General features: G+C 40.3%; 1 protein-coding gene and 1 long non-coding RNA gene across 7 annotated transcripts; both read left to right on the top strand.

Moving 5' to 3' along the window:
• Positions 1-10,168: 10,168 nt before the first annotated feature.
• Positions 10,169-201,529, top strand: LOC116058749 (LIM domain containing preferred translocation partner in lipoma). 6 transcript variants are annotated; one of them, XM_036007010.1, is made up of 12 exons: positions 10,169-10,359; positions 13,478-13,544; positions 37,273-37,322; positions 75,074-75,261; positions 93,980-94,083; positions 98,930-99,052; positions 123,516-124,112; positions 146,535-146,631; positions 168,415-168,584; positions 191,499-191,677; positions 198,755-198,875; positions 200,834-201,529. In XM_036007010.1, the coding sequence occupies exons 4-12, from the start codon at positions 75,078-75,080 to the stop codon at positions 200,960-200,962; spliced, it is 1,704 nt and encodes a 567-aa protein (XP_035862903.1). In that variant the 5' UTR covers positions 10,169-10,359; positions 13,478-13,544; positions 37,273-37,322; positions 75,074-75,077; the 3' UTR covers positions 200,963-201,529. The 6 variants fall into 6 exon arrangements, with proteins under 6 accessions (XP_035862903.1, XP_035862902.1, XP_035862904.1 ...); XM_036007009.1 differs by having other exon boundaries at positions 13,478-13,548; positions 37,277-37,322; XM_036007011.1 differs by lacking the exon at positions 37,273-37,322 and having other exon boundaries at positions 13,478-13,548.
• A 6,138-nt stretch (positions 201,530-207,667) lies between these two features.
• Positions 207,668-212,216, top strand: LOC116058985. Its single transcript, XR_004107171.2, has 3 exons — positions 207,668-207,879; positions 211,217-211,220; positions 212,205-212,216. It is a non-coding gene; the product is annotated as an uncharacterized LOC116058985 (long non-coding RNA).
• The last annotated feature ends 25,958 nt before the right edge of the window (positions 212,217-238,174 follow it).

Genomic DNA, 238,174 nt, shown 5'->3' with positions numbered 1-238,174 from the left:
TACATCACGCCAGCTGTCACTTCAACCTGGCACAACCAATAGGAAGGTCAACAATGTGACTGCCACCGAGAAAATTAGGGAAAATCCTGAAAACAGTAAAGCAATATTTGGGGGAAATTCTACAGTGTTACTACTTTTTATTTTTTTAAATCACTTGTGGCAACGTCAAATCATTAGAGTTGAGCTACATATAATCATTTTCATTTTTTTGTTTGCAAAAAGCAAAGCACTTTTCTGCACATGAATCCATAGTGTTAATGTAAAAGCCAGAGTATCAGTGTGTAATCGCTCTTGACACCTGATGTTGAACTCAGATTAAATGAATGCATGCTGTCCGTGCAGATAAGCTCACCTCAGCGGGTAAGAACTCCCAAAGCTCTTGCTATTAACAGCGTTAACATGCTGCACAGCTTTACTGTGTCAGCATCAGGCACTGTTGTCACTGCCATCATGACAGAAAAAATGAGTGACCAATGCATCAGAATGTGCACTTATACAAGAAACATGAGAGGGAAATGAGATGTATATGGCAGTTTGACAGATCTGTACTGTATGTTCATCGCAGCTACGGGGATAATCCATTGGATGAGTGGACTAATATTCAGCCAATCCTGCTAAAGCCAAATTAGTCCAACACATTTCCATCATATTTCAGAATAAAGCAGCACGAAACAATCTGAGCTCTTGGGATAGTGACAGCAAATGACCGGTGAGCCCTCAGATCCCTGTGATCCAGGGATAAACTTCTCATGAAGCAGATTAAACCTCTGAACTGACACACAAATGAAAGCCAACAACAGGTCATGGTGCCTCGAGGGGGAAAACTTTGATTACTGTACTGTCCTCTTACTGTCACGGTGAGGCAGAGAGAACCTGGGCAGCGCTGAGGGAGGAATGACAAAGACATGGAGACTGACTGGAGTCCAAGTCAAGCGACACCCCCCCCCTTCTCCTGCTCTGTGGGGCTTAGAGGAGGAGGATGGCTTCTGTAGAGCAGTATATGAGTGACCTTAATCATCAGAGGGATATTTGGGTTTTATTCGGCAGCGGCGGTCATCTCTGTGTTTGACTGGCAGGCATAAAAAATGAGAGGGGGGCAAGGTCGGTTTGCAAAAGTGTAATCCATATCATCCCGTTACAGAGGCTGCGCTGCCGTCGGCCCCGGGCCAAACAGCGCCAAACACATTTTTTGATGTTGATAATGATGTCGGATTATGCTGTCATCTGATGTAATTTTGTCCCGCATCAAATTAACAAAAGAGGGATCAAGCAAATTCTTTAAAAGGGACCATTTGTTGTTGCAACCTTCTAGATGCAAACTTGATTTCATGAAATGTTTGTTTATTTCATTTTTTTTAAAGCCCAGACAGACTTCATATTTTCTGGCTTGGCCTTTCCCTTGGAAATTTAAGATCAACGATTCACAGCATCCCCCCTCTCTACAGCATGCCTTGCAGTAATTCATAACACGGTTTGAAAAAAAAAACTGTCTGGAAGTTGAAAACACTGACCCTGTAGCTACTGTCTGCAGAGGAATTTAACACCTACTTTCTTTTCCAAGAAAAAAACTTTTAATTAAAATGTAGCCCTCAGTGAGTGATGCAGCCTGAATTTATAGATTATTAATCAATCAATCTATGGAGTGTGTAAATGTCTCTTGCATTCTTTTCAACACAAATCACAGACACCCCCCCATAAACAACCTGCTGTATTGCATTGGTGCAGTTTCCTGAAGCGTTTCCAAGTCGTTTGTGTATGGTAACCTTTCTGAGGCAGTCGGCTGCAGGTAATTATCACATCAGAAAAGGATAATGCTTGCATGTCATTTTCACTTACCTGCTATCACATAGATCTGTAATCTAGTTCCACTACGAGCCTTTGTTGTGCCAACATGGAGCTTCTCGGTATCCATGGCGGCTGCTATCAGCTCTAATAAAGGTCACAAGTGGCTAATCTCGGGCTTTGCATTAGATGGAATTTTTTTTTTTTAAACGGTATGTACTGTATGTGTACTGTGTGTTTTTTTGTTTCTATTTCATGAAATTATCCACACAATACAGAATATCCATACACACAGCTGCCAGAAGAAGACAGTGTAGGGAATTTGGTCACAAAATTACTCAACATTTCCTCTCTTTTTTTTTTTTTTTTTTTTTTTACATAGATCCTTGTTGGCTATTATGTTAACACAGTTGATTCTTCCAATAATACACATTTTCTGCCCAAAACTAGCTTATATGTGTCTCCTTGAAGTAATGGCCAATACTGAGGTGTATTTCGTTAGCAGTCAAGTAAAAAAAAGCAGAAACTAACACATTCTTTCCACATATTATATAATAAAAATCATTGGGTAGCTAATACCAAACTATTTATTGTACTGATTTGAACTGAAAATGGCCAAGTGACTAATATCATTGTCTTATGGCGTTTTTCCACCACATGGTACCTGCTCGACTCGCCTCGACTCTACTCGCCTTTTTAGGTTTTCCATTCTGATAAAAAGCGTTACTTACTTACGTGCTCCTCTTCATCCCCTATGGGATATGACATGCAAAGAGATCTCTCCATCACATTTATTCCTTGGCAACATGCTGTGAAGCTCCCTGTGACAGGGGCATCTTGTCCAGCAGCTCCTCCAACTTGTAGAAACACCAGCTAGCAGGGTCGTTTTTAGCTTTTTGAGAGCCAAAAGGACAGCATTGTTGTTGCCAACTTGGCCCTTGTTTTTTGTGTGACTGATTCACCTCTAGTCTCTAATCTTTTCAGATGAAGGCTGAGGATTGATGATCATTTTCAAAACATTGAAAACTGTTACTGTTATTTCTGTTTCAAAAGGCAGCAATAAATAACATTAAAATCTAGAGTGTTCATGTGATTTTATACATTAGTAGTGAAATAAATGAATGCATAATAATCGTGATAATCGTGAAACCGTGATTATTCTTCACAATATAATTGTACCAACAAAATCTATAATCGTTGCAGCCCTAGTTATGACATCACAATCGTACGGAAGTCCAGACAGCTTGTTTAAAGGCACAGTTTCTAAATACGGGCTGTGTGCATTTCTCTGTGGATGGAATGTGTTGAAACTTCCACATTATTATATCACCTTTACCTCCTTTATACTCAAACACGACGTGGACATCTCATTTTTTACAATATAGGACCTTTAGAGTGATTGTTTAGAGTGTGGTCTAGACCTACTCTATCTGTAAAATGTCCTGAGATAACTCTTGTTATGATTTGATACTATAAATAAAATTGAATTGAATTAAAATGCTGACTTTTGTTTCAGAAGTATTACACTGCTTGTAAAAGATGTTTAAATGTTTGTCTATAAAATGACGTGTTGTTTATCTTTATTTAAAGATATTTAAAAGTATTATTTAAACTGTTGTCTCTCAAAAAAAAGATAATTTACACTCAAAGCCTTTAAAAACGTTGCTTTTGATTTTGTATAGTCTTATCAATTGTTTGTAAATGACTTGATTTTGCATACTTCCTCTGCAATTCTTTTACTGTAGACAGTGTATGAATGATTAATGATGTTTGTTGCTGGGAGGAAACTCAAATTTTGCAGCCTTTCTAACCAAACATGATAAACAAATGGTGACATCTTGTTAGAATACTTTGGAAAAAAACAACTTCTGTTTGTCCTTTTAAGGTAAGTGATGACAATCTTTTAGTAACATCCACTTTGAACATTCATCATCTCTGTCTTTGCAGGTGGAATGTAGCCCTGAGATTTCAGGAAAATTTCCCTTGTATGTTTGTGGTTTGACAGGTCAGGAATGTCTGCATGGTTTAAGGTCAGAAGATGCTGGTCCATTCTTTGTCTTTCCCTCATATGGGATCTCTGCATCCTGAGCAGAAAAACAAACCTTCAGGAATGTATACACTGAATTCAAAGCCTTAGTTTGGGCTATGAGAAGATGAACCTATTGGGATATGTTGTTTGAGCGTGTTGAACAAGTTGTTTTTTGACTTGTCCAGGCTGTGCATGTGAATATGTCTTCTGCAGCGGGGAGTCAAAGGCAGAGAGACAGCAGGATGAGCTAATGTTGGCTTCTTGTCTCACCTGGGGAGAGATCAACAGTAAATTCATCAAATTCAGTGCCCATAACGCTATTTTCCAAGCTACTGTAGCTGTCATATTTCACCGGTTGCTCGTGAGCGCGGTTTCCATGGGAAATCAGCCGTCGAGCCTTTTGCCCCTATTATTGTCCCTGACGTCCACTCGCCCGTCATAGCGTTTTACTTGCCCCGGGACATCGGCCAACCTTTATTGTTGAACCCTGCACTGACTAGCAATAAGTATCTCATGCAACCCCAATTCAAAAAAGCTGAACTATCCCTTTAAATCTCCAAATAGTCTCACACTTAATAGCTCAAACAGGCTAAACACCACTGCAATGGCAAGAAAACGCTTCTGACCTCTGCATCCAACACTTGAGCCTGCTTCCTACAGTAAATCCTTCTTCTCAACAGAAAAATCTAACCTTCTGCCTTTTAACCACTTTGGGTGTTGGGTCCATTTAATGGTTTTGGTTCAGAAAAGATCAGAAGGGTAATATTTGTTTCATATTGTTACTGAAACCATGCTGTCCTGACGGCTGCATGTGTCGATAATATCAACCAGACAACGCACTTAAATCTTCTATTGTTGCTGAGGAACAGAGGCAGCTGAATCCATTTTCCTCAGAGGTAAGAAAGTTGATCATGTTCATTGAAAAAAATAAATGCCATGTTTAATGGCACCCAATAAAATTATTTTTAGGATCCAACGACAAAATCCTGCTGCTTTAAAAAAAAAATAAAGCTTCAAAGGTTTAGCATGACGCTCACACGTACGGATAATTTCTGCTAAAACCTTTGCTGTAGGCAGAGATTGTCTCCGTCTACCATTTTAATACATATTTACATGCTAAAACACAAGAATTAGAATTCATTAGTGTAATCTGAGGTCTGGATCTAGATTGGGAGTTGTTTGATTAGTAGCTTTGGGACATTGTTTTTGTAGTGAGTCTGCCTCTCTCCTACTTTTGTTTCTCCTTATTTGGCATGACTCTCTGTAATACGGTTGTGCTTGAAGACTAATCTCTGCTATCTCAGCTCTAATTAACAGAGCACACATAGTTCCCACTAGTTTTTTTTCCTTTCTTTTTTTCTGCAAAGATCTCTGTGTTGTTTTTGTGCAAAGCACCTTGGACTGCCTACTGACAATGATCATATTGAGATACCAAACGACATTACCTACAAATTCACCCTTCCATTGGTCATGGTTTCACATGTCAGGATGTAACCTGCGCGATAGATAGATACAGTGGTGTAGTCTATTGTATTTTAGTGGGTATACTGTACTATATACGGTAAATATGTGGACCATAATGGACATATCATAGTGGGGGGTCTGGGTGTCCTCCCCCAGGGAAATTTTGAGCGCCAAAGACTTCATTTCCTGCATTCTGATACACTTTAATGCACCAATTTAGGGTGTAAATACCTTTATTTAGCCTATGCGAAGGAAAACAGATGACAATTCTAAATATATCAAAAATATAATGTAAAGTATGTTGTTATGTGTGTTATGCGCATTTTTAAGTGGGTATATGGAAATCCTGGAGCTTTCTTAGTGAGTAGCCTATACTGCATATACCTGTGTATCACGTACCACTGGATAGATAGATACATAGATGGACTTTATTAATCCCAAATTGGGAAATGACTCTGTTACAAGCAGCAAGTAACAAGGACATACACACATACTCACTCACACACATACAGAAAATACAAGTAATATACTAGAAATAATAAATAAGATAAAATAAAATAAGATAGCAAAGATAAAGAATGCCAGAACAACTACTGAAAAAATATACTTAGAGGGATGAAAAATAATGTACACGTATATACAAGCGTAGAATAAAATACAACCTATATACATAGTATATATAAAACAAAAATAAAATATGTATAATATTAAATATGAAGTAACCAGTGTGCAAGTAGAATAAAAGTGCAATTTTGTAATGTATGAGGTAATGAGATAGTTATCTCACCCACAGCTGTGAATTGTTGTACAGTTTTATGGAATGTGGATGTCAACACTGTCCCCATCGGCCATCGATTCCTGAAAACTAGGAGAGCTGCATATAGAAGACAATTGTTTTTTGTTGTTATTTTTTTCCTATTCATCATGTAGATGCAAAACACATGCTTTTTACTCAGACTTTTACGAGGAAGTACACATCAACTGTGCAGCTGCTCTGTTGTAGTGTTTGAGGTTTACCTACTTCAGAGGAAGTGGTGTGGGGGAGAAGACAGTGTTAACAACCAGCAAATAAAACAGGATATCCGATGGTGGAACAATTGAAAACTAAAATATGACAAACGAGGCTACTTTCTGTGCTGTGTTGACCGTCTGTAATTTGAAATGAGTTAAGTTGAATACGAAAAAGTTAGATCAAGCGTCATCAAATCTCCAGTGTGAATTATATCTGTTGTGGTGGACCCTGTGAGCATATTTCTTGTCATATGTTTTGGTACAGTGAGGATAAATTCATATCAATGACATGCGTAGCGACACTGCCTAACTGCCGAACATCAAAGAGCCCTTGATTTCCCCTAACCAAGCATGTTAATTGGTGTTTGATTGATAACTTGAGTTCACAGGCGATGGCATGTGTCGTCTAAAACTTTTTTAAATCAGTGGAAGAAGAAATCACTGGCGGGCCCATTAAAAAAAAAAGAAATTGTACACACTGGCAAATAAGCTGTCACACATTACAAATGAGATTACCTTTTTCAGTGTGCCCTGGAACTTGGAGATGAGGGGATGCACGGGTAAGACACTAAAATAGCTCAAATCTTTTGGTTTTTATCAGCGTGCTCGATCTGCAAGCGTTGTTTATGCTTTCCTCGTGCACGGTGAAAAAAAAAGTATATTCACAGCTTGGAGCACAATGTAATCAGTTGCAGTGAAGTAAGAATTATCGGTTTAAAGATATGGCTCAGAGTGAATTATTCTTTTTTTTTTTTTTTTTCTTTACATTTGGCCTATAAAAAGAATGACAGAGCTTCTATTTCTTGTGAATATTTTCCATTAAACTAAGTCATAGAAACTAATCAGTAATGATATCATTCGTCCCAGAGATAAAATCAACAATATCTGAATGTATTTGAATGCACAAATGCATGACACACACGCAATGTCAGCGTTATGAATGACAACACTGTGATACATCCATGACAACAGAATCTGAGGTGAAAGAGCAGTTACCGAATTTGCATGCAATCACGCGCATGCATTCTAACTGTCTACTTTGCATGGCAAAGATCACTGAGTAAAGCCCACATGAAGGAAAAGCTCTGTTGGACATCTGATAGGGGCGCTTGAATGTATCAAACATCAGAAGCGTTTGCGGCTTTGACAAACGAAAAGCAGCTAAAGAACTCCAAATTCAAGTGAAGCCAACACAGGAGCTCAGTTATTATAAACTAGAAGATGTTCAGGTATTGTTCAAATAAATAGTAACTGAATATTTAAGATTAAAGATGCTTTACAGCTTTTTCACGGCAGAATCTTGACATGCCATGAAGATGTGTAATAACATTAAGGTTTTGATAATGTAGTGAGTTCACACTACTCTAAGTGTCAGAAATAAGTATCATGAAAAAGTAAAATGCTTGATTTTGATTTGTTTGCTGTTGATGTACACTGTTGTTCCATAGGGAAATGCAATGCCAAAGGAAATGGAGGATCTACTCACAACTAGTCCATATTGACGATCTTTCATCTCCCGGATTGTTCAGGTGCTGCTGGAAATGCTGCCGGATGTCCCTCACCTTAAGCTTAGTCTCTCATTGCCAGACCTTCCTCCACAGCACTGCGGAGGAAGGTCTGGCTAGTCCACACAGCATCCTGGAATGGGAGAAAAACGTGCTCTGGTTTATTGGCATTTCTTTAAACCAATTGAAGTATTGGGCGGCGCCAGACGCAGCAACAGTGCCTCTGCTAAATAGTCTCAGGAAGGAACTTGTTTTGGTGGAACATGTGTACGTTCAAAAGTAGTTTTAGTCGTGCAACAGAAAACTCAGATTGGACAGATAGTCACACAAAGAAAGGGGAAGGTGATGGACATCTGGCCGAGAAGAGGGACATCCGGCGGAATTTCTGGCGATGCCAGAGCAAACCCGGAAGTGGAACGTCATGGATATATAGACTACCTTTTTTTTTGTTAGCTGAGAAAGCTTTAAAGTTTAATATGAACATCTGACATTGTAAAATTATATATATGACAGAAAATATGGGAAAGCATAATAGGTCTCCTTTAATGCTGCTTTTAAACTTTGTAAAATACATTTAGCTTTCTCTTCACAAAGTTTATTGCCAGTTACATTTTAAAGTATTGTCTATATACAGTCAGTTTGATTGACGTCTGGTGGTACAGATATTGTATCATTTCCTGTCAGTACAAAACGCTTAAAAAGTTATTTCCTGTATACTATAACAACTACTAAAACATAACTATAACTATAACAAAGGGTATTTTGGCACACATGTACGGAAGAGGATTAGGGCCACATGTGAAAAAAAGGATTTAAAGTCAGAATTTGGACTTTAAACTCAGAATTGAAATAAATGTTTTCACATGTGGCCCTAATCCTCTTCCATACACATGAAATGTACGCATGGATGTTTTGTTGCGTGGTTGTGCGATTCTAACATTTAAGCCAGAGTAACCTTCGCTACTATTTGTTCTTAAATCCAATACTTGAATATATGGCTAGTAAGATTTTAATATTATCTATAAACAAAACTAGATTAAAGTGAAAAAGAAGTCACACTGCCAAGTTGAAGTGAAGATCCTAACATCAAGGCACCCACTTTCTCGTGGTTCCAGAAGACAGACAGTGCATGACAGTACACGGTACTGCAGCACTGAACACACAGTGTACGAATTTGAATCTGTTCAAATTACAGCATGTGTCAATTCACACCTCACTGGATGAGTGATCCGTTAGTACTGAAACACCTGCTCCGCTGCTTCCAGCCAGCACCTCCCGATTTCAAAGCCCTTTGTCCAATTATCATGTGTTGGTTTGGCCGATACCTTGAATAAAATCACCCATTCTTATATATTAAAGATTATAATGCAAGTCAAACAAAGACAGCATAACAGACAGCATTTACTGTAGCAATAATAGTCCTTATCTGCATTAAGTGTTAGTAATTTAGAGCAGGGGTGTCAGACTGGGGGTGGAAAGGGGACTGAGTACCAAAAGATGCAAAAAGATGCTAGAATGAATAGCTATGGATGTGGGGAGGGGCCCATAGAAAATGCCTTTCTAATGTTATGCTACGCTCCTAGTTCAGAGTGTGCATTCTTTAATTAGAGCAGTATTTTCTTGTTGCATACAGCATAAACACCTACAGTATAAAATATATTGCAGTGCAGTATGTGACACAACCCTTGTAATGTTTGATACAATCTGAGAAGTGTCGATTAAGTTCTGTGGTCATTTGTTGGTCCATATTTTGATGTGAAGTTGTAATAGGCCTACATAAGGTGTTTCTGTTTGAATTATGTTAAAGTTTTCTATTTCTGTACATTATTTTACTCATCAGGTAGACAAAGCTTGTAGCATACTGTAAACTACTGCATGGCTATTTAATTGGATTGCATTTAGCAGGTGTGCATAATTGTAAATATAACTATATATAATGTTATTGGTATGCTTCAGCTAATAACACAATTAGTTATCAACATCTGTCATATTACATAGCCATATTTATTCTGCTCTTATAATGTAACTGCTAATACACTGCACACATTTCTATTTATATTTAATGTATATTACTCCAAACCACCTTCTGTAAACCAACTGTATACTACTGTCTACACTGCAATATATTTCTTGTCCTGTGTATGCACCACCTGCCTATACTTTGTATATCACATTGCACTTTTCTGCATTTTTGCACTTCTGGTTAGACACAAACTGCATTTCGTTGTCTCTGTACTTGTACTTTGCACAATGACAATAAAGTTGAATCTAATCTAATCTAATTAGGACACAAAGTCATAGGGTTTAGCTTAGAATAAAAAGGGGAAACTGTGACAATAAACATTTTACTATGCATGTTTTCCTGTTTCCATCCATCCTTCTTTAAGGTGCTGAGGGCCGTGATCCACCGCTGGCCTGCTGCCTTACATGGGCAAACCTCTCGACTGACTGAGACGGCTGGAATGTCAGAGCGTGACGTCACTGCCTACAACTCTCCCACTATTTGGATCAACAAGTTTCACTTTTTGGTGGGATTTGAAACCCCTGTTATATTTCCTAGAAAGCGAGGTAAGCGAAACGACCGAGCACTCTTCTAGCGCTTTTAACATATCTGCGACTATCGGCTGTGTTTAAAGTAGTGTGGTTTAATGTATGACTGATAATAACCCAGTGTTTGTTCGGCCTTGTTAGCCTATATTATGAATTTTACTGTAGCTCGGACTGAGTTCACAATGAGGGCGTGGACTCACACGATAGCCTTGGCTGGTACTAATGTTACATGAGGATACTAACAAAGCTAACTTGTCGGTTGCTAGTGCTGAGCTAGGCTCAGTCATGCGTTGCGAATATAAGACATTGTGAACGTCAAGTTTTGCCAAAAGGGACACTGGGCGTCTCTGGTCTTTCTGCTTTTAGCCAAGTGTTGTGCTGCTGAGCAATGCGGAAGACAGACTGTCACCGGAGAAACATGAGAGCCCCCCTCTGCAGAGAAATAGGTCGCAGAATTTCACTTACCAGACTCATACGTGTCAGCTTTGTAAGTGTTTGCTAGTTTTGGCGTCGTTGTTAAAGAAAATAACATTAACGCTACCCCCGTACTCTATGAACTGACTTGTCTACGACAGCATAGATTCGCCACGTTGTTTTGTGAGTTATTTATCATTAACTTGAAGAAAACTGTGGTTGCTGGTCAATTATTGTGACTTATGTATCCATTTAACTTTATAAATGACAATATAATTCATTTTTACATACATATACGTTTCTTGAGGCCCGTACGGAGTGGACCAACGTTTAAGTGCAGGCCTACATTATACTTTAAACCCTGGTTTAGATGAAAAGACACCACTGGCTTGATTTGTGACATAAAAAATGCCCAAACAGGCCACACCTGGCTCCACCTAAAGTCTTCGTTTACTGTAACAAGTCTGTATATAGACCCATGTCAGGTAACCTTACTGTATCTTATCCACTTTACTATGCAACAAGAAGTTACAGTTCTGAATGAAGTGACTTTCTTACACCATGTGACAAGTGAGATACTGTTATCCACTTTGAATCAGTGTCTCAGAACTTTGTGTCTGAGCTATTGTCCGCCCTGCTGATTACATTCTCTGGGTTAACAACCATCACTTTTTTTTTTTCAAAGGACAAATCAATCAAACCAAACAAATCCCATTCATTTCTAGGTATGCTGGAGTATTGCAACCTTGTTTATCAGTATCAAATGTCACTCCATGCATCACATGTATTGTAAAGTTTTGTGTGCATTTGTGTACGTCTTGCTTCATGCCTCAAGATTTCCTCTAAAGCTTTAACATGGGTCATAGTCACACAAAGATTACATACGAATACCTCCCTAGCTTTAATATTGTCCAGTGTACTCATCTCTTGTGAAAAGAAAAAAGAACCTTGGTCCAGACTATAGATATTGTTCTGCCATAAAATGTCGTTAACGTTAAAAAACAAGTCCCACTTTCTTCTTTAAAAGACTCAATTCAAACTTTGACTTAGATGTTGGATTTCAAATCAATAACACCAAGGTCCCCTAAGAGTACTGTCATCAAACCGAATACATCTGCGTTGCTCCGACACATGTTTGACTCAGGCGACTTTAAACGGAACTGTCTTTAAAATCTGGTTTGAAAGGACTCGTTTGACAGCGTTGATGATGTTAAAGTCAAGAGATGAGTGCCTCAACTGCCTTTGAGCCAGGGCCCCCCTGGTAGGTTTAGTCAAGTCATTCTACTGTTTGTGTTATTTTAATGAGGATGTCCTTTTCTGGAAGGAACAGCAGCGGATTCCCAGACTCAAAATGAACAGTTTTAGGGTAGAGCGTAATGTCAAGACGGTGGGCTTTTAGAAAGTGTCACCTTTTGTGACCAGAAGCTAGGGTGCATCTCTGTAATCGGTGGTAACTGTGGTCTATTAATGCACGTTACAGCTTCTCAAATGTGAGGATTTGCCTGGTCTGTGTGACAAAATAAGCAATGAAGACATCATGTTGGGCTCTTTGAACTTGTGACAGGCATTATTTAACATTTTATGGCATGTATAAGTAATTAAAAGCATCAATAGATGAATATCGCTAGTTAAAGCGGCAGCCCCCAACTGCAACGATAAGCCTTGTGTATTCAATCCATGAGAGAGAAAAGAAATGCAAATTATCTGTTTTTTCCCCCCGCAAACTATAATTCTGATCACCAGTGATACATGATCACAATAATGCCTAAATGATGAAAAGAAAAAAATTAAATGTAATATTTTTGCATTAAAGCACCTACTCACTCATGTGAGAGACACATACACACACACACACACACACACACACACACACACACACACACACACACACGCACACAAAGGTTAAAACTAACTGGGCTGAAGAGTGGCAATGTGTATTTGTCAATAAGATTGTGAAATAACATGTTTGTTTTTTCCAACAAGATTGATTTAATAAGGTTTATCGTTTTTACAACTTCAGAGCTCGTGGTCAGTCTACCTTGGATGGTCTACCGTTACTGGCTAATAAAGTCCTTATGGAGAAAATGAATGAGATTTTTACTTCCAGAACCACACTGTTGAGCTCTATTAGCGAGTCCGTAGAGTTTGGTGACATCACGCAGGTCCCCCAACTTCGACCTGACTAATCAGCCAGGATTATTGACAACACCTGTGTGGGTGGGCTTGGCCTCTAACTTAAACAGATTAAAGTAATTGTTGTACATTTAAATATCTAAGTAAATAACATGTTGCTATGAAAAAATATTGGATTTGTCCTTTTTCTGAGAGATACCTTTTTATATTGAATGTGTTTTTTAGTAGTCTCTTCACTAAATAATTGTTACACTGTGATGACATATTCTCTGTAGTGCCACTTGTCTGCATTGTTTTACCTGAACTGTATCTCTGCATTGAATTAATTGAATTACTGCCAACAGGCTGTGACAGGTGCTTGGTGAGAATTGACAGACTAAAATTGAAATGGACAACTTACAATCCGGTTCATGCAGGACTTATGCCTATGGCTTATCTTTCTCTTTATCACTGATGAACGACACACTCATGGAAAAAAGATCTGTGAGTTGACAGGACCCACCTACCATGTTGGCGTGGCCCTGCACAATAACAGTTATGTAATCCTTTTGAGTTACACAGAGTTGTCTCTATTTCTCAATCTCAACAGATTTCCACATACAGTAAAGGGCATTTCTTCAACAACCTTCCAGGAATCCGTACATCCAGAGAGGAGAAAAGGTAAGATAGATTTTACTTATTTGTACTTTATTATATACTGTGTGTTGATCGTGTTGTTGTTCTGCTTTTGTGCTTTTACGCGGGTGGTACTGGAACTTGTGTTTGGAAGGTCATGTTGAGGTTTAAGCGAAGAAATATGAAAACATAGTTTAACAACTTAGTGTCCAGTCACTCTCAAAAACTACACTCAACACTACATGGTAAACACAAAAAAGCTAAATATGCTTGTTGTCCCCAGTGCAAATACTATTAGTTAGAGGTGTGATGAGATCACGTCCCGAGATTAAAATGCGCACGCCAGTAATCATGATCGGTACGCGTACAGTAAAGACAATGGGCCTCATTCACCGATATCTTCCTAAGTTTTTTCTTAAATTTGTTCTTAAGAAGGCTCCTAAGAAAAGTCTACATCTGATTCATGACGTGTTCTTTAACAACAGAGTTGTTTGCAGGTGTGTTCTTAGAACGATGAATCTCAGTGTCTTCATAAATGTAAAGCTCGTGCCCGTGGCTCCTGTTTAGCATAGGTAAACGCCCCGTTAATTCCCATAAAAGGGCATGAGATGGCAGGGCCGTGTGCACACTTAGAGAAATGTCAAAGACGTGGTAAAGACGGTGGAGGCCTCGACTCCAAAAGAAAGAAAAACTTTAGTAATTCTGAAGTGGAGGTACTGCTGCAAGAAGTTAGCAAAAAACGAGATATCATATTTAATATTTAGTAGCGTCAGCAGTGGATACAAAGCAGCAAATAAAACATGCATGGAATGCAATTACTCATGCAGAGAACGCTGTATCTGGAGAAGGGCGCAGAACTGATGAAGTATATAGGCTTAGCACAATTCATACACAATAGCAATTCAAAGTGCTTTACAAATGAGCAGAAGTGTAAGTGTAGTGTGTATTTATTCAAACAAACAAACAAACATAATTATGTGTTAAATAATGAAAATAATTAGTTACAAAATTATAAAGGAGAGAAATATAAACTTTTAAATTAGAACGGACACAACAGTATAACTACTTATTTTGCGCAAACATGTCAGCTCTCAGTAGTGTGTAAGAGTGCTCTTGAGTGTGTGTAGATTCTGTCCCAAATCCCAAATAAGAAAACATTGGTGAATGACAGAATATTCATGAAAACTGTGTAAGTGGGGTTTAAGAACAAATTTGTTCTTAAAGCGTAACTCTCGCCAAAATGCAACCTAGGGTCTTTTTGTGAATGTACAGGAGTCAAACTTTCGTTTTAAAAGCATATTTAGGATGGAATCGCCACTTTTAAGATTTACCATATCTTCGTTTTTGGGTCAAATGGCCTTTTGAATGGGAGTGCTAGGGGCACTTTGATGCTAGCCTCAAAATATCTATTTTTAAAACACTAAGAAGGCTCGACACAACATGAGACTTTGCTCCAAGTATCACCAGGAGCTCTGCACCTTAACGAAAGACTTGACAACATTGGTTGTATTCACAGAGTTTACTAAAAAGAAAGATTTTACTAAAAAACGAGAATACGGTAAATCTTAAAAGTGACGCTTCCGTCCTAAATATGCTTTTAAACGAAAGTTTGACTCGGGTACATTCACAAAAAGACCCTAGGTTGCATTTTGGCGAGAGTTACGCTTTAAGAACGTTTGGTGAATGAGTCTGTGTTACCTTATTTGACAGAAATCTATGCATTTTCCTGTTATTTCTGACAATTTGATAAACTAAAATGTAAATTGTAACATTCAAGTTTATGGTCTGCTTAATCAACGGTTGTTTGGTAAATTGCTCTTAAACACTTAGAGAGGATTTGAATTGCTATTTTTATTCTCAAATCTTGTCATGTTGGCGTTGGTGATTTTCCTTTGGCGATGGCTAAAACCTCTTTGGGGGGGCGCCAAAAATTCCTCTATGCAGGAAAAACCCAGAATATGGTTTAGGTCATTGTCAGAAGCACACATTTTGCAGCCATGGCCATCTCTTTCATTCAAGTCCTATTTGATGTTATTATGAAGGCTCCTCTGTCTGCATTGACAGTGCAGACACATTGACATTTAACCCTGTTTGGCCATCTCTTCTAATACACTTCCAAACATGCCACGATTATGTCTTTTAGAGTTTGACTTTAATAAAAGTACCATTCCAAAAAAATGGCAGCACCTCACTCTACTCCTACAGATCACCTCCATCGCAACAGGCTTTTCTCATCTTTTCTCAAGTGCCAGACAACTTATGAACAAGTAAGAATTTCAGTCCTCTGATTGGAGTCTTTTCCTTTGGTATTTGGATGAAGTAGGTTGTGCAGTTTGAGGAAAACGAGCACTCTCAAGCCAAGTTGCTCTTCAAAACCGTTCCATTCTAGGCAGGGAGGTGTAATGTTCTCTCTTAGCAGCTGTTAATGTTACCGTGATCTCCACTGACCCACAGCACTCATGGGGAGTAATCAGACTTTAATTATACCTTCTTAATCACTTGAACACAATCCGTGCGACAAGACAGCTTTTCTCAGTAAACGGCTGCCTTTACCTTCTAATCTGGCCCTGGTCGCCTGATTAACAAAAAAGTAAATTATGTCTATTGCGCTCTGCATTTTTTGCAATTTTTATTGAGATTCCCTTTTACGGTTTTAAGCTAACTGATCTTCTCTTCTCTACATTTTGCCTATCTTCCATTTAAAAGTGGAGCTTGTAGGGCAGGCTCACAGTGTTACCCATCTTAGGTCAGACCGAACCCAAACCGATTGTGAAAAGTTCTCTACAATCATCTTTATTATTCCTAGTGAAAGGTATGCACCACAGAACTGGCTCTGCTGAGTGAATCTGGCTCACAGAGTATGGCATTCCAAGTTAAAAGCAAACCAAACTGATATTGCCCTCAATACTGTCTTCATATTTTCTCCATATTTGGAAATGTTTACCTCCTCATGATGGTTGACAGAGGTTGGAAGAGGGGATGTGAGTCATTTCAGCTGCATAAGGCTTTCTAGGGGTGAGAGGAGCCTTCCAAGGGACTGCCATTTAGTGAAGCTAGCAGTTTTCAGTGCTTCAAAGATCTAGAGAGAAACTGTGAGTATCATTCTATGCTTAATTTGTCTTTCAATATTTTAGTTTTATGGTAGCATTTATGTGTACAGTGAGAGAATGCAGTTATTTGTTATTGTCAAAATAGCCATTCATTATATAAATATCTTTTTTTTTTTTGCATTGTCCAAAACCGTGTATAGCCTATATGTATAGGCTGCTTGTGGGGAACTTGTGTCACTGTTTGTCACTGCTTGATTGAAAGTTTGAAAGGTGTAAAGGAGATGCCATTGCTATTTCCTTGCATCAGACACAATACAGACACACAATGTTCCTGTTCTCTGCAAGTATGGAAAAGACAGGAACTTGGTATTGACTGTTCCCCAGCTCACCAGATATTTTGGGAAAGGTTTTTTAAAAGTTTGGACCAACCCAGCACTGCAGTGAGAACATTTCTGACTGCGGGACTGACCTTGTATACAAATGTCTGTCAGTAATTCAGTAATATGAGGAGGTCAGAGATTGTTGGAGAGAAATTGTTAATAGTGCAGTATGTTTTCCTGCAGACTGTGTGTGTGTGTGTGTGTGTGTGTGTGTGTGTGTGTGTGTGTGTGTGTGTGTGTGTGTGTGTGTGTGTGTGTGTGTGTGTGTGTGTGTGTGTGTGTGTGTGTGTGTGTGTGTGTGTACATCCCCTCGAACTGATATCTACACCTTAACAGGTCTGACCTTCCTCCTGGCTCTTACTTTTCACACTTCAAACATTTAGTGGCAGGTGTCTGGCAGTAGTAGTAGAGGGAAGAGGTAAATGATTTTACTTTGCTTTAAGGCCTGGTGCTGCTGACTTCAGTGATGGTGTGATGTGAGATTATCTCTTACTTTTATCTCAAAATTACGCTGGGACTGTATCAGCGTTCAGCCTCGAGCTAGTAAGCCTTGTGTGCCAATGTCAGTTGTTCTTTTTTCCCATATTGTTTTATTGGATGCTTGATTTTGTATGTTTACACATTCATTACTAAAAATAAAAAAACTCTAAGCCATTAAATGTTTATAAAATGATACATAAAGCTTATTTACAGCCATGCTTGTCCCCTTTTCCCTTACAATTTTAATAGTACTGACCAGTTCTAAACTATCCAAAAACTTCAAAATGCTTTGCTATTGTGCTATGTAATTTCTTTATGTGTTCCCTTTCTGGAAATACAGATCTCCATCTACTGCATATTCCATCACATTTTTTAAGAAAATGTGCCGCATAATCAAGGATTTTTGCCTGCAACAATCACAAAAAAACCTTTTTTCTGGAAGGACTGTAAAATGTCTTGACCACTATTAATGGATTGCCATGAATTTGGTACAGACATTCATGTCCCCCTGAATTGTAAAAATGTTGGTGATCCCTTCACTTTCCATCTAACGCCATCATCAGATCAACATTTCAGTATGTCCAATACTTTGGTTTATGACCAAATACCACAAAACTAAAGACATTCCCAACAGTCTTAGCTGTAGTTTGTGTTTAATGCTTATTAGCATTAGCTAACATGCTAAATTGAGATGGTGAACATAGCAAACATACCTGCTAAACAACGTATTACTAATATGCTAATATATTGGCATTTTCACTGTGAGTGTGTTAGCATGCTGACTTTAGCATTTAGCTCAAAGCATTGTTGGCCCTAACTACAGCCTCACAGAGCCACGAGCATGGCTGGATACTCTTAGTCTTGTTTGATCTGACATGCTTCAGGCTTTGGCCTTAAAGTACAACTGTATAACATTTGGTAGTAGAAATAGGTTAAAAAACAAGTAAAAAACCAAATTCTTAAGCAATAAAATGTTGCTTAGTTCAGTACACTGTTTTTCTGCTGCAGTATTTCTTGGACTGGTATTAAAATGAGCTTATGGGGGCTAATTGTTGCAAAGTTTAGGAAGATATTGATATGTAATATACCTTACAGTTCTCTGACTTTGACTCATCTCTATTTGTGCTACTGTTACAATATGTCTTAGCATTTACCAAAATCCAACAATTGTTTAGCAAATTGACATTGTCTTCATTTTAAAGTAATGTGCCAGACAGCTGTGCACTAGGACTAGAAAGAGTCCTAGTCCTTTTTTTTGAGTTGATTGTTATAATAATAAACTATGGGAAAAGTGGGAAAGAGTGCTTTAATGGCCTAATTCCTTTTGAGTAGCCATCAAAGTTAATCATGCTGTAGCTGATTTTTACACACCCTGTTTAAAGATCAGATTTATGAGATTTACAATTATCTAACATACATATTGAACTATTACCACAGCAGTTCATCAGAACGATTGTAGTTAAATACCAGTTTTATTTATTACCATAGTATCAAGAATGTTGCAGTGAGCCGTTTCTTAACAAATATACTATCAACAACGGTGTTTTGGGATTGAGAGCTCAGTGGCTCTACTAGTTTAATAAGCAGAGACAGATGCTGATCGGTTACATCAGTCTCTGGCCACACTTCAAATGACTTAATCTGGTCTCACTCTTCTTTGTGCTTGTCCTTAATTTCAAGATGTTGGCACCCCCAGATTGGGAGAGATTGTATGTTTTCAAGACGATTCCTCCAAATAGGTCTCGTCAGCAAATTACGGCATGATTAACAAGAGCAATTACACTGAGGATACAACTGAGCTGAGGAGAATCAAGCTAAAGTGGAGGAGATTATCTTTCTTATTAAGGAGAATCACTTTAAGGCTTTGATTACTTTCTGTTTTTGTGTGTAACTCTTGATTACTCTATAACTAATGGTGCCTTCTAAACAGCATTTTCTTCTGCACCCGTTAAGAGTTTTAAGTGCAGATTGAACACTGACATTGTATGTGAACTTGTGCAGCGCAGCGTCTGTTTTGATTGAAGGGACAAATAATTCTATATTAAAGTGCTCATATTATGGTTTTTGGCTTTTTACTACTTTGAGTCGTCAAGGACAGACTGTGCAGTTTATAAATCCCTCTCCCTGCCAGTGTGCAGTGTTAAAAAATAAAATATATTGTGTTCAGTGGGGAAAAAAAGTTGTTTTTTACCCAGACATTTCAAAATAATACATGTTAAAGCTGTAATTGCAGTACCGTGAAACTGTGATATTTTTGCTGAAGGTTATCATACCGTCAGAATGTCAAACCGGCCCTTGCCTAGTTCCCACAGCCTGTGGTCGTTTGTTGTGTTAAGATCTCTCAAGTTAGCCTGATCTCTAATTCATTTTATACAATTCTAAATGAACCCCTAATTTATGTCCTGGGTTACTATGAAATAAAAAAAATGTCTTTCAGAGTTTCATAGCCCCTGTATGGGCATTAAACGTCTGCATTAAGGTGCATTCAAATTAGTTTCCCTCAAATATAGTCAATCATGGACTTATTGACTCAAAGTATTTCAGCTTTTTATCATGAATCAATTTGAAAACCCTATAACAACAAAATGAGGTGAGCTTTGTTCAGCCGAAGATGCTTCCACCCTATTAAAAAAACCACGATGATATTGCCAGCCATATTACATGTTAAACTTGTGTACATGGCCTCATTTCTAATTACTAGGAAAAGCCAAGTCAGCAATGACTATTTCCAACGTAACAGATGAAGTCAAGAAGCTCCTAGATGTAGAGACTTGGTGATCTTACAGTATGTACAGTATTTGTATGAAGAGCTGGCAAGCTGGAAGGGAAAAGCTCTGTCTCCAAAGTAGGGATGATCTTCTGAAATGTTTGGGGTATTTTTGTGGGTATTTTCTTTTTTGCTTTAGTAGCCTAGATAGCTGCATTGAATCAATTAACAAATAAAGATTCAGTTTTTTCTTTCTTGCATGTTCTTTCCTATCTTAATCCCCTTATCTCTCTCTCTCTCTCTCTCTCTCTCTCTCTCTCTCTCTCTCTCTCTCTCTCTCTCTCTCTCTCTCTCTCTCTCTCTCTCTCTCTCAAAATTCCCATCTCCAGTAATATTGATATAAGTAATACCTAATAGTTTCTCATTGTCTGGGACATCATATGGTGCAAGCTCAGGAGCAGGGACTTTAGGGAGGCATAAACCACGGCCATGAAACAAAACTAGAAATTTCCCGAGTGCTTGAAAAAGATACTAGGGTCCCAAAAAAGTTCCTGTTTTTGAACATTTTACTTTGCGTTGAGTCGGATTACACCCTTAGGTGTTCACGGCACTTTTGTTTTTCTTTTAAGATCAATTTTTTATATTTTTAAACATACAGAACAGACAAACACAATTGAACAAGAACAACAACCCTCTCCCACCCCCCCACCCTCTGCGGTCTCGAGGAAAGAAAACAAACAAATAAACAAAAACGGAAATCAGAAATCCCACCTTGCCTAGTCTCTCTCCTCTAGTTCTTGTGATGCTGAGGTCATTAGGACTGATACCTGTGCTGCTGAGTTTTTCCATAGATCTATAGTTGAAGATTTGGCTTTGTTAATCCTTGCTTTAAAGAGCTCAAGCATAACTATGTCCAGAAAATACACCAACCACTGTTTTATACAAAGTGAGTGAGTGGGGGGGGGGAAGCCAGCACTGAGCTATCATTTCTTGGTTGATCCAGCTAGCCAAATTTTCTTCTGTCTCTCAGGTGTAATTTAGAGTCGTCATTAAGTAACAAAACAATCAGATCAGTAGGAATTTGACATCTTATCACATCAGATATTATTGATGTTGTTTTATTCCAGAACTCATGCACCTGTTCACACTCCCAGACCATGTGCAGGAAAGTTCCAGTTTGTTCAGGTTGACAGAACATGCAATAGGGAGTAGGAATGACGAGAGACGTATCTCTTATTTGTTGTTTATTTGAGTAGGGACAGATACAAAAAAACATAGATTATTACATAAAGAACAATCCGATGCCTGTATCACAGTGTTTATAGCCATGGCTAATTCGCAACACCTGTCCCTAGAAGGGCTTTTAACAGTTAAAATAATAAAGGAATCATATTTTTACAGTGAATACAATAAAATGTCCAGAAACCAGTTAGCAGCAATAAAAATTAGTGTAGTAAATAAACACATTCACTCAAACTCACACAGATGCACACCTCACATACACACAACTATACATTTCATATGGCTTCTTCTGAGGTGTCCGATATGTCCTATGACATATGTTGAAGTGGATCTGCTGGTGATTTGGGTTCTTGGAACAGTGGAAAATGTTGTCCCAAACTGTCTCCTAATTAATTACGTTCCACTCTGGGCTCAGCTCTCTCTCCCATTTCTTTAGTATTGGGAGTTCTCCTACAGATACTTGCATCAGTTTAGCATAAATCCTGGACACTAATCCTCTCACCGGAGAATCAACAAACCATTTAATGATTGTGTTCATGGCACTTCTGACGCCCATCATGTTTTACATTCTGGTTGTTAAAATTTTCTGTTCTATGTACAGTTCATCAACCATTCCCAGGAAAGAACAGTAATCTTTAACATTGTCATAATGACAGTGGAGTGATCGTGTGCCAAAAGTGATATTTTCTATGTGCCACCTTTCATTTAGGATCAGATGCCACTAACTGAATAATCTCAGATTAGGCAGAAGCTCGAGGCTAATTGGACCCTTTACACAATGTGACTGATACACTTACTTGGCATGCAGTGACAGATGTGAGCATCTAAAGACGGTCAAATTACTGAAGCATGCTGTTGGCAAAACACAGAGCCATTATTGATGTGCCCAAACATATACACTGCAAACCACATAAATCAGATATGAATGGTGAAAGGATGAATGATGTCAGTGGACGTGGTTAGTGTTACAACTTAAACATTGCTTTACTTTTAAATGTAGTGAAACCATTAATGAACGTGTAAATATTGTCAACATTGGAAATTTCAAAGCTTCTTTTATTGAATTTAAACTAAATCTTCCCATATCTCTTGGACCGGGGCTGGTAGATATTAGACTAATTTTTATTCTCTTGAAAGTAGCCTTTAGTCTTTAAAAGTCTCCATGATGCATAGCACGTGTTCACAAAGCACTCTTGACATAAAATTGAGACTGTAAATGAGCTATAATGAGCTATAATGGAATATCAGATACTACCAAGGAGGTTTTGGGGGTTAAAAATAAAAGCTTTATGCCTTCTGGAGTAATTTTTCACCCATTTTGAAGTTAACTCTTAAAGCTCCATTGTGTAATTTTTTGAGTTGATTCTTAGCAAAAAACCTTTGTTCTTTCACAAATATGTACTCATTCATGTGTAATTACTTCCACCAACTAATCAAAGTATTCTCGTAAGCGTAGAATCTGATATTTAGAATCATTCAGAATACATACAAGCGAGTCGCTCGAATGACGGCCGCCACGTTGCGCCTCCATCTTTAAAATACATTAGCCAAAGAGGGACATACCTCCATCTTTATAATACATTAGCCAAAGAGGGACATACCTCCATCTTTATAATACATTAGCCAAAGAGGGACATACCTTCATCTTTATAATACATTAGCCAAAGAGGGACATACCTCCATCTTTATAATACATTAGCCAAAGAGGGACATACCTCCATCTTTATAATACATTAGCCAAAGAGGGACATACCTTCATCTTTATAATACATTAGCCAAAGAGGGACATACCTCCATCTTTAAAATACATTAGCCAAAGAGGGACATACCTCCATCTTTATAATACATTAGCCAAAGAGGGACATACCTTCATCTTTATAATACATTAGCCAAAGAGGGACATACCTCCATCTTTAAAATACATTAGCTAAAGAGGAACATACCTCCATCTTTAAAATACATTAACCAAAGAGGGACATACCTCCATCTTTATAATACATTAACCAAAGAGGGACATACCTCCATCTTTATAATACATTAGCCAAAGAGGGACATACCTCCATCTTTATAATACATTAGCCAAAGAGGGACATACCTCCATCTTTAAAATACATTAACCAAAGAGGGACATACCTCCATCTTTATAATACATTAGCCAAAGAGGGACATACCTCCATCTTTATAATACATTAGCTAAAGAGGAACATACCTCCATCTTTATAATACATTAGCTAAAGAGGAACATACCTCCATCTTTAAAATACATTAGCCAAAGAGGAACATACCTCCATCTTTAAAATACATTAGCCAAAGAGGGACATACCTCTGCCTTTCGCCCTCTTACACTCAGTGGCACCGTGACGAATGCCAGGGAGGGGGACGACATGTATACGGAGTCACCAAGGAAGTTAAAAAGAGAATTAAAACGACACAGGCAAAGCGACAGGCAAAGCAACAAGACCAAAGTTAATATTGGAGTGGCTTTTCCAAGATGGAAAGAGGTCATAAGGAGCAAGGATTTTAAAAGGGACGCCGAAGTCCCCTGCTTTCTTCTCAAAAGGTAATTCAGCCTATTTGTGTAAATTCAAAGTTTTATAGTTGCTTGGCTAACTATAGCATGGTTGTGCATAACGCTAGAATGACGTCTAGGATACTTTTCCTCACGTCAATGATGAAAAAGGATTGTCTACCTTGTAACATAAACGTAATCATATGTGTCGTGATTTCCCTGAACTCACGTAATGGAGTTGTAACACAGACTAGCTACAGCTAGAACGGTTGTGTGTAAACGATGGAGATACTAAGAGCTCATTTCGGTTTCATTGACATTGTTCATACTGCTCAGAGAAATATATTAAAATCACAAACCTCCGTTGCTTCTCTCCTACGCTGTAAACATCGCCTTACACTATTAATCTCGTACAATATACAGAATAACGATAGCACTGATACTTTACTTACATTAGCTTGCATATGTTTGGGAACCTGATAGCTGATGTTAGCAATGAAATGGTACCAAAATAACGTAAAACTATTATTACACTGGAAGGAGCACTCACGGTCGTACTTGGAATAATACGGCCTCCGTAGGAGTTATAATCACGCTTGAAATGGGAGGGGCTAGAAAGTAATATTCAGTTGGTTGTCATATACAATTTAACCGCTAGATGGGAGAAATTCTTACACAATGTAGCTTTAACCTGGCAGCGATTTCTCTAGATCTTGATTAAGAGAAGGGAAGGTAGGCTTGGCATGCTCCAGTCCTGACAGATAAAAACTGTTGGAAGTGGTTGGTAAAACCTGATTTCAGTTTCAAGGTTTCAGTTTTGGAGAAGCTAATAACGTAGGATTTAAGAGCTTTGTGCTAGTGTTTGAGATGTTATGGCAGTGCTTAATTGAGTAGGAAGAGTTCTGATTTTGTGCTACATCAGGCACAACACCTGTTGTTCTGCCACAATCCTATTGTGTTATTGAAGCTGGGAGTCGCTGGTGTCAGCAGCAGAAATTTTACCCTATCACTCTTTGAAAGAGCCGTGTTAACAGAGCTGCATTCGTCAGTCTACTGGCACACTGTACATGTGCATATTTCATGTGGCTCATTGGAAGGATTAATTGCCAACAAGTCCCCTGTGGTCCAGGAACGCAATTACCTACTGACCCAAATCATCCTCTTGGCTCGAAGTCACTGTCTCTGGCAGTGTTACACCTGAGACTGAGTCTTCACTTAACCTCACACTCACCCCTCCATGCATCCGAACATCAGGGCAGTCTATGATTGTGTGTAATGTTAGGGGATTAAATATATCCAGTTAACTTCTGATTTTACCTCCTGATTTGGTGTTGATCCGTGTTCGTGTAGAATCCTCTTTTCAGGAATAGACTTTGAATTTAGGCCATATCTGTTAAAAATAAAAAATAATTTAAAGTGAGGAAAGCTCTGTCTACTAAAAAACATGCATAAACACTTCAAGTCTGTTGCTGTGATACTTCAGAGATTTGAGGTTCTTAGTGCTTAGTCAAAACATACGTACCGGTGGGCTTCCACACCTGAAAGATAAATATATACGTTATGTGTGTTGTTGTCCCCAACATAAGATGGTTATTAGAATTGAAGCAATTTGCCAATTAATCAATTACTAGATCACCAGAAAATTCCTCGTTACCAATTTTGATATTTGATTAATCATTTAAATACATTTTCAAGCTAAATGCCACAAGGTCTCTAGTTCAAGCTTTTCAAATGTGTCGATTAACACGTTCTCCTTTGTCTTGAATGTCTTTGGCTTTTGAACTGTTGGTGGGTCAAAACAAGAAATTTGAATACGTCACCTTGACAATTAATGTTAAAATGAACGCCTTTTTATTAACCACAAACCAGTTTTTCCCTAACATTGAAAGAGTTCTCCACCAATCTAGCATCGCGCTCCTATAACAATAACGGCATCAAAATCGATGTAGCAGAACCAGAGATATCGTCTTTTCTTCCACAAATTATTTTTCCTTGTGAAAACCTTGCACTTACATTACCCAGAATGCACCTCGAACGTTGACAGTTCAGTCAGAGATTTGGGTGTGTTATGCTAGTAGCAGCTAATGTGGCCTCGAGACATTAGCCTCAAGCAGAGATGAGGAGCAGGCTACAGAGGTCTGGTAAGATCACTTCTTGTTTTCATTTCAAGCTTGTAGTTTTAAGCCTCAACCGATGCTGACTCAAGGGACATCACTTGAGGATATTTATCAGACTTCACACAAAGCTCCCTCTGGAGCTCCAATGTGCTTTATACAACTTGTTTTCTCATATGTAGTAGTACTCCGCCACACCTATAAACACACTTTGATGTGAAAAAAATTGGCCCTTTTACCAAGTGTTTTATTTGCCTCACCTAACCACACCTTAACAGTATTTTATTTGCCATAACCACGACCTTTCCCAATAACCAACCAGACTGTAGCCACCATGCACAGATTTTGTAGAAAGAATTATTTTTTTTAAAATGTAAGCATTGGATATAAAACCCCTCCATTATTGATACATTTTGGGGTTTGCAGAATCATCCTTCATTGATGTTCTTGTCTGGCAACAGGGTTGCATTTTTCACACAATGAAGTAGACCGTTTCTATACCAACAGGAACACATAATATAGAGTGTTGACAGGTGATGTTTGTTGTGGAAGAGCCATCTCGTAAATTCTTTCTATTTCATGTTATTGCCTATGATGTCAATCAGTTGCTCGATCTGATTAACCTAAATTGGATTCCAAGCAGGATATAGAAACAAACAAACAAAAGTAAAAGCCAATGCTAAATGGCGCAAATTAAATGGAAGCCATTTATTTAAGGTGCTGTTATGAGCACTAATGCAGTTATATTTAGACTTTAAAGCACTGCTAATACTATTACAAGTATATAGGAAGAGGTGGAGGAGACTTCCATATACTGTTGGTTTGTCACAGCTTCTTTGGGTCTCTACATGCGCATTCACTTGCACTTTTCTCTCATGTCGTGTGACATGTCGTCGTATGTCGTATGCTGCCATTCAATATGTGCAATTATAATATTCATGCTGCTTTCAAACTCCTTTTTTAGTTTTGTGTCATATGTCATATTTACATGTTAAAATAACACTGTAGCATTTGTATTTATTTATTTACTTTTTGTTTTGAGTTAAAGCAGTAATTATGAGGCAGTGGAATGACATTTCGTTCATATGTGCACTCTGTACAGTTGAATGACAATAAAAAGCTATCTATCAATTTATCTATCTATTAGTCATTATACACATTATTGATGGTTATTTATCAAAACTTGTGTTAATATTTTGTGAAAGCACCAATAGTCAACCCTACAATATCGCCTCGATATCAAGGTATTTGGTCAAAAATATCGTGATATTTGATTTTCTCCATAGCGCCCAGCTCTACTTTCAGGGATTGCAAATGTTATCCAAGAGCTCTGCTCAGTTTGTACGAGTCTTAATACAATAAAAGCATTGAGAAGCAAGCCTTGGGCATTTATTCTCCCACATGTAGTAACTTAGTAACTATATCTCAAAGAAAAACTGTTATTTTAAAGTTTTGGTTTCTATTAATGTCATTATGAGACAACACTACTTGTTTACAGTGATACCTACGGAGCCCCCCTGGGGTCAGCTGATAAAAAAATAAAAAAAAACTAAAAGGAAAGATGCGTCGTTTGTGATTTAATAACATTTCGCTATAGAGAATTGATCTCAGAAGTTCGAATCTGTAAATATCTTTCTAATTTAGCTTACATTTATAAAACCGAGAGCACGGATTATGAATCTGTGCGTACAGTTTAGTTTTTTTTTATCAGTTGACCCCAGGGGGGCTCCGTAGATGCCTTTTGGTATGTGAAGCGAGTGAATGAATGTGAATTTAGAGTGCTGCTCTTGTGGTACTGATGAGTTTGTTTTGCTGAATGGTTGAGAAAGCACAGTTTTCCTGACAATCACAGAAATATGGGCATGACTTTCTCCCAGTAAAAAAAAAATTCACTGCACATTTCCAGCATGTACGGACTGAAAGATTAATACAAGGACTCAAAGTGAGGTGCATTATACCCCTTGCCCACCAAAATTTGCTTGTATATGTAGGTTTTTTAAACTTGGGTAAACCTGCTAAAAATAGGCGACTCCTTTCCTATTGCCAGTAGCCGAGTATGCCTGTCACAAATGCGCCTGAAAGAACTTTCCGATACAGTGCACAAAACTGCAAACTGTGCAGCTGCTGTACATTTACTTGGTATCTTCGCTTATAAACTCTAAACTCTCCTTGGCTCAGACTGATTGCTCTGCATTCACCCTCACTCTCTCACTCACTCCACCACACACTCCCCAGACACCGTCACACACACACACACACACACACACACACACACACACACACACACACACACACACACACACACACACACACACACACACACACACACACACACACACTACGTACTTACTCTGCTATTCTCCAAAAGAGATACGCTACACTTACAACATAGGGTTAGTAAACATAAAAAAGCAGATTGGAGGCCCGCGAAAATGTTATGGTGTTTTTTTTTTTTTTTTTTTTTTTTTTTAAATATCTTACTCATTCAGTCTCTATTTCAAACTCGGTGCAGACTAATTTGATGGTCGAGCGCTGCTTGGGCGGAGGCTGATGGCTAAGATAGCAGAAGTTCGGAAAGAGCCCAAGCGCGTCGCAGCATTGCGCTGGACAAGAGATGAAAATTAGCATTTCCACCTGGGTGTCCTGTTTACATCACTGCCGCTTACTGCAGAGTCATTTGTCCCGGGAATGAATGCTGATTGTAACATTTCTCACTGCAGACAAAAGCCAGATGTTAGTGGGTGTAAATGTTTTTTATCTGGCTAGTTGGAAAGGGCTATTATTTTTTAACACAGGATCTGCATTTTGAATTTGAGTGGTAGAGATGAAAATTACAAGATGATGATTGTTCAGAAAAAGCCTACCCCTCATGAAACTATGTATTTCCATCTACAAGAGGTATAATCAAGAATTCAACCTGGGGCTTTGAAAGTCACTCTGCTGCATTCAGTCTGCTCAACTCTAAGTGAGAGGCGGCTGTATTCTCGGTCCAGGTGAAGCTCTCATGAATACTTTGCAGGTCAGGTATATATCCGAGGAGCCACTTGGTTCCTGTCAAGATTATTTCCTGCACTCTAGTCTGCCCCTCAGGCAGATTGCTGTAAACCCAGTGGTACTGTACTGTACCTAGTTCAGAAAAGGTTACATGCAATAATGTAATTTGAACATGCCTTTCACTTTGCTGCGATGCTGCAAAGAAGTGGTTATAAATACACCATAATGCCTAGGGAAAAGGCCAAGGAGTTTTCAGGGATATGTATTTTTCATTGGTTGGGTCTACCTTTGCAGGCTGTAAACATTAAGCCCCAATCAAGCTGTCCATTGTAGGAGCACTTAGAAAGCATGTGTCCACAGAGGGAATGGCCCCACCACTCCTCAGCGTTGGTAGGTCTGTATGAGAATAATGTTTGGGACAGCTCTTGTAAAAAAAGAATAGAAAAAAAGACATCATTCATGTGTATTGAAACACATGACATAAAGCCTATAAAAATAGCAAAATGATCCCGAATGAAGCATGAAGACGAAGATGGAGGTTAGAAGAAGGGTGTGACGCATGTAGACTTGTTTTTAGTCTCTTTGGAGCCTGTCCCTCACAACCTGATAAATAAAGACCTTTTCAGGGCCTAAATTGCATTTCTTTGACAGATTTTGGGTCTTTAGAAATGTGTTAATGGTCTAATGTACTTGGATGATCACTTGTGTTTGATAGTAAATTGCTCTATCTGAATGTTTAATGGCTCTGATAATTTGAGTATTTAGCTCATTGTATTTTTTTTTTCCTTGGTCCACACTGCTGAAATAGTTTAACCTAAGTTATCATAATGGATTTGGCATTGAGTGAAATTGGTTCATTTTATTTGAGTATAAAAAAATATGCCTGAGCACTTCTGAGGGTCAGCAAATCTTTAAGAATAACCTATTTGATCCAAAGTAAGTACCTGCCCTGTCTGCAGGGAATGCATGGTTAATTAGATGCAGTTGTGTAAGGCTACATCTACACTACTATGTTTTGGTTTAAAATGAATATCTCTTGCTATGTTTATGCTTCACACTACTTGGGGGAGAGAGAGAGAGAGAGAGAGAGAGAGAGAGAGAGAGAGAGAGAGAGAGAGAGAGAGAGAGAGAGAGAGAGAGAGAGAGAGGAGAGAGAGGAGAGAGAGGAGAGAGAGAGAGAGAGAGAGAGAGAGAGAGATTCCAAATTATTATGCACAACAGAGTTTCAAAACATTTTATAGGTTGTAAAGAACTGAACATGGTAATTTGCTGAATTTGCAGCATTAGGAGGTCATATTTACTGAAATCAAAAGCTATTTCAATCAAACACATCTTAACAGGGCAGGTTACATGTTAACATAGGACCCCTTCTTTGATATCACCTTCACAATTCTTGCATACATTGAACTTGTGAATTTATGGACAGTTTCTGCTTGAATTTCTTTGCAGGATGTCAGAATAGCCTCCCAGAGCTGCTGTTTTTAGGGGGGGTGAAATACTTAAAACTGAGGAGCACACGCTGCTGGATGCTGTCCTCCTCGCCTACTCTTTCTTCTATGCCTAATGATGAAGTGATGATAATGAATCTCTTTCTCTCCCATTGACCCTGTCTTTCTGCTTGAGCAGCACTGGTTGAAGCCTGAAAATATTTTAAACAAATTAATAACATAACTAATTCCACTGGTGGGACTGTTGAGCTCTGTTTGAGATTGATACCTCCGGTTCAGGCTGGTCCTCATCCTCAACACGGGCCTTTTTCAGTCACGTCACGGAAAATACTTTTCAATACTCATCTGGATTGAAGCAGCAAACATTCAGTGTAAGAGTAAAAAAAATTACATTATTTATAATAAGTTTATTTGATTCACAGCTGCTACATATAGTGTTTTGACCTCGACAACCCAACTGCATTTTACCGCAAACTTGCGACTAGTTAACTTTCTAAAGCAGGCGCAATCGCTTGTTTGCTAAGAGTCGGGTCGGGACTCAACATTAACACACTGACAACATTGTATTCAGAATATAAAATATTTTTTATAGCACTTTTTAATGTGATTAAAAAGGCCCTCTCCCGGCCTAAAAGTGATTGTGTAAAGGTGTTCAATGTAGAGGTAGATACCAACCTTTCGAGAACTTAAGAATTTCGCGAGCCGTCTTCTCTCGTTTTGATGGAGACAGACGCTATGTGCACGGAGGGGAGGGGCTGTGTGTGTATCTGCGTGTATGTGAAAGACGCAGGAGCGACAGAGACGGAAGAGAGCAGGGAAAGGAAGCTGAAGGAATACGCTGCGTGTTTTAAATAGCGTTAAAAATATATGTGGCGGCCAGTGTTGATTGTATGGCGCACCGCCACAAATTAGTCTATGTGTGGGAAACGCTGGATGGTGCATTGTCATGCATGAAGATGATTTTGCTACGGAAGGCACGGTTCTTCTTTTTGTACCATGGAAGAAAGTGGTCAGTCAGAAACTCTCTCCCCATGATTCTGGCCCAAAACATGACTCCGCCACCTCCTTGCTCACGTCGCAGCCTTATTGGGACATGGTGGCCATCCACTACTCCATCCATCTGGTCCATCCAGGGTTGCACGGCACTCATCAGTAAACAGTAATCAGTTTCTGCTTGTGAGCATTGGTTAGGGGTGGCAGAATAGTAGGTTTATGCACAACTGCAAGCCTCTGGAGGATCCTACACCTTGAGGTTTGCGGGACTCCAGAGGCACCAGCAGCTTCAAATACCTGTTTGCTGCTTTGTAATGGCATTTTAGCAGCTGCTCTCTTAATCTGATGAATTTGTTTGACAGAAACCTTCCTCATTATGCCTTTATCTGCACAAACCCGTGTGTGCTCTGAATCAGCCACAAATCTTTTCATGTAACCTGCCCTGTTAAGATGTGTTTGATTGAAATAGCTTTTGATTTCAGTAAATATGACCTCCTAATGCTGCAAATTCAGCAAATGACCATGTTCAGTTCTTTACAACCTATAAAATCTTTTGAAACTCTGTTGTGCATAATAATTTGGAACAGTGCATTTTGAGTTTTTTATTTTTGAAAAAAAGATACTGTTTTCATTGGGTGGTTTGTTCAATGAAATTTTACTTATACCCTAACGGTTGGTGACTTGAAAATTATACTGACTGTCATTTGCATCGACTATTTAGGAAAATCTGTGTAAAATATAATTTGCATAATAATTTGGAACATACTGTAGTCTCATATCACGATATCGATATAATATTGATATATTGCCCAGCCCTACTGAAGGCTCGGTTAGCAACAGTTAACTCTAAATATTGCAAGCGAGCACAGTGCCGCGGAGAGGGTGAACAACCAGACTGTGTAAATGACGTTTCGAGGAGCTTTCACAGCGGTGTGGCCATGGCGTTTCTACGGTTTATCAGTACAGTTCATCCCACGGGAAGCCACAACACCACAAGTAGCATGCGCTACTACTAACGTGCTACTAACGTAAGCCTGGCTCTGAGCCTGCAGTAAATTGACGCTGTGACACACACGCAACCATGACTCCATGGGTGGGAGTGGCTGGAGGCCGCTGGGCTGTGTGCTATAAAATTACATTGTTGATCAGAAAAATAAAAACGTTATTCAGATTTGATCTACCTGGGTGGTTATCAATCTACCTGGGCCCAAGTTTAACCTATGTATGGGAAACACTTGGTTTACATGAGCCTTGTGTTTACATTGTTATATCCTGTACACGTTATGAAAAATCATCTTCATTTTGATGTAAACTATGAAAGTGGAAATAATTTTTGCTGCAGGGCCGGATTTGGCACATTTGCCTTCAGGCACCTTGCTGGTACAAGCATAATCAACATAATTCTTCTTCTAACTTATTGGGTTGGCAGCAGTTGAACGTGAGCCCGTCTGACCTGTGTTTTCCACCATTTCTGGCCAGATCACCTCCTCCTCTGCTGGCTACGTCCCCAGATGTTTTAGCACAGAATGTGCTCGTGTGTGTTTGGCTCTGTAGCTCAGAGACTAGAAGTCTAAGATCAATCAAATTTGTGGATATGTTTCAAGTCCTCCTTCTCAGGGGGAAAACATCAAAGCATTTGGTCAGATACTGATGCTACTGTATATCAAGTCATTCTTTGGTTTGGTAACTCATTTTCTCTCATTTCTTAGCTGGAGAGATAATCACTCGTTTTAATCCATGGATTTCTATGATTATGGCTGTTTGGCAGTTAATCTGCCAACGTTGAGGTTTTTAAGGCGGTGGGGGTTAAGAGTTTATTTCTGGTTATTTACATAAGTAAATGTTATTTAAGTAAATACATACATATCATGTATTTAAGTAAATAGTAAACCTCATTTATATTTGTATTTATGTTATGACAAAATGTCTATTTATCACAGAAACACTGCAGTTTAGCCCTATGGTTCATATCGATGTATATTTACATTTATCATTTTGTGAACATAATGATATATGTGTGTGCATTTGCTTCTGGATTTATGTGTATTGTTGTTGGCTTGAGTCATTCTTCACACTGTGCCCTACATTAAAATGAACTGTACAGGCTTTGTAAAAGGCATGGCCACTATCCTGGTGACTAGCAGATATGAATGGAAACTGTTTTGCTGAAATTTGCAGGTGTATTTTGATCTCCTTTTTTTTTTTTTTAGATATTTTTTTGAGGGCTTTTCCCTTTATTATATAGTGACAGTGTATAGACATGAAAAGGGGAGAGAGACAGGGGATGACACTCAGCAAAGGGCAGCAGGTCAGACTCGAACCCGCACCGCTGCAGGACTCAGCCAACATGGGGCGAACTACAGGGTTGAGGTGGGTGAGCTAGAGGCCGCCCCAACGCTGTCCCTTTTGACAACAGCTACAGCTACGTGAGTTAGCTGGCCCGTCCGCCTGCGCCCTGCACTGACCACAGCTTCACACACGCCCCTTGAATCGCGTTGTGGGTTGTTGGTTGCCAGGTTGCGGTGACTGATGGGTTGAAATTGTATGTAGCGTGTGGATTTTGTGTGTAGATTCTGTTTCATAGATAGTCTTGGTTGACGTCAGACAAACTTAACAAAACGTATGATCCGTGTGTGATGATTATTCATAATAATGTTTGACAGCCTTTCATATTACGGGAGTTCCCGGAAAAACAAAAACAAACAGGAGGGCGCCGGGAGAGGGCCTTGAAATATGGGATGGCAGGTAGGATCTGGCTACGGTGGTAATAGACTGTTGTTTGCATTAGGAAGATACCAGGAGTGAGTATGTGTAAGTGCATGTGCAAGGCATGGAGTGGCTGAAAAATAATATTAGCACTCAGTAAATCTACTCTGGGTGGATAAGGGCCTTAATTAAAGCTCAATTTAAGTTTATGGCAAGACAAGCATACAGGAAGTGAGGCATATTTCCTTAAACTTAATAAGGTCCCCATCTAGCTGATGCTTTCTCAGTCAACTTTGAATGGGTTCGTGGCACAATAGTTGGTATATGTGGTATATAAAGTGGTATGTGCGTGCGTGTGTGCAGAGAGAGACAGACAGAGAGACTGTGTTGTCTCATGTCGTATGATCATTAACGAATTTAACACTTCAGCAGAGGTGTTAATTTCCATACAGGTTTAGTGGCTTGACAGTTAACTGTGAAGTAGGGGATTTGATTTGCGGGGGTATTTTGGCGACGGTAATGTTATTAGTGTTGTGAGTTAGCAGTAGACTTAATTAACCCGGGGTGAGTCTGATGAAAAGTGCTGTGTCTGCCCGGTTCAGTTCTGAGATTTTCTCACATTGCACAGCGCTGTGAAGGAATAATCTCCGAGATTACGTTATGTTCTGCCTCTGGTTAGAAGTGGTGAATGTAGGCTACAGCTCACAGCAACTTAATACTATCTAGTGTCTGGCTTTTGTTTGATATTTAGTGTTGGCAAATGGCTTTTTGTTGAGTTTCCTCTTAGCGAAAAGCGTAGCGCCTTTTTTTCGCCTACCTTATTCCACACAACAGTCGCGATGTTCCTTTCAGCTATCTGCTTGTGCTCCAGGAAAGTGAAGAAAAGTAAGTTTGGTATATCCAGCAATCGTGTTGCTAACGTTGGAAGCAGGAAAAGAGTCAAAGGCGGTAGCACCCCTCCCCCGCTGTTGTAAAGCATTCTGCATGTGGCGTGCATTTTACCTTCCCACCAAACATGCCCCTAGACACGGACAACGATGTGACTCAAAAACAGTGTCTGCCTATAAGTGGTATCACGCTCTGTCTGCCACAAAAAACTCTATAGCTGGTTGTGCTTTGCACGTGTGGGATTCTGAAACGTCCTTGAATTCGGGAATTATCGTTTGTTTATTCAAAGTCCAAAGTAGTGCTATTTTGCACATTTTTGTGGGTCTGAGGTGCTGTGCAGTGTGAGAGGGGAATGGCCAGCGGCTACAGCGGCAAAAGCCAATGTGTGCTTCTTTTACCCATATATATATATATATATATATATATATATATATATAAAAAACGATATGTTTTGCACCACACTTACTTGTGCCTGTAGCAAGACACCTGTCAAGTTTGAAATCCATCAGACTTAACGGTTCTAGAGATTCTTTTTACATAATTTGGCGGCTCCTCTGTATTAACTCTGAGGACCCCCTAGGGGTCCCGGACTCCCTGTTGAATATCTCTGATATAGAGTACAGTTTCCACTGTTCTATACCTTTGGTTAGAGTGTTGACAGTAAGCTCTGTAAAGAGTAAACCGCACACTGTCTCTTAAAAAGGCATGTTGCTGTTAAGTGTCCGAATGTCACTTTTCAATGCTTTGACAACAAATTAAATTCCATTCACTTCTGTATTGGGGGGGTGACAGCAACTATCTCAACATGTCAGCAGGTCAAACCAGAGCTATTTGCATATCACCGAGGGAAATATGAGAGAATAGTTTTTTGTTGAATTTCCTATATTTTAACACTCATTATTATTTCCAGATCTACACTAAGCAGGGCTATGCTAACATCAACATCTTTAATAATTAATTTTCTATTGATCAAATAATCAGCTTATTGTTTCTTTATTGTTCACATTGTCACAAAAAGTTGGTTTAAGAAAACATTTACACTTAAGGTTAGTTTTATGTCTTCAGACTACAGTTTTAATAAATATTTACTTAAAACATACTAAGTGCACACATTTCCACATTTAGCTGAGAGTAATAATAAGAAGACGGTGTTCGGTGCTCAACGCTAAAACTGCTAATTAATCTGGCAAAATAAAACGGTTTCAGAGGTAAACACATTAAACTCACTCAGTAATTGAGACTTGAGTGTAAGACTGCATGAAACAACACCAAAATAGAGCCTGTTCATCAACATCATCTCCCTGGAGGAAGGCGTCCCCAGCGCCTGCCTGGCTGCTGGTTACTGTTCCTCCGCGGCCAGCTACTCGCTGCGCTTGTGGAAAAACGGCGCCTCTGAAAACTAGGTAGCATATGCTAGAACAAGGCAACACCACTTCAAGCAATACTTGTTCCTTAACATTAGCGCAGCGTAAAGAAACTGAAGTGAAGTTGTGAAAAGACTTAGTTGTCAGCTGCATGTTCTCAAAACATTGTATTATACTTGCAAAAAAAAAAAAAGTGTGAAGGTGGCATGGATAACAATCCCAAACTGGCGCCCACCCATAATTATGATGTGGGTACAAAGAGATTTTTGCCATTCTAAAGGGAGAAGGGGAGTGTAGGTGTATTAATTCCTATTCCTTCCTGCTTCTTCGACTTGGAAGTTCAGATTTAGAAAAAATAGACCCCCCCCCCCCTCACTCAAAAGAAAAGAAAAAACAAGAACTGTCACATTGACTGACGCCAGTCGTATGTAGCATCTGTGTACCCACCACTGCTCCCTATAGTATATGCCACTCTGTGGCAACGTGGGAAACTGACAATGTCAATTTATCAGAACAAAAGAATTCCTCAGCAAGAGGAATACACATGGTTGGGCCCTGGAGACAAAAAATGATTCCACCCCCACCCTTACCTGTATCTAAACAGAATGTAGGACATTCACAACACCCGAAATAGAAATTTCACTCACAATTATAATTTTTGTGTGTATCCCCTGCAGTCAAAAGTTAGGATTTCACTTCAGGAGTTCGAGCTGCACTTTTAATGCTAACTTTCCTAAAGTAAACAATTGAACGTCAGCACCGAGGTGTTGCGGCTGCAACCCAAGATCGGACAGTTTAAATGAACCCATCCGGATCCTTTCTGCCCTAAATGATAGGTCTCTTTGTAAAATGTCATTTTGATTTCAGTGCTGTATAATTATCTTGTGTTTCTTTTTAGGTGTCTGATCCTGTAGTCCCCACCATCACTTAGAGTTAAAATTTGGGTGAGTACTTGAGTGAGAATTTTTCCCTTCTTTCAACAGCTGTAAATACTGTACATTCACAGAGCATGAACACTGCTGTAATCCCCGGCTTCATTTTATTTACCATAAAATGTTTTCCTGTGGACAATATTAATGTATGTTTAATCCGATAAAAGAACTGTTGCAGTTGTAGTGGTGGCGAGAGTAAAGAATACATCTTTTCTTTCTTTTTGGGCCATCTCACATGCAAATCTCCCAGATTTGGTCATTTTGTAATCTTTTATCACTAAACATTTTCTTTCTACCATTGCACCTCTCCTAATCATAATAAAAATCCATAATAGTAGGCTTTATTTGTAAAGCACCTTCCATACAAGAAATATGAAAATGAAAGACAAAGAATGAACATAACAGGAATAAAATGCCATCAGTAATGCAAAATAAGATACAGATTTTTTTTTTTTTTTAGATAATTCTTTTGGGGCTTTTCCATTTATTTGATAGTGACAGTGGATAGACAGGAAAGGTGGGAGAGAGATGGGGGATGACACGCAGCAAAGGGCTGCAGGTCGGACTCGAACCTGGACCGCTGCTAAGGACTCAGCCTACATGGGGCGCACACTCTTACTGGGGGAGCTAGAGGTCGCCCCAAGATACAGATTTAAATAAGATAACGAAAAGATGAAGTAGAATGCATAACATAGGATGGAAAACAAAACCCCCCTGAATGGTAATGATAAAAATAAAGTAAAAAATATTAAAATCAGTACCCATCTTTGCATCATGCACGTATACAACATCAATAAACACTGCAGCAGCATCAAAAGGTCTCCGTTCTCTTCTACTCTCTGTTCCTATCTATTCTTTTCTACATCAGTGGTGGAGATTTGAATTTTTAAGACAAACACTCAGAAAGTAACATAATCTATGAACTATTATAGATGAATTATATATTATATTACTGTATACTGTATATCACGAAGAAGCCTTTTTTTTAAAAGTAAGAATTCCATTATGACAATTTCAAATGAATGAATCTGAAAACAGACCCCCTGGCAGAGTGCCACAGACCCCTGGGGGCCCCCGGACCCTGATCTAAGCACATTAGCACGGCTAGTTAGTGTCAGTGGTGGTCATTAAGAGCAGCCGGAATTATTTTGACTCAAAATGTTCTCTGATAATTTATCTACGGCGCATCATCTAAATCAGGGGTATCAAACTCAATTTCACTAAGGGCCACACTGGAAAATAAGAATCACATCAAGGGCCAGGCGCATAGTTGATTGACTTTGCTTTTATTTAATCAAAAAAAAGTTTTTTAAACATTATTTTTTTGGGCATTTTTAAGCCTTTATTTAAATAGTGCAGCTGAAGACATGAAAGGGGAGAGAGAGGGGGAACAACATGCAACAAAAGGCCGCAGGTCAGAGTCGAATCTGCGGCCGCTGCGTTGAGGAGTAAACCTCCATATATGGGCGCGCGTTCTACCAACTGAGCTAACCAGGCCCCAAAAAAGTAAAGTATTTTTGACTGTTATTGCATGTCTCATAAAGCCTTCTCACTTACAATTTGGTCCACATAAAGCGCTTAACAAAAGTCATCAAAAAGGTTCTTTAGCCATCATATAATTGAACAAATCAAGCAAAACAGTGCATTCTCATTACAGCCGACTCACAACAATCATAGGCCTGAATATGCAAACTCACTGGTTGTCTCAAAGTCAGCAAATCAGCCCATTTCTGTTTTGAGTGTCACGTCATTGCAGATTGAAAACCGTTTCCTGTCTTCTTGGTTTGGTGCGCAGCTAGGTGAATTTTTTTTCTTCTATTGTGAACCTAAATTGATATGTAGGCCGGATCAAAATTTGCGAGGGGCCAGATTTGGCCCGGGGGCCTTGAGTTTGACACATTGTTCTGATTAAAAGTTCTTTTTGTCATCAAGGCTGGTACACATGCGCTTTGGGCCTGCACAAGTTTTACTACAAGTACACAATATAACATTGTGCGATTCTGTAATTATGATAACAAAATGCAAAAAAATGTATTCACCTCTTCATTGATTCCTAGGCACGAAGGCAAAAAAATAATTTGTATTTTATTTCTAAATTATACAATTATATATTCGTATTATTTATTCTATAAATGTACGGCAAATTCGTCATTTAGTTATTGAATCCATATTTTTATGAGAAGCTCTTTTTTGCATCCATATTTCTAGTGATTTCAGTTTGCAGTTTAAATTCCTCTGGCTCGCCGATGCATTTGCGTCATAGAAAGTTGGCTAAGGGGCAGGAGGTGGTCCTAATGACGTACAGTAAGTGTTCTCATGACACATTCTTAGTTTGATCAATTAGCCTTGGGTATGAGAAAAACAAGCCATTTGTTTTACATTGATAAAATGTGAAAAACAACCTCCCTCTAATCAAATAAAGCTTTGTCCAGTTTAGATAGACATACTGTAAGACAGATTTCTGCAGCTCCATTTCCCACAGTCCTGCTGACGTTCCCTCCAGCATAGGAACTGATTTATTATTTAGTGTAGGTTTGAACTTCAAGACTAAATGGACATGTGGTATACATTTCAAAAATTTGGTGTTTGTTTGTTGTGACATGTTGTGGTCCGCAAAGACTTCATCCCGTACATACCAAAAGAGAATTTACTGAGCTTCACACACTCAGAAATTATGATCTGGGCTCAAAAACGTGGAAAACTAAACAAGCATACATTTAGCTTTGATGTAATGACGATGATGAATAATTTTATTTTGGTTAACATACATGAAATAGATAATTATTTCACACAATTTGCCACCGTAGCTAACCGAAAAAGGAATAGGCTGAAGCTCCTATTACCCCCATAGAATCACCCAGAAATCCAACACAACTAAATGAAACGAAATACTTGAGTACAATCCTAGTAATTTTACATTTTAATTAGTGCTGCACGATATGAGAAAAATTAGCGATATGCGATTGACATTGTTGAATATCGCGATAACGATATTACCTGCAATAAATAAACAGATATTAAAGTGTTCTCAGTTCTGCTGCTTTAAGTAACCCTTAATTATTTAAGATTTTAAAGATTTTTTTAAACTCAACAGAGACGTACACATTTTCAACTCATCATTAAGTTCATTACATAATTGAACCCCATAACTGAAACACATCTATATTTTACATTAGTCCTCACTTTACCAGTTATTTTGGTTTTATTGTAAAACAGCAATAAACCCAAGTGTCTGCATCTGTAACTCTCTAGCATGCCACCATTTGATTACCTCCTGGGTGCTGTTTAGGTACTGTCGATATCAAATTTGTAGAAAGACTTTATCAAAATAAAACTGTAAATGATGAAAAAATGCTTGTAGACCTAATAGCTGCATATTATTAAGTCTGCATTTGGTGCATTAGTTAAGCACACAGTGATTTTTCGGTAACACTTTACTTGAAGGTATCTACATAAGAGTGACATGACACTGTCATGACACTGTCATGACACAGTCATGACACATGAACCCTAACCTTAAGTGTTTTATTCACACCAGTGGGTCCCTCGTGCCCGTGCCCCTCGCAACGCCCATCCCGGGCGTTGCGTTTTAACCCTAACTCTAACCTTAACCCTAACCATAACTTGTCATGTCAAAAACCGAATGACGCTTACTAAAAGAAGCGTTATGTCATAAACATTTGTGACTTGTTTATAATGTTTTATGACACGTTCATGACAGTGTCATGTCACTCTTATGTAGATACCTTCAAGTAAAGTGTAACCGATTTTTCTCCTGATTAGCCGACTCTTTGTTGGCATTATTTCAGATAAGCTGCGGAGAACTCCCTTAACTGCCCGATGAAAATTGTGTTTGCATGTCCTGATAACACTAAGACATTGAAATTAGCAAGCTGTGAGGTGTTTGTGTTTAGCAAAGCATGCACAGTGGTTGAATACCAAAATTTGATATATTTTTTGAAACAGATGGCAAAGGTGCTCATATGGGAACCTAAGCTCTTCTTCACTGAATATGAAAATGTTGAACAGGTGTTCCAAGGAAACTTCCTTCCCTGCTACGGCTTTCATTAGCACACTTTCTATTCTTCTAGTAATAATAAGCTTATTTGTGCCCTGAGATAAAGGGCAGACAAAAGAGCTGCTTCTTTTTTTTTAATAGGCAAAAACTGGCAAAACGGTTGCCTTGTTATGTATTATTATTAGACACAACGCTCTCAACCAACATCACCAAAAACCCTGACTCCCCCAGTGTGAGCTTGTTTTAGGATCTGATTGGTGTCCAAAATTCTGTTTATTAGAGCATTGGTTTTGCTTTGTGATTTTGCTTTAGCTCCGTTTCAGTGGCTATGTGAGACTACCTTGCAGTCATGTTTGGATGTACAGAAGTTTGGTTTTCTCAGTCAGTAGCACAGAAGTGGAGTGATGGAGACCACCTTACATGCTTGGGCCACAGCGATGGTATAAACTTAACTGGCCTTGGATGGTTCTTGGTTTCTCAGACTGTGTGTTTGGATTCCTGGCTCAGAGTTTGTCTGTTTGGGCCAGATTCTTGAAGCACACATCAAATCGACGGATGACTAGCGAGGCTGGCTGCCAGCTGAATTTCAAGAACAGTTTAGCTTCACTGTAGAATTTAAAATACTTAACTCTTTGTTGGGCTTGACTAGAGCTGTAGCCAAACGGTTTTCCTCGATTCATTTCGGAATATAAGGGTTTCATGTAAAGAGACAAATCCTTAGGTGCTTGCTGGACTGTCAGGGAAATTATATTATGGCCTCTTTTTTTTTTAGGAAATGTTGTTTTCTGTCTCATTCAATAGCATTTAATTTAGACTTAATACCAGCATACTATATGGAAGGTAAACATATTTTAGATACATGTAAATGCTTACTCTGATTCATCGTGTTCCTCACATTTTCTTCATAGCGCTTCCAACCTGATAATCTCAACAGCATGATGGTGTTAAAACCTCTCAAAATTGCCATCTATTCTGTATTTTGCTGATATCAAGTCAAAACACTATATTTATGATCGGTAATCCACATCTTGTTCAGTGTCTCCCAGTTTCATATTAAAATGTACAGATGCTTCTATAGCCTCTTTCTGACCAAGTAGTTAGAGGAACGTAGTTTAAGGAACAGTTGACTTCTAAACAGTTCTACTAACTACTCTCCCCCAAAACCGGTTTTGCCATTTGTATTCACACTGGCCAAGTGGCCATAGGAACTTTATATATAGATAGAACTTTCTTCCGGCTGTTCAGAACCTTCCCCTTTGCAATATTGCAATATTTGTTATAAGCAAAACATGTGTCTAACCATTCTAAATGAAGTATTGTGGTGCTGCAGAGACGCCCGGCCTACAAATCGTATCCTACAGACTAGAGAAAAACTTCTTTGTTTGGTACAGATCCTTGCAAAAATCACACTATAATCAGGTTAATTTTTTAAATTGTAATATTTTTCAATAAAAATGAGAATAATGATACAAAAAATGACCATTCCCTCTATATATTGTGAATCATATCGTAATTGCGATATCAGTCCAAATAATCACAATTAGATATTATCCTCATATCGTGCAGCCCCACTGGCGTCTAACCAAAAAAAAAGGTGTGAATCAGCTTCAGATACAATCTTTATCTAGATACAATTCCTTATTCCTTACCATATTTACATAACTGACAGCTCTAATTCTCAGTGATTAGAGTTTCTTATGAACATAATACAATAAGATAAGATTAGCCTTTGTTGTCTCCCTAAGGAAAAAAATTGCGCACAGCCTCTCCATATACACACAATATATCAGTATACATATACTAATTAAACAACAGTTAACATTCAGTGACACACACGGATCCATATAGACCAGAACATACACACCAAGAATATTGGTGTATACAGTCACAGTGGTGGCCCAAGTGTGGCCTGATTAGATGGTCAAGAATAAATATTATACCAAACAATAATAATAGTTGAATGAACTGGAGAGTTTTATATTCACAAGCACTGCTTAACAAAGACCCACTATAGCTCTGTTATATCTTTTATCATGGGATTGTGCAACTCATTAACATCGAATTTGGCAGATCTGAATGAATGAGGCTGACAGTGCAGTCATCTTTTTCTTCTACTTTTTCATAATTTCTTTATACTTTCTTTTTCCACCAAACTTACACCGAACTATACAGTTTCTGCCCCGTCCGACTCCAGTAGATAAGAATCAGTGAGTTATGACGGTCCAGGCGGAAATGACCAAATGGTCCGAGCTAGATTACATAGCATCCCAAAATAAATAATTTTCTCGTGATTTCTATCCTAAAGATACTATCACAAACAGAACGGGAGGTACTCTGTCACAGACTGTGTTGGTATACACCATCAAAAAGTGAATTGCTGTGTGTACCAGACTCGCCTTATTTGATGCACTTCAATTGAAAAAAACCTACTTATTTGTACTTGAACATGTTAGACTTGTGTTAGAAAGAGGCCTGAAATCTGACTGTTAAAAAATATGTTTTATTGTGTATTGGGAACGGCTTTTGCTACTTTATTTATTTATTTATTTATTTATTTTTTTGGAATTTGAGCACCCTGAGGGAACTTTATAACCTGGAAGAAAGACAATGTTTCATACGTCTGGGTCAACGGTCAAAAGAGGTTCTAGACTAATACGCATTTGCGAGTTAGTCTGGCGATGCCAGGCAAGGAATTTTACATTTTACAATTAAAACACTTACACATAGTTGGTAAATTATAATCTGATTCCAGTATTTTTACACTCCATATATTTATATTTGGCCAACAAAATAAATATTCTATTTAGTATAACTGAACAGTTAAATAAATAATAAATAAAATATCTTTTGGTTTGCTCAGTAGTTAAGCGAAGGCCCTGGGCTGTGGTCAGCAGCATTCTTCTCAGTTATTATTATAGCAAATTTCCACAGTGGATATAAACTATTTAAACCAAAGTCCACAGAAACTCCTCAAACATCTCCTGTAACATAACTCACTCCTTTACCTTCCCATCTGTATGCTCAGTATGTTCCAAACACCCATATGTTCTCCAAAATATTGCTAAATATACTGCTTCTGCTGGTAGCTTGCATTTTGTTTTTGTAAAAAGATGAAGATTTGAGGTCGAGTATCGCTTCAATATTAACCTTTGTACTTGGTATTGTATTGTATACAAAAAGTCAGCCAGAACAGAAACATTGTATTTTCAAAATAGCATCCAACTGTTTTTTTGTTTTTGTTTTTTTTTTATTAATTCTGTACCTGATTTTGACTCCATGCAGTCTTGGAAATAGATGAAAAACTAAATAAAACCAATGCAGTCAAATTGTTATTGTGTGTTTAGCTACATATTGTTCAAACTGGCTTTCACATGATAGTTGTGCAGTCTTAATTTTCAGACCTCAGTTTAATTTAAATAGAGATCAATCATCTGGTTAACTTTATGTCTGGCACAGGGACACTCTTACTATAGCAGAGTGCATATTCAGAATGCAAACACTGCGAGCATGAATCTATTTCATTGAATTGAGCCAGGCCACACGCCTTAACAATGCAATGAAAAATGATTGTGTATTGGACTGGCGTATGATATAGCAAGGCTGTTCTAGAAGACGCAGAACTCTCCAGTCCCCTCTCCGTCAGCTCCGCAAAATGTATGCTGAATTGTCTATTTTACAAGCATTATCTGTGCTTTACGTGATTGACATTAGACAGTGATGGCATGTGGCTATGAGTCGCTCAGGACTCATCAGAATCAAATTGCTAGTCTCCTGCATAGCAGGACCATCTCATGACTACCAGTCGGTTATCAGAATACGGAAATCAACTTGGCAGCGTCCTGCCGCCTCTGCTAGCCTGGCCGTTCAAGGTTTTCAAATGTAAACACAGAGGAAAAGGTGAAGATGGCTATTAGCTACGACGTATGGCTACGATCCCGATTACCTGGACAAGCGTCCATCTCCATCTCTACATCAGAGGGGGCAGCGAGGCAAGCGTGTTGGACCACCGACTGCCACCTCTCTGCTGGGCATCCTGCTAGCCAGTGTGCAGGCTACGGATGGTGAGCTGGTTGGCTTGGGTGCAAAGCTAACTTTTTTTTCCCACCGGCCAAATGGCTAGTGAATGTTTAAACTTTAAACTTTACAGGCCACTCAATAGAGCCAACCATTTTTTTTTTTGGCTAGTGAGTGAAGCAAAGCTACTAGCCACATGCACATTTTACCAGTATTTGCCTGGTGGATCGTGCTAATTTTGTACCCTGCGTCCATGCCTCCGCTGGTTTCCAGTGGGATGTCCGGAGCTGTGATGTCCTTTCGGTGAGACTTGGCTGGATCCTAGAGTGCTGATGCCATTCAACCGGGTGACTCTTCTTCTGTGTGCCGATCTGACGGCCACATTCTGCTTCATGATGATCACGCACAGGTGGAAGGAGCTGATGGGATAACATTTCACTGGAATTGTACCTCGTATGATTTCATGTGACATAACATTGATTGAGTGGTTGAATTGCACCCTTTGTTCACAGCTCGGCAGATATGTTTGATGGTTGCTATCAAGCCGCATGTTTACACACTGAGGATAAAGGACTATTCTAAAACAATTACTGTAGCTTTCCATGAGAAACTGGAGCACAAGATGATATTACGCTGAGCTGCGGTCACTTTCTACAAGGAAAGTGAGGAACAGAAAACAAGTAAATAAGACACGCTTAAGATGGAAAGATTAAGACAACCCCGGAGTGATTAAGAGGGCTGACATAGATACCCTGGCTGGATGTTTAAATAGACCAGTGAACGGGTTTGGATTTGGTTTTAAGCAGCAGGAACATATAGCTATCAGTCAATTAAGGATAAAGCCTTTCCAAAAACAACTAGTTTAACTTTGCTTTTCAATTAATCTTCTTTGGGTGTCGCCAAGGGTCACAGCGCTGCAGTGTGAGCAGTGGAGACGTAAAAGATTAAATAAGAGTCCAAACAACTGGGCAACGGGGACTAAGGCTTCAAAACATTTAACCCAGCCCCGCTGATGCTGCACAGATGCTTCTGGCCAAGCAGGATTTCAGCACTTTGTTATTTTCAGGAGCTAGACATGGATCTGATTTATTTTAAGAAGTGATCCATGGATGAATCATGGAAGTCCAAATGTGTCCAATTTTTTAGATTTACACAATCCTCAAAATGTTTCTGTTCTTCTACCAAGGCCTTTCAAAAAATATTTTAAGGTTAAAAACAACACATCTGTGCTGTAATGTGTTTGCCAAAGCGATCTGTAAGAAATCCCTGAGCTAAAGTCCTCATCTGCTGTGGAAGAAAATCTCACTGTGATGTACTCTGCTGTGGATCTAAATAATGAAATCATGTTGTTTACTGTAGAAATGAAACAAATCTTATTGACCTCATGAGTTTCAGCAACTAGGAAGTGCTGCAACTGTTATTTTGTCTGTTTAGTTTCTTCCTGCCAACACTGGATGTGGGAATGTGTTGCATTGTTTAGGTGGACATCTGCTGCTTGTGATCTCGCGCACCTCCATTTGAGCAAATATCTGACCATTTTTATAACACAATGTACAGCGTTAAAGAGGCAAAAAAAGTAAACGCAGCACTCGCCACTCCACGGTAGTAAAGTTAGGGCGACTGAGATGAGCATATCAAACGTTTTATTCAACTCCTCTCTTCTCTCATCTGGGTTTTGGCAGCTAAACTGTCAGAGAGCATGAGATTTAAGGAAGATAATCACCCTGAAACAATAGAAGTTAGGGGGACAAGAATCCCCAGTGGAAATTACACCCAACTCTCTTTTTGCCATAGAAAACATCAAGCTGCTGCTTCAACACAAAGTAAGCTAGTTGTAAGCTATTTAACGCCATACCTAACTTTGAACCAAAGATCATGATCAAGATCAAGATGTGATATCTGTGCTGGTGTAAAATACTATGAACTCCTTTAAGCATTTTGTGGATCTATTACTAACTTTTGACTTGTACTGATGGTTGAGTTCCGTTCTAATTTGAACCGAACTGCTACCTGGAATTCGGTACCGGAAGAAAGATTTACCTTCAGTTGTAAAAATAAGTCCAAACCTATTTGTCACAAGGGCATAGAGAACGTTGGTGGCCGTGTCTCAGAGGAAGTGTAACCACACCGCAGCTCGCCATTAATGTTGTCAGCCTGGAGTTTTGAAAAGTTTAACCATACTTGCTACCGCTTTATGGGCATTGCCCTGACTCACTGTGACTTGAACAAGCTGCAGAGGCGACACAGCTCACGCTCCGTATCCACCTCTGCTGTCTGTCAAACATGCAGAGAAGAGGACAGAAAAGCTCGGGCTTATGTGCTCTCAGGTATCAACATTTGGCACTGATTGATCTACCTGGGTATTACCGATGTAATTTGGTCAATACCCTTAAAAAACCAACCGTACTTGTATTTACATATTTATTTATGGGTTAACTTTACCCAGTACCCATGGGAAAAGCATCCATGACAAGGGGTTGGTGTGATCCAGTAACCCAACAGTTATATATGAAAACAAACACTGGGTCTAAACATCCCATTGGTACCAGGCAAAGGTAACCCAGTACTGCATCAATTTAACCCTGTGATTTTAAGTGTGTATAGCCAACAGTAGCAACTGAAGTTAAGAAAAGAAACAAAATAGGAAATGAAACAAACCAAGAATGGCACTGTTTTATATAACCCTAAAATGTAGATTATCAACTTGTAATCAATCTCAAGCTCTTTGTCGCCAGTTGTTGTTAATGTAATAACCCTCTCCCTCAGTGGCTGAGAACCTTATAGTGAGCTTAGCCACTGGTATTGTGAGTGTGAAAGAGAGTATGAGGAAACCCTGGCTCAGTGTGACATGATGATGAAGTTATGGACCTAAAGCTCCTCATTGTTATGTATCTGTGGTCCTGCAGCCCAGCGCTGCAGAATACAGAGAGAGGGTGAAGGAAACGGCGCTGTGGCTGCCAACCCACTGGGCCTTTTTTCTGCTCCTGAGAAAAGCGTGTACAATCGAAGGAAGCCTGTAAGTCAAGACAAAGGGCATAAGCACCCTGGCTTTTTGTCAGCCTCTTTCATCGGGCCAAGCCCAAATGATTTGGATACAATTGCAATGCGAAATCTCTGTCTGCTGCAATTGCTTAAATGGTAGCTCAAGTATTTAAAAAAAAAAAAAAAAAAAGCCCCGATGAAATTGTCATGAGCTTACACTCATTCATGCCTTTACATCCTGTGCTGTGTTAAGGGGATTCTTGAGAAAAGTCATCTGTATTCAGTAAACAAAGTGTTATTGATGAGTTGATTCTATGTGGCTTTGGCAGTGAGCGAGCCGGAGAAGGGATTATGTCCGCAAGCCAAAACCCAATAGAAGTTTGACTGAGAGGATAGATGTGCAGTGCTCATTGTAGCAGTAGAGGATAAGCTGTGTTCATAAGCTCAATACCTGTGATATGAAAAGGTTCGGAAATCTCTTAAGTGGGAAATATCTCCGTTTGCTGTCACAGAATGATATATTGACCCAAGTTTTTAAAGAGCACTAAAGGCAACAGAAGTGTCGTAATTCCCTGTGTTTTGGAACACGTCTCATCTGATGTTTGTGTTGATAACTGCATGCCGAGGGTCCGTAAGGAGCTTTTTTAGAAGACCTTTCGATGAGGTTTAGTTTACTGAAGGATTTAAGCATCTCCACTGAGTGAGACTGGAAAGGTGTAGCCACAGCAGCATATGGCAGAGACTGTGAGGAATCGAGAAATCCGCTAATCCACCATTCCTACAGCATAGGGATTATACCTTCTGTGACTTTTTTTCTGTTTGTTACATCTTGCTTTCCATTCGTCTGTCCACAGTTCAGTTTTAATCACTGTTGTTTTCAGCTACAGTATGAGGGGTGTTACTTTGTGTTCAATCTTGCATATGGTCAGGAGGCATTTTCCTACAGAAACATCTTGTTTACAACCCCTGTAGGATATCACTTTCACTTAGCTCTATGATTTATGAAATGTTTTATTTGTTGTGCAGCAAATAAATAGTAAACCTCTCCTTAGATACGCTGCATGGAGTGTTTTTGTCTCAGTGTTATACTGTTGTATGGCTGCTAGGAATAACAGCATTTCAGCATACGTAAGCACCTGATTCCACTGTAACATTAAATATTCAGTACACAATGTGTAAAAATCGAAGTTGAAATTTAGGTTAAAAACATGTTTAGCTATTATGAATAGAGAGCAGAGAATGAAGAGTCAAAACTAATCTAATCTGCTTCATGGAGAATGTGTGGGTGTGGTTTGATCACACTTGATTGACAGTGCTGGCATCATAAGCAAACAACCCGCCAACTGTAATCAGATTTCCATTTAAATATTGCTAAATCCTGATTGGTGCGCAGACATTTTCTTCCATTGACCTCAATCATTTTCATCATCTCAACTGAAAAAACTGTTGCTGGAGCAACCAATATTGGACTGAACTATTCTTAGAACATGTTGCTTTAACGGATGCATTTTATGGTGAACAGCTATCTCGTTGTAATTACGTTCATAATTCAGAGACGCTTCTTTTGTTGTCGTTTTTAAATGCATAGACTTGAGAAACGTAAATGGGAGCCGACTCATCTCTGTCGGCTCTTAGAAATACCACAAGGGCAGAACTGAGAAAACAAATCTCGCAATTTCATAGGGGTTTCCCACACATATTCCTTGGGAGGCTGGTGTTAATTCAGTCTGACTTCTAAAGATCTCAGTGTTCACGTTTCACATCAGAGAGATGATACGCTGACATCAACTTGACAACTTGAGGCTTTATTGCTTTACAGTGATGGATTTTCTGTTACATGTCACTAAACCTATACTACTGCAGAGGTGAATCAGGTAACCAATGATTAGCCTGGTATCATTTTAGATCAAGGAAAAGGATCTGACACCAGGGTTTTTCCTGCATAGAGAAAGTTTTGGCGCCCCCTAAAGAGGTTTTAGCCAGCGCCAAAGGAAAATCACCAGCGCCAAAGCGTCTTTATTTTCAGCAGCCAGCCTCCCTCTCATTCACATCTGCGATATACACATGTGGCTGGCGCTAACTTTACTGGATTTGAACGCTCCGCTGTGAAGCTAGCGTTAATGGGATCTCCGTTTGCAGAGTCAGGCTGTACCGGACTCTCCCGGTGACCAGGCTGCCGTTCTCAGCCTTCCGCCCGAGCTCCGACTGCTGTCTGTCGGCGGAGGGCTGCGCTGCCGTCTATCAGTATTAAATTGAGACAGTTTCATAACCTGTGAAAACATCTCGTAGTCGCGTTAAATAGTGGTCATATTCCGTGTTTTGGTACAGTTGGTTTAAACACCTGATGCTAGCCATACGGTAGTATCGTACACATGCGAGCACTTTTATTGGCATTGCCCAGACTCCCTGAACAAGCTGGTTAAATTTGCAATTAATTCGTGGTTAACATGCATCCCGAACCGCAGGGGCGGTCCCTTACACTACTACTGTATATTCATTATCACTGACAATTTATTGATCAATATTTCAAAATAGAAAAAACATTACTTCATAACGTTGTTTTATTGTACAAATTAGCTACAACAGTAATAGCACTGACCAAAATTTTTCAATTTAGGAAAAAAAGTTACCGTTCATACTAATCAAATTAACTTGACTTTGTGGTCAAGTGTAGTCGGATGCAAAAGCCCCCTTACTGCATTATATTCCATTATATTTTGAATTGTTACCTGCCACCAGAATTTTGTGTTTTCCTTGACATAAATAAAGACATTTACACTAGGGGTGTAAGAAAAAATCATTACACTTGAGTATCGCAATATTTTATTTTGCAATACTGTATCGATTTTCAAAAAGGCAATATCGATTTTCGATAATATCGAAAACAAATATTAATTTATTAATTTATGAATTAATATATTATTATTTTTACGTTCAAATATATTCATGTAAGACAGTGGTTCACGTTTATGTTGTGTTTAAACCCCCTACCACTAGATGGCTATGCTGAGACACACCACTAGTGTCCTTGCCTAACAGTGCCTAGCAGTACCTAGCAGTACCTAGCAGTACCTAGCAGTACCTAGCAGTGCCTAACAGTACCTAACAGTACCTAACAGTACCTAACAGTGCCTAGCAGTACCTAGCAGTGCCTAGCAGTGCCTAGCAGTGCTTAACAGTGCTTAATGGTGCCTAGCAGTACCTAGCAGTACCTAACAGTGCCTAGCAGTGCCTAGCAGTGTCTAACAGTGCCTAGCAGTACCTAACAGTGCCTAGCAGTGTCTAACAGTACCTAACAGTACCTAACAGTGCCTAGCAGTGTCTAACAGTACCTAACAGTGCCTAGCAGTGTCTAACAGTACCTAACAGTGCCTAGCAGTGTCTAACAGTACCTAACAGTACCTAGCAGTGCCTAGCAGTGCCTAGCAGTATCTAACAGTGCCTAGCAGTGTCTAACAGTACCTAACAGTACCTAACAGTGCCTAGCAGTGTCTAACAGTACCTAACAGTGCTTAGCAGTGCCTAGCAGTGCTTAACGGTGCTTAACGGTGCCTAGCAGTGCCTAGCAGTGCCTAGCAGTGCCTATCAGTACCTAGCAGTGCCTAACAGTACCTAACAGTGCCTAACTGTACCTAGCAGTACCTAGCAGTGCCTAACTGTACCTAGCAGTGCCTAACAGTACCTAGCAGTGCCTAACTGTACCTAGCAGTGCCTAGCAGTGCTTAACAGTGCTTAACGGTGCCTAGCAGTGCCTAGCAGTGCCTATCAGTACCTAGCAGTGTCTAACAGTACCTAACAGTACCTAACAGTGCCTAGCAGTGTCTAACAGTACCTAACAGTGCCTAGCAGTGCCTAACAGTACCTAACAGTACCTAACAGTGCCTAGCAGTGTCTAACAGTGCCTAGCAGTGTCTAACAGTGCCTAGCAGTACCTAACAGTGCCTAGCAGTGTCTAACAGTACCTAACAGTGCCTAGCAGTGCCTAGCAGTGCTTAACAGTGCTTAACGGTGCCTAGCAGTGCCTAGCAGTACCTAGCAGTGCCTAACTGTACCTAGCAGTGCCTAACTGTACCTAGCAGTGCCTAACTGTACCTAGCAGTGCCTAGCAGTACCTAGCAGTACCTAACAGTGCCTAGCAGTGCCTAGCAGTGCCTAGCAGTGCCTAACAGTGCCTAGCAGTGTCTAACAGTGCCTAGCAGTGTCTAACAGTACCTAACAGTACCTAACAGTGCCTAGCAGTGTCTAACAGTACCTAACAGTGCCTAGCAGTGTCTAACAGTACCTAACAGTACCTAGCAGTGCCTAGCAGTATCTAACAGTGCCTAGCAGTATCTAACAGTACCTAACAGTGCCTAGCAGTGTCTAACAGTACCTAACAGTGCCTAGCAGTGTCTAACAGTACCTAACAGTACCTAGCAGTGCCTAGCAGTATCTAACAGTGCCTAGCAGTGTCTAACAGTACCTAACAGTGCTTAGCAGTGCCTAGCAGTGCTTAACGGTGCTTAACGGTGCCTAGCAGTGCCTAGCAGTGCCTATCAGTACCTAGCAGTGCCTAACAGTACCTAACAGTGCCTAACTGTACCTAGCAGTACCTAGCAGTGCCTAACTGTACCTAGCAGTGCCTAACTGTACCTAGCAGTGCCTAACAGTACCTAGCAGTGCCTAACTGTACCTAGCAGTGCCTAGCAGTGCTTAACAGTGCTTAACGGTGCCTAGCAGTGCCTATCAGTACCTAACAGTGCCTAGCAGTGTCTAACAGTGCCTAGCAGTACCTAACAGTGCCTAGCAGTGTCTAACAGTACCTAACAGTGCCTAGCAGTGCCTAGCAGTGCTTAACAGTGCTTAACGGTGCCTAGCAGTGCCTAGCAGTACCTAGCAGTGCCTAACAGTACCTAGCAGTGCCTAACTGTACCTAGCAGTGCCTAACAGTACCTAGCAGTGCCTAACTGTACCTAGCAGTGCCTAGCAGTACCTAGCAGTACCTAACAGTGCCTAGCAGTGCCTAGCAGTGCCTAGCAGTGCCTAACAGTGCCTAGCAGTGTCTAACAGTGCCTAGCAGTGTCTAACAGTACCTAACAGTGCCTAGCAGTGTCTAACAGTACCTAACAGTACCTAATAGTGCCTAGCAGTGTCTAACAGTACCTAACAGTGCCTAGCAGTGTCTAACAGTACCTAACAGTGCCTAGCAGTGTCTAACAGTACCTAACAGTACCTAGCAGTGCCTAGCAGTATCTAACAGTGCCTAGCAGTGTCTAACAGTACCTAACAGTGCTTAGCAGTGCCTAGCAGTGCTTAACGGTGCTTAACGGTGCCTAGCAGTGCCTAGCAGTGCCTAGCAGTGCCTAACAGTGCCTAACTGTACCTAGCAGTACCTAGCAGTGCCTAACTGTACCTAGCAGTGCCTAACAGTACCTAGCAGTGCCTAACTGTACCTAGCAGTGCTTAACAGTGCTTAACGGTGCCTAGCAGTGCCTAGCAGTACCTAGCAGTGCCTAACAGTGCCTAGCAGTGCCTAGCAGTGCTTAACAGTGCTTAACGGTGCCTAGCAGTGCCTATCAGTACCTAGCAGTGCCTAACAGTACCTAGCAGTGCCTAACAGTGCCTAGCAGTGCCTAACTGTACCTAGCAGTGCCTAACAGTACCTAGCAGTGCCTAACAGTGCCTAGCAGTGCCTAACTGTACCTAGCAGTGCCTAACTGTACCTAGCAGTGCCTAACTGTACCTAGCAGTGCCTAGCAGTGCCTAACAGTGCCTAGCAGTACCTAGCAGTGCCTAACAGTACCTAGCAGTGCCTAACTGTACCTAGCAGTGCCTAACAGTACCTAGCAGTGCCTAACAGTGCCTGACTTCTTGCTAGAAGCTAACAACGTAGCTATGGCTGAACTTTGGCCTACTTTAGCATATAAACATTAGTTCACTAAGAACCTGGGAACCACAATCCCAAACTGGCAGTTTGATTTTCAGTGTACTGAATTGTTGATCTAAAGTAAACTTCTTTGACTTTTATGAACATCATGTCTTTTTTTTTTAAATATTAGTTTTTGTAAAATTATACTTAAAAAAAATCCCAATACATCGCCTTACGCATATATTGAATCGTGACCCATGTATCGTGATACATATCATATTGCCAGATTCTTGCCAATACACAGCCCTAGTTTACATCATACATTTGTGCCTGAAAATGTATCAGAATGCAGGAAATTAACTCTTAGACACTCAAAATGTGATGGGGGAGGACCCCCAGACCCCCCACTTCATATGTGTCCCCCCCAAAGGACCATTCTGGGCCACAAAAAAACCCTGGACACTCATCACTTCTTGCACTTTAGCCCATGTGACATGTCCATGTGTCAAGCAGTCTGGTCTTAAGGGGGCTTTCACACCTGTGGTTCATTTGGTCCAGAAGAGCTATAAACATGTTAAACAAACTGACAGGTAACTCATTGATTGGACCATTTTGGTGATATCATTCTGCATCATCATTAATAGTCGAGACCTCCCATATCATAAATAGTAACACACGGGTAGAAATAGGACAAAAAAGAGGAGTCTTATGGTAATATTATGGTGGGATAGTTGCTGTGAGGTCGCAACATTTCACAATTTATTTTCCTCTTTAATGAGGAACTGGCAAAAAACACAAGAATAACACACCTATTATTACTCCTTTTCACTCTGATTGATCAGGGGAAATCCCTGCACATGTTACCACGGTTACAAAATAGTCATGTATAAATACAGTCAGTGGAAACTTTATTAGGTACACCTGTACACTGAGTGTGTATACATGGATTACACACATTGCTTTATTAACAGTTCATTATCAGCAGATGGATTTAATAGCAGCTTGGCTTTTTTAATTCATGCTAAAATCACATATTCAAAAAAACGCACCAGAGTTTAGCTTGGATGTGGTTGTTTAGTTCACTTACTCCCAAACTTTTTTGACGCCTAAACTGACACAAATTAGACCACAGCCCCCGTTTGATAAGACCCCCCCCCCCCCCCCTGCTGGGGACTCCTGGAACCCCCTCAAGGACCCCACTTTGAAAACCACTGGTTTAGTTTACACTAAAGTTCGATTAACAGCTTTCACATTAGCCTTAACCAATCACACTGGGCACACACACCAGAGTTAGTTTGAACTGGTTGGTTTATGAAAAGCACCCTCACAAATGTATTCTGCTAATCCATAAACGGGGGTGTTGAAACATCTCTGTCAGCTCCTGGCAAGTTAACAAAGGCAGAATCGACAAAAGAAAAAAGAAAACATCACTGACTGGTTGATGCTCCAAATAAAATGGGGATACAAGATAGGTTCTTCTAATTGCCATCTGACTTAAATACTAATGATGCAAATAACAAAATGTTGCTATAAGTTGAAAATAATGATGATATTAATTAGGGCTGGGTATCGACAATGATTTCCCCATTTGTTTACATTTTCGATTTGATATCGATTAGGTTAAGGAATTTTCAGTTACAATACAATAATTTTGCTTGGATATAAAAAAAGATTTTCAGAGAACTCGTGCTGTAAATTGTACAAGCAGAAGCAACAATTAAATATTTGTAATATGCACCCCCAAAAAGGGGGTCAATTCACCATATCCATGGTGAAAAGGCATGTACTAAAAGATTGATTTGGGGATTTTATTAATCAATATCAGATCACTCAAACAAAGATCTATTTATTTTAACACGCCCTGGTATTAATCTTTCCTTTGTTTATTGATTTAGACCATTTTCAGAGGAGCAGATATAGCTCATCATCAGATCATAGTGGTGTCACAAAGACGGGACCAGATGCAGTTTAAACCTGATTAAAAATGCAGTAATATAGCCGTATCCATCCCAATCACCATAGGTTTTAAATAAACATGTATTTAAAACTGATTTACAACTCCTGCACCACACACATACCATTATAAAGATACACACTGCTGACAGTTTGATCCCCCAAATTACACGCTTGCCTTCCCTTTTTATCATATTTCATCACTCCAGTCTTCACCAGCACAAGCAGTTCCAGTCGGACAGCCAGTCACTTGACACTTTGTGAGTTCAGGATCATAATTAACTCTGTCCACTGGTAAATGTGTCCCCTTGCAGTTCATACTTTTCTCATAAGATGCGGATTCCTGTCTGTCCGTGTCTTCATAAATTACATCTCAGAAAGTTTTTTCCAGGAGTCTTTGTGTTTTTTTACACAGAGAAACCCCAGTCAACTTAATTATCACCTAGACTCGCATCGTAGACTGGCCTTAAAACGCCCCGCTCTAGTGTCTTGTGTGCAACAATCCAAGCCTTCTCACTTCTCACCAGTTTGCGTTGTTCTACATCTGTACAGATGTAGAACAACTGCTTCCACCACAGTGAACACACTGTATTTAAAATAGAGGGAGCAGCTCCTGTAGTCCTCTAGTATCAGTCTACCAGCAGACCCCACTGAGAGTCACTTCTCAACATCAAGTGCTCATTTTTTAGAAATGAAAGGCAGCAATTAACACATCAAGGTTGAAGATGGTACTATACTCGTTCCTTTATCTCTCTCCAGTTCATGCAGGTAGCAACAGCAAAAGAAAAGAAGAAAAACAAGTCTTCCTGTTGAATGATAAGCATTCCCTCTGCTGTGATAGGAAGGCCCTATACAATGCCTGTCAGATGAGGCCAATTAATTGATGGCTTGATGTGATGTTTTATCTGTTTTAAGGCAAGTCTGCGGCTCGTCTCACTCACTGTTCCCTCCCAGATAAGCTTTACTTTGTTGACTTTGCCCCAGTGCATTCCAAAAAGCAAAGGCACTCATTAGCTACCTCTCCGAGAGTGACATGTGTAGCTATTGGCCAGCGTTGGATAACGGTCCTTCATTGTCACCACCGTAGTTTTGTGGATTAACACTTTGATTTAATTATCAGCCATCATAGCCTCAACAAAGCTGTTTGGCATTTTTGGAGGCAAGGACCAATGTTTCCCCTTCAGCTGCTCAGCGAGGCAGTTTGGATGTTAAATCATTTATCACACACATTAGTTATTTTGCTGTACAGAGAAGGGCTCTATGCTAGAACAGGAAGTATGAGATGCTCATTAGAGGGTTGTAAATCAAGATCTAAGCCAATGTTGTCTTTTTAAATTGTTTTTAAAGTCTGTTGACCACAACACTTCCATAGGGTAGAACTCAAAAGAAAAATGAAGACTTTTAATTGTATTGTTTACATTTGTATCTATAATGTAATGTGCAAATAAGGAAAATTCAGCCAGGCTCAATACAATCTAATACATAAACTCAAGTTTAACCCTCTGGGGCCCAAGATGTTGTTTCTTTACACTTTTTACTGCAGCCTGGAACTACAGTGCATGTCTGTCTTGTGTTGGACTCCAGGGAGAATAGTCTTCACCAGGGTGATGACTAATAAACAATAAACAGTTTCTTTGTACAATAAACCCATAATTTTGAACCTGTAAATCATGTTACGTAATGTTAATTTTTATCCGCATCCTTTAGAGCTAGCATTGGTCGGCTTGTTTAGCATGAAAGCTAACAGGTTTCAGTGTGATGGTAGGCCTTTCACAAGTTCCAACATGGAACTGCAGTGTCTTTTCAGAGACTTTGCCCAATCATTCCAGAACGATAAATCCACAAGTGGACGGTTATTTATTCATCTTTTAGTATGAAAAGGTATCGTTTCACTGTTAGCCCCTGCAAACGTGTTTTCAAATCTTAAGTATTTCTATATATTCACGACTAATAAGCAACGCTTTAAAGGTGCTTTAAAAACCGTTATAAACTTTGGCTAGACCTGTGTGTTTATTTAGGACCTCATCACTCATGGTAAGAAGCTGATTGAGAAAATCTGCCTTTAATAACATAAGCAAACATTTTGATGAGAAGGATTCATTTAATTTGGTTATTTAAGAATAGTTACCAAGATTCCTAATGAGTGGGATACTTTACAGTTAAAAACTAAAAACTTGTCAGTGCTCTCAGGTGGACTAACTATGGGACTCTGTTTCTGAGCTACAAACAATATTTCGTTCAGTACTTGTATTTATGACCAAATACCTGTTAAACTAATGACATTCCAGTCAGCCTCTGCTTTGTGTCACCCTCATTAGCAAATGTTAACATGCTAACACGGCAAACCAACATGTTGAACATAGAAACCATTATACCTGCCTAACATCAACATGCTAGCATTATCTTGGTGAGCGTGTTATCTTGCTTATGTGAGCATTTAGCATCATCGCACCTCTTCCTATCTTTAAATAGGATTTGTTTTTGCCCATTTATATTGTTATAATTTCAACCACTTTTGAGAGATATTGTCCAAAAAACTGGTTGATAAATAAGTTAGGTACAAGTTAGGTAGAAGGGGAACAGTATTTTGAAAAAGAGTGTGTCACAATTTATCAAACAATTTTGAACTGAAATAAGAAAACCCTCATTTGAAATGTAAACGCTATAACGGTCTGCCCTTTTCTCTTCTTTACTATATACCGAATGAAATTCCTTGCTGTTTTACACAATTACATCTTTTTTTCTGAGCATTGTTATTCAGTTGAACACCTTACTTTAGTGCTATTCTCAATAATGCTTAATGTTTTTCTTGAATAATGCAGCCACAGCATTGTGAAATTGCATCATCATTGTTAAATTCCCTTCTAGAGGTGTGGCCGTCATGCATCCATCCCTATATGTCTCTGTAGCAGAACATTACCCATTACAGTCAAGTGAAGGTAGATCGTCTTCTGTCATTTGATATTGATTTGCTAAAAAAAGTGAAATATACAGATTCCCTTTGTTTACTGTTGATGCAAATATATTTTTTCAAGTGTGCTATCTACCACAGAGGTATGCGGGAGATGGTTAAGGTTGTGTTGTGATATATTTACAGCTGTCAGTCAGTAAACCTCCTGAGACTCAGATAAGATAAACTCCTGAGACGTCGCATCTTACCACTTGCAGTATCAAGGAGCACATACTCCAGTCATGCAAGCCACCCGATTCTATTTGATATATCCCAAGCCAATACAAGCTGTCAGTCAGCATTAAAGTCAGATTCACATATTTACAGAAAAAGTTGTGCTTCTGTCATTAGGGAGCAAAGGCCAACAACTCAAGTAAACTACTCAACAGCTGTTCAGAAAAGTCATGCAAATCTTGTTAGGAAGTTTTGTGCTGTTACTTTAACAAACATAGCTATTATCCAGTGGAATAGGTGGTATTCATATGCCCGGGTGACGCAGGAATGCAATTCTTGTTTTTGCTGTAATTCTGATAGTTTGAGCACAAAAGAAGTGTAGAGAGCATATTCAAACAGTAGATTTTCTCAGTAAGTATTTTTGAGCCTTCAAACTTTCTCTGAGCCTCTTTTTGTGTATGAATGTTGCAACATGTTCAGTTAATTAGCACAGCTGAAAACTTCAAAGACACAATGACAGCTGAAAAAAGGTGCAGTAAAGGTTGAAAAAGCCAAGATGTGCTTCCCATGGAGAGAATCACCATTAGAAATTACGTTAGGAATTTGAGCACAATTACTTGAGGTCAGAATTATAACAAGGACTGAAAGTTCTGCTTTCACTTTGTGTACTAGCAATAAAACATTCTGTAGCCAAAGACAGAAAATACCAGTTTAATATCCGTGAATCACATCACAGTTTACAGGACTGTTGGGACTCAAGAGAGCGGATGCAGCCAGCTATCACCTACGTTACTTTTAGACTGGAAATAAGCTTTTAGTCATTTTTACAATGTCTACATTTTTTACATCTTGCAAAAACAAAAAAATTAATAATTAGTTTGATATGTGGCCCAGGGCTAACATAGGCTACTGACTGCTTAAGATATTTTCTCCTGCAGTGATAATGACGTACCGCGTGTTCAAAACTGATTCGGAGTCCGCATGTCGATTCACTCGGGTTATAGACAAATTAGTCTCTCAACAGTGCCTCTGCTAAATAGTCTCAGGAAGGAACTTGTTTTGGTGGAACATGTGTACGTTCAAAAGTAGTTTTAGTCGTGCAACAGAAAACTCAGATTGGACAGATAGTCTAGCTAGCTGTCTGGATTTACCCTGCAGAGAACTGAGGAGCAGTTAACCATAGTCCTCACAAATCCACCAGAGTTTAGAACGCCAACACAAAGAAAGAGGAAGGTAAAGGCCATCCGGACGAAATGAGTGAAATCCGGTGGAATTTCCGTCGGCAGTGGCACAATCCAGGAACGTCGTGGATATAGACTATAGACAAATTGACACACAGAACTGAGGCCCTGTTTACACGAATACGCTTGCGTGTGAAAACGTAAAAATATTTTATCAGATGTGCCTTTCGTTTAGACGGCGACAGCGTTTTTGGGGCTTAAAAACGCATCCATGCATGTATGGATTATGAAACAATGGGCCCCCGGGCACAGACACATGAAAGCCCTCCCCCTTCACTTCCTACTGCAATAAAACCCAGACTAAAAAAAGACACAAAACCGCTACGAAGCCGCGATGTTTGTAGTCATTTTGCGTCTCTTCATGGCTGTGTAGCATCTCTGTAGTCAATTTGTGGTCATTATGTGGTCATTTTTGTTGTCATTTTGTGTCTCTTGTTTTCCTTTTGCGTCTCTTTGTGGTCATCTTGTGTCTCTTAGTGCGTGCTGAGTTTTGTGTCTTTGTAGTCCCCTATGGCCCCCTAAACCCTTGGGCCCTTGGGTCTGTGCCCGGTAGGCTCGTTGAGTAATCCATCAACCTGTACATGCATACATTACATACACCTGCTTACTCATAGACCAACACATAAAAAAAGAGTGAAACGCTGGATCAGATTAGAGACTCAAAGGTCTATGATAGTGTCACCAAACCTGAAAATAGCACCATGAACACCTCCAGCTTCTAATGCCGATGTAATGAGGCTTCTGTAATGAATCCGGTTTTTATTTTTGGACGACAATACAGATTAGCGCCGCCTGCTGTTATGGAGACGCATTACGTCTCGTCGCTTTGGTGTGTTCTGAGGCACTTTTTTGACCAACTCGGGGAGACTGATCAGTCCAACTGGCTTTTCTGCTGAGGGTCGGCTGTCTGGTCGGTGTGTCTGCAGCTTTAGTATGCTGAGATGTACATTTGTTTGTTGCTGTTTTTTTTGTTTTTTTTTAACTGTCTTGTCTAATTGTGATTGTACTGTATATGTATGTCACTAAACGAGATGCTACATCTCTAGGGGTTATTCCTGATTAAAGAACTTCCAAACCAACATTAGCAGTCATTTCACACATTGAAGCTATTTTCAACTTGAGAATACATTTAAATTGATGTCTAAACAGTTGGCAGTGCAGCTACCTTTTCATTTCTAACCCGTATCCTGTTTTTTTTTTTACTTCTGCTTTGCTCAGGGAGGTGGTGGGTGGGGGTGGGGGTTTTACTCTTTGTAGTAGTCACAGCTCCAAATCTCATTTGTAATGCTTATCAGCTGGTTGGGGTCTTCACAATAGCTAATGGGGAAAACAAATCGGTATTTGCAAATGTTTATCATTTGATTAACCTTCATATTATCCCTCTGTGTAATTAGCCTAATTACGAGGGGCTTTACACTGGCTGTCTGATAGCTCCTTGTACGCATAGATCTGAAATGATCTGGCCTTTAAAAACGGACTCTGAGACAGGTAGACTGTTTTTTATAAACAATATGTTTATTGAGTTTCATTTTAACCAAGACATGCAGAAATGTAGACATAGCCTGAAAAACAATAGTAGCAAAAACCAAACAACTGACAGCACTCACAGCAGCACCCTAAAACATAAAAATACCAATACACCTTTGACCGTGGTCTGATCCCTTCTTATAGGATATAACAAGCCGATATAAACATCTCTCTCCCACATGAAAAATACAAAATTAGTCAGAATTCTCCTCATTTGCCAGTATATTATGTTATATATATTATAAGTCCATGGATGGTCCCCAAACCTGTTTGAAAGTATCTTGTCTATCATATGTTATTCTTTCCATTGATAGGCAAGAAGACATTTTCCCAAGCCAACGACCAATACTAGGCCTATTCACACTTTTCCAAGCCTGAAAAATCAACCGTTTTGCTTCCAAAAAGCAGATATCTATAAGTGTTTTTACCTCTTTTTTTATTTAATTAAGATCGGTTGGGTACAACTCCAGGATAAATACTTTGGGGTGGAGAGGCAAATTAGACAGGTAGACTGTTGCTGTAAAACACGTACTACTGTTTCAGTCAATGATGAAAGAACAATTTGCAATTTAAAACTCACACACAGTGACCGTTTACAGCGCTGACCTCATGTCGGAAATAGTTGAAGCACCTGATAATGTATTCATCAAATAGCCTGGCATAGATAGCTTTCGTTGGTAGATAGGAAACAAAGAGCACACTGTTGCACCGCTGATGTAGAAGTACACGAGTAACCGTTGATGTCTGTTGCTGCAACCTGCCCGACAAGTTTGTTCTCTGTTTCTCTGGGGAACACTCGCTGCCCCGTCCGCTTCTGTCAAACTGGCATCAGCCGCCTCTCGCCGGGTTACTGTCTGAGTGGAGACACGATGAGTTGTGAATGAGACCCTCTTCTTCACAGAGCTCTGAACACACTCGCTTTGACACAACACAAAGGGGATTTTGCCTGCTAGCTTTCCTTTCTCTTGTTGTCATAGCTGGTTTGTGTTAAAGTGGCGCGTGCTGTTGCACGGATTGACTTGCAGCAAGTGACTGTGAGACAGCAGTGTTGAAACAGGACAACAACATTGTGGTTGGCAGAGGTGAAGTTGCTTCACTGTAATGTATCAAGATCCCAGAGGAGCTCTCTCTCACACACACACACACACACACCCACACACACACACACACACACACACACACACACACACACACACACACACACACACACAGTTAAGTCCCTGGTTTCACTTCTTTGTGTGCGCTCCTGTTCTTCCCTTGGTGAAAGGTTGTAGACCAGTAATCAGCAAATAAAGGACTGTGGACCATAACTGGACCATGACAGAAATGATATAGCCTAAAAATGTCCTTTGAAAATTTCCTTCATTGGGCTACAGTACAAACCAGGATTTCTCAGAAATCTACAAATATGAATAGTAGGGCTGGGACGATTGGATTCTTTGACGATATGTGGGTGCAGATTCGATTTGTATAGCGATTCTAGAAGTATTGCGATTCGATAGTATTGAGTGTTGTGATTTTCTTTTCCTTCTTAAACAAAAACAAAAGTTGAATAATACACTTCTAAAGACAATAAATCATGAGAAATTTCTAAAAACTACTAGTTTTCTAAAAAGAATGCACATCACAAGTCAGTCAGTCCGTCAGAAAACATTTATTTCATTTGTAAAGAAGAACATAACATGGATTTTCTGCATTTTCTGCTTTCGCTCTGTTTTGCTGGAAACAGATATGATGTAGTCGCCGTCAGCGGTACCGTATAGACAGAACATATTTAGGTGAATCATTGGTAAAATAAATAAATAACGGTTCTAGGGAAAAGAATCGGTTTTAAAATCTGTGTCAAAATCCCGATACTTACTATTTTCACTTTAATAAACAACAATGTATTAATTTAATTACACAAAACTCGAGATGACAGAACAGTAATGAAGTTAATTGATTAGTTGATTGAGAGAAAATGAATGGCAGCTATTTTGCTGATTCATTTTATAATGAATTGTCCATAATTAAAGGGCAATAATTCTCTACTTTCTCTACCTTTTTTTCTGTGTGTTTTAGATTATTTGTTGGACTAAACAAGACATTTAAAGACATCACCTTGGACTCTGGGAAGTTATAATTATTTTCTTATATTTTTGGTGCTTTGTGGAGTCATTCAGTGTAACTATACACAATGCATTGTATACTGTGTATCCTTGAGGTCTGGCAAACATGTTGAATTTATTTTCTTCCTCATAAAACATTTGCAAAGCCGTTTTTTAAAAATATTTGAAATCAGGCATTGTTCATATTAGTGTTTGCTTGTTAGCTCTCTTCTTCATTGCCTTTGCTGGTGCAATGCTATAGCTTCTTTGTGCATACAGAAACTGACGTGATTTTTCAATTAGTGGAATAACATGATACAGGCAGCATCCTTGTGCACGTGCACGATACATTAAAAAATGCGAAAAACATTGCTCCATGGCACTACTGGTGGTCAAATACGTCAAAGGTTATCCGCCCGCAGCCAAATGCAGGGTGAATTTGATCAACCTACCAGCCAATAGCAGGGGGCATTTAACACACGATTGAATAATACTGTGGAAATCATCAGGCGCCCGACCTTAAAAGTGGATTCTACCAGGCCGCCGGAGATGATCGCCGTGTTGTCTAGACAATGCTTGTGATTCCACCACAGCACACTTCAAAAGCGGCTCTCTGTGTGTGTGTGTGTGTGTGTGTGTGTGTGTGTGTGTGTGTGTGTGTGTGTGTGCGCGCGCCATTGAAAAATGGATAACCATAAGTGAATAAATATTAAATATAGGGATGTTCCGATCAGCTTTTTTGACCCTGCGATCCGTTCTGATTTTTTAATCATTATTATTATTATCTGCTGATACCGAGACCCAATCTGATATTTGTATTTGCTCAGATAATAGAGCTGCAAACTGCTAAACTTAGTGACGCCTCTTGTGCTCATTAGTCAATCTTTGATTTTCTCTTCGTGTTTACCGGTGTCGGCTGCAGGGAATAACGGCCCGAAAGAGGAATCACAGAAGAAGGGTGGAGAATTAGAGTAATCCGCTTCTGTAAAAAACAGGTGACTTAAGGCGCTGACACACCAATCCGATAATCGGCCGTCTGACAGTCTGGCAAGGTCGGTGACTCGAGTCTGTTCGGTGTGTTCCGTGCCGTCGTCAGTTGGAGGAGCCGTCAGCCTTCATTTTGGCTGATTTGACTTGTTGAATCGGCCAGTGGGCATTCGGACTGAATGACCAATCTGATTGGTGGAGAGCTAACCCGGAAATGACAGGCAGGATGAGCGTGACTAGAGTCTCTCAAAATCTGACGAAAATCTTTTAAACTGACCTTTGTCTATCTGAAATGAAATTCAGAAACTGCACAGCCTATTTCTCGCTTAATTTTTTTTTTTTTTTTTTACGATTTTAGTAAAATATGAGATCATATTCAGAACGAGCCGCCATTATGGTCTGGCTTTGAAATCTGGGAGCAGCCAGACCCACGTGACGCGTTCGTCCAATCAGCTGCCGGTTTTAATTTTTTGGGACGACAATACAGATTAGCGCCGCCTGCTGTTATGGAGACGTATTACGTCTCACGCATGCGCAGAACATACGTCAAGTCGGCGTCTCTTCGGTGTGTTCTGAGGCACTTTTTGGACCAACTCGGGGAGACTGATCAGTCTGACTGCCTGAGGGTCGGTCGTCGGGTTGGTGTGTCAGAGCCTTAAGAAAGACGGACTTTTTTACTTGTTGCCCAGGGCTGGCAAGCTACGAGATACTCTGAACAGACATGTTGTTTTGAAAGTGGCGGCATCAAGGCAGTCTGGCGGTGCGTCTGTGGTGCACGGCATGTGTGATTAAAGGCTGTGAGCACTACAAGCTGACGTAAATGATCGGAGTAAGGTAAACGGGGTGAATGCCGATCCCCGATCAGTTAAAAAATGCCAAAATTGGACATCAAATAATACTTTTTATGGGAAAAATGTGTATTAGTTGGTTGATGTTGTTTTTTCTATTTTCTTTTCTTCTTTAAAGATTATTTTTTTGGGAGTCAAACCCGCGGCCGCTGTGTCGAGGAGTAAACCTCTATAAATGGGCGCGCGCTCTACCAATTGAGCTTCCCGGGCGCCCGATGTTGTTTTTTCAAGACAAATGTTACACAAAAGTTAGTTACACACAAAAGTGTGATTAGAAAATGGTGGTTGGTTTAAAAATATGAGAATATGTTTTTATCAATTGCAGCCCTACACAAAACTAACTAAAAAGTTTTTATTCTAAAGCATTATTTACCCAAAAGAGATATATATATTTAAAAACACAAATTACAAATTACATTCTATTTTAGTTTTAAAGGTTTTGTTACAAAGAAGAGACAGCCGTCTGGCATTGGCTTCTTAAAATGTCTTGTTTTTGTCACCACCATCATGTTTTATTGAGAGGAGCTGGCTTTGACTGTAGCCTGTGAGGCATTGATTAATCTTCATATATCTGATGCCTCGTAGGAGGGGGGGTCACATATGCAAAATTGTACCACTTTTTTTTAAGAGTAATGTCCTCTTTCTTTTATCCCTCAGGGGTCTTACCAAGACCTCTCACTGTGTTGGGACTTAACAGTGATGTTTCACTTTACTTAATCCATACCCTACATGTTATAAGGATAAGTAAAAAATAAACAAAATCCTGTCTAATAGGGCTAAATAAGTAAATTCTTACTTACTTTCTCACATTTGCATGCACTAAAAACCTAAATTTGTCAACTGGATTATGTCTAGCTCATTGTGGAATAAAGAACTGCAGCCAATGTGAAGATAATTTCGCTTGTTAGCCATGTAACATTGAGATTGCAACAGTGTTACATATTTCAGTATTCTGAAAATATAATAATAATGTGTTTCATTAATTGTATTTTTTAATGACTTTTCAAGTGAAATTGGCCTCAAACAAATGAAGGACCTCTGGGATTAGAATAGAATAGATTATTAATAGAATAGAAATGCTTCTGAATTAGCAGCATCAGTGAGAAAATCCCCACAGTATTTGTTCTTGAGTTGGTGTTGTGGTGATCGTGTCATGCCGCTGTGCTGTTTGCAGTGGCTACGTTTCAGAACACGATGTTTGACTTGCCCAGTACTCTGATGCCCCGACACTGGGGTTACGCTTCCAGCATACATTTTTTAACACTTGAAAGAGGTCCAAAACAGCCTTTTGCTTTTATTAATATGTCAACACATCGCACGGTGTCAGACTTCCGGCACTTTCAAATATTTACCCTACTGCACAAAACATTTCAAGATCCATAATGACCATGTGAACTCGTCCCTGTTTCCAAACAGTGGGACGTGGGGAGCGAGCTCTTGTTTGTGTAATGTCGCATTAACCTGTTCAGCCATTCAACCAGCCCTCTAAAGCAGAGCGAGTCCAATGCTGGGAAGACTCTTGCAGATGGGAACCTTTTAATTTTTAAAGGGTTTTCATCCGCATGGCCGATCCTCCGCACGTTGCGTCACGAACCGTGAGTGCTAATCCCAGTTGCCTCCCACCCCTCTATTTGGTATGAAAAAAAACTGCCAGCCAAAGTGTATCTCCATATTCATCTCTGCAATGTCTTTTTGAAGTGATGTTTTGATCGGTGCCTAGTGAACCAAGACCTGTGTAGTTTTAACTGAACTCTACTCTTGGGATGAAGCACAATGTGGGAGAAGAGCAGCATAATTGCCCTTTAAATCTTAGTTCGATTTTTCCTTTAAACGTTAAGATATAAAGGGACACATACAGTATAACGGACAGCACTGGACAACCCTATACAGGCTGTGTATAATAGTTTTATGGAGTGCATTCACTCATTTTCATTTGCAATCTCCTCTTTTTTACTGTTGTGTAAACTTGGATTTAATGGCTCCAAATGTAAAATACAAAGCAAACACTTTTTAAAAACCGTGAACTCTACTACTTCATCTGTTTCTCACTTGACATTTTCAGAGGGTGGACATTTTTGACAAAACACTTATCAAGGTAAAAACACTTCTACTGCTGTAACAGTCAGTTAACCATAGAGATCTCTGTTTGTTCATGTTAAGAAAGGCAAAAGAAAGAAGCTACTGAAGTTACTACTAACACTGCCAGATCATCTTCTGCAGTTTTGTGTACGTTTTCAACGTGCGATTCAGTCTCCTAGCCACAAAGACGATTTACTAGAAAGCATGTCATGCTTTCCCTCAAAAAAAAAAAAAAAATCTCTGAACCCTGCCATTTCATGTTCACATTCTGTACTCTCTGTGGTCCTCTTTTGGATGGTTTTTGTTTGATAGTTTCCTTGGTGGATATGAAAGATTAATGCAGCAGAAACACCTGCAGCAGTTCCTCAATGACAGCTGTAAAAGTGCAGCGGAACAGCTGTGAGAAGACAGCCCGACTGCCGTGCCCCCCATAAAGCAACACTCTTAAACACGGTGTCACAGCTTTGTGAGTCATCTTGTAACTGCCCCGGCAATCAGAATTGACTTTCCTTTCATGAGGATTCAATAGAGATGCATCCATATTTTTTTTTTGCGACTGCATGTGCACTTTCGACCTGTGCCTCACTTATCACTCCATTGTGTGTATGTATGTATTTTGTACACGTCTTCTTGTGCCGTGTTCAGTCATTTGCACAAGGGAGGGACTTTTAGTTTTTTTTTATCACTGAACACATCAAAGCTGATACAGAGGAGCAGTAAGCAAATGCATTATTTAGCTTATTAAGTAGCGGGAGATCACAGAACACTAAGTCACAGTTAAATAAGCAAAAAAGCCTGTCATGTTTAGTCTAACATCATCAGACCCCTCTCTCCACACGCTATCACACTGTCCCGGCGCAGGAGAATGGTCTGAGATACGCATTGCAATGAGGCTGCATCTGTTCTGAGTCTGAATACGTCTACAACAAAGTTCAAATTCTACACATATGCTATGTGCTGCAGATATTGTGTGTGTGGGTTTCCTCCCACAGTCCTAAGACATGCAGGGTGAAATGGAAACTCTGAAGTTGTGCCCGTGTTCATCTGCTTGTAATAGGTGTACCTGCCGTCACTGCTGCATGCTGGGGTCGTCTCCAACCCTGCTTTATAGAAAACAGATGCATAGAAGACAATTAATACAATAAAGTAACATGCGGTATACTTTGCTTGCTCAGGGGAAGTGCAAAGTGCTCCACAGTGTCTTTATAGCTGATCTGGTTCAGATATGGTTAGATATGTGAAAGCAACTGAGAAACTGAAAACTTAAATGAGGAATACAAGACACAGGACATTATGTTGATATCAAAACAAGGCCTTGTGTTGTAAGCAGCTATTCATGATGTACAGATGGAGCTGGCCCTTATACCAGAAAAGTGAGTTAAAGAACGAAGGAAGGAAGACATGAAAGATGTCAGATAAAGCATGAGGTGATCAAAATCAAACAGGAAATCAGTCACATGACTATGTACTGTGTACTGCAACTCTTTGAGCAGCGGTGGGCGATATTGTTAGAACCACATAATCCCTGACATGACTCACATCAGCTACCACTTTATCACTTACAGGAGCTATGGGAGATGAACTTTCTCCTAAACTATGCTCACTCACAGTTTGACCACCAAAAAGCAAAACAACAATGGGGTCGGTGGGCAAAAAAAAGTAATGTGGTGTATGCCCGACCACGTGTAACATCAGTAACACTGACTACCGCTGCAAGCCTGCTGTTGAGTTTTTAAAATGTATTTGTTTGCCGCTTTGAGCACCACAAGCTTCGTGCCATCTAGTTGCATTATATTGGAGAGAAGGCAGACATCTCTACGGCCGATATCTCCGACACTGGGCAACTCGCGCCAAAACTATCTAGATTGATAAATAGCGTTACAGGTAAGAGGAGAAATATGTATTTTTGATTTTGGGTTGAACTGTCCCTTTTAAGAGTTTAGGAATGAAATGGAGGCAAAGCAATTAGATGTCTTTATTACGACAAGGAGTCTATGAATCACTAGTGATTATGTACTGAAGTCATCAGTGTGTGGGGTTCAGGTTTGTGTTGCCAAAATGGCACATAAATCATTTGTTTAGAAGAAAGTTTATTTGAAATAATAGACAAACAGATGTTAGTGGGTTTAATGTGCACTTTGGGGCCCAGTACATATAAAGTGACATCCCACTGTGAATTATTTGCCATCATCAAAAAATGGAACCACATACTGAAAAGACATTTTCCATTCAACACGTCGTGTATTAAATCTTATGCACACATTCTAAGATCATTTCTCCCTTTTTCCCCTTGTTTTAATTCATCTTTTATTTTGTTAGCCATTTGAACGTTGAGAAATGAAAGCATTTGCATTGAAAGGACAGGTTGGCGCGCGTGTCTGAATCGTAGCATTAAGAGCAGGGGAAAATATCAAAAGTCAGAAGCATTCAAGCAGCAGGAGGAGCAGGGATTTGAGCAGATATTAAAAGATGATTGTGCGTGGGCTTTTTCTCCTGTGCTCCAAAGAAAGAATGTAAACCCTGTATCAGTCAGACGGAGGATAATAAACAGCCAAAAACATCAGAACACAGCACAACAAACACAAACAAAAAGAAGGATGGGAAAAGCGCGGCGTATAAATAGTTCAAATATTTCAAGTGATTTCAGAATGCGATGGTGAAATACTGGATGTTTGTGTCCTCAGCCACAGCAAAGTCTTTTACTCTGTTGTTTTCACTGTAACTGCATTAAGGCCATACAAGTCCACAAAACAATATAATATACTAATAAAAGTTATTATATTAATTAGATATCAATGTCGGCTGCTTCCTGATGTAACATTTTCAATCCAAGTGTCCCCCACCATAAAAAACAACAATGATAAATACATTAATACATATTTATCTCTGTATATGACTTATAGACACTGATCTGATCTGTTTTTTTGACAGCTGTATCAACACTGAAAATCATTGATTTTTTTAATGCTTTTTCTGTTATGAAGTCTTTTTCGTTTGAAAATACTTTATTGTTTTCGATTGGACATATGAATGCACGGTGTGTATTACCTTGTTTTTGTTGTTTTACAAAATAATATTACCAGCTGCTTTAATAGTCTGACTCAGTAGCTAAAATGCAAAAAGTTGACTTGAATCTTATACACACATGGAGACAGTGGCCAGCCTCCTCCATTTATTATGCACAAACCCTTAGAAACAGTGGGAAACATCATACAATGTGAGACGTTTTACTGCTAAGCCCCGGATAGAGCCACAGTGCCTCTGCTAAATAGTCTCAGGAAGGAACTTGTTTTGGTGGAACATGTGTACGTTCAAAAGTAGTTTTAGTCGTGCAACAGAAAACTCAGATTGGACAGATAGTCTAGCTAGCTGTCTGGATTTACTCTGCAGAGATCTGAGGAGCAGTTAACCATAGTCCTCACAAATCCACCGGAGGTTAGAACGCCAACACAAAGACAGAGGAAGGGGACGGACATCCGGACGAAATGAGCGACATCCGGCGCAATTTCCGGCGGCACCGGAGCAATCCCGAAAGTGGAACATTGTCAATATAGACTAACATTATACCTGCTAAACATCATTATGTTATCATTCTAAACTTAGCATTTAGCTCAAAGCACTGCTGCATACGTATATACAGCCCAACAGAGCTTCTAGCATGGCTGCAGATCTTTTTTCTCTACACCTCCTTGAGGCCTCAGACATTCAAACAAACAGTGTTTTGTAAAGTATCTTTCTACCACTAAAGGCAAACGTCTTCTACTTTTTTGGAGTGGCAACAGTAGAAAGCAGGGTGAAAAGCCTCCTCCTGGATGCTTCTTTCTGCCTCCCTGAATGCTGTGTTTTGCGTGACGTTACGCTTTCCTGTTCAAAGGATTGCACTCACACCTGCACAGTAACAGAATTAGTTGTGTGAAGAACAAGAATGGAGACATTGAGATAAAAGTTGAAACCATGCCCCCTCACACCTGCATTCTTTAGGTGATTGTCTGATTGTCTGTTTTGGCCAGTTACAGAAATTGTCACACATGGCCCCTCTCCTCCAATTTCACCATAGGAAAGGGGTAACAAAATGTAATAAATATATAGATATTGATTCACTGAATTATAATGTATTATTAACATAATACATTGTGCACCAGCAACTTGGTAAAACACTTTAAAATTAACAGCAATTACAATTCAAGTGTTAACCTTTTAAATGCAGCAACAACTTGGTCAAACTTACAGGAATTCAAAATTCCAGTATATAATGTATATAAACATAGAATTTAATAGAATCCGCTGTTTGAGTAAGTATCGGCCTAGTCTTGCTTTGCCAGACCCTCCTCCAAAGGCTGAAGGAGGGTCTGGCTACTCCACACAGCATTCGGGGATGGGAGGAAAACGTTCTCTTGTTTAATGGCATTTCTTTAAAGCAACACTAGAGAACTTTTCCCGCTTCGGTCCCCCTACAGGTTGGAAGCGGAATTCTCCATTACATTACATTGTTCATTTCATTCGAACTACAGATCCGCTACCCGATCTGGCAAACTTGCATAATGTAATGTAATGGAGAATTCCGCTTCCAACCTGTAGGGGGACCGAAGCGGGAAAAGTTCTCTAGTGTTGCTTTAAACCAATCAGAATCGTCATGGGAGGTGCTAAACTCCGCACAGAGCCGCTGCAAAATAGTCGTGCGAGAGAAAACTCAGATTGGACAGATAGTCTAGCTAGCTGTCTGGATTTACCCTGCAGAGATCTGAGGAGCAGTTAACCATAGTCCTCAGAAATCAACCGGAGGTTAGAACGCCAACACAAACAAAGAGGAAGGGGACGGAAAATACATGCATCCGGCGGAATTTCCTGCAGCACCGGAGGAATCCCCTTAGTGGAACGCAAAGGATATAGACTAGTATCGGCCTGATATCCATATCGGATCGGTGCATCCCTAGATACTAAATTACATAGTTTCCTACACAACACACAACCTCAACCCCCACTACCCATTAATATCATCACATGGTCGTGTGGTAACTCCCTCTAGCAGTACTGCTGGTCAGTTGTCCATTGTATACCATTGTTTTTTTAATATAAAAACATGAATTATGTGTAGTATTTTAATGAATGTTATCATTTTCAGGGAATTGAAGTTAAACTCGAATCTAAAACCGTTCCTGCAGTTTGGCTTAGAAGACCCTGACTTTTGTCCAGGCCTCTTACTTCCCTGGCCAGATCACTGGTGCTCCTGTCCTTGAAGAAACAGATTATGTAGCATTTCTACTGATGATTCCAGCTGGCAGGACTTCCTAGATTGAAAATGCTATAAGATAAATGTTGTTGTGTTATTAAAGTTTAACTTTTTGGAGCATAGAATGCATATAAAGATAGACGGCTTGACAGCTCCCCAACAGTGAAGCCAAAACATCTCATTGGCTCCTTGGCTGCTGGCTGCAGTACAGGTCATAAACCCGCCCCCTTCATGTTAGCGGATAGAACATGGGCCAAACTAAAAAATCTAAGTACACGTCTAAAAATGTAATTTCCCCTTGGGGAATATTAAATGATGTCTTCTTCTTTTTCTAATAAACTCTTACCAAAGACGGTTTCTGCCATTTTAGGTAGTTGTATTCATGCTGTTGCTTGTTTTAACTGAAAAGTTTGGTTTGAATTAGTTATTTGATGTTATAAAAACCGGGTTAAATGTCATGATTGACAGCTGTGATTGACTTGCAATTGGTCGGGCAGGTGTGTAGGTGGGAGTTCAATAACACCCGATCAGTTCTGCGCAGACTCTAGTTGCAAAATTGCAAGACGGCAGCGCCTGTATCCGGGATATTTGGGTCTCACTTTTGTACAGTGGGAGGAAGTGGAGACACGTAGTCCATTTTTATATGCGGTCTATGATTTGGAGCTGGATTATTTATTTATATGTCATAGCTTCTTCCTTTTGTGATTCATAGTTACGTTTTTTCAGTTCTGACTGTAGCTCTAAAGATCTTTTGTGGTTTTCAGAGTGTCTCCATCATCTATGTTGACTGACGTTACTGTATGTCGTCCAGTTTCTTCTTCTTCCCCTCAGCACTCAGCCTCACCAACAAGGCCCCGGACCCCCACTGACACTTAACTCTTAATACCCCCCTCCCCATCCCTAGTCACTACACTTGCACTAACCTTCATCCAGGACTACACAGTGCTGCTCATGAGTATTGGAACCCCTGCTACAGTTGACTAAAAAGAGGAATAAAAAAATCATCTTTTGGAAATTGATCATAATGCCTTAATTGAAAACATTTGGAATAATAAATAAAGGTTCTTCCTTAAAATACAGGGGGCATAAGTAATATAGTAATTAAAGTACACCCCTATGTTAAATTCCCATAGAGGCAGGCAGAGTTTTATTTTTAAAGGCCAGTTATTTCATGGATCCAGAATACTATGCATCCTGATAAAGAGACTGGCATGGTTTTATTTCAGTTAGCCTAATAGCTGGTTTGATTTGCATTGAGAGATGATCTTATGGAAAGTACCCCATGCCAATCTCTAGGTATGGTGAAGGGTATGTGATGATGTGGGAGCTATTTTAATTCCAACTTTCCGAACTTTATCAGGATTTTAAGGAAGAACATTTATTTATTTACGATAAATTATTCATTCACAAAGAAAATAGGTGTTCTCAAAGGTTGGATTTTTTTTCAATTAAGGCATTAAGATCAATTTCCAAAAGATGATTTTTTTGTATTCCTCTTTTTAGTCAACTTTAGCATGGGGTTCCAATACTCATGAGCGCCACTGTACATCTGCACATTGCACATATTATATATTATTTGCACATTCTGCACTCAACCCATTCAGCCTCTCAGTTACTTTGTTTGTATATATTTCTTTCTGTATTTGTTTATTTCTGTTAATGTTTATTTGTTTGTTTGTATACGTATGCACCATTCACCAAGGCAAATTCCACACAAGTGTAACTTATTGTGGCAATAAACCCTTTTCTGATTCTGATTCCTTGAGTTCATAGGTCCAAGCTGCAGTTTAAATAGCTTGAATTTAAATTTGTCTTTCCTCATCAGAACCATGTGGAACCCAGTGAACAGTAACGACCAGGCAGGACAAGTGGCTGCCAGGATGGAGACTACTTTGGGTAGTGCGAGCATCTCCATCTCCCAGCAGCAGGCACCCAAGAAATTTGCCCCTGTGGTCGCACCCAAGCCCAAGTTCAACCCTTACAAACCCGGGGGAGAGGCCTCTGACACTTCAGGTAACAACACAGAAGAAACCACTAAAACAATTTAAAATGAAACCTTTATACTGTCACTATGGACACTCTCTGAAACCAGAAAAATAAATCAAAGAACATTATTATTTTTCCCCACTAGCTGGAGTTTATCTTTAGCATGCCATGTCTGCTCAAAGTCAGCATCCTCACTGTTTTTACAGCCGGATCAAACCGGGCCCAAACTGTCCTGAATCTCCTACATTACAAACATCAGACTTTGCTGATGTCAAACACATTTTATTTTTAGTATGACTAAATGTTCATGTTCCACTTCTGTTTAAATTATTTATTTTTCTCAACGATGGTGTGATGAATTAGAGAAGAAAGAAAGACCTGGTAAAGTAAACTTAAAGGACAAATTCCGGCGCAAAACAAACCTAGGGGTTATTAACAGATGTGTACCCACTCTGTCGCTCTCTGGGACATGTTTTCATGCTAATCCAATGAGTTTGGAGCTTGAAAGATGCTAGCGCGGACCGCTGATTGGCTTACAACGCTAGTATTCGGGGCACAGGGAACGTAAACACAAATCACTGTTTATACCACTAAAAAGGCTCAAAATATCACCAAACTTCAACGGTAGCATAATGAGGGTGCCTAAATGTTAACTGAAGCATTGAGAACTTTGTAAGTGTACAGACAGTTTATTGAACGAAGAGCTGCGGGAGCTCCGTGAAAGCGCTACGAGAGAGAGAGAGAGAGAGCTACCGGTAGTCAATGCCGCAACACAGCCTCGTACTTGGGGAAACTGGTGGTGTACCTGCGGACATTGTGAAGCTATGGCCACCGAACAGGAGTGTCTGTGTTGCACGGAGTGGGACCTGTGGCGTCGTGATGCCCAAGAGACGCAGTGTTTTGTACAGTCTGAAGATTTCCCCTCTCTGATGAACAGGGCTGGACTTGAAACTTTTTCGGCGACCCAGACCGGAGGGACCAGATGGACAGTTATCCACTGAGTAAGTTCACTAGACAAGTTATGCAGAGTGCGATTATTTCAGATATATTGAGCTAATTGCTTTTGATTTTAGTTTGCATCGCCAGCTGTAAATCATGACTGGTTTCCAAGATGGCGGCGGCATGTAAACATGAATGCGAGTGTCTTCATAATCTATCTTTTCAATAAACTGTCTGTACACTTACAAAGTTCTCAATGCTTCAGTTAACATTTAGGGACCCTCATTATGCTACCGTTGAAGTTTGGTGATATTTTGAGCCTTTTTAGTGGTATAAATAGTGATTTGTGTTTACGTTCCCTGTGCCCCGAATACTAGCGTTGTAAGCCAATCAGCGGTCCGCGCTAGCGTCTTTCAAGCTCCAAACTCATTGGATTAGCATGAAAACATGTCCCAGAGAGCGACAGAGTGGGTACACATCTGTTAATAACCCCTAGGTTCGTTTTGCGCCGGAATTGTCCTTTAAGTAGCAAAGTCATTGTATTGACTGTGGGTAGTCGTACAGTCTACACAGCAGAACTTCAACAACTTTAAACACCTAACTTTTTCACTTTTTAACAGTTTTTCTTCGGAGCTACTGTTAATTTTCTTGCAAAACACAATCAATAAAGGCGCGATTAAAGTTATTTGTTTAAGTAATACACATTCCTATTCACCCTGTATTTGCCAGATAGCAGAGCTTTTTAGTATTGGTTGCCATGGTTATAGTTTGATATATATTTTACAGTCCTAAAAAGCTCATTGATAAAAGATGTGACTCCAGCCTGCAGTGTGCTGCATCTGGACCGTGAACAGAGGAGCAGTAAATAATGTAAAATGAAAATAAATAAAGGGCTGGAGAATGGGAGCATAAGGCACTGAAACACATCGTACTCAATAATGAGACTTTTATTGTCATGGTAACACTGATCATCTACTCTTACATTTAAGTATAGTTCTAGTTTAATGCTACAGGGATCTTATGTTTGTAGTTTGGCCTCTTGTTTCCATCAGTATCAGAACATTGGATTGCTAAGCTGTGCTCCGACAGAAAGCAAAGTGAAGTTTCTTTAAGCTGTGGCTATCTAAAGTACAGCTGGACCGCATGTGGCTGTGTGTTAATGTGGCAGCTCAGACTCAGGTCTGGAACCTCTCTCCTTTTATCCCTCTGTGCATGTATCAAGTGGAGCTGTATGGCCTTGCAATAATTGCACATTTTTTGATGGAGTTTTGCTTCATGCATGCGCTCACATCTTTGCATTGTGACAGAGGCCTTGTTGCATGCCTAATTTCTAATAAGCATACAGTGTAAGAACTGTGGTTTGCAGTCATGTGCGTGTCCAGGAAGCCTTGCGTTGTCTGCTCTTTTAGGCCCCTTGGGGGCTGATGGTTTGTTTGTATAAAAAAAGGATCTAGTGCTACAAGTTAATGTGCAATAAACACATTTACTAATAGAGTTTTAGTGAAACTCCTTTAATTACCCTTTGTTCCACTGCAACAGGGTTATAGTCTGGAATTATTAAGATTCACATCTGAGGCACAGATTATTTAAGATAATGCAGAATGATGTTGAGCAAACACAGAGGCTGTGCTCCACAGAGCATAACTCTGTGTCTGTTTTACATGAGACAGATATGACTCCTCACTGCAGCAACTGCCTTTGATGAGTAATATCTGTCGAGAGAGAAGCTCATATTATAACATATAATAATTAGTTTTCTTTAAAAAAAATACCTTTCTTAATGAAGACTTCTGGCGTTTAGTCAAATAAAGATGTAAAATGTGTTTGAGTTTTAGGCTTATATGGTCATGTTTTAGTGTTCATAATAATAAGCACAAGCCTTTTTGAACCAAAGAAACACAATAATAGGATGATCAGTGCAAATAAAGAGAAATATTTCTCTTTTGCTGTGAAGAATAATATGAGATTAATGTCTTTTGAAATCTTTTTGAGTCATTGGTGATAAATAAAACTGAAAAATGAAGAAGCCTACTCAGTGTGTTACCTACAGGCCTTTCACAGGCATTGATGCTTCATTTTTGCATATGCTCCAAGTGACTGTAGCAACTTATAGGAAAACAATACACAACTTTGTGTAAAGAGATGGATACACATTTCCTCTATAGTTGTTATCATTTTTCACAAAAACTATTACTATTGAGTCCACAGTTAATTTGACCGAAGTTATCAGTGAGCAAGTTGTTGTAAAAGTACAACACTTATCATGTCATTGGCCATATTTGTCCCACCTCCCCATCTGGTATATGTGTTGTAATGCAAACATTATATAAACTTCTACCCTCAAACCCCCCTGAGAGCACTAGATTTCCAAAACAGGGGAAACGGTTATGAAATTCAGCATGCAGTGAGCCCACTGTCAGGTTGAAAACACTGCTGTCTGTGGGGGTTTGTGGTTTGAGCTGCGGACCTGTCTGCTACTCCAGATGTTAGTTTGTTCTTAGACGGCTCCTGTTAGAGCTCTGCCTACCACTGAGGAAGGAGAAAGAAAAAAAAACGTCACCAGTCATCCCATCTTGTTCATTTTCTTAATTCGGCCTGTGGTGTAGATCAGAGATCTTCAACAGGGAGTCCGGGACCCCTAGGGGGTCCTCAGAGTTACTGCAGGAGGGCCATCAAATTATTGTTAATTTTGTGAAAGTTTCCAAGAAAATTAAAATGTGTTAACATGAATCCAACATATTATTAGTAAATATAAATCATAGCCTATTTGTGAAAAAACCCATTGCTGAAAGGCTTACTGGCCTATAGGTAAGGTAGTCACCACGGTAACCATCCACAGATCCAGTTCATCCTAAGGATTCACTGTGCCACATGTATGTTTAACATTTAAACATGATTTATAAGACAAGAACAAGAACAAGTATTATTTTAATAGTGTAGTATTCTATGCAAAAAATGTATGTATAAAGGCTTTAGGCAGCCCTATATGTTATTATAGGCCCAGTTTAATACGCAGCTTCATTTTTATACAATTTAATAAAATGTTTGTGATGTAGTAGGGGGTCCCTGCTCTGTTTCTCTTTCAGTTAAGGGGTCCTTGGCTTAAAAGGCATTGAAGGCCCCTGGTGTAGATAGTTCGGCCTACAATGAAAGGGTTTATTTGGAGCCACAAACAGTTTTGTGTCAGTTGTATTTGATTGTACAATATTTCAGTGATCTTGCCAGCCCGCCCCATTTCCTGTCTTCAGCTGTCCTATTAAATAAAGGCCAAAAAAGACCATAAAAATAATCCCCCCAAAAAATGTATTTGATTCCCAGTAGATGATTTGTAGCATCATTAAAGCCTCGTAATTCCAGAATGTCATTTTACTACAAAAACATTTAATCTAGAACCGTTGGCTACTGTCTTTTCCACAATTAATCATTGTCTGGGAATTAAGAGGATTAATTAAACAATATTAAGAGGGTGGGGATACATGTGTAGATGATATAATTGTTGCAATGTAAATGTTTTACTTTTATGAATTCAGTGATGCCGGAGTTGCATTGTTAATATCTCATCACCTCAGTGACTTGAGAAGAAACTGTTAATCCCACTCCATCTTTCACACTGTTCACGTTGACTGTGACGGTAATTACATAAACTGGGCAATGCTTAGAATTAATTCTTCATTCCAACGATTCACTTGAGGTCAAATATACTGTTGATTGAAATGAGAACTATGAAGGAAACACTAATTAATAATAACTGTTTTAAAGTCCTTGCAGCTGTTATTGCTGATATCTAAAGGTTACAGCATGTTGTAGTGATAAATTCAAGTGGTCATATGTTCTGCCTTTTGGGCCACAACATCATTTTTCATTAAAACATTAACATTTAATAATGACAGTGGTTGTTGTCAGAGTTTTGAACACGCACATGTGTAAAGCCATCTGCAGACATCTCCACTTGTCAAAGGATAAGACGTCTTTATGGACAGATTATCTGGGTCTCTCTCTCTTTATTTATTTAATATCTTTTATATCAAATGTGGGGACTCTGGTGTAAAATGGAGGATTAGCATAAAAATTAGGGACAAGTCAATTTGGCACAGCGCCTCGCTGTGCCTTTGTCTAGCAGGGGCCGGTATCAGGGCTGGAATGAGCTGTCTGGGGCCGGGTTTTATTGTGCAGACAAAGAAGCCGGGGATGACGGGGCGGTTCACAGTTAGCTAGGTCTGCCCTCCGATTTTCTTTTTCAGGGAGAACTTGTTCTGATTAAAGCTCCAGCAGGAGGAAGTGAATGACATATAGGTCTCAGACAGTGACCCTTCACTCCAAATTCCTTACAACACATCAGATGTTAGGGTTTAACTTGATCTCATACGGTACATGTACTGTAGGAAGGCCAGTCGGGATTGCTTTTTGCATTGAGAAGTCAGTGCTCCAGTTTTTTTTTTTACAGTATGCACGTTCTTGGCTGCAACATTTTGAGTTTTAGGGAGTTTTAAAAGTACCCTGATATGAATGTAATGCTTGTGTGATTAGATCCGAGGCGGCTCTGCAACACACTGAAGGAGAGGTGGACAAGATATCATGAATAACTGTACAATGTAATGCAATCCAGTGCAATAGCCCTGCAATAAAAGCTCCCTTGCTACGGCATATTAGCTTCAGTTTGCAACAGTATTGACAGAAGTGTGTCATTTATTGTTTCCTGTCAAAATTTGAAAATGGTAAAAAAAATAAAATTAAAAAAAAAGCATTCATGTTATTGGCAGATGGAGGAGGTGACAGGTGCACCAATGCATTGTGGTATAAACTGGCCTTCCTTGAAATCTCTTTTAACAAAGAGACCTCACATCCCTATCCAATGCTAATAGATTACTTTCTACTTTGATATCTATTATTTATATAGAATACTTTATTTTCAGTTTTCCTCAGTCACACAATTAACTAGACAAAACAGCAATAAAAAAGAGCAGAAACAGACAGAAAGAAAAAAAACAATAACAGGTGGAGGGCTGCCGGAGTATCAGAGTGCAAGATCAATACCTTGACATCCTTTTTAGGTTTAATTGAAATTGGTAGAAAAGTATCCTGGGTAAAATGTTTTGCACACGTGCTGTTGGCTTTGTGTGCAGCTGTGTGCGTAGATCAACACATGTTGGTGACTAGTTAGAGTCTGTTCAGTGCTCTCTGGGACTTCTCTGTTTCAGTTGAGCTACGCATGAGAACCGAGTGTTAAACGTGATGTCGAGGACAACGGTCATATTCCTAAAAACAGACTGCAGATTCAGTTTCTGTTGACTCCCATCAGTACTTTTCCTTTTTCTTTTATATTGTCCTTTACGTGTACTGTACATGACATTCTCATCAGTATTTTGAGAAATCTCTCAAGCTGCTGCCTTGCCCTATTGTAACATTTAGGACTTTTATTTTTGCTATGCAGTATTTTGAACAGTTTCTTCAAATATCTGTTTAGAATGATCTTAGTCAAGTGTTTAAATGGGGATTTGTTTTTGGGTTCTGTATAAAGTGAATGTAAATATACATTTGGTGTGACCAAAGAGTGTCTGGCACCACAAGAAAATGATTCACACGGGAATGAGTCATCACCAGCAGCTTCATTCAGAATATATTTATCTTATATATGAATAAATTCAAATCTATAACTTAATATATTAAAATCAGACTTCTTTCAAAAACCTCAGAACCACACAAAGCAACACAGATGCCATTTTGTGACAGTAACATGGTGTTTTGTCTGTTGTCTCTTATGAAGGTTAATAAGTTTTTGTAGCAAGATAATCATAGTGAAAGTTGAAAAACATCCGAGAGGGGCTGTTTTGGCTCAAACTTCTCACGCTAAGTTACCAGAAACCTGCTAATTGTTTGCTCAGAGCAGTTCAAAAGTGTCGACCATGTGCATAAGCTGTTTTTATTCCTCCCTGCTTGACTGGCCAGAGGCAAACTGACTACCGGTTGTTATGTCAGAGTCCCTCATGGGTGTCACCAGGAGAATTTACAGGAAATCCACCGATGAGTGTGTCAGTGTCCCCATAGAACCCACAGGCTCGGGCTCAGGCTCGTACACAAAAGGCCACTTTTATCTAAGTAGAACACATACCTTAACTACTTTTTGTGTTTTGTCTGCAGTGTGTGTTAAAGCCTCTGCAAGTGAACTTCTTTTAATCTTTGCTTCAAAGTTTGTTTTCTTTGTTCTCATGATATATATATATATATATATTTTTTTTTTATACAGTGTAGAACTTTTTATCTACGCTGTATAACATTTCATGTGTTGCTAGTTCTTATGCAGCCACATTGACAAGTTTCACTTCTCTAAATCTTAGCACGATCTTAAAGGGTCATAACATTGTGAAAATAAAGATCCTGTCTGTTCTTTCAAAGTGGTGTCTACGTACTGTAATCAAAGGAAGTTTGAATGCTGAGTAAGATTTCAAACACTGATTTGTGCACAGGAAAAAGTGGTCTCCTTCTATTTGATTGCATGAAGTGATAATCGATTATGAGACAACACATAGTCATTAGTCATATTCATGATAAATTATATATATATATATGAAATATACATATACTCTTATACTGGTGTGTTGAGGCCAATCATGTTAGTATTTGAGAATTCAATTAAAAAAACAAAACCATATATTTTTTCATAAAATCATTACAGAAAAAAACTTTGCACATCTACAACATGAGACAGGTGCGTAGGAAAGACAAGTAGGTAAAAAAAAATCCACACAACTGTATGTCGAGCATTTATATTTAAGCATATTAAAAATCATCAAAGGGCACTAACTTCATGCATGAGGTTAGTGCCCTTCGAGGATTTTTTGTGAGGTAGTTGTATTTATTTATTTACGATGATATCGTCCATCGGCACAACCCTACTAGTCAGCGCTCTCTGTTGGACAAACTACATAATGTGTCAGATTCTAAGGGCGCTTTCATACCTGTAGTTCAGCAGACTCACTGCGATTCAGGGTTTGAAGTTGCAACATTGTTGCGTTTTTCATTTGGTTCGTTTAGCGTTCACACGACACTGTCAAGCAACAAACCTTGTAAACAAACGTCACACGGTGGAAACAGTCGCTGGTCTATTGGACAGAAAATCTGAGTGAAGCTGGCCAACACTTCTGGTCTCAGAAATAATGGAGCAACACCAAATATATAAAGTCTTGTTTTTTCTGGTTTTGCCTCAGTGTTTCTAATATTTTAGAAGATGGCAAACAATGTGAGCAGCTGACAGACAGCGAGTGAAGGAGATGCGCGGATGCGTCGGCCGATGTCCGCCCTATTTACCGTCATCGGCCCATCGGCAAATAAGGTGACATGCGCCAATGGCTGTAGCCGATGTTTATCTACTTTGCGCTGCCTTAATGTTGTGTTAATTGGTCTGACTCATACAACAGTAGCCTACCCTTCCCCGTGGGTGAGTTATGGAAACAAACAACGAAGCATGTGAGCTCCAACGGGACTCTATGGTGCCTTCAGGTACACTCGCTAATGGTGGGGAATTTCTGCTCATTCACAGTTAGTGTGATGAAGATGGTTCAATATTTTTTTTATAATGAGATTTATTTGTTTACCTGGCGCAAAAGGAAACAACAAGCATCGGTATCGACCAAATGATCGGTATCGACATCGGCTGAGTTAAAACGGACTGCTCAGGTGTGAAAGCAACCTATTTACCATAAACATTTTTGCACTGACATTTCTTGTTACCAATAACAACATATGTGACACAAGCTGATATGGCCCTGTGTATTGGCCTAGTTCTAATACTGTATACACTAAGTACTTTATACTAAATCACATAAATATATATGATCTTAAAAAATGTCCCTAAGTGGGATTAAAAAGCTATTTGATAGTTGCTATAGTTGACAAGCATAATGTAAAGTGTTGTCCTTCAAAGAGATCAATTACATTAAGTATCCATTACATGGTAATTATGTTTAAATGTCACCATATTATTCACACTGTGGAATTGTACTTGTTAGCAGTGGAATACCCATCACAAGTATGGTATTTCAATAGGTCATAAAGCCATGTGATACAAGGCCCGTTACCCCACATACACTTTGGCAATTGGTCTTAGAGTAACTGGATGTAGGTTTACAGTAGATTCTCAGCAGGGCAGAGGCTGTTTGAAAAAGGTTTCATGTTATGAAACTGGCAGAGTTTACACAGCAGTGACTGTCTGCTGTGACATTTGACTGGCTTCATTTGCTCTCTCTCCCGTTTGTTTATAAGAAATGACAGCAAAGCTCCCCTCTCCGCCTTTGATGAATCACGCTTTCACTCATCAGCAAACCTTCCATCACCTTCCTAACATCACATTTTGAGGCACTTATTGTTCAGCCCATTTGATGTCTTAAGCTTTAAGATGAAAAAAAGGCCAACTCTGGCTCTCAAACCATTCACCTATTCACAGTATTTGTTTCTTTGCTTTTATACAAAAACATAATCCGTCTGTTGTTTCCTGATTTGAATTTCTCCTCCCGTGGGAATTCTCCTCAGGGTAGCAGAAGCCAATTTGGATCTGCTCCTTTACACTTAAAACAAGTATATCTCCAAAGACCTCAAATCCCTCCCTTCCATCTCCAAACCAAATGAAGTCATAAATCACTCCTCTATACATATCATGCTAATTAAGAGCATGGCTCAGCTGCTCTTCTCCAGCGAAGGATGGAATAAAATGTCTCCATAATTATGTCAAAACAATGTGCACTCAACCTCTGCCACAGCACATTTGGGACGGCTATGAGGAGATAAAGCATGTGGAGTGACACCCAGGACTTAAAACACTTTTTTTCCATTTTGTCTGGAAGGGATTCAAGATTTTTTGCTACTGCCACTGCTACTATAGAGTAAAGACACTTCTCTGATTTTTATTTTAAATACAGGTTAGGTTTGTGTAAATATAAAATCTACCGTATTTTTTTAACTCAACATTCCCCGATGCAAGTAGAGCTGTGATTGTCCCATGACACACGTGGACCCACCAACAAGTCCTTCAAATCTTACCATGATATTCCTCTAATCTGACCCACGGGAGGGTTTCATAAATTAAGAAATACAACATTTTAATCTAAAGCAGAGAATGTTATGTGAACGGTTGAGATTTTAAACATGTCTTTAACGTTTAATGTGAAACTATCGCAGTTTGGTTATGTTTAGGCACAAAAACTACTTAGTTAAGCTTCGAAAAAGATCATGGTTTGGGTTAAAGTCAGATGTTACTTCACTTCCACTTACTCACGTAACCAGGGCTTTAAATTAACACCCGCCAACCCGCCAAATGCTGGTAAAAATGAACTTTGGCGGGTAACATTGTAAAGTTACTAGCCTCTTTGGATCGATGAAGCAAACAACTCTGCGTCTGTTTGAATCGGCCGGCTGCAGAAATGTTGCCAGTTTGGTCTGTTTTCCGCCAAGAAATTTGGGCGGTTTTGTGTGTGTTTGGCTTGGAAATGTATCTTTATCTGGCAACACTGCTCGTACTACTAATACTACATTTCCCATGAATACAACCATGCCTTTGGCCACGTATCCAGCGCGCAGTATCGATGAAATTAAGTAATTAATTAAAATTAAAAATGTGTTGAAATTTAGTAAAAATTTGGCTAGTGGAAAATGTGATTGGCTGGTAAATTAAAAAATGTGCTAGCCATGTTGGCTGGTGATTAAAAAAAAAACTTAATTTCAAGCCCTGCACGTAATGCTGTATGTGACGTAAAGTTAAAAAAAGACTCGCTGTTTACTTTTATTTTCAAACAGGACTCGAACACTGGTCCCCTTACAGTGAAAACACACCGGGCTCGTAAGTGTCTCGTATAGCTCGTGTAGCATATATACAGTACGTGCCTGATCCCACGCCTGGCCATTCATACCGGACGCGTATTTCTACGCGCTGGTCACAAAGCGATCCTTCTCCTATTGTCTCTCTCTCTCTCTCTCTCTCTCTCTCTCTCTCTCTCTCTCTCTCTCTCTCTCTCCGATAGAAAGAGACAGGATGAGTGGGGAAAATTATGGTAATTGTAGCGTGTGTGTGTGTGTCACTCTCTCTGTCCGTTTGTTGGTCTCTCTCTTTGTGTGCCTGATCGTGTGTCCCGCTGTGAGAAGTCAAGACAGCCAAAATCACCATGAACCTAGGTGTTTAATTTGAAATGTGTTATATTTTGGTAAAGTATCCAGCTGCACTGTGGTCTTCTTGTATATGATTACCTGTCTGGCTTGACACATACACTGACGTCTCGCGCAAGAAATAGAGGAGACACCGAAATAAAAATAGCTGCGCTACGCGGCTATACGCAACGCTTACGTGCCCGGTGTGTTTTCACTGTTAGGTGAAAGTCCTGTCTGTTTGACCCATCGACTACCCTAACCGACCTCCTCACGCAGGAATTTGGTGCTCTCATACTGTACTTTGTCACCTTACTTCCTGCTTTGGTCCCGTCATAAGGACTACAGCCACTAGTGGGCGGCGTCACTATAAGCGTGAATATAGGTCGTATTTGCTGCCTGAACAAACAACCTCTGGGAGGACAGTCTCGTCCACTGTCTCACTCCCCCGCACTTATTTTGGCTCATTGCAGCATGTGTGAATGCTAACTGACACCAAGCTCTCAGGAATAAATCGAGTTCAGATTGTGAGAGATAATTTATGTTCTGTGCGCCCAAACTAGAGTTTAGATTCTCGGCCCAAGCCCGAGCCCGACCCGAGCCCGACCGGACCTCGGGTCGGGCTCGGGCCGTTATTTTCCGCCACATCCTCGGGCCGGGCCGGGGCCGGGCCCGGGCCGGACCGCGCCTGGGCCGGACCCTTGATCAAGCAATTTTTTATTTTTTTTTATCCATTACCTTATTATCCTATTTGGGTGGGGAGATAGCTATGCCATAATCAGAAATATTATAAATATATATATATAGGCTATATAAAAGTAACAAATGTGTACAAAAGTTAGGCTGCAGTTACAAAATGCAGCACGTGTCATGCGCGGAGTCTCCTCCTCTCGCACGCATCACACCGGGAGCTTGAAGATGTAAAGAAAAAAAGAAAAACAGGAGAATTAACTTTGAGCAAGTGTGGAGGAAAGTCGGAGGTATGGAAGCAGTTTAAACAAGTCGTGGGCAGTGACAACAATATGTCTTTTTTTTTTTTTTTTACGTTTCTTCACTCGGATCCACTTGCGATCCGTTCCATTCTAAACTAACAGCGCAGTTTACAGCTTCGTCCTTGTTGTATTATTCTAAACAGATTTCTGCAGTTCAAACAACTCTGAATTGTAGTTGAGAACGTCAGTTATAACGGCCCACGTGTTAAAAAATTGTCGGGTTTAAATCGGGCTCGGGCTCATAATTACAGTTAATGTTTCGGGCCGGGCCGGGCTCGGACACAACGTGCTCGGGCTCGGGCAGGTTCAGGCTTGATTTTTTGGGCCGATCTAAGCTCTAGCCCAAACACACAGGCAAACATGGTGTGTTTCTTTATGGGACAAAACTCTCCCTGTGTTTGAGAATTCTTCAGTTTGATCTCCTTTGCACTTTCTTTCACTGAAACGTTGGATGCATTATGAGAAAGGCAGTCATGCTGGGCTTTGTCCTAAGTCGTTACAGACCAGATGGCCAGCGCTTACACACGTGTAACGCTGATCATATTGTACATATGTAAATCTATAAACATATGCTCAACCTTCAGCCCCCACAGCATATCATAATCCTCAACCTGCAAAGGTTTTATCTTCCTACAAAGAACTATTCCTTTTTTTTCTGTATCATTTTGCAACAAAATCCATAGTTTCAAAGAATTGACTCTAACAAAGTTGGCAGTCATTAGTTATATACAGTACTTGAAGTGTTTATAAATGTGTCACTTACTTGAAAAACACAATGTAATATTAGTCCCAGTGTCACAGCTGGATCCATCTCCACCCTTTCATCTTTCCCCTTAACAATACTCCGGATCCCGATAACCAATTATACCTCTTATGGCCTCTCAAATAACTTTAATCACCGATTAGGATTCCTTGTTCACAAAGAAGCTACTTAAAAGTAATTGCTCAATAAAGACAGGGGAAGTTGTCGTATTAAGTAGGTCTTCCTGCTGCTTTCTCTCATTAGTGCTCACTTGGAGCTTTCAACTCCCCATTGTCACAAATGGAGCCAGCTTCATTCACAGCACAGAAGCCGTTCTCACTCTGCCTAGTTCACACTGCTTTGACATGATGTGACAGCATAAGCACCGCTCAAACCTGCAGAACAGAAAGTGCCCAAAAACCCGTGTTGATTTTAGATTCATTAGAACAAGCAGAAATATTGGGTGACGCAGATTGGATAGTTTTTCCGTGGGCTACAGCAGAGAGCCAGGGTTCGAGTCCTGGCAGTACCTCTGTTTTTCTCGCAGCGACCTGTACTGGTTGGTTGGAAACAGATGAAGAATAGACACACAGGAAAAGAAAAAGTAAATGATAGAAATAGCATATACAGCTAACATATGAATGAGGGTCATTATTTTCAGTCCCGACAGATCTCAGAATTTTAATATTAAAGTTTTCTCCCCAGATATTATGTTGTTGAGAGAAAAGAAGGTCCTCTTTTGAAAATAATAATATATTTTATTTATATAGCGCTGACGAGGACAGGAAATTATTCTGGTAAAAGAAAGAGAAGTGGGCAAACACAAGTGACATTTTTATTAAAAGGGTTTGAGTTTTGCACTGCAAATTGTAATTTTTTTGTGTGGAAAATACAAGTTTATTTTCAGTATGTTGATGTTTTTCTCTGATTTTCACCCATTTCATAATATTTCAAACAACCCCCTATGCTTTGGAAAGTTGTGGTTATTTTATGCTTTAATATGGATTCATGTTGAAACAGTTAAGAAATAAGTTAGGTTTCTTTCCTCTTGCCTCACTCTCTCTTTATCTCACTCTTTTTTTAGACCAGTAAAGAAAGACGGAGACTTCATTACAAAAAAAGAACTCAACTGTTTTAAAGGCATTCATCCCTTCATTACACTATCTTTGAATGAGCACACATTCGATCATACAAATTTATGAAACAACCTTTAATATATCCTTTTTTTCACATGAAAAAGAGACAGGGCTAAAACGGAGCGTTTCAGACAGAGGATAATTATGGTATATTCAGACAGACAGCATGAGAAAAATAATCTGTTTTTGAACATTAAAGCATGTAAACATGTTCAAGTAGAAACCCAAAACACAAGTATGAACCTGAAAATGAGCATATTGTTCCGTTAACCAAATTGCATTCCAGCTGATATGGAATCTAGCTCGAGCCAATTCTTGCATACAGTCTAAATGAATGTTGTACACACACTGTTCTGTCAGTCTGGCTGCTTGCCTTTGACCAGTGTGAGTCACAGCCAACCCATAGTTAGGGCTGGGTATCGTTAAAATATTCAATACCAATACTGTGACTTCGATACCGGTTCCTGAACGAAACTCTTTTCAATACCAATTTAATTTTTTTGTGTGGGGCTTTTCCCCTTATTTGATAGTGACAGTGGATAGACAGGAAAGGTGGGAGAGAGATGAGGATGACACGCAGCAAAGGGCAGCAGGTCGGACTCGAACCTGGACCGCTGCTAAGGACTCAGCCTACATGGGGCGCACACTCTTACTGGGGGAGATAGAGGTCGCCGCGGCACAAATCTTTTTATTTATCTTTCAGCTCCTACGACGTGAGCCCCGTCTCTGTGTAACGTAGAGTTTTTCCTGTGTGTCTCTGCGACGTGTAACGTTAGACAGCCAATCACAGACATTATTAGATCTTGGTAGGAGCATGCTGCATGCTGATTGGCTCATTGACACTGATGAGATTTACTCCTTAAGTATTGATTTTGGGTATTGAATGACAAGGCATTTTTTGATACTCTATACTTCAGAAGCAATTCGGTCGGTGTCTAAAAAGTATTGAATTCGGTACCCAGCCCCACCCATAGTAGTGCTATGGGGTAATGTATTTATGAGTGGCCCCCCATGTTGTTTGTATCATGCATGAGGATGCACATGTACAAGCACTTGGACGACAGTAACGTACAAAGAAGTGGTGCAACGTGCAAGTGCATTTTGGTGAGTAACACTGAACGTAAACTTTTGTTTGTTTGCAAGAAAATTCCACACGGCAGCTTTAATTGCTTTTTTGCAGTGTGATAATTGTTCAGCCACAGCTATTTAAATGTGTACATATCTCCAGTGTGAGTTATTGTGTTGAAAGGGTGTGTTTTAATGACCCTCTGGCTTTGGCAATTTGAGTTCCTAAAGTACTAGAGACAGATTCCACTCTAGCATTTTGCTAAATGAAGCCAGTAAAATCATGATAATTTGAATGTACAAATATTAAGATCTGGTCTGGCTATTTTCAAACTCGTATAATTCCTTTTATAGAACAATGTTAAGTTATTTAAAAAAAAAAAAAAAAAAAAGCTATAACATTACATTCTACTTAATTGAAAAGGCTTCTAGTAAACGACCGTTTCCTAGCTGACCCTGAATCATCCCCAAACATCTTCAAGGTTGAGTGCAGGTGTTAATAAGAGAACATGTTTTTGCTTGGAAGGATTACAGGGAATACAAACCCACCTGGTGATTGTGTTTTACATGAGCACATTAACACATTTTAACTCCTAAATGACTGTAATGGCATGATCACAGATACTAGAAAAATAACCAGAAGGATCCTTTCAGCAAAGATGCTTAATGATCTGTGTTCCAGCTCCAAGTCTCGCTTTCCACTGTTCCACATACTGAACTCCTTTTCAATCAAACATGCATCTCTGTAACATTTACAACTCTTTGTCTTTTCCTGAAATGAGAAATCTAAAAACATCTTTGATGTTCGAGAGAAATGTACATGAAACTTAATGTTTTAATTCTCCGTAAGCCACAAGTGACTTACAGATCTGTGCTGGAGCGGGAGGGGAGGGAGGACCGGGGCAGAACCTTGTTGTCGAGCAGCATATTTTATTTCCTCTCCCAGAGGTTTAGAAGAGCTGTTACTCTTGAGTTTTAGCGGAGGTCACAAGGTTATTATATAAACAATACATGGAGGCCCTCAAGCACCCAGAGGGAATGTTTAATGCAATGCTCACAATTTGTGAAATGTTGTAATGTTCAAGACATGCACACCAATGTGTCCAATTCTAACCATGCTGCATTATCACTCTGTCTTGCTTTTTTATTTCTTTCTCTTCTTCGGCTGTTTTGTCGAGGCAACTGTAAACCCGCGCTGAATTAATTTGGTCAGCTGCCTTGGATAAACTACATTGATGACATCAATTATATTCTGATGAAAACAGATAAAAGCCATGGAAAGCAAATGGAATTTCTGAACAGGACTCATCAAAGTCTTAGCATTGGAACAAATTCCCATTACGTCTCATAAAAGCCTTTAATTTGCAAAGCTCATGTCTGGTTTGGGGACTTAGAAGTACATGGTCAAATGATTCAGTGTTAAGTCCTTTGCCAAGAGAAGCCAAATCAGAATTTAATTTGGCACGTAACTCCTTATCCTGTCTGAAACATGCGGTTGGATGCAATCCTTGGATTAGCATGGACTTTAGAACTACAAATTTGGCTTGTTTCTCCTCCTCTGGCAGAACAAACACCTAGTCTAACTCATTTGTAACACAACATTTACATTTCCAATCTCTGGGGGAAAAGAAACACATGCTTACTCCAGATTAGTACTACTTAGTTAATCAAATTGCTACAATTATGTGTGTCACTCCATTGACGTGGGATGGCGAGGCTCCATTTCTTCTCTCCGCTTCTCTTTTGTAATAACTGTATAACCTCTTTCCAATGTCTGATTTGACTTTACAGTTCAAGACAAATTTTGATGAATAATCATCATTTCTCAGCATTTTGTACAGATGCTGCCTTCAAGAAATGGTGCATTATATCTTTCAGACAACTTAATGAGAAATATGAATATCTAGATTCACTGTGTTTTGAATATTTAGCTTGAGTAACTTTAGAGGTACTTAAATGCTGTGTCATGTCATAATAATCAATCGGCTCCTGATGAGTGTTTGCAGGACCTGAAAGCGAGTAAGGCAGCTCTTTTGCACTGAACAAACTATAAAACACAATAAACTCAATTCAAAATAGCCATACAATTCAAACATCACTTAATGTTAATGGTAAATGACACAATGTCAAATGTGTACACATACAGTATTATACAGTACGGTCTTAAAGTTAAACCTGCAATAAACATTTGGCCACTTGGGGCAAATGACATGTTGGCAAAACAGTTGCTTATTTACACATCCAGCAGACACAGAGCAACATTAGCATTCATTTGGAGTTGTGTTTCAGCTCACCTGATGAATGCAAGTCCAATATTCACACTGCTTTTAGCTCTCTTTTGTTCTCTACCAACTCCTGAGAGAAATATCTAGCACTTTAGTTGCTAAATATTCCACTATGTTAGCTAGCTAGCTGCTAACTTTGTCTGTCTGCCGTTTGGTGCTGAGCAGATTGTGTACAGTGGATTTTTAGAATGGGCTGTGATGAGAGCGATGGTGGGTGAACCAGAAGAGCAAAGTTGTGGACCGTAACAACCAAAACAATGAGCTGAAAGAGGCTAAGATGCTCCTTCGAGCTGAGAGGAACTGCAGAGTTGGGTGATAATTCCCTGCAGGTTCTTTACTATGAGTGAACCCTTTCAGCAGGGCTGGGTATCGCCAATGATTTCCCCAATCTATTCGATTCCGATTCACAAGGATTCGGTATGAATTAGGCTAGGAAAATTTTAGTTACATTACCAATTTTGCTTGGATATAAAAGAGATTCTCAGAGAACTTGTGCTGTAAATTGTACAAGCACCTCCCTAAAAGTTTGTTTAAAGTATTTTTTACTTAACAGGACTAACATTATATTAACATATTAAAAGATAGATTTTGAGATTTTATTAATCGATATCCGATCACTCAAAGAAAGATCGATTTTCATTGGAGAAACGATTATTTTAACCCAGCCCTACCTTTCAGATTAGGCAGCCATTTGATCCAATGGTAATATAACAAATATTGATTATACAAGCTTTAATATTATGTGTTAAGTTATGTTAGCCAACAACTACCTATAACTGTAAAGGACACGTTTTAACTTTACCCATTACAATGTGTTCTTTATTTGTTGTAGCTTCCACAAATACGAAAGGGCAAGGGTTCCAATAAACTGCTCAGCACATTACACAGTTCTACACATATGACATATCACTTTCATGGCTATGTTTTTTGAATGGATGGACGTGTGTGCACATTCTCCACAGATCAGCATGCAGGAGCCCGAGCAGATCCATTCATATTTTTATACACAGTAACCTCAGTTAATCTTACTGTGTAAACTGCTTTTGACCTTGGCCATGCAGAGCATCATGAGAACTGTTGTAGTTATTTCCTTAAATTAACAGAAGGAGTTTATATGATTCACCTTATCCATAGTTTTTACCCAGTTTTTTTTTTTTTTTTTTTTTTTTACTTTTAAGAATAGTTTTAAGTAGCATTTCTTGTCATTTTCTGCACCTGTCACACTAGTTATTGAGAATATAAATAAAACGAGAATTAAGTTATATTGTGTGTTAATTCAGTAGTGTAGCGTCTGTTCTTTTACAATTGTGACAGTTTGAATGTAGGAAAAAAGAGGAAGTATTTAATAAGCTGTTTTTGTGTGTGTGTGTGTGTGTGTGTGTGTGTGTGTGTGTGTGTGTGTGTGTGTGTGTGTGTGTGTGTGTGTGTGTGTGTGTGCGCGCGCGCCCATCCCAGCGGACTACCTTCCCCCTCCACCACCTGCGGAAGAGTCAACCGGTTTCCCGCCCTCCCCCGGTTCCTTCCCTCCTCCCCCACTGATGAACTCATGCGACTATCAGGTGAGAGAAAGTGTTGCTGTATTCAATCTTCTCGTTTGTCTGTAACTCTCTAAGAGTCGGCACAGAAAGCAAAAAAACACCCTGAGCTCTACACTGAGTTCATGCACCAAGTCCAGCGACGCTGTCTGTCCATTTGAGTTGCAGCCAACGCAGAAAACATCCAGCTCCAGATGCTGCCTGGAGCCAGCCACCCTAACTCAAGGAACCACAAACAACACATACTTTCTTCAATCCCTCAGAGCTCTCATGCAGGAAGGATGGAAGGCTGACACCTATTGGTGGAGCCCGGTCACTTTTCTCTGCTCTGCTGGTCATGATACCCACAGGCGTTTGTCCCTCCCGGGATATCTGGCCTCTGTTATCTCACTGACACTCTCAGCACTTGACCTGTGCTGCAAAATCCTCTAAGTGATTCACATTATTTTGGTTAATGTTCCTTTTTAAGCCCCTCATTCAATTTGACCAGTTTCTTGCCCTAAATGAATTCCTTTGCAAGTTTGCAGACAGAATGTTACATCATTTAATTATGCAATGAGTGTAAAATCACCACTCCTCCCACACAAACTGTACACACAGACAGTACAATTCTGCATCCTGGAGAATAGCAGTATATGTCTTCATGTGGTGACCGAACTACAGGCATACATACATAGTACAAAAAAAAAAAATATATATATGTATATATATATATATGTATGTATGTATATATATATATATATTTTTTTTTAAAAGGTGCAGTGCAACGACAGTTCTGAATTTCATGGTTTTTCTTTAACCAAGGGAATGTTAGGCTCAGCCAATCAACATAGCTGCTTTTCCCTTAACACATTTACAATTGGCTGAGCATGGAGAATGGAGAGCATGAGCAGTTAAAATGTAATCAACAAAATATTTTATGTAATTTGAAATTGACAAGAATTTGACACGGGTTCAGCATCAAATCATTAAATCCCTAAACAGTTACAAATCCTTTCTGCCATTGTTCATTTAATACAGTAACAGATCATTTTTAGTCAAATTACAATGGCTGTGTTTCTGCTAGCGACCTGCCACTCTCTCTGTTCTAAAACCACATCTGTTGCCTAAACTCATATCTAACTGTGTGGGTGTGTAAGCTAGCATGAAGCTATAACTACACATCCATTTTTAACTGTAATCTGAGACACACCAACATTATTTTAGGGCTTGTGCAAAGTTTAAATAAAATGTTCAAAAAGTTTAATGAAATACTATGGGTATTTCATATTCAACCTGGCTACTCAACGCTAACAGAAATTCTTAAAGGAAAACAAATAGTACCTTTGTGTTTTACAGTAATCAGAATCCTTTGCTGTGTCTCAAATCGCACACTTCTGTACTTGCACTTGCTATTTTGAGTACATAGTGCATTCACACTGACAAGGTATGGCCAAACACACGTACTACAAGTACCCGCATGCTGCAGTCAAAATGTTGAGTGTGGAACGCTTGGTAATGGGAGCCCCATTACCAACCCTGCCGTTATGTCAGTGCTTCTAGATTTTCATGTCTGTCTTAAACAAAATGTCATGTTCACAGAAACAGGTTTTTACTTTACTTTACATTAAAATATCCCTTTCTAACGCACTGCCATAGAAGTGATGGAGGAATCTGCAGTCCTCGTTCCGTGCAAACATATATTGAAAACTTTATCTGAAGCTAATATGAGGCTCCAGCTTTCTGAGTTAGTCAAATCAAGTCTTTTTTAGCACGGAATTCCCTTTTCGTCTTACCATCCCTTTACTGTTGCTCAGCACCAAAATAATCCAGGGAAACACAAAGAGTGAATTTTGACAAAAAGAACTTTGGAAGTTGTCCATCAGACTGCTGAGGCCTCATATGAGCTTCAGCTGAACTGTGGAATGTATTTTTGCACAAAACAAGGACTGAGGATTTTGTCTCTCATCACTTACATTAAAGGCAAATTACGAAGGGATCTTTTAACGGCCAGTATGTCCAGGAGGACATAATGGACATATGGGCACCTGACTAAGACAGATTTGAAAGAAAAAAAAGGTGAACATATCCCTTAAGGTAAATAAACAATTTAAAAACCCAATTGGACTATGCAAATGTTTTTCTTAGCTCATAAGAAGCTATCATATACATTTTATTACAGTAAGTGGACATAACAAAGATAAACTTATTATTGTTTAGCTTCTTTTCCTATTCACCACTGCCATCTCTGCCATCTCTGCTCTTCTTAGGAACATTATAGACAGTAGAAGTCAAATGTATTTGAGGCCTGAAATCACAGAAAGAAATTAAGTGCTTAATTAGTTTGAAAAGTGCTTTTCTTGTTTTCATCTTAGCTTTTCTTCTCCTATCATATTGGCTGTAGAACCCCCCCCCCCCCCCCGGCCATGCAACTTAATTCCCTAATACACCACCGGTATCTTAATTATGTGTCCTGTAGCCAGGGCAGAACTCTTTTAACTGCAGGCGCCGTTCGTATAAAAAAAAAAAAGGGATGGATATCAATCAAAATGTCTTTGCATCTTGTTCTCTCTGCCTTAGTAGAGAAATTATACACACTGAATGCATAAAACAGTGATGAAATGGTATTTCCTCAGAAGAATGCAGAAATATTCTCGCCTTTATCACCCTGGCTGAGAGAGATGTCTTGGTTATGACATGTTAATGCCAAAACCTTTAGCAGAAGAGAGGAAGACAAAAGCAGCTAGTTCTCATCGTGGATTTTGCCCACATTATGAAGCCCTACACGTCACAAAGACTGCAAGGTTTCCTTTCATCCTCCTCGTTATCCCCGTTAAATAAGTTTGCCTGTTTTTTTCTTTTGTTGATTTGAGACAAGCCATTAGTGTTTTGCTTTGTTTACCCCCGCTCGTGATTGCCTTAGATGTTTTTAAGCAGCAGCTCTGCTCCAAATGGAGGCAAGCGCTGCCTGTAATAGATTGTGACAGGTAATCCAAACACATAACATTAGAATAAGAAGCAGTCACTGATCCAGCCAACTCAAAAAGCCCCCGCAGGCAATTGCAAGAAGTCTTCTTGCAGTTGCAGCATAGTTCAGAAGACTAAAAATACATCTGTCATTCCATGGAGAAATTCCCGAGAATTTGGTAGAAAAGAGTGTCACAAACGGTCAAATCATTTTAGCTACTTTCCAGATTTTTGTGCAACTGTTTTGTTACATTTTGGGTCTTTTTTAAAAAAAAATATATGTTTAGGTTATGTTTTCTCTGAGGTGAAACTGAAAAAAATGTAGATGAATAAATCAGTGGGGTCTGAGACTGCGGCAGTGATCCTGTTGCTGACGCTTTCAAGCTTCCTCTGATAATAAACTAGTTAATTAAAAATCTGAACAATTCTTATCATCTTTTATAGGGCAACTATTTAAAATATGGAATAAAGTAAATCAAACTTTAATTCTAAAAAAAAACCTGACTTTTTTGTTTGAAAAACTGCTGGATGAGATTGTGATGAATAATGCATGAGGAATGAAATACTGTAAATCCAAGTGTGCTGAAAAGCAGGAGGTGAATAGTGCACTGCTTTATGACACTTGTCTTTCAGACAATACATTGCTTCTTATTTCTCGCCGCATTTCTCTCCCGAGAGAAGTGTCTGCTATTGATGTGTGGCGTTCAAAAAGATTGTCTAAGGTCAAGGTAAAGCATGAACTCCAAAACTGTAATCCAAAGTGTAAAACGGGCGAACAAAGCAGGAGAGAATTACTCGTCATTGATGATTATCTGTCCTTAACTTTTGAGTACAACTAGACAAAAGTACCTAACTAATACTGCTTCCACACCACATACCAGGGTTGGGCTAGGGTTGTCTGATCAGGGTTTAACACTCCTTTTGGAATTTCAAACCAAGCCAGTCTACATGGGTATATCCCTGGTCATGACAATTCGGAGATCACCTTTCGCAGTTTTGCCTGTAAAACTCTGCTACCGCTCTGCAAAAAGGCAGACTAGTGACCATCCGGGCCCCCACTGCCAGCGGACTGTTCGGAAATGAACTAAAAGGCTCCACCTTGTTGTTGTTGTTGTTGTTGAAGCTGCCTGTAATAATCCTAGTTTTATACAGTCTATGGGGAAAACCCAGCTTAAAGCACAGTGAGACAAAATGTATGTTATTTTTTCAAAGTGTGCGGCGACCTGTGGCGACTGCCCCACTGTCATTTCCAACCAATCACATAATTTGTCCCGCCCCAGCTGTTAGCGACCCAGGTCTTGCACAATTCACATTGAAATCGACCCTAGTCCTACCCTGATCGAGTCTATATCCACAATGTTCCACTTCCTCTTTCTCTGTGTTGGCGTTCTAACCTCCGGTGGATTTGTGAGGACTATGGTTAACTGCTCCTCAGAACTCTGCAGGGTAAATCCAGACAGCTAGCTAGACTATCTGTCCAATCTGAGTTTTCTGTTGCACGACTAAAACTACTTTTGAACGTACACGTTCCACCAAAACAAGTTCCTTCCTGAGGCTATTTAGCAGAGGCACCGTGGCTCTGTCCTTAGCACCGCCCATGGCAATTGTGATTGGTTTAAAGAAATGCCAATAAACCAGAGCAGGTTTTTCTCCCATCCCAGATTGCTGTGTGGACTAGCCAGACCCTTCGCCACAGCGCTGTGGAGGAAGGTCTGGCAAATTTAGTCCTACCCTGATCAAACCCACCTGGCGACCTGGGTCGCGAAGCCGAGTAGATGGAGGAGGGTTACCCCATTCAAACACACAGTCGACCTGGGTATAATCCTAGTTGAGCCATTGGTGTGAAAGGGGTATGAGTGTCATTAGAGGCTGTTTTGGTAATTTCCTCTGCTGTATTACACATATGTGTGATGTTTGCTCCCAGATGAAAGCACCAGAGAAGACCCTGGAGCAGAGACGCTCCAGTCTGGACGCCGAGATCGACTCCCTCACCAGCATCCTGGAAGACCTGGAGAGCAGCTCGCCCTACAAGCCACGGATCACACAAGTATGATACTGACACAACTTTACACCTGCACATACAAATATACACTGTAACTAAGTATATTAATTCAAGGGCGTAGGTTTTGTTTCAACATTGGGGGGGGGGGGGGGACACTTCGGTTCCTGCATTTTGGTGAATGTTTATGCAACAATTTGTGCTTTTTCTGCATCAATTTACGGTGTTTATTGATGCAAAGGAAGTTATTATATTCTCCTGTATTGTTCAAAACTTTCTGCATATTCAAAACATCACACGTGTTTCAGGATGTTTTTTCATATACATCTCAACAACAAATCTGTCAGAAAATGAGACCTTGTTAATGCCAGAAGCTCCAAAGTTTAAATCTACTATAAACGTATCTATATTTTTCTCGCTCCTGTTGTGTTCTTTGACCCCCCCAATTTAGCAAAGTGGACACTTGTTATGAAAACGACAGGTCTGCCTACTCCGCTTGTAATTGGTTGGCTGTCAAAAAAGCGCTTGACGTAGGGTTTTTTTTTCAGAAAAGTTCAACTTTTTTCAACTTCAAAAAGACGCTCCGAGCTGCAAGAAAAGAAGTCAGTGGTGGCGTTTAAAAAAGCGCTCAGGACTGTGTGAACATGGCCATAGTGCTGTCATCAGGTATTTCAGATTTTGTTAGCAGTTTTACCAGAGTGTGTCCCTCTTTGAATTTTTGAGTAAAATTCTCTAACATTTCACAAAAAAAGCAAAGATTACAGACTGGATTTTTCTGCAAAACAAGTACTTTTACATTTGATGCCTTACGTATATATTTTCATGATAATACTTCTGTTTTTACTTACTTAAGTAGGATTTTGTAGGCCTTTAAGTATTTGTACATGGACGTACTGGTACTTTTAAGTAAGTACAGTAAAGTAAGGAACCCGAGTACTTCTTCTACCACTGCTGGAAAACATAAGTTCGGAAGAGGTGATACACACAGCTTTTCAACAAGTTCTGCTGTATGAAGGATGCTATTGTGTAAAGCCAACCAACAAACTACAGACTGGTTGAATTATATTAAATAATATTCATTATATTTTAGACAGTTAAAACCAAATGATATATTTTAGCAGATAAGGTTTCCTGCAGGAAACAGAGCCATATGTTACATCTCTCAAAACCGTTTTACACTAATGACAAAATGAGTCTTGACCTAAATCACTAGTTGATATCAAACGATATTAAGAGCAACTTCGAAAAGTCAAAGCCTTGGGCAGTTCACTAAATTGTTTGACACACAATAAATGTAGGACAGGCGGATAAAAAAACCTAACCAATTGTGTTTGGAGTAGGAAGGCTCAAAGGGGTTTTTAACACCATGCAGATCATATCTCTAGTGAGATATTCGAGCAATAATGTAATACCTGAAAGGTTGTTCTCTGTGAGGGCTACGGACGCGGACACTGGGATCAGTAATATTTTAGTCAAAATATTCATGAATATACTTAAAGGTAGTACAGTTTTTATTCTGTGGGTAATTTACAGTGTAGTTACCATGCCTACATGTTGTTTGTTTTATATATTTATTAAAGGATGCATGTGTACAACAAAATATAGGGTTAAGATGATACATTATTGACAGGAATTCATTTAGCTACAGACCTCTGTGACCTCATACAGTGAGCACATACATATTTACATTCACCTAATAACCTTATTGTGTTAGTGCATGTCAGATTGTGACTTTATTGTGCAGGAAACATGTTCTAACTATTCATAGCATGTTTTTTGAAACATGGTATTTTTGGGGAAAGTGTGCAGTGTGACAAAGACAGACAAAAGACTGCTGGTTACGAGTGCTTGGGTCCTTTGGTTGAGTACTCCTGGCTCCCTATTAGAGGGAGTGAAATGGGTGTACCACACACAAAGTGAAAATTATTGCACCACACAGGGGAAACATAGCGGATACAGAGGGGAAAGAAATGATCCATGTGGTTCTAAAATGATACACATTAAAGGCAAGTAAGTCAAATATGACTTGGTGATTTCTAGTATGCTTGGTGTTGTCAGTGTGTTCACGGGTGCTGGTGTTGAATGTGATACTGTAAAAAACATAACAACATGTGCTCATAAAATATGGTGAAATGCCTTTTGGACCACTCAGATAGACATGTTTGTAGTAGAATACAGACGTTGTATTATAGGGTTATTATAGTCTGCATAGAGCAGCTGCCCACAGGTGTCTGTCTAGAGAACTTGATCATGTTCAGGGCCTCGAGCTGGATACACTTGAGGTCACGCATTAGGGATCGACCGATACTGGTTTTTCAAGGCCGATACAGATTATTAGTAGTTAATGAAACTGATAACCCATATTTGGAACCGATGTGCATTCACACTGAAAATGAAAATCTTGAAGTCAAAACTAGATTTTGGAATGTTACAAACTCTAACACAAAACTTTGTATAAATGCTTTAAGCAATTATTTAATAAATGAGAAACTTTCTACATAATACCCAGTAAAAGAGGGGGGGGGACATGAAGTCAGACTCAGTGGTGAGATAAACTGAAGCAGAGGGACAGACACAGAGCTGGAGCCGAGCCAAAGTACAACACTTTTAATTCATTAACTTATCGGTTATCAGGCAAATAAGACGCTGATACAGATCATCTGCCAACTGCCAAGAAACGGCCCGATAATCGGTCTATCCCTACTTACTTATACTACACTTTCACTGCTTTGGCTTCTGCTGCTCTGTTGTGACTCACAGTTCAATACACTCACTTATTTGTCTGAAACTTTTTGGCTCATTGGTTTTGTTTTGTAGACACTTTTTAATATATATAATATTGAGAAATGTGCTTACGGTATTTTTTTCTTCTAGAGCCTGCAGCTCTTTAGCTTATCTTAGCTTAGCATAATGACTGGAAACGGTGAAACGGCTAGTCTGGTTCTGTCCAAAGGTAACAAAATCCACTAACCTCTGAAGCTCACTTATTAACACGTCCAATCTCGGTTGTTTCATCCATTCAAAAACAGTTTTACGGGGGCTTATGTGCCAAGAAATAGTCCCCCAAATTGGACTCCTCCCAATAAAACCACAGCTTGTTGTTTTTATACTTTGTTTTTCTACAGATTAAACAAATGACAAGTCCTATGCTAAGCTAAGATAGCCGGCTCCTGGGTGTTGCTTCATATTTAGCGTACAGCCCTGAGAGTCGTAGCAGTCTACTCATCTAGATTGTGACAAGAATGTGAAGAAGTGTATTTCCCAAAATGTCAAACTATTCCTTTAACAGTAGAGAAAACAAACAAAAAATGCAGATTTTTTTGTCATTCGTGTGTTTAGCTGTACAGTATACATTATAAATCTTCTACATGCTGCTAGCTGTCAGTGTTACAAGGTTTGCATTCAGAACAAAGGGAATCTACAGCACAATGCGAAAGCAGCTGTTTCCTTTCATTAATCCTCTGTTTCATGTAAACACACACACACACACACACACACACACACACACACACACACACACACAGAGCCCGCATATACACATTGCATAGAAGTATAAACACTTTTTTAGGATGTGGAGCTACCAGCTGCTGAAACACATGGCATATTTTCCTAAATAAAATATAGTATAAGTGCACACCTTTTGTTGGGTAAAAAAACATGCAGTACAGTATATATCGGAGCAGGAGTCTGAAAGCTTTTGTCAACACGACTTGAAAAATTGATGTCCACCTGTATAGCTCTGTGAGAGCCCAGCTTGCGACTGAGCGCCTGAACAGTCATACTGACTAATGTATGGCTGTCGTGGTGCTTTTACCTGTCAGGGTCAAAGTCGCTGCATGTTTATTTTTATCGCAACCTGCTGCAAGCTTTTTGAGTTACGGGTGAGAAGCCACACCACCTGTGTCTCGGCAGAGAACACATACATGCTATGGCATGTATTAACCATACAATGTTGTGTATCAGACATTTTGTTGACTTAACCCTGTTTTTGCAGTCTAACAGCCAAAACACACCGGGCGCGTAAGCGTCGCGTATAGCCGCTGTAAGGCAGCATCCCTGTGCTGTCATGATGCCCATTTTACTACCGCTGTGTCTTCTCTCTGAGAGCTGTTTGCACATGGAACAGAGTTGCTTTCCATGTGATTGTTTATTTTTCAGTATTACATGCATATGCACACAATTACACACACTTGCACGCTGTTACTCTCTCCTCAGCTGATCCTGATTCTAACTGATTAACTCAGGTTGACCTTTTCCCCTGCCCAGCTGCTCCTGTCAGTCCGTGCTCGGGGACTTTCAATGCATTATTCTACAACACAACGCCAGTCTGTGTCACGGGCCAGGTTTCATACTCCAGCATTGGCACAACATGCTGCACAGTAATCTTCCGCTTGTATAGGCAAAGAGTAACAGCAGTAACAGCAGTCTTGATTTGCAGCTTTTCTGCGCGCAAGCAATCACAGAGCCAGCTCTCTAAAATCAATAGGCCGCCCCGCGCTCTCCCTTTCAAGCACCTGGGAGAGGAATCTTTCATCCTGACGTTACATTTTGGAGTCAGCTAAGGGGACCTTATGTGTGCTCGCCTCCCCGATGAAATTGCAATGGACGTTGCTGCTCATTCATAAAAATCTAAGTAGCATTCCTGCAAAACACTCAGCCGGCACTGATGCTTCACAGACATCAAAACAATTTTGTTTGCTTTAGTTGGTATTCTCTGTGGCATAACAGTGGGTAATGAAATGTGATCATTATATAATTCCCATTTGTTCTCTTTCCACTTCCGTCTTAGATGCCATTTGTTATTTGACACAGTTAACTAAGTTTGTGTTTGCTTTATCCTGCGACAGCAAAAAGGAAGCCAGTCCCGATTATAGTGATGATGCTCTTCATTCTGTGAGAGGTTTCTGTTATTTCTTATCGTACCAGATTTAAATCCGTAATGTTTGAATATAATTGAGCAGAATGTCATGAATTTCGTTAGACATTCTCATCTAATACTTCCCATAGGTTCTGCTTCTAGGCTAGGTGTCTGCAAACGTTTTTTAGGCCGAGGACCCCTTAGCTGAAAGATAGACGGAGTAGTGCCCCCTTACTGCTGTACATATATTGTATAAAACTAAGTTGCATGTTAAACCGGGTCAGATGGATGAAAATAAATGGATATTACTATATTTTTTTTACATCATGTTTTAATGTTAAACATATACTGTATGTGGAAGGCACAGTGACTCCTTAAACTTAATTGTATGGCTACCAGTGTTGGGGTAGTTACTACTAAAAAAAAGTAGTTACTTGTAAAAAAGTAATGTAAACTTACTTTACTATATTACTCACTGCTGAAAGTAAGGATAAGGGTCTGGGGGACTTAGGCAACTAGCTTAGATGTTGTGTTCGTGGCAGTGGAGAGGTCTTTGTGACCGGGGGACAATTTACACTGACAATCAAGTTTTTGTCCTTTCGCGCAACTAATTTGAAGTAATGGGCATACCTCCACCCCTTAAAAGATGTCTTAAGCGGTGGCTCTGCCATATTTGTTTCATCTACTCAGACGGGTGTTATGGTGGCGCAAACATGCACAAAACGGACATTTGATTTGTTATTCTCTCCTCCCCTTATGCAGATAGTTGAAGAACCAGTAACACAAGTGTAATGCAGTAATTATTTGATAAGTAACTGTAATGTGATTACTGAGTTATCAACAGTAATGCGTTACATTACTGCGTTACAGACAAATGTAACCTGATTACAGTACCCCCAACACTGATGGCTACCATAGTGGCTACCGTACCTATAGTAAGCTTATATTCAATGTGTAAATTCATTTTAAAAAAAAAATCACAAATTGCCAATTTATATTTGCTATAATATTCTGGATTGATATTATTGTATATTTTCAAACATTTTAATTTTTGAAAAAAAAAATATTTTTTAACATAATTTGGCAGACCCCCTGCACTAACTCTGAGGACCCCCTAGTGGTCACGGACCCCCTGTTGAATATCTCTGGTTTAGACAATTTGTTTCAATCTAAAAAAAACATTTATTTAAAAACTCTGAATCTGTCAGCAAACAAGTTGTAGCCTGTATTTAAAACATTCTCGGCACTTCATGTCACACAGTAGGCTATACATACCGAGCATGCAATATACACTCGCAGTCTGCTCAAGAGCTGTTTGAGTTAGTAACATGAACACAGCAGAAAACCAACAGCCAGTCAAGTAAATAAGGAAGTGTATGAATGATAGTAAAGAAGTATCAAATGGACTATTGGAACTGAAATGTTGTGGAAATGACATGGTTGAATCAGGTTTTTTTTTTTTTTTTTAAGTTCAGTTGCCAAAAAAAAATGGTTTGTGTGCGTGCTCTTGTCCTGTATATCTATCTTGTGAGGATTCACGTTTCAGATCAGGAGAGTGAGAACATTTTTCAAAAGTGAGGACATTTTCTTCTAAGGGCTGTTTGAGGGTTAAGACTGTGTCTAGACTGACTTTAGCTCACCCTACTTGTAGATTTTAGTAGTTAATAGTTGTACTGTTTACCTCACAATCCTTTCGTGGAAAGATAAAATGATTGCTGCCATGATAATCCATCCCCCACCCTAACCCCCCCACCAAAAAGATATGGAATTATGTGTTAATCCATAAAACTCTACAGCAGCCAAATTTACTGATTACCACACTTTTAGCTATAAAGGAGCAGTTAATCGGTCTCCTGGTGAACTGTCTGGTTGGCGTAGATCCCTACATACTTTCGTCCATACATCACATTGTTTACGATCCCATTCTAAGATTTTAATAACAGTTTCTGTCCTCAATTCTAAGCTCTGGCATGGTGATTGGAGGAAACACAAGAGAGCGTGTTCATGCTAAATCCTGCTGCACTGCCATCTGCGCCCAACCAGCCCGCTAATATGCAGCGTAGGCCTGTCTAAGCACATCAGATCTGTTGTGGGGGAGCTAACAAGGAGGCCCAGATGAGTGTCAAAATAGTGCGCTCATCAAGCAGCGCTGCTTTGGTGGAGGCTACAGAAGCTATGCCCACTGTGACCTCTGATTCACACTGAGCTCTGGGGAATTTCTAGTAATCAAACACATCACCAACCCTTGTGCTGAGGTTCTACAACATCCAGTGTGTGCTTTATTTTGTACATTGTAAAAAGAAGAAGATTTTTTACATTTTTTATATTTAATATGTGCCTTTAGGTCATTATAAACAAAGTAACAACATAAAAACTAAGTACCGTAATATAGAACTTAAAGTGGCTATATGTAACTTTCAGTTAGTGTTGATTCTAGAGGCCCCTTTGGACTAAAGCGGTAGTGTTTTTACCACACCTGCTGTGGTAAAGCTCTTTTCTTTACGGTGCTGTATTGCCCACTGTAGATTACTGAGTTAGCGTTACGGGGAGGTCATATAGTTGCGATGAATGTTTTGCTCAGACAGAAAATCATTCATATTCAATAAAAGAATAATTTGCAGATGCATCGTTGCATTTCAAGTGTTGCATACGGTAACTTAGCCTAATTTGGATGTCTCGTGAGCTAAACCAGGTATCACTGTCACTGTCACTGTGTCACGAGCCAAAGCATTGAGAGATTGTTGTAGCAACCAATGTAATAATAACTCATATGATATAACTCATAATAATTCATATAGCGCATTTCATGAAACACACAAACGCTATATACAAGTAATGTTACAGGGGGACAAGGGAAAAGAACATAGTAGGCCAGCACAAACACGGACTAAAAGGAATAAAACGTCCGCGCTAAATGGAAGGGGGGCGTAATTTAATGTTGGCTACTAACGTGCAACCACATCACGCAATCTAAAGTTATTTTATGAATGAAATAGATTTATTACATACCTGAGGTATGTAATAAAACAAATATACAGTAATAATAAATAAAATATGAAATGTACAGTGTTAATGTGCAAATAGTGCAATAAAAAGAGAAAATTATTGTCTATGTTGAGATGATTATAGTGCAATAAAAAAGAGAAGTGAATTGTCTATGTTTGAGATGATTACAGAGAGGGGGTGTGTGACTCTCTGAGGGAGGTGTTGTAGAGTTTAATGACCACAGGCAGGAACGACTTCCTGTGGCACTCTGTGGTGCATCTGGGTGAGAGGAGTCTTCTGCTGAAGGTGCTCCTCTGCTGGGCCAGTGTGTCGTAGAGAGGCTGTGAGACATTATCCAAGATGGACTGAAGCCTGGACAGCATCCTCCTCTCAGCCACGGTCGTCAATGTGTCCAGCTCCTCCCCCACGACATCACCAGCCCTCCTGATCAGTTTGTTCAGTCTGTTGGTGTCAGCGTAATAGTAGTAGTAATAGTAATTCCCTTCTTTCCTGTGATGGTCCTGCCCCAGTATCAGTCATAACTACAACAGATTAAAATTAAAATACAACTAGAACTGCAAGCAGTTATGACGGGGCCCAAGCCACCCACGGCAGTAGCCCCCGACGCCCAGGGGAGCGCGCGAAAGCGGAACCCGAAGCCGGGCGGCGGGGAGGCAAACGTCGCGAAATATCGAGAGGCGCGAGCCGCGACGCCTACGGTACGTCGCTGTTGGAAACGTAACGGTCAACAGTTCACTTCCACGCTTATACGAACTACCTTTAAGTATTCTCTACAATAAACAAACTTCTTAACCCCCCTGACCGCAGGGTACAGCAGAGAGAAATGAGAGAGTGACCGAGAGGGTGGAGGGGGGAGGCAGGTGTGGTGGTTGAAGGAGCAGGGGAGGTGGTCAAGTTGTTGCAAATGGCGTCATAGGCACCGATTTAGGTTTTCCTCCGTGGGTGCTTCGTGGGAAATTAAGCATCAATGCCATCGACATAACCAATCACACTATGACAGACGCTCCACTTAGCACCAACTGCAATGTTTAATTGCACGGTATCGCCGCCTATGAATGGTGTAGATGTTGGATTGAAAAAGTGAGAGAAAAGAGTTGCATTTGTCCACTGTGAAGGTTGTAGAAACTTTGTCAGGTGGGTTAAGAAGTTTGTTTAATGTAAAAAACCAAAGGAGCACGCAAAAGTAAAAACCAAAACCTAACGGTAAGAGGCAAATATCAGTAAATATTGAGAAGTGTGAGCTGCAAGGTCTGTGGTACATTTCCATTGCAAATATCCCATTAACATTGAATAAAAGCCAAACCAAAACTGGTCTACGTTGATTATAGCGCCCCCTAATGGCCGATCTTCGCCAAATTTGGTAAAGAGCCTCAGAGCGGCATGCCGAACGAGCCCCACAAGGTTCGTGTTGATTGCATGTACTGTGGCAGAGATATTGCAATTGCAAATTCCCCATTCAAATGCATTGAGTTATTGGCCAACACAAATAAAGGTTGCTTATAGCGCCCCTTGAAGGCCGATCTTTGCCAAATTTGGTACAGAGCATCGTAGTGTGATGGTGAACAAAGATCTCAAGTTATTTGCTGATAACATTTAATTTGGCCGAGATATGATATGATATGTGTGTGGTAGCTAGCTAGGAAAATTTGTTTGGTCGTCAAATGCGCATACTTCAACGTAGCAAAATTCCTTGGGTAACTTTTGTTCAGGTCCATCTGGAGATGCTACATACCGGTTTTCGTGCTGATCCGTCGCACGGCCTAGGACGAGTTCGAAAAAGTTGGTATTGCGCGATATTGCGAAAAAACATTTGGGCGGAAATGGGCGTGGCCTATATCATGTGATTTAGCTTGATTCAAGGAAGATGTGGATATAAGAATTTCTAATGTGCGATGTGTAATGTGGGAGTTAAAAGCAAAAAAACGTTATAGCGCCACCTAGTGGTCCACATGTGTAATTTTTGGTAGGTGTGGTCCATGACCCATTGTCTATCTACCCTATCAATTTAAAGTTGTTCACGTTAGCGTAAGTAGTAAATTTAGACTTGGGTCCCGTAGGCCACGCCCACTTTGACCCGTCAGTACCCCACTCAAGGGTTGGCCTCACGATTGGCCCTAGATGGTACCCAACAAATTTTGTAAAAATCGGATGAGCCGTTCATGAGATATAAACTTTTTGTACTTGTAGCGCCCCCTAGTGACCAATTCTCGTAAAACATGTGAGCGACCTCCAGAGGGTCACAACAAACATGAGTCTAAAGTTTGGTGTTGATAGCATTTGTACGTAATATGCGCAATTTTTATCCTATCAAAATAATTTCTATTAACTTTTTGTCAGGCTCATCTGGAGATGCTACCTGCCAAATTTCGTGCCGATCGGTCGCACAGTCTAGAAGGAGTTCGAAAAAGTAGGTTTTTGATAAATCGCGATTTTTCACGCATAAAAGTCTAGGCGGAAATGGCCGTGGCCCATATCACGTGACTCAGTTGGATCCAGGGAATGCGGGGATGTATGGTTTTTGAATCTAAGATGTACGGTGTGGGAGTTATAGGGCCAAACGCGGTTTTTTCTGCTATAGCGCCACCTAGTGGTGGAAGTGGGTCTATTTTTGCGCCTGAGGTCCTTGCGGAGTTTGGGACCATTACTGAAAATGCCAACCCCCCACCATGTACGGTTTAGGCTGTAGTCGGAGTTTTAGGCGGGGAAGAAAAATAAAAATAATGTATGATGATGATTAATCAGTAGAAAAACAATAGGGTTCTACAGCCCTGCTGTATGAACGCCATAGCTTTGCTATTGCCCGTTCTTACAGATTCGGGCTTGGACCCCTAATTAGGCCTATATAAAGACATCTTGGAATCTTACCTGGCTCAAAAAGGCTGGATACACTAACACAGGCTTTTCCGGTGTTACAAAGAAATCTGTGACCCTTTTAGAACGTGTTACTGTAGCGCCGTCTACCTGCCGTAAATCATTTTGTGACTTTACGGGAAAAATCAAACCTGGGCAGACGCATTACTAAAAACTATATAAAAATAGCGTTCTTTTCACTGTTAGTCTTGTTTGCTGTTACAGGTCATTTAAGACCATTGTATGAAAAATGACAGAGCTTCAACAACATTAAAAAGTTACAAATAGTCACTTTAAGTCCATTACTGGATAATAATAGAGGAAATATAGTTAGACCTTGACATATGAATGTTTCACAATATTTAAATCCACACAAATTCTTTCACATGTGATTTGTTTACTGTATCTTTCTGAATAACATGTTTTGCCAACTCCTTCATAGACCTAGATTGATAGTTTTAAAGTGCTTGTAGCATGTGGCTGAACATTAGCAATCATATTCTGCTAATGTGCCCAAAAATGTAAAAAGAATGCAAGCAAAAAAGTAAACAGTGACAGCTTTTCATTCATTTTTTCCCCTTTTACATGCAGTATATTCTCACATTGCCAGACCTATCTCCACAGTGCTGTGTAGTAAGGTCTGGCTCCTCCACATATACATTCCAGCATAGGAGGAAAAAAACGCTCTGGGTTGTTTGCATTTCTTTAAACCAATCACAATGGTCTTGAGCGGCACTAAGCTCCAGACGCAGCGACGGTGGCTCTGTACAATAGTCTTGGGAAGGAACTTGTTCTGGTGGAACATTTGCACCCCGTAAAAGAAAATGCCACATACAATATTAAATGAAGTTAACTGTTGACACAGTACAGTAACGTGAGCTATTTAAATTAGCTGATACATGGTTCAACCAGTGTGTCGCCGTGTGTACTTCCTTAGCAAATCCCTGCCAATCCTCGCCAATCAGTCCCAAAACGTCCCAGTTAGAGAGTAAATGCATTAACATATTCTTTGTGAATCTTTACAATCATTCCCTGAAAGAACCAAGCTGGCCTGTCTTGTTGCAGATCCAAATTTTCTGCAAAACTTGCCATTTTCAGCATGTAGCTCGCTATCTTGAAGTTTGTTCCTGAAGAGAACGGAGTTAGACACCGGATGTTGTATTTTATTACAATGGTCTCTTATGATCATGCAGTAGATTTGTTGAGGAGAAAAGTATACACCAGTGCTGATGCACATCAGTAGTTATCCATTGTATAACCCATGAAGTAACCATGTAAGAATTTTGTTCCGCATTAAGCAGTGATGTTTTTGTCCGAATTAAACTCTAATGCACTACATCCATTTAGGCTGCACCCTTTCCTGATTCCTGATTCAATCCGCTGTGATAAGATCTAAGTTGAAATTAAAAAGCTCTTCCTGTCTGATACATCCACACGCTGTGTAACGATAATGTGCAGCATTGTAAATAAAATATTGAAAGCCTCAGCTCCATAGACCTACGACCAGGATGAACTTCCCTGTGTCAAGAGGGAATGTGTCTGCGTGTGTGTTTTATGGGGGGGTGCTTTTACTGAGGAGGGAGAGCTACTCAACTGTCACTAGGCTGCCTTCTGGCAATGCCACAACTTCTGGGACCAAAGAATGTGTGACTCACTTACAGTCATGGTTCCACCTCAATTAACAGTCAGTCAGTGAAGTGCACTGAAGCCGTCTATTTGTTTGTGTCCTTGTTGGAGACCGAAGTGTGCATTTGTTAATGCTGTCTAGAAAAATGACATGAACCTTGCTGTTGAGCTCCTTGGTGCTTCTAAAGAAAGAGGTTGTGAACTTGTGACCCTGTGACATGGACGTCAGAGTTCACATGTCCAAGATTAAACACTGGAGTCACAGAGCTCGGAAGGGATTCCCGCCATTCAATTGACGTTTCAGAACATGTTTACTACAGACTTTTAAGCCTGGAACCAAGCCAACCAGTTATGAGATGAATCATGGCCATAAAACATTTGATTTGGCACAAAAAAGTATTTTGGAAACGGCAAATTAGGCAAAGGTACAAGACTGTAACCATAAACTATTATAGACTTTAATGGTAGCAGCTAACTATACAGTAGCCGTTCACAGGTGCGGTAAACATTTCCATTATAACAGCAAGCTCCACCAATCAAAGACGTTGCTGTTAAGTTTAGGATTGTGGGTAGTGTAGTACTTCTACATGACATCGCAAATAAAACATGTTTTCTCAACAAGGTTGATAGACAGACTTTTACAGAAGCATTAACCGTCGTTTAGTCTCGCTTTGCCAGACCATCCTCCACAGCGCTGCGGAGGAGGGTCTTGCTAATCCACACAGCATTCTGGATTGGGAGAAAAACATGCTCTGGTTTATTGGCATGTCTTTAAACTAATCACAATCGTCATGGGCGGCGCTAAGCTCCGCTTATTTTTGCACTTCAAAATAACTTTAAAATTTAACCTAAAAATAGCCTCAGGAAGGAACTTGTTTTGGTGGAACAGGTGTACGTTCAAAAGTAGTTTTAGTCGTGCAACAGAAAACTCAGATTGGACAGATAGTCTAGCTAGCTGTCTGGATTTACCCTGCAGAGATCTGAGGAGCAGTTAACCATAGTCCTCACAAATCCACCGGAGGTTAGAACGCCAGCACAAAGACAGAGGAAGGAAACGGACATCGGCAAAAAGACATACATCCGGCGGAATTTCCTGCGGCACCACAGCAATCCCGGAAGTGAAACGTCGTGGATATAGTCTAAGCATTGTTGTACGTCGTAGCTCATGCTTAGTCTACCTTGGATGGTTTAGACATTATGGCTAATAATCAAAATGGGATTTTCACTTCCGGAACCAAACTGTTGAGCTTTATACATATCGTTTAGATTGGGACGTAACGAGTAAGAGGTTCCTAGTATTTAAAACCTGACTTGGGACTTGACTTGGGTTCGATTGGGTTGGGCCTCGTTCTATCGCAGCAGGTCTCATAACTGTGTGTTTTTGCCCTTTTTGACCAAATAGTTTTAGAAACTCTGGCACCAAAGGACCTAAACTCAGGAACTAAGGGTGTTTTCAAACCTTTAGTTGATTCGCTCTGGTAAAAATCGGTGTAAGAGTTGATAATCTTGAAGCATCTTCCCCTTTGTCAGCAGACGAGCTGCAGAATTGCACACATTGGTCTGTTTGTTTTTTTACTCTGTCAAATAGCTTGATGTCTGCGTAATAAGTTGTCATGTCCATACAAAACAAATAGGCATTATTGAAGTCTGCTGACAGTTTAGGTGAAGCCAATTGCTTGAAATGCTGCTAAGATGGATCCTTCCACACGAGTGCCCTAAGGAGGCCTCAGTTCACACTGTGCCAGTCAAGCCATGCCGTGACGCTCCCAATCTCTCAATAGGCAGAGCATTGCGGATGGCACTCGCTGTCACAACATGGCAGAATGATAGGCCCTCACTGCTCACTCCCTAGTCTCCCACTGATAATGGCGTCTGCTGAACAGTCGCAGAGGATGCAAACTCTAGACCACCCTGGCGGTGTCTCAGCTCCCTGAGAGTATGATAGGGTTGGTGACCTTTCCTCTGCTCCCCTTATGAGGCTCAAACTCTGGAGGCATCTCAAGGGACGGCCTCCCCATTTCAATTCTTCATGCCTTCAGGAACACTCATCATCTCTTACACCTTACCTCCGTCTATCTCCCTATGAGGGGCTTAAAAGAGAACTTGGATAAACACATGGATTAGCACTGAATGTACATATTTAATGTCAGGTATAATTAGGGGTGGGACAAAATAGCAATACGGCAATGTATCATTGTCCTTCTTTGTGCAATACGAGAATCAATATGCTGGCGCCAAATATCTATATTTTAATTAATAAAATAAGGCACTCAAAAGATTTCCCTGCTCCCAGCGTTGCTTCTTACTGCCTTCTCGAGGTGGCGCTCAACACGTTGAATGAGGGAATCTTGAACATAAATTAACTAGCCAAAGACGTCATTAGAAGATGCCCCAGCCACATTTAACTTAGAATGACAGCATGATACATCATTATAGGATTGTCTAGCAATATATTTATTGTAGCAGAATTGCAGTATCGTTGTATCGATGTACCGTGTTCTGTATCGTATCGTGAGGTACCCTGTGATTCCCACCCCTAGGTATAATTGTGCCATTTTGTGTCGAAATGTGAGATGCAAGGAATAAGAGTCATTTCATTCCATCGCCAAGGGCAAAAACATACACCCTGGTGTAAATACAGTAAATAAACACAAACTTTATTCTTAATTGTCATATACAAATGACACAGTACAATGCAGTGAAATTCGATCTCTGCATTTAACTCATTGCAAGCATTAGGATGTTTTAAACACATACAAATACAGCACCCTGGGAACAACTTGGGGTTCAGTGTCTTGCTTAAGAACACTTTGACATGTGACCGGAGGAGGCCGGGATCGAGCCGCCGGTCTTGTGGTTAAGGGCCGACCCTCCCTACACTCGGAGCCAAATGCATCAAAGGCATAAGACTGTTCAGTGTTATTTGGTATATTTTGCATTGTAGATGGCTGACAATACTTGGCGCAATATATCCAAAAGAAGTGATAAAATTAACAATGAATCAGATTAAAGGAAAAGTCTGACATTTTTGGAAATACACTTGATTTCTTGTTGGGATTTAGAAGAACAGTCTCACATCATACAGTTTGGAGTGAGCTGCACAGCATACTGTTGAGCAAAGTTATGTTCCATGGCTGATTTGTGATTTGCATTCTTATCAATGTCAGTGTGATTTTGAATGAGGGTTTCTAATTTTTGAAACGCACGCTTTTTTGAAGGTTTCACTTCGGCTCTCTAGAGTTAGCACTCTATTTTAAGTATTGTATACTGTAATACTGTATGATTATGGTCCTTTATTGTGTTTGACATTGCAGGTGTCAGAGGATCTTATTTAATTAGTTTTAAGGGAAATATAATTTTATTTTACTTGTTTTAAGATATATACTATACGAATAAAAAGCAACCAGTTAGGGCTGCAAAGATGAATGAATTTAGTTTTCAACTATTAAATTAATCACCAACTATTTTGATAATCGATTAATTGGTTTGAGTCATTTTTTTATGAAAGAAAAGTAAAAACATTTTTGATTCCAGCTACTTAAATGTGAATATATTCTAGTTTCTTCTAGTAAAGTGAATATCTTTGAGTTGTGGACAAAATGAGACATTTGAGGACGTCATCTTGGGCAAATACTGATATTACTAATATACCGACACTTTCTACTATATTTTCACATTTTATAGACAATGGACAATAAACAACGACTACTATAACAACTAATCGATTCATCGATAAATAACGACAGCTAAATCAACTATGAAAATAATCATTAGTTGCAACCCTACAACCAGTCAAACTCATTCTTTGCCTCACCTAGCCTTTTTGTCACGTGTCCAGTTTAAAGCTTTGCACTGTTTACACTATGTCATAGTGAGACCTTGTTTGGGAGATCCTCTTACTGTTTCCATGTATACGTAGGTTGCTGTCCTACTATAATGACAGGAATGCCCTTAATGCGTTTTGGCGGTCACAACACTGAGACACTTTTAAGTTTCTCTTAAGGCAGAATACATTTCATCAGTCTGGAACACATGTAATAAGGTACATGTGGTGACACATTACATTTTAGTTTGTCATATGGTTTCCAGTGAACACAAAGGCATGAGGAAAAGAAATGGTCAGCCGCTGCCATGTTGTTAAGGACAAAGTTAAACAAAACAAATGTACGCTTTATAAAATCCAGATAGAAAGATTAATCGATTAGTTGTCAACTATTAAATTAACCGGCAACTATTTTGATAATCAATTAATCGGTTTGAGTCCGTTTTTTATAACAAAAAGTAAAAATTCTCTGGTTCCAGCCTTGTCATTCGAGGACATCTTGGGCATTGGAAAAAAAAACCTGATTATTATTTTTTTTACATTTTATAGACCAAACTCTTTAGTTTGTAGCCCTAAAACCCCATTTCTTTTTGACAGTGACAGTCAGCTGAGGAATGTTCAACTGTTCCCAGCTTCTGCTGCTGTCAGAGGCATGACACTGGTATTCTAACCAGCCTCTTTTATTCCTTAGAAAAGGTCAAAGCCGAAGGCAGCTATTCTTTGCGATGGATATTTGAACTCTTCAGGGCTCTGACGTGTGTGCAGTGCCGTTTATCTCCGTGAGCTGCCAGAACTGCATCAAGATGACACTCCAGCTCTGTAATGATATGGGCTTGGTGGCGTTTAACTTTTTTTTTTTTCCCCTCTCAGTTTGTTTTATAAGCTGCTATTCTCTTTGATTGCTTTGTTGCTGCACGGAGCAGGGATGTTGCCACAGCGCCAGTGGCACCCATTGACCTTAAGGTCAATCTGGCAGCAGGTTCTGAGTTTTGACAGGGGCAGCCAACTGTGGAGAGAGGAGCATGCCTTTGGGCGCTCAATGTGTTCCGTCAATGTTTGTTAGTCAAATAAACTGCATAGTATCATCCCTTTTGTCTTTTATTAACAGGGTGAACCAATGACAAATTTAGTTTGAGCCAGGAAGCTGTGACAGTCGATATAACCTGCCTCTTTACATCATAAAGTCCCAGTAACGATGCTAAAAGGCTCTCCATCAACTGCTGTCTTCGCATATTATCCATCTTCCCAATAACATGCAAGCTTACAGTACATACACACACACACACACACACATACACACACAAACACACACACACACACACACACACACACACACACACACACACACACACACACACACACACACACACACACACACACACAGCCTGCGAAAGAACAGTTGCAGTTTCCCGTCTCTGTGATTGATGATATCGACATACTGTAAGCGATGGACATTTTCAACTGAGCAGTATTTCACCTCCTAACGCAGGACGGGCCACAAGTACAGGAAAAAACCTCATTACAGGAATGAGTCAGGGGTGAGTGTGGCAAGAGACTGGCTTGTAGTACTGCAGGAGGTGAATGAAACAATTAGTTTCTGCTGCGCGAGAGCTACAAAACACACATTTCCCTCTTTTGTAAAGATAGCCTGCAGAAGTGCCACGATCGGTGACTCTCTGGGACTTTTTTTTTTCTTCTTCACACAGTTGCCCAGAAAAAGATTGTTTTAGTTGCATTAGTGAGTAATACGCCCTACTTTATATGGTGTTGTTACATCATACTAGAAATGTTGCTGCTTCTTTTTTTCTGAACCCAGTTTTTTTTTTTAAGGGATTACATAACTGTGGATTTTGAAACATGGTTTTAATGTTCAACTACATTGTTTTCAGGTTGTTTTGGTGGTAAAACAAAGAGTGTGCATGTCTGTACATATGACTGCTACCTGACTCATTCTGCGTATTCAAATCTCTCCGTGTATTTTAAGTGTGGCTATAATTTCTGTATGGTACATCACAGACTGAAAAAGCGACTTAGCTATTGTGAAGAGACAACATGGAAGGAGTTCTCTGTTTTTGTTTAATCTGTAACATTTTTGATACAAAGCGAGTTTCTTTCCATATTCCAAATGAGACAGTAGGACTGTTGCACATGTACTAATTCAGTCATGATGAACCATCATGATGATGATGATGATGGTTTTGTTTGAACCATCATTGATCTGTTGGCTGATGAGTAACAGGAATGCCAAACTAGGACTGAAGAAAGTTGGAAGCACTGTTAACTGTTAGCTTGTTAACCAAAGAGCACTGACAAATAGATTTTTGCTCGGTAAATTGTCCTGTTCAGTATGTATCTTGGTCACAATAAATGGATTTTTTTTAACTACCCAATATCAGTATCAGAGTCAAAATGTCAGTATTGGTCGGGCTATACTGTAGTTTGAAATATGTATCTATTGAAAAATAATTTTTGTGCATCAATGCTTCCTTATCAGTCTATGCATGTAAAAATGTATAAACTACTTCATGCAAACATTAGAAGCCACAGAACAAATGCCATAGCTGTGATATTATCAAAAGAAGCTACTTGGAGAAAAAAGTAGCTGACTTTTTTTTATTTCAGCTTCAAAACCCACATGGGTTCTCTTCCACAGCAGTGCCAGTAATCCAGAGTTTAAACTGTTCCCACATCCACAGATAATGTTTGATTTTCCTTTCTTTTACAGTCTGACTCTCATGTGTAAAGTTTAGGATGTACTTTGTGAATATTTTCATGATTTGCAGATTTAAATGTAATAGATCCAAAGAAACACTCGGATCACATCCAGGTTAGGCCATACAGAGAAATATAGCACTTTGTTGCATTTGGTTTTTATCGATTTATCAACTTTTCCACCTTAGCCAAGTGTAAAAACTGTATTGCCATATTTTGTAAGTGGTAGTTGTTAATGGTTTTTCAAATTCCCAGCATTTCCACTCCATTTTTGTATGCACAAATTGAAAATGCACATAAATATAGGTGGATGAAAACGCACTCAAAGATAGCTGTAGTTGTGCGAGCTGTTTCTGTAAAATGCACCTGGCCAATGCACCATAAGGAATAATTATTGTGAGTAGTTGCTTCATTGTTATAAAGAATGCATATTAATTAAATAAAAAATAAAAGCACCAAAAGACAGAACGTGACTGCAGTTACATACCATGATATAATGAGTAGTGATAACACCAGTCACAGTGGCAGTATTTCAGGACAAATGTCATACAGGGCACCCAGTAAAAATGTATTCTAATTTATATGGCGTGGGTGAAAACAGTGTTGGAATATTCCCTTGTGAAAGGCGAGGGTTGTCATGCAACTATCACTTGAAGGAGCGAAAAATAAGAATCAGATATGCAGATATAAGATAGGCAGAGCGAAAAGTTCCCAATATGTGTATAACACACTTTATCTGCAAACGGAAAAGATAGTTGAAAACAGCTAGAGGTCTCGCCATGTTCCACAGAGACATTGTTTAATCATATTTAATGTGCCTTATCTTGAACTATTTTAGGAAGGAAATTGATACCCTCAATTGCATGACTGTATTGAGGCTGACGGATTGTTAAATGTGACTATTGTGCATAGACGAGATGACTCAAAGTGGAGGGAAGATTAGTGAATGCTTTAGTGTTGACTGGGAATTCTTCCATGGTCATAGTGCAAGTGCTGAAATAGACAGATGCAAATGGACAGTCGAGCCAACAGTCGAGAGCCTCCGCTTTGTATGAATAAGGAGCAGGATAAAGTTGAGAGAAAAATATCCAAGGTCTTAGATGAGTCTGAAAAGATGCAGAACTTCTCCCTCTTTAGGGGTTTTCCCCAAGCTTGCTTAAAAAAAAAAAAATCCCCCACCCTTGTGGTTTGAAATGCAAAGTTAACAGTTTTACTCAGCCCCCTAAGGCTTGTATAGTCTCTCCTAATCTTTTTTAATGTGTCAAAAGGCTTTCTTGAGAGTCTCTGTGAAATTTCACACTTAAGTTGTTTGCAAAGTCAGTCTGAATTACAGTGTAGAGTGAGGGTTAACTTTTCTGAAGGCGTTGGGGAAAACTTTTTCAAAACTGTGCGTGTTGTGTTTGTGTATGGAGAGCGTGTTAGAGACAACAACACAGTATGATGCTATATCTTAGGTCGGACTTCTAGATTTCAAACTGTGTCTGACACGGGCAGGTTGGATCATACAAAAAGGCTTTAATGAATTATTAATTATGTAATCTGATTTTAGGTGTGCATGTAAACAAGCCTTAGCATCATTAAATCATTTCTAATTAGTACTGGGCAATACAATTTCAGTGGAATTTTATTGTGATGATATGATGTTATCATTTTACAAAATTGTGTTGTCCAAATTGGTCTCAAATTCCAAATTGTAAAACTAACAAAAACAGTTACTAACGTATGTTTTAATTTGTGAAGAGTTTTGTCAGTGCAAACAGGTTATTGCATTGAATTTCAATTTGATGATTTTGTATCCATATATGTTTCGTTCTGTGCAGGCCATTTTCGGCCAGATGCGGGTTCCAGCGCCTGGGGTGTGATATGGCTATGGTTACCCAACAGATCATTAAACCTTCTGTTGTTGCCATTAGTGTCGTAAGCACCCGCCACTGGGGTTTGTGTTGGCTGGGTTCTGGTTGCTGTAGTAGCTGGCTGGGGCCTAGTCTCGCATTGCCAGACCTTCCTCCACAGCGCTGCGGAGGAGGGTCTGGCTAGTCCACACAGCATTCTGGGATGGGAGACAAACATGCTCTGGTTAATTGGCATTTCTTTAAACCAAACACAATCATCTTGGGCGGCGCTAAGCTCCAGACGGAGCCACGGTGCCTCTGCAAAATAGCCTCAGGACACGTAAGGAGGTGAGCTCTAGATATTAAAATGGCTGTCTAGTTTGGATGAGAATTTTACTCAACAAAAGATAAATATAATTTGATTGTCGGTTCTAGCTCGGAGGATGTTTCCCGAATCGACCAGAGTTTAGAATGCCAACACAAAAAAAGTCGATCGTCGATATAGACTAGCTGGGGCCTACAGTAACTGTTGATATGTCCCCCGGGCTGTTGTCAGCTCTCATCCCAACTAAAGTCTCTTAGCGGCGGGGAGTAAATCAGATGGACCAGGGTGTGCTAGCTGGCTAACTAAGCATTAGATTAATCGACTACCCATACAGCTAACGTTACGTGGCAAATTAAATTGTGGGTTAGCCCAGTGCTGTTAACCCTGGTCAAAACAATCATACTAAAAATAACTTTATGAGCGTGTTGAACGTTGTTGTAACCTTATACCGTTACGGTACGGTTTAGCCACCAAGCATTAGAATGAGCCACTTGTCTATGTAGCACATCATAGTGAGCTGGATCGATGTTAAAATATCAAATCAATAAATTAGGTCTCCTCTGTGACTGTGTTGCAAAGTGGCATGTAATTAATGAAAAAAAGATGTATTACTCTTACTAAGTATAATTCTGGGACATTGTATGATTTGCAATTACTTTTCAACGTAGCATCGGGTTTTTCTGGGAGTTTCCTGAGCCGCAAGAGGGGTCAAAGGTTACATGCCACCATTGACAGGCGATTAAACGTGCTCGTGTCATTGATTAAAATTACAGATTCATCTGGGTTTGAACATTGTTGGAAACATTTGGGATAATGTAACTCTATTACATATATCTTTAAAACAATAAAAAAAAAATCATGGAAGAAGAGAAACTGAGCTATTATTTTTGTCATGCCATAATATATATATATATGCCATTATATATATTATATATATGCCATTATATATATATATATATATATAATGATTTCTTATTAATAATACAATATTTATTCCCACCATATCACCCATGCCTCTTGCTTAAATATTACCACACAAAGTGCATACACAGTCAAACAAAATAATGCATCAATAAAACAAGAGAAGAGCATCTCATCTCTCCTTATTGAGGCAATATACTGCACATTTACCCAATTTGCTCAAAATAAATACTGTTGTTGAACATTGGTGGAAGACACAGTGACGGCACAGGAAGCAACAACTTGACACTTTATAGTTAAATAAATATGACAATGTGACATTATCATTACATTACATATTGTCCGTGTCCTACCTATCAACCTCTTCACTTAGTAGTCATGATATTATCTCCGACCACTCATTAACACTGACAGGTCAAAGGCATACACCAACTGCAACGATAGCTTAGTTAATATGAAAATCATTCCCACTACTCAGACATTTTTGTTCAGGTTGTATGCATACGATTAGTTTCATCACCCTCAGAAAGGCGTGAATCCATTCTCTTAATGTAATTTGTGGAAAATGTACCATGACAGTGTAATTATTTTGAGGGGGCCAATTTGCATTTCCAGTGCTCTGCTAACTAAATGTTACTGTAGGTTCTAAGGCCTTAAAGATAAATTAATAATCTAGAGTATTTAAAACCCATGAAACATTTAAATTGAGTAATTTCACTTCCTAAAGGGCATAGTGGAGATTTTTCCATACATATGCAGACAGACACACTTTTTAAATAAATATCAGCACTAATCATTGAGACAGAAATCCGAGTGAGAGCAGAAACTATTTTCTGGAGCTTTTAATGGTTCCTTAGGGGCTGCCCTGTGACTTAGATTAGATGGGATTTAGACAAAGTTGATGCATGCACCTCTTTTACCAAAACTTGGAATTCTTTTTTTTTTTTTTATCCCAACAAATTATTAGGATCACACACTTGAATTTTACTGTACTTTTTCCCTGATCGAATTACAACACAAGTGTGTCTTATTTAATTTAAGCACGGAATGACAACGTAGTGTAGCAGTGCAGCAAAACATAGCTATATGGGGCATTGCTGCGCAGCAAGCTTTGATCAACTTTTAAGGGGAAATCGATTGGAATTGTTGCTCTGCCCCAATTTAGAAGACATCTCATCAAACTGAGTTACAAAGGGTCTAAAGACTACAAGTGTTCATTTTTGTTCCCCTAGTGCTGCAAATTTAGTAATTGACTCAGATTTTTGGCTTCAGGCAATAACCTAATAAGGCCATCCAAGGTTAATGATAGACCCTTTTTAGACTGGCTGAACGTCTGACACCGATATGTAGTGGTAGTGAAGAACAATTATTACTTACATGAGAGACACTCAGGGCAAAAGCCTCTGACATCTGAGTGAAACGTTATTTGCTACTATGTTTTGTTATAGTTCAGCCTGTGTAGCAAATGTAACCATTGGACATTAGATCAAAATGCCACAGTTGTTCAGATGGTGAAAATCCCAGCAGTGGCTTGTGTTGCGCCTTTATAGCCGTCTCTTCCCAGGAACACCAGTGCCACAAATCTCTGTGATTTAACGTCTTTCCCGTCCAAGCAGCTGGAGTCAGCACAAGTGTCATGTGCCATTGCCAATCTGCTGTCATGGCGTCCTCTACCAAACAATTTATCCCTTCCCCTCCTGCTTTATTAGCCATAGATTATGCATGGTCGTAGATGGTATAGAGCCTCTGCTCTCGAGGTAGCCTTGTAATTGACTCTGGGGAGACAGGGTGGATAATCATTTGAGCGTACCCCAGTATCAGTGAAAAGCTGTTGAACACAACTGTTTTCAGTTTGTCCTGTTACTGTTACTTTCCAGTTCCAGTGGGTTTTTTTGCAATGCTAGCAGCATGGCTCCAGGATGACAATGTCAGTCTGTCAGTCAGTCCACAACTTTGGTCAAGACCAAAATATCTCAACAACCATTCAATGGAGTTCCATATTTATATCCCCAGAGGATGAATTGCATGCCTTTGGGGTTCCCCTTACTTTTACTTTAGCACCACCATGAGGTTGACATACATGCTTTTGAGTGAAATGTCTCAGCAACTTTTGGTTGTCATGAAATTTGCTACACACATTCAAGCCCTCCTCAGGATAAACTGTAATAACTTTGGGGATCACCAGAGCCTTTAATCTAGGGCCATCATTGTGGCAACATTTCAAGTCTTCCAATACTTGGTGTATCACCAAATACCTGTATAACTAATGAAATTCCCCACAGCCTCAGCTGTAACTTGTGTTTATTGCTGATTAGCAAATGTTAGCATGCTAACATGCCAAACTAAGATGGTGAACATGGTAAAATCATACCTGCCTACCATCAGCATGTTTAGATTGTTATCCATTGTTATTAGCGTTTTAAATGTATAGTTTTTATATTAGTTGTCCTTATATGTCCAGCCCTTATAGTGCAATGTGTCTTACATTGAGCAGTAATGATATGTAGTTATTTGGTTGTTTGTTTTAACTGGAGACAAACTTTCCTGCTGTTTTTTAGAACTCTGGATCCTTGACAGCCACCTCCCCCAACGCTCCAGTGACTGGTTACAAGCGTATGGTCATTCCAACCCAGCCACCTCTGACTGCCACCAAGAAGTCTACGCCCAAACCTCAGGCTCCTGCGGGAGTCTCGTCTATCCCCCCTTCTTCTGCCAGCCCGGTTGCCAAGCCTCAAAGCCACACTGCACCTCAGCCTGTCCCAGCCTCTTACGCTACAGCCTCGACCCCAAGTCAGCCCACCTTCAATGTCCAGGTGAGGTCGGCCCAGCCTGGCCCCCAGCATCAAGCGCCCATTGGGCACCATTTCGGCCAGCAGCCCATTCGCAGCCCTGCACAGGTGCAGTATATGCCTGCCCAGCCCAAAGGTCCCGACTTTGCCTATGGACCACCACAGCCTGGCTTCTCCCAGATGGCTCAGGGTGCATATCAAGAACAGCACCATCCAGGAGTACCTCAAGTAGGTGGCATAAGCACCAGAAGACCTGAGCCAGCCCCTGCCCAAGCATACCAACCTCCAGGCCCCAGAAAGACCTACATCACAGATGTACCACCAAGCTTGGCTCCCTACACTGCTGGACCAGCTGTTCCACCAAAGGTAAGGACGTTGTTCTTCACATTTCCACATGCTCGATCAGTTGCTATCATTTTTAGTTATTGTAAAGATAGGTGGAAGAAAACAACATATTTGTTATATTTAGAAAAATATCACCATAGTTGTGGTTGAGGCAACAATAGTCCACCCATTTATCCATCCATCCATCCTTCCATCCATCTACCCTTTTTATAATTTTCTGCAAATTTTCATACTCCGGAACGGTGGCTTTGGGCTAAGCAGACTAGCCAAGGCATCCGTTTCCCCAGCCATGTCTCCCAGCTCCTACTGGAGAACCCCGAGGCGTTCACAGGGCAGTGGGGATATTAATCCCTCCAGCGTGTTGTAGGATTGCCCTGGAGCTTCCTCCCAATTAGATATCCCTGGAATACCTCCACAGGGAGCAGTCTGTAAGGTGTCCTGATTGGGTGCTTGAACCACCTCAACCTGCTCTTGTCAAAACGAAAGCATAGCAGTGCTTCTTCAAGCCTCTCTGGGATATTTGAGCTCCTCTATCTCAAAGACTGAGTCCAGACACCATGGGATGAAAAATTCAGCCCTTTTAGTCACTACTCAAATTCTTTGAAAATAGTTGAAGGTTCGAACATGTAGAATCAAAAGGTAAATAAAGAGCTTTGGTTTACTCTAATAAATCATCTGCATGCCTGGAATCACTTGACCCTCATCTCTTGATGACCAGGAGGTCACAGTATGAGCAGGCCTGAAAAACAGCCTGGTATTGTAGGGCTGTGCAATTGATAAAAAATGTAATCGCGACTATGATTTCAGCTCCTAATGATTTCAGCTCCTAATGATTTCAGCTCCTAATGATCACAAAAAAACGAATGATTGAGAAAAATGATTATTTTCCACATTACGTTTTGCAAGTAAACTCTTATTTTGTCATGTTTTCTGAATGAAAATTTTTTTTCAAATGGGAAAAGTATCAAGGGGAAATTCACAGTTCTAGGTGTTTTCACTGTTGATTTGTCTAACTTCTTCACTGTTTTTTAAGTTCAATAATTGCAACATCTTTCCAAAAGTCAATGAGTATTCGTGTTAAATAATCGTGATTTCAATATTGACCAAAATAATCGTGATTATGCTTTTTTCCCATCATCGAGCAGCCCTGTGGTATTGTCAAGCAGGTGTTTGGCCAAATCATTCCTTGTCAGTTCTTTCTTCGTGGCATCTTTTCATGTTATATACTATTTTATAAAGTAGAAATCTCTGAGTGCAAGTGTGGTGTTTTCTCATATGCACATTTGGATGTGTGTGTGTGTGTGTGTGTGTGTGTGTGTGTGTGTGTGTGTGTGTGTACACTATGCATACATTTGCATTATGCAACATCAGATGGTAATGCAATGGGGAGCTGCTTGCCATCTTCCATTTAAACAGAGTAAACAGTTGTTTTAACCTTTATGAATTTTTAAAGATCTTCTCTGTTGGGGGTTTACGCCATCTGATTTCTTTTGTCTTATAAACAGCAGCTCGTATTCATGTACTGTATAGATCTACCCACTGTGCATTACTTTAGGTTAATTTCTTTTTCATTTAATTGTGTAAAGATTGAATATGTACAAAGTTAAAAATCTAAAGGTAAAAACACGTCTATGTTTTTATGCTAGTTATAAGCATGTGTATGCACTGTTATGATTGTGTCTGGCTACAGGTTACATTAAAAACTAAATTCCTGTTCGCGACTAGCATATCCGCTGTGTATTATTTCCCAATTGTGTGGAAGTCCTGGAAGCTCTGAGTTTAGGGTTTAGTTTAAGTTTAGCGACTCTGTCATGCAGACTTGGGGAAGTTTATACTTCAGCAATACCTAACACTAACTAACATACCCGAGATAACGTTAAGTTGCTAAACTCATCTGTTAGTCCTCATCCTAAAAGCTGAACCTGAAAACAACAGCGTTAACATTAGCTTAGTTATTAGTAAGCCAGCTACAGCTGATAAAGTCTGCTTGTGACAGCTGACCAAGTCGCTGGCTTGAAATGAGAAGCATGCTTTTGTCTACCTCTGTCTGGTATCAAGGACCTGATAAATGTTTATAATTTTGACATTTTTTTTTTTTTACAATTTTAGAGTCCATTCTTAAAAAAGTGTCGTAGTAGGTGTACCATTTAATGCACATGGAATGAATTACCCACTAACTCAAAAAACATATTTTGTATTTTTTGTACAATATTTTTACGTTTTAGAAGCATTACATTTGTTCTAAAAGCTTTCAAAAGCATTGCAAGACGTTGGACCTTTTTATAGAACTGTACATTACTGAGAAGAATTACAAAATACTGTCATTCCTTAGAACAGAGTAATGCTATGCCACAGAGACAGCTATTCTAATCTCAATACATCCAGCCGTCGACAATCTCTGGAAAGTGCAAGGCCCTTGAGTTTTCTTTAATTCAAGGATTTTATGCTGGTTCAAAATACAAACTGGGCCTCCCAGCCTCTGGGAATAGCTCATCAAGGACTGTACTTTACTAAATACAAATTAGCTTCAACATTGCAGAGAATGTCTTAAAAATAAGTCTAATTATATTTGTTCAGAACAAAAGTCTACATTTTGCTTGAAAAGCTCGCTTTTGTCCCAGTATGATGCATTATTAAAAAACAAAAGGTGGCGTTTAATAGATTTGTGAGCATCTCTTTGATTTCAGATAAAAGCAAATCACTAATTTTACAGATATAGCGTGGAAGCTATATATATTTGTCTTGCTTTCCCAAGGATATACTGTAGCAGGATAATGGGCTCTGCACCGCCCCCCCGTGCTTTATTTGCTTGCTTTAAAAACACATCGGGAAACTTAATGCTCCATATGCACACATTCAGCCAGATGATGTGCTGTAAATTATTCTGTGGTGTCACATCATGTTTGACCCTACCCTCTTCCAGAAACTTGTATACTGTATCCAAACCTTAGCTCTAATCTGACTTTTTGTTCATTTGTGTCCAGTATGGCAGCTCTTTAATGCCCAAATAAACCAGACACTATAAAAGCAAGATTGGACTGAAAGCAAAATCTGTCAACTTTGCCTTTGTGATCATCACTCTGCCTGACCCGATGTCATGACATGATCATAACCTCTTACAAATGGTGGTAAATCTACTTAAAAGAAGTGGGTTGTTCCTCTTTTAATCTGTTGTGTAAATAAACCAAAACATAGTCAATTAAATGAACTATTTACATATTTTTCCATCTCCAGTCACTTAGAGTTAATGTTGATTTTATGTAATACCCGAGACTTTCTCAGTAGGGGGTCTGCGACTGTGATTGAGGACTTTATTCAAGAGATCATTTCACATAATTGAGGGTATTCATAGAAGGTCAGTGCCATTAGAAGTCCAAGATGAAGTCCTCAGATGAAATTCTATGATCTAGAGTTCTGATTAGCTCGCCTGCTCTGCCCCCCACCTCACCATGTCACCCCCTGCCACCCTGCCACCCAGCACCCAACGTGTCCTCACTCGCACGTAAAGTGAAGGTGTAAGAACAACTTCTCACATCAACAGGCTCCTAGGATGCTTAATTACTTAAATCCACCAGTGTTTGATCTCTATTGTAATCCAAAAAAATTAACAGATTTCATGGCTGCCGGTTAACATACCAATTTCTACGAGTCTCTCCATCTATCCTGAAATTGGAGGAAAGCTAAGCTGGATGATGCCTTGTGTTATTGCTGAGCTTGAGTGATGTTTGACAGGGGAGGATTATTTTTGAACTGCTCAATCCCTGCAGTCAGTTAAAGCCCCCTCGAAGGTCAATGATGGTTTCAACTGTCAAACATGTTTAAATATCTGACATTTCTCTGCCTTCCAGTCCTGGCCACTTTGCCTTTTGACCTGCACAGGAACATTTGCATATGGTGCCATCAGAATGTGTCCAAACGGCCATTTTAATTCATGTGATATGGCATGGCATGGTCTCTTTTTTAATCTCTCAAAATTGTGTTTTGAAAAGTAAAACAAAAATCCCACCTCCAAAAGAATGCAGTTAGCAACACCTGTGAACATCCAAATGCAATTCACTGTGTGTAAACATTACTAGAGAAATGATCTTAGACAGTGCACTAACTCATTAATTCTGTATTTAAATGATAATTCATGATTTTTTTGCAATCTATTTTTACCAACACGGTGGAATGCATCATAAACACCAGTTCTTTCTTGCTCAGGCTAATTTAATATGTATCATAATGGAAACTGCAACATTAATTTGTGTGCAGATCAACCAAAATCAACAATAGCATATTGTCTGTGGCTAAATAAATACAATTATTGACCATGTTCTGACCTGTTATTTATATAGCACTTTCCAAAAACAAAATTACTAAGGGTGTTACAGTTAAACAAGGAATAAAAAGTAAATACAATCCAAAAATAAGAATATAAATGAGTTAAAATGATAAAACAATAGCTGTGACAATTGTTTTTAAAGAAAATATTTATTTGAATGGAACAAGCCCCACTTTAGTCACCTGAGCACCAAAAAACAGCTATGAGTCAAAAATGACGCCCAGATTACTGCCTTTTAGTTTGATATTATTAGAAAAGGCACCCAGCCTAGACAAGACTGTTAATAATACAAGTACTGGGACCAGAAGAGGTAATTATAAGGATCCCTCATTTGGAGTCATTCAAGTGCAGGACATTTTTAGACATCTAGTTCTTAATATCAGCAAGGCAAGACATAATATAGGACTAGGCTATAATGGGTCATACAGTTGTGTATTATCTGCATATTAAGGGAAGTCAATATTACTGTATGTCTGTGGAAGACATGCCCCAGAGGTTATTTAAATCCGGAATAAAAGGGGACCCAGGACAGACCTTTGGGGGACTCCACAAAAACAAAAGATTTGGCATTGACAGTAACCTATGGTTTTGTTTTTTCTATGTGGAAACTTAACCACTCATAATACTCCAGGGCTCCAGACTAACATTTTTCACTAGGAGCACAGTGGCCCCCAACTGAAAATTTTAGGGGTGCAACCAGAAAATTTAGGGGCACACACCGTAAATCAACATGCTAACCAAATATTCACATTTCTACTAATTTCCACTGTACTAATAAATACTTTGATAATAGATGCAGAAATTACAATGTGCTGTTTCAAATTCAGTGTCACTTTTGAAGATGCAACATAGAAGGTTAACAGACAGCACCATCACTGTCATGAAAAAAAAAAAGAAAAATATATATATATATTTTTTATATACTTTATCGGCATTTCCGTGACTCACTGTGACTTCAACAAAACTGCAGAGCCGACGTAGTTTGCACCGTCCGCAGCTATGCGTGTGTGTGCGAGTGTGTGTGTTTGTGTCAGAGCTCCGCTCTCTGTCAATTTTCAGAGAGGACAGATAAGCTTGAGCTTACATGCTCTCAGGTACCGAAATTCTTTCAAATACGCCGCACTTTTGCCGCATAAATTGCCGCATAAATTGCCGATTTCCGCGCAAAATATGCTGGGCTTGCATGATTTCATAATCCCCGCATTTTCGTTGCAAAAAAGTCACATATATCTTAGCAGAAAGTTGAAAAATGTTGCGTTTACTTCACACAAGAGCAGCCATTTTCCCCCTGTTGCCATGGGAACGTTATGAAGTGACGTTATGAAGTGACGTTATGAAGTGACGTAATTGCGCGACGTGAACATCAGCGAAAAGCTGCAAACCCCGCGATGAAACCGCAGTTTTTACAAGTTCCCGCAATTTTTGCAAGTTCCCGCAATTTCATCGCATAAAATTGCATAAATATCCCGCATATTCCATCGCATTTTTTAAGAAAACGTGCCGCATAATCAAGGATTTTTGCCCGCAACAATCACAAAAATACTTTTTTTGGAAGGACTGAAATGAGCTGTCCTTTCATTTGCATCAGAAGTACTTATAATTATGCCTGGAAAGACAATCAGGTGTGAACACTTGCTGTGCTTACATCATTCGTGGTGCCTTCTCCTTAGGTGATTGACCCCAGTTGCCCTACCCTTATGAACTATGAACAGCTCTTTAAATAAGCAAGCTGACTGAGTGCAGGGTTACCAGCTCTGCTCTAGATTACCAGAGAGGATTCTTTGCTTGGTGCAGGGTTACCACGTGTAACTACAAAGTGAGAGCCCAGGGCTTAGACAAGATGAAGACATGTTATCTGCAGCCTTGTGATCTTTTCTCTGTTTAGATGCACCTTGGAACAAATTGCTCTTTGTTCTACACCAAACAGACAAAATGTGTATTCTAAACTATGTATTGATAGACAAATTGATAGACATATAGTCTCATGTTTTTAAGTAGCCTTTTTGAAAAATCTGATCAGTGATTTATATAATACACGTTCTCTATCCTTTTCTGATGCTGATACATTTTCATTTCTTTCACAGCATCATCGAGCCATTACAGTGAAAGCTCATCCACATACGTTTGTGTCTTATCAACAGAATTTTCCTCTGGCTACACGGAAAAAGAAATAAATACTTCTTTAGAATTCTTTACAGCTGCTTTCTATTTTTACTAAACTATAAAGTGTTAACACAACATCAGAAAAAGCAGCCTTAAATTGTCACGGTACAATGGAGGGAAAAGCATAACAAAAATGCAGAAGGCAATTTTTTTTTATTGTGCATGTCTCAGGCTGCACCACTTAGTGTCATCCAGTCTCTCCCCTGAGCTAGCTGCAACAGCCTGAAGCATATAAAGTAAGATGTAAACAGTAAACAATAAGTAGGCTAGACTACCCCACATCATCTCCAGAGTCCATCTGGAACTTGTAAACTAAATAAGACAATCAGCTAGTAGTGTGATATGGGAGACAAGCACTGCTCTCAGATGTGAATGCACAGAGCAGGGGGGTTTAAAGAGCAGCTTCGGTTACACAGAGCAGTTGGCGAATTGTGGTGTTAATCACACGCTAACAGAGGAGCTAGAAGCAAACAGCGAAGCTAACGGCGGAGCTAACAGCTAACGGCGGAGCTAACAGCGGAGCTAACAGCGGAGCAAACAGCGAAGCAAATGGGCCTGGAAGCCATTTGTGGTCGAGGCAAGAAGGGATACAGCTACAGTAGCTACATCCGTGTTTGGTTGTATATGGAAGGGACTAGTTTGCTTCGGTGGACTCACTGGACCGACCATAGACAGTAGCCTAGCCTAGGCTATATAGGAAGGGACTGACTCGACATGATGTAGGCTGAGCTTGGGCAAAGAATTTCTAATATGGGAAGAAGTTCCACTCTCTCGTTACTTCCGGCTTCTGAACTGGTTGCAGTTCCACCAGAGTTCCATATAGGGGGTGCTCACAGGCCAGTGCAGAATGAATGGGACTCTATGGAGCTAACCCCTCAAAATCCACTTTTCTCAGGATATAACTTTTTGTCTAGTAATTTGAATGTTGCATTCGAAAGGGGAGGCTAAGAAAATACACACTGCTGGGTGTTAGATTTTTTAAAGTGGCTTTTTTGTTCTAAAAAGCCTTTTAATATGTCAATGACGTCATACACATATACGGCCAGAGATTCTGCTTTACGGCAAGCTCTGAGTCACTTCCTTTTTTCTCTCGAGGCATCGACAACACAGCTGACAGATTAGACTCTCCCTGTCAATACACAGGCTAGAAAGAGGTTTGCTAATGTTTTAAAGACCACGCCGAAATATTCACTCTGACATTCTGGTTCTGCTTCGGATGCCGTCAAGCGGGATCTCCGATCGTAATCAGTCCTTCACTGACCAATCAGCATTCATTAGCAGAATGCTAGCGTGTTATGGGCAACAACGACTCAACCTGTAACAAATCGAAAGGGCATAAGTACTCGTTCATTCAACTTTTGACCTATAATCCATGTTGAACTTGCAAAAACTACAATCAAATCTGAGATTTCTCAACGACAATCAGGCGAAAGAGACAAATTTAGCCGTCTAGCTCCATAGGGTCCCATTCATTTTGCACTGGACCGTGATCACCCCCAGTGGAACTCTGGTGGAACTGCAACCAAAGTAGGTACAATGGGGCTGAATAGGGAGTGGAACGGCTTTCCGTAGACAGGCTTTGGCTTGGGAGCTTCAGAGCTAAGGCGGGGCTACAGATTATGTGTCCCTAAGAAACGCGTATGTAACAGTAGTTCCACATTACATTAATTCATTTGCACGCAAGTTTTATTTATTTTTATACCGTGTATTCTCTGTGTAAATTCATGTACCGAACCGAGACGCCAATACCGTTTCGGTTCAATACGAATACATGTACCGTTCCACCCCTAATATATATATATATACATATATATATATACACATATATATACACATACATATATATATATATATATATATATATATATATACAGTGAGGAAAATAAGTATTTGAACACCCTGCTATTTTGCAAGTTCTCCCACTTAGAAATCATGGAGGGGTCTGAAATTGTCATTGTAGGTGCATGTCCACTTTGAGAGACATAATCTAAAAAAAAAAAATCCAGAAATCACAATATATGATTTTTTAACTATTTATTTGTATGATACAGCTGCAAATAAGTATTTGAACACCTGTCTATCAGCTAGAATTCTGACCCTCAAAGACCTGTTAGTCTGCCTTTAAAATGTCCACCTCCACTCCATTTATTATCCTAAATTCGATGTACCTGTTTGAGGTCATTAGCTGCATAAAGACACCTGTCCACCCCATACAATCAGTAAGAATCCAACTACTAACATGGCCAAGACCAAAGAGCTGTCCAAAGACACTAGAGACAAAATTGTACACCTCCACAAGGCTGGAAAGGGCTACGGGGGTGGTAGCATCATGCTTTGGGGGTGTTTTTCTGCACATGGGACAAGGCGACTGCACTGTATTAAGGAGAGGATGACCGGGGCCATGTATTGCGAGATTTTGGGGAACAACCTCCTTCCCTCAGTTAGAGCATTGAAGATGGGTCGAGGCTGGGTCTTCCAACATGACAATGACCCGAAGCACACAGCCAGGATAACCAAGGAGTGGCTCTGTAAGAAGCATATCAAGGTTCTGGCGTGGCCTAGCCATTCTCCAGACCTAAACCCAATAGAGAATCTTTGGAGGGAGCTCAAACTCCGTGTTTCTCAGCGACAGCCCAGAAACCTGACTGATCTAGAGAAGATCTGTGTGGAGGAGTAGGCCAAAATCCCTCCTGCAGTGTGTGAAAAACTACAGGAAACGTTTGACCTCTGTAATTGCAAACAAAGGCTACTGTACCAAATATTAACATTGATTTTCTCAGGTGTTCAAATACTTATTTGCAGCTGTATCATACAAATAAATAGTTAAAAAATCATACATTGTGATTTCTGGATATTTTTTTTTAGATTATGTCTCTCACAGTGGACATGCACCTACGATGACAATTTCAGACCCCTCCATGATTTCTAAGTGGGAGAACTTGCAAATAGCAGGGTGTTCCTCACTGTATATATATATATATATATATATATATATATATATATATATATATATACACACACACATACACACACACACAACACACAGCACAGCGGAGTAGCTAACATTAGATGCTGGCTATATTGACAATCATAAAAGCCTGTGCTCACGCGGAGCTCTGTACCCAACAGGCTACACGTTGTAAACAGCCGTGGCCGCTTGTCTGGTCCTCCGGTAACGTTAGCTTGCAGTTAGCATGGTTAGCATGGCGGCGTTAGCCAGGACCAGTTAGGATCACTTTACTGGCTGTGTCTCAATTGCTTTTGCAAGTAACCAACTCGGGTACTATAGCTATATAATTCAATGTGAGTAGCTACACAAATGTTGAAATAACATAAAATGCCCGTCCCTTGTAGCCATGATAAATTAGCCTGAAGCTAATGCTTACCTGTTCTGGAGGAAATTAGCCAACTCTGTGTCCTTTTGGGCTCTAAGCTGTCTCCATCTTTCAAATACATCTCCAATATTTACCCGGGGTTTGTTACGTCTCTGGTCACGCAACTGTTAGAAACATGCTGTTTTTTTCACGTCGGGTAGAATCTATCTCCGTTGATCCTGTTGGTTTGTTTGCTGCTTTCATGGCTGTACTAACGTTCCAGCTGTAGCGCGCTGGGTTTACGTGTTCACAGGTATATCTGGCAACCCAGCCTGGCTGACAAACGGGGCAGTTGATAACAACACACAGGCCAAAACACAAACAGACATTACGTCACGGAATGGAAATTTCAAAAGGAGAAAATACTGGCATTAGCATTGTTGTCAGAAAAGATAGTATTTCAACTTAGCATGTTTCCTTAATATCCGGTGATGGCTTGGGGTCATTTTTGAATTAATTACAGTAAATATATTACATATTGGACCTTTAATCCAAAAAATGGAAAGGTAATCTCCATTGGCTCCAACTTCTTTTTAAACATTAGCGTATATGTTGAGTGGTGATTCGGAGTGGTGAACACCACAGCAGTGGTTCATTCAAGCAGACTCCTCTTGTAACCACAGTAAATACGACCCCTCTTGAAGGCACCATTTTCTATGCACACAAACATGCTGCAGCTGACATCGGGCTGTGCAGCAGGCATGTGCATGACAATTTGTTGTTGATGTTTTTGAACTAGGCTTTGAACTTTGTGAGGTTTTTGGGGCTTGGCTGAGAATCTGTAAGACTTCAGGCTAAGACAGGAGGCTGTTTATAACTCAGTGTATACACTGTGTCATTGTACATTCACACTAATAGTCTAAAGCCTACCCCATTCTAATTACTAGAATTAGAAATAAAAAACATGCTGTGGGTAGTGCACATATAGTTCAGATACCTTGTCATGTACTACATCCTTTCACCCTCCTTGCACAATGCATTCTCATAAACGGGTTCGCATGATATCGTACGAAAACTTATGCACACCAATTCATATGATAACCTACGAAATTAGGCGACCGCCGGCTGGTCACGTGACAACCGGTCACATGACTGTTAAGTTGAGCGGTCTTTACAGTTAACTTTAGCCGAGAAAAGGTTACTGGGAGCAGACTACAGAGTATGGCGGCCGTTTCAGAGGCTGTTGCTAGTTGAGTTTAGCTGAAAAAAAGTGGCTGTGAGCCGGATACAGTGCACCGCAAGGTGACGGTCCTTTCAGTGTCTGTGGCAGTTCAGTTTAGCCGACAAAAAGTGAGCGTCATGCAGCAACGACACCAAAACGACTAGTTAAGATTTGAGAAAAATTGTGGTTTGGATTAAAACACTCCCAGGACATGAACACACGTTTCCTGGATGAAAGCCTTGTGTTTTCCCCAGGACAGGAACTCCGCTCCCCGGCTTGAAAGCCCTGTGTTTTAGGATCCATCCATCCACCCCGACCTCCTCCCTATGCGGGCCAGAGTGTTCTTTTACATTAGCAGTTAAAGTGGTGCACACAACAATAAATACATGGAATACAATTATATGTACGAATGGTTCATGATAACAGCTTGCTTTGCACCTGTCAGTTTGGAATAATAAATCTATTGGCTCATATGAGTTGATTGACTTATACCTTGTAACCATGCAGCACACATTCCTGTCTGGTGTGCGCACTGTATTCTCATCAGAAGTCATTACAACTCCAAACACAGGTCAGACTGTGTGACCAGGATACTGTTTATAGTTACTGCTGTGCCTACAACCATGTTGTTCGAAGACATGGTGTTCGGTGGGGGTCCATGCAGGCTCTGGTTACTGAATGTTTAAATGTCAGTCCACTTGACCTGATCCTTGAGGTCAGTGATGGAAAGTGGATCTCCTTATATTTCACTGTCTCTTGCCAACACATCAGAAAGCTTCCTCCCAGTAGATGCTTCAGGCTTAAAACAGAGCTGCGACAAATCTCAAATGCAAATATAGCCACCAGCGACAAGAAAAACAAATTAGGCCCATTATGTAACTATTATGTTTAAATGATCAATGGTCAAAACAATGGTCATTTTGTGAAATATGTGCCTTGCAATTATGGAAATAATTGGTTTAAAGTTATGTTAGTTATTTTTGTAGGTATTTTGTTGTCATTATGTCGGTAATAGATAATAGATAATAGATAGGTGATAGTGTGTATTGGTCATCAGAAATTTCCAAAATGTCAGCAGGTTATGGGAGTTATGATCTTATCGAAGTTGATTAATAGAATGCTTTTCATTGTAAAGCCATTTTTGAGGACTGCTGAATTAATAAAAGGATTACATATTAATTGAGTTTTTTAAAAATTATTCACTGGTTCACTAGTTAATGACAAACTCAGAGTAGATTACAGAATGAACCACATTGCGTGTTATATGAAACCCGACAGCTGTGCAAATGAAAGGTACACTGTGGAGTTTTTGATCATTAGTAGGGCTATAGAAGTTTTGATGTGGGGGTCTCGAGAAAACTCTGCAAGGCACCTTAAAATAGCATGTCGTATCATGTAATAAACACACCTTGTTCCTTAAATTCCATCCATTTGGCAGTTTAGAGAAGTCCCATTTAGAGGCTGGGACCATATGTGCTGGATAATTGCTGGCCTTTCTTACAGAGGACATTTTGAGTTTGCAAACACGGGTGCAGCGAATGTTAAGGAAGGTCTGACCTTTGACCCTGCATTGTATATGCTAGTGTACTGCTATGGCTTACTGGCACAACTAATTGGAACAGAGCCATTGTTACTGTTATTAGTAACCTGTGCTTTCTTTACAATGTTAAGTCACTGACACATTTTTGGTGTTTTTTTGATACCAGTCATTGATTGACTCAGCTAAAAAAAATGATAATTGTTTTAATTCTCTAATGCTCTTCTTTTATTATTAGCATTAGTTTATGTGGTAGGTAGTAAGCAATAATTCCTCTTAAAAGTACACTATCGTCGCGGTGGAAAAACTCACATGTTCTCCTAAAGGCACCAGTTTTAATAAGTGGTTATTGAGGAGTGTATGACCATCTTAGTGCTAATGTGAGGTCATACATCTCTGGAGAGGCAGAGATATAAAGAGATACATTTGAAAGAAATTGACTAATTTATGGATTTTGGATTTTGCACTTCACTTCATTCACAGTGATTCTAAACAACAATAATATCTACCCCCCAAATTCTTATTATAATTATTACAAAAACTTACAAAGTAATATGATTTGAAATTAAATAAACACTAGGCTGCCACTTGCATCAAGTAATGTTGGTTTTACTCAGAAATAAAAGGCTGTGTTGTCTTCTCATGTTGTTGTTTTTTTGTGCGTTTGTTGATTGGCCGGTTCCTACAGCCAGTGGTAACCGCCAGTAGATCAGACGTGTTTGTCACATAACCGCTCATAAATAATAGGCACTGCCACCCTCCTCTCCTCTGGCCCCCTCTGAGATGAACAGCATGGCTGGTAAATAACTGGCCGGATCGATACCTGTCATTGCAGTTCAGTGAGCCCCGGCAATCTAAAAATGTCTGAGCAGTTTGTTTATTTTCTCGTTTTCAACCTCTCCTTACCGGCCTGTAGTGAAGAGATGCAGATGTATCCTGCAGTACTGAGATTATTCTACAGCTTTAAATGTGTTTAATAAAATGAAACTGTGGCACGCTGGGTGACGGAGTGAATGCAGGGAGGTCATTAAATCCGTCACCCAGCGTGTCACATGACAACAACAAATTAATCTATGTAGTAGCTGTATTTTGACAATGTTGCTAACACATTTAAATGTGTAAAATGTTTAATTATATGAAGTTCTTTTTGTGATAGTGTGAATAAAGCTATATAAGTTAAATCAGAGGTCTTCAATGTTTTTTAAGACAAGGACCCCTGAACTGAGAGAGAGAGAGACAAATCAGAGACCCTCTAACACATATATTGTATAAAATTAAGTTGCATATTAAACTGGGCCTACAATAACATGTGGGCAGCCTAAAGACTTAATATATACCTTTTTAGTGCATAGAATAGCTATTAAAATAAAAAATGTAAACTGATTTTATAAATCATGTTTTAATGTTAAAGGTGATCTTTAGGATTAACTGCATCTGTGGATGATACCTTACTTATAGGCCAGTAAGCCCATCTATCATCAATGTGTTTTTTCACAAATACACTGATTTATATTTGCTAATAAAGATATGTTGGATTCATGTTAAGACATTAAAATATTTGAAAAAACTGAAAAATAATGAACAATAATGTGGTGCCCCTCCCCCCCCCTGCAGTAACTCTGATGACCCCCTAGGGGTCCCAGACCCCCTGTTGAAGATCTCTGAGTTCAGGGTTTTCCCTACCATTTATGAGGTTTAGGTGCAGCACCGGAGCCGTTTTGGGCAGCACCTTAGCCGAATAAATGTAACTAAAAGACTTTTCTCAGCTCTGTTTGTAGTTGGACTTCTTTTAGCAAGTTTAGTCTCTAAGCTTTCTGAGTGTTATTTATTTATTATCTGCTCTAGCTTTTCCAGCGTTTTAGACAAAGATATGGTGATAGTAACGGCCCACAATTATGTGATAAAGAAATCTAGAACTACAACTAAGAGACACAAACCGACTACAAAGAGACGCCAAATGACCACAGAGACCCAAAACAACCCCAAAGAAAACAAAAATGACCAAAAAGAGACACAACACGATAACAAAGAGACACAATCCCACAAAGAGAAACAAAATGTATGTAGAAATTGCTTTTTTTTTTATTAAAAAAACATCACATTTTCTTGAGGAAGGATGCCTAACACCCCACCCCCCCACTCCACCCCTGCCAAATACGTGCACCTAAGTCTTCTACAAAGCCAGGGAAAACACTGGAGTTAAATAATTCATTTAATTTTGATTCATGTAAATAGCCCTGGTCACCTGAGTGACACTGTGTGACTGTGCTAATGTACAGTCAGTCTACATGAAGGTATACTGTATATGGTTTTCTTGGTTCAGTCAGACACCAGGCAGCCAGAAACAGCTGCATAAACAGTGGCCCCTGCTGTCTCCTTGTGGACATGGTCCCCCTGTCTGTTCAACACCTCTCTGTGTCCCACTTGTCTTGCACAAACACAAGTTTTCTCCGTTTTTGTTTTTGACTGTTGCTGAAACTAGATTCCTCTCTGCCCTCTTAACATCCTCCTCTTCCACAAAAGGACTCTTTTATCCGCCCACTGGCTCAGAGTCCATGAAACGTGTGCACTTTCTAAACATTTTTTTTTCTTTCTCATCAAGGAAGCCTCCCTCAGCGGATCAGGCTTTGTGTATTGTTGGCCCCAGCATTTTAGTGGTAGCGTTTGGTCAAATGATATCCTTCAGGGTGTCATTCAGATAACCCATGTAGTTGTTAAGGTGGAAAAGGAGAAGGATATATCATGGTTTGTCAGGAGGAAAAATTACACAGGAGATGGACGACACCGTGTATTACAAAAGGGAAGTGCAGGTTGCCAATACATCGATTTAAAGGCATAACCTGTATGAGTCGTCATTATGTCCACCACATGTGTTTAAATATAGATCCCTGCTACCACATTAGGAAACGGCAGGGAAGTACTTTGAGCTCTAACCCAAACCAGGGAAACCTGCATCCTGTGTAATCTGGTGTTTTGCTACATTCATGGGATTGTAATGGTATACAAAGAGACGCCAAATACGTTTTATCTCCATCCACCAATTTGTGCAATAATTTGTTGTTGCTGTTGGGATTTTTTTTTCTTTCTTTCACATTGCTTGTGGCTTCCCTCTCTACACTCCGATTTTCAAATATCTGTTTGCAGGGGGATGTGTCAGTTCCGAACAGATGACCTAGTTTTTACACACGCACAGTCTTACAAACATTGAAAGGCCCCTCTACATACATTACATTCCTGCGAACACTCTGAAATGCATCACTTTCATATGAATTCAGTTTACAGCAAAGATTTGAATGGCTGCGGAAAATGTCAATTATGGAATTGGTTAATTTTTAATTATCGTTGGCTGCGTTGTACACAGCTGCTCTACAGTTGACTGTTATTTTTTTTAGTCTGCGTTTAATTGGAGCTGAAACAGCATGACCTATTTTGTTTGGAGAGAATGTATACTTGTGTATATCTGTGCCTCCTCAGAAGGTGGCCTTGAGCTTAATTTGCAGCGCTGTGATCGTTCTTTCTCAAAGTGTAATGCATTACCGATTACTCATAACCTCTTTAACATCACACGCAGCACATTCATCAACTGGATTACATAAGGCCACTGACATGTGATTGCTTTGGCAGACTTAACAAATGCTTCAATTAAACATGCAGCTGCCAGAAAAATGACAAAGCAACTTTCCCTCAAATATTATTTTTGTCTAGCAAACCGCTTTTATTTGAAGTGGAATACCTGCCACATCCTCACTCTAATCCAAACTGAGCTGTCCTTTTGTACTTTAATGAATACAACTCTAATTTCTGTCCGGTCATTCTTAAAAGACTGAATGTCAGTAATGACGTGCTCTCTGAGGTTTCTATTAAAATGTGCTCCTCTGGCTTTCAAAGCCAGTTGAGAAAATGGGTCTCTGCAGTATGATAACAGATAAAGCTATCCACTATGAAATTGATGGCTCTTAATAAACACATTTTCTTTAAAAAAAACAAAAAAACACGCACACATCTGTTTGGTGTTTAACCCATTGATTCCAGACACACAACATGCTGTACCCCCCCTCTCCTCAAAACACCCACCAACACACACACAGACACACACACACACACACACACACACAAACACAAACACACACAAACACACACTAGCTCACTGCACGGATAGTGGGACTGATCCAGCAATCCTTTCATTGTTTTGGTAAAACAGAGTCGCCTAAGCTGCTATAATCACTCGTTTAGTGTTGCGGCAACAAATGCTTTTTTTAGATATTCCAATCCAATATAAAATTCCAATCCCTCATGAACCCTAACTAATGCAATGGTCCATTTGCTGTTATTATTATTATTATTATTATGATTATTATTTTAATAAGTCATTTCCCTTTCAAATGCTCTGTGTCCATTTCAAATGATAGCATTGCGATTTAGGGAGAGACAAAAAGCCAGGATGTCAGATTGAGAGCTCTTTTAAAAGCCTGAGTTAAAGCTGCAGCTCCAATGACACTAAGGAGCATTTTGTTTTGTAAAGTCCATCATCATTTTAATCTGTGGATAAATATGTCTTTGAGTGATTGTCTTTCTTTAGTTTGTGCTGATCGTGCAGGAAATGTTAAGCTATTGTAAAAGGTAAGACAATTGCCTTTTTGTTTTAAGGTGCAGTATTTGGTTTACAGTAAGTAAAACAAAAGCAACACACAGCTGATGGATGACTGCAGGTTTAGAGACGCAGATTAGTGTTGTTTAGCAGCTGTCTTTCATTGGGCTCTCTCTACAGCGCTTGTACTTTTCCCCTTCTGGTTATCACTTCCCGCTCAGTGGGTAGTGCTGTTTATGCAGTGGCTCTCAATCTCATTGTCGTCACACGTTGCTTTTGAACTGTGCAAAAAAACAGCACTGGCCTAAATATGAGGAAACAGCTTATGATTCCTCAAAAGGTCAACTGAAATTTGAATTCTCCCTTTTTTGGCTGGACCATGATCTGGCAGGGTTAAATTGCATCCCGGTTTCCTTCACTTGCTTCCCTCCCTCGCGTCTTAGTCCGTCCCACCGAGGAAGCATGGGAGAGAAATAATCAATCAATCATTCAAATTTTATTTAAATCACCATTAAACATGGTCTCAGTGCACTTTACAATTAAAGGAACACAGACAAACAATTGAACTATATTAAAGCAGTAATAATAAACTATACAAAAGTGAAAAAGGTTTGTTTGTGAAGGATGCAGAGAGGATGGTGTGTTGTTGTTGGCTGTAGTATAATGTACGGTGGCCCTGAAGTGCAAACCACGGCAGCAAATGCCACAATGCGAGAGCAAATTTCACAACGTGACAGCAAATGCCACAACGCGACAGCAAATGTCACAACATGACAGCAAATTTCACAACGCGACAGCTAATTTCACAACATGACAGCAAATTTCACAACGTGACAGCAAATGCCACAACGCGACACCAAATGCCACAACGCGACAGCAAATTTCACAACGCGACAGCTAATTTCACAACATGACAGCATTTCCCTACAACACGACAGCATTTCACTACAGGAAAGGGTAGGTACATATTGGACACTGATCCTCGTCCTGATTGGTTGCACTGCCTGTAATTTACAAATGGGTCCGTGTACGTTTTGATAGTTTGTTTTTTCATTTGAACCAAGAATCAAACAGAAATAGCATGTTTGATTTTTGTTTGTGTTGACTTCGGGTCACATTGGCCCGTTTTAAATTTTTGTTTCATATCAGAAAATATTGGACGTAGAAATAAGCGCTGAAAATGTGTAGAAGAAAAATTTAAAAATTTAAAACGTTGGAAAAAGCAAAAACAGATTGTGAAAAAAAGGCGTCACAAATGTCAGAAAAAAAGTGTTTTTTTCAAGGTTGAAGGGAAGACAACACAAGGGTTAAAAAACGAATAAATAAAAATGCAGAGCCGTATTTCCGTTTTTGGTTTCTGATTTCAAAAATACATATTCTGCGATATATTGGAATTTATTACATTTTTTCCAACTTCAAATTTTTCCCTATTTCAAATGATGTCCCCAAAAGAAAACTTGGTCAACATCTGTTTTATCTAAAAAGATACATTTCTCTGTTTGTTCATTTCACTTCAATTTTTACTGCAAAATGGGATTGTCAAGCAGACAAACTGACCAACACATAAATAATAATAGATCGATACTTGGCGTCTGTGTATCAGTATACTGTGTAACCGTATTGCCACGGAAAATATCGCGATACTATGCTGTATTGATTTTTCCCCCACCCCCATACCATAGTAGGCGATGGAATGTAAATAGTTCCAGCTTCCTGTTCACTTGCACTTTGTTCCACCTGCACTAACAAAGGTGTAAGTCAGATGCTCTGAGAACAGTTGGCTCTCCCATTCACTCTCTATCACTGCAGTGGAAGCAGGAAAGACAGAGCCTGAGGTTTGGTTCCTCAGTGGGACGCGATGCTGTCAGGGCATCAGGTGAGCGCCCCCCCACCCCTCCCCACTCCACTCCTCACTTAATCAGTTCTGACACAATGCCAATTCCACAGTGGGTGGCGCACACAGCTGTATTTATAGATGTGGCAGTGGGGCAGTGATTCGCTCCCACACTCTGCTTTGTCTGCTCACCTTTCACCGCCATGCTGCATCAGGTAGCACGCAGCAGTGGTCACTTACAGATGTTATTGTTGCTTTTGATTTGAAGTGGTCTCACGTTTAATAACGGTTGGTCAAGTGGATGGCATTTGATGGTCTTTCAGGCGTATTACAACTGAAAGCAGATGACCTGAAACTATAAGTCTCAACATACTGGTAAAACAGTGGAAAATAGGTGCAGCTGTTAACCCAGTCGCCACTAGATTTAAGCCCTAACTTCAATGAAAGTGCGGCTGGGTGTCCTGAGGGCTTAGGCAAACAATTTACTGAACTGAGCCAGATGTAACTGAAAAATCATGTCTGCAGTACGTATAGCTGGTGTATGATTTCTATTGTTGCCTCTGAAAAGCTGAACAGGAACTGCAAAGCAATCACAAAGCATGCAGGGAAGCAATTTCTTTCTCTTATTCAAGTGAAAAATTATTCCGTGCTGTCACAAAAGACTCCCTAACAAGGTGCTTTAAACTCTCTGGCAGTGCATTGCTGCAGGGTGTCAAAGAGTGGATAAGCTATAAATGAAGCTTAAAGTCAAAAGTCTGTTTCTGGTAATAGCAGCATTTCATTCCCTCTCCAATGTGCTTTTGATGTGGAGCTAAGATTAACAGTGTTAAATCGTCCTCTTCACTGTCTCAAAGAAACAACACAGGCATAATGAGCAGATTGTTGACAACATAAGCATTTCTTTATGGTGTATGAATATTGTAGGGCTGCAACTAACAATTATTTTCATTATTGATTAATCTGTCAATTATTTTCTCGATTAATCAATTAGTTGTCTGGTCTATCAAATGTCAGAAAATGGTGAAAAATGTGGATCCCAAAGCCCAAGATGACGTCCTCAAATGTCTTGTTTTGTCCACATCTCAAAGATCTTCAGCTTACTGTCCCAGAGGAGTGAAGAAACTAGAAAATATTCATGTTCAAGAAGCTGGAATCAGAGAATTTTGCCAATTGATTTAATAGTTGAAAATTAGTCTATATCCATTCCACTTCTGGGATTGCTCTTGTTCTTCTGGAAATTCCGCTCGATGTCCCTCATTTTCGGCGATGCTCGTTTCCTTCCTCTTTCTTTGTGTTGGCGTTCTAACCTCTGGTGGATTTGTGAGGACTATGGTTAACTGCTCCTCAGATCTCTGCAGGGTAAATCCAGACAGCTAGCTAGACTATCTGTCCAATCGGAGTTTTCTGTTGCACGACTAAAACTACTTTTGAACGTACACATGTTCCACCAAAACAAGTTCCTTCCTGAGACTATTTAGCAGAAGCACCGTGGCTCCGTCTGGCGCTTAGCACCACCCAAGACGATTGTGATTGGTTTAAAGAAATGATAATAAACCAGAGCATATTTTCTTCCTTCCTGGAAGGCTGTGTGAACAAGCCAGACCCTCCTTCACAGCGCTGTGGAGGAGGGTCTGGTAATGAGAGACTAGTTGACAACTAATGGATTCATCTTTGCAGCTCTAGAATATTGTACAGACTATTCTTTTTCTGCAGGTAGTTGTCTTAGAATTCAACCCCCTCCATGTACACCTCCGCTGACCATTGTGTATTATTAAAAAAAGGTCAGATGTAAAGATGTAATTTGAGTTGAATATCCAATAACTGAGGAATGTTCCTTTCATCTCTACCTAATCCTCCATTATGTGATGCTGGCAGTTTATGGTTGAATGACTGAGGAGGAGCAAAGGTGCCAAGGAATCCAAGAGCTCAGGCCCAGCTGCTCTCTAGAGAGCACTCCGGTGCGGCACAAAGATTTGCACGTCCAACGTGTCGATCCCTCAGAGTTAATGAGGCCTTCTGTTTGGGCTTCTATTATCAGCCCGCTGCATCCTGAGCCGGGCCCAGCAAAAGTCATGCATCATAAAGTCCTAGACGCTCCTTGATACATAGTGGACAGTAATCAGAGCTCAGCATTTCTCACTGTCTATAGAAATAAACTCAGTAGACCATTGCATGTTTCTCACACCAAACCTACTGTACAATTGCATTACCACTTTTAATTTACTGTTGAAATTAAACCAACCTTATTTATATTCTTGAAACCTTGACTGATACTTACAATGTGTCAAATTCATGAAGAATTACTGTGCATACAAATATAGCCATCAATAATGCCAGAAGATCTGGCATTACTCTTTCATTCTGAATACAAAAACATTATTTCACTCAATCTCCTATTGGCAAATCTGATTCCTTTATGTGACACAGTAAACCTTGGATAAATTAGTACAAAACCAGACCGGTCGTGAAACACCCACCCAGCTCCCAGATGTCACAATTAGGAACACCTCAAAGGTCAGCTCAGATCTCTGCCCATGTTACCATATTGAAAATCAAATCTATTGTAAAGATCCAGCCGGCCACAGATCTAGGGATGGGCATCCGAGTGTTGCTGATTTCTTAAAAAAAAATAAAAATAAAAATAAATGCTCAGACGCTTAGCCTCGCAGCACAAAAAAGTCAAGTTCAGGCCTCCAGGTATCTGCAAAGGACACACACCTGTGACGGGATTGGGGGGTGGTTGTATTCTGCAGCTCTGTTGATGATTGGCAGAAAATGTCAGGCACAACACGTTAGCCCCATACACATACACACACAGCAGGCAGATGTCAGAGACTGCATGATAAGAGGGAGGGCACGCTCACAAGGAAAGGAAGGAAGTGGCATCTTCAGAGAGTTATGTCATCCTTGTGAAATCTCCTACAGATTAGGCCTCAACACCATTCACGCCTGAATTTTTTTGTTGTTGCTCCAAGTACGACTAAATACCTATCTCCTGACCTATCACCCAAATATACAAGACTTAAAAAGTATCTTCTGTTGTTATTTTCCAAAATACAAGGATTAGTCAGGGTCACCATTCCCCATGCTTGTATTGCACAGAAGGATCTGCACAACCTTCTGGGCTGCACACCACTGGGGCCTGAGTCAGGGTCAGATATCTCAGACCATCCACTGCATTTTAATTACTGGGAATGTGTGTTGTTAGACCTTGAGAGGGCTTCATCCTGATTTATTGAAGTTAGGTTTTTGTGAATCTTTAACTTGAATGTGGACGTATTCTGTTAAGCAATACATCCTTGCACTTTTTCTTTGCCTTTTAAGCAGCCTTTGTATGGCATAGACCACAGGGGAAATTCATCAGTGAGATGGAAATAAATGCAAGAAGCTGCTGAAATGTTATTTGTTACCTCGGTCGGCTTTGCGAATCACAACTATGTTCCTGTGTTCCCGGTTCTTAGGGCAGTGCTCACATGGCCCACCCTGAGGATGAGTTGGAGCGCCTGACCAAAAAGATGCTGTTTGACATGGACAACCCACCATCTGAGGAATATTTTGGTAAGAAAGATAGCTCATCTCATACACACTGTGTTAGCATTAGCTGTGAAGCCACAGTAGGTGTAAACATTGAAATGAATGATCACTGAATTCCATTTAGCTGCTGTGGTTTAAGGGTCCTGGTATTATGTCACACTGTAATGACTTAAGAGTCGGGGATACTCGAGCACGATACAGTAAGCAGGACGCCAGAGACGGCGCGCACGCTACAAGCATGCACGGAGACGTTTATGTTCAACGCATTGTTCGTTGCAGTATTCTCCGAAACACCAGAGGGCGTACAGACAAAATAATCTGTGAAAAAGCAAGAAGTAGTAGAGGAAGGCTTGTATCACGTGGACGCACCGACAGTGTAGTTGTCATTACTTAGAATACCTCATGGGGGAGACAGAAACTACGCACTATAGCTTTAAATAAATAGAACTGCTCACCTAACACATACAGCCACTAAGAGCTTTGGCAATTGGTGATACAAAAGTACATAAAATGAAATAAATTAAAACAAAATGGGTTTTTTATTTCCTGTCTGAGCCTACAAGTTTAGACACTAGCTTTTTAGCATTACTTTTGCGTTTGTTTAGCTAACTAGTCACAGATCAACAGCAGCAAATGCATGTTAGATAATAGAACAAATCAATAAGAGATAGCATTATCTTTTTCATATTAGCTGAGCCTCAGCCTACAGTATTTTCAAAATATCTATTTTATTTTATGTTATTTAACCAGGAAGTCTCTTGAGATACATGGCATCTTTTACAAGAGAGACCGGTCAGAAATGGCTGCTTAGACTAGTTAACACAGTCGCATGAAAAAGAAAAATGCTCACAATATTTACAGCAGCACTCATAGGTTTATTAACCCATGCTAAAGTTGACTAAAAAGAAGAATAAAAAAAAAAATTTCTTTTGGAAATTGATCTTAATTAAAGAAATGAGGAAAAATCCAACCTTTAAGGACACCAATTTTCTTTGTGAATGAATAATGTATCGTAAATAAATAAATGTTCTTCCTTAAAATACAGGGGGCATAAGTCAAATTGGCATGGGGTACTTTCCATAAGATCATCTCTCAATGCAAATCAAACCAGCTATTAGGCTAAATGAAATAAAACCATGCCAATCTCTAGGTATGGTGAAGGGTATGTGTTGATGTGGGGCTATTTTAATTCCAATGGCCAAGGGAACTTTATCAGGATGCATAGTATCCTGGATCCATGAAATAACTGGCCTTTAAAAATAATAATCTGCCTGCCTCTATGGGAATTTAACATAGGGGTGTACTTACTTATGCCCCCTGTATTTTAAGGAAGAACATTTATGTATTTACGATACATTATTCATTCACAAAGAAAATTGGTGTCCTTAAAGGTTGGATTTTTTTTTTTTAATTAAGGCATTAAGATCAATTTCCAAAAGGTGATTTTTTTTTTTATTCCTCTTTTTAGTCAACTTTAGCATGGGTTCATAAACTTATGAGTGCCGCTGTATATCCTAGTTTGGTTAAAGAAAAAACGATTAAGCAAAGACATATTGGATTGTGTAAAGGCTCAAGAGGAAGTAATGACATGAATCCTACAGGTTATAATCTTCATCTAAAGCTTGTAGTCTAATATAAGTCTAATATAATAGTCCCTGCACAGCGCTGACTTACATATAACATAGTCTGGATCAACTGAAGTACATTTTCAGGATAATTGCATGACATCCGTCCCTCACCTCCCGCTCTCTGTGTGTTGCCGTTCTCAAACTCTGTTCGCTTCAGGAAACAACAACAAACTTCGAGCTAGCAAGCTACATGCTGAAAATGGCAAGTTTAGAAGACAGTCCCTCCAGAAAAACGCGATTATGCGATCGCATAATTCAATACATAATCAGCCAAAGTCCGCATATTTATGCGGGGGCCACATTTTTTCAAATACGCTGCACTTTCGGCGCATAAATTGCTGCTTTCCGCGCAAAATATGCGGGGCCTGCATGATTTCATAATCCCTGCATTTTCGTTGCAAAAAAGTCACATATATCTTAGCAGAAAGTTGAAAAATGTTGCGTTTACTTCACACAAGAGCAGCCATTTTCCCCTGTTGCCATGGGAACGTTATGAAGTGATGTAATTACGCGACGTGAACATCATCGAAAAGCTGCAAACCCTGCCGATGAAGCCATGATGAAACCGCAGTTTTTGCAAGTTCCCGCAATTTTTGCAAGTTCCCGCAATTTCATAGCATAAAATTGCATAAATATCCCGCATATTCCATCGCAAGAAAACATGCCGCATAATCAATGATTTTTGCCCGGAACAATCACAAAAAAAACTCTGCATTTTTCTGGAAGGACTGAGAAGACAATTTGGATGGTGCAACAAGGCAGACCTGCTTGGTTCTTTCAGGGAATGATTGTAAAGATTTACTAAGAATATGTTGAATTATGTTGTATGACATTTCCTCTCTAACTGGGACGTTTTGGGACTGATTGGAGAGGATAGTTATGGACAAACTAAACATGGAGATACACTGGTAAGAGCAAATGAGGTTTAACCATGTATCAGCTAATTTAAATAGCTCACGTTACTTTATTGTGTCAACAGTTAAATTCATTTAATATTGTATGTGCCGTTTTCTTTTGCGGGGTGCAAATGTTTGTTCGCCGCCCAAGACGCTTCTGATTGGTTTTAAAAAATACAAACAACCTATCCCAGAATGTATGTGTGGTGTAGCCAGACCTTACTCCACACTGCTGTGGAGATAGGTCTGGCAATGCGGGACTATCACAGAGAGAGTGTGGGGGACTTTATAATCTAACACACTCTCAGTCACTCATAATGACCTGCTGCTTGTTAGATGTTACTAATTGATTTCTCCCTCCATCTCAGCCTCCTCCTGCTCTTGCTTCTTATTGCCACATTGTAATAGGATCACTTTCCCTGTGCCTGTTATGTATCACATGTTGTAGCGATATGGGCCTGCTCTGTGTTGTACTGGGGGTAGTCTATAGCCATGACCTTCCACTTCCGGGATTGCTTCGTTGCTTCCTCTGTCTTTGTGTTGGCGTTCTAACCTCCGGTGGATTTGTGAGGACTATGGTTAACTGCTCCTCAGATCTCTGCAGGGTAAATCCAGACAGCTAGCTAGACTATCTGTCCAATCTGAGTTTTCTGTTGCACGACTAAAACTACTTTTGAACGTACACATGTTCCACCAAAACAAGTTCCTTCCTGAGACTATTTTGCAGCGTCAACTGGGCTCCTTGCGGCGCTTAGCGATTGTGATTGGTTTAAAGAAATGCCAATAAACCAGAGCACGTTTCTCTCCCATCCCAAAGTGTTGTGTTGACTAGCCAGACCCTCCCCCGCAGCGCTGTGGAGGAAGGTCTGGCAATGCGAGACTATACTGGGGGTGCTCCCTGAGTCATACGCTGATGTTTGGCTTTAGAGCAGGTTCATAGTCTACCAAACAAAAGTATATGATCATTTCTGCTGCGTATTAGCGGTCACCTATCCTCTACTGTGCGTCTCTGACACAACAACAGTCACTTCACAATGTGGCACATCCATAGGTGAGAGCAGCAAATTGGCTAAAATGATCCCATGAGTCAGCAGTTGTGAAAACATTAGCACAGGTAGTATGATCTCATTAGGAGCTCTCACTGTGTCAACTTTCACTGTGACATTTTGTGTGACTGAAAGGAAGAACAAACTGTGGAGAAATGTGTCCAAAACTACTGCTTGTACTACAAAACCATGCTACATTTAGAAATAAAACAATGTGGGATAGTGGGTTAATAGAATAAAAACTGGCATAAGGTTTCCTAGATTAGCCCACCCAGTGACCCACAAAGTTAGTTTTGTATCAAATGTTTTTAGAAACATGCTGCAGGTGTGTATGATACAGACCAGGTTAACCTAGTATTCTTGGTATTTCTTATCTGTTGATTTCCAAGTGTAGACACAGCAGCATATCTCCCAGTCTGGGAAGCAGTCCTCAAGGTAGAGTGTCAGAACTATAACAGTGTGATCAAAGGATAAGGCTTGGGGTATAATGAGAATGAGAAATGAAGGCTTTGGACAGATGAAACATTCTGATTTTGATAAAATTCTCTATCTTGTTTGATTGTCCAGCTGTATTTTTTACAGTATTTCTTTCCAATTGTTTTTTCTCTGTAGCACGTAATATTTAATTTTGTTCTCATTTGAATGAATATATATATATAAATAAACAAAATACCAATTTCAATACTATTTTGCAAAATAGGATTCAAAACAGAAGGATTCTGTGCATTTCATTTCTATTTTTCCACCCTCTGTACCCTCTGCTGCCAGCGAGTGCCATCCCCTCTGCTGCGCTCTTCTCTAGCCTTTAATCCCCTTTGCCCTGGAATTAATTCCCATGCCCATTAGATACCTAACTCAATACATTCAATAGGACTCTGGAGCAGGCTTTATAGCAGCACATAATCACACAGCACACTATGATAGCATGTGTAGGTGTATTATAGCTACAGGGACATGTATTTAACCGGTATTAAGGGTTGTTCGTCTTCACATTGGTGCACACTGACGTAAAGACCTTAATTGGTCCACATTAGACATAGGTCAAATGGATCTGCTGGCTTAAGCAAAGTGTAGTCATTTCACAGAGGAGTGGCCGTCAAAGCCTTGTTGGCCTCATTTTTGGGTGAATGTGTATGAGACGCAGCCATGGCTTGAACTCTTTGAATACTGCCATACCATGCATGCAGATGCCACTATTTGCCAACTTTAAGGCTGACTGCTTGCGAAACAAGGACGTGGGAGTTGAGAAATGGGTCATATGTGAGCTAAGGTAGCCAGAACAAGTTAGGGATAGCGTGTGCATCCCCAGCTGACAACGGCTAGCTGTTACCGGAGTGGAGGGCAGGGGGGAGGGAGGGAGGGAGCCAGTTAGGGAGCGTGGATGGATGGAGGGAGGGAGGGAGGAGGGTCATCTTGTGGTTAAAGAAGGCAACAGCTGAATTGACTGAGAGATAGAACGAGGATGAGGGCAGGAGCCTAAGACCGAGGTGACTGCAGGGACTCATTAGGAGAGAGTTCAAGCACAGGCACACGCTGCTCTGCAAATCCACAGAGCCCCCGTCCTCCCCCGCTGAATAATGTACACACAGTGTAGCCACCACAGTAATGTTAAAATGGACTTTTTAGTCTGCCATGTTCTTTACTGTATATCCAGGGCTGGGGGATAATCAGTCCCAGAGCATGAGCCTTTTTGTAATTACAAAGAATCTAATGACACACAAGCCTATTCTTTCTTTTTTTGGTGGGTTACAGGGTGAAGAGGGCTAGCAGTTGTTGAAACCCTAAGGCTAGTAATTAACAAGATTAATCAAAGTGGGGCTGCGATCTGTAGCGCGCTACCGGACTGGATCATTGTCTTCCTATAACAAAGTTTTATTGGTGTCACTAATGTCTTTGATGAGCTTCTAATCTAAAAGCGCTGTAGTGGGTTTTCATTGGTCCAGAGGGGGTTAATTGAATTGAATTAACGTTACACTTTGGCTCTGTGATGTCACATGGAAACGTTTCAGTGGACTCTGTGGAGCTCCATCTGTAGTTACACAACATTATCATGCTTCTTTTTTTTATAGCAACTTCAAACCAGCAAATTAAACCAGTCACAGCACTGAAGACTTTTTCTTGGCAAAACAGGCCAACAAAAAACAGCCGTTCTCAAACTGTAAAAAACCTGAAAATGATGCACTATAAAAGAACAGCTTTTCTTGCGAGAAACCCAGTTAGCAAGCCAGAAATTTCTCCTATGATTGAAGCTTCTTTGAAAAGCAACTGATTAGTCCTGATTTAGAGTTCCAGATTAGATTTGAGTAATCTGAAAGAGCCTTTTCTCCAAATGTCATCATCCGTCATATTTAATCCACTTAGGTTGTGCGTAGGTGTACTGTGTTTGTGGAAATCTAATAAGACACAGCTACTCAGCTCGCAGTACAGATGCCTCGGCATTTGTGCATCAGAGGAACTTACAATATTTTGTCATCACTACATTTCTGTCAACCAGAAACCAGGACATAAAGCTAAATAATTGAAAGGAATTTGATGCTTTGCATTATTTACAATTAATGATGATGATGATACTTATGCAGTGTAGTTCATTCTACCACAGAGAATCTGTTTTTATTTCTCCTTTAATACCAAAATCAGAATTGAGAAGTCTTCCATGCGATCCCAGACTTTATTCCACCGTATAGAATTAAGAAAGATGTGAAATTTTAATATCCAATCAATATTTATCCCTTTTTTTCAGTGAGATTTTTGAGCAGTGGCATAAATGTTTTTGTAATGTTATTATCAGATAGTAAAGAGATAGTCACTGGAAATAAGCAGGGAGATTCATTTGGGTATAGTGTACTCGGCACAGGACTCTGAGCTGTCGGGAAAGCCTTTTCCTCCTGGTTTGAGCTAGCCTTTGTTTTATGATAAGAGCCGAGAAGAAAAGGCAGGCTTTGCCATTTTCCCTCATAATGTCAGCTGGAGGAGCCCTCATAATTTATAAGACACCTCACATGAAATGTTCATAAATGATTTTGGAAGAGATACAAATGGCGGTGTTGCTCCAGTAACAGTACAGGCCAGAGGAGTCAGAACAGATCAGCTAAGGTAAGTGGGTCAGAAAGAAGTTTAGGTTCACACAGTGCGCTCTTGTGGAGCTGCCTCTTGTTTCTTTATAACACAACTGAGCATCATAACTTAATGTATTAATAGGCTTCCAGTTTAGACAGCTTTGTGCATGTTCTAAGATACTCTGGTGGAATTCATTTACATATTACTGAGGTCGCCCTCAGCAACCTCTTAGGAGTTTGCTTTTAGATGTGCCTCTACATGTCATAACAAGTGGAATGTGTGTCAAGTAAAACCTTTCTGCTGCCCCCCCACCCCACCCCATAACCCCGCTTCCCCACCACGCTCCACCTCCACACTCTCCAAATGCCTTTGGCCAACCATCTCCCCCAAAACAGCTAACTGTTTCTATTTAGTGCATGAAGGTGCATCTTTATGGTTCATTTTTAATGTTTGTTTCGTGTGTATATTGGGAAAAAAGCAAAAGCTCTTGGAAACATGCAGGTACAATGTGAAAATACTTTTATATAAATTTTCATAGAAAAAGATGCTGCTCAAAGTACTTAAAATTGTGAAAAAAGGTCTTTAAAGTTCTAATCCTTAAGATTGTCATTAAATCAAACCGTGTTTTTGGTAATATTTACTGTATGGTTGGTATTTTTTATTAGCAATCGCTGTTCAATACATTTACATCCTTTAATTACCTCTCTATAAACAGTAGTAGTTTTCATTGTTAGTGGCAGGGTCCGCCATTCACACCCTAACACAAAAGATTCATAAGAAATTATGCATGCATGTGTTTATCTGTTTTAGTCTTGCATTGCCAGACCTTCCTCCACAGCGCTGTGGAGTAAGGTCTGGCTACACCACACATACATTCTGGGATAGGAGAAAAAAACTATCTGGGTTGTTTCGCATTTCTTTAAACCAGTCACAATCGTAAAGCAATCGCTAAGCTCCGGACGCAACAATGGTGGCTCTGCTAAATAGTCTCGGGAAAGAACTTGTTTTGGTGGAACATTTGCACCCTGCTAAAGAAAAGTATTATTAAGTATTAAATGAAGTTAACTGGTGTGGCAGGTTTGCTCAGTTGGTAGAGCAGGCACACATATATATAGAGGTTTATTATTGACGCAGAAGGTCCAGGGTTCGAGTCCAACCTGTGACGGTTTCCTGCATGTCTTCCTCTTCCCACTCCCCTTTCATGTCTGAGCTGTCCTATCATTAAAGGCAAAAATGCCCATAAAAAGTCTTTTGAAAAAACTGGTTGGGGCCAATCACAACCGTTTATCTCATACATGTATGTGGCGGGTTTCAAACGATGACTGATGACTTGCGGAGCCTTCGTGCTACATACACATATTGAAAATACATGACTGGTTTAGAGTTGTAGTGATTGGTTGTAGTTTTATTTGTGATGGTACTTGCTGGTCAGATTTTATTAGCGATTGATTATGTGTGTGTTTTTTTTTTTATAGATGTCTGTATTCATTTATCTGGATTTTATTGCACTAGCACTTTATGATGGAAAAAACTGGCACCTTAATTATGGAATGTAGGGCTTTTAACTATTTTAAATTATGTGAATTTATGGTTATATTCCATGTGCTTATTATTCAATGCCCCCACTTCATGTGGATCTCCTTCTTTTGTTGTCTTTTGTTGTGCTGTGTGCCTAATTGTCTTGCATGTATGCCTTGCTGCACCACAAATTGCCCCTCGGGGACAATATCAATAAAGTTGAAGTTGATGACGCCATTTTTTGACTTGTGCCATGCACGCTACAGCAACATCAACCTAGCTTAGTAAAGCGGAGCGCTGTTGAGGCATTTTTGAAGATGAATGCAGCTGCTGTGGAACCTTCTGTTGAAGTACAATTTAAAATTGCGATGGCAAAAACGGCAACACTCGTTCACAGACATATTGATGCTCCACCGTCCCAGCTGATCTCGGCACGCTGTCTGTCGTTCAGTAGTCTCGCTTTGCCAGACCTTCCTCCACAGCGCTGCGGAGGAGGGTCTGACTAATCCACACAGCATTCCATGATGGGAGGAAAACGTGCTCTGGTTTATTGGCATTTCTTTAAACCAATCAAAATTGTCTTGGGCGGTGCTAACTCCGGACAGAGCCACAGTGCCGCTGCAAAATAGCCTCTGGAAAGAACTTGTTTTGGTGGAACATATGTACGTTCAAAAGTAGTCGTGCAACAGAAAACTCAGATTGGACAGATAGTCTAGCTAGCTGTCTGGATTTACCCTGCAGAAATCCACCGGAGTTTAGAACGCCAACGCAAAGGAAGAGGAAGGGGATGGACATCCGGACGAAAAGAGCGTGATCCTGCGGAATTTCTGGCAGCTCCGGAGCAATCCTGGAAATGAAACGTCGTGGATGTAGACAAGTCGTTCACTAGTCACATATTCAGTTGCTCTGATTGATTGTACTGTCCCTGACAAAAGTCTTTTCGCTTATCTAAGTTGTAGGAACAACAAATAATAACTTGACTTGTAGTTGATCAATTGGAATCAGAAATGGCTTATATGAAAGGCAAAGGTCAGATTTGACTTGGACAAAAGTCTTGTCGCATACAAAAATACAGTAATGTACAGTAGAAATTATACTTTATTTTGAATACACAAACATGAATAACATCAGAGCATACGTAAAGTCAGGGTGCATTAGGAAAAAGAATTAATACCGTGTATGACTCCCATGACCTTGAAGGACTACATCCATACGTCTCGGCAATGACTCAAATAACGTATTGATGAAGTCATCTGGAATAGCAAAGAAAGCAGTCTTGCAGGACTCCCAGAGTTCATCAAGATTCGTTGGTTTCATCTTCCAAGCCTCCTCCTTTATCTTACCCCAGACAAGCTCAATAATGTTCATGTCTGGTGACTGGGCTGGCCAATCCTGGAGCACCTTGACCTTCTTCGCTTTCAGGAACTTTGATGTGGAGGCTGAAGTATGACAAGGAGCGCCATCCTGCTGAAGAATTTGCCCTCTCTTGTGGTTTGGAATGTAATGGGCAGCAATGATTTGTTGATACTTCAGGCTGTTGATGTTGCCATCCACTCTGCAGATCTCTCGTACACCCCCATACTGCATGTAACCCCAAACCATGATTTTTCCTCCACCAAACTTGACTGTTTTCTGGGTGAATCTTGGGTCCATGCAGGTTCCAACTGGTATTCTGCAGTTCAATGGATGATTCATAAGAAAAATCAACCTTCTGCCACTTTTCCACTGTCCATCCTTTCACCAAGCTCTGGGCCTTTTCAAATGCAACACGATTTTTAGTTGTCTTCTGTTTAATGCTGGTTTGTGAGCACTAATTGGGCCATGGAGACCACTGCGTGAGAGAATTTGACAAACTGTTCTTATAGATACAGGGGTTTCTGGTGACCAGTTCTCATGTAGCTCTGCTGCAGGTGAAAAAGGGACCTGCCTGACCTGGACTTGTCATGAACTTCACCAGTTTCTTCAAATCTTTTTCTTATCCTTTCCACTTGACGTTTGGATACATTGAAGATGTCTGCCACCTCAGCAGCAGACTTGGTCTTCAGGCTCTTGATGATCAGCACTTTGGTCTGTGGTTGAATCTTTGGCATGTTGTGAGAGGTCAGGTTGCACTTCACATGAAGGTCTGGTGTGCTGGAGTTCTTTTTATACACACCCAGGAATGTGTTAATTACAGTATTTGTCACAAGTGAAGCTCTAATCTGTGATTGGTTGAATCATTTAAAGACACAACAAGACTTTTGTCCAAGCCAAATCTGACCTTTCTGTCCTAATTCAATGATAAAACTCAATGAATGATACAAAACTTTATTTTGGTATAATAAGCATAATCCAGAAGCCTTTGCCTTTCATATAAACCATTTCTGATTCCAATTGATCAACTGCAAGTCAAGTTATTATTTGTTGTTCCTACAACTTCGATAAGCGACAAGACTTTTGTCAGGGGCTGTATAGTAGGTCTATCTAAGTATGTCCGGAGGCATTTTGGCCTACGGCCGTTGATAACACCTCATGGAGGTTCCAGACTAACTCGCGTTTGCCATTTGGTCCAGCGATGTCAGGCTTATTAAACCCTGCTTAGAGAATAGAATAGTTTGTTTTTCCTTTATGATCACAGTATATTTTTGTTTGAACCTGCCTGCAATTATTTTCCAACAGTAATCTCATCGTAGGCCCTTTAGCTTGAAAAGCCTATTTCCTCTTCCACTATCAGAGAATGTCCTCCAATCACAGTGGCAAAGTGTTGCGGCCTTGTCGTACTGCGCTGTACTTTGTGTGAATACTGTATGTATGTTGCAGCAATCACCATGAGACAGAAGAGCATAATGCTGCTAGAAGGAGGTCAGCGACCACCCCTGGGCGGGTGGGGGGGGGGAAACATCATATGTGTCAGTCTGGTGACATGGCAACTAGTCTAAATCCCATGCATCACTATAACACCTACAGTGGATTATAATGTACGACTGCAAAAGACAAGATTATACAACACAATAGCCACGGATGATCCACCAGAGCTGCCTTTAGAAGAGAGATGCTGTTTGTATGTCAGTGTGAGGCTGCCGATTTGACTTCCAAGACCCTTTATTCTCATGTAAATAATGTTGCTTTGATTGTAAATCTACAAATATGTCAGATTGAAGAAATGATACAATAACCTCCAGCTTTTCTGTTTAAACTGCTTTTAATTCTCTTTCTCTTTTCTTCTTTATTCTTTTATGAATTAGATTTTAGCAGTTTTTCTGCTTATCTTGATTGTTATTGGTCCCATGGTGTTTTCAACACTTCATTATATTGGTTTCTTCTTTTTTTGAGCAGTGGGGGCAGTTTCATAAAACATAAAGTTGTTTTCTTTTCAGCATAGTTTATAGGTTCTCTTTGCCATTTCTGTTCTCTCATTATCTTGTCCCAGCACTGCAGCTGACCTCGCAATGCTGCTTTCTAGTTTCTCAGCTGATGCAGTGTGCCAGCATGGGGCTTCTCTTCCCAGCGACAGAGGTTCGCTTTTTGGCAGCAGTTCACGCGAGGTGACCACCACCGCCCCCTTCCCCCCTGCTCTCCCTCCCTCCCCTCTCTCCCCCGCCAGGCTCGGCGCTTGCTATCCTGCCTCGTTGAGACAGCTCCACTGAGGCTTGCAAGATCAGCTGCCGTGCGAGCCCAGCTGAGGCTTCGGGGCACTCACGTTGCTAGATTTCATTTGTGAGTGAGCGTTTGACCTCAGGAATGAGTAGACATCGGCATGCCCATGCACGCAAACGCAGAAATAGTTACAAGCACACGGGTGCGCACGGATAAACAGCATATAAACACACAGACACAGGCTTTGAACTTGCAGCTTGCCCACATATTGTGCTGCACACACACTCACCTGTTCCCTGCCTTTCCTCTCTCTCTCTCTCTCTCTCTCTCTCTCTCTCTCTCTTTTGCTCGCTCTCTTTCACCCCATTCGCCAGCTCCGCTCGCTCCCTGGCACCCCTCCATGTCGCTCCTGCCAACCTGCTTCCAAAACATGTAACCTACACTCAGTCCCCCTCGCTCTGCCACAGCGGGCCCTGACAGGCCGAGCAGTAATGCTTAGTGGCACAGGCTCGCCTATCTTCCATCCTCCACCATCGCCGCAGCAGTTCTGCGGATTGCTATTTGCTGACATTGGGAATGAGATTAAAGGCAGGGGTTAGGAAAGAGGCATTCAGAGATTGAAATGCAGCGATGACAGCTATTTCTCTTGTCATACTAAGGCAACTGAAGGCCACAGCATTGTCAGGCTACACAGAGGGCAATCTAAAGCAACAAAGTAGATTAACCTAGAGGGGAAAGAGATGAAACAGTGCACAAATCGTGGCCTCTGGCGGTTCACTAGCTGGCAGTTCCACTCCTAATGTGTTCGACAGACTTATTTTCTGCTGTTAACCACTCACTGACCTATTGTTTATCTCTTTAATTAAGTGTGAGGAAGTTATCACAACTTTGTACCTTTGTTTGGCACACCTTTTTAAAAGTGTCACAATAAATGGATGCTGCATCAGTGGAAACACTTATTCATAATTGAAGCCCGATAAAAATATGAAATAGAGCAAGATAATTAGCTGTAGCCACATATCTGTGTGTTAATTAGGGCTTAAAATATTTGATCGTGATAAATCACATGATGTCCATAGTTAAGCATTTTTTATGTGTTCTAAATATACTTTAAAGTCAATATTTTTTAAGTTTCAAATGCTCACGTGGTATTTGAGACTCTGCGTAATAAAGTAGTAACTCAATTCACATCGACAGTACATGCAAATAACTTTAGTCTTATCGAGAGAACCATCTGGAAGGATTTTGAAACTGAACTTGCCATTCAAAAGACCCTTTCTAAGCATTAAGAGTTTGTTGTAGCAACCAACGTAGTAATAACTTAGATTTATACAGCGCATTTCCTGAAACCCACGGACGCTTTACACAAGTAACGTTACAGGGTTGCAAGGGAAAAGAACATAGTAGGCCAGCACAAACACGGACTAAAAGGAATAAAACGTCCGCGCTAAATGGAATGGGGGCGTAATTTAATGTTGGCTACTAACGTACAACCACATCACGCAATCTAAAGTTATTTTATGAATGAAATAGATTTATTACATACCTGAGGGCCAATTCAGGGACGTTTTTGAATCATTTACAATCCTGTAATTGTCTCCATCTGTTAAAAGCCCGACCGAGCGTGACTCGCGTTATCACCCGTCATCTTTCACTTTCCCTTTGAGCTTTCAGTTGTTCTTTTAATTCCCTTCTTTCCTGTGATGGTCCTGCCCCAGTATCAGTCATAACTACAACAGATTACTTCTAACATAACATTAAAATACAATTAGGCCTATTTAAAGAAATCTCCTGCTACCTTTTACCTGGCTGGATACACTAACACAGGCTTTTCCGGTGTTACAAAGAAATCTGTGACCCTTCAGAATGTGTTACTGTAGCGCCGTCTACCTGCCGTAAATCATTCTGTGACTTTGCGGGGAAAATCAAACCCGGGCAGAGGCCTAAGAACTATATAAAAATTGTGTTCTTTTCACTGTTCGTTTGCTGTTACAGGTCATTTAAGACCATTGTATGAAAAATGACAGAGCTTCAGAAACATTAAAAAGTTACATATAGTCACTTTGAAAATGTAAACAATAAAGCCTGTTACTCAGAATGGGACGTCTCTGTTTAAATTAAGTGTGTGGCTCCTAAAAGAGGCTTTTATTTGTGATTCAGGATCAGGTTTAACCTCTGAAGTTTTACAGTGTGCGGCCCTGCCTCTTCAGAGCGTACACCATATCCATGGCGCTCACCATCCTCTAGGCGTGCTCGATGTTAGGTAGGATTGGGCATTGAGAACAGTTTCCAACTTGGAATCGTTTAAAAAATTTGGTTTTGAATCCAATCATCAGTTCCAAATTTAACATGCGCAAGTTTGGGTTTCTGTAGTAGCCACCGTACTTCCAGGTGCTTGTGTAGCAGCCATGAAGCACAGTAAGCGGCGCTCTAAAGTGTGGCTTTATTTAACATTGAAGAAGCCAGGTAAAACTGTAAATCACCATTGAATCAAAATAAAATGTTCCTCTTATCTGTGAAATTAAGCATGTGACTCGTTTTAGCTCCACCCCTGACAGAATCAATAAGAACCGGAATTGGAATCAGAACTGTTAAAATCCAAACGATGGCCAACCGCAGCGAGCCAGATGGCGGATGGCAGGTTTGGTGATCCCCTGGATGTTATCACGGACCACTTTACGGTTTCTGTTAACATTACTGCTGAGTCGCTTCCTGACCTCCCTAACTATGATGTGGCCCGAGGCCCAAATCACAAAACAATCAATCACGTGTCAAAACATTTGTGGCGTTAAAAGGAATTTGCGTTAACTTGTTATTATCACGTTCATTTTGACAGCCCTAGTGTTAATGCAATCCTTTTAGCATTGTTGTGTTGTTGCTATTAAAAACACAACACACGCAGTACTTGCATGTGTTTTGTGTTTTTACCACCATATCTATCGGATATTTAAATCCAAGCACAAAACTTTAGTTGCGGTCCCAAAATGGATTTGGTGGTTCTTTTATTAGTTTTGCATACGAGCTACAGTTGCTGGCTTTGCCTTTGGGGTTTGCAAGGGTTGCACCAGCAGAATTGTATTTTTTAGTAACATAGTGTGAAAAGTTTTGGTCTCCCACAAAAAAAGTTCCTTGCGATCCTTCTTTACATGCACGATCTTTGATTTGTGACGATGTAAGATCAAATTGAGCTGCAAGTGTGCTCCCTCTCTGCCTTTCATGCTGCTTCAATATCACGGCGTGAAAACACAAAGAAGGCAAAGACTGAGGGAAATCTGAAGCGTTCTGCCACTCAACATCCCCCATTCCCAAACAACAGCGTCTCACTGCCACTACAAATACATTAGAAATCAATTATTTATGGAACAGAGTCAGGGCCTCTTTAATCTTTTCCTTTTATCCAATTAAATTGTCTAACCATTCTAAGCCTCTATAGCTCACAGGGAATGTGCTTCTTTAAAAAAGAGAAAAGAAGAAAAGATTTTCTCTTCAGTCCTTCTTTTGACTTTCGATGTAACAGAGAAGAACACTTCTGAGGGTTAAGGAATAAAAGGAAAGAAAGCGAGTAAAGTGTAAATGAACTCCCCCCCTCCCGCCCCGTCATCATTGCATTGGTTCTACAGGAACTATTTGAAGTTTTGATATTAAGACTCTGGTTCCATTCCCTGTGCAAAGGGACGCTGGGGAGCGGTGAGGCCTTTCATGATTCCTTTATGCCCAGCTGAAATAGTTCGAAAGTATTTGCGATCATCTCCACAGGGGTAAATACGATGTTGCTTCAATTGCTGTCCTGTATTATTCAAGACGTCAATTGAAGTAGTGTCTCAAAATTGAAAATGCTTGCTTCCGACGCAGACGTGTGAAATTATTGATGTGAAGCATTGTAAAACACTCTGCACTTCTGCCTATTATCATAAGTAAGACTGTTTGAGGAAAAAAAGTTCCAGACGCACTGAGAAGCTTTACATTTTTACACTTTGTGGAATTATTTTCTCACCCCACAATGAAAGATATAGTTATATATATTTATAGAAGAAGGCTTGATGGGTTAGAATGTGTGACACAAAGAACATGTTCAATTCTTTCAGTTCAAGTGGGATAACTTTAGTCTTCAAATGCTATGTTGGTTCAAATATTGACTTAATTCACAACTCAATTAATTGATAACAATTTGGATAATCGATTAACCATTTAAGTCCTTCATAAAGCAAAGATGCCAAACATTCACCAGTTTTCACCTTCATAAATGAGAGATCACCGTAAATTGAATATATTTGTGTTTAGGACTGGCGGTCAGTCAGAGCAAGCATTTGGCAGATGTTACCTTGGGCTAATGGATATTATAATATACATTATATTTTACTACTTTTTGACATTTTTGGACTAAGCAATGGACAATTAATTGAAAAAATGGACAGACTAATTACAGGGTTTTCCCTACCATTATAAGGTTTAGGTGCAGCACCCGAGCCGAATGAATGTAACTAAAAAGGCTTTTCTCAGATCTGATGATTGTAGTTGGTTCCCAGTGGGGAACATTTTGAGTGTTATTTATTTATTATCTGCTCTAGTAACTGTGATAATCGATTAATTGTGCGAGTCAGTTTTAAAGCAAAGGTTCTCTGGTATCAGATTCTCAGATGTGAATATTTGCTTGGGGAGTGGGGGGGGGGTTGTTGCACAGTCAGAGTGCTTTGTGTTTATGTTTTGAGCACTGGTCAGACCAAACCAAGCAACATGAGGACTTCACTCTTTTCTCACATTCTACAGATTAATCTATTAATCAATCAAGACAATAATGAGCACATTAACTGATACATGAAATGAACAATTAGTTTCAGCTAGTAGTTTATATTACCCTTTTCTAATCCTCATCAGCATCATTACATACATACCTCACCATCACATTATTTAATCATGAATCCTAAAACCTTCTGCTTAATGTTCAACAGATTGAACTTTGGCCAATCACACACTGACACATTACAGTAATAATTACTGTGATTTACTTTTTATCCTTATCCCCCACTCATCTAGTGTACTCAGAAAAACGCTTGGCATGATGGGAGACAGCGCTGGGACCTGGGATGAAATAAAGTTATGTATTAACTTTGAGTTTAGAGCTGAAGCTTAGATTAGTTGATTAATCACCGTTGATTGATAGATAATTAATCTGCAACAGTTCAAGATTAAGTCTTGTGTTTTTAAGGAAAAAGGCCCAAAAAATGTTTTGGTTCCAGCTTCTTCATTGTGTTTCCTTTGTCTTCTGTGATAGTAAACTGAATATATTATATTCATATTTTGGAATGTAGGTCAGAACAAACCTAGTAAGAAAATACTGCAGATTAATTACTCGCAGTGTCATGATGTGACATCACATACTATGACGTGGGTTTTTTTTTGGTTTTTTTTAAGATTATGTTTTTGGCATTTTAGGCCTTTATTTGTGTAGGACAGGTTAGACTTGAAAGGGGAGAGAGAGGGGGGAATGACATGCAGCAAAGGGCCGCAGGTCGGAGTTGAATCCGCGGCCGCTGCGTCGAGGAGTAAACCTCTATATATGGGCGCGCGCTCTACCAGGTGAGCTAACCAGGCGCCAATGACGTGCCAGTTTGATCATGCAGTCTGTGTGCTTTTAGAGTCTTATTAAAAGGCTGTGCACTTCATCAAATTTTGACGCGATTTCGACTTTGGCTCCCAACGATCACAAAATAAAATGTAATCGAGAAAAATTATTATTTTGCACATTATGTTTTTCTAGTAAACTCTCTTTTTGTCTTGCGTTCTGAATGACACGCGCACTTTCGCCCCTCCCGAAGCGTTTGGTGAGCAAGAAGGGGCGAGCAAATTCTGTTGTCACTGTTATTTTTAATTCAATAAATGCAACATCTTTCCAAAAGTCAATGAGTAATTGTGACTTCAATATCGACCAAAATAATTGTGATTATTTCCATAATTGAGCGTCCCTATCTTAATATGAAGCAGTCCTTTTATATTTTGGGTCATATTTAGAAGTAAAAAAGCATACAGTAGTTTCAAGGGCCAACTGTAAACAGCCTCAGATCTGCTGCTCTTAGTTACATGATCATGTCATGTCATGATCAGTTCATGTGTGGGCTGCTGATGTGTGCACGCAGCATGGCATGACATGTCTGTGGCTATGCATGCACTATATGATACATGTGTCAGGGTTTGTATGTACTCGTCTACATGTGTGGCATGTCTGGTGCAAAGAGATTTTTTTTCCTTTCTCTGTGTGTGTGTGCGTGCGTGCACATGAGTGTGTGTGTGTGTGTGTGTGTGTGTGTGTGTGTGTGTGTGTGTGTGTGTGCGTGCGTGCACATGAGTGTGTGTGTGTGTGTGTGTGTGTGTGTGTGTGTGTGTGTGTGTGTGTGTGTTTGGGTAAAACTGTACACTGTACACTCAGTCGTGCACAAATAGCTCCTGAGGGCCGTCGCAATCACAGACTGCCAAAAGGAGAAGGATTTCCGAGAGGTTTCCTTCTCGCTATATAAAGTGGGAGCCCTGTGGGACATGTTTGGCATTCTCATCCACTCACTGAAGATGGCCTGTGATCTGAAGCTACTAACAGGCTTGGCATGCGCCGTCTCTGTCTCCCGCTCGCTCTCTCTCCCTTTCTCTTTCCCTCTGGCTCTCTGAAGTGATTACCCTGCTTGTGATTCCGCTGACACCCACATGTCCCCCCGAGACGTGCCTTCACTAGTTTGTTTAATCTGCCTCCCTGTACAGTAGGTAACGCAGCCGTAAGTAGCAGCAGTAATTGAGGTGTGTATAGAGCTGTGGGAACAGATGAAAACCAATAGCAGGTTTTTATGAAAACTTGTCTGCGCTATATGTCGTGGATGACAGCGGTTGCTAAATTAACGTACAAAATGCTGCTGTGATAGGAACTCAAATTGTTAGCAGCTAAATATCTTCAACAGGAATCTGCCAGGCCTTTTTTTTTCTTAATGTGTTCCCCAGTCAGTAAACGATGAATCTCTTTGTAAAAGAAGCCACAAACATCCGTGTTTCAATAAGGATTATGAAATCTTACTGGAAAAGTTGCGGATCCAGTCATTCGTTAAGCAACTTTTCTCAGTTTCCACAGAGGCTGACAATAAGATAATGAGTTATCTCAGATTAAAATACCATTAGCGGGCCTCACAGTCAAGCAGATATTTGATCTCAGCAACATATGACTTCCAAACTTTGTGCTGATACCTGAGACAGATTCCCCTTTACACTCCGTTTGAATTTTTTGATACGAAAAACAGCGAGTGGAACTGTGAAAATGCAAGCATCAGATACTCTATCTCCCCCGGTTAGTGTCTCGCCTCTGTCTGTAACACGCTTGAACTGCTCTGTTCAGAACATACAGAGTGTCAATCATCGCCCCAAATCAGCCTTCAGATGAAGCAAAAAATGAAAAGGAACAAAAAATGATCCACACAACTGAACTTGAATTAATTAAATATACTGTATCATACTTCCTCTGAGAGATTGCATCTGTCCTCAGATGTTTAAAAAATAAAACATTCTCAGATATCTTTTTAAACCCTATTATTGTAAGATACCAGTAATTAAATTGACAGTGTTATTAATTGGGTTGAAGATAACTTGCATTGAGTCGAGGACATCTTAAACTCAATTAAAGATATCTCCAACTCAATTAAAGATATCCAAATGCCATGTCCCGCAATATGCAACCAGGCGCTTTCTGGCGCAATAATATCAGTTCACTTGTGCCCCTTTTACAAAGACTTAGTTGTACTTCTAAAGTTTTCTTTTTTATCATTTAAAGCCTGATTTTCTTTTTTAAATAGATGTCGCCCATGTCACACTTTGGTGATGTGTATAGTTTCTTTAATGTGCCATAATTATAGTATTTAATCCTTCCTTATCCACTGTTTGAAACAGAAATGAAGATTAGACACTTCTGACATCAGAAAATGAAGCATTTAAAGGGATAGCTCCAGATTTTTGGAACAAGGTAGTATGAGTGGATGCATGGGCAACAGCTCAGCCTATGGATCCTGTGGTTGAACAATTCCTAGTCAGACAGAGATGAACAGCAATAAATGGAGACAAGTAGCAAAAACACCTTAAACTGATTCTAAGTCTAAAACAATTGATTTATCAGCAGAAAGTTCATCAGCAATAGTCAGTTAGGCCTTTACCCATTTATCAAGCAAGAATGATAAATAACTCAGTTTCAATCAACTTAAGATTTGCTGCTTTTCTCCTCTCTTTATTTAATTGTAAGTTGAATACATTTGGGTTTTGGATGGTTGATCAGACAAAACAAGCTGAAGCTCGAAGATGTCTCCTTGGGCATCCAGAAGTTGTGATCAGCATGTCGTAGATTAAAAGGTTATCCATTTGAGTAGTAAAATAAGACCCGGAATAGACTTGGAAACTTGTGCCGGCTAATTAAACAACCCCATTGGTTTGAAAATGAAAATCTTTAAGTCAAAATTAAGATTTTGGAATGTTACAAACTCCGACACAAAACGTAGTTTAAATGCTTTAAAGGTGCACTATGAGTTCCTGCATGACGTCACTTCTGTTGACGTCCAAGTAAATACCAAACAAAACGGAGCAAGCTCGCCCCTCCCCCCATGTTTCTGTAACTGTCATGACTAACTGTCACTAAGCCCCACCCCCTCCCCCAACCATCTTGTCGGTGATTGGCTGGAACGTGGTTTGTTGTATTTTGGTGCCCAGCCTGTGCCTCTAGTGTTTGTTTGACGTTTACGACCCCTGTGTTGTCTCCCGAGACCGGGCTTTTTCACGGTGTGTTCAGGGAGCAGGCAGCTAGTGGATCAAGGAGAGATGACTACCATTTGAGACAAAAATGAAATCGCGCTGAAACCATGCAGGAACTCATAGTGCACCTTTAAGCAATCATTTAAAGAATTAGAAACTTTCTACATAATACCCAGTAAAAGATAGTCAGGTAGTGTTGGGGGGGGGGGAGTCAGACTCAGTGGTGAGATAAACTGAAACAGAGGGACAGACACAGAGCTGGAGCCAAGCCAAAGTACAACACTTTTTAATCCATTAACTTTATCGGTTATCAGGCAAATAAAACGCTGATACAGATCATCTGCCAACTGCCAAGAAACGGCCCGATAATCGGCCAGGGGCAATAATCAGTCTGTCCCTAATTTTAAGCTCTGTGATTGGAGTTGTCTGTGGTTTCTTACCGAGTTACACCGTGAGAGTCATAGTTAACTTCTCTTCTTATGTTTTTGTGCACACAGGCTTATACCTTTTGATGAACAGCAAGGTTTTATGTCAAACCGAGCCGTAGATTTGCTCCGACATTGGGCCATCCCCTATAAATAATCATGGAAATAATCATTAGTTACAGGCCTACTTTACTTTCCTCAGAAATGTCTTTGTATCATGAAACTATTCAATAAACAGAGTAGTTCTAGATATTCGACCTGGTTGGGTTTGAGATGTATTATCACTGTCCTGAAAGTTTGAGAGATTCTCTGCCTACTGTAAGATGCTTCCTATCAGCTCAAGCTGTTTATAGGGTTATATATCAGTATTAATCCATATCGTGATATGAGACTAGATATCGTCTTAGATTTTAGATATCGTAATATGACATAAGTGTTGTCTTTTCCTGGTTTTAAAGGCTCAATTTTCTGAACTTACCAGACTGTTGTAGCTGTTCTATGGTTTGCCTTTACCCACTTAGTCATTATATCCACATAACTGATGATTATTTATCACAAATCTCATTGTGTAAATATTTTGTGAAAGCACCAATAGCCAACCCTACAATATCGTGGCGATATCAACATTGAGGTATTTGGTCAAAAACATTGTGATAATTGATTTTCTCGATATAGTCCAGCCCTAGCTGTTTATTATGATCAGAGCATCTGCCAGTGCATGGACAGTCACACTTCACAGCTCTCCTGCTTAACAATTTACATGATTGGATCATTTGTTTTGATCCTTGTGTTTTTCTGTGAGTGGAATGTGGCTGTTGGTTTCCTGATGGAATATGTGTGGATTTCTACTGAATCTGTCCTCAGCCTCCCCTCCTCTTCCCCTCCCTCTCCCCAGGGCGCTGTGCCAGCTGTGGAGAGAACGTAGTGGGTGAAGGCACCGGCTGCACCGCCATGGACCAGGTCTTCCATGTCGACTGCTTCGTCTGCATGACCTGCAGCAGCAAGCTGCGTGGCAAGCCTTTCTACGCTGTGGAGAAGAAGGCATACTGTGAGCCTTGCTATATTGTAAGTCACTTTTTTTGTTTTTGCCTCACCATCTCGTTTTGACTCACTCTGGTTATTTATGTGTCCATGTTTCAGGTTCAGTGTTATTTTTATTTATTTTTGACATTTTAGGCAACCACATTATGTTTTCATCAAAAACCCGGCGAGCTGCCACCTCTCACCACACACATCTTCATTTCCTCTTTTTGTTTTGGCTCGGTTCTGTTTTTGGTCACTCAGTGAAACTGTCTTTTAATGTTGTCTTCCCCTGAAAGTGATTACTTGCAGTTACACAACTTTTAATGACAGATACTGTTGAAGAACATAGACATGAGAAGATGCTGTGAACAATGTCACTAACAAGATTTGTCTTGTTAAGTGTGCAGTGTCTTGTGTTTGATATTAAAATGTAAGCTCTTTGAATGTGTTAGCAGACTAGCAGTTACCATCAGCTCAGTAACGGTAGGTGCTAGTCACAGTGGGGGACTTTTACATGTAAATGAACGTCCGTTATATTGAAGCCCTTGCCAAAAAAGTTCACACAATGATGATTAACCCTATTGCTGCCAGGGAAAGCTCTCTGTGTTTTCAGTATACCAGAGTTGTGGTGTCTGTGGCACACAGAAAATGATGCATTTGACATCAACCAGCCAGAGCTAAAGGGGGGAGAGACCACTGCGACGGAGCAGCAGCTAGGAGTAGGGCTGGGTATCACCAGTGACCTCCCCAACCAATTTGATTACATTTGCGAGTCGATATCAATTAGGTTAGGGAAATTTCAAACAGTTACAATACCAATTTTGCTTGGATATAAAAGAGATTCTCAGACAACAACTGCCGTAAATTGTACAGGCAAGAAGCAACCCTCAGTTTTTTTTAAATGCACTAGCTTAATGTTTACATTAAGAATTGACCCCTAAAAGTTAGTTTAAAGTACTTTTTAGTTATACATCCATGGTGGAAAGGCATATGTTAAAAGATTTTATTAATCAATATCAGATCACTCAAACAAAGATCTTTTTTTCTTATTTTTTTTGACATTTAGGCCATTTTAGGCCACATTTTTTTTTTATTTATACAGGACAGCTGAAGACATGAAAGGGGAGAGAGGGGGGGAATGACATGCATCAAAGGACCGCAGGGCGGAGTCAAACCTGTGGCCGCTGCGTCGAGGAGTAAATCTCTATATATGGGCGCCTGCTCTACCAGGTGAGCTACAGGCGCCCACAAAGATTGATTTTAATTGGAGAATGCATTAGGAGTATTGCGGAAGCTATGGAGGAAAATCCTAAGAAGCGGATGGATTAAAGTCAAAAAAAGAAAGCAATCGACGCGGTGATCTCCCCTGAAGGCATACGTCATAAGCAAGTGTCAACAGTGTTTGTGTAATTACTCTCACTGCCAGTGTGGGGGGAGACAGCTGCACTAATCTATATTAGGTAGTCTCCATTGTTAGCATACTAACAGTTAGTATAGTATACTAACAGTGGATTCAAATGACTGAACGCTCATAATGACAAAGCACCAGAGAATTATCACCTGACTGTGCAGTTCCGGTCAGCTTGAGAGCCAGATATTTTTCTCTGAAGGTAGTGGAGTGAATATTGGACTTAAACGTGACTCTAAATGAACATTAAGTTGCTCTGTGTCTGCTGGATGTATATATATTCAACTTTTGTTGAAGTAGAGATACCCAAACTTGCGTATCGGCCGATACAGAGTACCAATCCCTTACCAGTGTGTTAAAAAATAAATATATTTTATTAGGTTTTAATAGCAGTACTAACCCTGTATGGATGTGATATGATTGCTATCATATGGTCTGGCTCAGGTTAAACCTTTTGTGAAACATGAACAAACACAAACAATGAATGCCATAGAACGTTTTTTAATCTAGTTTGACAGTGAGTCATAATGGAAAAAGAACATAAATAAACTTCTTAAAAGTTGATTTTCTTCTGGGCTTAATTACGTGGTATCGGCCCAGTACTTACCCATACCAGCATTTTAGGCAGTGTCGGAGGCTTTTCCGATACTGGTATAGGTATCTGAACATCTCTAGTAGGAATATGGAAGTAGGGAAGGGGGCAGGACCCCCCCACCCACCCACCCACACACACAGGCACGATTGGGCGTCGTGGCTGGTGTGGTCTCTAGTGTTGACAGTGACATCAGAGCCAAATGTTAATAGCAGCTATGAAATGAATTAGCTTGGCTTCAGATTCAACTTTAGTGATAGTCATGAGCAGCAAATACACAAGGCTAGTGCAGCAACTTGTCCTGGCTACCTACTACGTCACTCTTTTTGGCCTAGGCCAACCTGATAGATCATTCATTTGCTCCCACGGAATAATGTTATCAGAAATGTATTCATTGTCTTTTTATAATAGAGGCTTTTTGTTTTGGATATCTCTTCCTTGGTGAATTAGATGATTATATTGTTTTCTCTCGCACATCATTCAGTGAGCTAATGCATAACTATCTGGAGTTGCAGCTGATAAGCAGTCAGATATGGTTTTATTTGCACTAGAGTTATTAAATGAGTGTTAAAATCATGTTAGAATGTAACATGGTCTTCATTCTCTTTGTGGATTACATAACACAGAAGATTCTGTCTCTTCTGTTTCCTCATTTTCACTCTAAATCATTCTTCTGATCAAATGTTGACCAGACTGAAGAAATGACTGGCGGTGAGATATCCCAGAAGGTTTCTGCAGTTATTTTTAATTGTGGGTGTTTTTTTTACTCCTTCTTCCAAAACTGTGACCTATTTTCCTGTCGCTACGTTGAGCAACACACATGAAAGTATTTCCTGGCACAGTATTGTCAGGAAAGACGCATCATCTTGCAAAACCACAAGAAAACAGTTTTGCAGAAGTGTTTCTGTCATTCAGTTTTATTCGAATATGGTTCAGTTTTGTCATCGGTCCAGTCAAGGTTTCTTACTGTCAGCAATATCCTGGGTAAGCTCCCGGACATTCCTGGAAGCTGAGACGGGAAGTAGCTGTGTGATGCAGTGAGCCGTTTCAAGGGAAGTTTGGGGTAACAGTTTTTAACTTTCACTCATGTTTTAAATAAGAAATATGTGATTTAGATTTTTGGATTTAATTTGCATTGTGTTGTAAAAACAGTTTTAAAATTAGTAAGAGGGTCAGCGTCTCCAGGTACAAATGAAGCTAGTACAGAAAATATATTCATTAAAGGGGAACTCCTCCAATTATACACACCAAAGTCTGTTTACAGGTCTCCGGTAGTGTAGCCTCGCTTTGCCAGACCCTCCTCCAAAACGCGCTGGAGGAGAGTCTGGCTACTCCCCATAGCATTCGAGGATGGGAGGAAAGCGTCCTCTGGTTTATTGACATTTCTTTAAACCAATCACAATCGTCTTGGGCGGTACTAAGCCCTGGAGAAAAGTTAACCATAGTCCTCACAAATCCACCGGAGTTGCAACGGTGCAATTCCGCCGGATGCATGTATGTCCGTTACTTTTCGCTTTCTTTGTGTTGGAATTTTAAACTCCGGTGGATTTATGAGTACAATGGTGCATATGTGAGCAAAGTTGTATAAAGCCTCTAGTGGCTCCAGGGGGAGCTGTGTGAATTCTGATAAATGTCCTCAAGTGATGTCACATGAGTCAGCGTCGGCTGGGGCTAAAAAAACTACTAGTTTAAAAATGTACAAAACAATTCTGGAGCTGTGGAGAAAGAGAGAAGTGAGCTTAGCAGACTCTTGTGGCCAACTGAATAAACTCAGTAGTGTTTCTCCCGCTGGCCCCGCCCACGAGTTCCCGCACAGCCCAGAGACTTTACATTGTGCTGACGTCACAGGTTTTTTAAATCACTTTTCTCGGCTCGAGGGAAGTTTTTCAAATATAAAAAGTCTATGGATTAAAAATTCAGAATAGAAAGAGTCCAAATTGACCTTGTTTGCATTTCGGGTTGTCCTGGCAACCCTTTTACAGACTTTTGCAAAGTAGAAGGCAAGGCAAGGCAGCTTTATTTGTATAGCACAGTATGAGAATGTGTTATCTTTATTTTTTTTACTCTATGCTGCTATTTGGAGAGGATTGCTCCAACAGAATTCCGTTGTATCGCATACAGTGACAATAAAGATCTATCTATCTATCTGTCATTTCAGCAACAGGGCAATTCAAAGTGCTTTACATAAAACATTAAAGAGCAGTTAGAAAATGATTAAAAAAACAAATTAAAACATTAAAGAGAAATGCAATAGACGTGGATCCTTTTTTTAACAATGCATTCCTATAACAATGTTATTACTGTGATGCTAAATATGTGGAGTACTCTTTTAAAAGACAGGATTTGAAAATGTTGATAATTTACAGCTTATGTTTGGAAAAAGTCTGGGGGTTTTCTACAGCCCCCCTGCGACAGATAGGAGCCACACTAAAACAAATGTTGTCAGGTAGTTATTTGCCTCTATAATACAAGCGTTCCACTTTGCAGATTGTAGATAAGAAACTTTAAAGAGAGATGATTGGGTTGTACCAGCTTGCAGTTTGCTAGTTAATGAGAAGGTCAGGGCTTTGTTTTTGGCAGATGAGGAATGAAGCATCTTGATGACCAGGGCAGCTTAAAAATAACTCCTGATATATAAGGTATTTGCTTTTCAGAAAACATCTTGAAATGATGATTATTGGTCCTAAAGAAATAAATTCAAACACACACTGATATTGTTGATTCTTCCGACATATGACATGAACACATACATACAATGTTCCTTCACATTACTTGCAGGAAATGGATTGATATGCACTTTACCGGTAAAGTCTGGAATTTGAGCTACATGACGTTTAAACCAGTGGCAGGCCATCTCTTAAATCCGTCCTGTTCAGAGGCACTCACTGTGATTATAGTTTTTCTTGTCTGGAAGTTCTCCAACTCTGATACATGCGCTAAAGAGGAACGGGATAATTTAAGAACTTTATTTATGCATTTCATCAGCATAAATGTTCTTCTGGCACAAGATCAAAAGGATGGGGGGAATCTGAATTTCTTAATGAAAGTAATTTCTTCTTCTTTTATTCCCATCCTCAGGGTCATATGCCTCTGTATGATTAGAGAATGAATGTGAGAATTGAGTCTCTGAAGAGAAATGTCGTATCCCAGAGAGAGGGGAAAACTTGAAGTCAGTCAGTCTAGGAATCTCTCAGAGCAAAGGAGCATTAGCAGCACCCGTATTATCAACCCCCTGTTTTCCATCTTCCAACTGAACTTGATTTTTAAAATTAGTGGAGTTGCCTTTTATTCAGATTGCATGTATTAAATTACAGAAATCAATCTAGTAAAATTAAAATGTGTATTCTTGATTGATGCTTTTCGACTAATTCGGTGTTAAATGTGTAAACACAGATTTAAAAAAAAAAAAATGTATTTGCTGATAAAGAAAAAGTAAAGACTAATTGGTAACACTTTATAATAATGTTACATAAATTATCATGAATTCATGCATGACTTCATGCATGAAAAAGCATGAATTCATTCATGTAGTACTTGATGAACTATCAGTAATGTACAAGGATTAATAGTGTCTCATTCATGACTTAATGCAGGAACAATACGTTAATTAATGCATCAATTAAGGTGTTTGAATCATCATGATATCTGATTTATTAATGATGTTCATGTCTTCTTTAAAAAACTGTCCAGTTACAGCAGTGTACATGTATTCTAAAGAATTGTAGTGTTGTAATCATGATTAACTAAACATTACTTCTTCATTATTGCATCATGTTTGTGGCCCCTCAAATGAAGTGCTGACCTGCTCCATCTTAACATTGATAAATAAGCTATGATTAATGGTGGCATAACACTAAATGTATTAAGAATTAAAGGAGTGGGTTGGCAAAATGATACTGAGGTCACTACATTGACACAAAATACAGTATACTGCAGATGCATTTTTATAGTTGCTTTATTCACAACAACATGAGGCACTTAAACAGTAAAAACAATGCTCACCCAAGTAGGATATTTATTAATTTTACTTTATACTAACTTCTAAGTATCTGAACACCACATTTTTTTTTATTTGAGGGGTCACAAAGATGATTGCTGCATATACCACTATTCATCATATATTATTTATCATTGTTAAAGATGGAGCAGATCACCACTTCATTTGAGGGGCCACAAACATGATGAAGTAATGAAGTCATGTTTAGTTAATCATGATTACAACACTACAATTCAGTTTGTTTAGCCTGTCACTTTAACTACAGATTTACATATGAAGAAGACATGAACATCATTAATAAATCAGAAATCATGATAATTCAAATACCTTAATTGATGCATTAATTAACGTATTGTTCCTGCTTTAAGTCATGAATGAGATACTATTAATCCTTGTACATTACTGATAGTTCATCAAGTACTACATGAATGAATTCATGCTTTTTCATGCATGAATTCATGATCATTAATGTAACATTATTATTAAGTGTTACCAACTAATTTATTTGAAATGCATAATAGATTAATGTTAATTTCCTAACCTGTCTGAAAATAGATTTTTAGTGCACCTGCCGGAATCGAAATTATATTTACATTGTATATTATGTACATTCCGTATGTTATAAACTGTAAGTGTGAAATAGATTTCACTAAGGCCCTCTGGCAGAGTATCACATTTGATGTGATATATCTTACAGGTACAACAGATGCCTGAGGAAACTCACTCTGTGTAGAATCTATTATATTATGCAAAAATCTATTAATCCCTTTACCAGGAATTGCAGGAATACATTTTGCACACCACGCTGATTGCCATTCAGTAAAGTTTTCTGCCATGTATCAAAGTAAGCAATCAGCAGCCCCCTTTTATCTAGACTCAGACTTTACATATTCTGTGGAACAATACCGGCATTTGTAATAGCGAGATCCGTCTCTTCCGCTGGGTGATTTGCCTCATTCAAACGGCTTGTCTCGATACCGTTAATTCCTTTTAGTAATGTGCAGGAATACACCCACACCTGTCTACTTCCTGATTTTACAACCTGCTATCTCTCTGTCTCACCAACCTCAGTCACACCACTGGCCCACAAATTGCACTGCAGTATCAGCCTTTGTCCTTCTGCACTTCCGTGGCTTGCCTCCACAGAGCAAATGTCGCTGCTTATTTGAATACACAACCACGTTGATTAACTCTACAGACGTTCAATTACGTCCCGTTTTGCATGGAGTGCTTCGTCTAATCGTGTTAATGTGACAACATCGGGCCCCAGCCTGAGGTGTCCCACACGACACCCCATTCCATGTTTGCACACATGATGAGACCTAAAGTATGAGTGCGTGTGCAAACGCCGCTGAGCAAGCCGTCCATCATTGTTGCTGAGAGACAGCAGTTTGGAGTTTTGGTGCTACTAAGTGTTTTCCAAGAAAGCTCTCGTGAAATATTTTCCAGCCGATTCATTCATTCATATTGCTGACTGGATGTTTTCTGCACACTGTAACAAATGAATCAAAGGTTTGAGGTTTTTCTTAAGTGCGTGAAGAACACAGTCTCATTTAAAGCTTGCTGAGAGCAGAGATATGAGGTGTATGTAATGCATTTAAGAAAGAGTGCTCCACTTTAAAGGAAAAGTGCTGTAATTTGACAGGCCAGGAGCACATTCAGTGCGCCAGCTTTTGTGTGAATACACCAGCTACAGACAGCGTGATGTGTTCCGATTACGTCCAGGTATGTGCTAAGTGTCCTGCTCTGTAGTTTGTATTTGCTGTGTTTTCACTTGGACCAGTTTCTCTGAGCAGTCATTATCTGTGGTTGTAATGATAGAAATGTTAGTTATGAATCATTTTCTTGGGATTTACATGAAGTGTAGTCTCGCATTGCAAGACCTTCCCCACAACACTGCGGAGGAGGGTCTGACTAGTCCACACAGCCTTTCTGGATGGGAGAAAAACCTGCTCTGGTTTATTGTCATTTCTTTAAACCAACCACAATCGTCTTGGGCGGTACTATGCGCCAGACAGAGCCACGGTGCCTCTGCCAAATAGTCTCAGGAAGGAACTTGTTTTGGTGGAACATGTGGACGTTCAAAAGTAGTTTTAGTCGTACAACAGAAAACTCAGATTGGACAGATAGTCTAGCTAGCTGTCTGGATTTACCCTGCAGAGATCTGAGGAGCAGTTAACCGTAGTCCTCACAAATCCACCGGAGGTTAGAACGCCAAAGAAAGGTGACAGACATCCAGCCAAAATGAGGGACATCCAGCGGAATTTCCAGCGGCACCAGAACTATCCCGTAAATGAAACGTCGTCGATGTAGACTACATGAAATGAAACCCCATTTTTCATACTACCGTACTGACCCAAATATAAGACCCGTGTTTTGTTCACATATTCACACACCCTCCGCTCAATCTTAAGGAAGCAGCCGGTTTGGGGACACCGGTTTGCTTTTCCTTGACTGTTGGCGTTTTGAAGTCTGCCTTTTTTGGGCTTGCCATCTCTGTACATTACATTCTGTGACACTATATTTCTTCGCTGCTTGGCAGTTGTTTGGCGACTCTGCTTTGTTAATCACCATCATCTTTAAGTTAGCATCAGAGCTTCTCATTTGTTTGCTAACTTGCCCTACTTTTGAACCGCTTTGTTTGGGACTGTTGGGAGTTTGATCGACGGCTCCGGTCATTGTGGTTTAAAAGTCTAGACCCCGAATATAGGACGACCTCACTTTTTCAGGTATATTCGTTTTCTCATATTCAGGTCAATATGGTATTCATGGTCTGTATTTGTTTTAGCACTATTGAGTCAACATTTTTACTTCTCTATATAGTCCTGTTCATTGTTAGTGGCGGAGGCTGCCATTCTTGTGCTGGATTGGTACAGGGATTCACAGAAAACAATGCTTCATGTAATCCAATTTCTTTCTCATGGATGTCAGGCTCACTGTTACTGGTAATGCTAAGCCAGCGTTTCACACCGCTGCTAGTTAAATTAAGAGCATTGTAGTGGCGAAACACGGGGTTGCTTTTATTGTGAAGCAGTCACAGGAAATGTGTTTATATCAGAGGTTAGTGTTGACAGCTATTATTCATCAAAAATGCATCTGCAGAACAATCATTTTACTGCATTTTTTTGGCACTGGATGAGTTTTAGAAATTGCTGCAGGCGACTGGCTGCACACCTTCAGCTACTCGCAGTGTGCAACATGAAATTAGATAGTGATTTTAATTTTTATTGTCTTACTTCTTGGTTTGGCTGCTATGTAAACCGATACATCAGTTGCTCTTTTGTTGTATTTCTGACATGGTAGCTTCTCAACGAGTTTTTCCTGTAGTATTGCACTCAGGGGTGTAGTGCTATTTGTTTTAGTATTGAAGCGCACCTAATTGCGGTTCGTTTCGAACATTACTTTAACCACTGTTCACACACTGGAAAGTTAACATACATTAGCCAGTCCTTCCAGAAAAATGCAGAGTTTTTTTGTGATTGTTGCGGGCAAAAATACGTGATTATGCGGCACGTTTTCTTAAAAAATGCGATGGAATATGCGGGATATTTATGCAATTTTATGCAATGAAATTGCGGGAACTTGCAAAAACTGTGGTTTCATCATGGCTTCATCGCGGGGTTTGCAGCTTTTCGATGATGTTCACGTCGTGCAATTACGTCAATTCATAACGGCAACATGTATAATTAATTAATTAATATAATTAATTAATAATATAAATGTACAATAATTCCCATGGCAACAGGGGAAAATGGCTGCTCTTGTGTGAAGTAAACGCAACATTTTTCAACTTTCTGCTAAGATATATGTGACTTTTTTGCAACGAAAATGCGGGGATTATGAAATCATGCAAGCCCCGCATATTTTGCATGGAAATCTGCAATTTATGCGGCGAAAGTGCGGCGTATTTGAAAAAATGCGGCCCCCACATAAATATGCAGACTTTGGCTGATTATGCATTGAATTATGCGATCGCATAATCACGTTTTTCTGGAGGAACTGATTAGTCAACCATAACTATAAAATGAAAGGTTGAAATGTTTAGCCGCCCTGTCATCTTACTAGTTAACAGTTAGCTATGGACCAAGAAAAAATAATTGTAGTCACTCAAAGCGGTTAAAAGGCCACCGACGGCAGCTACCGGCAACTTTTAAGCTGGAATGTTTTCTTGCATGTTACTCAATGCGTGAGTTGATGACGTAAATCAATCAACACACCTTAAATGTCAATATGACAACTTTGACCATTCCATTTGTTTTTATTGTCTCTCTTGCATGATACACTTAAGTATCATGCAAGATTATCAGTATCAGTATAAGACTATAGTAACTTCAAGCGCTTAAAGAGCTCATATTATGCTAATTTTCAGGTTATATCAGAATAGGTTTACATGGTTTAATTTTCAGAAAACACCATATTTTAGTTGTACTGCACATTGCTGCAGCTCCTCTTGTCACCCTGTGTTCAGGTCTCTGTTTTAACTACAGAGTGAGACATCTCACTTCTGTTCCATCTTTGTTGGGAGTCGCACATGCGCAGTACCTAGGTAAGGACTACTAGCCAGTCAGAAGCAGAGTATGAGGGCGTGCCCTGACAGTACCTAGGTAAGGACTACTAGCCAGTCAGAAGCAGAGTAGGGCGGGCCCTGACAAGCATACTAGTGTGATCCAAATCAAACCCGCTTCAGCCGGTAACCATGGCTACGGCTCAGCCGTACATGTTTGAACCCGAGTCTGATCCTGAAACACAGGCAGAACAACCCGACAAGCTTCGCAACCTAGACCGGAGCAAGATGTTTCAGAGTGGTCAGTTATTTAAATGTTAACAAATGAATCTTTCATACGTAACGTTTTACGTAACGTTTTCCTTCTGCACTGTCTCCTGGACATGGTGATACAACTATCTGAACTCTTCGGGCCTCCGCTCTAACTAGCTTGGTTTGAGGTCGTGCACTCGTTCACTTAGACAAAAAAAGTTGCGGACCAGTGTTCCGCTGCGCTCCAGCAGCACTACACCCCTGATTAAACTGAACCAATAACCAGTGGTGTCGCTAAATCAACCAAGACTAAGGTCTTAAGGATACTGGGCCTCATTCACCAAACGTTCTTAAGAACAAATTTGTTCTTAAACCCCACTTACACAGTTTTCATGAAGATTCACCAATGTTTTCTTATTTGGGATTTGTTCTTAGGTAAGAACAGAATCTACACACACTCAAGAGCACTCTTACACACTACTGAGAGCTAACTTGTTTGTTTCTCTAAGTGTGCACACGGCCCTGCCATCTCATGCCCTTTTATGGGAATTAACGGGGCGTTTACCTATGCTAAACAGGAGCCACGGGCACGAGCTTTACATTTATGAAGACACTGAGATTCATCGTTCTAAGAACACACCTGCAAACAACTCTGTTGTTAAAGTGATGGTTCAGAGTAATTTCACCCTAGTCTGCTTTGCACCTTGACGCTATCGCGCAAGATCACACACAGAGCATAACATCTATTGCCGAAAGAGACTACTGGTAAAGAAGAATCAAGAAGCGAGTGAACAGCAGAAGCAGCTACTACAGCGTGAGGCGATAGGACAAGATGCCACACAGTTGTATATATCCCGGCTGCGGTTTAAAAGCAATAGATGTTGTGCTCTGTGCGTGATCTTGCAGGATCTCGCGCAATAGCAGCCTAGAGGAGTTTCCATCAGGCAAGTGTTATTTAAATATACTTCTGGTGTAGTTACAAACTTTCTAATGCCTCGTTTTATAAGTACAGAAACTATTTGTACTACTGTAGAAGTTTGGTATCATTCCGGGCATTATTAATGGGGTAATTTACGAGATACAAACGTGGATCTATTAGCGCCTGCACTAAGCTAACCAGCTGATAACGCTAACTCCACCAACGTTATAACAAGGGAAAAAAGCTTATGGGGGGTTGTTTGGCTCGAGGTCAAGGTGCAAAGCAGCCTAGGGTGAAATTACTCCCAACCATCACTTTAAAGAACACGTCATGAATCGGATGTAGACTTTTCTTAAGAACTTTCTTAAGAACAATTAAAAAAAAAAAAAAAAAAAAAAACTTAGAAAGTTATTGGTGAGTGAGGCCCATTAAATTTAACGTGTCGACTCATGGAAGCTTATTTATAACCCAAACGCAAATATGGCAGCATTTATATACTCAATTTTCACAACTTTACATGAAAAAAGCAAATGAAGTCATTATGTTCTATCAGTCATTAAACCTTTTAGAGAGGTCAAGCCAAAATGACACCACATCTATTTGAAATTATACTCCTAGAAATAAAGAGTAATTTGCGGTCTCCTTTCACTTTAGGAAGTCTGCTCTTAACCAGGAGAGCCTATTAGTTACGAGAGCTGAGAGCTCTTCTTGTGTCTGGTAGCTCCGCTGGTCTTTGAAGACATTCAGCAGTGGGATTCAGTGTCACTGAGGTTAATTGCTTACACAGGGTACCGTGCCTACTGTTCTTAAGTCCATTCTATGTCGTCCATATCTGCGTTGTTACCAGTCCAGTTCTTCCAGTTTCTGCAGCATTCATACATTAAGGTTTTTGCCCAGTTAATTCACTTCACTAAACGGCTGCCCTTTGCTTTAGGTTCCTTGCTGGTAAACAGATCCATTCAATCTGCTTAACTTACACCATTGAATGGTAAAAGGGTGGTAGACAATGCTCAGTTCCCTGTTTTGAGGCAGAATCACATACCCACTTTCCTGTTTATACTACCACTTCCCATGAATATAGATCATCCAAAGTGCAGCCGGTTTAAGTGTACTGCAATGAGACAGATGTAAGTAACACAAGGTCACGCCAGGAGCCCAGCTTCATATTGAAAGAGAAGTAATAAAAAAGATAGGGATTTGCCCACACAAAAACCTTAATCTATTTCTGCCTCTTTTGACAGAATTTCAGAGTGCACCAAGGTCACGGACGCCAAGTTGCTTGAATGTAATTACGTTCATTATCTGGTGTTGTACTATGGCTGTGTTATTTCAAATGAATGGGCTTTGGTCTCATTGGGTACACTCTGCGAAAGACTTTCCATTCTGCCATTGTAAAGGAAGAGCGGCACACAGCAGCCCTGACCTGCCAGTCACCAGGAAACGTTCGTGATTGACTGATGAGCTTTCACCCTCTGTGTCTGTTTCTCTGTCTTGGAAAGGGGTGATGTGAGCCTCACTGCTCGCCCATTCATGTGGTCTTTTTTTTATGACTTAACTATCGGGCTGCTTCTTTTTTTGTGTAATTAATTTTCACACGCAGAAGCACTTATTAACCACAAACTCTACCACACATTTCTATCATCAGCAAGGACTCTCTCTTGAAGAAATCATCTTCTCTGTGGGGCTCAATTTACCAAAATCCACTATAAGTAACTATAAATCAGGGTTATATGTTTAAATTATTATTTACCACGTTTTTTGAAACATGTAAATTAGACACTTTGTAGAGAAAATATTCCATATTTACAGGATTTTGTAAAAAGCATTTTGCATTGAGTGGCTTTCTTATCCTGAACACAAACAAAGTAATGCATGGTGTTGTTTGCCAGGAAGACATAGATGTCTGCATTAGCCCATAACACACTATTGGTTCACATAATACAGTTTATTATTAGTAACATAGGTTTAATAAAAAGTAATGTTACACTAAGTGTATTCCTCAGTGTCTCAATTTTGTGATACAGTAAATGCAAAATCAAAGAAGGAACTATGTGACTTTTATTTGGAGATAAGAAAAAGACCGAGACTTGGCACTTCCCTCTCATTTACAATCCGCTTTGATGATGGGAACAGTCCTAGCCAAAAAAAAAAAAAAAAAAAAGACTAAAAAAAAAAAACTAGACAACAATTCCACCTTGTTTCCAAAGACACTTACAATAATTGATTTTGGGCATGCATTTGGGTAAACTTGAACGTGCAGGAAGAATCCTGGGCACCTCTGCTCCTATACTATGTTGAGACAAGATGGAAATGGGTTGACGTTTGGCATATAAATACCTGCTTGTACTCAATACCATTGAACAGAAAACCTGTTTTTTATCACTCTTAACAAAGGGCACTATGCTTTAGAAATGTAAAATATATTCCATGCAGAGGGTGCTTCTGCAGTTGGGTGGAGGTATGGGAAAATTGTGACCAGTAAGTAATTAAACTAGTTTGAAAAATTTGAAATTCTGATTTGATTTAAAAAATATATCAACATATTTATGTTTAGGTGGAAAGTAACCATTTAGATAGAATTGACTAAATTGGTGTGATTCTGATGTTTAGTAAATTAATTGTAACAATAACCAATGAGACTCCAGCTACAGTAAGCTGCAGCACAGTACACACCTCCACCATGCGGAGTCAGTTAACACCTTAAAGGGTAACTACCGTTTTTTTCAACCTGGAGTAAGTTAATAGGGCAATTGTCCAGCTTGTATTTACCTAGTCTGTCTGATAGCGATAGACATAACGGTTGGGAACCACTGCTCTAGTTGTTTACTGAATTTTACAAGTGAGTTCAAACGCACTGTCCTCATAAAATCAAGATAGCAAAGGGACGTTTCCTGGGGGTGGCACAGCACCCAGAGATGACAGGCATAGTGCCAGCTGTATTGGGGCTCCTGGTAGTGGATGTCCTCCACAGCACATCAAACCAAACTACTCTCCCACCTAACAAATGGGATACCCCCCAGAACTCCCCTAAAGCCCCTGCTGTCATTGAGAGAGGGGATTCACCATACAATACATCCAATCACAGGTGGATCTCTCCTCTCACATCCAGTCACAGAGATGTAAACAGTTCAACACAGAGAAAGAAAGTTTATATTGTTGCTTCCCTGACAGTAATGTTGCTCTAATTAGAAATGACTGCACACACCACCCACATACCTGTCACTTTACTGTGATGGATATGCAGGTAGTCAGATCCAGAAGCTTGCAGTCAGCGTGCTGAGTTCAAGCCCCCCATATGCTCGCCGTTGTGACGCTGCAGCTCGCTGTTGGCATCTCTGCATGTCTGCACAGCTGCTGCTCACGCTGGGAGAACTGCTGCCGCGCACACGCCGAGCGGCGGCAGGTACGCACCCACCCAGCCTGGTTTCACTTGTTGTGTGAGGCACGCTCGCGAACATGCAGCGGCTCGGATTTCTGCTGACTTCGTCATCAAATATTCATGGCTGCATTACCTTGCACAGTTCTAATTGAGTTCTGCATATTCAGACGTGAATAACTCGGTCTAATTCCTCAAAGGAGTGAGCCAATTAGATAGCACTTGCATGAATAGAATTTCACATCTTAGTACGTCTCCAGACTTGCCAAGACAATTACGTGTGTGTATAATTCCGCTGTATGGTGGGTGTGAGCCCACTAAAATCAAGCAGGTCATTATTTCTTATTACTGATCCGCACTGCAGGAAGAGCAGCTGTCCTATCCATTACAAGCAAGTAAATGAAACGCAGGAGTGTTGTTATTAGAATACACTGTTTGGACAAGAAAGGACAGAGCACTTCCAAAAACTGGGCCCTCTAAACCTTCCTCATGTTTTTTGTCTAAGCACATTTCCGACTGACCCCCCCCTCCCCAGGAGCGAGCAGGAGAAAAATATCCGTGACCCAGTGCTGACCCACCACAATGTCACTCTAACTCATGGCAAGAGAGAAGTACTGCCGGGTCTTTGTCAGTTTCTCTCTGTAACCAGAGCAGGAGACATTGCCCAAAGTCCAGAGGGGTCACATTCTGCTGTGGAGCAGAATTTAAGGCAGAGAGGCAGACAGGCAGGCCGGCCACTTTGCCTGAGCCGGAGACAGAGATCAGGGCCCCCACTGCCACCTTTTATTCTTTGAAGAAAGGCCTGAGCAAGGCATAATCTGTCCCTTCACGTTGGTTGCAGCCAGATATTATCACTTAGGTTCAATAAGAATTGCGTGTGAACAAATAAGGATGTGCACCTGAGTGTAACAGAATGGATGAATCTTTGAATCTCATTTGACACGTGCAGTTTAGAACTGCAAAGATTAATCGATTAGTTGTCAACTATTAAATTAATCGCCAACTATTTTTATAATCGGGTTCAGTAATCTTTTAAGAAAAAAATGTCAACATTTTCTGATTAAAGCTATTAAATGTAAATATCTTCTAGTTTCTTCTCTCCTCTGTGACAGTAAAGTGAATATCTTTGAGTTGTGGACAAAACAAGACATTTGAGAACGTCATCTTGGGCTTTGGGAAACACTGATCCACATTTTTCACCATTTTCTGACATTTTATAGACCAATCAACTAATCAATTAATCGAGAAAATAATTGACAGATTAATCGACAATGAAAATAATCCTTAGTTGCAGCCCTAGTGCAGTTTTTTTTTACTTTATCAGAACTGAAGTGGAAGAAGTGAAACCTGCACAGGTGGAGCAGCCGCTGCTTAGAGGATCCATAAAGCGTCCAGGCCGAGGTATAAACAAAATGTAAAAAACAAATCAGGATAGGAGGCTCTGACAGGATGCCATCCCATTCCTGCACGCGCTGGTCATCCATAACCCAGTGTGAATTCATCACACAGACAGACAGACAGGCTGAGCTGAGCAGGGTAGACCTGCACTGTTCCAGGTCAGAGACAACCTCGGCGCACTCGCCCTGACTGGCACACAGATGATTGTCACAAACGCTCCGTCTGTGAATTATACAGCTGATAGTTTCAAGGCCACTGATCCTCGGAGTTAGCAAACCATTAGGAGAATCACTTTCCATTGCGTGACAAGCTCGCTCACACCCACACGTAAACACACACCTCAGTCGTCTGCATCCAGGCAGCGAAAAAAAGATACGAGTAGGTGATTTACATAACACACTTAGAAACGACAGGATTTTGTAAATGAGTCAAGTCGCGTTAACATATTTTCATATGCTCAGACTGTGGGCCTGATGCTCACACACTGCACAGACAGATGGACAGAGTCAGGATGCCAGGCAGCACCGGGCACTGGAAAGCTGGGGATAGGATCATGTTCAGGCGGGGGGAGTTTGGCCGCAGGGAGGGGAAATGGCAGGGGGTGGCTCATTGTTAACCTTCGCAGGATGAGGGGAGAGATGATCCTGACCACTGAGCCCGACCAGCTAAAAGGAAACACACACACAGTTCCACACAGATCTCTGCACCTCCGCGGCCTGAGCAGACCACAGATCAGTGAAGGGTGACCCTAACCCTCCCACAATCCCTTTGCAAATGTGTGGAGATTTAATGAGCTCCAACCTCCCTCAACCAAAGCAGATTCCTAGCATTTTCCGTGGGCCAAGACCTCAATGATTTGGCCTAAGAATGTGGAAAAGTACTTTTTTTTTTCCTTTAACCCCAACCTCAATAATCTTATCTGCTACTGACTCAAGGTATCTCTCCCAAAACCTCTTAATTACTTTACATTTTTTACAAATATCCCTGTGACAGAAATACTTAGTTGGGAACAGTACTTGACAATTAGGATTCTACACAGCAGCATCAGTGTCTGTAAACACTGACATGCGGCCTGTTTTGCCAAGTCTGCTTTTTTAAATATGTATGAACAGAAGCTGGTGCCAAGTCAGCTGTGAGTGAGGTAACTAAGTGCTTCAGCTAGGAGAAGAGCCACACAGATCTACTGTAAACTGAAGACTGTTGAGAGCTTTTTAGTCATTTACCTAGTCATTCGCTTTGCATTCCCAGTGTGGTGTGGAGTAATTCAGCCGTAATATGTGGAGTTGTAAGTGAGTGGTACATTACCTGGGATGGCTTTGTTAATACATTTGTGGACATTGGAAATGAGTAAAACAACCCTAGTGTATTTCAGCCATCTAATTGAAGGTTGAGTAGTCTTCTTGATGGTCAGTGAGCAGCAGGTGTCACTTTAGAAGATGGAATGTGTAGGGTTTTTATAGCATGGACAAAATAACAAGAAAGCCTTCAATGCAATCCAATAAAATAGCAACGAAATAAATACGACCTGTGTTAAATGCATGAGCTTTTGTTACTGCTGAGACTGTCAGAGCACCATATTTAAAGGAATATTTCGACACTTGGGGAAATATGCTCTCCACTTTCTCGCTGAGAGTTCGATGAGAAGATTGATACCACTCTCATAATTCACAGCCCACAGCCGGTTATCTTAGCTTAGCATAAAGACTGAAAACAGGGAGAAACAGCTAGCTTGTAGCAAAATTAATTAAGATAAAGCTCGCTCATTAACACGTTAATTCTGATTTGTTTAATCAGTAGTGTAAAAAACTTCAAGTCATGGTTTTACAGTACTGGAGGTTAGGCGCCGAGCACAGTGATTTACTGGAGTCGTGTCATCACCCTGAGGTTGCCAGGCAACCAGCGGAGAGTCCAGGAAGTCCCTCCACCCAGCTAAGAAGCTAAACAGCTGCTGGAGCTAGCTTCATATTTCGTGTACAGTGCTGTGAGGTGATTTTGGTGTACTGCCATACACAAAAAAATACTGGACAAAGCCTCTGGGCCTGAAAAGTGAAACCAATGCGGAAGTGCCTTAAACCTGCATTCTATCTCATGTCCAGCAGGTGGTGACTCCATCAGTTGCAAAAAGATGTAACATTTTTGGAACATTCTGGGGGCCTAAAAATGTCTTGTTCAGGGTTATGCCAACCAAGCTATCTAGCTAGCTACCGCTAGCATTAGCTGGTAACTTTGCTGATTTTTGCTGTTCTGCCGTACATGCAGATGAATGGCGCCAGTACCCGCAGGTCCGTGTTTACCTTCTGTAAATCTCCACTGGTTGACTCACTTTAGAACAGTTGAAAATCAGCAACCTTCTCCCTTTATCATTTAACTTAGTACAGCGCCATAGCAACCATAAACACCACTGGCTTGGCTGTGTCATCCTCCCCAGCTAGAATAGAATAAAATGCCATTTTTGTCATTGTATCATTAAAAATGGGCATCCAAATTCAGCCACCCTCTTGTCCAAATACCGTCACATCCAGTTTAAAAAAAAACAAGATGACGGTAATCCAAAAACCAATGCGTTACGTCACGGTTGCAGGTGTATTTCCCACGCTCTGTATTGCAATTTCAAAACGTTTCAAAACTTTTTCTCTCTAACAGTCGTTTACCAAAAAAACAATATCTTAGAGCCATAGTTGGACCCATGCAGTTTGTAACTTTTTCACTTTCTTTATGAGTCATAGTTCCTTCATCTATACTATGTCGTGCCTCTCTTATTTTATAGCACTTCCTGTTAAAAAAAGAAGATACTTGAGTACATGATTATATATTTGTAGGATTATTTCCCTTGTCCTGCTTGATTGACCCATATTAAGCAATAAAAGGAGCGAGGCTGCTTGTGGAGGTTCATTTAGTCAGCATAGGGTCAGTGATTTGACTCATAGTTCACCACCAAGTCAGCGTCTCGTATTCACTGCAGAGGAAAGCAAACGCAGCAGCAGCAGCTTGGGCCTTTCTTTCCAAAAAGCTCTTGTTAGATATGGCCGGGCTGCCTTCAGTAGGGTGTAGTTAATTAACACAGCATGGCCTGGCACTGACCAGCACATTCTGTGAGGGTCTGGACACACACACACTGAATCAGATCATCTGTAAATTTGGCCCACTCAGAGTTCAGCGTGCCAGGTCATAAATTGCGTGCAGTCTCACTGAACTCCTGCCTGCCTCCTGTCAGCCCGACTAGGCCATGTGAAGAAGAAAAAAAGAACAGATAGGTGTAAAATTTGTGTTGGTACGGTCGGAGGAGATGGTAAACAGCTTAAAGTTAGCAATATGCCACAGCAGATTTCCAACTGTTTACTGTCTCATCTGCAACCATGAAAACATGTCTTTGTTCCAGGTGTGTTTTACCTGTGGCTGTGTACAAACTAGAGACTGAATCATTTGGAATATTTAAATGAGTGAATGAATCATTGACCCCTGAGTATGTGAACCAGTGATGCAAGTATTGATTTATATCATGTAGTTGAACAGTTTTGATATAATAGTTAAGACTGCAGCAGAATTTAAATACAATGAGTTGGCGGCTATTTTTTTTTTTTTAATTGTCCGTTTTTAAGCAAAAATGTCAAACATTTTAATGGTTCCAGCTGCTAACGTGTGAGGATTTGCTGCTTTTCTTGTCTTACAGTACATTGTAGGAAACTGAATATAATTTAATTTAATTAAGAAAAAGATCTGCAAATGAATTGAAAAGTTGTAACCCTAATTCTTATCACGTCATTTATTCAAGTAATGGGTCCGTGTTTAACTACACGGAAGTAGAGAATCTGTGTTTTTATGGAATATTTTTTACTAGTCTCTAATTTAGTTGTACTATACTCTTTAAAATAAATCTGAATAAATTATCATTTAATCCAATAAAGTGACAAATTACAAACGGATTAACTATAGAAATGAGTCAAATGATCCCACTCCATTAACATTTCTTTAAATGGAAGATTTTAAATTCCAGTAAGTGATGTAAGTGGTTTGACTCTGTGTCTCTGGCTCTCTGTCTCACTCCGTCAGGCCTGCGTCTCATGTTCAGAGCCGAGCACATGGGACCTCTTAACTCCCTGTTACATGCTTTGTTTGCCATCACACTCTTCATTCCAACAGACAGCTGTGTCAAACGTTGTTTGCGGAGCCCGTTGCTAAATAGTGGGAAACTGAGCCGGACTGCGCGGGGCATCAGTGTGTCTGGTGCGAGACCATGATAGCACTTTGTAGCAAAAAGCTAACGGCTAACTATGAGGAAAAGGAGCCACAATTGACTGTAATGCACTCCACTCACCCCTCAGTTCAGCAAGAGGCTGTCTGACCTAAATTCACTTTACCTCATCTGCCTAGACATTTGTTTAGCCTTCTGGGCAAACACTTAGAGAAATGTATGAGGGAGAGGGAAAAAAACGAATACATATGCTTGAATACATCACATTTAGTGTAAAAGCAAAACCCGGGCATCTGCAGACATATACAGCCCTCTAGTGGCAAACTGCAGAGGACCTGGATTTCTGACAGAGAGGGCATGTCACTTATGTCGAATTTTCTAAACCATCTGTGGCGGTTCCAAACACAGACCAAAAGTCATGTACGTTTTCTGTTTTGACATCAGATTCACATTTGTGTAACAGGCCTGCTAAACGTTACCTAATACCAAATAAAAGGAGTCACGAGAATGAAAAACAACAGAGGCTGAGCAGAATGAATGAATTGAGGTCATAGAATCTTACCATTGGAGAGAAAGAGAGACATTTTTTGCCTTTTGAGTACTGTACTCATTACAATGGCCCGGAGGAACTGTGTGCTGTGAAATCATATGCTCTAGTTAAGCTAAACAAGGGCAAGGTATTCCCACATGAAGGGCAGATGAGAATAAGTAAGTGGGAATGCAGACAGATGAGTAAGAGTTGAGGATGGTTTAGTGCTGTTTGGCCCCGGCAACTTACTCACATTCTCAGGTTGCAAATATATTCTCTCTCTCTCTCTCTCTCTCTCTCTCTCTCTCTCTCTCTCTCTCTCTCCCTCTCTACCTCTCTCGGTCTCTGTGTGCGTGCGTGAGGCAAACCTCAAGGGCTCAGTGCAGCAAGCTCATTAAAGGCTTCATTCCACTTCCAGGATCGAGCAGGATTGCAATATGGACATTGTTTATACACAAATGTTGCCCTGGGAATAATGTTTATTTCTATTACCGTCTTGGAGGGGGAAAAAAGACAAATAAGAATGCGGAGCTTGTCTGCACACATTGCTTTTCATGAAATCATGCCTCACCAGGAGTGCTTTGAAGAAACCGACATTTTTCAAACCACCTTTTCACAGCTTTGAGTCATACATCAGCTGCTCTCATGTGTTGCCCTTTTACCCTCCGATGACACATGATTGGCGTTGTGAGAAGCAAAAGTCAGATACCACACGGTGTCATGTCAGGGACATTTTTTACATTGTAGTTTCAATGACCCTCATCCTGTAAAGCTGCTTTGCTCATTAGCATATAGACTATAAATGTCACTGCACGTGCTCTGCAGCCGGACAGGGGAATGCTGGGAGTTCACCTCAGCCGAGCGGTCACACAAGTGTCATTTTAAACGGCAGGGCCCAGCGGTGCGCCTGTGAGGGAGCCGATGACGCAGCACAGTGTTGCTACACACCCCGAGCTGTGTTTGGAAACACTGAGGCAGCTTGCCACTACAGTGGGAGCCAATGGGAACAGCTGAAGCGTGCACTCTTTAGCCCAGCCAAGCGCAGAAAAAAGGGGGGAGAGCAGAGAGAGAGAGACACAAAGATCCAGGAAATGCCTGAGCGAGAAGCAGCGACAGCGGGGCCCATCAGCTCTCACACAGCCACATCAGGCCACACATTGATCACCCTCACATGATATATCCATCCCCAGTAATTGCATCGCTGTTTAGAGAGGCGGTCGTTATTTATGAAATATTGAAATAACAAATGGCGTCTCCCGGCAGATATTAAGAAGAGAGATGCCACAGATAAGTCAGAGGCAGGCGGCCGCCACGTCCCCCCGCGGGCCGCCTGCCCAGTCGCTTGGCTGCAAAAAACCTGCAGTCATCACAAAGTGGAAATATTTACTGCTCACACTCTTGCATTATGTGAGGATGAAGTGTGGGCGAGGGCAGCTGAAAAATGACTGTGTTTGTGTTTCGAGAGGAGTGCTAATCAGATTCCTTCAGCTTCAGAGGCATTCGAGGACAGCCGAGCTAAAGGTCCTGAGTGTGGATTTATTTGTTGCATGGGCATAAACAGGAGCCGAGCCTCCTGTAGGGTACCACTGGCGATAGGAAGCTGAAAAACCACAAGCTAAAACCTGGAAAGATGCAGAAAAAAAACGTTACAATATGTTAGCAGACGTGCTAATTAAAACAAGCATTCAAAAGGGCTTTTGGAAATGAATCATCAGAAACACTACATTAATCATCAGGTTTGTTGTGTAATCACGTGGGTGTCTGTGGGTTTGTGTGTTTGTGTCGACAGAACACCCTTGAGACCTGCACCATCTGCAGTAAGCCCATCATGGAGCGCATCCTGCGGGCTACAGGGAAAGCCTACCACCCTCACTGCTTCACCTGCGTGGTGTGCCACCGCAGCCTGGACGGCATCCCTTTCACCGTGGACGCTTCCAACCACATCCACTGCATCGAGGACTTTCACAAGTATGTTGTTTCTGTTCTTATCAGGTTTAAAATAAATGGTTCTGACAGTGGATGTTATGTGTGCACAAACTCACAGAGAACTACCACCAAACTCTGCAGTTCCCCTCAGCTCTTCATAACGTTTTTCAGCGTTTTGTATTTGTTTTATGAAATGCATCTTTACTGTCTCAGGCAGCGAAAAAACTCTGTACTGTACGCTCCCTGCCTGGATCAAATTGCAGACAGACAAAGTTAGCAACTAGGCTACCTGGTGAACACAGTGGAGCATTTAGCAACTTAGAAACAGAGGTAAATAAAGTGTTAATATTTGATGACATTAGTCAGGACCATCTTCTTCCGCTTATCCGGTAACGGGTCGCGGGGGTAGCAGCTCCAGCAGGGGACCCCAAACTTCCCTTTCCCGAGCCACATTAACCAGCTCCGACTGGGGGATCCCGAGGCGTTCCCAGGCCAGGTTGGAGATATAATCCCTCCACCTAGTCCTGAGTCTTCCCCGAGGCCTCCTCCCAGCTGGACGTGCCTGAAACACCTCCCTAGGGAGGCGCCCAGGGGGCATCCTTACCAGATGCCCGAACCACCTCAACTGGCTCCTTTCGACGCGAAGGAGCAGCGGCTCTACTCCGAGCTCCTCACGGATGACTGAGCTTCTCACCCTATCTCTAAGGGAGACGCCAGCCACCCTCCTGAGGAACCCCATTTCGGCCGCTTGTACCCTGGATCTCGTTCTTTCGGTCATGACCCAGCCTTCATGACCATAGGTGAGGGTAGGAACGAAAACTGACCAGTAGATTGAGAGCTTTGCCTTCTGGCTCAGCTCTCTTTTCGTCACAACGGTGCGATACATTGAGTGTAATACCGCACCCGCTGCGCCGATTCTCCGACCAATCTCCCGCTCCATTGTCCCCTCACTCGCGAACAATACCCCAAGGTACTTGAACTCCTTCACTTGGGGTAAAGACTCATTCCCTACCTGGAGAAGGCACTCCATCGGTTTCCTGCTGAGAACCATGGCCTCAGATTTAGAGGTGCTGATCCTCATCCCAGCCGCTTCACACTCGGCTGCGAACCGATCCAGTGAGTGCTGAAGGTCACAGGCCGACGATGCCATCACGACCACATCATCCGCAAAAAGCAGCGATGAGATCCCCAGCTCACCAAACTGCAACCCCTCTCCACCCCGACTACGCCTCGATATCCTGTCCATAAATACTACAAACAGGATTGGTGACAAAGCGCAGCCCTGGCGGAGGCCAACTCTCAACTGAAACGAGTCCGACTTACTGCCGAGAACCCGGACACAGCTCTCGCTTTGGTCGTACAGAGATTGGATGACCCTGAGAAGGGACCCCCTCACCCCATACTCCCGCAGCACCTCCCACAGTATCTCCCGGGGGACCCGGTCATACGCCTTCTCCAGATCCACAAAGCACATGTAGACCGGTTGGGCATACTCCCAGGCTCCCTCCAGGATCCTTGCGAGAGTAAAGATCTGGTCCGTTGTTCCACGACCAGGACGGAATCCGCATTGTTCCTCTTCAACCTGAGGTTCGACTATCGACCGAACCCTCCTTTCCAGCACCTTGGAGTAGACTTTACCGGGGAGGCTGAGAAGTGTGATACCCCTGTAATTGGCACACACCCTCTGGTCCTTTTTGAAAAGCGGAACCACCACCCCGGTCTGCCACTCCTTAGGCACCGTCCCCGACTTCCACGCAATGTTGAAGAGGCGTGTCAACCAAGACAACCCCTCCACACCCAGAGCTTTAAGCATTTCTGGACGGATCTCATCAATCCCTGGGGCTTTGCCACTGTGGAGTTGTTTAACTACCTTAGCAACTTCCACCAGGGAAATTGACGACAATCCTCCATCATCCTCCAGCTCTGCCTCTACCATAGAGGGCGTATTAGTCGGATTTAGGAGTTCCTCAAAGTGCTCCTTCCACCGCCCTATTACCTCCTCAGTTGAGGTCAACAGCGTCCCATCCTTACTGTACACAGCTTGGATGGTTCCCCGCTTCCCCCTCCTGAGGTGGCGAACGGTTTTCCAGAAGCACCTTGGTGCCGACCGAAAGTCCTTCTCCATGTCTTCTCCGAACTTCTCCCACACCCGCTGCTTTGCCTCTTTCACGGCAGAGGCTGCAGCCCTTCGGGCCCTCGTACCTTGCAACTGCCTACGGAGTCCTCTGGGATAACATATCCCGGAAAGACTCCTTCTTCAGTTGGACGGCTTCCCTGACCACCGGTGTCCACCACGGTGTTCGTGGGTTACCGCCCCTTGAGGCACCTAAGACCCTAAGACCACAGCTCCCCGCCGCAGCTTCAGCAATGGAAACTTTGAACATTGTCCACTCGGGTTCAATGCCCCCAGCCTCCACAGGGATGCACGAAAAGCTCCGCCGGAGGTATGAGTTGAAAGTCTGTCGGACAGGGGCCTCCTCCAGACGTTCCCAATTTACCCGCACTACCCGTTTGGGCTTACCAGGTCTGTCCAGAGTCTTCCCCCACCCTCTGACCCAACTCACCACCAGATGGTGATCAGTTGACAGCTCTGCCCCTCTCTTCACCCGAGTGTTCAAAACATACGGCCTCAGATCAGATGAAACGATTATAAAATCGATCATTGACCTTTGGCCTAGGGTGCTCTGGTACCAAGTACACTTATGAGCATCCCTATGTTCGAACATGGTGTTCGTTATAGACAATCCATGACTAGCACAGAAGTCCAACAACAAACAACCACTCTGGTTTAGATCAGGGAGGCCGTTCCTCCCAATCACGCCTCTCCATGTGTCTCCATCATTTCCCACGTGCGCGTTGAAGTCCCCCAGCAGAACTATGGAGTCCCCTACTGGAGCCCCATACAGGACTCCATTCAAGGTCTCCAAGAAGGCCGAATACTCCGAGCTCTTGTTTGGTGCATACGCACAAACAACAGTCAGAGTTTTCCCCCCCACAACCCGCAGGCGTAGGGAGGCGACCCTCTCGTCCACCGGGGTAAACTCCAACGTAGCGGCGCTCAGCCGGGGGCTTGTGAGTATCCCCACACCCGCCCGGCGCCTCACACCCTGGGCAACTCCGGAGAAGAAAAGAGTCCAACCCCTATCCAGGAGTATGGTTCCAGAACCGAGACTGTGCGTAGAGGTAAGCCCCACCAGATCCAACTGGTAGCGCTCCACCTCCCGCACAAGTTCCGGCTCCTTCCTCCACAGAGAGGTGACGTTCCACGTCCCCAGAGCCAGCGTCTGCCGCCCGGGTCTGGTCCGTCGAGGCCCCTGACCTTCACTGCCACCCATGTGGCAGCGCACCCGACCCCAGCGGTTCCTCCCACAGGTGGTGGGCCCATGGGTTGGAGAGATAGGTGCCACGTAGCTATTTCGGGCTGTGCTCGGCCGGGCTCCGTGGCAAACCCGGCCACCAGGCGCTCGCTGACGGGCCCTCCATCTGGGCCTGGCTCCAGACGGGGGCCCCGGGCTTCCTCCGGGCAGGGTCACTCCATCTCTACCTCGTTTTTTCATAGGGTATTTGAATGAATGAATGGATGGATGGATTAGTCAGGAGTGATATACGTCCACTTTCCTTTTCCAATTTCAAAACCTTGAAATAGTTTTAAAAATTAATTATTTGCAGTACTGTATATATTGTATGTTGTTAGCTAGCACGCTAGTCGCTGTTTTATCCAATCCAAAAAATGCCTTAATATTGTTTGTCCAGGCTTGTAGTTTTGCTCCACACACACCCGAAATTCCACCAGGCACGGATGCGCTGTGTTCCGACTGTGCCGTGGTTTTGTTCCATCGTGCGGCATACTTCGTACCACCCTGGGACGCCGTGCGTCGTACCGCCCTTGGACGCCATGCGTCGTACCGCCCTGGGACGCCGTGTGTCGTACCGCCCTGGGACGCCGTGCGTTGTACCACCCTGGGAGCGTCTTAGAAGCAGAGCGTGAGTTTTGCAGGCCCCCCTCGCAGATTCCGTTGTTTTGGTCTTTTTTTTTCTTGGATATTTTTGGTTCTACCATAAAAGTAAGTAGTCTACATAGTTAAATGGCTTCTTTCATTTATTCCAGTTATGGATCAAAGATTTGTGGCTGTTTTAGTTAATAGTCAATAGTGTAGTGACGTGAGATACGATCAGGAGTCTGCACAGGGTGTTCATTTTGAAAATTGACCGGATGCTCTAGCCCAGGGGTGTCAAACTCATTTTAGTTCATGGCCCACATCCCCCTAAGTTGATCTCAAGTGAGCCAGACAAGTAAACCACTCCAGAAAGATCAGAAACTTTATCTGCCACAGAGTTTTGTTGTCACGCAAGTTCTGCTCTGACAGTGATCTAAAGGCAGTTACACACCGACCAGACGGCCGACCGTTGGCAGAAAAGGCAGTGGGACTGATCAGTCTCCCCGAGTTGGTCAAAAAAGTGCCTCGGAACACACCGAAGTGACGAGACATAATACATCTCCATAACAGCAGGCGGCGCTAATCTGTATTGTCGCCCAAAAAATTAAAACCGGCAGCCAATTGGACGAACGTGTCACATGGATCTGGCTGCTGCTTCCGGATTTTGGATTTTTCGAACAGCCATTACTGGCGACTCATTCAGAATACGATCTCATATTGTACTAAAATAGTTCACCGAAACGTGTTTCTGAAAACATTTTAAGAGAGAAATAGGCCGTGCAGTTGCTGAATCTGTCTTCATTTCAGATCAACAAAGGTCAGTTTCAAAGATTTTAGTCAGATTTTGAGAGACTCTAGTCACGCTCATCCCGCTCACCATTTCCAGGTGAGTCCAGACTGCCCTGTCTCTGACTGAGCATGTCAGGTCGGCCAAAATGAAGGCCGACAGCTCCTCCAACGGATGACGGCACGGAACACACCGAACAGACTCAAGTCACCAACCTCGCCAGACTGTCCAACGGCTGATTATCGGCCCGGTGTGTAACTGCTTTAAGGCCGTTGTAGGAATAAAAATGTCACGGACCCGAGAGAGGGGAAATATTCCAAAAAAAAACTAAAAATTTCTAAGATTAAAGTTGTAAATGCACAGAAAAATAACTCAGATATTCTATGAAATTAAAGTCGTAAATTTGGAATTGGAATTAATTACTTCTCTTCAATTTTCACACAAATTTATCCTTTGGCGGGCCGGTTCTGGCCCACAGGCCATATGTTTGACACCCCTGCTCTAGCCCTTCCACTTCCTGCCTTCCGGCCTGTTGAACACCCCGCAGCTCCGTCAAAAATAGACCTGGTGCATATTTTAGGCAGAGAGCCTCTTCTGAATTACTTCTTCATCACGCTACGTCGCGGCTGGTGGAATCACCTGATTGCTGGAGCCGGTCATTGTGCCGCCGGAACGCAGTGCACACACATATGGTGGAATCTAGGGGTAAGACAGGAAACTAGCATACTGTATGTCAGTGTGGGGTTTACAGCTTGTTCCACTGCCCCCAAGTGGCTAAAAAACAAATAATGCTGCTTTAAAATCCTTGACTGACCTGAGAAATTCAGCTGCAGTCTGTGTAAGCCGAATCTATCCAAGAGACCTCAGTGCTTCCCTTTCAGGAAATATTGCGGGCAATGTCACAAGCCTAATGACCTTATGAATTTAATAGTTAATTCCTGTCATTGTGTCACACTCTACCCATTGCGTAACCACCACCTTACCAGAAATGTTCCTTGACTCAGTAACCAGAAGGGAAACAGAAGTAAACAGCTGGCTCTTGGTGTGAGTGCACAGCTTTAGCTCGGTGGAGTAGCTGCACTGGCCCGTTGTTTAATTCCACCTGACAAGTGTGACCTGAACAGCACAGCCCTTTGTGTCGAGGAATAGTCACGTTTGGGCCTCAGCCGTGCTTCCATAAAGCCCTTTCACTTCCTAATTCCCAGGCATTCAGTCAGTATCCACCGGCCTTCAGTCACCTGACATGACCTGAAGTCTCAGCGTGCTTTTCATATCCTCATTGACCCTATTGTTAGATATACCTCTTTCTATTGAAGGCATTTCCAGACTTACTAATGTGAAATATTAAATATTTTACTAGGAAAGTCAGTTCTGATATTCAAAGTCCTGCTATGTTTAGCTTCTTCCTCAGATATTCTATTTCTATTAACTGTTTCAGAGAAGTGCAAATTTAGCTTTAAGCAGCACTTCAATGGTTGAGTTAATCAATAATTAAACAAAGGAAAATCTGAATAATTGTTTCGTAATGTGTTAGCACTATTGTTCATAATCATTTTCTTGTTTTGTTTAACTAGCGGCACCTTACAGAATTAGCACTCTGAATTTCGTTGTACGTTTTTAATGATACATATATAAAGGCATTCTATTCTATAATATATGCTATTTTACTCTTGTGTCGATAGAGCGATTAGTCCCAAGCTTAGGGTTGGGACTCCCACAGGGGTCACAAGATAAATCTGAGCAGAACAAACTAACTGATGCTATTATTACTGGGTCATTTCTTTAAATAGTTTTAAATAAAACAAAGGATGGTTGAACTAGTCACAACAAGTAGACATGATAATGGATAGAAAGATGACTTTAAGGGATCATAAGCCAAAAAGTTTGGGACATGCTGGACTAGTCAATTGACAGAAAATTATTTGGAAACTGTTTTGATAGTTGATTAATTGTTCCAAGTCATTAATAAAGATTTTAAAATGACGCACCTTCTCTTATTCCAGCTTCTTAATTATAAGGATTTTTTTGTTTTGTTTTCTGTGTTTTTATTGTTATTATATTATTAATTAAACATATTTGGGGTTTTACACTGTTGGTTAGACAAGTCAAGCAACTTAAACACGTCAGCTTGAGCTCTGATGGGAATATTTGACAATTTTCCGACATTTTATAAACCAAACGATTAACCAATTAAAGTATCAGGCAGATAAATTCAATAATGAAAGTCATTGTTAGTTTAAGCCTGTGTTTACAGTCTCAAAAGCATCACTTAAAAAATAGTGAATGACGATGGATCACGAACGTTTTTTTTACAAATTGTGTTACTAGATGTCACATTGTTTCATAATATTTGCTATTGTTCTATTTCCTGTTATTCCTGGTTGTGTTTGACAGGAAGTTTGCCCCGCGCTGCTGCGTGTGTTCCGAGCCTATAATGCCAGCGCCAGGCCAGGAGGAGACTGTCCGTATCGTGGCCCTGGACCGCGACTTCCACGTGCAGTGTTACCGCTGTGAGGTATGCTCTCTATGTGTCTATCTCCTCTGCTATGGGAGCTCTATAATTAGTACTGCTGGTTATGTACCGTGTTGCACAGCTCCAGATGACAGTCATTATGGTATGAGGCATATCGTGCATGCCAGTCCCCCGAGTCACCTTTTCAGCGAGACTGAATCATCCCTCTCTCTTACCTGCCTCGAAATAGCTTTCCATCTCTCCTCTGCAAAGTTCACGGACTTACATAGTAACCAATCTGTCCGCCGCCGCTCGCCGGCTGATAAGCAGCGCTGAGACATTACGTGCCCGGCTAAAGGAGAAGTAACGTGTCACATTGTCAAAGAGCAGTGCCAGTGTGAGTGTACACAGAGTGTTTGGCAGACAGAAAGGTCAAAGAAAAGAAAAGCAGATTAGTTCAGCTGAAGTGGCTCAACAGAAGAATTCTGTCACCAGGGAGACATGAGTAGATGGAGTTGTAAGTCTCCGAGTGAGTGTGTGTGTGTGTGTGTGTGTGTGTGTGTGTGTGTGTGTGTGTGTGTGTGTGTGTGTGTGTGTGTGTGTGTGTGTGTGTGTGTGTGTGTGTGAGAGATGTTGAGCATGTAACCCAGTGGCACAGAGAAAATAATGCCAAAGCAATGTTTGCCTGTATTTCCAACTGTCCACATGGTGTGTGTGGTTATTACGCTGTAAGAAGAGTGTAGAGCACACACTGTTTTGGAGACACAAGATCAGAAAACAAACTGAAGGCTGGAGTCAGACTGAAGATCCACATACAGCACTTTAATAGAGCAACACTTGGATCTAAGAGATGTAAACACCACAGAGCAGAGCAACAGACATTAACAATCATCACTCAGGTAGTATTTGTGATCTTTTTATTGATCATTAAGAGTCACTCTACTCCCAGACTGACCCAATCAGAGAAGAGCTTAAACATGTTTTTTTAGTTACTGTTACTTTTTGAAGACAAAATAGTAGAGTATGTGAAATATTATAGACAATCTACAGTAGAGTTAGCGAGGTCGATAAACACACACATACATATATTTAAAGCTAGAGTGCGGAACATTTACATATAAATGAATGTCCTTTACATTAATGTTGACTAAGCCTATCACCAGAGTACCGGAATAGGGCTGCAACTAAGGATTATTTTCATTGTTGATAAATCTGTCGATTATTTTCTCGATTAATCGATTAGTTGGTCTATAAAATGTCAGAAAATGGTAAAAAAAAATGTGGATCAGTGTTTCCCAAAGCCCAAGATGACGTCCTCAAATATCTTGTTTTGTCCACAACTCAAAGATATTCAGTTTCCTGTCATAGAGGAGAGAAGAAACTAGAACATACTCACATTTAACAAGCTGACATCAGAGAAATAATGTTGTTTTTTTCATAAAAAATTACTCAAACTGATTAATCGATTATCAAAATAGTTGGTGATTAATTTAATAGTTGACAACTAATCTAACATGCTTATTATGACAATGCTAACATGCTGATGTTTAGCAGTTATAATGTTTACCATATTGTAGTCTATCTACTGAGTCCGATCTGATACTTAAATTTACCTAAATATTGATTAAATATATATCTGGCATGGATAGGATATGGCATGGATATGATATGAATGAAAATGTAATTGGGAGAATGTGACTCCTAAAATTGATGTGAATAATCAGCTAGAGAGAAGAAGATTACTCTGTTGGAGTTGTTGGACTTTGAAAAAAACAGTTCAAACCCTTAGGTGTTAAGAGACTGACTGTTACCCAGTAATGACCAGTTGGTACCCCTCCAGACTCACCGGCTGGTAGAAAACCAAAACACTTCTTTTCTGCAGAGAGCGTCCTGTAACTTGACACTGGCTGAGTTTTTAAAAGCGGCAAATGTCTGATTCAGGGTGCAAGCACAGTGATGGCTGAGCGTGGCTAATGACTGGGTTTGTGTCGGTGGCCTAACGGAGTGTCTGTGTCTTGCAGGACTGTGGCTCTCTGCTCTCAGAGGGGGATAACCAGGGCTGCTACCCTCTGGACGGACATGTCCTCTGCAAAAACTGTAACACCAGCCGCATCCAGGACCTCACCGCCAAGGCCACCACCGACCTCTGAACCGCCTGTAGCCCGGTCACCTCCACTGTGATAACCCAACGCTCGCTCTCTCTCTTTCTGCCTCCCCCTCTCTCTTTCTCTCTCTCGCAAACATACCGATCACAGAAGCCTGCATTCCTCAGCATATATACATATAAATATCCCTCTATATATATTCACTTTCATTAACAAGAAAAAGCATCACGTGTTCACCTGCACACATGTATCTAATGACTCAGTCCACTCACAGCAGAAGAGGCTGTGTGTTTCTTAACTGTGTTGTTAAAGGAATAGTTGAAGATTTTTGGGAAATGTGCTTACACTGTACACTTTATTAGATGAGAAGATCGAAGCCACTTTCATGTTAGTATGCTGAATATGAAGCTGTAGGTGCTGGAAACATCTGGCCTGGCTCTGTCCAAAGTTTTCAAAGAAATCCACTCAACTGTATCCTAAAAGCTCACCAATTAACATGTTGAATCTCATTTGTGGTTTCACAGAGGTTACGGCCGGCTTCTGGCCAAGAAGTAGTAAATTAAAGCTGCAACTTGTCACTTTGAAACTTCTGTTTTTGTACAGATAAAAAAATTAAAAAAAAGATAAAGCGTGTTAGTGAGCTTTAGAGGTGTTACCTCTGACAGAGCCAGGCTAGCTGTTTCCCCCTGTTTCCAGTCTTTATGCTAAGCTAAGTTTAAGATTGACCGTACAGATATAAAAGTGGCATCAATCTCCTCATCTAACTCTCGACAAAGCAAATAAGCATATTTCCCAAAATGTCAAACTATTGCTTAAAATCACTCCCAGACCCATCAGTTAACAGGTTACAATATACATCATCACTCAGTGTTTTTATCTCATATCATAATGATCTGCAACTGGCGTGTTCTAGCCAGGGTGCGCATGTATGCATGCAAGCCCAACATGTTCTCGCTGACTGGTTGTTTGGAGTCTGGCTCCCCCCCATGTTTGACACACCTGCCCTGCAGGTGAAGATGGATGGATGTGTGTGTGACTGTAGCTTCATCGGTATTTAGAAAAACCAAGCACATACAGTATGTTGGTGAGCACATTATTTTTATTCTTTAGTGTTTGTACAGTGCACATCCATAGACGGTACATGCACACACACACACACACACACACACACACACACACACACACAGATAATATTACACACTGAAGCCTATTATTGCAAAACAGTTCTGCATAACTGAACACCAAAGAATTTAATTGAAACTGCCATATTTACAGTGCAAGTACTTTGTGTGCAACTATATTAAAGGTTACTTACATGATATTGATCGGGACCACAGGAATGACAGGTGGTAGTTCTCAGTGTCAAAGACAAAATCCTCAATAGGCAGCTGTTGAATGCAATTCCCTTTTTAACACAATATTTTCTTTCCAATCAAATGTGCTTTTATGTATACAATAGATTATTTTCTGTTGGCTTGAACAGTACAACCATGGCACTCCATTCATTAGATATGGCCCTAGTTTTTTTGAGCAGATAAATATGTAACTTACAATGACATAGATTAGTGATTGTGCTGTAAGAAGTCTGCTAGAGATAACGGATTAGAGATGGCTATGCAATTTGTGATGTTAATTGCATTGACACTTTATAAGAACTTTTATGAATAAGGAAATATTTTACCTGTACAGATTGGAGCATAAGTGTCCTTATAGTAATCCTTGAATCCAAACGATGCTGTTGGTACTGTGTGACTTTGTGTGTCACTGTGCTGTATGTCAGTATTGATTGTACCACTCAACGCTTGTCTTTTATATTTAGTGTTTGTTTAAAGTTGATGGGCGAAGAAGGGACCATGAAAGCTACCCCTAAAATGACTGATTTTAATTATTTGTTTCCATCCAAGAATCACAGTCAGTTGACCAGTAGTTTGACTGTTTGATTTGATAGTTACTTCATTAGAATCACTAGAGCAATACGAAGACTGTGAGTTAAAGGTACCCTGTGGAGTTTTTGTCCACTTTTATGATTGGGTCCACATTTTGTTTGAATTTTGCACAAAGACCCATATGCAGAGTCAGGGTCGGTAGAGTCTGGAACAGCTCCATAGACAATGAACTGGGGAACATGTTTTAGATGACACTGAGAGCACCGGGGGGAATGTGAGGGGAGGATATAGGTATGTTTTCTATTTCAGAACTAAAAACACCACTGTACAATAGAATAAAGCTCATTTTGGTATGAAAAAAAAAGAGAAAACAAACATTCTGAGGGGTTTCCAAAATCAGTCTCCCCTTCATTCTCTATGGAGCGGCTCCGAACTTTATACTTGATGACGTCAACTCTGAGACTGACTTCTCTGGTTTCTGGCTTTGAGAGAGAGTAGCTTACGGTCATAAATATTGATTGAACTTTCCCAGGCCTTTGAAATAACATATTGGAATTCTGAGTTAATGTGGTGTTCCCCTTTAAGTGTTACTTACATTCACTTCATACAGAGGCAAAACAAAATGACCACGGACGCAAAATGACTACCAAGACTACTCTTTGGAAATTACATTTTGTGCCTCTTTCAGAGGTTTGGGGGCCTTTACATGTCTGTGTCCAAGGGCCCAGTGTGTCATACATAGTTTGTCCATGGCTGTAGGCATCACAGCGCATGTGGGTGATGTGCTACACATTTTTTGCAGCTGGTTTCATGCTATTCTGCTAATCGACAATTGGTGGAAGCAGTGTGTATAGAAGCGCAGCAGTGTGCCTGCAAAAGCCGTGAAGAAGAAGACTACAACTCCAGTTTAAAATATACAAACAATCGGCTTTGCAAATGTTTACTGAGAAAGAAAATGAATTCAGCATGTTTGCATTTTGGTGTTTACTTTGTTTACAAGAAAACTCCACAGGGTACCTTTAGAGACTGTAGGTAATAAGTACTGGTCTGCCTATTTGTTAGTTGGATTGGTTTACAGTGTTTCTCAAGGTCCGGTTACAGATGTCTTGTGCATGTGGATGGATATATTATGAACAAGGCGATTAATTATAATTTCAGAGAATTCTCTTTACTTCTCTTTCCTCTTTTCCTCACACATTGAGAAGTGGTGTTTTCATTGCCATTTGGATACCAGAAAGTGCTTATACCAACAACTATACTGTGTCAACTGTAATCAGTAAGTCTAGTGACATCAGAGTGTCTGTGACTGTGGCGATGTTTTAACCAGGATAACACATTGTACATAACTGTGCTAATAAGCCCATTAATAAATGAACAATTCATTAGCCCTTTGCCAGGACACATTTTCTACTAAAAGTAAAGAAAACTGTTGATTATTTAAAACCTAAAGGAGTATTTAATATTAAACACAGGAAACACTCTGCACTGCTGGTTCTCTAGAAGGTTAGGCAACCTAAACTCCATGTCCTCAGGAATCTTTCCATCAATATCTGGAGCGCAGTTCACCGGTAACATCCAAAAACCAGAAGACAACCAGACTTACAGTGAAGTGAAACAAGCGAACTCCCTGAGAAAAGAATTGTGATGTGTCTTAGGCTACATTTACATTGCTACGTTTTGGTTTAAAAAAGGAATATCTTTTGCTACATTTACACCTTGGCATTCCCCCTACTTAAGTTTGGAATACAATTTACAGTCATCTCCAGCACATTTTATGTCATATTATCAGTTATTAAAAAATAGATACTTATAAATAGATCAAATTGTTTGAGAAAAAAAACATTTAAATCTGTTCATCTCCCTAGTTATAGAAGATATTTATACTCTCCTAATTCTATCTCTACTTCTTTAAAAAAAAAAAAAAAAAAAAAAATGGCATACAGTATATCACACCAGCTACATTAGGTCCATACTTGGATCCAAAGCGTTGGTCATTTGACAGTTGACTCAGTAAGCCATCTGATTACTGGTTGTTAGGCAACAAAGGACTAAAAATACACACTCTCTATCATTATGTCACATGTGTTGCTAGGTTTCAGCTCTCAGAGATGTTGCTGGGGATTCGGCTACAGGTCGATACAGGGCCTTCTGACCTGCTGGGATAATTAGACAGCATTGTTAAAGGTACATCTCAACACAAACGAAGATTTTTTCAAATCAACTTAAACAGGCAGAGATTAAAAAACCTACAGCTGATGCATTTAAAACCAGTATCTGAACAAAAGCAGTGCAGTGAAGCTCTTACTATTCTAGTTCAGGTGCTTTTCATAGCCACGTGTCTCTGAAAACAATAGCTTACAGTACTAGCTGAGTCAGAAAGTGGACATTTGTATTTTTGGTTTTCTTTAAATGTCTTTTCTGAAGGCGAAATGGTATCCATTATTCAGATCGGCCTCTGGTTCTTACTCTACAGGAAAACATGTCATTGCAATACTGTAGCAATATGGAGTAGGAGCATTTGGTGTGCTTTCAGGCATGACCATTGCACAGTTGAGTCATTCTAGTGTTGTGTTTAACTTAATTGGTGACAGCGTGAGGAAGCATACAGTAATGGTGAGCTACCGACATCATCAACATGTAAAATAAAATAAAATGTATTTGCTGAAATGTAAAAATGTAGTTGCAGAAAGTGAGATTTCCACAGTAGCCTTTTACAGACTGCTGTCAAATCAGAACTTCTGTGTGGTGTTTGGTAAATGTACCGGTTCATGTCAATTTATTTTATGTAACGTATAATACAGCCATCAGTTAGAATTGTTGTTTAAAGCACATGTTCACATCTTGTGCATGTTAAGTGTTATACACCAGGAAAAGACTGCTATTAGAGTTTGATAAAAAATGTGAGGTCATTTAAAGCTGCACAAATCAATATTTTTTTATAATAATGTGTAAAGTAAATGGGCTCACTCATAGTGACCAACCCACAGAGAATGATCGCCATTCGGCAGACAGGCAAAGTTAGCAGCAAGCTGGTGAACAAAGTGGAGCATGTGTCTTGTTACGCTTCCCCTAACAGGCTAAAAAAATCATTAATGCCCTTTTAATAAGATTATTTAATATAGAAAACATGTTTGCACATGCCATATTATATTTTAGGCTGCAAACTGCTCAGTAAAGAGTAAAAAGATGATACTAATACTGTATGTCTAATGTCTTTTTCTGGTTTTAAATGATTTAGATTAAATGTATCAAAAATATTTTATTATTGGCTTATTAGCACATGTTTTCCACAAAGCGTACCCCTGTCACAGAGTTAAACCTCATTGTGCCATAAAAGCTGTACTAAACTCTCCTGTTTACAGTATTTGTGTGGACAGGGTGTGGACACATCACACATCTTTGTGGAAGCATATCTCACATGAAGCTCGATGCTACAAGTAGAAGAAAATACCTTTAATGATTCTTTTATTTGTTCAGTGTATTTGTGTTGTCTACTGTCTTTGTTCTACCCATGTCTGTAAAAGTGCCTTTGGCTGAGCAGTATTGAATCTCCACACTGTTGCTGTGTATTCCATGTTTTGTCGTGCCTCACTCAAAGATGTTGCCATGTTTACCAAAGTAAAAATCAAGAGGATGCCTTTATCCATACAGTAATAGCCGCGCTGCTTAAGGCTGTAGCAGCGGACTCTTTAATGGTGTTGAGTGTGAAACTCAAGAACTTGACCCTCTCTTGTTAAAGTAAAGTGTCTCATCTGTGCTTGATCTTTGGAAAGGGGTATGTAGTCAACTGGGGTGGTTTTTTCCTTCTTTCTTCAATAAAAGCTTTGCAATAGCATTTGTCGTTGTGTTTGTTAATGAGAGGAAGTCACAAAAGCCCCAACAGCTTCTCTCATTTAATCTCTATTTATTATAAGTAATAAAGCAAAAGGATTACATGACACACATCGATGTGGGCCATCCTACTTCACCCTGGAGCTCCGTAGAATGGCCCCTTTCTTTGGTCTAACAGAAAGTTCTTATTCCCCACAGGGGTGTTGTCTCTTCCTATTGGTGGGCTGGGGGCTAACCATATATATACTCTTCCCCCCAGGAAACATCTTCATTCCTGTTTCCTGAGCTGGCTGTTTGACCCCCTGGACCTCTCTCTTAACCTACACAGACAGATTTCTGCCTCTCTAACTGAAGTCAAGAACCGATGCATCCCATTATATTTAAAGAGAGTCATTATAACTGATTGATTATTTGATTATTATACATGATATAGGAAGACATTATGTAAGGGTTAATGCCCGACGAGATGTCCATTGTCAGGTATTAATGGACGACGATGAGGTGTGAACCGGCCGCCGAAGTCCATTAATACCTGACAATGGACACCTCGAAAGGCATTAACCCGCGTATACCATGGTCACTTGCCAAATAACATATTTTTAAATCATTAGTTTATATTGTAATTAGTTTTACAATTGAAATCTAAAGTTTTTACAAACATAACTCTGTTTCCCTGGTTACGCCTGACGGTTTGACTAATACCTGGAACAATCATTCCCATCCATCAGGTTCTTATGCAATGCACATGTTGTTCACCCCTCCAGGAAATAGGAAGGACCTTAGATACACTTGCCTCCCTTAGCAATGGGACGCAAGATATTTATAGTCCGCTCAGCTACGAGCCAGAAAGCTAACGCTATGCTAACAAGATCCAAAGTCAATAACATTGTGTACAGTTGGCAATACAGATGCGAGATAACGTTATTCTCTGTGAAACAAAGTCAGTTAAGGGGGGCAGTGTAACTTACTTCTTACAGTGTGTGTGTTAATGCCATCCTGTGGTGTTCAGAGTGTAACTTCTTACAGTGTGTGTGTTAACGCCATCCTGTGGTGTTCAGAGGACGAGTTGGAAATAACATCCACATTTCCTTCTTGTTTTAATGTAGCACATTAATTTAGAACAGTAAACAGTCAGTTTCACCGAAACTCCTTTAGTAGGTGTCCTACATCACTTTTTTATGGACACCCTGCAGCCAATCAGAATCGAGTATTCACCCACCCATTCACCATGGTATAAAAATGATTGTCTTTTAAAGCAACACTAGAGAACTTTTTTTTTACTTATAATGTTTCCAAAATCGTTTCAGTGGTTCATCACCTCGTAATAGGGTGAACGGCACTTCTGCATTCGCTTTGCGGCCCTCTATCAGCTATAACCGCACTATGCAAGTTTGCCAGATCGGGTAGCGGATCTGTAGTTCCATTGAGACATAATGGGACAATTCTATTTCCAACCTGTAGGGGGACCGAAGAGGAAAAGTTCTCTAGTGTTGCTTTAACCAGGGCCTTGGTGTATCCTTATTTTGTTGAAGCTAGGCACTTAGCATGTTAACTTTTTATTTCTTCACACATCACACCTCAGTGTCCTTGTTTACTTTTAGTCTTTTGCACTCCTTTGTTGAATTATATTAGAAAATAATAATGCATGTCACTAACTTAGCTTCTTCCCCGGAGTCCTCGTGCTTCCTCGCCTCGTAGGTTTCCTTGGATTGTGGTGGCACCAGGATGGTGGTTGCAGCTGTTGTCGTAGTCCTGCTCGATGCCCTGCACTGCTACTATTATTACTAGTCTGAGATTTATTATCTTTTTTGTTACTATAATTGCCACCATCATGTCATTCCAATATACCCACTGCTCATTATGAGTCATTTTCCTCTCTCTCTCTCTCTCTCTCTCCTAAGCCGGCAGCGTCAGATGGCCGCCCACCAAGGGCCAGGTTCGTCTGAGGTTTCTGCCTGTTAAAAAGAAGTGTTTCCTCGCTGCTGTCGCATCCAATGCTTGCTCTTATGGGAGTTGTTTGGTTTCTGTAAATTATGGAGTGTGAGTTGAGGCCCTGACTATAGATGCATTTTCATTTCCAGATAACTACCTATCTGAGCGGTATCGTTTTTCTTCCCAGTCTATCAGTTATGTATCCTACATAACCTTATCCGTCCTCATATCACTAACGTCACCCATCGTGGACATGCTCTACATCCCAAAAGATTATTTGTGTCGCATTATGTTTTCTCTACAACATTGTTGATGCGGAGCATATTAGTAAAGCTGTATAGCAAAGTGCCGTCAGAAGAGTGTGACTTGATCGCTCTGAAACGTGTTTTAAACGTTTTTGTAGTGTTCCCTGAACACAAACCAGTAAGAGCCATTAAAAAGGAGTTCCACAGGTGAATGACGTAAACCTTTTGAAATAAAAGATTATGAATTATAATCCTGTTAATGATGGCGCTGCAGCCTCAGAATGGGATTAGTAGGCCTAGGATTTTTATAGGTTCAATACCATTTCACCAGTAATATTATACTGATGATTAAATATGATATTATTATTACACTATATTGGAATTTATGCATTTACTCTAGCAGCAATTTCCTCCCACACCAATTCTCTCTCTTTTGCAGCAGCCGCTATGTTGCTTTTTTAACGAAATATATGTTCAAACTCGCTGTATGTGGCATGAGTATTTCCACCGACCAGTTTGTTTGTGGTTGTTACCATGGTGAATCGTAGTATCATGGCTCCATTCATGCTGCCTTTGCGCTTAACTCTGAGTGAACCTACTCTGAGTTTATTGAACCAACTCAAATCAGCTGTTCTGGAACCAAAAACACCATAAATCAAATTGAATTGAAAATATTACTCTGAGTTAGGTCCCCCCCGACGCTGGTTAACACTATCCCTTTGCATTCTGGTCCATTGGATTGCCCACATAATGAGCTCCTTCTCTCTTGTCTTCTCCTTCGGCCCATCTGAAACGTCCCGTTGACTTCCAGAGCAGCGCACCTGCAGCTGAAAGAGATTTATTCCCAACAAATACGACCCAGGGCTCCTTCACTCTCTTCAAGAGTAATTTAAAAGCCCTTCAGTGGCAGCAAATGCCCCGTGCTTACACAGCTCCCATTCACTTCCTGTGAGTCTCTTTAGACAAATTGGAATCACCTGCTTAATACTGTAGAAATCCTACACTCACAATGGTCTTTTGAGTGTACATCTAGGACAACGGTTTAATTACACAGAGATACAGTGTGCAGTTTCTTTTCTTTTTTTTCTTGTGGCCACGATCAGCAAATGCACTCAGCTATGAAGTATGCTTACTGGGTTCAGCTTGATGGAGTTGTTAGAATAATTTAAAGACCTCCTTTTTTTTTTTCATACTGCCTTCCCAAGACCCGCTTGATTTAATCCTTTTCATTTGTCATCTTCACTTGTGTGCTGCGTATCAGCAGTGAGTCACTGAGCATTTCATTTTCCTTCCTGCAGATTGCTAAATTGAAACAGAACATCTGAAATGTAAGAGAGGCCAAAGCGATCTCAATGGACAAAACCAGATATTATTTGAAATGTCAGAAACAAAACTGCAGCAGCCAGTGGTGTAACATAGAATTTGAAATCAAACCAAAATATTTATCCGCAGCAGACCCCGATGCTTACAGTAAATACAGTCATTATATCATCAGCTCATTGCCGCTGACATCAACTGTGGACTGGAGAGCACTTATTCACCCCCTTATTTCTCTGCTGGTAAACTGAAGATTTTGGAGTGCCAGCAACGTGGAGATCTGTGTGTGTGTGTGTGTGTGTGTCTGACAGAGAGAGACAGAAAGAAAGCGAGCGAGAAGCCCTCCAGCAGTTCAGCCGAAGACTTGCGTTAAATCTGGTGTTTACAAACAAATTGATGAGTGATGGGCCCTCCAGCCAACATGATGTACCCTCCAATTTCTTCCTCTGCATAATATTCCAGCGTCAAGTCTCCAGGGGCCTGCTTCTGCATTTTTGAATGTCTTCTTCTAATACTCTGAATTATTTACCGGGATGCAAAAAATGAGCACAAGGAAGCAAAATGGGCTACTATCATGCATAATCTCGCACACTCCCATTTAAATGAAGCTGTCATATGGTCAGATTTACATAACATTACAATGTGGGCCGACATGGCAGCGCTCCGAGCTTAATGTTATTAGCTTTCAAGTGAATTCCCACTGTGCATTTGCATTAAGAGCATTGATTTTGTGCGTCCTTGAGTTGGCTAAAGGCAGTGATGTAATCACAGAGTCAGTGTTGCTCTCGGTAGAACTTAGGCAGATCACTCGGAGACACAAATCCAAGCCATCCCAATGTGCACGTTGCATGAAACCATTATGAGTGCCTTTTCTTGTTCTTCAACCAGCTGTGAGCATCCAAGGAGCGGCCAAGGTGCCCAGAGAGTTCAAGGGTGCCAGCCATCTTTATGACTTAACATTTGTGGATTATTTCCATCAAAATATTTGAACCAATGAGAACATTTCAGCACTTCATAAAGAGAAGAGAAACAAACAAAGACCTTGAACAGACTTGATATCAGTGCTGTAGATGTCACGGGTTACTCAGAAACGTAATTTTTTGCATTAAAACGTTCAATAACCTAGTTTTATTCAATACAAAAATTCAGATGATTTATTGGATAAACTAATATAGTTGTGAAATCATGTTGCTCACCGTATATCCATGCTTAGAGTGAAAGTTAATACCTTAATGGATAATTTCAATATTTATTTTTTTTGCTTAAACAAATTTATCATGCAGATAAATTTATTTGGAACTAATATGTTTTACCAATTGGTAAAAACAGAAAATACAAATGTGACCAGTTTAGTTCCGAATCTTTTTTTTCTTTTTCTTTGTTTTTATAATTATTTTTATACATTTTATGTCTTATATGTGGTATGTGAGCCCCTAACTGAAGACAATTTTCTATCTTTATCTGATAGACAATAAATCTTTTATATAAATAAGTTTTTATTTGAATTTTAAAAGTCTATTTGGGGTTTATGCTGTACAATCAAGATGTTAAATGATGAACATTACCTGCTAAACATCAAGATGTCAGTGTGAGTATATTAGCATTCTGCTCTGTCTAAATACAGCAAAGCTGCTAACATGACTGTAGCCTTGTCAGCTAATAGTGAAAACATACGTGCACTAACATGCCCCGGGGGCCTCATTACAGTTAGTGTGCTACCTTAAATTACTTTAGTAACTGTACCTTTAGTTCAGACTGAACTGTTACAAATGTGTTCCTTAAAGTCCCAGAAATGTCTTTGTACAATTATGTCAGACCAGAAGGTACATGCGGTGCCCATTATGTGCCCGTTACAGTCCATCTGTGAAAGATGTGCTCTCCAGTACAAAAATGTTCTTCCCCTTTGTTTTTTGTGAGCTGACTGTAAATTAGAAATGTTCCCAATAGCAAGTTGGGATGACATTTTTGGACAAATTTCCAGGCTTTATCTGTAGAATAATAAACTTGGAGGCGTCATGCATCTTTTAAACCTGAAAAAAACAGAGATTGTAATGATTTCTTTCAGAATTGCAGAAGATGTTTTTTTCTGGGGGCATTTCTTTGGACAGGGCTATTAGCCTGAACATGCTTCCTTTATGGTCTGTAACTTGATCATTCCTCAAAGAGAGTAAAGGCGGTGAATAAATGCTAATACAGACTAGAGGTCAGCTTGTACAAATGTGAGTATCATTTACATAAGAACCAGCTGCACATTGGACATGGTGACACACTGTAAATTATCACAGAAAGACTTGAAGCAGACTCCGCTATCTGCAGTCTGGCAGAGATTAATAAATTAATGGTAATTGATTTAATACGGGGGAGGGGGTGTGTGAACACTTGTTAACTGCCGGGGTTGGCCAGTGATAGTAAAGGCTTCGGTTCAGCGTGGTACTGTAGTATTGCTAATTACTGCAGTTCTTTTGTTTTAAGAGCAAACGAAACGTCTTTTTTTAAAAATCAATCGCGAAATGACACAAAATCAACTTTCCTCATTGGACATGTGAGGCTGCCCCGATAACATTTGTTTGAATTGCTGTGCTTTGCCAAAGAGCGGCCTTTCATAACTGAGATTCATTAGAGACGCTCCAGTATCAGTTACTAATGCTCACAGAGAGATCTGTTCCCAAATTGTTATTTCATTCACACACTCCCAAACACCGGAAAATACAATGGACAGAGTCCGTTAGTATTCCCACAGTTAGCTCTTTCAGCTGACTGACGCCTAACCCTAACCCTTTCCTCTCCTCAGGCATCCAGCCCTACTAACTGAGAAAAGGGTCCAGAGAGGCCATGTACATTTTCAGGGAATTTGGTAGAGCCAAAAGGACCTTATTAAATACAGATGTGCTATTATGTAAATAAACCTACTGTTTGCTCTCTTGAAACAGCAACAACAAGCCACTGCAAGTAAAAAAAGAGCTCTCTCATGAATCACAAATGAATAAACATTTACAATATAACCATAGACAAAACACAAATTTACACAATATATGTGCATCAGAGATGGGGACCCGAGTTTGAGACTCACAAGACGCACACACATAGCGACCTACGTAACACGTCATCTGTAACGTATGTGCTGCATGCTGCCACACGTTAGAGAGAGGACAACAAACATGTCGGCCGCACCGGCAGCTGCAGATTCATCAGAAACTTTGGCTTTAAAAACTTCATACAACAAGGCCCAAACATAAGAAGCACTGAATACAAAATAATTTACGTGCTATCAAGATAAAGAAATCTGGCTCAGCCACATCTCATTTTATCAGGCACCTGCAAACGCACCCTGATAGGTTAGCAAACATGTTTAGCTCAGCATCGGCCATTTAACATTAGCTAGCTTCTTGCTTTAGCTACGAGACTTGACTTGGACTCTAGCTCAGAGACCTGTGGGCATCTCAGATGTACAAATACCTAGTTTGAGTCATTAATTGTTACTGTGGGTATAAGTACATTTTGTCATCATTACTTTAAACTCCAACATGATAACAGAGGTGTGAACCTGGACTATTTGTTTCATTCACAATGAATATGTTTTACGTTACAGTAGGCTATAAGAGGGTAATGATGCAGTGCTGCTTTTTTGGCCTTTACCTCTCTCTACATCACAGCCATCACTCACCCTCACCCCTCCTGCCACAGTCTGACTGTCAGGCTCACACTGCGCCCATGGTTGATTTATATGCAGCACAGGGGTGGGGTTCAGATCCGGATAAATCCACGGACTTTACTGACTTAGTGTAGGTGCGTCTCTCCAGCTCCACTGAAAGGTAAAGCAGTTCTCATGATTTAAGGCATTCTTTGAGCTGTCACCCCTTGACCTAAGGGTAAGAGAGTCGCCCGTGGATTTAATGCAAAACCTTGTGTTTCCCTGTGAACTTTCATTCTCACACTAAAACAGGCCGACTGATTAAGCCAGCTGAGGATATCTGAATGCTAGAACAGTAGGCACAAAATGAATACCACTTTCTTGTTTCCTTGAAAGTTGGTGGTTTGTTGAGTGCTACCAATTATACCTGAACCTCCACAGATACCATTTTAATAGGTATAGAGCCAAGTGTTTCCATGTGAACCAGACTGCTTTTTTAAATGCTTACAAACAGAAATGTGTTGTATCATAGTGCAGACGAATAATTTAATGTGGAAAATTGTGGCACTGTGTGCCATACCTCTACAACTCCAGTCTCTCTTCATCAACACCACCTGTCATGTTGCAAACATGTTGATTACAATTGATTTTAATGTGGATGTTTAGTAACACTAAAAAAAGGATACTGTCCCAGTAATCTTTTTGAAGAATTGAACTGTCAGTGTTTGTTGTTACTACTACCACTTTTTACATTTTAACATTCCATTGTTTTTAGCTAAGCATTTCTATTGCTTTTAGCTAGCTATTTCAACTGTTTATACATTACTTTTAGCAAATTATTATTATTATTATTATTACATTACTTCTCTATCTAGTTAACTAGTTTCTTATGTACTCTCAATGGCTACACATGGTGTGTAGCTCAGGTTGATGGGAGGTGTGTACTGTGAAGTCAGCTATTAGCTGGTTGCCTACTGGTTAGTATGACTATAAACGTACTAAAAGATCAGCATAATACTATAGCATACATAATACTAGCATGGAAACCAGACAAATCTGTGAGCTCCTGTTTTATGTGCTCTGGCAGATGCGTCTGGTCCCCCTCCTTTTCAGACAGATTTCCAGCCGACCTGGTCCAGGTTGGCCAATCACAACCATTTTTCTAATATGGGGGCGTGTTTCAAACATTGACTGACATCTTGTGGAGCCTTCGTGCTTTACGCAAAATACGTCTTTGGCTTGCGCACCCTCATGCTGGGGACACTACAACGAGCATACACCTAAAGAGGAGCACTGCTGAGGCAAACAAACCAGATGGCTGCAGCTGATGTGGACCTTTCTGTTGAAGTTTTCAAATTGTGATTGAAAAAACTCTGTGCCTACTGTAGTCTATTAACATGTTCTGTTGCTCTTATTGGTTGTAGGTCTATCCAATTATGTCCAGAGGCATTTTGGTCCACGGCCATTGATAACGCCCCTTTCAAATAGCAAATGAAGAGCGGTTCCAGACTAATTTGCATTTGCAATGTCAAGCTATTTGGATGGTTATTTTCCTCCTAAACAGATTGTTGATGTATATTTTAAATAAAATCATAATTTCTATATTTTAAAATTAGTTGAGCTTCTTAATTTTTCTACTTACCTCCCCCGTGTCAACTCCATGAAGTACTCCTGGTTAGGAATCACTAGTATAGGCAGTAGATGTTGCAATATTCTACTCAATGAGACCTGAATTTATATGTCAGATTTGGTTATCAGCCTCTTCACACTACACCAATTTTGAAAATTATTTAATTTCCTTTTCTTTTTCCCTCAGAGGAGGTCATATAATTAGTTAAAGGTTTAATTTTGATTCAGGTAAAATGCCAAAGAAGTAACCCTTTCACTGACGCCCACATCTATCTATCTAGCAATCTTTCTTTCAGCTCCGGAGCTTTTAATGGCTGTGTGTCAGAAGCACAGAATTCAAATAGTGTTGGAACCTCAAGACATCACAGGGTTCAACTGTTAACCCCAGAGGATGATGCAATGTGACATCGCTTTATCACTTCAGCTTTATTTTTGCTTTTGAATTTCTCTCTTAACATATCACCCATGTGATAATCACACTTAACAAGATAATATCAGTTTCCAAAATTATCTTAAATGCCAGCTCCCAAGCCAAGGTCTCTTTTCTTTAAACTATAGAAAAACCTCTTTTTTAATCTTTGTAGTATAAACTTCTGCAGCCACTGTGTTTGTTTCATTTGAATGGGTTTAAAAGTATAATATATACAAAGACTGCGCAAGAAGATGGCATTAGGGTGTATTAGCATATCTTGCTTGGACACACTCCTTTCACCACACAGCATTCAACAAAGGAGTCAGCGAGACAGATTAAGAATTAACAAGTGTATTTCACTGTTTTACTGGATCCATCTGTTGTTTCCAGTTCGGCTTTATAATGTGAGCTTTTACAAAAGTAAATGTTTAAATCAATGAATGATTGAACAACTTTGATGAGTGCGTAGTCAGTAATTGAAATACCAGAGACACATCTGTATGTTTAAAATCAGTTGGGTGAAGGGTAGAGAGAAATGAGCTATACCCATGCGGCCTCAATAACTTACATTGCTAGAAAAAAAGAAGTTAAGAATACTTGTTTGTTTTTAAATCCCAGGACTGAGAATCATTTGATCACACATAAGAAGTCCAGCCACAAATGCTATTAAAACTTAAAGCCTGGATTCTTTGGACCTAGAACAAAGGCAGTGGAAACATCAGTGATAAATTATTCAAATCAAACTTGTCACCCTCCCTCCCCCAACACTGTTTTGCCCAGACACTCCAAACTAATTCAACTCCGCCTCTTTGGATTGAATTACTGGAGAAGATACTTCAGATGCCTTAATGTATCCACCTCTTATCTGTCCCATGCTATTCTCTATGCCTTCTTTCTATGGTTTTATTGAACTTGTGTTAACAGCCTGACGCAATGTGTTGCATCGTCTGGTGACGAGCTATATGTCTTTACATTTTTGCTTGGCCGGATGCACATCTGAAACCAACACAGTTCCAGTTTCCACTTATTTTTAGTTATTATAATTAGGTTTTAGCCATGCTAGTGTAGCTCCATGGATAGCAATGTCGGTCAGTCGGTTCACCACTTTGGTCCAGACTGAAATAACTCAACAAATAGTAGATGGGTATACTAGAAAGACCTAGTTTGTACGATGTGTTGGCTGACCTCATTAGAAGGTAAACGTTTTATGGCTGTTCCAAATGGCCACATTGGAGGCGAGATGATAAGCCGACATTCACAGTCATATGCATGGCTTACATAGCAAAAACACAATTAAGGCTAACATAGCCTGGAAGTACATTTTCAGGATAATTGCCTGACGTCTCTCACCTTCCGCTCTCTGTGTGTTGCCATTCTCAATCTCCGTTCGCTTCGTGAAACAACAACAAACTTCAAGCTGGCAAGATACACGCTGAAAATGGCAAGTTTTGAAGAAAATCTTGACCGTACAATAAGGCCTTGTCGCCTGTAAAGATTTACAAAGAATATGTTTACGGCATTTTTTCTCTAACTGGGACATTTTGGGACGGATTGGTGGGATTGCTGTCGACGAAGTACACACAGCGATACACTGGTAAGAGCTAATGAGGTTTAACCATGTATCAGCTAATTTAAATAGCTCACGTTACTGTATTTTGTGAACAGTTCACATCATTTAATATTGTATGTGGCGTTTTCTTTTGCAGGGTGCAAATGTTCCACCAGAACAAGTTCCTTCCCGAGAGTATTTAGCAGAGCCACCATCACTGCATCCAGAGCTTAGCTCTGCCCAAGACCGTTGGTTTAAAGAAATGCAAACAATCCATCTCCTACCCTAGAATAGGATATAGTTTTTTTTCTCCTATCCTAGAATGTGGTGTAGACCTTACTCCACAGCGCTGTGGAGATAGGTCTGGCAACATGATCATTTGCTTCTCCTTCTACATACATCTGTAGTGTTACTGTACATTGATGATTCAGCTCTGCATGACAGTTACAGTAAACAGTGTTAAGCCGTCCCATTAACCTGCTCTAGGCATCGTCCTGCATCGCCTCTCAGGCTGAGGTCTCTCCTTCCTCCTCTCTTTATCAAACGCTCCTGAGTGAGCCATTCAGACTAACAGTGTTTTTGTTCAGAATCAACCAGCTGTGATTAAGAGGATTTGGGGGGGATTTTGTGGATTACCACTCCAACACTTGTGTATAAACAGCTGAATGTCACAGGTTATGTGTACTATCATGACCGAGTCCATTCACTTCACAGAGTGGATTAAGTGAAAAACTGTCAACACAATGCTACTGCCACGGAAAACAGCTCCTAGTTCCAATTTTACACATTTTCCTTTTTTGTTGATTGTTTTTTTCTGTGCTAGAGCTGCAGAAAAATGTGCAATAAATTAGCAGTAACAACCAAGAAACGGACTTAATCAATGACAGACACAGCATCTTTCTGAACAAACACATATCAAACAAAGTAATCAAGCAAAGAGGCTTTTATCTTGTTATTTAAAAAAATATATATGAATAGTGTCTTTGTTTCTTTGAGATTTTTATGGTATGGGACTTTTCTTTCTTTTCTTGTTCCTCAGTGTTTTATGTTGTAATCAACATTATTGATTATGTCTCCAAGGCCGTGTGTAATAGCTGTGAATGCATCACAGCTCAGCGAACGGCCAGTTGGACTCTTGGATCTTTGATAGGCAAATTCATTGTTCTCTCAGAAACTGATAACATCATGTTGTGGTTGCGCTAACCAAGTGGCATTGTCAGTTGTAAATGAACTTGCTCGCATTTGAAAGCCTGATTATGTAGTCCATGAATTGTTTATTACAAAAATGTATGCAATCCATATTTAATAAATGCATTACTGTGACTGCATGGATTGATAAAGGAATTCATGTATGACACATTATAAACTCATGTGACTACGAGGTAATAAGATGACTTGATACTTAGTTCAGTGCTTAGCAAAATTGCGTGCAACATAATGAACACCTTAATTAATACCTTAATTATTGATTCTTAAAAAGTAATATGTTCATTATTATTTTATAGTAAATTATTTGTAATCATGAAGTAATTGTGATAATAGTAATTGTAATAATTGTTGACTTACAATTAAGGTCTCCACTTATTCCCTGTTCTAGCTACTATTATATTGTATTTATGTTGAGTTTTTTGGCCAATCACAACATTTTTAGAGATAATTTGAACGCTTAATTAATATCTTAATGTTCTTGCTGTCCCTTTCACAACACTTTGGAACTATGTTAGAAATGTTCTCTGGCCCAGCTTAAACATACTACTTTATGGCTACTTTTCTCAGCTGGGTTGGCATTGCAGAAACCTTTTTTTTTTTTTTTTTTTTTGTGATAATTTAGTGAAAGCTCATTAGAGCCTCCCTTTCCTCCTCTCTTTGGCATCCAGGACTCAGGGGGGTGTGGGCCAGGGAGGACAGCTAGCTGTGGGTCCCTGATGCGGGCCAATCCTACAGCCTGGCCTCCCTCCTGATACTCTGCTGGAGTACCAGGGGCATTAACCAAAAACTAAACCAAATGATTTAACATGTAAATGCTGTTGTAGTGTACTAAATATTTTTTTATTTTTAATATCTAAAATTCACATCTCATTCATCATCAATCCATGGAGAAAAGTTTATTCCCTTCTTCTCGCACGAACACATCGCTTCCACCAGGCAAGCCTGTGGCGCTGGCTCTCACATCACCATGTGACACTGAGACAGATAAATACCCTGATTTGAATACACTCTTGTACGGTATGTGACCAGATCTTCACACTGTGTATCTCATCACATGAGTAATTCATGTTTGAAGCACATGTGCACACAGTTAAAGCTAAAGGGCCCACACACAAGACTGGTGGTTGTTGATGGAAACTCTGCGGCTGTTTTTAAATCGGATGCTGTTTTCTGTATGTGGTCTGCAGAATTCCTACCAGAATTTAGAGAACTTGAATCAAGCTTTTAGCATCAGTAACTGAAAGACAATGCACGAGTGTCAACACTTGGTGTATTAGAACCAGAGTGTGAAGTGTTGTTTACACCATGAGTCATGGAAACAGTGATTCAAGCATCTGTTGGTAGTCCCAGCAGCAGCATTAACTTAAAAGCCTTCATGACCAATGACCAATGTCTATGATGTTGCTACTTTAAATCGCTGAATCATGGTATAAAAACATCATATGCTATTTTCATTTTCTTACCTTGTCCTCTGCTAAAGGTCAGCATTAATGCCTTCCTTAGGCTCTTTCTGCAACAGTCTCCTAGCAACCTGTCGTTCTTGACTGTCCTTATTCAAGGTAATTACAGTGAAGATGATGTCGCCAGCTGATGGGTCTCCAACTGTTGTTTGAATAAAAGACATCTCTCACATATTACTAAAGCTACAGTGCCAAGAAAAAGAAAGTGGGCCCTTTGGAATCACCTATATGTATTCTAACATGTGTATTCCTTTAAAGCTGCACAAATTATTTTTTTATATTAGCAATGGATCAAATAACTGCATATAAACTATTGCAGGTAAAAACCCAGAGAGAACTACCACCCAAATCTGCAGTTCCCCTTAACTCCACAGAGCGTTTTAGCATCTTTTAGCTCTTTGTTTTGGTTTTACTGGTTCTGTTCTGTCTCACCGCTCTATTGGCCTTATTCCCCGCTGCTGCAAGTTGCTGTTTTAATGAAAAAGCTCTGATAAAACAAACTGTATGATACCTGACCAGCACCAAATCGCAAGCAGACAAAGGTAGCGACTAGTTACAGTAGACGGTGCCATGTCATTTCTCTGACGCTCCATTATTCCGACCTCAATAACCTGAAAAATTCCCTTTGGTCCTGCAGCCCACATAGTCCGACGTCCACCAGCGATATTACAAATCCCACTATGGCCATGCCAAGACCCGTCCTTCAATAGCATTTATGGACCAGGCGTCCATGCTTACGCAAGGTAACGTAACCCCATTTGTTCAGGTCCTATCCCCTGACCAATCGGCTATACTAACCTTAACCACTCGAGGTCAAATGCCTAACCCTAAACAATCGAGCTGCTTCGTAGGGCGGGTCTTGGCGTGGCTATAGTGGGATTCGTAGTAATTTTTCGGGTTATTGAGAGGTCAGAACAAGGGAGCGTCGGAGAAATGGGCAGTCCCCCAGTAGACTGGGGCGCGCTAGCTGGCTAACTTAGCATTAGATTATTCAACTACCACTACACTAATGTGGCAAATTTAATCGTGGGGTAGCCCAGTGCTGTTCAATGTGGTCAAAACAATCATATTAAAAATGTGCATTTTGAACACCTTAGAAAGTATGGTAACCTTAGAATGTTAGCATACAGTTTAGCCAAACATTAGCATGAGCACTTGTCAATGTAACACATTGTAGTAAGCTGGATCAATATTGAAATATCATATCAATATGTTCATCTCTAGTGTATTACTGTGTTGCAAAATGGCATGTAATTAATGAAAACTGATGTAAAAATTATGTATTACTGTTACTATTGGAGTATAATTTTTTGACATTGTATGATTTACAATGACTCTCGAACGTATCATCTGCTGTTTACCGTGTTTTGACCATATGGTTTTGACGGAAGTTCAAGATTTCTCGGGATTTGAACATTGTCGGAAACATTTGGGATAATTTAAGGCTCTATAGCATCATTTCTTCAGATCTGTGTAGATGCCCTCCCCTCCCCCACCTCTTCTTAAATTTTAATAAGGCCTTTTGAGGATAACCATGCTTTTCGTGTTTTTAGCATTAGCTTCCTCATCCTTCACTGGCCATGCGTGTTTCGCATGCTCTCCATCCCGCTGGTAAATGATTCTGAACTACATGATCAAAGTCATTTTGAGTTTGTGGTTCACTTTTGCATAGTAGCAACAGCGCACTCTTGTGCAATCAACATTCTCACAGTATCCACGCACACTGCCAGCAGAAACCTAATTTGTGGATTAACCTCGGATTTACATCTTGGAATGTGACACCTTCCGAGGGAAAGTGTGAGCAATGCCGGCTCCTATTTGAAGAAATCATTAACAATTAAGAACAGGGGTAAGGGATGACTCAAAATGGATGCAGAGCAGCACAGAAGCAGCAACGCCAACTGAAATAGTAATGTGTTTTCCTGTGTAGCTGTCAGCTCTCTTATCTCATATGCTTTGAGTGGCAAAGACTTGACGTGGGATTCCAACAATGCGATAATGTTCTGTTCCTGCTCACGGAAACAGATAATGGGAAAAGTCCATCCCAACATGGATTCCACGTTATTCCCGTGTTATTTCACACTGCATCTACCTTTTTTTTAAACACTTTCCCATTGTATCCACAGAACAAGACCTTGTCTATCTGATAACAAGAAGTACTCGCTGTAAATTGAGTGGCTCGGCTGTGTAAATGGAGGGTACTCCCTTTTGTCTTGCATATAGTAATTGTATGAGTCAATGTACTTAAGGAGAAAGAAGAAAGGAAACATCAGGATGAGCAGTGTGCAAGCCAACTGACATATCTTTTAAATTGTTTGAAATATACAGTAGCAGCTCAAAATCATCAGGTGAAAAGGTTAGGGGGTCATAAATCAGACATAGGCTACGTTTTAAATTGAGTCTGTTCTCCGAAGCAGTGCTCAGTGCTCACCTCGCTCTCCCAGTCTGCTCATGTTTTATACATGTCACCCTTCACACTGTGTCTTCATCCAGCATGTTTCCCAGGCATACGTTGAAAAACGGGAGGGATCTGTGTTTTGTTTCTGTCAAATGTTTTTCTCCAAGGCAGAGATTGGGCAGCCTGACGATTTAGGATATGAGGGAGAGAGACGTCAGGTCCTTGAGCACAGTTAGTAATGGTCCAGCTGCGGTGCTGTAGAGTCTTCCTGCAGAATTAGACCTCCTAACCCTTTATCAAACATTAGGTTTTCAGGTAGGTTCTTTCTACGAAGTTAGCAGTAGAAATCGCTCTTGGCATGTGGCCTGTTTATGGTGAAGTTTTTAATTATTATAATTATTTGGTTTAGTGTTTATTTTAGTTAATTTGAAACCATTTTTGTTAAGAGTCGATAGCCACGCTAGCGGCTCTGTGAGGTTGTACTGAGGTAAAGTGGTTCTTTGAGCTAAATGTCAACATGCTAAAGGCTTGATTATTCTCCCAAACTGCTGGTATACAGACAGCTGCAGACACCACGGACACATAGAAGTTTGTTTACACCATCCACTTCGATGACAAGTTCCACACATGCGCAGCAGATTGCTACACGGAGTGGCTGCGTGGACATTTCTGGATAAAGGCTGATTTATGGTTGTGTAGCTTACATAAGTGGCCTATGCCGTTGTGAGGCTGGTGTGTCTGCGTCATTCTAGTATATCTCTTTAAGAGAATAGCAGAGCCGATGTGTGTGTGTATGCGTGGGGAGTGTGTGCTAGAGCGAGTGAGAGGGTGACAGGGATTAGCTTTGGAGCGAGTTCCGACTCTGGTGGCAATAGAGAAACAAAGTGTCTCCCCTGTGCTGTCTGACCACGGTCAGAAAGCTGTAGCAGGAAAAGGGAACCCTCTCCTTGATTTTTTATGTTCACAGAGGGAAATGCGAGGCTACCAAGCCCAGCCAAGCTGACCAATCACAGTTGTTGCAGTCTGCATTGCAGAAATGATAGTTAACATTAGTAATTAAACTTAAACAGCTAATGGAAGTCCAAACTGCCTGCGAGCTTCTCCTGTACTATACAGTAATTCCTCTACTATGCGACAGTAAGTCTCGTGGTTATGACCCAATCGTTAGCCTATTTTTATAAAAACGTCTGCTACGGAGCCATAACGTGAGCTACAAGGTAATGGAGCCTTTTATACATTGTTGTGTTTCTTTAGAAATAAACAACGGACAAATAGAGTCTTTAAACGCTTCAGATGTAAAGTTATTCGCTGTCAAAGTGACGTCAAAATGAATGGCAGTCAATGGAATGGGGGTGAGTGCTTATTAGCATCAAAATGGCGCCATAGGAGGTTCGGGTTGTGAGGAGAAGCTTACCCCCTTGATCGCAGTATGCATACACCCTCTGATGACGACATTTATGTCACACGAACCCTCACACAGTCGTGGATTCGGACAGTATAGTTTCGGCTTAAGGGTCTGCTTGTGCTGAACTGAACTAGTTCATAAGAAGTGTTGTCCGACCACATCTGAAATCAAAGAGAGTCATAGCCGTCACAACAGACGTGATATTGTTTAAATATGGAGATGAAGACGCACATTTTCAGACTTTTGCACTCAGTTGTACATATGGAAAGTGCTGATGACAAAGTATACTGGCAGTTGAAACAGACTGGGATAACCATCCATAGACAATATTTGTACCTACAGAAAAAGTTTAGGAACCACTGGAATACACAATAGCAAAATAACAGTTGTGGACAGTGAAACTTCCCTCTGCCCATTCAAAAGTATACAGGAAATACTTGTGTTTGAATACATGTCAGCAACAATTTGTCGAATAGGCTACCACAAGACGAGGATCTATTGCCCAACCAAGCTGTTTCACCACCACACAGATGCAATACACAAATTGCACTGCATACTGACTTTTTGATACCATGCTGGTGGCATGGCTCTATGCCAATGGCTGTCTGTCACTTTTGTGTTGTAAGTGTCCAAAGGAGCAAAGAAATAAAAAATAAAATAAAAAAAAACATTAAAAGGTTAAGCACAACTGGATGTCAGTGAATGCTACTGCAATTTCACTTTCAGTAGAGAATGAACAATATTTACAGTTTCCGTTATGGAAATGGAAGACATTGTTACCCATTCCGAATGCTATTTAGGTTTTTAAGTCATGATTTGCATCTACAACACTGTTCACAGTGGAATGCTTACATACTGTAGGCAACCTCAAAATTATATATCACCATTTGGCTGTTGTTTTTGGCCGAGTGTGCATGCGCTTCCAAAACCCTCAGCCCCTAGGCCGAGATCCCAGAGGAGATAAAGGATGAAGAATAGATGGCATTCTGAGCTCTCAAGCCTCACGCACATGTTTTTATTTTTACCTCCAGACTTCTTGGGAGCCATCTGTTTAAACATTTAAAGAATATCTTACTCTCGCCAGCCAGAGAGAGTAGAACAGCTTGACCAGCAAACATTATGAATGTGCTGTCGAGTAAATGTAGCTCCCAAGATAGAAGGGCAAATAGATTTGTTTGCGATGAAACCAGGAAATAAGAGTCAACTGCTACTAGGAATACATCTGATACTAGGGAAGAACACGAAGGACGTGAGGATATTGCTCAAGCGTGTGTCTGCAAATGTGTTTTAAATCGTCTGCATCCGACCAGCTGGGTTAACTTTTGAAGAAGAATTGATCAACTTCCCGCTGTTTTCACTGCAAAAGCCTCCACTGCACATATTTGTGGGCCGCTCAGGGAACAGCTTGTTCTTGGCATTGTGTCTCACGACCAGACAGAACATTTAAACATTGTAGGAAAAATCCAGAAAAACAGAGAGACAGTGGACTGGACCGATCACACCAAATAACTAAATCTTTCAGTTCATATTCTCCTAATTTCCCACTCTGAATTACAGAGCACTTAATCACGGTTTAATGCATTCTGTATAATAGCTCAGAGATGTAAGGTAAAGAAGAATAAAAGCTTCAAAGTCATATTATCTGTTATTCATTACATTACATTACATTACATGTCATTTAGCTGACGCTTTTTATCCAAAGTGACTTACAATTGCTATATATGTCTGAGGTCACACGCCACTGGAGCAACTAGGGGTTAAGTATCTTGCTCAGGGACACATTGGTTGATGTATTCAAATATGAGCGAACATCATTGAGGATGATTTTCTGAAGAATTTTATCAGGTTTAAGCTTCTGGTCTTAAAGACACTTTTTTTTTTTTTTTTTTTGCTTTCCCGTATCTCAGTTCATAATTGGCTTTCTAAAGCAGATGGCAGTTTTTACAAAAAGCCAAATTGTGACACTGAGTGCCTCCCCTAAGACTTCTCCGCCATTTTCCGAGAAAGCCTCGGAATAGATCATGGCAAGCCATTACTGTTCTTCACTTTCCCCTGTTTATTTCTGTTTACAGCAGTTAATACAATTATTCCCAGTCGTGACCTATTTAAGCGGTGCATGCTACGAGCCATTAGCATTCAGTGAGTCTACAAAGTTACCACGTTGATGGATTTGTGAAAGGAGGTTGTGTTTTTTAGTGCGCGCGTAGGTGGAGGTTCAGAGGCCTCCTGTTTGTCTTCATTTAACTGATTTTCTGTTGCCATAGGAGCAGGTGTCTTTTTTTCTCCCATGAAAGTGCAGCACTTCAGAAAGCAGTGTCTGGATTCAGATCTACAAGAAGGTGTCAGGGGAGTTGTCCAGGATTTTACACTTATCGTCGCTTCCATTAGACGACTTGCAGCTCACTTTGGAGAAAATGTTTAGTTCAGAATGTCTTTATTATTGCAGATCCATTCATGAGTACATGGTAATGTGGATTTAGCAGGTATTTAAAACCAGCATATGTGCAGCATGTGCTGTATGAAGAGAAGACAAATCTTTTGTGGTTATAATAAAGTGCAAATGTGGGATCTGTTAGCCTTTGTTTTGTCATCCTCGTTCCCTGATTTCTTTTGGAAGATTTTGTAAGCTGTACTTTGTTGCTTTTCATTTATTAGTCCACCTGAGAATAGTTCAAAGACTTCCTCAGTAAATCAACCAGAAAAGAGAAAAGTCAGCATTTTTGCTAGATACATGCCATTCAGTGCCCTTTGCTGCTTTGGACCTTTCCTCAGCCACAAAGCTTGTCAACCAAACGGCTCACACATTATCCCTATTGGTCCCTGTAGGTCAGTGGTTCCCAATACGTGTTCATTTCAGTTTAATTTAAAGGTGCAATATGTAATACTGACAGCTAGTGTTTAAAATAGTTACTGCAGTACAAATTCGAGAGTCGTCTCCCCCGCCCCCTCCTCGCCAGACTCAAAGTTCACGGAGGTTGCCAGGCTGAGACTACAGCATCCACAACAATGTTGCTAGATACTTGTCTCACATAGCCAGACATTACTCCACAGCACAGCGGCGTAGCTAACGTTAGATGCTGGCTATATTGACAGTCATAAAAACTCACACAGAGCTCTGTACCCAACTGACAGACAAATGTTTTAGGCTTAGAATTACAGTAGGAACCACTAAAAACACAACAACCTCGCTGAACAGGCTACACGTTGTAATCAGCCGTGACCCTGGGCTGGGTATCGTTCAAAAAAATTCGATACCGTTACCAATACCGTGACTTAGATACCGGTTCCTAAACAATACTAATTTCGATACCAATTTTATTAAACAAAAAGAAATGACAACATTACACATTATTGCACAAATCTTTTTATTTATTTTTCAGCTCCCACTACCCGAGCCCCGTCTTTTTTGTGCCTGTCTCTATGACGTGTAACATTAGAAAGCCAATCAGCAGCATTATTAGATCTTGGTAGAAGCATGCTCCATGCCTATTGGCTCACTGATGCTGATGAGATTTACTCTTTAGGTATTGAAATTGGGGATTAAATGACGAGGCATTTTTCGATACTTGATACTTTAGAGGCAATTGGGTCGGTGCCTGAAAAGTATTGAATTTGCTACCTAGCCCTAGGTGTAGGTTAGATTATTTCTATGTTGAGGTGCCTGTTTATGAAGCTGAAGGTGCACATAGTAACACAAATATACAATAGATGCAAACCAACAGGAATCCTCGCTTTTTTCTGTGTGTTTATGTTTTGTGGGTAGGGCCCCATATTCATTTTTGAAATGGGCCCCTCTGATGCATAAGGCCGCCACTGCCCCCTGGTAACTACAGAAGTATCCCCTGAGGTACAAGTACCCGTTGTTAAGAATTACTGCCCTGAGTTCACCTGACCAGCTCACTAATATGCTGATAAATCTGACAATAAAAATGTCTTATCACAGCAATCCGCAGCCCGAGGCTAGCTGCTTTTAATAAAGGGTACTTTCCAAGGCAGTCAGGTCCACGTTCAGACAGATCATTGACAGTGGAGAGAGACCACAGTGATGTACGGCCTTCATAGCAAACTGACTGAAACCAAAGATGGCCTTGCTGAGCCTTTAAATAACAGAAAAGCATGTTGTGGGTGATGTCATCGTCACCTTAAGCTTACAATGAAAACATGATGACTGGATGTTTCTATTAAAGGTCTTGTGTGATCTGATCTATCCCTTTTAACAATGCCAGTGAGTCCTATTCTAAAGTGGGTCAATGGAGCTATTTTTAGTAGCCATTGCACACCCTTTTTTACAAACAAGCAAAGGCACAAATTCAGGATTTAAAACGTCACCCAGCTGCATTGAACAAATATTCGGGAGAAATGAAGGTGTTCGACTTGCTGGTAAATGGGGTGAACTATTTATCTGGTTTCAAAGTTTGCCTCCCTGTGGAGATGAGAAACTGTGTGAGGGCATGAAATGATTGATGGGGAGGGGGCTTTGCCTCTTGGATTGGCTTTGATAAACTGGGGACTTGTAAGATTTGTAGGGCTCTCTGTTCTAAAGTGGGCTTTTGTTTCATCATCTCCAAGTCCCGATGCCTTGCGTGGTCTATACCTTGTTGTAATTCCTCCTCATTTTCTGGGTTTCTCTCTCATATTGCCTTTCATTCCCAGAGAAAGCACTTGAAAAGAAGGTGTTTGCTGCCTTCTCCTCCTCTAGAAGTGACACTGTGGGCGATGATGTGATGGAGGCGTACCAGAGACAACATCCTCACATGCACCTTACTGGATTAATGTTCCACAATTGCACACAAAAGTTTGTCAACTAAACAGAGCATAAAGTGGCATATGTTGAAACTAGAATCTAAGCTGTGCAGAAAACCCATTTATTCAGCAGGAAATGAAGAGAATGAACAAACAGGCCGTTTCAGGATTATACACTGTTAATGATGACGGGGAAGCAGTGAATTGCTGCTCGTCCTGCAATCAAGCCCAATAAATCACATGAGGCTGTGCACTGCCCCAATCAACGGGCAAGAGAATGTCAGTGGAGCAGAAAGTGATTTTGCGGCAGAGCAGAAAATGCACTGTATTCCTACAGGCATTGCATGACAAATCTGTGAACTTAAAAAGTAGAGGTGGAGCATTGTTTGTAGGAATTCCTAAATGGCTGTTGCTTGCTTGTCTCAGTTAAACCAGAGACAAAGGAAACATAAGCAAATGATGGCTCATTTTGGCCTTCAAACTGTAAGTTTTACTTTACAAATGAAGGTGAAATGTTGCTGATGCTTAAATAAAGAGTTGGCACCCAGAGGACTTCACATACATGCTGGTGACACCTTAGCACCAGGGGAAACGTGTAAAGCTATTTGTTACCAGGGTTCAACAATAAAGGTTGCTTGATGGCCTGGGGCAAGTAAAACGCCATGTATTAACTCATCTATGACTCTGTCCATGACATGTTTATACATTGTAAACAAAGATAAGAAAGAAAGAAATATATCAATTTACTTGAGTCTTTGGCGTTATTCGATAACCACTAATAAAAACAATTTATACAGGGGCCAGTAAAAATGGACTTTCAGGAAAGTACGTTTTTTTTCTCTGAAAAACACCATTAATATTGAACCCTGGTTACCAAAAGGAAAATGACTTGTTCTAGCAGCAGAGCAGCAGTGGCTTTATGAGCAAACCCTCCGCAGTCTAATACCTTCATCCTTCCAGTCATAGTGGCACAGAGATCGTATGTTTCCAGGAAAACCCCACGAATATTTCTCACCTCTAGTGAAACTCCCATGATCTCGTATCCAGTAAACCTCATTTTGGTGTGTAGAAGTTTCACATTTCTGATTTAAAATTAGTAGTATGAGAAAAAAAACATGTTGATGCTTGTTTTGTAGAAATGAAAGTCCAAACACAAGTTTCCTACAGAGTTTATTGAGGTTATGTAATATCAAATGAGCATGGAGACTGATGAAGCCCAAAATAGACTGCCTTGCTCAAAGGCGGCAGTTAAGAATAAATGTGTTACTTGCCAGCCTTAATTAATCAGCTCTGATTTGGCTTTCATCCTCCTCCTGTTAGTAGCACATATCAAAGCAATCGTTTTCTGGCTACTTTTCAGTGCCAGTCTCATGGCTGAGCTCAAGGCTAAAGTGCTACTCAGATGAGTCAGAAACATCACAATTTATGATGAATTATATGATATCTAATCGGTGCTTCCTGTTGCGTGGACAGGCCAAGTGGGAGCAGTCAGTGTGTCCAGGGTGACACAGTTTGGATTGGTAATGACATCTGCCAGGAGGGCTTGTCTGCTTTACATTCAGAGGTGATGTAAGAAAGATGAGACAGAATCAGGATGGCAAGAGAGGGAAGAAAGACAAGCAAAGCCAAATTGACATCACATGAACGCATTTATTTACAAGTGCACAGTAAGCTGGAATGATAGGATCTATATTAATCATATCATATTCCCTGTCAGGTTGCTGGCTAATAAGCAAAGGTTGGCTGGTGACATGTTAAACATGGTGTAATCACACATGTAGAACATGAGTTCGCTCCTTCTGGTCCCACTCTCCATGATCTGCCAGTGTTGTATCATCACTGGAACAACACTGCCACTTAGTGGCTGGATCATCTCTCCCTCTGGGCAGTACATTGCAATGTTGGCTTGAGCACAGTCATACAGCTCTTAGCCTCCTGTGATATTTGCACCATAACTGAACTCATGAGGATCACTTAAGGTTTAGCCTCATGGGGGAAAACACTTTGCAAGCTTCAATGTGGTGCATGGTGAAGTAATTTGCAGCGAAAGTCATGTTTGAACTGTTGTTATGATTTATTGCCATGCTATCTATTTTTTACCCAAGTGGTATTTACACAATCTTTTACCAGTGATGTCTAAGCCTTCTTTCCAACTTTTCATACTTAACTGTTGCTAGGTTTCAGCCTCTGGAACTATGCAGACATTTTAATATTCTTAGGTATCTCTGTCTCTGATTCAACCTCTGTTTGAACAATACTTTATGTCAATTTACACTGATATTTTACTGTCTTTGTATGTGCAATAAACATGCACTGTTTGTAGTTGACACTGCCACACACTAGTGCCAGCCAATCTGCCAGGGGGCCCTAACTGACCGCTCTTTGTGCATCATGTTCCTATGCTGGGGTACTACATTCGCTGTATGGTAATTTGATCAAATGAATTTAGGAATATTGAATTTGTAAGCAAAATACGAAAAACAATGAGGCTCCTGAAACTATAGATTTTGACAGTTACCTTCTTAAAGACCAGGGCCACGAGATCAGGTATAAGGAAGGACTTAAAACATATCAGATGATATTGTGACTTTGGGGTGATTTTTCAAAAATAAAAATTCAATTAATCAAATAACCACAAGCCACACACTGACTGTCTCAGAAGATTGTGGGACAATCAACTGATTATGATAGATTAAGCTCCACTTAAGGAAGGAATTGTTTGACATAACAAAACCAGTTTTGCTTACTGGCTAAGAGTATAAAGCTGGAGCCAGAAGGCTAGCTTATTTTTTACATTACTTTTAGCTTTTATCCAAAGCGACTTCCAATAAGTGCATTCAACAATGAAGGTACAAACTCCGAACAGCAAGAATCGAGTACAAGTACATATGCTTCAAATAAACTACAAAGAGCCGCATTTAAGAACAAAATTATTATTTTTTAGCCATCATCTTCTTGGCTAAGGTGCAGTCAAAAGAGGTGTGTTTTTACCCTGCGGCGGAAGATGTGTAGACTTTCAGCTGTCCTGATGTCAATGGGGAGCTCGTTCCACCATTTCCACCCTATTTCCACCATATTTTACCATAAAGGCGGAAAGCAGGGGGAAACAGCTAGCCCGTCTATGTCTAAAGTTCAAAAATTGACCTATCGTTAAGTTGTTGCAACCCAAGAAAGTTCTAAGTTCGTTCTATCTTTCTTGCCACTAGCCAACCAACAGCATTAAATACATAATTGCAAGTGCGGCAGTTCTCGTCTTCTGTTTTTTTGCTGTTTTTTAAGACAATTTGGATGGTGCAACAAGGCAGGCCTGCTTGGTTCTTTCGAGGAATGATTGTAAAGATTTACTAAGAGTATGTTTGCTGCATTTACTCTCTAACCGTAACGTTTTGGGACTGATTGGTGGGATTACCGTGGACGAAGTACACACGGAGATACACTGGTAAGAGCCAATGAGGTTTAACCATGTATCAGCTAATTTAAATAGCTCACGTTACTGTATTGTGTCAACAGTTAACTTCATTTAATATTGTATGTGGCGTTAATTTTCTTTTGCAGGTGCAAATGTTCCACCAGAACAAGTTCCTTCCTGAGGCTATTTAGCAGAGCCACCATCACTGCATCCAAGACGATTGTGATTGGTTTAAAGAAATGCAAACAACACAAAGGTTTTTTTCTCCTGTTCGCTAATGTATGTATGGTGTAGCCAGACCTTACTCCACAGCGCTGTGGAGATAGGTCTGGCAATGCGACACTACCTAACAGAGATGAGAGCAATATCGATCTTCTCATCAAACTCGACAAACTCTTCCAAAAATGTCAAACTATTCCGTTAAACAAATGAACTTTGAAAATAGTTTTATTTTCCTAGTTGCTTCTTTTAAAACATGTGTACTACTAGTTACACTCAGCTGTAGTTTGACATGCCATCTCTTAACCCCAAATGCAAGCTTATGAACCACAAGCCATTCATGTGAAACTTTTCTCAGATCTGGACGTAGAGGGTCAGGGCTTTTTAACCTTTTACCTTTGAGAAATGACAGCCACATGTCACACTGATTTATGTGTGTACTATCACTTTCAGGCTCAGCAGGCACCAAGCTGACTTCCCTAAAATTCTCCATCATTGACCTTAAACGTCCCAGTGAACCGAACCTGACAGGTCAGGCTTGAGCCAGGGCCAAGGGAAACAGTTGTCTGCAGTCATCTGGAAGTGGAGCCTCTGGGCAGGAAACACTGTGGTCAGCTCACGGTCAGTATGTGCAGCTCTCCCACGCCACATCATTGTCAACTCAAGACAACAAACACTGGTCCCGAGATGCACGTTACTGTCTGAAAGAATTAAGTGTAGTTCAATTGGAATGCAAAAGTTAACTTCAGATTTAAACATTGAGAATGGTTGTAACTGGTCCAAGACCAAAGATGTATTCATTTGAACCTTTATTCTACTGAATATTTAAACAAGAAAATGTTTTCCCATCATACAAGTATATGTGATATATTGTCTTCCTGTCATCTAACTCCAGTGGTGGAAGAAGTATTCAGATCCTTTACATAAGTAAAAGTACTAATACCACACTGTACAAATAAAACAAAGGTTGGTTTGTGTTAAGTAAAAGTCCTGCATTGAAAATGTTACTTAAGTAAAAGTAAGTATCATCAGGAAAATGTACTTGAAGTATTAAAAGTAAAAGTACTCAATGCAGAAAAATCCTCCCATTTTAGAAACTGGAAACGATCCAAACAGTTTTGTTAATCAACTAAGTGATTAATGGTCTAATCATCTCAGCTGGACTTGTATGCTGTTATATTGTTGGGTAGTTTAGTTTATTATAAAACATCATATTTTATAAACTACATGTGTTTTGTGTGTACAAATCTGAATTTGTAACTGTCAAATTAATGTAGTGGAGTAAAAAGTACAATATTTATTTATGAAATGTAGAAGTAGAAAGTGGCATGAAAAGAAAACACTCAAGTAAGTACTTCAAATTTATACTTAAGAACAGTACTTGAGTAAATGTACTTAGTTACATTCCACCACTGATGGAGCGTTGCAATAATATCCAAACCATGGAATTCATACGGATGCTCTGACAACAATGCATTTTTAATTTTGGCTTGTTTTTCTATTATAAGTTAATCAATGGTACAAAAATAAAAATGAAGCAAGGCCTTATCAAGCCGTTTGCCATGCGCTGCAAAATGAAAGTCCTCTGTGGATCTTTTGCTGGGCTAAAACCTTAAAGGTTAGGAGTTTTCCAGCTCATCAGGCTTCAGCTGAGTTAATGAACCCTCATAGCCCAGCCCCCATGCTCTGGTCTGAGCATTACTCACGGGCTAAGCAGGGGAAAAGGAAGCTGCCAGTGTTGCTACGCCTCAGCAAGCCACTGCACACACACAGATCATGACTGTGGAACGTACAGGGTCACAGAGGTCTACACAACATCTGCTCATCCCATGTGATATCTCAGGAGGGTTCAATCAGGCTTCGCCGTGACATGGATAAACAAACACAAACGTGCTGGGACATAATTGAATTACTTCCATCCACCAAGAACATTGAAGATGAAGGGTGGATGCCCCTGGACATGTTTGTGTGTATGTTTGAGCTGTAAAGTCAACTGATGTCATCCGCAGAGGATTCTCTGGCCCTGATTCAATCAACTCACGTTGGTTTCCACAAGTGTACAACATGCCCCACATAAAGAAATATCACTTTAGTTAATTTATTATTTCTCATTCCTTTTCTTTAAAAAAAAAATAATTCTCATTTCATTTTTCAGGTTATATACAAAAGAATACCCCAGCAAACAGGGGAAAAAACATTTTAGTACACAGAAAATTTCTGCCCTCTTCCAACAATACATTTAAAATGTCAAAAAATAATGTAAATTTAAAATAAAAAAGGAAACAAATCACTTACTTACCCATCAAAATAATCAACAAGTCCTCCAAACCATACAACGATATGGGTTGTTTATTCCTACTCTCTAATAAGACTCACAGGAGCGTTTTCCGTCCTCATATCTAAATGACAGAACGTAACGTTCGCAGTTTTAAACACGTCGTTAACGTTGTGAAACAGCAGCAGTTTGGTTAGGTTTAGGCAAAAAAAAACGATTGGTTATGTTTAGAAAAAGATGGTGGTTTGGGATAAAATCATCTGTTACTTAGTGCTGGTTACGCATGTCACGCAGAACATGACGTAGTTCCGTAAGGACAAAACAACCTGCCTCCTTACTTTGCTCACATAATAATTACGGGAGGCCACTAGAGGGCGCTGGCACTGTAAACATTCATATGAGTCATAAATGTTGCCTGAACAAATGACCTATGGGAGCGTTTTCGGGGAAATATGCTTGTATCCGTTATGCTTAGCTTAGCATAAAGTCCTGACAGCACCTCTTAAGCTAACTAATGAATGTTACATCTTGTTTGTTTAATCCAAAACCTATAACCATGAGGTTGCCTCGACACTTCCAACAAATAGTCCCCTTGTAACCCCTTCTTTTTTTCCCCAAATGTTGAACTATTCCATTGAATTCCTGCACATGGGACACTATCAGTTACTCAAATTATTTTATCCCATTTAATTAGGATAAGACAACAGGCTAAAGTGTTAATAGACCAAGCAGAATTATCAGGCTTTACACTGTAAATACCTGTTAAAACAAGACATGACTAAAGCATGTAGATCAAAGTAGCTAGAGACATGCAGGAACCGAAAACAGTCCAGTAGGTGGATAGACGAACTGCCAGTTGGGTGATGCTTGGTTTTGGCTCAACTGTTTTCAACATGGCGGCCTGGTCACAAACATTCTCATTTTACAGCAAAAAAAGTACACTAAAATATGTTTCTGAAAACATTTGAGTCGAGAAATAGGCAATGCAGTAACATAATCTTGATTCATATTTGATCAGCACTCCCTAGTTGGACAGTTTGATGAGTTTTCTGAAGCCTGGAGTGTTGTGATTGATGGACCTCATTTGCAAATAATGCAAATTCAGATACGGCGAATGGTTAGTCAACACGTTGAGCCGTATGCTTCATGCAAAACGCGGCCAGATCTCCTGCTTTCCATAGAAAATAAAAAGGCTCTGTTGACTTTACATCCGTCAACTGAACCAGTGTACTCCACCTTAAAGGTCCCATGACATGGTGCTCTTTGGATGCTTTTATATAGACCTTAGTGATCCCCTAATACTGTATCTGAAGTCTCTTTTATATAGGTCTTAGTGGTCCCCTAATACGGTATCTGAAGTTTCTTTTATATAGGCCTTAGTGGTCCCCTAATACTGTATCTGAAGTCTCTTTTATATAGACCTTAGTGGTCCCCTAATACTGTATCTGAAGTCTCTTTTATATAGACCTTAGTGGTCCCCTAATACTGTATCTGAAGTCTCTTTTATATAGACCTTAGTGGTCCCCTAATACTGTATCTGAAGTCTCTTTTATATAGGTCTTAGTGGTCCCCTAATACTGTATCTGAAGTCTCCTTTATATAGACCTTAGTGGTCCCCTAATACTGTATCTGAAGTCTCTTTCCCTAAATTCAGCCTTGGTGCAGAATACAGCCACTAGAGCCAGTCCCACAATGAGCTTTCCTTAGGATGTGCCATTTCTGTGTCTGTAGCTATTGAGGAGGAGAGAGGGGGGCAAGGTGGATGGTGGGGGTGTGGCCTTGACCAACTGCCACTTTGCTCATTTGAAAGCCATGATGTCTCTCTCTCTCTCTCATGGGTGGGCCAAAGTCTCTGGGCGGGCAAAGCAGAGAAAGGGGAGGTAACCTTTCCTCCTTATGACATCATAAAGGGAAGATTCCAGATCGGCCCATCTGAGCTTTCATTTTCTCAAAGGCAGAGCAGGATACCCAGGGCTCGGTTTACACCTATCACCATTTCTAGCCACTGGGGGACCATAGGCAGGCTGGGGGAACACATATTAATGTTAAAAAACCTCATAAAGTGAAATTTTCATGCCATGGGACCTTTAAGAGAGCGTTGAGAATGAAACAAGCAGAAAACCCAAACAATGAGCAGAAAGATGCCAAAAATGCTCCATAAAGCTGAGGGGAACTGCAGGGTCGGAGACGGGTCTGTCTGTGGACTGCAAGAGAGGGACGTAACTTGAAACAAGGGCATAACTTGAAACAGGGGCGTAAAAGGCCGCAACCTCCTGCAGGGTCGGGCAATCATTCTCTGTGGAATCCTCACTATGAGCATCTCCTTTTACCTTACACATACAGTCATTTCATCTATTGTTATTATAGAACATTATAGCAGTGGTCAATAGGGCATTTAGGGGCTTATGTGAAAAGGTGTTGTACTGATTTTTGATGAACTCCTCATACATTTCATATGTTTTAATATATACAGTACAGTGCACACCACCTTACATACTACCACAACAAACACACACAAAACTAGTCTAGGATACACTTCAAAACATGAAAGATAATATTAAGCTACTGGCAAACATTAACTGCACTTAGTTACAAAGGGGAACACATGCTGCACTACTAACGTGCCATCGTAGCGCAATACATGCAGCGCTGTTTCATCCAAAACATATGACATGTATTATTTAACCTATTATTAATTCATAGTGAATTCCAGCAGTGATAAACATATATGCCTTTGGAGCAAAAAGCTGCATGGAGAGACTGAAGCATAAACTAAAGGAGATACCAACTGAAACGCTTACAGCCTGGCAACAGTGAGCATTTCCAGTTATGCAGTGTTCATTTACTTGGCCTACATACAACAATATAGATTATTCTTATCCACGCTTCTCTGAGTGATATGATGCATCAAGGGGAAAAAGGTTTCTAGGTTCACTGGTTTACTTAAAAGTGTGTGGCAGGCAGCAGAAATCCAATGTAATGGAGGTGTCATGCTGAGATATTTCCATAAAACTACCACCAGGTCTGTGATTCAATTATGCAATGGTCTTTAGTTTGCAGTTATCACGAACAAATAAAGAAAGAGCAGTGCACCAGTGCTTCTATTGGAGCAGAGGAAAAGTGTAGAAAATGTGTTCTGAAGCAAAGAAGCTCTGGATTGATTAGAAGTAATTACTTGACTGCAGACCCAAAAAAATCCTAAAAGAGATGTGGACTAAAAACTGCTGGCCATTCACACAATAGTAAAATGAAAATCTCTGTGGGAGTAGCTAAGCAACCGTGAAGAAAGAATTCCTTTAGAAATGTGTTTACATGTCTTTGATGGCTGTGGATTACAACTGGATTGGTTTTAAACTTCCAACTAGGCGTTTGGAAGCGCACGCTGACAGAGTTGTGATTTGGAATGAGTGGCTTCACAGTATGCTATGTCAGAAAACATTAGCTTTAGACTGATGTTTAAATGGGGATGCTATTCAAGGATTTGTGGGAGGAAAAAGTCTTGTTCGCTTTCAATGATCTGATTTATCCCACAATTGCTTGATTGTGTTATTGTCCAGTTGAATCATGAATGCCATGTATTTTAAGAAAAGATGTCAAGACAGGAACGTTGACAGAGCTTGAGACAGAAAATCAAAACGCGCTAAATCTCCATGAACAGTATAAATAGTGTGTTGCACAAATCTGTAAATTTAATCTAGGCAGCAGCC

Source organism: Sander lucioperca, chromosome 11, assembly GCF_008315115.2.
Source record: "Sander lucioperca isolate FBNREF2018 chromosome 11, SLUC_FBN_1.2, whole genome shotgun sequence".
Taxonomy (NCBI): domain Eukaryota; kingdom Metazoa; phylum Chordata; class Actinopteri; order Perciformes; family Percidae; genus Sander; species Sander lucioperca.
Note: the sequence above shows the minus strand (reverse complement) of the source record. Positions and strands in the feature narration are given on the sequence as shown.

What these genes read in the sequence shown, in the direction of transcription:
- LOC116058749 (XM_031311592.2), top strand. Translation starts at nt 10,730, where the DNA reads ATGCGGAAGACAGACTGTCACCGGAGAAACATGAGAGCCCCCCTCTGC. An exon ending in ACTGTGAGCCTTGCTATATT is followed by an intron (nt 168,585 to 191,498) that starts GTAAGTCACTTT and finishes TTGTGTCGACAG; the next exon opens with AACACCCTTGAGACCTGCAC. An exon ending in TGCATCGAGGACTTTCACAA is followed by an intron (nt 191,678 to 198,754) that starts GTATGTTGTTTC and finishes TGTGTTTGACAG; the next exon opens with GAAGTTTGCCCCGCGCTGCT.